Source organism: Tursiops truncatus, chromosome 2 (assembly GCF_011762595.2).
Source record: "Tursiops truncatus isolate mTurTru1 chromosome 2, mTurTru1.mat.Y, whole genome shotgun sequence".
Taxonomy (NCBI): Eukaryota; Metazoa; Chordata; class Mammalia; order Artiodactyla; family Delphinidae; genus Tursiops; species Tursiops truncatus.
The window spans coordinates 100,118,763-100,407,120 of NC_047035.1; the positions used below are offsets into that span (position 1 = coordinate 100,118,763).

Below are 288,358 nucleotides of genomic sequence, written 5' to 3' on the forward strand. Positions count from 1 at the left end.
ATAAATATCAGAGTAAGTAGCTAAAAGCAGCTGTGTCTAGAGAGTGGGAATCAGGGTGTAGAAGATGGAGCAGGAGAATGCTCATTTTTGTTAAAAAGCTTGTAGAACCACTGGTCTTTCAAAACCATGGATATGTATAACTTTAAATTCTTTTTAATGAAGTCAACAGCAAGTAGTTGCAGAATCACTATCTGAACCCGATTCTGTCTGAAGCCAATCCTAATTTTTCCTCTCAAGATAAATTCTTTGTACTTATTTGCCTCTGGACTTTGATTTTCTTTAGAGTTTGTTTGTACAATTGATCCAATAATCTACAAAATCCAGGAGCATATGGGCTGGGGTAATCCCACGGGGATTACCGTAAGTGACAAGGAGAACTTGTTTTGGGGTAGGAGGGATGTCTCACAGAGCCAGAGGGCAGGGAACTTGAAGCAGGGACTGGGGCACCACAGGGAACCCTGAAAGTTCTTTCTCTCCTTTGCTTCTATATGCTCCCCTGCCTGTGTCTGCTTTGTTTATCTGATTTCCAGTTCACAGGCGAGGAAATAGCCCCTCATAGCCCCTCAGTCTGCACCTGAGGGGAGCGCTTGGGAGGGGATGAGATAAACCCAATTTGAATGCCAAGTTCTGGAAAGTCAGAAGGGAGGCCCCAGTGGGAAATACATGCTCTTTTAGGAGCTTGAAAGGGGTCATCTAATGAATGGCGTTTAGGGCCCTGGACCCTGTCTGCCCCAAGCGGCCTGCTGGTCCTGGGATGTCCCTGCAGATCCCAGGCGTCAGCAGGCAGCCATGCCCTGCATGGGTGGCTGGACTGGGGGAGCTGTAGGGATGTCTGCAGAGAAGTCATTTATTTGTGTTGGAACAAACACAGGGCTTAAGCAGCAGAAATGGCACTGACTTGGGGTTTGAGGAAGGTATCCCAATTCAGGCTCCTTCTTTGATTAGCTGTATAGCCACTAGCCCCAATGGGCTATTGAGAGCTTGAAGTGTAGCTAGTCTGAGAGCTTGAAATATGCTCTGAGTGTAAAATGCACACTGGAATTTGAAGACTTAGTATCCCCATAATACAAAATATCTCATTACTATTTTATTCTTATTAATGGTAATGTTAATATTAATGGTGAAATGGATAATATTTGGGGTATATTGGCTTCAATAAAATATATTATTAAAATGAATTTCACCTTCCTTTTACTTTTTAAAAATGTGACTCTTAGAAAAATTAAAAATTACTAAGACGGCTCACGTTATATTTCTATTGGACATCACCAGTCTAGACTCTAGACCTAACACATTGCCCTTATTGAAAAGAACAAAATCACTCAGGCTTGGCATCACTCTAGAAAGCTGGGGAGAGGTGTTTGTGCAATCCTGATGCCTTAGCTTCCATTTAGTGTTAAACAGCACCTTGTTTTTCAGGGTCCCAAACCCTGGTAAAATCCACAGCTGTCCCCTCTCTACTCTGCCTGTGACAAACCAGCCCTAACCACAGGAGACAAGGTGAGGACAGTGTTCCTGACAGAAGACTCATGTACCCTTAGGGGCCTGCAGAAGTTCTCAGGGGACCTGAAGGCCATTCCACTACTCTGGAAAGCCTGACGGAAAGCAATTCTACAGCTTCCCAAGTACTGATGCCTTGGCCAATGAGATCAGTGTTTCTTGGCTCGAGGCTTCTAGCAACCCAGCCAGGCAAGGTTGATGGTCTCAGCTATCAGAAGCTCCACCTGGCAATTAATTGTAAGTCTCTCTGACTTATGAAAATGCTGAAAAGTTAATTATTCATTAAGATGTAATGGGAGAGACAAAGTTTTTCCAAATGTGCTATTCTTAGAGAATGATACCCCTGGTGCCCCTGGTGATGGAAAGTTTAGGAAGTTCTGACAGAAGTCATTGTGTCCTTCAGGGTCCTGGTTCTTGCATGTTTTGTTTCCACATTTGGTTGGTAAGTGATGGAATTTCCCTTAACTTTCCTGCAGGGATATGTCCTTGGCACGTACATCCCTCTGAAATCCATAGAATTTTGAGATTTGGGCGACTTCAGTTATTTCTCCATCTGGGATGATGAGCAACCTATCATCACTGTCAAAGCCCCACGACCAACCCCCATGATCAGCCCTCCTTACACCTCACCTTGGAATGTACCAAGCTTTAAATTATCTCATCACCAAGAACTAAGAGTGGTGACCACAAATTCCACAAATTCCTGCAGCTCTGCACACCACTGGCATACCCACAGAACCAGTTCTCCATGCTCCTTGGGACCACGGGCACCTGGGCCCTCCCAGTGCGCTACCATCCCAGTCTCCTCGACCTCCACCCTTGGGGAAGGCGGCATTGATCAGGAATTAAGTGCGTGTGCTCAGGGGCAGGCTGCCCGGGCTGTGTCTCCACACCTTCCTTACAGCTTGTGAAACTGGGGGTAAGTTATTTCATCTTTCCAGAACTCATTTCCTTATCTGTAAGCTAGGGTTTATGAGAGCACCTACCTCACTGGGAAGGATGTGATATTTAATTATGTATGTGCATCTAAGTACATGTACATGTGATGAGATAATGTGGGTAAAGCTCTCTGTAGTGCTTGGTTCATGGTTGCTCTCAGCAACTGTTAGCTCTGCTTAGTTGTTATCGGCTCTGTCTTTTCACCTGCTTTCTCCCCCGGCCACCTGGGCTGCTCAGAGAAAGCTTGAGAATCAGACTGCTTGTCTCTGCTACAGAGTCACCATACTCTCCCACTGGGCCTCCCCATGGCCTGGCCATCTGTGTGTGTGTGTAAAAGTTTTATCCACAAATATGTGTGTCAGTGTGTCCCTTTTGGTAACAGCTTTATTGAGATATGACTCGCATACCATATAATTTACCTGATTTTTAGTATTGCTGCACACAAGCTTTCTCTAGTTGCGGCAAGCGGGGGCTACTCTTCATTGCGGTGCACGGGCTTCTCACTGCAGTGGCGTCTCTTGCTGCGGAGCATGGGCTCTAGGTGCGCGGGCTTCAGTAGTTGTGGCTCGCGGGCTCTAGAGCGCAGGCTCAGTAGTTGTGGCGCATGGGCTTAGCTGCTCCACGGCATGTGGGATCTTCCCGGACCAGGGCTCGAACCCGTGTCCCCTGCATTGGCAGGTGGATTCTTAACCACTGTGCCACAAGGGAAGTCCCCACCTGACTTTTATAACTGGAAGGTTTGTACCTTTTGACCCTCTTCACCCATTTTGCCCATCCCCCCCAACCTTTTCCTCTGGCAACCACCCATCTGTTCTCTGTATCTATGAGCTTGGTTTTTGTTTTATTAGATTTCACATATGAGCAAGATAATTTGTCCTTCTCTAACTTATTTCACTTAACATAATGCCCTCAAGGTCCATGCATGTTTTGCAAATGGCAAGATTTTATTCTTGTGGTTGAATAATATTCCGTTGTGTGTGTGTGTGTGCATAAGTATGTGTGTGTGCATATGTATATGTATGTGTGTGTGTGTGTGTATATATATACACACACACACACATATATATATATATATATTTATGTCACATCTTTATTCATCGGATGATAGACACTTAGGTTGTTTTCCATGTCTTGGCTATTGTAAATAATACTGCTATGAACATGGGGGTGCATTTATCTTTTCTTTCTTTTTTTTAAAAATTAATTTATTTAATTAATTTATCTTTTCAAGTTAGTGTTTTCATTTTCTTTGGATAAATACCCAGAAGTGGTATTGCTGGATCATATGGTAGTTCTTTTTAATTTCTTTTGAGGAACCTCCATACTGTTTTCCATAGTGGACACACCTTTTTTTCTCTTTAGATCTGCCTATTCTGAACATTTCATGTAAACGGGACCATACAATATGTGGTCCTTTGAGAAGAGGTTTTTTAAATCAGCATAATATTTCCAAGATTCATCCATGTTGTAGCATCTATTAGCACTTCATTTCTTTTTATGGCCAAATAGTATTCCATTGCATGACTGTACCACATTTGGTTTATTCATTTATCAGTTGGTGGCCGTTTGAGTTGTTTCACTTTTTGGCTACTGTGAATAATGATGCTACGAGCGTTTGTGCGTACATCTGTGAATGGCTACAGTTTTCATTTCCCTTGTGTATATACCTAGGAGTGGAATTGCTTGGTCTTATGTTAGGTCTCTGTTTAACTTTCTGAGGAGCTTCCAAACTGTTTTCTGAAGTGGTTGCACCATTTTACATTCCTATCAGCAGTGTAGGAGTGTCCCAATTTCTCCATATCCTTGCCAACACTTGTTATTATCTGTCTGTTTGATTATAGCCGTCCTAGTATATGTGAAGTGGTATCTTATTATGGTTTTTATTTGCATTTCCTTGATGGCTAATGATGTTAAGTAGCCTGGCAATCATTTTAACCAATGTTTGCTTATTATCTCTTAGATTGTCATTGTGGGTGTTCCAGTCACTTTCCAAACTTAACAAGGTCCTAATTCCTCTCATCTCTAGAGATTCCATCTCTTCTGCTATTCTCAAACATCTTCATGCACTGATTCATTCTCCAACAAATAGTTACAGTAAGTCCCCTACCTACGAATGAGTTCCATTTCGAGAGTGCGTTCGTAAGTCCACTCTGTTCTTAAGTCCAACAAAGTTAGCCTAGGTACCCAACTAACACAATCAGCTATATAGCACTGTACTGTAATAGGTTTATAATACTTTTCACACACATAATACATAAAAAACAAAAATAAAACATTTTTAGTCTTATAGTACAATATCACTCACTCCTGACATTGATGGTCCAGGTTCTAGTTCCTCGCTGGATTCAATTCTGTCTACCCTCTTGCTTCTGGACATCCTGGGCTTGAGATACAGATACTGTATTACTGTACTCTATACAGTACTGTAAAGTACACAAAAGCACAACCTCTTGTAGAGGATGCATGCACGTGACAATGTACTCCAGGCCCGTGAACTAACTTACGTGATTGGACATGTGAACGCGTGTTCACGTCTTTGAAAGTTCGCAACTTGAAGGTTCATATGTAGGGGACTTACTGTATTGAGCTTCTTTTATGTGGCACGTACTGATGGCTGGGGATGTACAACTGAGGGGCCACTTACAGTCTGATGGCAACATGTCATCATGGAACTCCTCTGCTTAAAATGCTTCAGTGACATTTAAAAATTGGGGGTAAAATTTAATAGCAAAATTCATGGCAACCAGGGTTCTGTGTATATATGAGTGTTAGGCTAGCCCAGCTACCCTCCCCGCCATTCTCCCTGCCTCACATCTTCTGCTACTGTCTTAGGCTCCAAATGAATAATACTTTCATGCAGCCTGGTTCCTGTTCTCCACTGCCCCTTCTAGACTGTAAGCTTCTGCAGGAGGGGATGATTCTAACGCATCCTTGCATTTCCCACAGCACTAGGACAATACTTGGCACCTTGAAAGTACTCAATACAATACCACACGATGTACTTGATACATTTATCATTGAATTATTAAATGAATAGATGGCTAAATAAGTGAATGAATGAAAATATGTGGTTCTGCTAGGTAGTACAATTTACTTTAGTTTTTAGTTGGCTGAAGTTGGGCTCTATTCTTCTTTTTTCTTTTCTTTTTTTTTTTTTTTTTTTTTCTTTTTTCAGTACGCGGGCCTCTCACTGTTGTGGCCTCTCCCGTTGCGGAGCACAGGCTCCAGACGCGCAGGCTCAGCGGCCATGGCTCACGGGCCCAGCCGCTCCACAGCATGTGGGATCTTCCCAGACCGGGGCACGAACCCATGTCCCCTGCATCGGCAGGCAGACCCTCAACCACTGTACCACCAGGGAAGCCCTGCTCTCTATTCTAATCCTCATTTTAAACTAGCCTGAATGATATGCCAGGCCTGCTGAACTGAGGGCAGCTTTATTTTAGTCAGATATTTATAACACATAGTGATGCTCTAAGGGGTTTTAAGTCATGGCGTGTTCAGATTTGTTTGTACCCTGTAGGGTTTTAAGAAAAATGAAATAAAATGACATAACACAAAATAAAATACCCACATTGCGAACATAAACAAGTTGAACAGAGTCACGTTTGGGGGCCTGTGTGGAAATTTGCAAGGAAAGCTGGAGAGTTAAAAGTGTCCAGGCACGGTGCACCTTCCCTTTCACCCTCATACAGGCAGGACAAAGGTCTCTCTTCTCTTAGGACAGGGACATGTTTCTTTCTTGGATGGTTTTGTTGAGGGAGAGGATGGAGGGGGAGGAAGTGGGCTTCTCCTGGGGTATCCAGCTGGGTCTAGCCTTGTGGGAGACAGGATGCGGGCCAGTCAGGCCCTCCAGCCCCCTCTGTCAGGCTGTTTCCTATTTTCAGAGGTCTATAGGGTGGCCCTTGTGAGGCAACAGTAATGAACACATTGTCCTGAAATGTAAACTGGGGAGGGAGGAAATGCCTGGCATTGGTGATATGTCTGTCTGCTTATTTGCCGAGAATGTTGTTTGGGGGAGATAACGTATACTGTGGAGACAGTGTTTTCAGAGATGTTTGTGAAGATGACGTCCTGATGAAGGACTAAGACAATGATGACATCTGAAGCAGGACGCAGGTCTCGCAGCCCTCCTGAGCTTGCCCTGGGTCCTCCCTGCAGCTCCTTCCTCCATTTTCAGGGTCCTCCTAGTGGCCCGTGCTCTGACCACCACACCCCCCAGCTTCTGGCCTCGTTTCCCCCGCACACCTCCCCCAGGAGGCCCTCTCATGCTCACAGCTGCCTGCAGCTCCTCCTCTCCATTCCCTTCCTAAAACTGAATAATGAGACCTTTGCTAATAGGCGGTAGAAAAGGCTCCCGGAGACAGCCGTCTCTGCTCCTTTTCTTTATTAAGTACTTTCCATGTGCCAGTTGTTTTACTTATATCATTCATTTAATCCTAACCACCTAAAAGGCAGCGATAATGGCCATTTCTCCCAGTTTACAGGTTGGGAAACTGAGGCTCAGGGAAGGAAATTGATTACCCTCACAATGGGTAGCCCTGGGATTTGAACTCATAGTCTGATGCAGAGACCTCACTCTTAGTCAATATACTCTGTTTCCTTCCAGCTGCCTGCCAGGCATCACGTGACTGTCTGGTGCAACAGAGGTGCATAAGGCAGCCATAGCCTTGAGGAATAGGGCTGCAAAGAATGCTGAATCGCTGGGAGAAGCACTGCAGCAGCAGTGATGGAGGGGCGAAGCTGGGGAGATAAGGAAGGATGGAGAGGAGCATGAGCAAAGGCACTGTGGTGGATGCTGCAGGCTGCTGAGCACCGCTCTCACTCCCCCAGCCGCCGGGAGCAATGGATGCTGATGGCTCAACGGACTTGCCCTTGGCTGGAGCGAGCTGCCTTGCCCAATGTTAGGCTCCCTCCCCAGGGGAAGCCTGAATCCAGGGATTGGTCATTAGGTGAGTACAAAGGGCCGGCCCCCTTGCCTCAGTTGAGCACAGCACTGAAGGGCCAACCCAGCTGCAGAGGGTCAGCCCCACAGGCTCAGCTGAGGCCTCTCAGGTCAGCCCCTTCCTCTGCCATTCCTGGTCCCATCGCTCCAGGAGAGGTACGTACCCCCAAAACCCTTCTGCACAGAAGCCTACCTCAGAGCGTGTGTCCCAGGGAGCCCAAGACATGTGGAGGCATGGAAGTGTAAAGGTACCTACCGTGTTCCAGAAAGCATGGAAAGCCGTGTTCCAAGGCTGCTGGGCTCTAGGATGTGGAGGGTGTAGGACTCCCGTGCAGGCGTCTCCTCCTGCGTTGTGATCTGAACATCCAGTGATGGCCATGCATCTACCTTTTTTCAGGAATCTAGCCTGCAACTCTGCCCAGTGCCACAGAGGCCTGACCCATTATAAGATTAAACTGCTTACAACTTTGGGGAAACGGCAGTTTAGAACCCCAATACGTAACAACAAAGAAGTGTTTGGGATCGTTTTATTGATGCTTTTGGAACGTCAAAGCTAAAAAGCAGCCTTAGAGCACATCCAGTCCAAAAACCCTCCGTTATCACAGGGAAGTGAAGCCCCAGAGAGGTGACGTGACTTCAGGTGAACGCAGATAGGGTCAGGGCCACCACCAGAACCCAGGTCTCCTGGCCTCCAGTCCATTGGTCTCTCCACCTCTCCTCGGGTAGGTCTCTACCTCATACCTAATAAGAACTTAAACATGAGCCCTTGAAGACTCACTCAAGGGCTCTACTAACAGTGACTTGTCCATGGGAGGGCAAACTGCGCTTGAAGAAGACGACCACCCAGCTTCCCCCAAGGGCCCCAGCAGTCCTCCACAAGGCTCCCCACAGTGAGGCTGCGTTGCCGGTGCCAGGCCTGTCAAGGCTCGGTGTTGTTCCAGACCCTTCTGTACTTCCCTACTCCCTATCAGGTCAAATCCAGCTGCTTTTCTCCAACCATGGTCAAGGTAAACGTGGAAGCCGTAGAGCACCATCGGGGGCGCTCTACCTGTCATGCACCTGCTCAGTGTTTAGTGCCGGCTTCTCTTCACCTCTTCACTCCTGGCGTTAGATGGGTCCCTCCCTTCTCTGGGGAAAGGGTTATTGGATAAGCTCACTTCCAGCTGGGGCACTTGTTACAGCGTTAACAGTCCTAAGCCTCAGGACACTGACCTCTGATAAATGGATGACTCCAGACCCAGCACCGTATTGGAGACAGCAGGGCTCAGCTTTCACTGTCCTGTCTTGAACGGTGACTTTGCCCTCGGACCTGCCTCTCGGGGCTGGACAATTATTTACTCATGTAATCGGGCTCTGTGTGAACTTCTCTTGCCAGATAAGGCAGCTTTCTGAAAAAGTTGCCTTAGATAGAGCAGGGTCTCTCCAGCTGAGTGTTGTGTTTTGCTAGTGTCCTGTGGGCTGCTTGTATTAGTCATGCCATGGGCAGGGAGCGTCCTGTGGTCAGTTAAGCTGGAGAAGCACTGCACAGTTAGTTATCTTTGGAAGATGCTCCAGCTACTTGAGGGCAATAAGTCCTATCTTAAATCTGCCTACTTTCATTTAACCTGTATCTGCCTGGTTTCACTTGTCTGCAGAAACTTTTAAAAATGGAATACCTTTTAACCTCCTTGAGGGGGGGGACTCAATCTCACCTCTTTCTGAGCTCAGTTTCTCTCATCCGTCCTGTGTTTTACAACTGGGCTTTCCTGTCTGGGTCACTCTTCTGGCGTCACTGTTGTGTATCTCTGCAGTGTCCCTTCTGCACACTGGGGTGTGGCAGTGCTCCCTGTTTCTGGTCCTGGTTTGCCTGGGACTAATGGGGTTTCCTGAGACATGGGACTTCCAGTACTAAAGCCAAGAAAATCCCAGGCAAACTGGGACATGTTGGTCATCTGTACTGAGCCCTGCTTCTTGCCTGTAGCCCCGCAGCTCTCTGGCAGCCACCCTGGTGCTTCCCAGGCCTCTTCTGGGATTCCCTGTTGCTGGGCTCAGTCTACCTGGGGCTGCAACCACAAGCTGCTTACGTGCCTAGCCTCTCCTCTTTCAGCTAAACCCAGTGTCCTCATCAGCGCCTACAGCCGGGGTAAGTTCCCTTGCTGCCCCTGTAGCAAACCCTGTCTGACCCCGTCTTATCCACCCTGAATGGACTTGAAAACCCACAGCACCGTGATACTCACTCCCCAGGCTCCTGGCTCTGACCAGCACAGGGGTAGCTGAGTGGCTCTCAGGAAGGGTCATGGTGATGTGACCCAGCTGAGAGAGCTGATGAGGTAGGGGCTGCCCTGACATTCTGTGTGGAAGGCAGAGAACCAGTGTGTCCGGGGGAGAGATGCTGCTGCCTCCCAGGCCCTCCGCTCCCCTCTGCTCCTCTGCCAGTTGCAGGGTTTCAGGGGGGCGGGGGTGTTGGCACTGTGTTCGTCTCTGGGCCACAGATGCCTGCTCTGATGAGTGAGTAGTCTCTGCCTTGAGGGGCTCACTCACACTGGAGGAGAGTGACATGGGGACTAGTGAGTGCAAGCCAGTGTTAAGGTGTGTCACAGCATAACTGATGGAGTGATTAACTTCTCCCTTGTTTTTACTCCTGTAACTGTTTTTCCATGTCCCCTGGTCTTTCCCCAAGCCTTTCTATTGCCCTGCTGCAAGGCCTTTTGTGTAGGTCCAAATCAGGATTGCTTTTGTTCCTTAAAGCCCTGACGTACTGGAAGATTGGTGACATTTGCTCTTGAAGGGGAGGGGGAGGAGATGACTTGCAGGGGGCAGGCTGAAGTGTAACCACATCAGGGAAGGTTTGGACCCAGAAGTAGATGTTCTTCCAGGTCTGTGAGCAATGGATCCCAACAGCACCCCTCTCCAGAGGGGCTGGGATCTGGAATGGACTGATCTGAACATGCCGCAGCCCTGGGGACCATGGCAAAAAACCACTCGCTGACTGTAGAATGATCTACTGAATGTGTGCTCTGTGCCAGGCACTGTTGTAGACACTGGGATGAGAGGAATGAACAGAACAGATGAAAACCCCTGCCCTCATAGACCTTGGATCTTAGTTAGGGGAGACAAACCGAGTGCTCAAGACTTGGGCTTTTATCTGAAGAACTCTGAAGCCATTGGAAGCATTTACCCAGAGGAGTGTGGGTTTAAAAGGATCACAGTGGCCTCCGTGTTGTGGATGGACTGACTAGAGGGGGGCGGAGGCGAAAGACCAGTTAGGAAGCTCTTTCAAGGATCCAGAGGAGAGGCAATGGTCGCTTAAATGTTGCTGATGAAAAGGGTTTAGGGTTTGGAGATGCTTTGAAGGGAAAGCCAGATAGATAAAATGTAAGCTATGAGATTAAAAGGAGAAATCATAGATGACTCCAGGGATTTTGGCCTGAACACCTAGAAGAGCAGAGTCCTCATTAACTGAACTGGGGAGGGCTGTGGCCGGAATGGGGTTTTTGGGGGGAGGGATTTTACACAGAAATAACCTGTGCCCCCCGATTCCAGGCAGGGCCACACCAGCCCATATGGCTGTGTGTAGATTAGAAATGGCATCCCTTCCTCTGGCAGACACAGCTCAGGGCTGGGGGCACAGCTTGTCAAGGGGACAGTCCCTCTTATAGCCTGAAGTCCTGTTGCTATGAACAGTCTTCACAGTCACATACAGATGCCCTGCCTGGAGTGACTAGTGGTGTATCAGAAAGACCCCCACCGGCAGGATGGGAACAGATGGGTACCTGGGGCAGTGTAAACTGAACTTAGAGAAGTAACTGTTCATATCCCTATGTCATGTTTTATAGTAAATTGTATACTTGCCTCAGCAGCTGCAGTGAGAGAAGGCCTGTTTGCATGAGTTCATTAGAGGTCTAAAGGCAGAAAATAATGTTAAGGAGTATTGTTGGTCTTAGGATTAAAAAATAATGAATGCTGTTTTGTTGTGAAGTTATATGGTCCTCTTTTGTTACATGCTAAGAGCAGATAAGTTCTCTGTATCAATCTCTCTTAATAGAGCAAACCAAATATAGGGAAAGAATCGCTTTTATTGTTTTCCAAATGTCTTACATTAGCAGTGGTATGGAACACTCAACATACTAGCTTTGAAGAAGTTGTTCGAAATCTAAAGGAGGGTTCCGTCCTCTATACACTCAGCATTACCCCACACGTGACCGGGCAATCCATAGTTTTCTCTAGAAGGGACTTCACGACATACTGTGGTCATACCGTTTATATGTTATACTCTCATTCAAGCCTCATAGTGACTCTAAGAGGTGGTACTGTTATCTCCCGTTTCACAGGAGAGGAGATGAAGCCTTGGAGCGTGGAGACGACGCACCCAGGACCCGTCAGCTGATATGTGGCAGAGCCTGAACAGGCACTCCTGTTAGTTTGGCTCCAGAGTCCCCCTGTGTTAAACACTGTTCCTCAGACTGACTTCCCCGATGCAACACCTAGAATTCCACAATCCCAGGGCCACACGTTTCTAGAATTTGAAGGGACTAACTGCATCTACTCTATGCCCCCTTCCTTACCTGATGCCTGAGTTCTCTCCAGTCATCCTTGATGAGATGTCTTCACCCTGGTCCTTGCACAAATGCCGGCTGATGGCATGAGAAGAAGTTTGGGAAGCTTATTAGAATGTGAATTTCTGGGCATCGTCCCAGATCCACTAAATCAGAGTGTCAGGGCCCAGAAGTATATTGTTACCATGACCCCAGGTGGCTCTAGCGTGCAGCCGGGCTTGGGGAGCCCGCCAGAGCCACACTCTAGTGATGGGGAGTGCCCTGTCTGCCTCACAAGTTGCTCCTGCCCATCATTTCCACCCTTAGCAATTTCTTTCCTTGATCCCCTCTCCTTGGCTAGCTCTGGCTATTAAAGTATTTCTTAGATTGCATTGAACTCCATCTCCCTGTAGCTCTCACTGGGCCCCATTCTACATTCTGGGTTACACAGAACAAGTTTAACCACTCTGCCACAGTGCCAGCCTTTCAAGAATTGAAGTCACCAAACAACCCTCCCCCCTAACCCCGACCGTAGTCTTTTCTTCTCTAGGGACAATATTCCCAGTTCTGCCACCTGAATCTCATTATTTAGTGTCAAGTTCTTATATCATCTGTGTCGTGTTCTTCTGAAATCATCTGGATGGTCCTTGTTCCTTTAAACCGTGGCACCAGAGCTGAAGGCCACTTCCCAGGCATGGTCCAGCACCTCCCAGTGAGGACTTTTGCCTTTCTGGTTCCAGACTCTGCCTTCCTCCGAAGTCATCTTGAAATTAGAGGACACGTGCTGGGTCATAGAGAGGTGGGCTTCTGTGGAGCTACTGGCCCAGCTGAGTTCCACAGATAGCCTTAGTACTATCTGTGGATACTAAGCCTGGTCCCCTGTGTCCTCTGTTGGTGTTGCTGTTGATTTTGGATGCAAGGTAAGGACTGTAGATGTATTCTTGCTGCATTCCATCTTGTCAGATTCTGCTCCTTGCTCCAGCCTCTTGAATTTGGGGATCCTGCCTCTTGCATCCGTAGTTGGAGTGTTCCTTCCTCTGACCCTTTCAGACTCTCTGTACTCACAGTGTTTTGTACCAGACTCTCTGGGCCATACAGTGGTTTAAGGTTATTGCTGTTCCAGAGATCTTTGCTCTGAGCAGTGATGTTATCGTCTACCCCTCGGTATCTGTATATGTATCCATATTTTATGTAGATATAGTGGACACAGCTGGTGCCCACCCAAATATTCTCAGCCGTCTTTTACCAGCTGTGTGTATCTGTTTCCCAGCTTGCGTGTAGCTTTGATGCTAATAGTCTGTGTTTATTAGGGTTCTTTGCCCCTATGGAGTGCCACAGTGCCTGTGAGCTATATACTTCCTCTACCCCGTTAGAGAAAATGACAGACTAGTGAAGGAGTACGAAAGCCCAGCTCTTTTGTCTGGAGGCAGGACTCACTCTGAGGCGCAACTGACATTCCAGAGCTGCTGGTGGGATCAGGCTGGATCTGGAACTTTACCTAAGATGGTGCCCTTGCTGACTTCTTCCCCTTTCTGAGCTCCCACTCCCTTCCTGGTTTCTCCTGGGGGCACTTCCTCAATAATCCCCTGCACATGGATCCTTGGTTCAAAGTCTGCTTTTGGGAAAACTCATTCCCCACCCAAGATGGTGGTCATAGCATAAATAGTTGTATCAGCCATTCTACATGAGTATACATAGAAACATTTCAGGGCTTTTTTTTTTTTTTTTTTTTTTTTCGGTACGCGGGCCTCTCACTGCTGTGGCCTCTCCCGTTGCGGAGCACAGGCTCCGGATGCGCAGGCTCAGCGGCCATGGCTTACGGGCCCAGCCGCTCCGCGGCATGTGGGATGTTCCCGGACCGGGGCACGAACCCGTGTCCCCTGCATCGGCAGGCGGACTCTCAACCACTGCGCCACCAGGGAAGCCCAGGGCTTTTTCATTTAAAAAAAAAAAAAAAGGAAAAAATTCCTTTTTGTAGATTAGTGATTTTATTTTTGGTACAGATTCAAATACAGGTATTACTTATATGTTAACAAAACGTAAGGGGTGGCAAAAGGAGACGCTCTTTGTACCGTATGCTCAGGAAGGCCCCTAATTCCTTTAACATTTCTCACCTGACTTACTCTGTCCCTTCTGTGATTTTTTCTTTTTTTTGACATTGGGTGGAGCCTGCTTCCTCTTAAAGACAGTCACCAGGATGTCTTCCTGAAAAAATAAATACACAAGATTTCCACCTCTGCATCTGCAAGTTTTCTACTACAAGCCCATTTGGCTACTTGGAAAAGCCAGGAGGCTGCCTTCCTCTGGGTGTCCAGACTTTTTGTGTAACGCACAACAAAGCCCCAGAGCTAAGAAAGGGAATCACTTATCCTTTATCCATCCATTTTCTTTACTGATTCTCCTCCCCTACGCACTAGGATAACGTACAATTCACAAAAATCCTCCAACTTTTGGTTGGTCACTCAGTTTTGTTGATTTTCTGCCTTTCGAATCCATCCCCCTCCTTTCCTTTCCACCACCGCTGGCTCCTCTAGTTCAGAGCCTCTTTATCTCTTATCAATACTTTTCCCACAGACCCCAAAGCACTCGCCCTGCGGTCTCTGCCTCCATCCATACTCTTCTCTCTGCTGCCCATCCTGTCACTGCCCTGCTCGCAAACCTTCACTAGCTCCCCATCACCTGCAGATCGATTCTCAACTTTATTCAAGGCCCTTTGCAGTCTAACCCCAGCCTGCTTTGTCTCCAGCCATTCCGTCTTGTTCTGAGATTTAAGCTAGAGAGGCCAACACACGTTTCCCGGACCCTCTGACCTCACTGTTTCCTTTGACTCCCAGTCTAGAATGCCCTGACCTTTCCCTCCTCATTTTGCAGTGCCAGCTTCCATGCCGCCTTCCCAGAGGAGCCCTCCGTCTCTCTGCAGCTCAGCGCCTTGGATTCCCTTGTCCTCTGCCCACTAGAGTGCTTTGGACACACTTCAAGTCTGGCTCCTCTCCCAGTATAGGAGGTGAGCTGTCAAGGACACAGACTCTGGAGCCATCTTGACTCGGGGTGACGCTCAGCTCCACCACTTACCAGCGTTGGTATCATGAGCAAGTTACTTCACCTCCCTGTGATGTGATTTCGTCATCTGCAAAATAGGGGACATAATAGCACCTTCCTCACTGAGTTGCTGGAAAGGTTAAGTGAGATGATGTATTTTAAGCCTCTGAGCACAGTGCTGTATAAGTGTTTGCTAGCGTTGTACTTTGCTAAGTTCACATCCCTCTTCCCAAACTGATGTTGAGCTCCCAGAAAGCAGGGTCTGTCTTACTCCTCTCTGTGTCCCCAGTGCCTTGTACGTAGTAGGTGCTTGGTACCTATTTGTTCAATGAATTGACTTATTATTAGCCTGCCAGTTGCACATTCATCCGTGAGTTAACACAGTAAGCACAGGATCGTCTTCAACGAGTTGTATTCCCCAGAGTGGGTCAGCAGCAGCTTCCAGCCCCTGCGTCTAGACAGGTTTATAAATTCTGTGTATCTGGGTGACTTGGCTGGGGTATTGGGTTCCTCTCAGTCTGCTTTCCTTATCTCTAGGCCCTGTTCTCTGCTTCTCAGACACCCGGTGAATATGGGGTGTTTCTTGTTCTACTTTATCCAGAGGAGCTTTGTAATTCAATACCCTTGTCCTTGGGTTGGAACTGCGTCCTTTCTGTATTGTGAAAGTTTGGCCTCTGTTCGGCATTCAGAACGGGAATATTCCAGGACTTTGGGATGCTGTGACACCTGAATGGAAGGGGGAAAAAAAGAGAAGCCTCAGAGACATAAGAGTGCAGAGGGCAAAAATACCAGCAAGCCAGGCATCGCTTGGGCTCACTTCTTCTGTGTCCTGCTCAGTGATTCCATTCCTGATTGGTTCTGCCAAGAAATAAAGGTAGTCTTTGCCACTCAGGACTTTGCTGGAGAAATGGGTCCCATCATAAGCTCCTCAACGAAAGATGCCGATAGAGAGTTTGGAGAGGGTTTTGTAGAGAGTAACAGGGACCATTCAGAAAGCAGAAGCTGGAACATGTGAGAGAGAAGTCCAGGCGCTGGGATGGGAGAAGGAGCTGCAATCTAGTGACTGATTTCAAGAAAATGGAGGGTGTGGATACAGACATCTAGAATTTTCTACAGACCTGTGCTTCAGCAGAGAAATTTAGGACAGCTTTTAGGCATATGTGGCTATTACTGTGGATGGGAATGGGTGGCGGCTGAGAGTTGTAACATCTTTTCCCTCCAGCCCGGTGGCACTCCTCTGTCAGCAGTGCTCAGGGAGGGCCCAGAGTTGGCTGGGGCAGTGCTGAAAGGGAACAAGCAGGGAGGCTGTCCCTACCAGAGCCCCGTCCCTCTCCCCACTCCCCACCCCCCACCCCCCCACGTCTGCCCTCTTCCTATTCACAGTTCTAGACCAGGAGGACTTGGGCAGGGGCAGAAGTGCTTGGCCTTTGACTCCTCTTTCAAAAAGGGTCAATCCTTCCTTTTGATCTCCTCCCAGAACCCTTCATAGAAGTCCTAGTTCCTAGACTATGACTTCATTTTTTCCTTTCTCTGCCAGATCTACCTTTTCATTGGTTTTTCCATCCCTACTTGTCTTCCTATTTTCCTCCTTCTTCTCCTTTTCCACTTTCTGGGGGCTCCCACTCCCCTCTCTCTTGCAGTTCCTTAGGTGTTGGCCTGGCATGGGGGGGGTGCACTGTGTCATAAGCCAGAGCCTGGCATCTGCCCCCATGCACCACCTGCAGCCCTTAGTGACAGCCGGCATGGGGAACTTTCCTGGCTGGGACAGTCCTGGGGCTCAGCTGGCAAACTGCTTGGAGACCCCCGCCTACCTTAGAAGCTGGGTTAGCAAGGGTCTTAGGTTTAGTTTTGCTTGGCCGTGAGTGAGTTGAAGTATTGCTCTGTAATATCATTTCTTTTTTTTTCCCTTTCTTTCTTTATTTGGCCATGCTGTGTGTTTAGTGGGATCTTCGTTTCCCGGACCGAGGATTGAACCCGGGCCGTGGCAATGAAAGTGCCCAGTACTAATCACCAGACGGCCAGGGAACTCCCTGTAATATCATTTCTTCATTCATTCAACATTACTGTGCACTTGAAGCATGCCAATTACTCTGTAATATCATTTCTTCACTCATTCAGTATTTACTGTGCACTTACAACATGCCAATTACTGTTCTAGCCACTGGGCAGGCAGGAATGTAAACAAGATCCAGTGCCCACCAAGAGCTCACAAGCTAACGTGTAGTCTGCTGCTTTTGTAATGAAATGTAATAGAGTATAAAAAAGGATTAACAATATGAAAAACACTTGGATAATGGAGAAATGAATCCATGCCCCACCCTTCCTCTCAAATGCTGACTCCATCTTGAGTGATCACTTGGGTGTTTGCCATAATATAAACAAATATCGATGATGCCAGGTTATTTTGACTCAGAACAGCAGCCCATTTCCTAGAAAGGAGAACCTCAAGGCAACATAACAGCAATAATCATTAGCCTCTTTCTCCTGAGGTAATCATGCAGGTATCTCTAACCCATATTGGCTTTCAGCAGCTGTGTTTTGACAACTTTTTGTTTGTTTTTTATTTTTATTTTTTATTGAAGTGCTGTACACCGAAACTAACACAACATTGACCACGTTTTATTGAAAGGCAGACCCATCTTTTAGTCACATAAAACCCTCCCAAGAAAAGGGGCCTTCATGGAAATAACGTGGGAGAAGACCTCTCATGAATGATCTCTTTTTAGAAGGGTGGGTGGATAGGAAGATGCAGGAGGACTATAGTTAAAAAAAAAAAAAAAAAAAAAAAAAAGTAGACCTGGAGTTAGAAGAGTAGAGGTCTAGTCCCAGCTGTTCACCAGTTAACCTAATGCCCTTAGGTCTCAGTTCCCTCATTTGTAAAATGGGATAATAACAGTATCCACGTTTTTGGTCACGGTGAGACTTTGATGAGAAAAGGCATATGAAGCAAGTATTGTAGAATGCAGACATAGCTGGGATGATGATGACCAAGATGTTAAAGCACAGGCTGTGTGACATTGGGAAAGTCACTTAGATACTCTGGCTTCAGTTTCCTCATCTTCAGAAGGAGCAAATCCCATAGGATCAGTTGGAATTCTGTTCAGCAACAGTTCTTACGTTTCTTGAGTATCTTCTGTGTTGGTGCCACACTGAGAATTCAGAGCAGGATGAGGCTGGGTCCTCACTCTCCAGAAGCTCACCATGGGGGAAGGGGACAGACACACACACTGATGACTCTTCTTTTGAGAAGACATGGTCTCAAAAAGCATAGAGGTTCATGGGTGTAAGTGTTCAGGGCAGGAGGGTCCTGGAGAGCTTGGTAGGGAGGGAGTGTTTGGGCTTTGAAGGGTGAGTAGAGAGGGATTGTCTTCCCCTGTTGAGAAACATTTATCCTCAGGATAAAGGCCAAACTCTTCAGCTAAGCACAGCAGGTTCTTCATGATCTGGCCCAGCGCCCTTCTGCTGCTTGTCTACCATTTGCCCCTTGCACTGTGGTATTTTCAGTTTCTAAAAAATCTACCAAACCTTCTCTTGCCTTCCACCATCTTTGCACTTGGCAGTTCTTTTGGCCTTCTCCCTCTGCTGGGGGGGCAGCAGAGTTGATAAGCAAGGCACTAGGGTCAGACTGTACGGTCCATCTTAGCTTTGCCACTTTCCAGACAGTGGGACCCCTGCCTTGTTACTTAATCTCTTGGTGAGTCAATGTCCTCATCTGAAAAATGGGGATACAGGACAATAACAGTGCTATCTCAAAGGGTGGTTGTGAGAATTAAATGAGGTAGTAAATGAAAAGTACTTGCAGCCGGAGTCACAGGAACCATTACATAATTATGAGCAGTTGTGATGAATATTCAATGCCTGGCTTGCTTCTACTTGTATTTAAGGTCTTAGGTTAGTCATCACCTCCTCTGGGAAGACTTTTCCTACACAGGCTAACCCCTAAGGCCACGTTTTGAGCTCCCACGGGTATCACCTCTTCTACCAAAGCACCGACACCAGTCATCTTTCGGTATCCCCACCAGATTGCAAACTCCATAGGATAGGAGCCCGTGGATTGTGTTGGCTGCTGGAAGGGACGCCTGGTAGGCACTCCGTCCCGCCCCGGGACTGACCCTGGGAGGGCGCAGAGCCGTGGGGGAAGGTAGGTGACCAACACGGGCTGGGTCTGCGCCCTAGGGAGAAAATGCAGCTTGACGAGTCTGGCGAGTGCGGGACCCCGCCCCGGCTCTTTCCCCAGCCGGGCCTCAGCCCCGCCCCCGCGCTGCCCCTGCCGGCGCTACTGGCCTGCGCGGTCCCCACCCTCCCCGCCTCCAGCGGGGCGGGCCCCGGGCTTATTACACTTGCGAGAAGCACCGCGCCGAGCCCGCCACCAACGCCGCTGAGGGATGCTGCGCTCCACGTCCACAGTCACCCTGCTCTCGAGCAGCGGCTCCAGCGCTCCCGGGGCGCCCAACAGGAGGGTGAGTAGCTGCTGTCCCGCTTCCTGTCCAGGCCGCCCGGCTGTCTGGGGATGGAGACGCACGGAAACCGGTCCCTTGGCCCTGACACCCCACCTGGATTCAATTTTAGGTCCTGTCTCAGCTCTGAACGAGACCTTTCTTTTGTACGTCCCAGAGGCGCCGCACTGGCTCAAAGGGCTTAGGGGACTTTAGGGAATTCCCAGAGATTTCCTCCCCTTCCTGCCTCGCCTATCAAGCCAAGTGTATTGGCACCAGTTTAAAAAGCAAGGGAATCTTTCTGCCTTGTCCGTATCTTGAGACTCAAAGGTAATGAATGTCTTTAACACCCAAACTTTCCTCCTTCCAGTGATGAAAAGAAAGGGCCACTTGTCCCCACTCATGATAGAGTAACACTGATTTGGAGTGCGCTTAATCTAGGTAGGCTTCATTTTTATCAATACAAAGTAGAAATTAGCTGCTGGCCACCTAGGAGCCCAGTTGTGGGACTTGGGTTTATGCAAACTGCTTTCTTCTTTCTGATTTAAGTATTGGCACAGTGGGCACCATCTTCACCTAGGTTGCCCTTTGGAAGTGATGTTTCTTTGCCATCTTTGTTGCATCTTTTCTCATCTCTCCAGATGCTCTGTGAAAGAAATGCTAGCCACATCGTTCCCATTTCATATCTCTTCCAAGACTCGTACCTCAGAGCATACTGCCAGGGCTTTCGTTTGTGCCTTTTTGGTTCACCTGTTCATTATGATGTTCAGTACTCATCATCTGGGTGAGTACTTTTCTGTGGTTGAGACTTCTCTCATCATATTTCCCCTAGGTTTAGCTAAACAAGTAGGCAAGTCCAAGCCAGGGCCCCCTTTGGGACTCCTGTTTTCTAGACTTGTAGACGTGCTTGTTTGATTTTGTGTACCTCAACCAAGAGACTAGCAGTTGTCTTCAATGCTGTTTTTCTTTAGCTCTGGAAGAAAGACTCTGTGTTACTCCTGGTGATGGGTTGTGTTGGCTGGGTTTAGGACATGGGTTCAGATATGTGCACGTGCACCACTTAGGGCTGACAGAACTCTGGTTGTCCAATCATTAGCTTCATAAATAAAGATCCCCATTAGGTCCAAGTGGGTTTCCAACCACAATCCCAGCCTTACACCGAGATGGGTGTTTGCCTTTTTTTTGGGAAATCCTTCTCAGTTGGAACATAATTATGACTGAGAAAGAATGAAGTCACTGAAAAGCTAGCCCTGAGCCTGGACAGCGTCATACATGGGACCAGATTGCATTAAATTCTCTAGGTCCCCCTCCAGAGTGGGTACGAGTTGGGTGGCTAGAGTGATAATGGGTGGATGAAATGTGACTAGTATAGTAGGTAACTTTTCTGAAGATTTTTTTTCTCAAATATTTACTTTCAAGTATTTCTGTAGTTGTAAGTGCTGTGGTGTCTGGCACAATGAGCACACTACTGAGAAGGCTTTGCTCTTTGAGTAAGACAACTGAAATACTTTGGTCTGAAGGGGTCTGCAACCTGAATCAGACCCTGTAGGGCTGCTCTTAGCACATGGGTAGGTTCTGCAAAGAAGATATCTAAAGTTTCTAGGGTCCCCTTTATGACTTCCAGCTCTGCTCAGGATTTGCAAATAGCACAAGTACTGTGTGTATGTATGTGTAAACTATGATCTTTGATTAATTGATTTATTAAGCCATGTTTATAGATCTGTGTGATGCAGGGCTAGATATTGGGGTCCACTCCAACTGTGGGAGCAGACATTGTCACAGACTACCATATGCAAAGTGATGGTTGTAATAGTGGGGTAGAGTGTTGACAAGCTTGTGTAGAAGCTAAAAGAAAAGGCTCTTCTTGAAGCATCTGAGGAAGGCCTCCCTCTGTAGGAGACGTGTGTTTAGTCTTGCAGGATGAGTGGGACTTTGTAAGGCAATTGACATCGTTGAGATACTGAAAAAAGGAAATATGATTCTTCTGAATGGAACTCTTGGCATATACCGTATCACAGTGGTGTATTGGACCTGCTTTAGGGCAAAACACTTATTTTTTTGGAAAAACAAGAACAGGATGCCTTGAAAATAAAATTGTAGACCAAACAAGTGAAAAGCAAAAAAGTGTTCCCTAAGTTGAAAGTTTTTCAATAAACTCTGTATCGTTCTGTCTTTCCTCTCAGATATTGGACAAGTGATGGTCTTGAACAGTAACAAGTTAGCCATTAAAATAACATTTCTGTTTCATCCAAAGAGCTTACCAAATTAGGGACTGCAGGGGAACCAGGATGTTTTGATCCAGGCATTCAAGCCAACCAGAAATGGCGCTGACAGCTGACACTGAGCAGGGAGTTCTCTGAGTCAGCCACCAGGGTGGTATGGCCAGACCAGACTGTCACTAGTTATCCTTTGTTCAGTAGCTGCCACCTACAATTTGTACTTACTTCTTATCTGAAATCTCTCAAGGAGAAAAAAAAAAACAGGTGGGAGAGGAATTTCTGTCAGCTGATAAACAAAGCTCTGAGAGGCATTTGTGGATGCCAACCAGCAGGGGTTATAAAATTAAAAAAAAAAAAATCTGCCTTCCAACCAGTTGTGCACTAAAAATAGTTTTATCTATGGCAACAGCAGGAAGATAAATTGGCTGGAGGAGAACCATAGACAGGTTGATGACCTTGGAGAATAAACGTTTTTTAAAATATTGACATCGCTTTGTGATTTGGAAAGGAATTTTGTAAATGCAGTTAATCCCACTGAAGGAGACTTTGCAGTGAAAGGTCAGTTGTGTGGCCAGGTTGCGTGCTTTGGGGGAAAGGCATTTGTTGCTTTGTGCAGCCAGATGTATTTGGTTGAGCTGTTCAGCGAGGGTGGTGTGAGATGATAGACTTGTCAAGGGTTCCCCCAGCACCATGCTCTGTCGATAATAAGAGACTGTTGGCTACCGTTACTGGTATTGTGGCCCCTCAGTGGCACATAAAAAACAAAACCCAACCCAACAAGGCCACAGGGATAGGACTGTCTCGTGGCCTGCTTTTGCCAATATTTCTTTGTATTTGGCGAAGGCTTCCTCCGTTCAAAACTGGAATGGGCTGCTCAGTCATTACTTCCTCACTCTTCCTGGGTCCCGTTTCTGTCTGATAGGCTCAAAAGAAAGAATTCTCCTTAGCTGGCCGGTGAACAGGTCAGACAGGTGTTCACCTCACTTCCTTTTCCTTTCCCAGAAACATCTATGTGCATAACTTCTGTATCATCCTATGGGGCTCTGAGGAAGGGACACTGGGCATTGTGGGACCTCAGCGTCTGGTGGAAGGAAGCTGGCTGCAGCATCCCCCAGGGAGGGGATGGGCAGGGGGCCCGCTGTACTCAGAAAACAGTTGGCTGCTCCCCTGGGACCTCCTGAACCCAGTTGAGGGGTTTTAGCCAAAAAGCCTCTGCCACTAAGAATTGATAGTTGTAGGCTCGGGAAAAAAATGTCCCGACTTCTCTGCTTTGGTTCACCCATCTCGCTGTGTCACATGTAGGATGAAGGGGACCCGAGTTCTGGGGATCCTTAAGGAAACCTGAGACCCGGAGGCTGGGTGTTACCACTGAGCTTCTGGTCACTTAGGAAACCCTTTCAGGTCAGCCTCAAAAATCGTAGAATTGAGTGCAGGGAGCTGTGGATCCCGGGCCAACTAACTAGAGACCAAGTTGAAATGTTTCGATCTAAAATATAATACTTTCAGTGATAACGTGTGTTACGGTCTTCTTGCTTCCTGCAGCCGTCTCTCTCAGCCGAAAACTGTCCTGATAGATATCCCCCAGCACACAGAATAGTAGCACAGAGGTATTTACCTCTTTCCCTCCTTAGAAGAGTGATATTTCCTAAATGTTAGTCACCCTGTTGACTGTTCTTTGTCTTTTAAGGCCAGAGTGATCCCTCTAAAATGCAGTTACCTAGCTCCTCTACTTCAAGACCCCCCTCAGTCTTGTACCCCCAGGAACAAGCACAAACCCCCTTAGTTTAGTACCCAGGGCCTTCTGATCTGGCCTTTGCCCTCCCCTTCCCCCTCCTCTTGCATACTCTTTGCAGATGTCCCAAATTACTTGCTATTCCCCAAGCTTTTGATGCTGTTCCTCACCTCTGACAAAGGGTCAGCTCCTGCAGGAAGTCTGCTCTGAACCCCCTCTTCCGTGTTCCCCTAGAGGCCTGTGCACCCCATCATTGCTCCTACCTATGATTAACTACTTGAGAAGGTTTCAGGACCCTGCCTCCCCAAGCCTGGTGTAATAGGTGCTTAAAAAGAAGAGTGTCACCAGGGTCCTCAAACAGCCACACTTAACTCTGAGCTGGCAAACGGGAAAACAGGAAGAGAAGCTTGGGATGAAGCCAGCCCGTGACCTCTGGCCCACCTGGGCAGGAAGCAGGTGCCCTGTGGATGGGAGTGTCGGCCCAGGTGAGGAGTTTGACAGCTCTGGGAAGGCCTCCAAATATTCCAGGTGCTTCATCCTGTTGTGCTGTCAGAGTTTCATTCCTTTGGTTAAGTGAGTGGCTCTCTACTCTGGTTATGCATGGAATTCCGAGAAGCTTAGAATACCTCTGCCCAGGCCCCAGCCCAGACCCTCTAAATGAGAACATTGGAAAGTAGAGAATAACATCAGCGTTGTTTGGGCAGCTCCCCGGGTGATTCTAACATGTGGCCGAGGATCCAGGGTTGCTCTCCCAGACAGCTTTCTTGGAAATGCAGACAGTCCTGGGCCTGTGTTCTGAAAAGTCCCTTTGCCTTGGTGGAAGGGCAAGGTGTGTGGGGGGGGGGGGGGGGGGGGGAGGTCAGGGGGGAGGAGTCATAACACGCCAGGTCACACTGGTGTCTGTGTGTGTTCGTACCTGTGTTTTTCTCTCTGGGTCTTGGCATTCGGGGCACATGGTGAGCCTGGTACAGATGAGCCAGTCAGAGCAGGAAGGAGAAGTCACCATCCTCCTACTTATGAATTTTGTCTGGAGTCAGCCCTGACACAGAAAAGGGGGTTCCAGGACACTTTATACCGCCTGGAAGAAGCGTCCAAGTATGTAGGTCAAGGGTTGGCAAGCTACAACCCCATAGTCAGATCCAGCCCTCGACCTGTTTTGTATACTCTGAGCTAGAAATGGTTGTTACAGGGCTTGCAGACTCTCAGTGTTTACTATCTGGCCCTTTACAGAAGAAGTTTGCCCCATCCTGATGTAGATAATCAGTTCAGGGCCAAAGCCTACTTCAAAGGAAGAGGCCTGCTTCAGACGGGGCAGGCCCTGTTCCACCTGTGTATTCCAGAGATTTTATGCTTGTGCTTAGCAGAGGGATTGTGGCGTCCGTCCTCCCAGCTACAACCTTAGTGGCCACACCTTCTGTTGTTAGGCGGAGCTGGGCAGGGACCCACGGTCACAAAGTGGACTAGGCCTGAGGGAAGTGTAAATGCACTTGGCTCATTTCCTTAGGGAAATCCATGTTTGTAAACTGATGAGCAAACCCGGCACCTCGCTAGGTCATCTTCACCCCTTTTTAATTGAGAGGGACAGTTTTCCCTCAGGTGAGCCCAGGTACTTGAAGCTGAGAGCATGATGGTACGTGGATCCCAGAATCCCCCCTCCATGGGGACCAGCTTTCTGCCTCCACAAAGGGGGTCAGAAACAAGTCCCCAGAGGCCCGGCTTTGCTCCTGGTTGCCCTGATTGCAGACAAGGGCTCGGTTGTGTATCTTCTTGTGGAAGAGGCTTGAATGCTCGCTGCCTCTGCCTTGCTATTCCTCCCATGGGGGTTGGTTTTTGAAGAAAGTGGAAGGCTCTCTGGGGAGTTTCAGGTACATTCTCCTTACCGTGTTTTAGTTCAACCTAAAAAGAAACCCACACTGATATTTACTGAGCAGGGCCTATTACATGTTGATACTATGCTGAGCGCTGTAAGGGCTACAGAAGCAATTAAGGTACAAAGCCTACATGGGAGCCCTGTTTCCCCCTCTCCAGTCCATGTTGTTGGGTGTGGAACATGAGAGGAGGTACTCAATAATTGCTATTGAATCACTGAACCCTTCCTCCAGAAATTTAAATGGCTCCCCAATGTCTTCCATTAGAGGCCTTGCTTTGCCATTAGGCATTTGTAGCTTGTCAGAGTTTGGTCCCTACCTGTTTGTCCATTTTCCTCCCCCACTGTTGCTCAGGCTGCAGGCCCATTTACCATTTTCAGAACATGCCAATGTCTATGCCTTTGGCCAGCCTGGAATGAATGCCTTGCCTGGTAATTGTCTGTTGTTATTCTGATGATGGATTCTCCCAACCTCACTGACCCAAGCAGTCCTTTCTCTCCTTCTATACCCAGCTCAAATGTCATCTCTAGGAGCCTTCCGACATACTTCCACCTCCAGTTAAGATGATTGTTCTCCTTCCTATATTCCCAGGGTAAAAAAGACGACTTACAGAGTACTTGATATGTACCAGAAACTGTTCTAAGCCGTTTTCATTAGTTTCTTCATTAGTTTATTTAATCCTTGCCACAAGTTCAACAGAGTGGGTCTGCAGTATTGTTAGCTGTGTTTTACAACTAAAGTAACTGAAGCAATAAAGATTAAGTAGCTTTCCAAAGGTTTCATAGCTAGTAGGTGTCAGAACCAAAATCGGAACCCAGAAGTGCAGTTGCATCGTGCCTTAACCACAAACTACCCTGTCTCTCCCAATATTATGTTGGTTATACCAAGTGCTCTTGTTTGCCCTTTGTGGGTGTGTTTCTGCATTATGAGCCTCTATGGGCATGGCTGTTTCTTTTCCATATTAGTACCCTCATAGCCCTTAAAAGTATTTTACAAGTAGTGGGTGCTCAGTACTTGAAGTACACTAAGTCCATTTCCTGCTTTTGATGCACTGGAAGGGACCCTTTCTTGTAGGGATGGCTGGTCCAGCAGTAGTGTTCAAGGTAAGTAAGATTCAGCTCTCCTCGAAGTTCAGAACACAGGGCTGAGCCAGCTGCCGTGGGAACCCCTGGGAATAAACTACCTTACCTGCCTCTCAGGTACTGTCCAGCCTGGGCTGCTCTAGGTATTATGTACCTGAGTGTCAGGAAATCATGAAGGTCAGCGTTCTCAAAGGCTCAGAGAGATAAGCAACACTGCCTTGCCCTTACTCAGTGGGACATTTTCCCACGGGGAGATTCCTGAGAGTGAATGACTAAAGGGAAGTAAACTACTGCGTCAACCTATCGGATGCGTTCAGGGGTTACTTAGTGCTTCTGTAAAGAAACTCAGAGTACTTTTTAGACCTTTGGGATGTTCTCTTTGCTGCTCCTGAAGCAGTCCTGTGGGTCTAGGAAGGATTGATCTCTCTCTCTCTCTCTCTCTCTCTCTCTCTCTCTCTGTGTCTGATATAGTTGCTCTCAATCTTTATTATTGCTATGACTACTATGATTTTTAATTTAAAAACTTACACATACTTGGAACAGGTGTAGACATGGCAGAAATCCCACTTTCCAAAGATCACCACCACTACCACCAGCAGCAGCTGGCTGTGTTTCCTTAAAGACATTTTTTTCCTCCCACAAATCTATACAAATTATCAGATTGTATTTAAAAAACAAACATGGGGTTATTGTTAACATTTTTCCCCCAGCACCTTTCTTTTTTTCACGTGACAGTACATTTGACCATCTTATTAGGAAGGGTCTGATCCTGTTCCAAGCTGGGTTGGGATTGCATCTGTATAGTCAGTCCATCTGTGGACCAGCACTGATTACAGAATGCAAGCACCACGTGGAATCCATGCCTTACTGCTTCCATAAAAGCACTTCTAATGACAAGAGTAAACACTCTGCACAGGGGCCTGGGTGTAGCCACAAGCACCTGCTGCACCTGCTGCACCTGCCAGATAGCTTTGAAGTCAAATGTTTATCTTACATGTTCATTTTATTTTAATTCATTATCTATCACCAGGTAAAACTGATAGTTTAGAGACATGCATTCTCTTTATCCTGCGTCTTTGCGTACCGTAGGGCATACGTGGCTCGGGGAGACTTACAGGAAGTGTGTTGAGGAATATCGGAGTTCTGAGTAGACAAATAAAGAATTGTCTCAATCAGGGGAAGGGACTTCTCATTTTGAGTGATTGGACCCATGAGGTCCCTTCTGGGCCTTGTCTTCAGGTTTTTGGTTTATTCTGAAAATTATTGTCATTAGGGATTACCCCCGTAGGGCAATCAGCCTAAAAAAAGGTATCACTTGCAGTACTAATACCCATTAGATCCGTTGACCAAATTGCTTAGTATTATAGAAATCAGAGCCGGGAAGCCAGTTAAGCCTATATCATCATTTTGGAGCTTGTAGGATGATGATAATATCTAGATAATAATAAAAATATCTAACACTGATAGAGGCTTACTGTGTGCCAGGCATGTTCCTTTACCTGCCTTTTACCCTTGAGATTCAGAGAGATTAAATAGTTTGCTCATAATCAACACAGCCTAGTAGGTGTTGGAACCTGTGTATGTGCGTGTGCACCTGTGTAGGTATGTACATGTGTGCGCATACTGTGTGTGTGTGTGTGTGTGTGTGTGTGTGTGTGTGGGTGTGTGTGATGTGGTGCAGGAGAAGAGCCCTTCCTTTTCTCTGCAAAATTGTGCTGTGGCTCAGATCCTGCCTACCAGACAAGATTATTGAGCATCACAGACTTGGATTACCTGCCTGGTGTGGGTTACACTCTGATGTGTGTGCAAATGCCAGCTGTTTTCAACCAGTCCAAGTGGCCTGCAGTCAAAGTGTTACCTTTCTCTGGAGGCCCTCGAATTCCCATCAGTGTCCTGGATGGTCAGCTAAGAGAGCTACGTGCCGGGACGGCTTGGTTCCTCTTTGGCCAGCATGACTGGCGATGAGCTTTGAAGGTTTATTGCAAAGTTGGCCATGTGTCAGGCCACGTCTCACCCTGGGGTCACTGGACTCAAAGCTTGCCCAGAGGAGAGTGAGGATGAAGAAGGATCTTGAAACCAAATCACATGGCTGAAAGAACTGGGGTTGTTCAGTGCAGAAGAAAGGAGGTTCAGGCCTGTGGAGAGTCAAAGGGAATTCTGTGGCAGTCCCCGAGGGCACCCTGGGTCCATTAGGTAGGAGTTCTGAGGAAGAACTTGTAAGTTCATTATCAGGAAGCTAGAGGTGTCAGGTAGCAAAATGGGGTGCCTCAGAGGGAGGCAGTGGTGTGTGTGGAAGCGCTGATGTGTCCCAAATGTGCTCTCACCTGTACATGGAAAATGTTACCTTCAGGCTGGGTGTCCACCTGCCAGGAGCACTGTTGGGTTAGGGGGTTCCTTCGTAGGCTGGCAGGTTGGCATTCAAAGGTCTTTTACAATCATATCCAACCCTGGGCTTCTTGGATGCAGGGTACTTTTGCCCAGAAGCTGCCCTGAGGACCAGTGCAGATCTGTGACCCTGCAAACCAGGTTGGGGGGTGTATTAGTTTGCTAGGGTTGCTGCAAAAAGGTACCACAAGCCAGGTGACATAAGCAGCGGCAATGTATTGTCTCACGGTTGTGGAGACCGGAAGTCCAAAATCAAGGTGTCAGCAGGATTGGTTCCTTAGGGGGGCTGTGAGGGAAGGGTCTGTTCCAGGCCCTTCTCCTTCGCATGCTCACATGGTGTTCTTCTTGTATGCGTGTCTGTCTCCCAATTTCCCCGTTATATAAGGACACCAGTTATTTGGGATTAGGACACACCCTGATGACCTCATTTTAACTTCTGTAACCTCTATAAAAACTATTTTCAGATAAAAGTCACATTCTGAGGTGCTAGGGGTTAGGACTTCAACATAATACATTTTAGGGGGACACAGTTCAACCCATAACAGGGACAAGCAGTGCTCTCATGAGTGCAGTTGGCTGTGGGCTGGGCACTCTGGGTGCTGCTTTGGCCCTCTGGGGTTTTGTTGTTGTTTTAATGGTAGGATCACTTCTCTCTGGAAAATGTCACAGTAGGACCAGGCTGTGACAATAGGATGAAATAAACACGATGTGGCGTTAAGTACATTGTCATTGTTGTGCAACCATCACCACCGTCCATCTCCAGAATCTTTTCATCTTTTGGAACTGAAACTCCATACCCATTAAAGGATAACTCAGCCCCTGGCAACTGCCATTCTGCTCTCTGTCTCTATGAATTTGACTACTCTAGGGACCTCATGTAAGTGGAAGCATATTGGATTTGTCCTTTCGTGCCTGCCTTATTTCACTGAGCATAACGTCCTCAAGTTTCCTCCATGTTGTAGCATGTGTCAGATTTCTCTTCCTTTACAAGGCTGTATAATATTCTGTTCTATGTACGTACCACATTTTATTCATTCATGCATTGATGGAGATTTGGGATGTTTCTACCTTTTGGCTGTTGTGAATAATGCTGCTGTGAACATGGGTATATCGACTTTTAAAAAAATGTTGTGATTGAACATGTACATGTCTGTTATAGGAAAAGCCAACACAGAGTCAAGTAGAAAGCACCCTCCTACCCCATCACCACTGTGTATAGTTTGGCCTCTATCCTTCTAGCTGTATTTTGGCCTATGGATGTGAAATCAGATCGTTCTGTACTGTCACAGAACATGAGCCATTTAAAAAAAATGTTTGAACTCTGTGAAACTATTCAGTAGTTTCCCAAACAAGGAAAACATAAAACATAAGCAGTGAGGTGATGAGTGCCTGTGATGGGCCAGGCAAAGGCTGGTCTTACCGCAGCGTCCCCTGTGAGATTGGTACCGTCATCACCATTGCTAAGTAGGGGAAAGAGGCTCTGAGAAGCCCCAGGTCATCTGGCTGCTGCAATTGCAAATGCAGGTTCATAACAGGCCTCTTCTCTCGTCTCTCTTAGGCAAATGTCTGCAGACTACGGCTGACCGTACCTCCTGAGAGTCCAGTGTCTGAGTCAAGTGGAAAGAAGGTTGAAAGAAGAGAGAAGGTAAGCCATCTCTGAAGCGAAGCCCTGACTGGTTCCCATCTTTGTACTCTTTTTCATTTTAACCCCTTTTCCTGCCATCCTCCATCCAGGCTATTCACAGAGCCTGCATGTCAGCAGCTGTGTGATGAAAGGCCCTCTTGCACTTGCCCCCCATCTGCCATCTTCCCAGAAGTCAGGCTGCTTTGCTGCCTCCTGTCCCTGCTCTTGCTTCTTGGTGAATGTAGGCTCTGTGTGGCCTTGAGGCTCCAGGAGTGCTGGCCTTAGTGACGGGTGCTGTGGCTGGGAACGTGTTGTTCCTGAAAGAGCCTCATCCCGTTGAGTCAAAGGGCCCATTGTGAGCTGCCCCTGAGCCTTTCTCTGTGGCTGGAGCTGGAGGCCCAGCTCACATGGTGGAGGGGTTGCCTGGAGAGGAACAGCCCAGCAGCAGCTCTGCCGCGGCAAGGGCACCCGGCTGCAGGGAGGAGTTGCGCAGGCGTTTTTGTGCCAGCTGCTGTGCTACACGCTGGGCCACAAAGATAGCTCTGACCTTGGCCTTGCCTTGAGAAACTCGTAGTTTTGCAGGTGAGACAGACGTAAGTAAACCAAGATGACGTGATCGTTCGAGTGTTAGGCTCCAGAAATGTAAGCAGGGCTCTGGGAACATGGAGAGTTGGGCCATATCAAAGGACCCAGAAGCCTGTTTGAAAGGGCTCTCACTGGTTAAAATGGAAAAATTTCAACATTAAAAAGAATTAATGACAGTGAGGAGCCGTGGCACATTGAATAATAAAAAAACCTCATGGATTTATAGTAATAATCAGAGAGAGAGATTCAGAGAGAGATTATAAAAGGGAAAGCTGTTCTTTATATGACATCGGCTGATAAATTTAGAAAATCTCTGCTTTGTAACCCCCAGGTCAGGTCATCAATGAATGCAAATGCTAATTGGTGGAAGATTACTGTGGAGCAGTATTTTCATGTGAGCTCAAGAGTATTAGTACCTCACTGATCACTTACTGACTCTAAAGGTACAACATGCCACAAGAGGGTAGCCAGTAGCTCTACCAGGTGATCCGATTCAGCATTATCAATAGTGGGCAGCCTGGTATTATGTGACTTCTGATGTGATACAATTCAGAAGTAAACAATGTTACCAGTAATATTCATGCCAAACTTGTTTAATTGAATCTAGTAATAAGGACACAGAAAAATCCAAAATGTGGGACTGTCTACAAAAAATTAGCCAGGCTCCCTTAATAAATTCAATGTTATTTAAGAAAAATGAGAATCTATTGGAGATAAAAGGGACTAGAGAGACTTAATATCATTATAACGAATTAAACCTTAATTAAATCCTGTTTCCCAAAAAAAATCTATAAAAGATATATTGGGATAACTATACAGTTTTGAATATGAACCCATATATTACATATTATCGAATGAATAGTACTTTTCTTACTTGTGGTAATGGTACATTGGTTACGTAGTTCATTCTTCCAACTTCTCTGTACCTTTGAGCATTCTCCAAAGAAAAAGTTTGTGGGTAAAATCTCAGAACCAAAGAGAGCGGGAGTGGTCAGGCTTTGGTGGCCTGTGTTGCTGGGGGAAGGGGTCCCCTTCTGCCCTCACCAATCCCCTCCCTGTCCTTCCTTTCAAAGCTGATAGATTGGTCAGAGAAGTGGCCCTGGGCTGTGCCTAGGGGTTCATGGGCAGCTTAGCACATGGGGAATCAGAACGAGTGCTTGCTGGAGAAAGGGGCCCAGGCTGGGGTGAGTGACAGGACAGGGGCCCCATAGGCATGGTAGGCACAGTGGGAAATTTGGTCTTTGGGAGTTATACCCGCGCTGCACGCCTGAGGAGATGTTTGTGAGGGGCTTCTGGGCGCCGACACTGGGACAGTGGGTGATGTGAGGCACCGGAGGGCATGTCCCTGCACAAGAATAGTCAAGTATTCCCGAAGAAAGAGGCAATGTGTTCTGTGTCACAGGTGCATTGGTGACCACGTTGTGTACCGATTTGCCTATTGGTCTTGAACAGTGCTTTTCAAACTTTTAAGAGCAATTAGACCCTCCTTTTTTTTTCTTTGTTTTTTTTTTTTTTGATCAAAACGTCATCCTGAACCAGGATGTAATCCAGGTGAAAGTGGTGCTGGTGGGGGACAAAGTCCTTCCAGTCTCCCTGCACCCTACACCTTCCTGCCTGGGAACTCAAGGGGCGTGCGGAGAAATGCTGGGGGAGAGGATGCGCCAGTATGCTTCTTAGACTGGGGGGACCAGGTGTGCTTCCTGAGTGCCCATCTTTTCTCACTGCAGAAGAACTGGGGTAGAGAGGAGGAGAGTGCAGCTGGCTGTTACCCCAGAACCGAAGTCCTTGGGTGGTGGCCGCACTTGAAGGTCCTGATGGTAACTGTGAGGCTGTTCTGGGTGATTTCGTCACCATGTCCTAGCCAGGTGCCTGGTCTTGAGTCATTGGGAGCCAGAGGCAGGCACCAGCAAGGAGGCCCTGGGGCTGCCAGCTCCTCTGATGTGCCTTCGGTGTGGCTGCCCCTCTCTGTGACATCATACGTAGCCCGCAAAACCGCAAGATGCCGGGAACGCTGGTGAAGTGACTTTGGTTCCTTTGGAGGGGTCTGCGGCGTGCAAAGGCGGGGTTTGGCGCTCGCTCGGATGTAGAAGCTGTAAATGGCCCAGTGGGTTGCTGATAAAGTGAACTTTCTCAGAGGGTTTCCAGGGCCCTGTTAGAGCTTCAGCCGGCTGAGGGCAGGACTGGGCCTTGTTCTTTTTCACAGTCGTGGAGGATGCTTAGTGTCTTTTGAGGACCTAAGGATGCCATGGGGCAGCTGGCCACACACAGACACCACTGCCAGCTGGGCCATTCTGTCTACTGGCCCCAGATGATCAGGAAGAGGAATTACAGTGGAGCAGGGGGAAGGGTGTAGCAGGTGGTACAGGTTGCCCAGCTTCAGGATGGGGTGTTTGGAGGCTTCTGGAGGTAATTACAACAGAGGCAGCGTCTCTCTCTGGAGTCATGGGTTCCTTGGGTGGATGTGGACGGCTTCCTGCTCCTAAGGCAGATGCCCAGCTGCCTGCTTCTCTTTGTCTTTCTCTTAAGGAAGATCCCACCTGCCCCGAGACTGCTTTCCCCAGTCCACGGATGGCTCCCAGACACTTTGTTTCTCTGCTGTTAGTTTCCTCATCTTTCAAGTAGGCACATTGAAGTCTAGCTGCAGAGAGTAACTGAGCTAGTATATGCAAAGGTCCCACCACAGTGTCTGGCCTGTAACACTGATTAGAGAGGCGATGACTTAATGCCAAATTGCTTCCCCTTTTTTGTCAAACCCAGTGGCCCTGGTTCTTTGCTTTTCTCCCCTGTCCCCCCTGGAGAAGTCATTCTCCTTCCTGAAACTGCATCTCCTCCTCCCTTTTGGGCTGTGCCTGCTGCATCTTTTCTGATGTTATGATGTCCTCCTCTGAGCATCCCTCTGCCAATATACCTGGGTCTCGCCTCCTCTCTCTGCACAAACCTTACCTCAGAGAACTCCTCCATACACAGGTTGGCCGCTTTCGGGAGGATGCACACCCTGTACATCAGCTTTGCTCTCCCGAGTCCTGTCCTGCTGGTGGCTGAGTTGGTGTTCATTGTTCTCTGCGTGGTGTTACTTTTATGGACAGATATTTTATTGCTGTATTACCATTACTTTAGTATTTAAAAGTATGAAATCTGGATCATTTATGAGTCTCTGCCCAGCCACACTCAGTTTATCCAAGTCTCCTCACCCTTCAAGACCCTACTGAAGGCCCGCTTCCCCACGACCTTCCTGGACTGCCTGTGCTTGGGTGATTATCCCCTCTCTTGAGCTGCAGGACACCCAGGCTACCCTCTCCCTTGGCACCTAGCCATCTGCTGCTAAGCACTCCACATATGTATACATACATACTCCTGCCACATCCGTGTACAACTTGTCCATATATACACACACTTAACAATGTGCAGTCTTTTCATTTTGCCCACAGTTGGCGCTTAGTGCGTGACTGTGGATTATGGTGATTCAGTTTTGTGTTAGTTTCCTTGGGCTGCCATAAAAAAGTTGCACAAACTGGGGGGCTTAAACAGCAGAAATTTATGGCGTCCCAGTCTTGGAGGCTGAAAGTCCGGGATCATGGTATCCGCAGGGCTACGCTCTCTCTGAGGGCTCCAGGGAAGAATGCTTCCTTGCCTCTTTCCGCTTCTGGCGGCTGTTGGCAATCCCTGGCTGTGGCAGCATCACTCCAGATTTACATGCTGTTCTCCTTGTGTGTGTTTGTCTCTGAATCCAAGTTGTCCTCTTTTTGTAAGGACACTAGTCATATAGGATTAGGTCTTAACTCCAGTGACCTCTTCTTAACTTGACCCTGTCTCCAAATAAGGCCAAATTCTGAGGTACTGGGGAAGGGGGCTCCAACGTGCTCTCTATTTGCAGGACACTGTTCAACCCATGATAAGTTTCTTTGTGGAATATTATCACCTTAAATTGTATTAACAACTCGGGCAAATGAGCAATGGACTTTTATTTGTATATTAAACGTCATTAATTATATGGAAGAGGAAATGCTGATTAGTTTGTAGACACAAATGTCGTGTTGAGGGATTGATGACATGTTTATTAAATTGTTGAACATTAAAATTAAAATTGGTAGTAGATAATTGTGGTTTTTTTTGCAATATGCGGGCCTCTCACTGTTGTGGCCTCTCCTGTTGCGGAGCACAGGCTCCGGATGTGCAGGCTCAGCAGCCATGGCTCACGGGCCCAGCCGCTCCACAGCATGTGGGATCTTCCCGGACCGGGGCACGAACCCGTGTCCCCTGCATCGGCAGGCGGACTCCCAACCACTGTGCCACCAGGGAAGCCCGGTAGTAGATAATTTTGAAATTAAACCCCTATCATTTTCAAAGAACTTTGTGAATGTATGTATCCATATTCCTATCCAAATCTATGTGCAAATATTCTTATGCACACACAGATACACACATACACAGAGAAGTAAGAGATAGAACCAACACCAGTGTTGAATCAGGGTCTCACTGCATAGTTGAATTTTAGAGAATACGATCTGAGCTCTGCCTATTCGGAGGCTGTGCGATGGTGAGGTGTTTCCAAAGTGACAAAGTAGCTTGAAGTGTATAATATTTTAATTAGCTATTAGCATCCTTCTGTCATAGATGTCCTTTAGTGACTTGTGTTTTTAAAGAAGTTGTTTCTCTCTCGATCTTGGAGAACCCTGAGTGAGGGAGAGCGGATATATGTGTATGTATGAAAAGTCGGGGACTTTCCTAGCCCAGTAAAATGATTCCAAGGAAACCCTTGCCATTCGGTTTTATAGTCCTTGTTCCCTTAAAAGCCCCGGATGAATAAGCCTGCTGCGTTCTCATCCTTGGTGTGACTGTTTATACAACATCACGGGCTGTTGCCAGATGAGGGAGTGTGCTGCTGTGATTCAGATGGGGCTGGAGCTGCCCTGGTGATAGCGTGTAGGACTCTATGTGCCTCTCAGAGATAGCAGCCCCTGGAGGGCAAAGAGGCCTGGGTTCTAGTGCTGGCTGCCTGATCACTCGAGGTCGTGGTCGGGCCACTCAAGTCATCTCCAGGGGCCTCAAATTCCTCTTCTAGCAAATGGAAATGTTAGCCTGGAGCCAGCATTTCCCCACATTTCTTTAGTTCTGGAACTCTTTATTCAAACGAATATGTACGACACCACCATCTGTAGAACGGTGAAAGTGCAGTGCCTGTGGTTTAACATAAGGTCAGGGCTGCGTCGGCTGCCCCAGCAGTGCTGCCGCCCCACAACCTCATTGGACACTGAGGAGGGGCCAGGCGATGGCGCACCAAGCTCTTGAATTTTCCTAGCAGGGAAACCAAGGCCAGTCAGCGGTGCACTAGATGATTTATGTATATTATTCCATGTATTCCTTAAAACAAGCTTCTGAAACTCGTGGTATTATCCCCCTTTTACTGTTCAGGACCCTGAAACAGTGAAGTTAAGTCACTTGCACAGGGCCACACAGCTAGTAGTGGTAGTAGTTCTGTCTCGGATCTGTGCCCTGGCCGTGTCGTCATGGTGATGTCAACTTGCACACTTCCTCCTCTCAGGAAAGTCTGTTGTATCAGTCGAGGTAACTTACCTAAGGTGTGTACTATACCCCTGGGTTCCAGAAAAGAACTGATCCTCCCACCTCCCTGAAGATATTCTTCTCCTTCTCTGTTTCCTGGAGTGTTTCCTGGAGGCCTAAGCAGCTATTGTCTGCTTAGAATGGAGTAATATCTTTAAGATACTACTTAGAGATATCTTTACAGAGAGAGTATATCTTTAGAGTAATATAAAGAGTAATATCTCTAAGATATTAGGATAGAATATAGAGTAATATCTTTAAGAGGTTACTCTTATAAGGATACTGTCATTAGAACTACATTCTCTTGTGGGATTTCTGCTTGGCTAGAATTTTTCTTTCCCTTCTCATTTTTTTTTTTTTTTTTTTTTTTTTTTTGCTGTACGCGGGCCTCTCACTGTTGTGGCCTCTCCCGTTGCGGAGCACAGGCTCCGGACGCGCAGGCTCAGCGGCCATGGCTCATGGGCCCAGCCGCTCCACGGCATGTGGGATCTTCCCGGACTGGGGCATGAACCCGTGTCCCCTGCATCGGCAGGCGGACTCTCAACCACTGTGCCACCAGGGAAGCCCTCTTCTCATCTTTAAGCATTCAAAGTGATCCGTCTTTTTCCAAGCACGAGTTTATGTAGGCAGTGGTCTCTATTCGATCTGTGAGAGAGTCAGAAATAACAAGTATCTCAATAAGCCAAAGGTCTCCATTTCTCTGAGGGGACAGGGCCGCCCATCCCCTCCCTATTTCCCTCCCAGGCTGTGGAAGAGCCCCTTAGGCTCAGCTGTAGCGTTCATTGATGTCACAATCGGGCAAAACAAAGGCAAGCATGAGTAATGACCAGGAACCGTAATTTGCTATGATGGACACACAGGTCAGACAGGTCAGAGCACATTCCTGAAAGTCACCTCCTCTGCCTACAAGATGGATAGGATGCCCGGAGGCTCAGCACTTAGAGTCCCCAGGTCAGCTGCCACCCTCTGGCTGCAGGAAGAGGTCCCAAACAAAAAGTTTTGGAAATAACTTGGCTTATAGCTTTCAAGTCAGTCAATCCATGTTACGGTCCATCTAAGTCATATTGGCAGCTGGACGTGTGACCAGCTGCCTGTCCTAGCCTCTGGGGTCAGGGACTGACTATGGCGTTCCATCACCATCAATTTGGATTTTTGGAAAACTGTGCTTTCTGGTATTATTCTCTAAGAACCCTTCTTGACCATGGGATTTTCTTCCTTTGCACAGATCAGTGTCTAGGATGACCACATACTCCAAATATTCTGGCCTAAGCACAGTTCCAAATATTCTCTCTCTCTTCTTGCCTTCAAAATGGACTTATCGAGCATCTATTTATACTAAGTGTCGGGGATATAGCGGTGACTACGGCAGATACAGTCACTGCCTCTATAGAGCTTATCTCGTTGTAAGATCTTCTATTCTGACTTAGGGTTTGGAAAATATGGTCATCTGTCACTGGATTCGTACCCCAGCTCTCCCTCAGCAGTAAAACCCTTGCAGCAGGAGTTGAGGCTGGGTTACTTTTCTACAGTTTTTCTTTTCTAAGGCACTTGCCACCAAGTGTGTCTTTAGGGAAAACAGCCATAGCACGAGCCTGTAAGTAAGTAGTAAGCTGTGCATACATCCCAGGGAACAGTGTCACGGAGACATTCTCTGTATAGTTGACTGATGGTGCCTGTTGATAATTCTGCGGCATTGCACCGAGGGGGTTGGGATGCTCTTTCAGCTGATCGTTTCCTTTTCCCTTCTTCGGCGATAACCTTTTCATTCGGTGCATTTATTAGGGCTTTTGTTTGCAAGGCGATTTTACCTCCTGTTGTTTCATGCCCAGGAGGCTTTTCATAGGCCTAGCGTACATTTCTGAAAATGTGATTTTTATTAATACAGAGCAGCATTATAAAGAAGTGTTAAAAACTTTTAATTCTGGAGAATTTCAAACATAAACAAAAGGAGAATAATGGACCCTTCACCCAGCTGACGACCCTCAGCCCATAGTCAGTCCTGCCCCGTCTCCCCCCACCCCGTCCACTTCCTCCACCCTGTATCCCAGATATCGTAAATAGTTTAAGCATATTTCTCTAAAAGATAAAGATTATGTCTTAATATAATCACAATGCTATTATCATGCCTAAAAATTAACACTTATCTTATGGGGAGAGTAAAGGACACGAGAGGAGAAGAATTTAGCTACAAACACAGTGCCAAACGTGTCAGCTCTTTTCATTTTCTTCTGGGTCCTCCAGTTTTTGACCAAAATCATACTGACCTTTCATAAAAATGATAGCAATCTCAGCTCCTTTGCAATATTTTCTGGATGTAGATTTTATGATTGGGACAAATATCATCTCCCTGTCCCTCCATCTAAGAGGAACAAAGGATGTTCTCTTTAGGGGACCATATTTACATATTCTGGGTAATTCCCCAGAACCTCTTCCAGCTTCTAAAGCTCCCTATTCATTCAGCAAATATTCACTGGGAAACTCCTTAAGTGGTGATCACTGTTAGATGCCAGGGATTATGGTGGAAAAGACAAGACTTTAGACTTTTGGGAACTTCCAGTTGGTAGGGGAGCAGGCCTCACATATAGTAACGATGCTGACAGCCACCCCGTTGCGACTGTGGGAAGTGTTGTGGCGCCCTGACGGTCTGAAGGGTCAGTGCAGATGACCTTGAGGGAAGGACGTTTCAGCCCAGCGGTGGGCTCTGCAGGCAGAGGGAATAGCCTGTGTAAATGCCTGAGGCAAGAAGGAGGTTGGCTGGGCTTCCCTGGTGGTGCAGTGGTTGAGAGTCCGCCTGCCGATGCAGGGGACACGGGTTCGTGCCCCGGTCTGGGAAGATCCCACGTGCCGTGGAGCGCCTGGGCCTGTGAGCCATGGCCGCTGAGCCTGCGCGTCCGGAGCCTGTGCTCCTCAATGGGAGAGACCACAGCGGTGAGAGGCCCGCGTACCGCCAAAAAAAAAAAAGAAGGAGGTTGACTGATAAAGGAACAGAGAGGAGGTGGTGGGGGCCAGGGAGATGGATGCCAGGAGGCTGGAGAAGAGCCTCCCATCCCGGCCCGTCTCCTCCCAGTGGCCCTGGACCTGAGGGCCCGGCTCTTGGCTCCCATAGCCCTGAGGTCTGTGGGCCGCAGGGACATGTGTTCTAGTTCCTCTCCTCTTAGCTATCCTGAAGGCTTTCTGGTCAAGGAAAGGGCCTAGATTTGGAAAGACATGCACAGGCACTTGAATGCTATCACCTTGGAAGAAAGAGTAATGTTTACACAGTAGGGTTACTGTGAGGATTAAATATTGTATAATAAAATGGCTAAGCAACAAATATTTTCCCCTTCTCTTTCTCCATAACCATCCGTTCCCTTTCCGCATCACAGCCCAGCAGCTCCTCGTGCTGCCTCAGGAATCCTGTGCTTGTGGGACGGCCCATGCTGGTGGCCCTGCCTCTGAGTAGAGTCCTGTGCTGGGCCCTTCCCTGTGGGTCTGTCATTTAGACCCTGACCTTGTAATAATTTTTTAGTTTTCATGTTTTGAAAATTAAAATAAAAATGATCAATTCAAATATAATGCCTGTTATTTCAAACTAGTTAAAAAATAGAATACAGAAGAGCATAAAGGGAAGAGTGAAATCCCCTTTTTCACGGAGGAAACTATCATTAACGGTTTGGAGTCCATCTTTCTAGGTGTTTTATATACTCAAACACACACTTCTAAAACAAAAAAATGGGAATATGAAATTTACTCTTTTTTACTTAACAGAACTTTGGTATCTTTCCATGTGCATAATTTTCAGACCTCCAGGGTGGTGTTTCACAGACTGTGTTGTCCTTGGCATGTTTGTATTTGCCTCCGTCAGTGATGGACCTCATCTCCCCGCGTGGGCAGGGAGGCAGAGTCCTCTGTATCCGGCCACCTGAGCATTTTCCTGTAAGCCAGTCCACCTGCCGACATCAGCTTGTTTTTCAGGAACTGGGTGGAGTTGGTGACAGAAAGAGCATGCTTTTGTTTCCTGGTATGTGGGGAGTTTCATTAGAGCTTTTCCTCTTCCTAATTAAATGTGTAGTAAAGCAGGGATATCTAATCCCAGCTTTGCACTCCACTGAGAGCCATTTAACCCCCCACTCACCTAAACTTAGGTACCAACTTCAAGAGTTGCCTCAGTGCCCGTGGGACCCAGGTATGAGGGGCTCAAGTGGAAGCATTTTCCAGAAGCAAATGCAGAGTGTCCCCCTCCTCATATTTTCTCTCTTAACAGGGTTGTACAGAAGAGTGGGAAGCAATGGCTGTTTTGTTTTCTTAATTTTTTTTAAAAAAGCTCACATTGCAAACAAACCATACACAAGGGTATAAAGAAAACATTGAAGTCATCCTCTCCTCCAGCATCCCTGCCCCTCCCCACTGTCCCCTCCTTAGAGGTCGTTAATGATTAATAATTTGTCTGGTAACTTTGCTTTACTTTTACAAACTTTGACTGAATGGGAATATAAAGTACTTACTATTCTGCTGCAAATGAATGATTTTAAAATGCAAATTATAGTTGTATATGTCAAAGATGTTTCGCAAGTGCATAGAAAGAATTTATGCAAAGGTGTTTTTTTTTGTTGTTTTTTTTTTTGCGGTACGCGGGCCTCTCACTGTTGTAGCCTCTCCCGTTGCAGAGCACAGGCTCCGGACGCGCAGACTCAGTGGCCATGGCTCACGGGCCCAGCCGCTCTGCGGCATGTGGGATCTTCCCAGACCGGGGCACGAACCTGTGTCCCCCGATTCGGCAGGTGGACTCTCAACCACTGCGCCACCAGGGAAGCCCGCAAAGGTGGTTTTAAAATTAGTGAAAGAACAGAGTTGCCATAATGGAATTCAGCCTTCTGTGGCATTGTCCCAAGGAAGATTAGATGTAGGCTGGTTTTTCTCTGAAGTCTCGCTGTCTCATCTTGAGTTTTTCCTGTCCCTTCCCTTCCATATTGTGAAGGCCTACTCTGTGCCTCTACATGTAACAGAGCCTGCACTGTGGGAAGGTGTACTTAGTGTCACACAGAATTGGGCTTGAATCTAGATGTGTGACCATAAGGGAGAGACTTAACCTCTCTGAACTTCAGTTTTCTCAGCTATAAAGTGGAGAGGACATTCACCATGTCATGGTGTCGTTGTGAAGATTAAATGTATAAGGAACATTTCTAGCTTATAGAAATGCTCAACAAATCTTAGTTTCTCTTCCTCCTGCTTCTTGAGCCTTCAGTCTGTGAAGATGTGTTAGGACTTGGACATGTTCCCCACTTCCCAAAGGTATTTGCACTTTAGCACTGATCAGAGCTTTAACTGAGTGAGTTAAGGAGCAGAAGATTCTTTTGGGGTGAAGTTATGCCACCTCTGCCTGGCTTTCCAGAAATATTTCATGAATGGTCACAACAGGTGTCCCTACCCCCTTTCCTCGGAACTGGCTCCAGGGTCAGCCCTAACCTCAGAGGACAATCTGGCTGCCAGATGGCTGCCAAAATTCTTCCCTTGCGTATCTCAACCTCATGCATTTCAGGCCACACAGTTAATGATGAGGACGAAGTCATACAGAGGAACTGGTATAAAGAGAAAAACAGTATTACCAAGAATGCGAGATTTTAGACACTCTTGTTATCAGGGATGGCGTAAGTCCGCCTGGCGCCTTTGTGAGAATTAAATAAAGGCACCTTCTCTGGGAAGATGGGGCCTGGCATATGTACTACAAGGTAAAGGAACAGAGCTTTGGTAGAAATTAGGGAAAGGTGCTATTCCTCGAGCGTAAAGGCAGGCTCAGCCCACGCCAGGTGTGGCTTGGCAAGCAGAGACCAGGCTGGATTTCTACTGGCCGCTCTCCCCACTGCCAGGCCCCCTAGTGCTGGGTACAGCCTGCATAACCATATACAGTGGGCCCGCGATGACAGCTGTCTCTACGAGGCCTAAAGAGTCATTATTCTTTCTCTCTTTCTTTCCTCTTTTAGTATCGTGACCTGAGTAATGGCGAACCCACCATGAAACTCCCTCAGGGTGTTGTCTATGGTGTGGTACGAAGATCAGATCAAAACCAGCAGAAAGAAATGGTGGTGTATGGGTGGACCACCAATCAGTTGAAAGAAGAGATGAACTACATCAAAGACGTGAGTTGTTTAAGGATTTTTTTTTTTCTGGTTTATACACTTCTTGTAGCATGTAAGAGGGTGGATATGAATGTAATAAGGCATTTTGAAACAATTCTAAGTGTTATCATTGTGGATGGAAATGTGGCCACAGATCTTCATGGTAATAGGAAAAGCGCAGATGTAACTCTGCAGTGAGGTATAGAGTGAATTTCTAGATGTTACTAAGTAGGGATACTCAGGAGACCAAATGGCTTCTTTCTTCCATGTATGATAAGTAGGCTCTTAAGTAGTTTTGCTTATTACATTGAACACTCCTAATGTACGAGTTTGGACAACTGTATTAATTTGGATGCTTTTTGCTGCAAGTAACGGAAAAGCCAACCTGAAAAGGAATTTGTCTCATGTGGGGGTAACTCTAGGGGTAGGTGGGCTCTACGCAGGCCTCTCCAAGCTCCAGTTCTACTTCTCTGAGTTTCCCTGGGTTCTTTTCTCCTTCAGCCTCATGCTCATGGCAACATCTAAAAATATGATGGTGTCTGGAGGAGGAAAAGAGGACAGTCATCTCTGGTTACTTTATAGAGACCCTCCATTAGACTTCCCCTTGTTTCTCATTGGCCAGGACCCAGGTCACATGCCCGTTCCCAAATCCATCACTGACAAGGGGAATAGGATGACTATTGCTGGTTCAGACCAGTCAGTTAGGTTGAAATGGATGGTGGGAAGTCAACCATGATAGACATTGTCCAACCCAGGTCAATTAATTACAATTTTTTTGTAATTAATATTAATTTTTTTTTTTTTTTTTTTTGCCATGCTGCACGGCTTGCAGGATCTTAGTTCCCTGACCAGGGACTGAATATTATGTTTCTTTTAAACTATATGGTCTATTGAGAAATTTTGGAAAATGTAAATATGTATGAAGAAGAAAAGAAAATCACCCGTAATTCTACGATTCAGCCAGAACAGTTGTTAACATTTTGGAGCATTTCCTTGTAATTTTTTCATTTCTTTTTTATCTATCTATCTATATCTATCGACTTACCTACCTGTCCCTCCATCCATCCATCCATCCATCCATCCATCCATCCATCATTTCCATTCCTTTTTGGTCCACCCCGTGTCTCCCTAGATTGACCAGTGCCTTTGTGACCCAAACCAGAGTGATTAGATAGAGAGGCAATGAGCTGCACCAAAACACTGGCCTGTAGACTAGAAAGTGAGAAGCAGGGGCAGCGTGGGCAATAGAGTCCCCATGGATCTTGGTTCAAGGTCTGGCTCTTTGGCCCAGACAAACTTCTGCCCTGTCTGGGCTTCAGTTTTCTCATGTATAGATTGTGAGGTCTGGGAAGGGACCCTTAAGGTCAAAATGAGTTCTTCGTGCCTCATTTTATTTGGTTGTGTTTGCGAATAAGACACAAAACACATGTTGTCGGCTTTTGTTTGAGTTTTTGAGAAGAACATCTCTTATCAAATATCAAAAATAATAAATGTGCATTTCTTAATGTGTCTCTAAAGATTTGGATACTTGTGTAATTTTAAGGAATAAAAGAGACAATACATGCTTAGCAGAGAAAATGAAGGAAAGGAGCCATAGTCATACACAAACACGCAGAAGATGTGTGACGACCACCAGCCTCAGAGCCCCAGTCATCCAACCCCCAGAGATCAGTTTTAACCATTCACAGTATCCCATTCCTCATCTTCCCAGGTGGGAACAGCTTGCACCTTCCTAGTTTCCTGTATTTTCCTCACTGAAATGCCCCAAATAACACGGCACCACTTCAGAGGTAAACCTCCTAAGCAGATTGGAGAGTTGCAAATTGCCCAAGACGAGATAGTAGGTTCAGGCTGTCAGGTGCCCAGGTCACAGGGGAGTCACTGACCTGAATTTCCCAACCGCCGCTGTGATCTGCAACTTAAAATTAATTTCTGGGTAAACACCTTCTATAGCTGGTTTCAGACCTGTCACTCGCTCCTCATTCCTGAGTGTATTTATGGGTTTGTGTGCCCTCCCTTGCTTGTGGGTGACTCTGGCTTAGTTGGCTTCCTGCAGTATTTGCCAGTGGGAGCAACACCCAGCTCCACCCACTTCCCAATGGTGAGCAGCCCAAGAGCTAACTCAGGGCCGCAGATGAGAGCCATTCTGCCTGCCCAGAATGAAAAGTTGCGCTTTTGGCTCATTTCCCCAAAGTGTTTGTAGTCAATGACAAGAAAGCAGTCTTTCTTACTAGAATTCATCTGGGGAGGGCGTGGTGTCTTGACTTGCCCTCTCTTTCCTGCCCTGGAATCTCCACCAGTATCCAGTCACTCCTAATAAACATGCAGTCAGTTTAAAACAACGTGCTAGTTGTGCAAGTACAGCTTCAAAATTAGGTCCGCTCGTGCTGTGCCCTACACGCCCGTCAAACCAAACTGCTGCCTTTGAGCCTTTCCTGTGATAGAAGTTCCAGAGCATTCTGGAGAGGGCTCCCTTGAGGCTTCCTGTTCTATTCGAAGATCCCTGAGTTCTTCATCCTCCTAGGGGCACCAGAAGAAGGGGGAAGACAGAGACTATTTGTTAGGTTTTTTGTTTTTATTGAAAATGTATTTAAGGCCCCGTTACTCCTCTGGAAGAGTGGTACTGTAGAGAAATTGAAAGAGTTTGTATAAACAGGTGTTTGGGGGATCAACTGACTTTTCTTATATTTAGTGCCTTGTGTATCGTTGGTGATTACTGAGGAACTGAATTTCACATTTACGGGCTCTCTAAGCTCATACTTTCCTGACTCATATTCCAAACATTTATTTGTTCTTTGGCAGTCAGGGCAGAGATAGGGAAAATTAGAGGTGGCTTTTGCTTTTTGGTTTTTTGGTCCTCCTAGCCATGTGTTTAGAAAGTCAACTTGTTCAACATTTTCTACTTGTAAAAACGTGATAGGAAAAGGGGAAAATCTGGCCTGAATATGGTTTTTAGGGTGGTAGGTGAATTTCAGTAAACGAATCTTTCTTTAGAGCATGTTATTTGTATAATTAATAGTTATCAATAATTATATATAATCACAATATGCATTTATTATTATTATTATAGCTTGATCTCTAACTAGCATCTTTGTGGGCTGCAGGTAAGAGCCACTTTGGAAAATGTAAGGAAGCGAATGTATGGAGACTACGATGAAATGAGACAGAAGATTCGACAGCTCACCCAGGAACTGTCAGTAAGTAAAATGTGGAGGGATGCTAGAGCTTAGAACTCCCTCTCACTTGCTAGTGCCTGAAGATATTTGAGTTTATGATGTTCCTTATGATGGAGTCATATTTTAAATGAACCGAGGGAATTTTATCACAGAATTAAGTTTATTATTTACAGGAAAATTTTTGTGGCGAGAGTAATCTTTACATTCAAAGCATTCCCTCCAAAATCAGGAATAAGATGAGGAAGCCAGCTACCACTGCTATTATTTAACATTGTACTGGAGACCCTAGCCAATGGAATTAAACCAGAGAAATAAATTAAACATGAGAGAAATAAATAAACAGTTTATAGAGGTTTAAAAACTGGACAGGTAGATGTAAAACTATCACTGTTTACAAACTGTATGGTAATATACCCAGAAAGCTGAAGTGAACCAATAAAAAAACTACTATAAACAATAAAAGAATTCTGTAAGGCAGCAGGGTAAAAGATTAATGGACACATGTTAGGTTTCAATATACAAAAAACAACCAGTTAGAGGAAATAACAACAACAAAAACTACCAGGTATCTGGAAGTAGACTTTGGCAAGTAGAAAGATATGCCATGTACTTAGAAAGGAAGATTCAACATCATAAGATGTTAATACCATTCAAGTTAATATACAAATTTAATATAGCCCAATAAAAATACCAACAGATTTTTATGTTGCTTTTTACAACTGGACTAGGTGGTTCCATGGTATACAGAAAATAAATATGAAGAGTTGAAATTCTGGGGAAAAAAAGGCCATGAAGGAGACTATCCCTCTTAATATTACAAGAAATTGAGAAAGCCTCAGTGATTAAAACAGTATATAGTACTGGTACATAAATGAATAGACATCAATGAGAAAAAGCCCAGAAATGTACCCGAGTATATGATAAATGTGGCATCTGACATGAAGGGAGGAAAATGGACCAGTCAGTATATGCTTATACCTGGATAGACTTATACCTGGGTAAATTCTGAATAGATCAAAGATGCTAAAAAGTGAAACTTGCAAGTGCCAGAAGAAAATATGTGTGAATTCTTTTATACTCTTGGGGTGGGGAAGGCAGTTTCTTGCTATGACATGCAGTCCCAAAATCACAAAAGGAAAAGTTGATAATTTTGACTGCATTAAACTGACGACTAGTGCTGACAAAAACACCAAAGTCAAATGACAAGCTGGGAAAAATGATTTGCCTTCATATTATAGATAATAGGCTAATATCCTGAGTATTTAAAGAGCGCCCATGAATCAAGAGGAAAAAGGCCACAACTCATAAAAATAGGCGAAATATTTGTGACAGATAGTTTATAGTAAAGGAAAGATGAAGAGCTCTTAAATGTATGACGAGATGCTTGGCCTCATTCTCAATAAGAGAAATTCAGATTAAAATGGTCCTGAGATGCTATTTTCACCTAACAGACTGGCAAAACTGCAAAAGCGGGACAAGATGCTGTATTAGCCGTGCTGTGGAGGAACAGGAAGATTGCTGCTTAGAATGTCGTTTGCATTACTCTTAGGGAGGACAATTTGCAGTATCTACCCAAATTACAAATGCCTACATCCTTTGACTCAGCAAGCTTCTTTCTAAGAATTTATTCTGTGGATCAAATCTCACATATGTGAGATGACGTATATATGAACTTAGTTGTTAAGCATTGTTTGTTATAGTAAAAAGATTGGAAGCCTACATGTCCATTAAGAAGGAGAAAGTAAAATAAATTCCATCTCTATAATACACAGAGTTGTAAAAAAAAAAAAGAATGAATAAGCTCTTCAAAAAGAGATACAGAAAAATTTCAAAGATATAGAGTAAGTGGTAAAAAAAAGGAAGACATCGGAAAATACGAAAATATCATATGTAGTGTGCTACCATTTATGTAAACCAGGAGGGGAAAATAAATATATCTAGACTGTCTTGTGTGTGTACACAAAGTTACTAGAAGGATCATCAAGAAAGTAATTAACAGTGATTCCTTCTTGAGGTGCAGAGTGGGCGAGGTGGTAATTGAGCAAATAGGACAGGAGTGAAGGGGAGATTTATTTTAGTGTATACCTTTTCTACTTTTAAAATGTTTGAACTCTATGAATGTATTACCTACTAAAAATGAAAGAAAAAATAAGCTTCCTCTGGTTTAACCTAGCTAACGCATACGGCAGAAAACATTTTAAAAAATATTTGTGATTCATAACCTTGAAGAAAAAACATTCGTTTTGTGTGACATACTTGCCATAAAAGTTAACATCTGCAGAAAACAGAAACACAGACAGTGGCACAGGAGAGAAAGCCCAGAGACAAACCCACACGCCTGTGGTCAACTAATCTATGACAAAGGAGGCAAGGATATACAATGGAGAGAAGACAGCCTCTTCAATAAGTGGTGCTGGGAAAACTGGACAGCTGCATGTAAAAGAATGAAATTAGAACATTCCCTAACACCATATACAAAAATAAACTCAAAATGGATTAAAGACCTAAATGTAAGACTGGCCACTATAAAACTCTTAGAAGGAAACATAGGAAGAACACTCTTCGACATAAATCACAGCAAGATCTTTTTTGACCGACCTCCTAGAGAAATGGAAATAAAAACAAAAATAAACAAATGGGACCTAATGAAACTTAAAAGCTTTTGCACAGCAAAGGAAACTCTAAACAAGACAAAAAGACAACCCTCAGAATGAGAGGAAATACTTGCAAACAAATCAACGGACAAAGGATTAATCTCTGAAATATATAAACAGCTCATGAAGCTCAATATTAAAAAAACAAACAACCCAATCAAAAAATGGAACCACCATATGACCCAGTCATCCCACTACTGGGCATATACCCAGAGGAAACCATAATTCAAAAAGACACATGCACCCCAATGTTCATTGCAGCACTATTTACAATAGCCAGGTCATGGAAGCAACCTAAATGCCCATCGACAGACGAATGGATAAAGAAGATGTGGTACATATATACAATGGAATATTACTCAGCCATAAAAAGGAATGAAATTGGGTCATTTGCAGAGACGTGGATGGACCTAGAGACTGTCATACAGAGTGAAGTAAGTCAGAAAGAGAAAAACAAATATTGTATATTAACACATATATGTGGAACCTAGAAAAATGGTACAGATGAACTGGTTTGCAAGGCAGAAATAGAGACACAGATGTAGAGAACAAACGTATGGACACCAGGGGGGGAAAGCGGCAGGGGGGAGGGTGATGGTGTGATGAATTGGGAGATTGGGATTTACGTGTATACACTAATATGTATAAAATAGATAACTAATAAGAACCTACTTATAAAAAACGAATAAATAAAATTCAAAAAAAAAGTTAACATCTTCAGGAAAGAAGCACAGTTGCCACAGTTGTGTATGAGTCTAGTTTATGTCTGGTCTGTGAAATTATCGGCTTAAGTAAGACCTACTGCCTTGATTACAGCGGAGGGGGGTATACAAACATATCCACCTAGCCCATGCTCACTGACACGTAGGAAGAGATTTGTGAAATTCTCACATGTCTATGGAAATTCACTCTGCCATCCACTGACACTAATGACTGTAATTAAAGCCAAAGGATTGGATTTGCAATAGATGCAAAAACAGATCTCTGCCCCTTGCTTTCCATTGCCACCTCCTACACACCCTGTTTTCTCATGCTAGACTGTTCCAGGAGCTCAGTCTCTACCCTCAGTCTCCTCCTCCTCCAGGCCACACCATGGACTGTAGCCAGGTTAAGATGCTAACTTACTGCTGTATGAACACACTGTGAGCAGGAATGTGCCTCCTGGGCCTCAGCTGCTCTCTCTCCCACTCTCAAGGGTGCACCTCTCGCTCTCTCATGCCTGGCTGCTTCCTGTGGCTCCCACAGGCCACACGGGGTCTACCCTTGAGCCTTCCCAGAAACCTTACCCCTGGTTCTGCTGCCTCCCAGCCTTTTTTTTTCTGGCTGCACTGCGAGGCTCACGGGATCTTAGTTCCCCAACCAGGGATTGAACCCGGGCCCTCGGCAGTGAGAGCGCGGAGTCCCAACTACTGGACTGCCAGGGAAGTCCTCTCCCGGCCTTTCTATATCCAGCCCTTCTTTAAGGCCTAGTTTAAGACTGGCCTCTGTTGAGTCTCTCTCAAACGTGTTAAATACACGTCCAACAAAGACAGCACAACAACTGCAGCAGCCACAAAACAACTCTTGAGAACTGGTTGAGCCCAAAGTATATTCCTTCCATGGTGAGTAGAAATAAGCAAGATGGGACTTCCCTGGTGGTGCAGTGGTTGAGAATACGCCTGCCATCGCAGGCGACACGGGTTCGAGCCCTGGTCCGGGAAGATCCCACATGCCGCGGACCAGCTAAGCCTGTGTGCCACAACTACTGAAGCCCGCGTGCCTAGAGCCCGTGCTCTGCAACAAGAGAAGCCACTGCAATGAGACACCCGCGCACCGCAACAAAGAGTGGCCCCCACTCGCCGCAACTAGAGCAAGCCGGCGCGCAGCAACGAAAACCCAACGCAGCCAAAAACAAATAAATAAATTAAAAAAAAAAAAAAGGCAAGATGGCACAAGAAGGTATTCAACTGCATTCTAGGTTCTAAAAGTAGCTGTTACACTTCCTAGCTATTTGCATACAAATCCCTTAACTTCTCTGATCCTGTTTCCTCCCTATGAAAGAGAATGTTCTGGCTGCCGCAAAGTGTTGTGAGGACTAAGTGAAGCCCTGTGGGGGAATGTGTGACTAGTATCCGAAGGAAAAGCAGTCTTGTCTTTCTACTCTCTGGGTCATGCAGCTGATGACTTTTTAATTTAAAGCTGTACTTGAAATATCACTGACCCATATGTGGCTACCATCAGGGGAATGTTCCAGCCTAACTGAAGGTTGTCATGAGTGTGTGTGCATGGGTTGTGTGTAACTGAAGGTTGTCTTGAGTGTGTGTGCATGGGTTGTGCGTAACTGAAGGTTGTCTTGAGTGTGTGTGCATTGGTTGTGTGTAACTGAAGGTTGTCTTGAGTGTGTGTGCATGGGTTGTGCGTAACTGAAGGTTGTCATGGGTGTGTGTGCATTGGTTGTGTGTAGCTGAAGGTTGTCATGAGTGTGTGTGCATGGGTTGTGTGTAGCTGAAGGTTGTCGTGAGTGTGTGCATGGGTTGTGTGTAGCTGAAGGTTGTCATGAGTGTGTGTGCATGGGCTGTGTGTAGCTGAAGGTGTCATGAGTGTGTGTGTACTGGTTGTGTGTAGCTGAAGGTTGTCATGAGTGTGTGCATGGGTTGTGTGTAGCTGAAGGTTGTCATGAGTGTGTGTGCATGGGTTGTGTGTAACTGAAGGTTGTCATGAGTGTGTGTGCATGGGCTGTGTGTAGCTGAAGGTTGTCTTGAGTGTGTGTGCATGGGCTGTGTGTAGCTGAAGGTTGTCATGAGTGTGTGTGCATTGGTTGTGCGTAACTGAAGGTTGTCATGAGTGTGTGTGCATTGGTTGTGTGTAGCTGAAGGTTGTCATGAGTGTGTGTGCATGGGCTGTGTGTAGCTGAAGGTTGTCATGAGTGTGTGTGCACTGGTTGTGTATAACTGTCTCCTCAATCTGTCCAGGTTTCACAGGCTCAGCAGGATTATCAGCAGAATTACATCCAAACCCAGTCGTCAGCCCTGGACAGTTTTAATACGATGAACTCGGCTTTGGTGTCGGACTCCATTGGCCTGCAGGTATTCATCCGCTCCCGATTCGCCTGGGTCTCCCCTGTTCCAGTGCAGGAGAGCTTAGCCAAGGGTGGGCCCTGTGTCTTTGTAGAAAAGTAAGTCACAGAATGTCTTCAGCTCATTATTTGCAATCCTCTACACACAGCCACAGTAGAGGCCAGGCCAGGGAGATGGTGAAGGAAGGAAGCCGATGGAAATGCTTCCAAGCTGAGACTCTCAACCTTGGAGTTGCAGTTGTTTTTGCGCTTATTAAAACGGGGGGTTAGATACTGAGTTCAGTGCTAGAGATGTCACTTGTTCCACTAGACACCCAAGTGGTTCTAAGTGTCAGTGCCTAAAACAGCACATCAGCCCACTCCCTTAAGCCCCAGTGTTACGAGAAGTTCCACCAACCACAGGAAATTCAGACTTGAGCAAAGGAAATCTGTGTTCATTCATGACAAGTAACTCCCAGAGGCTGTTAGGTACTTTTTCCTAATTTAGAAATTATTACTGTTACTATTGTTTGGCCGCGAGGCATGTGGGATCTTAGTTCCCCAGTCAGGGATCGAACCTGCACCCCCTGCGTTGGAAGCACGGAGTCTTAACCACTGGACCGCCAGGGAAGTCCCTAGAAATTATTTTGCTTTGAAAGAAATCATGTGCCTTCCAAAGAATATCTTGTAGTACCAGGCAGGGAAGCCAAAAGAGTCAGGATCCCACATTTGTGCAAATGTGTGTGGTCACCACACGTCAAGGGGGTTTTTCTCTTGATTAGTTTCATTTGCTAGGAGTTAACCCCTCATATGCTGCCCATTTTTAATCTTCCGACTGACCCCCGCCCCCTATCGCGTAACATGGAAATTAACTTGAAAATGTTCAGAGTAAAGCATTATATTCACCAGAAGCAGCTTCCCTTAGCTTTAGTTTCCAAACGTGCAAATAATAATGTCTGTCCCCTTCCAACTTTATTTGACTCTTATCTCTTTACCTTCCTCTTGAAAGTTCACACAAGCTATTTCACATCCTTTCTGGTTCTCTATAAATAATTCGCTAGATAAGCAAACAAATTTTCATGTTGGGATTATCCACTTCCCTTAGGATCTAGTATTCTCTACTAACAGCTGTTCGGGCAGTAGTGCCAACAGCAAAGCTAGGCCACGGTCACGCAGTGGGCCTGGGTGGGCCCCGTGTTTGGATTTGTCTGGGAGGCCCATTTCTGGTGGGGCCTCTGAGTCCCACCCTTTTCCTGGCTCTCCCATAGTATCTGGCAGCTTTCCCCTGGCCTCAGGCCAAGCCCTACTTTGGGTCTGGTTTATTCAGGAGCCTTTATTTTCCCTTCCTCCTGCTATCAAGGGGGCTCACCCAGGCTCCCTTTCCTTCCCTCTCAGACATCTCACTACCGTCCAACCAGGAAATGCTGTATCTCACCTGAGTTCAGATCTGGTTGGTATCTGGGTTTTCTTCCCCATCATACTTCTGATTTGCCTCCCCACTGTTGATTAAAAAAAAAAACCCATACAACCCAAAAGTTCAGAGTTCTGTTTTATTCGGGGACCTTACTGAGTTCTATAGCCTGGGAATCAGCCTCTCGGACAGCTCTGATGAACTGCTCCAAAGGGGTGAGGGAGGAACCAGGATAGATAGGAGTTTCGCTTAAAAGAAATGTAGCCAAACATCAGAAGATGACTGTTAATCACAAAAAAACCAGACATCTTCAGTTAATGCTTTTAGTGCTTTTCTATGTATAAGAAGATGTAAGAGTCTGGGCTCATTGAAGTTATTTCTTTGGTTTGCATCTGGACTATCTAGGGCTAGTATCCTGCTTTTTTCCATCTTGAATCCCCCTCAGGGCACACTGTCGTGGGGGCTGCGGTGGCTGATGACTTGATGGTGGGCAACAGTCATTGTTGACTGGAATGGCAGGCACCATTTTTGTCCACACCACTGACACGCCAGGCATTTACTTCAGAGGTCAACTGTTAGAACAGGGTCCCCCCTAACCCAGGGACCCTGACTAATTTCTAGTTACAGTCTAGTCTCTTATTTCAGGGTAGACAGAGGAGCCTTATAATGAAAAGATTAAAAACTGTTGTTTAAAAAAAACAAAAGAAGAGGGGGGTGGAGGCTGGGGAAGAGGGAGGAGCAGAGGAAAGAAACACATCATCTCATGGCCAGGAAACTCAGCTGAGTCTGAAAACAGTTGCCTTCTTATTTCTTCCATTGTCTAGTCTACCCCATTTTCATTATTACTGACGAGACCAGATCCTTGGTTTGATTTTATAGAATGTCAAAGCTGGAAGGCACTATTGAGATGATCTCCAACCCCCTCGTTTTATGGATAAACAAACGGAGGCCAACAGAAATGACTTGAACAAAGTGTGTAGCTAGTCCAGGGCTACAGCCCTGGTCTCTTGGTCCAGATATAGGTTCTGAGCACAAGACCGGTCTCTGTAAAGCCAGTGGGACTTGGAGAGAGGGTTGTTGGCCAGATGGTTTCTAAGGCTCCTTGCGTCTCCAATGCTCTGTGATTCCAACTTTCAAGAGGCTTCTGTATTTTCTTTAATATCTATTTACCACCATTGACAATCCTTTCTACTGATTTGAATAGGTTTAGGCATGAGGCTTATTCTCCAAAGTGGAGGCTAAGGGGTGGAGGAGCTTCAGAGCCTGGTCATCTACAAAGAGGACACAGGTATTAGGATGTGTGTTCAACACCAGAGTTTCCAGATCTTCTAATATAAAGTTGTAGGTGACTTCAGGAGGTGGTAGAAGGTGCCCATAAACCTGTGTCCGTTGGTAGAAATTCTGGGGTTGTGGAAGCCATTTCTCTGTCAGGAGAGTTAAGCAAGTGACCTGAAGCATGAAACAGCAACGATATTAATTTAAGCATTCCTGCTCCAGTGGGCAGCCTGGAGCAATAAGCAACAGGCTTCTGACACTTGGCAGGCACTTGTGGGAGTCACAGACTCGGCTCCCTGCCCGCCCCTCCCTTCATCACCACCCTTCTCTGCCTGAGCGAGGGAGGTGAAGCATTTGCAGGCATTACAGGATCCTCAGCCCTGTTGTCACTGTCCTGGCAGCTCGTCTAGAAGTACAGAAGTAAACAACCTGTTTAAGAAAAAAGGGGAATATCTCCATTTTATAAAACACGTATTTTGTTTTCTGATTTCAGTTTGGGAATATGGAAAATATAGAAGATACGAAGAAGAAAATTAATACCATCTATAATCCTATCCCATAGTGAAAATCATTGTTTGGATTTTGGTGACTCCTTCTAGTTTTTTTTTTTTTTTCTAGGCTTGAATACATTTGGACAGATGCTCATGCATTATTTTTTTCAGAATGGGATTCTTCTGTACCTACTGTTTTCAAACCCAATTTTTTTCCACGTGAAATGACGTATTACGAACATTTTTCCTTGGAAAAGTGTTTTAATCCATTTCCATCCATCCTAAGCAGTGGCAAGCGGTGTTAGCAGCAGCCATGGCATGTTACGGGGGAAAGCTGGCTGGCCCACCCAGGTACAGGGCGGCAGCCCTCCTGACCACCAGGGCGCTCTAACACCAGGGTCCCAGGCTTGCAGCTCCTGTGGGCCGATGTCTCCCTCAGCCGTTAATGACAAAGGGATGTCCCGGTGTATGACTCTGGCCATGTTTCCTCACACCGCTAGATCTGGTTTTTATTTTCATCCTGACAGAAAACCCTTGTGGATGTTACCTTGGAGAATAGCAACATTAAGGCTCAAATCAGAAATCTGCAGCAGACGTATGAAGCCTCCATGGACAAGCTGCGGGAAAAGCAGAGGCAGTTAGAGGTAGCACAGGTTGAAAACCAGCTGCTGAAAATGAAGGTAAAGTACAGGAATGTAGATTTCCTGCTAACCTTTCTCTCTTCTTCTTTTCTCTCTTCTCCCATCGCCAACTCTCCCATTTCCCTTTCTCTCTTCTCTTCTCTGTTGGGCTTCCCCACCCTTTTTGTGGCCAACCCCACAGGATTTGACTTGAAGGGACTGAGGGGGTTTCTGTGTTCACAGCTGCCAGTGCAGATTGGGGGTACCCTGTATATACCCCTATTGGGCTCTCCTGCCTTGGTCCCAGTGGCCTCAAGGGCTACTGAGACCTCATCGTGGCACTGCTCTTATGTACTGAGAGGACACTTGGGCTGCCCACAGGTCCGGGACTTCAGAAGCTTCACTGTTTAGATTCCCTCTGAGGTTCTAAGGCCTCATTGTCTGGTTTGACAATGAAGAGCTGAAGGTCCGCTAGGAAGAAAATGGGTGGGTGACCAAGGACTCTGGGCAGTGTCCCTCCTGCACCCCAGGTCGTTCTTATTCCTCAGCTCAGCTTCTAAGGCCCTGGAGATGTTAGTGCTCCTTCCAGCTTTGAAACTTCCAGGAACCGACCCACGAATGGCCCACAGAAGTCACGCAACAAATTATTTCCCGAATGAATTTGTTTTTATTTAAGCCTGTGCTTTTCAGATTGTGTTCAACACAGCCTTAGTCTATTCTAGGGGAGAGCGTGTTATGGGTAGTGTCCCATGTGATTTATTGCTCAAACCAGAGTATGTTCAGGAGTGAGAGGAGGTGCTATTAAGAATTTAGTTAGGGGAACAAACTGGGCCACGTGGTCCCCCACCTATGGACTGCCTCAGGGACAGCTGATGGGGAGTACAGGCCACCACACTGTGTAGCCTCTGTGATGGCCGCCCCACAGGCTGTGCTGTCACCACCCACTTGGCCAAACACCACCACCTGGGAAGGGGGAGGGACCAGAGAGCTACCCAGTCGATCAGCTCCTCTTTGCTTTCACTTCAAACAGGGAGGCTCTTCTACTTTTTCATATATTGTATTTCTGCGTAAGAGGTACTTGGGAAAAAAAGGCGTTTGTTGCTGAAAAATTCTGAAATGGCTGGAGTCTTTTCCTCAATGTAGGATCTCTATGCAGTCATTCATTCCACAAATACGTACTGAGTATCTACTCTCTGCACCTGTGCTCTTCATCCATGTCTGTTCCAGAGGTGCTGTGGTGTCAGGGAGACCAAACCTCTAAATCCAGTCCGCAATTGCCTGTTGTAGAGACTAATGCTTTGCTTTACCCAACCCCACACCCCCCAAATTACAAAAGTGACAGGACTCAGAGTATTTCATGTGACCTGGATGCAGCGTAAACAGGACGTGAGGGACAGAGCCCATTCTAGAAGTGGAGATAGGGTGCAGGACACGCTGGGTCTCTTTCAGCTAATGATAACCTCTCTTCGGGATTTCCCGTTTTGTGGTTTCTTGGTACCAAAACTTGCCTAGAGATGAGAGGGGAGATTGAGAGGGCATCGAGAGAGACTTTTGTCCAGTCTTTGGAGTAAACGTCATGTAGCCTAGCCGGGTTGTAGTACACCTTACTTATCCAGAGGTCACTTGCCCAGCTAACTCAGCTGTCTTAAACAAGCAGTAAGCTGGAAGGAAGGGACGCAAACAAACCTTCAGAGGCATAGAATCAGTGGCCTGAAGTTCACAGGGCGGGGCAGGGCCAGGGAAGAAAGGAAACACCAGCCACTCCCAACATAAGCCTGCTTGCCCACGCCTCTACTTTTTCTCATCTCCTGTGCAAGCCCCCAGGAACCCCCAGCTAAGGTCCCCCAAACCAGATGGGAATGTTTCCAAACACAACATTTGGAAAAGCACAAAGGTATGGAAAGGATGAGTCCAGATTTCTTATATGAGCTTAAGTGTTTCCTAGAGCCTGATGGGCCAGTGCAGCTAATGGGACGGCTTCAACTCCATGCGGGCAGCTTCTCTTCAAAGGCCTTCCTGCTTTTCTGACTTAAAAAATGTCTTAAAGTAATGTATGCACCTGGGGAGAAAAGTCAACCAATATGAAAGGTAACATAGAGTGCGTGGCCTGCACCATTTTACATTCGTACCAGCCATGTAAGAGGATTCCAGTTTCTCCCCATCCTTGCCAACACTGGTTACTCTCTTTTATTGTCATTCTCGTAGGTGTGAAGCTCATTGTAGTTTTGCATTTCCCTGATAACTAATGATGTTAAGCATCATTTCTTGTGCTTATTGGTCATTTGGTTATCTTCTCTGGAGTGTCTATCAGATCCTTTGCCCATTTTAAAATTGGGTTATTTATATTTTATTATTGAGTTGTAAAAATTCTTCATATATTCCAGATACAAGTTATTAGATCAATAATTTACAGATATTTCCCCCCACTCTGGGTGTTATCTTTTCAATTTCTTGATGCTATCTTTTGAAGCACAGGAGTTTTTAATATTGAATATTGATGAAGTCTTATTTATCTTTTTCATCAGTTATGCTTTTGGTGTCATATCTAATTTTAATCAAAGGTCACAAAGATTTGCCTTATGGTTTTCTTCTAAGAGTTTTATAGTTTTGGCTTTCACATTTAAGCCTTTAATCCATTTGGAGTTAATTTTTGTATATGGTGTATTAGGGATCCAACTTCATTTTTTTGTATGTGACAAAATCCGATCATCCCAGCACCATTTGTTGAAAGGTCTGTTCTTGTCCTAGTGAATGATCTTGGTAGATAATTGTTTAAATTTTAATATTTATAACAGATAAATTATTTACTTGGTTTCAAAGTTAAATCTACAAAACAAAGAAATAGAACATCAATATCTGTAATCTCCTCTTTTCTCTTTAACTCCCTCCTTCCTCCTATAGCAAACCTTTTTACTTTTTAATTTTGTAGGGCTCTGACCCAACTCTAATAATGTAGTGGTCTTATTTTCAGCCTACAGTAGAATACTGAAGAATTTAAAAAGCATATCTTTCTGAGGCCAATCAGAGTGTGGATGTATTAACTAGAGAAAAAGGTTTGTTAAAACTGATAGAAAAAAGATGATAGGGCTTCCCTGGTGGCGCAGTGGTTGAGATTCCGCCTGCCGATGCAGGGGACACGGGTTCGTGCCCCGGTCCGGGAAGATCCCACGTGCCGCGGAGCGGCTGGACCCGTGAGCCATGGCCGCTGAGCCTGCACGTCCGGAGCCTGTGCTCCACAACGGGAGAGGCCACAACAGTGAGAGGCCCGCGTACCGCAAAAAAAAAAAAAAAAAAAAAGATAAAATTTCGGGAGCAAAAGAACATTAGATAGGAAGAGTCATTGAAGAAAGAGGTAAATAAGACAGTGGAGCATGATACATTTTAGAGAATTCAGTTTAAAAATGGCTAAATTTGGGGGGCAAGGTTGACACTTAGAGAGGTACGTTTCTGCCCTTTGAAAAATTCACTCCTGTGGAGCACCTCTTCCAGATAATATCAAGTAAATTAGTGTAAGGGGCCACTTTAATTTTCTCTGCACCTGCTCACCCCTTTTCCTTCTTCCTTCTACCTCTTTCCCCGTTAGTTCCTGCTGCCTCTGTCTCCTGCAGAGCCCTGGGGCATGGGTCCACTCCCCTGTGAGTCCACACTTGATACCTACAGAGTGAAAGGTGTGGATTCCCCCTGAGCCCACCAGAGTTGTAGCTCTGAACTGAGTCTCTCTGCAGGTGGAATCCTCCCAAGAAGCCAACGCAGAGGTGATGAGAGAGATGACCAGGAAGCTGTACAGCCAGTACGAAGAAAGGCTGCACGAAGAGCAGCAGAGGCACAGTGCTGAGAGAGAGGCGCTCCTGGTGTGTTATGTGCTACCTGCTGATGGGATAGCAGAGAGTTTGGGGTGCATTATTGTTGGTGAGCTTTACATGGTAGGGTTTGTGCTTAGAGGTGAGTTAGTGGACTCTAACGTGGGTGACGGGTCAAGGAATTTATTATTTGCCGATTCACTGCTCTCCCTTCTCCCTCCCTTCCTTTACTCACCACCTTCCCTGCTTGGAATAGTCCTCAGTCACCACTTTCTCTAGCTGGTCTGACCGTTTGCCAGCATCCGAGCAGATGCTGGGCTTACCTGCAGCCACGCCCTTTCTCACTCCATTTGCTCTTCCTTGCCCGTCCTCGATCCTACCTACGCTCCCTGAAAGCCCCGAAGATGCCAGCATCTCCACGAATGAAGTCGTTCCCAGTCACACACCTGCAAGTGTCCTCTGTCCTTGGGAAACCCACACTTTCTCTGCTCTTTGCCATGGAATTCTCTTGTCCCTGTTATTGGAGCTGAGCTGTATATCTCACATCTTGGCTTCTCTAAAAGAGCATAAATTCCTTGAAGGCAGGGACTCCATTCTGCCTTATCTTGTGTCCTCACAGGCTTAATACATGTGCTGACTGATTGACTGAGTTGGTGGTTTGCAATATGGGAGAAAGATCTGGGCATTCTGCATTCAATTCCAGATCCAGCCCTAATTCCGTTTAGGTTGTGTGACACTCTGAGCACCTAGTCAGGGGATAAATAACATTTGTAGGCTCTTTTTAGACATAAAGAGTCAAGGGGAAAAAAAGGAGAAAAAATAAGTAGGCCCATTAAAAATCCATGCAATGTGTCTTTATTCACGGGTGAGAACCAGAATCATGGGATTTGAGTTCATGATCTGTGAGACACTTCTAGGCCCCCAGGTCATGCTTTTAAAGAGACATGATGATTTAGCCAGGCCTGAGCTGTTTGGACCCTGATTGGAGGCTCCTCCACGCTCTGCTGAGGAGAGTGCGTTTCTTTTGCAGGAAGAAACCAATAGTTTTCTGAAAGCCATTGAAGAAGCCAATAAAAAGATGCAAGTGGCAGAGATCAGCCTAGAGGAGAAGGACCAGAGGATCGGGGAGCTGGACAGGCTGATTGAGCGCATGGAGAAGGTAACACAGCTTGGGGCCTGGGGCCCCCTCACCCAGCCTCCCTTGCGGTGCAGCAGTTCCCCTGCAGGCCTGCCCCAAAGTATGAGAAGCCCTCACCACTTGATCCCTCTCGTCCCTGCAATTTGTGAGTTGAAAAAACCAAAGAGAAAACTGTAGAAGAAAGTATAAGGAAGTCCCACAAAGTTCTAATTTTTCCCACGGTGAAAATTTTGATGCTTCAAAAAACATTACGTACAAAATTATTTACAGAAACTAATATTTTAGCAGCCCTGCTTTGCTGGGGCCCCAAGCATGAACTTAGATTACTTGTTGAGCAGGCAAGCCCTATTTCGACGTTACAGCGACACCCCAAGCCCTGCCTGGGTCTGACGGGTTGGCTTTTCTCTGACACTCTGTGTCGGAGCGGGGGACACTGCCTTTCTCTGTGGGTTTGTGGGGGAGGCCTGCAGAAGGCAGGAGCTCTGCCCGGATAATGAGCCAGTCTAGAGAAAGGGAAGAGGGAGCCTGGAAGTTAGGCAGGAAGTGGAGAAACGGGAAGGAGGGGTGGGAGAGAGGAAAGAGAAAAAAGAGAGAGAAAGGGCGGGTGACCTTTAGCAGGTGACGGCTAGCTGCTGGGGGAGGGGGGTAGTTGAAGGCTAGGGCTGTGGCTGCTTCCTGGAAAGTGGCTCTCTAGTGGCATGGGTTTGCAGAACAGCCCTGACCGGCCAAGACCTCACCCATCAGCATCCCGTAACTCACTCACGCTGGATGCTGAGAATCCCAGGCTGACGATGGCGGGAGGGGGAGTGACAGTGTGAGCAGGGTCAACAGCTGGGCCCCCGGGTGATTCTGAGAAGAGGGCCGACCTGTGGTGTCTGCGGCACGATTCCCTCCACCGTCCCCTGTTAAGGGAGGCATAACCAGCTTGGGAACAGCCTTAAATGCAATACTGTGGAGCTTCGGGGCTGGTGGGGGGGCTCCTGTTTTGGGTAACACCTTTTTTGGGGAGGGACTTGGGCAAATAGAGAGTCAATTACAATTTCGCCTCCACCCTCTGGGAAAGCAGAATCCCATGTGGTATTGAAGAGCGGGTAAGTGGCATAGTTAGGGCTAACGTCAGCCTTGGCTGGAGGTGGCAGTCATAACGATTGGGCAACGAGGGCATTTTCTAGAACGTGGGGGAGCTATCTCCCACATCCCCACTCTCCTACCACAGCAGGCGGTGCTGGTTAAAGCGCACACTCCCCCTGGGTGACAGATTGTCCTGCAGCAAGCAGCAGCCAGGTGAGCGGGCAGCACGGGGAGATGTACAGACAGACTGTCCGTGTGCTGGTTAAGAACATGGGTTTTAGGATCAGACAGACCTAGGGTTTGAGTCTTGCCTCTCTTTCTCATTGTGGGCAGTTACTTGACTTTTCCAAATTCAGTTTCCTCTTCTGGAAAATGCTGACAATAGTCATTCTTATTCTTAGGCCTTCTGTGAGGAGTACACGAGAAAAATCCGTGCCAAGTGCTCAGCGCGGTGCCTGGCATGTATAGAGTCGGGGCTCACCAATGTGTGGCCCTGATTTTTATGTTACTTGCATAAAGGTCTGCCCCTGGTGTCAGCTTCTTTTTCAGCTGGACCTGTTCTACAGCTGAGTGTCTTTATACCCTTGCGATTCTGAAAGTTCCTAGCTTTTTCCCACTGATGTGCACGTGCTGCCCGGGTGAGGGCCATATGGCTGGGGGCCAGGCTGGTGTTGGTAAGGCCGGCCGTCCCTGCCAGCGTTTGTGTGACACAAAATGTTCCCCACATCCTCTTGGCTTTTTCTTTAGTGATTGAAAATCTATTGTCCTTCCTCTTAATCTTTCCCATTTAAGCTAGCGAAATGCTTGCTTTATTTAGCTAAGATTAGATTACCCATTTACTGTTTTTCCCCCTTCAGGGATAAATCTGGGACAGCAGGAACTGTGCCAAATCTCTGTCACACAGGATGTGAACAGCATGCCCACAGAGTTTGTATTCCTGTTCTCACCTATTTTTGGATTTTTCTTGAGGACAAACCATGTCCTTTTGAATGGCTTCTGTGCTGTATCCCTTAGTTTACCGTTCTCAGCATTGCGTCCCAAACACCTTTTTTTCCTGATTGGTAGAAGTCTTGTAAGGAGTGTGTTCTATCAGAGACCCTTCTGCAGAATAGATAATATTCTATGCCTTGATCCCAGTGGTGGTTTCACCAGGTAATGTGTATACAAATGTATTGATTGTGCAATACTCAAGATTTGTTGTACCTCAATTTAGAAAAAAAATGGAATTTTAAAGTATGCTGTAAGTTAGGCCTTGCCCTACTTTAAGACAGCTTTCTGGGGAGTCTGAGGGAAAGCTCGCTGTTAAAGAGTCATCATTATTTCAGGGCTAATGTAAACTCCAGCCAGTGGCAGAACCCGTGGGGACAGTAAGAATGTGCATTCGCTGTAGAGATTTAAAAGCAGTAATAACACCCCACTGAAAAGTCGGTCTTCCTTCATTATTCTAAGGACATCGATGATAACACACCCTTCCTCCCGTGGTGTACTGCTCCCCAGCTCTGGTCTGCCCTTGGTCTGCCACTGCTTACAGCTTCAGAAGTTGAGGGGGCTACAGTTTCAAGGATCTGCTTTGAATATTTGGTGGAAAAGACGTTTGGAATGTGTATAAGTAGCCAGAGCTTGCTGGGGAGAACGTCTGAGGTTAAAGAGGAGGCACGGCCATACTTAGAGAAGGACCTAAAGTAGAATAGTCTCCTCCCAATTAATGAGCAGAATTTGATAAACTTCATTGTAAGGAAATTTATTATACTCTCATCTGTAACATTTCTAGGGCAATTTTGGTTGTGGTGGGCACTACATTTTTATTAATATTTTCCACTTTGTTCCACTTTGTTTTATTAATATTTTCCACTTTGTTCAAATAGTTTCCACTTTTTATTAATATTTTCCACATTTTGAAATGTGTCCAGATTTTATATTACTTTTTAAAAAAAATATTTGTTTGTTTGGCTGCATTGGTCTTAGTTGCGGCACGCGGGATATTTATTGCAGCGTGTGGGATCTTTTGTTGCGGGGCGCCAGCTTCTCTCTAGTTGTGGCACATGGGCAGTAGAGCACGCGGGCTTAGTTGCCCCGCAGCATGTGGGATTTTAGTTCTCCGACCAGGGATCGAACCTGCTATCCCATGCATTGGAAGGCGGATTCTTAACCTCTGGACCACCAGGGAAGTCCCTTATATTACTTATTTTAGGTAAACTTCTAAATTTACACACACACACACACACACACACACACACACACACCCAAAATGTACAAATCTTAAGTGCACAGCTTGATACATGAATGGGTTTCCTATTGAAACTGTAACAGTTTACCACAGTTAGAGGCCTAAAGCATCATGGATTTATCGTTTTTAGTTCTGGAGGTCAGAAGTCCTAAAATCAAGGTGTTGGCAGGGCTGGCTTCCTTTTGGGAGCTCTAGAGGAGAATCCATTTCCTAGCCTTTTTCCCTTCTAGAGACTGACTATATTCCTTGGCTCATGGCCCCATCCTCCAGCTTCAAAGCCAGCGTTGTAGCATCTCCTAGTCTTTGTCTGTTTCTGACTCTAACCCTACTTCTTCCTTCTAATACGAGCCCAACTAGATAATCCAGGATAACCTCCCCATTTTCAAGACCATTAACTTAATCACGGCTGCAAAGTTCCTTTATCCATGTAAGGCAACATATTCACAAATTTCAAAGATTAGGATGTGGACACCGTTGGGGGACTGTTACTCTGATTTTCACAATGTAGTTTTACAAGTGAACACACCCGTGTACACACCATCCCAGTTAACTTATAGGATGTTACAGGATTCCAGACCCTCTTGATGATTCAGAAAATAATCCCAAGGAATTTGTAGTATCACAGGCCACTGATTTAGAGTATTGATTAACATTATTTAGAACCATAAATTTTCACAAGACATCTGAGCCTGGGCTGACGAAATGCTTTAAAAAATAAATAAATAAATCTTGGGGCTTCCCTGGTGGCGCAGTGGTTGAGAGTCCGCCTGCCGATGCAGGGGACACGGGTTCGTGCCCCGGTCCAGGAAGATCCCACATGCCGCGGAGTGGCTGGGCCCGTGAGCCATGGCCGCTGAGCCTGCGCGTCCGGAGCCTGTGCTCCGCAACGGGAGAGGCCACAACAGTGAGAGGCCCGCGTACCGCAAAAAAAAAAAAAAAAAAAAAATCTCGAATGGCTTTATCCAGGATATTCATCTGTAAATACACACCAGTAAATTTGACATTTTGAGCTTTGTTTGGACCCTGGCAAGTGGGTGTATAAAACCCATGGGTGTCACATAGACTTGAATTCACTAGTGCTGGAGTTGCTTGCTGTACATTCTCCAGCCAACTTGGGATCCGTAGATTAAATATTAGTGTCTGTCTGTTTTAGGAACGCCATCAACTTCAACTCCAGCTCCTGGAGCATGAAACAGAAATGTCAACGGAAATTACCAATTCTGACAAAGAAAGGTAAGATGTAATGCCCTTTATCTTTTTATTTTTTTAATTTTTTTTAATTTTTATTTTTTGCGGTATGCGGGCTTCTCACTGCTGCGGCCCCTCCCGCTGCGGAGCACAGGCTTCGGACGCGCAGGCCCAGCGGCCACGGCCCACGGGCCCAGCCGCTCCGCGGCACGCGGGATCCTCCCGGACCAGGGCACGAACCCGCGTCCCCCGCATCGGCAGGCGGACCCCCAACCACTGCGCCACCAGGGAAGCCCTGCCCTTTATCTTGTAATGGATTTAGATGGTGGACATGCTGTGTTTTTGTGGGCTCACTTGGTCCTTGCATTGTCATTCGTTTGGTCATCACCCATTGCAGACTGATACATGCAAAACATTGGACTGGGAGCTTCCAACGTGGAGCTTCCAGCCACATCTTACAACCCAGGGCTGGTTGTTAGTGCAGTGGAACACGTCAAAGCCTGTCACAAGTACCGGAGTTCAGTCTGTAAATGTTCTCCATAACCTTGAGCTCCACAGGATGCACCTTGTTGTTGAGAAAACTCAAGAGTGACTAATACCATTGCCATGGAAACTTAATTTTACAATGTCTTTGTTTCCAAACATTCCTCAGTGAAACTTGCCTTGTCCTCTGGCTATGAGTGTATAAAGCCCTGCATGGGAAATGCAGGAGCAGTCCACGGCCTCTTCTGGAAACCAGAAGGCAGCGAGGCCACGCACGGCCCTCTAGTGAAGGAAAACAAGGTTGGGATGCTTTGAGCAAGTTACTTCACAACCCTGAGATTCTTTGCTTCTCTGTAAAATGGGAATTCTTTTTTCAAGTGGGGAGAGTTGTAATGATGTGAAGAGTGCCCGTCTCATTGGGGTGTCACTGTGAGGGAACTGCTGGGTGTACTGCCTGCCACATAGTATGTGCTGAAAAGATACCTGTCCTCCTTCCTCTTGTGCAACTTCAGAGTTTGCAGAGTTATAGGGATCTTCCCTAGTCTTTAACATAGTGCTGAGGAGGGACCTGGCAGAGATGGGAAGTGGTAAGCAGACCACCAGACTCTTCGTCCGTGCTCCAGTCCAGGGGCCCCAAAGGACTGTAGAGTCCATCTGCTGGTTCCTTTGGTTTATTTGAACCAAGTAAAGTCTGAGGATAATTTGTGCTTTTTTTTTTTTTAAACTATGAAATGTTTTATGAGGTGGTCTGCTCTGTTTTGATGGAGAGAGGGTCTTGCAGCATCTTTCCCACTTTCTCAAAATAAATGATGTATGGAACAATTGTAATTCCTGACTTTCCAGGACTCTGCCACTTGATTTCAGATATTTTGTTGTGTTGCTAGATTCTTCTCCTTCTCTGTTTTCCTAATCGTGGTAATTACTGGATGTTCCAATGCTGTATTAACCCAAAAAGAAAAAGCCTCTCATATCTGTAAGTGGTGCAAAAAAATTCTCTCTCAGCCCCTGGAAAGTATAGTAACTGTCCTTCTACAGGATAAAACTTGCAAGTGGGAACTTGAAAAATGGTCCTATCTTCCTTCTACAGTGGGGTGGTCGATTGGTAGTTAATAAGCTAGGATACACACAAAGTAGGAAGAGTGCATCTTGTTCTGGGCAATATTCCCTTCAAGCGGTGACTCTGGGTGCTGCCCTTGTTGCTTTGCTTGAGGATTCACTTGCTCTTTCTTCTATTTGTATTAGGTATCAGCGGCTGGAGGAGGCATCGGCCAGCCTCCGGGAGCGGATCCGACACCTGGATGACATGGTGCATTGCCAGCAGAAGAAAGTCAAGCAGATGGTTGAGGAGGTAAGCCCCTGTGAAAGGGCTTGGGCCCGGGATTGCTTCCTGTGGTGGGAACACTTCAGCGCTAGAGCCAGATACGACTCTCAGCTCCATCCTCTGTGGCTCACAGTGAACTAGCTCAGGCCACTGCCATCTTGGCCCAGAGGAGAAGGTCCTCATATGTCCCCTGTGGACTGGTGATGATCCCTCTAAAAGAGGGCCGTCCCCAGAGGAAAGGGTTACAGTTAAGAAAGCTGGAAGGTGCGGTTCATAAGCTCACTCACCTACACAGGACAGCAGTACCCTTTATGGGTGCCTGCAGCTCAGGGACCAAAGGGTGTGACAAGAACAGTTCACTTCAGCTCAGGCCTCTGCACCCTGGGACCTGCCTGCCTGTCCCCTGCTTCTGCTCTTGTCCTTTCTCCACGTCTGGTGTGTCTCTGTCATTCCCTTTCCCTGTCTGTCCCTTCTTCTTCATTTTTTCTCTTTTCTACTATCCTTTTTCTCCTTAGCTGTCTATGTAACATGAAAGCAAGTTTTAGGCTTACTGTATGCTGGACATAGTTTACTATCCTGTTTTTCTAAATGAAAAAACAGGTAAGTTGAACTTTTATGTTTCTCTAAGAGGAAAAGAGTTTCTTTTAACTTGTGTCACTGTACCTGTCTCTCTCATGGTGATGCTGCATAGGAGAAAGTCCATGCTGTGTACAGCTCATCACATATTAGTGTATTTTTCTTGCTCGATTAAAAAATCAGATGGAAATAAGAACAGTTAGTACTAACAAGGTGATAAGTATTCCCTAGGGACTAATTCTCTAACTTGCAAAGAAAAGGTTTCAATTTAATTAAACATTTGGTTGGCAGTGGAAAAACTGGAAAAAAAATTTATAATGTTGGCACTATGAGTGGAGTTAAGGTCAGGCAATTGTGAGGATGGGCAGGGACACCTTTTTTTTTAATTGTGTGTAGGATAAACGTACACATTAGATAAAATCTGCTCCCAAATGAGAAACCCAGTCACACAGTGTGATTGGCCCGTGTGTCAGTCTCAGGGCTCAGTAGAATAAGACAATGGGGAACAAAGGCTCAGATGAGGAAACCCCGCATGCACTTTCACAGTTCCTTGGCACTGCCAGGCAGGAACAGTGCCAGCAACAGGGATGGGTAGGTCTTGCCGTATATCAGCTTTGGGTAGTTGTCAGGAGTGTGTTTCCCAAGGAAAAGCATTGCTTTGTCACATTTAGCATCTCTGGAACCATGGCTGTTAGATCATAGCTTTTCTGCTTCTGAACTTCACACACGTGAAGTCTGGGGCAAGGCCGTCCCTCATTTCCCCGTGGGGCTCCTTGGCTGTGGTGCACTCCATTTCTCCTGCCTCACTGCAGGGTGCTGTCTGCGTTGTTTCCCTGTCGAATATTAGAGAACCAGTGAACAAAACCTCATATGCCTTGGCTTCTGATTGAGTTATCATCTGTAAGCGTTTAATGATGGGTCTTTTTTAAAAGACATTTTCAAGTAGTTTAGAATTCTGTTTTCTAAGTGACTTCTGGACTCTAACAGACATACCAATTTGAAAGTAGGGGAATATTTATATATGAAAATAGGGAAGCATATAAAGATCACTGTCCATGCCTTGCTTTACTACCTGTGATTTAATATCTCCTAAATAGAGCTTCTCTAAGTGCTGACGATGTGGTCTGAAAGACCCAGCCATGGGAATGAAATGACAGGCTGAAATTTAGGATGGCGCCGTCAGAATGAGCACCACCTAGGGGCCAGCTGGGTTTCAACAGTTAGATAGAGACAGAGGAAGAGAGCTTTAATTCTAAATTTAAACTAACAACTACTTAAATCAGGTGGTAAGGATTAATGTATTTGTCTAGTACACTGTATTAACTCATACAACAAAAGGATGGTTTAAAATTTCAATTGCTGTAGCCATTTATGTGAATACTTTTTTTAAAAGTTAGAACCATGGAAAAGGGACAAATGAGCACATTGAGATGTTCAGGATCAGGCTGGAAAGGAGTTGAAAACTACAGTAATCCAGGGAGTGGTTGAAGCACTCAGGCAAGACACGGGCAAAAGGGGAGACGTGAGAGGTGAATTCACATCTTAAAAAACGGTCATGGAGAAGATGGAATATATTTTTGTTTGTGTTGCAGTGCAAAGCCAGGCTGGAGCCACTGGGTGGCAAATTTCAGCTTTCTGTTCAACATAAAGGAAACATTTCTAGCATTGGCTGTCCTGGGAAGTATATGTAGCCTTTAATCACGGGTGCATTTTATAAGGAGAGAAATCGGGATAGAAGCTCCTTATATAAAGAATTCTCTATTGTTTACTAAGCTGTGCCTGTTGTTAGGATCTCAGCCTTTTCATTGCTTTGCATAATGAGTGAAAGCAGCAAAGACATATTATATTGGTTCAAGTCATTTGGACCAAAGTTTGAAAAATCCAGACAGCTGAATTAGTCATGTGTGGCATCTTGAACTCTGACTTGAGAAGTGTCTTTCTGTCTGTGAACTCCAGCCACCCAGATATTGAGTCAAATTTGACCTGGAAATAAAGGCAACCTTTACGTGTCACCAATGTTAGGGACAGTTTTCCTTCCCTCACATTAAGTCTGAAAGCTTGTCCCTGTGATGGCTTCACACTCACCAGGGGTAGGAATCTAGTTCCCATCCATTGTTGCTGTCATCTGAATCACAGTGTCTGTGAATGAAGTTAGTTTATTAAAATGATGGGCTTCTTTTTTTAGCTCAAAACATCCAGGTATGATTACTGAGGTTCTTGGAATCCTTAAACGTTAAGCAACATATTTACTTCCACCTCAGTGGAGTGTAATTTCTAATAATAATAATAATGATGATGACATATTGAATAAAAATTAACCAGCGTAGGTGTTGCAGTCCTTAGCTCAATAATGACTTTTCATTGTGTGGGACAGTATATTTCAGTAGGGATTTGTGCATGTAAGATGGGGGCAGGATGGGCCCTTTTGAAATGAAGGATTATGTATCTTATGGGATCAAGTTCATTGAGAAAAGATACAAAGCGTCCTGCGTGAAGTGTGGGAGCACATACCCCCACTTGGCTAGATCTTTGTACCAAATTAAGTCTCCTTTTGTGGTGTTAGACAGGGATTGGTCATCTCCCTCCCATCACTAGTTCTTCTGACTGGTTCTGGATCTGAAAGAAAAACACACACACACACACAAGCCCAAATATGCCCCTTTTGGCTTTCAAGGGTTTGCCAGAAAATACAGAGGGACTGAAAAAAATAGCATTCATGAGGAAACTCACTCATCCATCCATTTACCAGTTACCCACCGGCATTTTCTCTGTGGTGGGGCTGGGTACCCAGTGGGGAGCGGGGCAGATGTGGTCCTGCCCTCATGGATCTTATCATCTGGTGTTAGCTGAGTTCCAGTCGTCCTTGCCCTTGGGCTTCATTCTTCTGTTGACAAGCCATCTGGAATCCCGCTGAGTTCTTTAGCTTGCTGTTAAAGGAACCAGGAGATCAGGGAGGAGCACAAGGCTGGGCGGAACCTGCAGCCAGAGTAGTGAACACGTGACACATCTTTAAACATCTTCAGTCAACAGGACATTGACACCTCTTTACCTGCTCTCCTCAAGGCCCGGTGCCCCGCCAACCAAAGCAGCTTTCTGCCCAGGGGAAAATTATCTGGAGGAAAGCAATTTTAAAAATTTAAATTCTCTCCATCCCAAGAATCTTCCCTTTTAAATGGATCGGCCATTTGTTAGCACACAATTTATTTTAAAAGTCTCGTGTGGTGTGCTGAAACGTACAATGCGAAAGCACATGTTTGCCCAATACCCTGTGTTTAGAGGATTCAGAGTGATCTCCATCACTGATAATTAGCCACATGGGGGAAGGGGAAAGGAGCTGTGGCACCGAGCCCACCACGCTAACCTGCTCAATTGAACTGTTTCCAGATCATGTCCCACGAGCTCTTCTCCAGATTTAGTCTCTGGCTCTTTGGAAGATGACACAATGGTAGCTTGCTCTGGGTCGGAAGCAGTTCCTTTTATCGTTCGTGGTTCGAAGAACACTTTTACTCTCTCTGCTGGGAAGAGGTGGCGTGTGTGTGTGTGATGAGCTGATGAACAAGACACGAAGGACATGACATTGAAAAGGAAATGTGGCCACGTAGGGCTGTTATTTGTGGAAACACCCACATTCTGTAACTTCAGCTTCTACAGCCTGACACTGCAGAGTCAAGAGAACTCAAAGATCCAGAGTATTTCTAGAAACGTGGGCTCCTAGACATCAAAGAGGGAACTGTGATGAAGAATAGTACTAAAAAATAATTTAGAAAGTGCCAGGTGGAGGCTGGTCTTGGAGGATGCAGCCTTATTCATGGAAAAGGTGCCAAGGACACATGCCAAGGAGGTGGGAAGCGGGCTCGAAGGACTCCAGCGCCCCAGGAGGAAGTGCTCCCCACCTGATCACACCCCAGAAAAGACAGAATAAGCCAGGTGTCTCCGTAGTTTGATTATATTTGTATGTAGGAGGTGGCCCTGAGGACGTCCTTTCTGAATGAAGATCAACGGCACTAATCAACTTAGCACTCTTCTTGTTTAAGAAACATTTGGTTTGCTTCTGTCATCACGCATAGACAGTTCAACTCACTTCATGAAAAGGAGAAGTATATCTGATGAAAAGAAAAATGGGGACTTCCCTGGTGGCGCAGTGGTTAAGAATTCGCCTGCCAATGCAGGGGACACGGGTTTGATCCCTGATCTTGGAAGATCCCACATGCCATGGAGCAACTAAGCCCGTGCACCACAACTACTGAGCCCGTGTGCCACAACTACTGAAGCCCGCGTGCCTAGAGCCCGTGCTCCGCAACAAGAAGCCACCACAATGAGAAGCCCACGCACTGCAACGAAGAGTAGCTCCTGCTTGCTGCAACCAGAGAAAGCCTGCGTGCAGTAAAATAAATAAATTAATTAATTAAAAAAATGTACTTGGCTGAAATATACTGAAGTGAAATATACTTTATGCATGCTTTATTTTCATAGAGGGCTTCGTGAGACAGCCACAGGCCCTGGTATCTCATCAAAACTAAACGGTGTTGCTGAGAATTGTAGTAGCAGCAGTGGTAGTAATAGTCAGTGGGTGGTATTAGCCTAATAATAATGAAGTGAGTTCATTAAGGGGGGGGGTGTCACTTAGACGTTGGGTAGTCTTCCGCTCCGTCCTCTTTTCCGTGGCAAAGTGGGCAGGTAAATGCTTTCTTGTCAATAGTTGTCTTTGGTCTTTAATTTAGATGCTTCTGCCCAGCTGAAGCAAGTAGGTAGTGATGGGAAAGGAAGCAGATGAATAACTTCCCACATGCGTATGAACCGTTGATGCAGTTTACCTCCACTGTGTTCTGTCTGAATGCAGATCCCCAGATACTCTTGCTGGGTTTCCAGACTTCCCCTAGGGAGCTTTGAGTCAGATCTGAGAATCGCTAATCTAGATGTCACTCTAGTGTAGGGACCTACACTGTTTCTAGGGATACCTTTACTGCCCTCGTGTTTTTCAGTCTGTGGTGGAAAAGTTACTGGCATTTGTTCTAGTGGAGTAGACTCACTGCCCAGCTTCAAAAATTGAAGTAATATCAGACAAGGGGATGTAATGACTTCTAGAGGAAGCGGGGTACCCACTTGGGCCTCTCTCCCAGGATTGTGTGCTCTCCCCCCTGCCCTTGGAGTTCCTTCTCTCTTTTGGGGCACAGATAGTACCCTGAGGCTAGGTAGACCTTATGTTCTGGGGCAGAGTGAGTGAGGTGCCAAGGCTGTCTGCAGGACCGTGAGAGTGCCTCCCCCCCGCCCCCCAAATGCTGTGCCCTAGACGACCCCTGCACCTCCCCCTAGGCCTGATGCTGGGTCCTGGGCTAATCGGGGATCTCCTTAGATCCGGGTCCCCTGCCTGAGAGGAGCTCCCTCCACCTGCTCCTCCCTGCCTTTGCCTGTGTCCCTAAATTCACCCCTTCCTGCCAGGACTGTGATATGGTATGAACTTGACTTCCTGCATCAAACATGAGCTAGGTGCTCAAACCCTGCCCCACACTCACCCTGCACTACCACCCCATTCCCTGACCCCTAGCTGGATCCTAAGCCTTGGGCTCTTAGTAAGGCTGTGATTCTGTCTCAGGGCCACTCACACCCCCACCCAAAGGAGATGCTACTCAAAAGTTGAGGCCAAATTTATTTACAGTAATCGAAAATGTTACAGTTTCCAATTCTGGTGTTTAACACTGTATTAGCCACTTTTTTATTTTAAGATCTCAGCTGCTTTATCTAAAGCATGAAGTTTTTAGAAGGTAACCAGAAAGCTCACATGGTGTAAACCTTTTTCGTATGCATTATAGAAGTATTGCAGGTTCATTGTGTGACATGTGTTGATTAATGTATTCACGATTCAAATTGTCCTTTCAAGGGAGAAGGTCTTTTCTTTGCAAATGTCATCGAACCCACTTTCTGTCTGTTGGAATTGTTTCTACTTGGCTCTGAAATGTTTCTCAGACCTGGGTGCTCACGTTCTGCCCATAGTAGTCTGTGTGCCTGTGCTCCTCATCCAACTCCTAGCTAGTGGCTGTTTCTCATGTTGCCAGGTGTGCCTCATGTGTTGTAGGTGTGCATCTAACCTCCCATCCCACGTTCACCCTCTGTGGGAGGTATTATTAGCACCATTTTTTACTACTGGAAACTGAGACTTGAGAGTCTTAAAAAATAAGTAGCGAGTGGTCTCTCCACAAGTGATGATGGTGCTAGGTCCACACCCAGATTTTTGACTCCAAAGCCAGCCTTGTTCTTTGCTTCTTACTTTTTTATAATTGGAAAAAAATTTAAAATATAGAAACTTAAAGAGAATGATAAGAAATCAAACCCATGTATTCTCTTCTGGAATTGACAGATGTTAGCATTTTGGCGTATTTCATATTTTTTTCTAAATAAAACATGAGAAGTTCTCATTTTACTCCTCCCAGTTTGGATCTTTTCCCTTCTTACCCTCCACCCCATCCTGCCCTAACACCTCCTCCGGAGGCAATTTGGCCTCTATCCAGACCATGTTTCTATGCTTTTACCACACATACATGTATTTATTGTTGGCATATAGCTTGGTTTCTGTGTTTAAAAAAGTATGTAAAATTTTATTTATAATATATAAATAAATACTATTGTATTTATTTTGCAACCTACTGTTTTCCCCGGTTTTGTTTTTGGAGTTGTTACATATAGATCAGAATTATGCATTTTGATGGCCGTCTAATATTCCATTAGATGAATATATTGTAATGTACCCTACTGACAGACATTTAGCTTGCTTCCAATTTTTTATTCTTTTGCAAACAATGCCACACATGTGTCTGTGCTTATCTAGGGAATGTACTCAGAGGAGGAATCGCCAGGGCCTGGGGTTGGCACGGTTTCTTCTCTGCTAGGTATTTCCCTATTGCTCTCCAAAGTGTACGTAGACTTCCACCCGTCATGTATGAGGGCAGATTTCTCCACATTCTCATCACCTCTTGGTGCTGTTGGACTATAATTTTAGCCAGTTGTGAAATAGTATCTCTTTGTCTTGGTTTTAACTTGCGTCAGCCTGGTGACTGCTCATTACAGCTGTAGACATTGAGCATAAACTTCTCACCAGTCAGGCTCCCATTCTTATGAACTGGTTGGTCATATCTTTTGTTCGTTTTTTCTGTTTGTTTTTCTTTTTTTCCCTGCTGATTTTTAGGAACTCTGTATACTGCCAATATTAGTCGTTTGTCAAAAAGTATTTGAATGCGGTTATCTTCTCCCTGTCAGTCATTTTCGTTTGTTTGTTTATGGTGTTTTGTATAATATACACATTTTAAATTTTGGTAGAAAGTTATCAATCTTTCTGTGCTGTGTTGTGTGTTTTGTTTGTCTGTCATAAGCTTTAGAGTTTTGTTTTGCATCTTTAGGTCTGTAATTACACCCCTCCCCCACATTCTTACCCATCGTTCTCTTCCTTACTCTGTTTTTCTCCATAGCACTTATCATCTTGTAATATATCCTACACTTATCTGTTTTGTTTATTTATGTGTTATCTGTTTCCCTCCACTAGAATGTAAGCTCCCTGAGGGCAGTGGCTTTTGTCTGTTTTGTTCATGGCTATATCCCTAACACCTGGAATAGTCACGGGCATATAGCAGGTGCTCAATAAATATTTGTTGAACAAATAAAGAATAATCCACATGGAATGTATTTCTTGTGTATATAGTATGAATAGAGCTGTCACCCTTTGTTGCCCTCATGGAAAGCTGGTTTCTCTAACACCATTTATTGGATAGTCCATCCTTCCCCCACTGATTCTTTTCATTCAACCTTTATCAAGCTGGAGTTGTTTCTCTCATGCCACTGTCTTTATATATTTCTGTTCCCCTGCCTCTGTGCTGAAGTCTGCAGAAAAGCCAGTCTTCACACACACAAGTGGGAGTGGGGGTGATGAAGGGCTAGGTTCCACTTACGGAGAGTTTTTCTCTGATGGGTCAATCGGTAAACATTTAAGAAGCAAGTTTTATGAACCAAATGTAAAAATGGACCTGAGTCCTCAAAGCCCTCAAAGGACTTTCTGGTTGACGTTAAAACTCGTTATAACTCAAGGCAGAATATAAGGGTTAAGCAGGACAATTAGCTGTGTGCTGGGAACACACAAGCTGGAGAACATAGTGGTTAAGTTTGTAGGCTTCAGGTAAATTCAATCTTTGTATCCTGCATCTGCTCCTGACTGGGCTTTGTATCTTGAGCAACTTATTGATCTTCTCCAACATTTAGTTTCCTTATCAAAAAAATGGGAATGATGATAATAGTACCTGCTTCAGGGGTTGTTGATTGACTGAAAGAATGTACGCTAAGGGTGTAGCTCAGTGCCTGTAAATGTTCACTAATTCTAGTGTGCGTGGAGTCTTTAGGGAGGAGGTGAAATTTGACTGGGTCTTGCAGCATGGGTTAGATTTTTCTGGGCAGGGATCGAGTAGGTGGAAAAGGACGTGCCAGACAAGATACAGAATAAATAAAAAACAAAAGCATGGAAGCCAGAAAGTATAGGGTGAGTTCAGGGAGCATTATTCTAGTTTGACTGGATTGTAGGAGGGAGTAATGATGAAGAGACTGGAAATGTAGGTTGGGCCTAATTGCTGTGGATTACCAGCAACAAGCCAAGAAAACGTCCTTTATTACTAAGCTCCTAATTCCTCGATGGCTCCCCATTGCCTGATGAGATCTGAGCCTCAGATCTCTGGAAGGGCGTGCTTGGCAAACAGGAGAGGAGAGGGGCAGGGAGGGCAGCTAGGGGGCTCCCAGGAGAGTCCTGGTCAGTACAGTTGAGGGTCCATGTCCCAGGGCACCTGAACTTCAGGAACATATTTTGTGTGTGTGTGTGTGTGTGTGTGTGTGTGTGTGTGTGTAATTAAAGCCTCCTTTATTTTTTTGTTTTGTTTTGTCTTAAAATTGACAAGACTAGTATAAGCATCTTTAAAAAAATTTTTTTTTATTGGCGTATAGTTGACTTACAAAGTTGTGTTAGTCTCAGGTGTACAGCAAAATGAATCAGTTATACATGTACATATATCCACTCTTTTTTAGATTCTTTTCCCATATAGGTCATTACAGAGTACTGAGTAGAGTTCCCTGTGCTATACAGTAGGTCCTTATTAGTTATCTGCTTTATATATAGTAGTGTGTATATGTCAATAGGAACATTTATTTAAACTACTTTTTTTTTTTTTTTTTTTTTTTGAAGTGTGCGGGCCTCTCACTGTTGTGGCCTCTCCCGCCGCGGAGCCAGGCTCCAGACGCGCAGGCTCATCGGCCATGGCTCCCGGGCCCAGCCGCTCCGCGGCATGTGGGATCCTCCCGGACCGGGGCATGAACCCGTGTCCCCTGCATCGGCAGGCAGACTCTCAACCACTGCGCCACCAGGGAAGCCCCCATTTTTTTTTATCATCAGCTTTGTGCCAGGTGTGGAGCTGGGTGCTTTCATATACATGCCTACCTCAGAAATACTGCGGGTTGGGTTCCACACCACTGCAATAAAGCAAATATTGCAGTAAAGTGAATCACATGAACTTTTTTGTTTCCCAGTGCATATAAAAGTTATACTGTAGTCTATTAAGTGTGCAATAGCATTATGTATAAAAAGACAATGTGACACCTAATTAAAAATACTTTGTTCGGGACTTCCCTGGTGGCGCAGTGGTTAAGAATCCGCTGGCCAATGCAGGGTACACGGGTTCGAACCCTGGTCTGGGAAGATCCCACATGCCACGGAGCAACTAAGCCCACAAGCCACAACTACTGAAGCCTGCGTGCCTAGAGCCCGTGCTCCGCAACAAGAGAAGCCACTGCAATGAGAAGCCGGCGCGCACCAACAAAGACCCAATGCAGCCAAAAATAAATAAATAAATTTAAAAAAAAATAAAAAGGGCTTCCCTGGTGGCGCAGTGGTTGAGAGTCCGCCTGCCTATGCAGGGGACACGGGTTCGTGCCCCAGTCCGGGAAGATCCCACATGCCGCGGAGCGGCTGGGCCCGTGAGCCATGGCCGCTGAGTCTGCGCGTCCGGAGCCTGTGCTCCGCAATGGGAGAGGCCACAACAGTGAGAGGCCTGCGTACCGCAAAAAAAAAAAAAAAAAAAAAAGAAAAGAAAAAACTTTGTTGCTGAAAAATGATCACTAATCATCATCTGAACCTTCAGTGAGTTGTAATCTTTTTGCTGGTGGAGGATTTAAAATATTGCAAGAATTACCAGAGTGTGACACAGAGATACAAAGCGAGCAAATGCTGTTGGGAAAGTGGTGCCGACAGACTTGCTCAGTGCAGGGTTGCCACAGACCTTCAATTTGTGAAAAATGCGACGTGTAAAGCACCATAAAATGAAGTGCAGTAAGATGAGTGATGCCTGTACCTCCTCTAGTTGTTTAGCCTGAAACAGTTCTCTCCCTGGATATTCCTGCTCAGTGTGTGGTCGTGTGTCCCTGATACTGTACCCATCCAGGGAAGCACAGGGACAGAGAAGCTCAGAGGACCCTCTTTGCCACTTCTCCATCCCACCTTCCAATAAGGTCACAGAGGAGGAAAGAATAGCCTGAAGACTTAGGGCTCCAGCAAATCCTTTGTTAAAGAAGGTATCACCTGCCAGTATTCTTCCCAGCCTGGCCTGATTTCTAGGCAGCATTGCCGCGATAGGTTGTCGTCATAGGGAAGATAGACCTCTGGACATCAGGCTGGTGTGAACGGAAGAGCCTGGGCCTTGTCATCAAAGAGAAGTGGGTTTAGATCTCAGCCCTGCCAGAGTCGAGCTCTAGGGTGACCACCTGTCCTGGTTTGCCTGCGAATGAGAAGGTTCCTGACTCATGAGACTAGAACCTAGAAAGTTCCGGGCAAGCTGGAACGAGCTGGTTACCTCTTTAGCCCTGTGGTCTGAACCTTTCCCTCACCCCGTCGGCAGACGGCAGGTGCATCCTATCTCTTGGTAGGTGGGGAGACCTAACGTCATTCTGCCTGCTTCCTTATTGCGCTAATGTGTGTGTTTCTTTCTCCATTTACTGCCTCACTGGGATGTTGATTCCCCGAAAGTGGAGACCAGGTCTTCCTGGCTCACTGCTGTGCTCCCGGAATCTAGCACTGGGCCCGATGCAGAGGGGATCACAGCTGATTGTTAAGGAATGAACAGACAATGAAACTGTAGGAACCCCAGTTCCCTCGTCTATGGGGATAACGACTCTTAGGGTTGTTTCTGAGGATAATGAGCTAAGCCAGAAAAAGCCCTGGTGCTCGGTACACCCCTTTTTCTTCCTTCCCAGTGAATGCACACAGATTGGAACGCCGGTTTATCCATCCTTCCCTGGTGTTTACATGGCCCAGTCACGTTCAGGCACCCAGGGTGCTATTTCTCCTTAAACAGAAGTTGGGTTATCTTTAATATAAGACAGAAATCAAACCACATTAGATTATTTTACCTCAGAAGCCAGTTTCAACCGATCCTTTTGAATAGTATAGTTCTATTATTATATATTACTTCAAACTTAATAGAAAAAAATTGATTAAAATGTGTGCCCTGTTCATATCTGGCCTGGCTGAATGCCACAAGACACATTAATTGAAAATGAATTTCTACAAACCCAATCAAGCATCATGAAGATGAAAAATGTACCTTTTCCCCTCCATTCCTTCATTGATTTTTCATTTTCCCCACTCAGAGCTTCATTTAGCAATTTTTCAGTTTCGTTTTGTTGTGGCCTTAATTCATCCCCTTCACTCCCCCCAAAATGAGATAATGTACCATTTTCCTTGTCCTTTTTAAACTGTTCTTTCATGCTGCATTAGTGCAGGGCAGATCCTGTTCTTGTCTTACATCCCTGTGCTTTATTGTTTTTTAGGAAAAGAGGGTAACTTTCTTTTTAAAATTCTTACCATGGTGGTTTTTATCAAAGGGAATGCACTTTAAAAATACATAACTATGAAATTAGTGTTACAACACTTCTAAAATGAATTAAGAGAAACTGCAGCAAAAATAAAAAACCTTTTCAGAGGAAGAGTATTAGATATCAATTATTCTCATTTTTCAGGGTGAGGTATTTGGGGATCAAACACGAGTCCTGTTTTGTTGAGGGAAATGGAGAAAGCTATTTGCCAGATCACAAGAGGCTGAATTGAAAACAAGGCTGGGTCAGGACAAGAGGGAGCAAAGGGAGGTGACTAAAACCCCAGGTGAGTTCTAGAAGGTTCTTGCCTGTCTTGTGCCAACCGTGCCCCAGTCTGTTCGCCGAGTCCCTGGATCTCTAGGGGTTTTGATAACAATAATGGGGATCTTCAAGCTATCTTCCTGTCAAATTTTCAAATAATCGAACAGCATACTTTTCCCATGAAAAGTTGAGAAGGGCTCACATTCAAGTATCCTACTGCTTTACCCTGAGCTAGAATTCAGAACCCTGGTTATCTCATTTTGATTAGAAGCTTTGATTGGCAATTAGCCATCTTTGGTACATTTTCAATGGGAAAATGAATTATTTCTTTATCAATGCAGTTTAAAGTAGAAAGTGTTTTTAAATGAGGGCCCATTAGTAGGAGTAACAAAGTGGGGTGTTGGTGACAGAGGTTTGGAAACCTTATTAATGTGTCGAGTTTCATGATAGGCACATACACACACACCCTGATTTTGAATAAAAGTACCTGTGGACTTTAATTGGTTATTCTTAAAATTAGAATGAAAACAAAATAAAACAGATTTCAAAGAAAATGAACATAAACTTAGTTTGGATTTAAAAAATTGAATTCCCTTTTCCTTACAAGATTTTAAACAATTTAATTCAATGTGATCATCAGTTGTAACATACCTTCTAATATCATGCCCTGTTCCATTGTGTCTCCTGTTTTACATAAGGCATTTTCAGATACATGTATATCATCATTTGCCAGCTGGTAAGAGAAAAGACCCCAAAACACAATTTCTTAAAAAAAAACATATCAAGTGCTATCTAGTATTTAATACTTATTTGCTGCTGCATTTCTTATATTCATTCATTTCTCTCCACATCCCCAACCTCAATATTGAGTTATGTTTCATGAGTCTTGCACAATTGGGTACTATTCACATCCTTCTAATTATAGGGCTGTATCACATTCTGACATCTAACATGAAATGACCCGACATGTCTGTCACCAATGGAAAAAAATTCCAGGAAGCTGAAAAGCCTTGCAACCTCCTGGGTTGCTGTGAATCCATAACAGGACCTTACTAAATTTTTGTACAATTTCATTTTGGTCTGGTTGACATACAAGGTCTTTTTGAAAGAAATTGCGAGGGATCCTTTCACTATAGGAATCTGTTTCCAAAGAAGTTTATAAAAATGTGTGGATTGATAGGGGTGATTTCACCTCCTCAGAGGACTACTCTTTCATATAAGATAATTGATGCACTAAACATCTGTTCCATGTGGGTTTGCTGTCTGGTGCAAGGGAAAGATGTAAACAAAGAGTGGTAGTGACAATGATGGGTTCTACTAGGGGTTTGCTCGAAGGGCTGAAACGGAACAGAGGAGAGAGACACAAAGCCAGCCTGGAGGACTTGGGAAGAGCTGGCCTGGGAGGTGACTGTTGAGTACTTCCTGACGGAAGATTTCCTGGTGGAAAAAGGAATGGAGGGTGGGAGGGCATGCGTGGTGAAGGCACCAGCCTGTGCAGAGGCCTGGTAGCAGGACCATCGTATGTCCACAGCACGCTGAGTATGGAGTGGCTTGTAAGTAGGGTTCATTGTGGGACAGAGCAGGCACGAAATGAAACTGGGGAGATAAATTGGGACCACGGCAGAGGTGCCTCATGTCAACGCTAGGGAGTTGGAACATTAGAAGCTTGGGAGGGTTGTTTTGCTTTGTTTGTACTTTTTTCTTTTATTGAAGTATAGTTGATTTACAATGTTGTGTTAGGTTCAGGTATACAGCAAAGTGATTTGGTTATATATAATTGATTCTTTTCCATTATAGGTTATTACAAGATATTGAGTATAGTTCCCTGTGCTATACAGTAGGTCCTTGTTGGTTATCTCTTTTATATATAGTAGTGTGTATATGTGAACCCCAAACTCCTAATTTATCCCCCCCTCCAAGAAGCTTGGGAGGGTTTTTAAGTAAGAGGGTGATATATGCAGCATCTCTGGGGTAGAGCCTAGAAGTCGATGACTCCATCCAGGTGACTCCAGTGTGTGGGTCTGGTTAAGAGGGATCGCTTAGCTCGAACCATCTATGCAGGTAACTCAGTTGTGGCTGATGTGAAGAAAAGCCGGTTCTAGTTTTAAGAAACCAGATGACCCCCCCACCGCCCACCTTAAATATCAAGCTGGCCTGTAGTCTTAGAAACCTAGCATCCTGCATTATCAGTTAGGCTGTAAGACACATACACAGTTTGAATTACAAAAAAAAAATCATGCTAACGAAGACAAAATTAGACATCAGTTCAATGAGTTAACATCAGTTAAAAGGTTCTAGATTTTACCAAGATGGGTTTCTACCCTTTGTTCTCTAAGGGGGTTTACTGTTTGATATTTAAATTTAACTGTTACAAGAAGATTACATTCTTGGGTAACTACATTTGCCAGACCTCATCTAAGTTCTCATTTCTTAATGCCTTGACTTGAGCCTGGTAACTTGGGTCATTTACCACCACCTGGTGACAGCTAGATTTAAATGCAGATTCTTGAAGTGTACATAAACCTCTTGAAGGTCATATTTACAAACTTACATAGAGCATGGACTTGAGGATATGGGGAGGGGGAAGGGTAAGCTGGGAGGAAGTGAGAGAGTGGCATGGACATATATACACTACCAAACGTAAAATAGATAGCTAGTGGGAAGCAGCCACACAGCACAGGGAGATCAGCTCGGTGGTTTGTGACCACCTAGAGGGGTGGGATAGGGAGGGTGGGAGGGAGGGAGACGCAAGAGGGAAGAGATATGGGAACATTTGTATATGTATAACGGATTCACTTTGTTATAAAGCAGAAACTAACACACCACATTGTAAAGCAATTATACTCCAACAAAGATGTTAAAAAGAAAAAAAAAAGAAAAAAAAGCGAGAGCAAAGGTGCCAAATGGATTTTACTTGCATACCGGCTGCATAGTTCCCTGGATTTTGGGTGCCCCCGATTTTGCGAGTTGCTTTGGAGGTTATGTGTTTAGCAAGTCTGTCTTGGTTCATCTAGGCCTCCAAGAGTCTGTTCCAGACATATATGCCCCTGGAGTCTAAGGGGTGGATTGTTTAGAGATAATGGATGGACGGATTCTTTGATTCGTCCATTCAATGTCTGAGAATATGAAGATGATCAAGGTCTTTATTCTCAAGCTGACAGTCTAGGGAGGGAGAAATACCAGTAATAACATAGTAGTAGCTAATTTTTGAGTGTTTATCATGCTAGGTGCTACAGGAGACGATATTTCAAGGCTCTTTGAAGTTGGCAGTCAGAAATAACAGCATTTTCCACACAAATGTGTGATTTAGATATTGTGGAAAAGAACCAAAGGCTTGGGAGTCAGACAATACCTAGAATATTAGCAAACCCAGAGGCGTGAGAGCCTGCTTAGTTTAGAAACTGGGTGTCGCACTTGGGAAAAGGCATGGGATGTGCTCCAGGAGCAGACCTCAGGGGGGAGTAACTTGGGGTTCAAAGTTGGCACCCCTTCTAGGGCATGAGGGGCCAGCCATGAACTGACTGCCAACCTAAGCATCCTTTTTCTCTAATCCGAGCAAGTCAGCTCTGGCCACAGAATGTACTGTACAAGATGCTTCTATGAGAAATGCTCAAGGATGAAAGCAAATGAGTGTGCACAGCATTCATTTTTAGTGCAAAAGCACAATCGCTTCTTGAAGCATCAGTTGCTGAAAAATGCGATCCTTGTCAGAAGCTTCAGATCCCCTACATCCTTCCCTCGACCTATTCTTTTTCTCCAGAATGAGATGCCTCCTCACGCTAGCATTAGCCCAGAGTTCTCCCCTCAGCTGTCTCTCCAGATGATATCTCTGCTTTGCATTATTTCTTTTTAAAACTAAAATCTAGGGACAAAGGTGAGCAGAATCATCTTGGTCTCCTCCTGTGAGCTGTTCATTAGGGTGCCCTTAACCCACACCTCTTGCTTCTCTTGACTCACAAAGCACTCTGATTACTTCAGAGATAGTGAAACTAGTGTGCGTGAAGTCACTTTTTGTGTTATTTGATGAAGTACTACCCCTGACCTTCTTGGAATATTTTAGTTCATTTCAGTACACACTTTACCTATCATTTAAAGATTTTAAAAGCTTTAAAAATTTCTAACACTATAAGAAGGAATGAAAAAGGGACACTGTAAGGATGATTTTTGCAAATTATTCCTACAAAAATGAAGGAAATTTAAACAAAACAAACTTTTGTTTTGCTCATAATCCTACCCCAACCCCGGAACGATTTTGTTTATCTAACTTTTCTTCCAGCTTTTACTTTCATCATTGTAAACTCTTGTTTTTCTATCCCTGGAGGCTTTTTGTAAACACTTTTCCATTTTGTAATATATTTGTTTTTAGTGTTTGTGTAATATATTCCATCCAAGTGATATTCCATAATTTATCACCCATTCCTTTAGTGCTGGACATTAAGGTTATTTCCATTTTCTCTCTATTATAAATAATTGGAGCAAGAACATCTTTGTATATATAGCTTTCTTCCTACATCTGAATTATATCCTTAGGATAAATTCCCAGGAGTGGGATTAGTAGGTCAAAGGGTATGAACAGCTTTATGGCTCTTCATATTTATTGCTACATTGCCCAAAGGGTCATTCTAATTTACAGCACCACCTGCAACACATGAGAGTAGCCATCCCTCCCAGCCCTTCCAACACTGATTTCTTCAGTCAGTAGTTTGGGGCAAATTTAATAGGTACGAAAGGATAACTAGTGACTGTTTTTAATTGTTAATTTAAAAAATAATTATCAATTTTCTTCTTAAGTATGTTTATTGTATTCTATTTCATATGGTTTGCTTCTCATGTCGGAGAATTATATTTTTGACACCAGGTGGAATTTAAAATATTTTATCATGAAAATGTCACATTCTCTCAGAACAAAGAGCGTAATGATGAATCATTACTTAGATTCAACAAGCAGCAACATTTGGCCACATCTGCCTTATCTACACCTTCTTTTCCTTTTATTTTTTCCTTTGTGCAGTTATTTTAAAGCAAATCCCAGACATTCTGCATGTTTCCTGTATACGTCATTAAGCATCAATAAAACGTGGACTTTTTCTTCTGTAATCATAATGCTTATTGCCACACCTAACAAAATTAATGATAATTCCTTGGTCCCATTTACTACTAGTCTGTAATAACATTTTCCAACATGTCTTTAAAATTGTCTCTTAACTGATATTTTGTTCCAGTCAGCATACAGAGAGGTCCACTGTATTTGGTTGTTAGGTTTCTGAAAACCTTTAATCTAGAGCATATGCTCTGTTTACTCCCCTGGTACCCCCAACTCAAATTTACCCCCAGCCAGTGACTTATTGCAGGAACTAAGTCAGTTGTCCTATAAACGTTCCCGCATTCTGAATTTGACTTTTTGTTTCCTTAATAGTGCAATTAGATTCCGTTTCAACTTTGTTTTGTCCGGGGAGGCAAGAATACTTCAAGGGTGGTGCTGTGTGATTCATTTCGTACTGCTCTGGGGGCACACAATGTCTGGTGATCCCACTTTGGGTGATGCTAAGGCTGATCGTGGATCAGGTGGTGACAGCCCACAACAAAGTCGTAAAGTCCCTCGCCGGCTTTGCCCCTCACTGTCTCATCTGTCCGTGAAGCTTGCTTGAGTCGGTTATTTCCTAGGGGATCGCACAATGGTGATTTTTGAATTCTCTCATTCCTTCCCCACTTATTAACTGGAATTCTTCTGCAGAGTAAAACTTCTTTCTTCATAAACTGGGACTTTTTAGTAATCTCAACGTGCAGTTTGTACAAGTAAGGCAGGATAAATGCTTTTTTCTTTTATCCAAATTGCCAAGCTTCTAAGTAAGGAGTTGGTTCCACTGTCATTTCCGAGGAGTTGTTATTGCTGCTTTGTTTTTGGTTTTCTTTTTTAAGAATAATAAAATACTCAGGGTTTTAAAAAATATATATTCCATGTGTTTTACTCATTATTCTTTTTGATGCTCACATTGTCCCATCTTTGCCCCAAGGGAGACCCTTCATGTCCTTGTTTTCAGGTAGGATAAGGTGTCTTAGGCTCATCTAGTATATTTTTTAAAAAATAGAAGATTATGAATTCATACTGACACTTTCATTTCAAATCTAACAGAACTTTTTTTTTCTTTGATTTTGTACTTGTATTTCTTTTTCTTACACTAAAAATCTTGGTTCCAAATGTTATTATACTACAGTCTATCAAATAGTTTAAAAATATAATACCAATATTACTACTAAAATTTTCCCAGTGAGTGCAACTGTTTATCTTTAGAACACATTCCACTAAAAACATCCAGTCAAATTACCTTGTCCTAACAACACTTGAATTAATTCGTTTAACCAATTTGATATATGGTTAAGTTCTTTCTGTTCTGTTTCTTTTCAAATTTTAGGATTCACTTTTTTCCCCTTTTTGGTTTTTATTTTTTGAATCTGTAAAATGTGCTTTCAAAATTGAACTTATGTAACAAGGTATTATCACAAAAGTCTTTGTTCTGTTCTGTCTCCTCCATCTAATTTCCTCCCTCTCCCTGTTGGTAAATATTAAGATTTGTTTGATCTTTGCAGTGTTTCATTTTGCAAATATATATTCATTCATATGTCTTCACCAGTTTTACACCAAAGCCAGCATACCATCTACTCCTTACAATATATCGTATCAGGGTTTTAGAGATCTTCATTTTTTCTTGAAGGTTACATAGGCATCCATTGTTAAGATGAACCATAGTTTATTTATCAGGCACTTATTGATGGAGTTCTGTTTTTGTGTGTGTGTTTTCTAAAAACAAAAATCCTGTGTCCAAGTCATTTCATATTTTGGCTAATGATTCTTTGGGATCTATTCCTAGAAGTGGAGTTGCTGGGTCAAAGGTTAAATGTAATTGTATACTTCTTTTTTAAAGAAATTAATTAATTAATTTTTGGCTGCCGTTAGGTCTCCGTTGCTGCACATGGGCTTTTTCTAGTTGCAGTGAGCGGGGGCTACTCTTCGTTGTGGTGCGTGGGCTTCTCACTGCAGTGGTTTCTCTGGTTGCAGAGCACGGGCTCTAGGCACGCGGGCTCAGTAGTTGTGGTGCACGGGCTTAGTTGCTCTGCGGCATGTGGGATCTTCCCGGACCAGGGCTGGAACCCATGTTCCCTGCGTTGGCAGGCAGATTCTTAACCACTGTGCCACCAGGGAAGTCCCTACTTGTACTTCTTTTAGTTATTTGCTAGAGTCCCTTCTATACGAATTGTGTCATTTTGCACAGAGAGGGATTTTTTAAAAAAGATTTTGCAGTTGCTCAAATGTCATATGAAAGGTTGTTGGAAAATTAGTGCATTCTTCAAAATCACATGTTATTTATCGAACCTACACACTGTTCCCACTATTGCCCAAGACATAGCCTGGTAGAGAGCACCCTGGTTCCTGCTTTTAGGGAACCTACGATGTGTCTGTGGAGACATGATATGTGAGTGAAAAACAAAGTTAGAGTAGTCCAAGATAGATATAGTATAAAAACAAAGGTGAAAACGCAGCTCAAGTCTCTGTCTTTCAGAAGCCTTCCCTGCTTAACCCAGGCCACGTGAGTCCTCAGTCCTCTGAATTTCATTATTACTTTCAGTGACAGTGACCTTTTTCCCAGAGCAAAACTTTTGACACGTGGTTGAACAAATATGAATATACGAACAGGAACAGCAGAGCAGAATGTATGAAATGCAGGCTGCTGCATAAATTCAAGTGAAATAATTTTTTTATGTAGAGTTATGTCTGCATTTCCCAAAGCATCGGTGGGATGTTACTAAGGGTTACACGGCAGAATCAGTGCAGAAATGTTAGGCTAAACAGACCTAATGAAACAACTCCACAACCATGTATGATGTCCCAAGCATACCTGGGCACAGAACCCCCCGCTCTGCCTCCGTGAAGCACCTCATGTTCATACTGTTCCACGGAACACAAAAGAACCAATGTGTAGTTTCTATTTGAATGAAAACCAAAGGCTTCTCTTCCAGTTGATTAACTTGTACAAATTCTGCATTTTTTGAGAACAATTTCCAATTTGTTTCTTTCTAGATTGAATCACTAAAGAAAAAGGTGCAGCAGAAACAGCTCTTAATATTGCAGCTTTTAGAAAAGATATCGTTCTTAGAAGGAGAGGTAAGAAGCTGTGTTTCTTTAAGCTGGGGTCTTCCCTATCATTAAATTTTATGTTGCTGAGCCTACCACCGACACTTAATTAAAAATATGGCTATTTCCTGGCCTTATAAAATTGATTGAAGGTTAACTGCCAACACTGAAAATGAGGTTCTGACAGCTAGTTTTTCTTTACCATCTGACTCTCCTCATTCCCCCTTGCTGCTCACCTCTGCTTTTTGGCTCCCATTTTTCTTATTCAGGAATTTTCTTAGCAAGTCTGATAAGCTGTTGATGAACACTGATAACTCCCCACATCTGTGTTGTATGTTATAATTTGCCAAGTATTTTCACATACATTTCTCAGTGATCCTCTCAACAACTTTAAGCAAGGCAAGACAAGGATTATTATCTCCATGTTAACCAAAAAAAAAAGAAAAAGAAAAAAGGCACAGAGAAGGCAGGTGGCTTTTCTCAAGGTCACACAACTTAATACCAGAGCCAGGCTGAGAGACGGACTCCTCATTCCAGGTGACTTAATTTCACCTGGAACTTTTAAGATATTTAGTATTCCTGACTTTCTGGTCTTTTGAAAGGCATTTTGGGGATTTTGTGGAGGTTCTAGGGAAGGAAATTATGAAGTTGGAAGAATCTTAAAAGCTTAGGTGTTACTAGAAGGGGAAGCCTTCTGTTTTCTCTGAAGACTATTTATTAAGAACTTGGCATTGAGCCTCTTCCTTTTGAGCCTCCGTGAATCTCTCCTTGTCTGTGCCCCACTTGTAGTCCCTCCCGGGTGAGAGACAGCCCAGGAGAGAATAATAAAATAAGAAGACAGGAAAGTAATGACAGTAATTAAGCTCCTAGTGTGTGTTGGGCACTTTTACTTTGCATATCTTTTGTATAACCTAGAGGTTAAGAGTGGAATCAGACTTGCCCAAATTTGAATGCTAGATCTGCTTATTAGCTGGCTGACCCTAGGTAAGTTTCTTAGAATTAGAAATTGAGGATGAAAACTGTACCTATGTGTGTGTTCGTGCGATGAGAATGCATACAAAGTGCCTGATGTGCCTAAGCACCCCATCATTTTCTCTTTATTAAGAGCAATGCCCTATGAGTTAGATTATGTTTCCTCCATTTTGTAGCTGGAGAAACTGAGGTTCAGGGATGTTAAGGAATCTGCCCAAGGTGACTGTTAGAAATGGGTAAGCCTGAGCTCTTAACCACCATGTTTGTAGGGATGGGGAGCAGTGTCATTATTTACTCTGTGTGGTGGTGGGGCTGCCTATAAAAGTCGTAAGCAGAAGTCCCTCGTGGCCCATGGGGACCTGGCAGCAGACTCAAAGCCCAGGAATCTCAGTGTCCTGACAGCTGAGTAAGTGGACACTTGTCTTGTCCCACTGTTTTCCCCTCTGCAGTCACTGAGTCCACCTCCAGCTTTGTGAATGGACATTTCTGTTTCTAAGATTGCCCTCTGAAATCACAGCTCTCTGTGGGAGGAATCATACTTTCCCAGTGAGAGTGAGAGAGTGAGTGTCCTGGTGAAAGTCATGGGTCCCAAGAGAGTCTGGTTCCAGGAGGGAGAAAAGAGACGCCAACAGGAGAGGCAGCAGGTTACCCAAGACAGTGCCCACCCCTCTCCCCTTCCCCTGGCTGTGCTACTCAGGCCTCCTGGGAGATTAGGAAATGTCCAAGGGGTACTCTGCATTGAGAAGAGCCTTCCTTACACATACGTGTGCTTTGTTTAATCTCAATTTATTAAATTCCTTTCTTCTCTTAGTTTAGGTTGCCCAGACTCTGAGATGTGGATACGAGTCCACTAGTTTATTTGGGAGGTGATCCCAGGAAGCCCCAGTGGGAGAGGGGAGAAATGAGTCAGGGAAAGGTCGAAGGCCAATAATGGGTGCCTTACAGAGGTTACCACTGTGGAAAGCTGCTGCTCCCTTGCCCTGGGCATCTCTGGAAGATGATGTGCACTGGCCTCTGAGTTACCCTTACCAAAAGGTCAGAAAGCTAGGGCATTTATCCATTAACTCCCATCAGTAGCTGGTGAGCGCGGCTCCTGGGGGTGTGTGGCAATTCTGGCCTGCTCTGGGCAGAGCCAACTGGGCTCCAGGGGGCAGAGGAAGCCCCAGGGAAAGAGTCACAAGTGGCATGCCAGGAAATGGTGAGTGTCCAGAGCATATGGGTGCGTCTGGCTGTGTCTGCTATGTATATCCAATAAGCCATTCAAAAATGGTTTGAAAACCATCATTCCTTGAGCATTTAAACATTGATTATAAATTTGGTTGATTAAACTATTTAAATTCTACTACAAATTTAGAATGACTAATTCCTTTTGATCATCCACCTTAAACAGCAGATAAAACGTAGACAAAATGTCAAGATTTGATAATACATTTACACTTTAACTTATTCTAAAATATTAAGTATCTTGGGTTTAATTTATTTCTTCATTGTTTGTGTTCTTGGTTTTTAGTATCTTCCGAAGGCCAATTTCCCTTAGTTAACATCATTTTGACAGTTTCCAGACAAATGCAGTGATCTTTTAGATTCAAAGGACATGGAATACCTTCTCCGAATAGCTAAGGCTAGAGGATGCCAATTCTTGGACGGACACAATTCTTGCTTTACAATATAGGACTAGGTAGCTTCAAGGTGATTCAAACTCAGGACCCCTAATCATTGGGATGCATTGACCTATCTTTAGCACTATTAAAAAGTATGCATTCCTTATTAATATTTTACCGTTCTTTGTCAGACTAGGTAGAGATTTCACCTCCTAGGAGATGAGGTTGAGTTTGGGTACTTGGTTTTCCTCTTCAGGCTGTGTGAGTAGTTTATGATGTTACAAACACACTGCTGACTGACTCCTTGCTAACTGTGTGTGACCACTGATGCCAGTGAATGTCTGCCCCTCTTTCCACCTGCTTGTTGTATGACCACCAATGCCAAGCAGCCCTTCCAAGGGCCCTCAAATCCTGGGACGACCTGACTTAAAGTTCCTTTTGTTATTCTTTACTACTCAACACAGAAATCTTATAAACAAACATGTAATTAACACTCTATAAAAGAAACGACATCATCTTATATATTAATGCTTCCTAGTTTTAAAAGTTGATGACAAGTTGTAACATATTGTCATCTTTGTTCGCTATTAAAACTATCTTTCTCTACACTTTATATTAACTTTCCTTTTGGGTGACATCATGAACACAAGGCATTTCTCAGACTCACCTTGCTCCCACAATAATTTTTTCCTTCTCCTCCTAGTTTTCTTTTTATCTTTATTGGAGTATAATTGCTTTACAATGGTGTGTTAGTTTCTGCTTTATAACAAAGTGAATCAGTTATACATATACATATGTTCCCATATCTCTTCCCTCTTGCGTCTCCCTCCCTCCCACCCTCCCTATCCCACCCCTCCAGGCGGTCACAAAGCACCGAGCTGATCTCCCTGTGCTATGTGGCTGCTTCCCACTAGCTATCTACCTTACGTTTGGTAGTGTATATATGTCCATGCCTCTCTGTCGCTTTGTCACAGCTTACCCTTCCCCCTCCCCATATCCTCAAGTCCATTCTCTAGTAGGTCTGTGTCTTTATTCCTGTCTTACTCCTAGGTTCTTCATGACATTTTTTGTCTTAAATTCCATATATATGTTAGCATACGGTATTTGTCTTTCTCTTTCTGACTTACTTCACTCTGTATGACAGACTCTGGTCTATCCACCTCATAACAAATAGCTCAATTTCGTTTCTTTTTATGGCTGAGTAATATTCCATTGTATATATGTGCCACATCTTCTTTATCCATTCATCCAATGATGGACACTTAGGTTGTTTCCATCTCCGGGCTATTGTAACTAGAGCTGCAATGAACATTTTGGTACATGACTCTTTTTGAATTATGGTTTTCTCAGGGTATATGCCCAGTAGTGGGATTGCTGGGTCATATGGTAGTTCTATTTGTAGTTTTTTAAGGAACTTCCATACTGTTCTCCATAGTGGCTGTACCAATTCACATTCCCACCAGCAGTGCAAGAGTGTTCCCTTTTCTCCACACCCTCTCCAGCATTTACTGTTTGTAGATTTTTTGATGATGGCCATTCTGACTGGTGTGAGATGATATCTCACTGTAGTTTTGATTTGCATTTCTCTAATGATTAATGATGTTGAGCATTCTTTCATGTGTTTGTTGGCAGTCTGTATATCTTCTTTGGAGAAAAGTCTATTTAGGTCTTCTGCCCATTTTTGGATTGGGAGTATCACAGCTCAGCTGCGGAGAGTTCTGCATTACCTCCCTCACCTGTGTAGCAGGGTTCCTGATGTTTATAGAGTCATTCTTGCTGTATGGCAACAACAGGCATTTCAGATTGTCCTCATTTTTGTCCTGTCCCTAGATATGATACTGGCTTGTCTCCGAGGAGCCCTGGGTTGTTTTAGTGGAGAGGTGTACGGCAGGCTATCTGGGCATGAGTGTTGGTAGTAGGCTAAAGTGCTGTGCCTACTGTTAGGCCCATTTTATTTGTTTTGTTAATTTATTTTTTATTGAAGTATAGCTGAATTACAGTTTTGTGTTAATTACTGCTGTACAGCAAAGTGACTCAGTTATACATATATATACATTCTTTTTCATATTCTTTTCCATTATGGTTTATCACAGAATACTGAAAATAGTTTCCTGTGCTATACAGTACAACCTTGTTGTTTAAGGCCCATTTTAGTACTGACGGAACTGGGGAAAATGTTTCTTTTTACGATTATGAGGTTGCACTGACATTTTCCAAATTTATCTAATTGTTTTGTTTTACAATACACGGTTCTGTTGGCCACGAAGAATTTCTATTATGTTGACCTATTCTAAAACCAGGACTTTTAATACCTTGACATTCCATCCCCTGCCTTAAACCATAATGATGCCAGTGGTGGTGTTTCAGGTATCTCTGAAAAGTTTTGGTGGACAGAGCTGGTAACCTCCTATATCCCATCTTATTAATAAAGTAGCTACCCTCTGTTAAGGGCCTAACTGCAGACTCTGGAGCTAGACTGCCTGAGTTCCAATGTCGGCTCTGTCACTTACTAGTTATGTGGTCTGGAGCAAGTTACTTAACTGCTCTGTGTCTTAGTTTGCTAAGGGAGTCCTCTCCACAGAGTTGTTATGAAGACTAAATTAGTTAACACTAAGTGATTAGAAAAGTACATGGCTCACAATAAATGCCATGTCTTTACTGTTTCTTCAATGGCTAGGTCCCAGGAACTCCTTTCATTGTTAATGATATATATATTTCCTCTTTGTCCTTCTCGTCCTCCTCCTTCTTTTAAATAGAGAATGTAGGTGATTTTGGTCCCTGAAATCATCATTTGTACTTACCAATGCTAAAACTCATTCTATTTTGCTACTCCCACATCCATCAGATCCCTAGAAGTTTGTGCTAGCCTGGCCCCATCAGACTACGTTTTCATCAACTGATTCAAAAATCTGTCTGATGTGAAAATATGCCCATTCTATTTTTTTTTCCAAATAACTTTTTATTCACTCATCTCTTGAAGAACTATCCCATCCCCTATTTCCAATATAGAAAATTTTATTATAATAAAATTATGAGTGTCTATCTTCATAAGGTTGATCAGCTTTCTAAATCTGAACAGATTCCATTTCATTTTTCTCTGCTGAAAATTCTCACCTTACAGCTCGAGGAGTCTTGGTTTTGTCCATCTTGCATTTAATGTGTGTTGTGTTGCACATAAACCTCTCAGTGTGTCTGCTGTGCATTCCTGGGTCAGTTATGAATTTTCCGTGTAATGCTAGGGCGGCAGCACCAGGCACCATGTACGCGTTTTCCTGGACATGCATTCTTGTTTAGTGCATGTGTTACAGCCCCGGCTGCTCCCTCCCCTGGGCCTGAGGGAGCTGGGGGAGGAGGCAGCTGCCATTCATTTGACATAATTTCCCCAAAATGCCAAGAGGTGCCATACCAGGTCCTTCTTTTCGGGAAGGCGCACAGCCTCCCAAGCCCCCGGGTGGTCTGTATTTCACAGCTCAACACAAGGTGGTGGTATTTGAAAGGAAAACCCTGGAACCTGATTCTCGGTCCTGGAAGCAATCTCTTCCCCAGCACAGGCCAGGCGGCCAGCTGAGGCTGCTCTTTAGTCATAGTCGGCAAGACTCAGAGTGGAGTGTCCTTGCTTTCCTGTATCAAGGCCTGTCCTTTTTTTAAGTATTTCTGTCGTCCCTCTCTAATTTCCTCCTAGTGCCCATATTCAGGCTCTCATCATCTTTTTTTCTGTCTTGTCAACCTTGTATTAATTCATGTAAATAAAGCTGCATCTTTTTAAAGCGTGCGGTGACAAATGTGAACTAGACATACTGTGGTGATCATTTTGCAGTGTGTACAGATACCAAGTCGTTACGTTGTACAGCTGAAACTAATATAATGTCAATTAAACCTAAATTTTAAAAAGTATATAATTTAATGAATTTTGACAGTTGTATATACCTGTGAAACCACCACTGCAGTCAAGGTATAGAACATTTCCATCATTCCCCAAAGACCTCTCTCTGTTTCCCTTTTGCAGTCCATCTCTCCATTCACCCCCAGGCAACCAAGGATCTTTTTTGGACTTGCTTGCATTTTGTATAAATGGAATCATATAGTTGTGTGTTCTTTTGTGTCTAGCTAGCTTCTTTCACTCAGCATAAGGATTTGAGATATATCCATGTTATATGCATTCTTTTTTGTGGCAGAATATTTTTTATTGTATTAAGATTCCACAGTTTATTTCTCTGTTCTCCTGTTGGTACACATTTGGGTTGTTTCCAGTTTGGGGCGATTGTGAATAAAGCTGCTGTGAACATTACAAGTCATTATGTGGACATATGGTTTATTCCTGTTGGGTAAATTCCTAGTAATGGAATGGCTGGGATGTATGGTAGATATAGGTTTAACTTTTTTTTTTTTTGCGGTACGCGGGCCTCTCACTGCTGTGGCCTCTCCCGTTGCGGAGCACAGGCTCCAGACACGCAGGCTCAGCGGCCATGGATCACGGGCCCAGCTGCTCCGCGGCATGTGGGATCTTCCCAGACCGGGGCACGAACCCGTGTCCCCTGCATCGGCAGGCGGACTCTCAACCACTGCGCCACCAGGGAAGCCCTGTCAGTCTTTTTAATGTAGCCATTCTAGAGGGTGTGTGGTGGTATCTCATTGTGGTTTTTATTTGCATTTCCATGGTCACTAGCAATGCTGAGCGTGCTTTAAATGCTTACTGGCCATTTGTATATATTCTTTTTTGAAGTGTCTGTTCAAATCTTTGGCCCATTGTTTTACTGAGTTTTTACTTTTCTTATTTACTGAGTTGCTAAGAGTTCTTTATGTATTCTGGATACCAGTTCTTTGTCAGATATATGTACTGTGAATATTTTCTCCCATTTCATGACCTGCTTTTTCATTTTCTTTTCAATTTAGATCTAAGATCCATTTGGAGTTAATTTTTGTGTTTTGTGTGAAGTAAGGATTGATATTCTTTTTTTCACCATAGCTATCCAACTGTTTCCTTTTAATGTCTCCTTAATTTCTGATATTGATCATTTGTCCCCTTTCCCCCTTCTTTGATCAGTCTAGCTAGAGTGTTATCAATTTGTTGTTTTAAAAAAATTAAAATAGCTTTTGGCTTTGTTGATATTCTCTATTATCTGTTTTCTGTTTTATTGAGTTTTGCTCTGATATTTATATTCCCTGCCTTCTAATTATTTTGGTATTACTTTGCTCTTCTTTTTCTAGCTTCTTGAGGTAGACCTTAGGTCACTGATTTTAGTCCTTTCTTTTTAAATATAAGCCTTTAAAGCTCTAACTGTCCTTCTGAGCTCTGCTTCAGCTGCAACCTACAAGTTTTGATATGCTGTATTCAGCATATCAAAATGTTTTCTAATTTCCTTTGAGATTCTTCTTTGACTTACGGATTATTTAGAAGTGTGTTTAACTTCCAAATATTTGAGGTGTTCTTAAGTATCTTATTGATTTTGATTTCTAATTTGCCGTGGTCCTAGATGATGCTTTGTATGGTTTTCATTCTGTTAAATTTATTGAGAATTGTTTTATGGCTCAGCATATGGTTTCTCTTGGTTGAATATTGTAAAAAAAAAAAAAAAAAGAGAAAAAAGTCTTCTGCTCTTTTTTTGTGTTCTATAAATAATAAGATTTAGGTCGTTGATAATGTTTATTTATGATTTTACTGGGTTTTGTATAATTGTTCTATTGCTGAGAGAGGGGTATTAAAATCCCTTGCTATGGCTTTAGACTGTCTCTTTCTTTGTTTAATTTTGTTATTTTTTTACTTCATATATTCTGAAGCTTTGTTATTAGGTACATAATTTTTGATTGTTGTGTTTTGGAGATGAATTGATCTCATTATTATGAAATGGTGGTCACTACCTTTGTTCATACTCTTTGTCTTGAAGTCTATTTCATCTGGTATTAATATTACCCTTTCTGCTCTCTTATGTTTACTGTTTGTATGGTATATCTTTTTCCATCCACTTATTTTTAACTGATCTGTGTCTCTCTATTTAAGGTAAATATTCAATACATCTCCTATTGACAATACATAGTTAGGTCTTGTTTTTTTTTAATATATTCTGATATTCTGTCTTATATTGAAGTATACTGTCCATTGACAATTATTATTGATATGGCTCAATTTATTTAGGTCTGCCATTTTATTATTATTATTTGATTACTTTTTATTTTATTTCATTTTATTATTTTATTTTTGGCTGCGTTGGGTCTTTGTTGCTGTGCGATGGCTTCTCTTGTTGTGGAGCACGGGCTCTAGGCGCACGAGCTTCAGTAGTTGTGGCCCACGGGCTTAGTCGCTCTGCGGCATGTGGGATCTTCCCGGACCAGGGCTCGAACCCCTGTCCCCTGCATTGGCAGGTGGATTCTTAACCACTGTGTCACAAGGGAAGTCCCTATCATTTGTTTTCTATTTAGTCCCTCTGGTTTGTTTTCTTGGTCTTGTTCCCCTCTCTTGCATTCTTTTGGGTTATTCCAGTATTTTTTAGAATTCCATTTTAATTTATCTATTGGCATTTTCTGTGTCTTTAATATTTTAGTGATTGCTCTAGGTATTACAATATACTTCATTATGTGTTCACAGTTCACTTAGAGGTAATATTGTACCATTTCATGAAAAATGTAGAAGTCTTTTAATGATAAGGTCCATCTACCCCTTCCCCTGCTGTTAGTTATCTCATGTATTGTATCTTATATATACTATAAACCCACAGTACATTGTTACAGTTTTTAACAGTCATAGGTATTTTAGAGAAATTAACAGAAAATAATCATCTTTTATGTTTACTCATATAGTATTTATTTCTGATGTTCTTTACTCGTTTCTGAAAATCTGAGTTTCTTTCTAGTATCTCTCTTCAGCCCGAAGAACTTTTATTTAGCATTTTGTATAGAGCAGGCCAGCTGGGGACAAATTCACTTAGTTTTTCTTATTTTAAAGTAAGGCCTCTAGTTCACCTTCATTACTAAAATATATAGAGTTCTAGTTTGACAGTTTCTTTCTTTTAGTACTCACTCCCTTTTGGCTTTTGTAGTTTTTGATGAGCAACTTTTGGTAATTCAAATTATCGTTCCCCTATATGTAACAGGATGGCTTTCAAGGTTTTTCTTTGTGTTTTTCAGTAGTTTGACTCTGATTTGCCAAGGTATGCTTCTCTTTGAATTTATTCTGTCTGGGTTTGCTGAGATTCTTGAATTTATATACTTATGTCTTTCACCAAATATGGGAAAATTTCAGGCATTATTTCTTTTCTCCCCCCGCCCCCTCAAAAAGTATCTGGAGATGTAAGTGCTTTTCTTTCTTTCTTTTTTCCTAGCCATTATTTCTTTGAATATTTTTTTCTCAAGTTTCTCCCTTCTTTCCTTCTGTGATTCCAGCATCTCTATGTTAGGCTTTTAGAAATTGTCCCACAGTTCCATGAAGTTCCATTTATTATTTTCAACATTTTCTTTATCTTATTTTGATTGATTTCTATTAATGTGTCTCTGTGTCCTCAAGTTTACTACTGACTCCTTCCTTTGTGATATCCATTCTTTTCTTAAGTCAATCTAGTGACTTTTAAATTTCAGGCATTGTATTTTTCTGTTCTAAAGTTACCATTTGTTTTATATTTATATTTTCTATTTCTTTCTGGTTTTTTTTTTTTTTTTTTTTTTTTACTCCTTCATCAGTGATGTAAAGGAAAATAGGCTTGTGATTGTTTTAAAAGGTAAAGAGTCTGGTTAGACTCAATTGCACCCTGCCATAATGTAGTGGGTGATGGCTTAGATCTCAGTTCAGTTCTTTACGCCTTGGCTGCATACTTCTTTTACTTTGCCCCACACATACGTGATTCAGGGGTCTGCCAGAGACTCGAACTGAGTTTATATACAGAATTCAGAACTTCAGTCTTCTCTGACCCTTCCTTTTTGGCTTCCCCCTTACTCTTGGTAACCATGGTTATTCTTCTATCCTGTAGACTCCTACTGGTTTTCTTCTACCAGAAAGATGATTTTTCTATTGAATTTTTACTGTGTCTGTGCTGCCAGCACCATGACTGTACTGCCCTTGGGCAAAGCTGCAAACAAAAACAAATGAATCACAGAGAACCCATTCAGTGCTTGTCATTTGCTCCAAGCTTTACCTCCCCTCTAAAACTTGCCCATCCTTGTTGAGTCTTTAAAGACCTCAGCAGTTATCTTTTGTCCAAGGTTGATAGCTGTTCTTTGAAGGAGGATCTATTCATTATGAGCTTACTCCTATATACTTGAAGTGCAGCTCTCACTCTACCTGGAAAATTGCAATGACCTCCTTGATTGATCTTCCTTGCCTATAGTTTTATTTCCTTCCAGTATAATTTCCACTCAGAGCCCAAGTGTTTGAAATAAAATCTTGACCTTGGTCTTATAGGATTGTGTGTAGAGTCTTGGTAATGGCATACATAGTCCTTTATAACCAACTCCTGCCCTCCTGTATACTGCAGTCAGGTGCCTGTTCTCAATCTGGTATGTTTCCATAATTCTGGATTACTTACCCTTTTGTTTCCCTTACTCTCTTCCCCTTGCATAACTCCAGGAAATCTTCACAGACAATTCAGTCCTTTTCCCCATTTTGAGTTAGGCATCCCCTCTGAATCACCCCATAATATTCTCTAGGTCCCTCTGGCATGGGACTTGTGACTTTGTTCTGTGATTTTCTGCTTAGGTGTCTCTACCTGCAAAAGACTGAGCTCCTCAAAGGCTGCAAATCACGACCTATTTCTTTAACTGCCAATATCCTCCCCCTACCTGATTTTACATGCTACCTGATACATACTCAGGGTTTTATTGTTTTTTTGTTTTTAACTGATAGTATTACATTTCTAAGCGTATAAGTTTTTGTATCAGTGCTTCAGTGGATAGCTGATGCGTACACATAGAGTTCCTCTGGAATAGAACAAAGGAATTGGGGCTACCAGTACACTATTCACTGTATACCAGTTGGGGCACGCTTGCTAACCTTGTCTTTTATGCCCCCTAACTATAGGAACTCAGCCCAGCATTTTAAGAAATCCTCATGATTAAAGTCTACATTAAGAAAGGATAAAACAGTAGGATTGCTGAAGCTTGTTAATAGGCAGGCCTCTTCTGCCTTTCTCTTTCCATATGAATGGAAGAGTTCAAATATTTTCAGTGAAGCTGTGTGTGTGTGTCTGTGTGTGTGTGTGTAAATGGTGAGGAACCCCTGGCAGTTAGCCAGCACCATTCTCCCATACTGAGCACCAGGTGACAGATGCAGAGCCCACAGATCTGTCATGGCTTGTTAGCTGCTAGGGAACCTGGAATGCATTCTCTTCCTTTATACTGTTCCCCATTTATCGGAAGGGATTCCTAGACCTTTACATCCTGCAGAACATGAGTTTGTACCAGAGCTGCTGCTTTGCACCTTGGTATCAGACATTTAGAGCAGGAGCTCTTTCAAAACAAATGAGCTTCTGTTTCCAAAGAACTTCTCAACTTTCATGTGCTGTCTAGTGTCTTGGAATACAGTGCCTTAGCTTCAGCTCCAACTTAAAAAGAAAAGACAAATGCTTAATTTGTTTCTAGTTATGCAAATAAAATGCTCATTTTAAAAGCATATATACATTTATTCAATAATAAATTTATCTTGCATCTGCTACATACATGCTCTGATAATACAGCCAGAAAGATAGTTACGGTCACTGCCTCATGAAAATTTAGTCTAGTATTACAGAAAATATATAGAATAACTTAAAAAAAATCCAAAAATCTCTGAATTTTTTTAAATGTGTCTTTTTGGCCTTTGGATTTTAAGCACCAGCACTTCATCTATCTTTTTAAATTTAATTAATTAACTTATTTTTGGTTGCATTGGGTCTTTGTTGCTGCATGCGGGCTTTTCTCTAGTTGCGGCGAGTGGGGGCTACTCTCTGTTGTGGTGTGCGGGCTTCTCATTGTGGTGGCTTCTCTTGCTGTGGAGCACGGGCTCTAGGCGCGTGGGCTTCAGCAGTTGTGACATGCAGGCTCTAGAGCGCAGGCTCACTAGTTGTGGTGCACGGGCTTAGCTGCTCTGTGGCATGTGGGACCTTCCCGGACCAGGGCTCGAACCCGTGTCGCCTGCATTGGCAGGCAGATTCTTAACCACTGTGCCACGAGGGAAGTCCAACACTTCATCTATTTTCATTTCAAAACCCTCAACACTCTTGCTCCCTTGTCCTTCATTTCCCCACGGGGCAAATTTCCAATTCCTGAGCATCTAATCATCAACCTATGTAATGTTTGGCTCTGGCCTGAAAAGAAACTATTTAGAATGCTAATTTTAATCCCAAGGAACTTGTTCTACTTTATATGTTTGAGATTCTGAATTCTCCACACCTATGAAATACTAATTATTAAGTTACAGAGGTATTTCCCAGTAAATTAATAGACTTACTCATTTTATAGTTTAATGAGGGAGTATTAAAACATGAGCTGTACCTTATTTATAATTGCAGAAAAAGTGATAAACATGTAAGTGCCATCAATAAGAGATTAGTTAAATAAATAATGTAGATCCATACAATGGAATGCTATGAACCCGTTAAAATAATTTGTTAACATAAAAAGAAAACTAATAAACATGGAAAGAGTCACAACAAATTGTTGAGTGGGGAAAAGCAGCAAATAATGGTATAGAGTAGGATATTTTGTTTCCATTTAGGTAAAATTGGATACATATGTATGTCTATGCACTCTATCTGTAAGGATTCAATCAATGTATTTCTTCAATTCCTACTGTGTAAGAGGCGCTTAATAAATACATTGTGATAGATGTCTGTGTCTAGGGGGAAATCCAGATAATACATATAAATTGTATCATACGTATTTGTGGGGGAACGTAATTGCTTTACTGAAAGTACTTTTTTCCTCATCTCTAGAATAATGAACTACAAAGCAGGTTGGACTATTTAATAGAAACCCAGCCCAAGACTGAAGTGGAAACCAGAGAGGTTGGAGTGGGCTGTGATCTTCTACCCAGGTATTTAAGAATTTCCTGGTTTTCCAACTCAAATTCCCCTTTGACTTAAGAAAATACTTTCCTGGGCTGTTATTCCCAGAATTGCACTCTCTCTAAAGTACTTCTGCAAAGAAAAGTCGTGGCTGCTGAGGGTCTGACTGGCTTCTGCAGAGTGGGGAGATTGTGCAGGGCACAAGGGGTGGAGAAGGAGAGACCTGCGGAAGCCACTTCAGAGAGAGATGGGCCCTATCAGCGAATGCATGCATCTGGTCCTTCATTTATTCATTCATTTGCTCATTCAACAAATATCTGTTGAGTACCTTCCCTGTGCCAGACAGTGATGATAGAGAGAGGAATGAGATTGGGTTCCTGCCCCAGAGTGCAGTCTGCAAGAGAAGTCAGACATGCAGGCAGAGATTTTCAATGATGTGCTTTAGTAACAGAGGAGGGAGGCTCTAAACCTTCAACAAGATCTGTCTGTTCCCCAGTACTGTAACAGAGTGTTGTCAAGCATTGGACCAGATTCAGAAATACATGATCCGCTTCAGTCATGAGCAGATAAACAGTAACTATAACCTGGTTTGTTCAGTTGCATTTCTGAGCTAGAGGACAGAGCCATGTGTTATTAAGCTGCTCACAAGCCCAGTACCTGGGTCTCTCCATAGTCAGATCAGCGAGACCCAGTAACCAACCCACTGTCTCTAGGTGCTCAAAACTGTGCTTGGCCCAAACAGGACAGAAAACAAGTTTATAACAAGGCCACTGATGGTACATAGCTTGTGACTGAGGTAACCAAAGTCACAAAGGGCCTCATACGCTGTGAGGGAAGGTGTATTTTTATGTGACTAGGGGCATTTGTGTGTGTGTCATGTTAGACATTAGTAGGTCAGAAAAATGTAGGCTCCGGGCCTTGAATGGTTACATGGGTGGGAAACAGGGATGAGCTGATCGCCAGACTGGGCTGTAGAAGACCTGGTTCTCATCCTTGAGGTTAGTAGTCGCAGGATGTGTTCAGGCTGGTCTCTCTTTGCTGAGGCCTCTGTTTCCCAATCTGTTAAGTCAGTTGACTAGGTGACTTCTCAGCTCTAACCAGCTCTAACATTGAGGAACAATGTCTCATCTCCTTCCCTATTTTATTCATTACTGATGTCTTTTTTGTTCATTAAAGTGAGCCACTTGCCATTCTCAAAGTATTTACCAAAAGCAGGATTAAGCTTTTTTTTTTTTTTGACATTATTCTCATTTATGGTGCTTGCTTTTTGGTAAAAACAAGGCTATTTTATCATTCTGATGTCATTAACAGAAAATGTTTATTTAAAAAAAGAAGGAAAAAGAATGTGTAAATAGACTCCAGGTCTCATCAATGCAGGGGACAAAGTAATTGATAAAAATAGGACCCAAAAGAATGACTGATCATGTCCAGGCACAACTTTTAAAATATAAATAGTTTGGCTATTTTCCTCCTTTTTTATTCTTCAAGAACCAAGTGGTTTAGTTCCCTCTAATTGCCCACATAATAAATCTTATTTGGTTAAGACGGGTACAAAACTACGTCTGAAACCAATAAATTGTTTGTATTCTAATTCCCACATTTTGGCTTAAAGCAAGGTTTTCAATTTGTATGCCGAGGGATAGCCTGAAGCAAACTTTTATGGCTAAGTTATGAAACCACAAAGTGGTTTTCATAATGGAAGTGCTGACAGACCCTTAACTTATGGCCACGCTGAACTTGGAAGCCACTTTAGTATCTAAAAGCAGCTTTTCCATAAATGTAACATTTGGTTTCCCCCAGGATCCATCTTAGCACTTTAACTACCTGGGTCAATCAGCAGAGGAAATGAAAACTACGTATCCACATTTCCGAAAAGGCAAAGTAATATTTCATTCGTTTCCTCACAAATATTTATGAAGTGCCTACTATGTGACAGACGCTGTGCACGTCTGGGTGGTGAGGAGCACAGCATCTTGAGAGGTGATTCAGGCAGTGGTTTTCCACCTGTGCTTTTTGGAACTGCGTGCTCTGTGCTAGGGCTCCGGGAGGGGCCTCCAGGGCTGAGGAGGTGAGCAAGGACCTGGCCTGTGGGGGACCTTCCCCCCTCAAAAAAACAACCTGACAAACTCAGCTTTTAGTGTGTTTTATATGTTAGATTCCAAGTAAGATTTTGCTTGAATAAAAGAGCTCTGTGGTCAAAATCAAATTAGAAGCCCCTGACCTAGTTTTATCTCCCTGTTTTAGAGACACCAAAATTGAGGCCCAGAGAGAGAAAGGGATTCACTAGAAGCCACACAGCCAGGATTTGAACCATACCTTTGGAGTCCTGGTATGGTACATCTGTAGTTTTAAAATACTCAATAGAGAGCTGCTAAATTGTGTCACGTCTGTTCTAATACAATTCCTGGTCCTCACCTGGACTTCAGACTTGCATCTAACTAATAAGAAGATTCCACGGTGTTTTCCAGAATATTTTAAAAACAGGCTCCAGAAAAGTAATGAATTTAAGCCCCAGTTATGCAGATGAGTTTTGTTCTTACTCCCCTGTTCTCCTGCAGAGAACTTGGCAGTGCAGTCCAGTTGGGAAGGCTCAGGCTGTGGGTTCCCTGCCCAGTCAGCTGCTGGGCAAGTTACTCAGTCTCTCTTAAACCTCTGTGATTTCATCCTTAAAATGGGAATGAAGATGACAATATCAAATCTTATAGGGTTGTGAAGAGGATTAAATGAAAACACGTATATAAAGCATTTAGCATGGTAACTGGACCAAAGTTAGGAACTTAATAAATAATAGCTAGTATCCCTATTATCCAAATCAAAACTCTGATTTTACATGTAAGACACTGGATCAAGTATTTTTTAAAAATTTTATTGGAATATAGTTGATTTACAATGTTGTGTTAATTTCAGGTGTACAGCAGTTATATATACATATATTCATTCTTTTTCAGATTCTCTTCTCATACAGGTTATCACATAATATGGAGTAGAGTACCCTGTGCTATATAGTAGGTCCTTGTTGGTTATCTGTCTTACATGTAGTAGCGTGTGTATGTTCATCCCAAGATCCTGATTTATCCCTTCTGCCCACATTTCCCTTTTGGTAACCATAAGTTTTTAATATCTGTAAGTCTGTTTCTGTTTTGTAAATAAGTTCATCTGTATCATTTTTAAAAATTAGATTCCACATGAGTGATATCATATATTTGTCTTTCTCTGACTTCACTTAGTATGAAAATCTCTAGGTCCATCCATGTTGCTGCAAATGGCATAGGTTCATTCTTTTTTATGGCTGAGTAATATTCCATTGTATATATGTACCACACCTTCTTTATCCATTCCTCTGTTGATGAACATTTAGGTTGCTTCCATGTCTTGGCTGTTGTAAATAGTGCTGCAATGAACACTGGGGTGCACATATCTTTTTGAATTATGGTTTTCTCCAGATATATGCCCAGGAGTGGGATTGCTGGGTCATATGGTAGTCCTATTTTTAGTTTTGTAAGGAATGTCCATACTGTTTTCTATAGTGGTTGTACCAATTTACATTCCCACCAACACAGTGTAGGAGGATTTCCTTTCCTCCACACTCTCTTCAGCATTTATTGTTCGTACACTTTGATGATGGCCATTCTGACTGGTGTGAAATGTCACTGTAGTTTTGATTTGCATTTCTCTGACAATTAGTGATCACATGAGTGATCTTTTCATGTGCTTTTTGGCCATCTGTATGTCTTCTTTGGAGAAATGTCTGTTTAGGTCTTCTCGTTTTTTGATTGGGTTGTTTTTTTTGACATAGAGTTGCATGAGCCGTTTGTATATTTTGGAGATTAATCCCTTGTCGGTTGCTTTGTTTGCAAATATTTTCTCCCATTCTGTGGGTTGTCTTTTCATTTTGTTCATGGTTTCCTTTGCTGTGCAGAAGCTTTTAAGTTTAATTTGGTCTCATTTGTTTATTTTTTTAAATTTTCATTACTCTAGGAGGTAGATCCAAAAAGATATTGCTGTGATTTACGATTTATGTCAAAGAGTGTTCTGCCTGTGTTTTCCTCTAAGAGTTTTATAGTGTCCAGCCTTACATTTAGGTCTTTGATCCATTTTGGGTTTATTTTTGTGTATGGTGTTAGAGAATGTTCTAATTTCATTCTTTTACATGTAGCTGCCCAGTTTTCCCAGCACCACTTACTGAAGAGGCTGTCTTTTTCTCCACTATACATTCTTGCTTCCTTTTCATAGGTTAGTTGACCATAGGTGTGTGGGTTTATTTCTAGGCTTTCTATCCTGTTCCAGACACTGTATCAAATATAAGTAAATTTGAGTGTGCTATGACATTAACTTATTTATTCTGGTGGCTGTTAAGTGATTTCATTAAATGGATTGATAGCTTAATCAAGTGGATAGTGCTTCAGTATGTATGGAGCTCTTCAATTAAACTATTAGTGGTTTGGAACCCTCTGGACACTCTGGAAGCCCCAGTGATTGATGAGGTCTCTGTCAGCTGTGACATCAGAGGCATCCCAGTGTGTTCCAGGCACTGGGCACAAAGCCCAGTACTCCTGTAAAGCAGTATGGCACCTACGACCCATTTCTCCATATACCTGCAAGTCTTACATGGTATGCTACTGCTAATAGCATTTGACTTACAATTAGAGCTGCTCTATTTTTATGTGCTGCTGAAAAACTTTGAAATCAGCCTTTTCTTATAGAGCCATTAAGCCCCTTGTATTACCCTGTCCCCTTCCCTAACCACTTTCCCTGTCCCTGCCAGCACTGTGCACTCCTGTGGACAAGAACCCTAGGTTCCCATCCCCACTCTAGCATTTTCCTGATGCTCAATAAACATTCACTGGCAGAATGAATGACAGGTCCACACCAAGTGAGAAAGGACTTTAAAGAGGCAAGTCTTGCTTACGTTTTGCTTCTTAGTGTTTATGCTCTCTCTCCTCACTAGAAGGTAAGCTCCATGAGGGCAGGGATTTACATCTATGTCACTAACTGCAGTCTTCCTGGGACTGACTTAAGAGCAGGGCCTCACACCAGGCAGGCCCTCAATCAATATTTGTTGAATGGAGCTATCTCACTGTAGCATTTGATGGTTCTTCCTAAGCAGAAGAATATCTGCTTCCTGTGGGACTCTCCTCTCCTGGTTCCTTCCCTACTTCCCTGGTCTGTCCTCCATCTTCTTGGATGGCTCCTCTTTCTGCTCCCAGATCCCCACCTTCGGTGCTCCTAAGGGTTCTATCTTGGCAGCACTTGTTCCTGCAAAGATGGCATCCAGTCTCATGGAGTTACCTCTTTCTTCCCTGTGGCTGCGCTGTCAGGTAGTTCAGACCTCTCTCTTGCATACAGACCTCTCTCTTGCATACAAGTCCTCATTCCTGGCCGCCTGCTGGGCCCCACTTGATCTTCATACCCACCCTATCTATAGCTGAATACATCGTTTTTTCCCATCAAAGTCAGATCCTCTAGTTGTGGTTAAGAGCGGTGGCTTGGAAATTAGACCTGGGTCTGGGTCCTGGATCTGCCTCTTGCTATATCTATAGCTTTGGACAAATCTCTAACCCCTTTGAATCTATTTCCTTACCAAGAATGGAAGATAGATTTTGACAGTAATTCCTCCTTAAACTTGCTGAGATGATTAAGATACAGGCATAAATTGCCCAGTGTAGTGACCACGTTTGCATATTTCTGTTGATGCCGCCACCACTGCTCCTGTTGCCTAAGCTCAGTATTCTGCAGTCACCTTTGAGCCATGAGTTGCTTTGTCCTGGAATCACTCACTCGTACGGGGCTGGCTTTTTCCTTCGTGACTTGCTTCACACCTCTCCACTCCCACTGCACCAGCCTCCTGGAGACCAGTGTTCTAAGCTACTCAGTCCCATCCCTGCCTCCAGTTTCTTCTCAAATTCTCCCCCTCCTTCATCTCATCTTTGTGTTGCATAGACTTCTGGAAAGCAAGGAGAGAGGGAAGAGGTGCGAAGGCACTCAACCATGATTTCAGGGGCTTTTAAACACCTATTTAAAAGAGAAACTCGAGTTTGATTTGGAAAGTTCAATATATATTAATCAAAGCCATTGAGAGCAATTTTAGGTCAGCTAGCCTTCATTTAAAGAGAAAAGTGGAAAACAAAATATTGAACACCAAAAAAAAGAGATTTCTTTCTCTCGCTCCTTAGTGAAACTCAGTTTCCAGCGAACTCATAAATTATGTCTTAAGTGCCCAGTGCATAGTAAGGGCTTTAAAATGCCTACGTTTTCATATTTCTGTTGTAAAACCCAAAACACAAAGTAGCTTTCTGTCAAAGCTTTATTTGCTGCCTCTGCTATTGTTTCCCCCAAGGGAACTGCCCCTTTATGGATTAATAAAAGGTTAACAAACAATAGCCTTAATGTGGCTAGGAAATGGCTGAATTTTCATTCTGGGGTTGAAATTATTTGTGTTCTTAAAAACCCATTGTTTCCTAGTGCTCAACTAAATAAAATACCTCACTTCTTTTTGAAAGGGAGGATATGAGAGCCTGTTTTTGAAACCAGAGGGTTCATCTTTATCAATATTTCTGAATTTTATGGGCTTTCAGGATAGTGTCACCAGAGACTATTTCTGTTCTGTGGCATCTGCACAGGAGTTGGCACAGATTGCCATCTGGCTCCTGCCCCTGGCACTCCACTAAATTACCTGGTCAGGCCACTGAAGAGCCCTGAATTGACAAATCTTGCGGATTCCTCTGTGCCAGGTGAAGGTGACACTGACTCCTTGAAATCCGTCGTCCTCTGGTTCCCTGTGTCATCCATCTGTGTAGTGATAGTTCTGTGCCTGGCCTGAGTGAGCTGCTGAGGTCATGAAGATAAGCAAGATATGGTTTTCACGCTTCATGAAATTATAACTAGCAGAGAATGTATATAGACCAGTGGGTGCAATGAGATGCTTCCAGTAGTGTGTCACAAGCCTCTGTGACAGTCATTTTCAAGGGGAGGAAAGCATGGAAGAAATATTGAATCTCTTGGGGAGAGACATGTGAAGTTTAACATTCCCCCCAAGCTTCTAATACACCCTATTAAGAAGTTGTCTCCCAACCATAGTTGAAAATCACTTCAGGGTAATGGGAGGTATTACTGATGGGAAAGTTTAGCAAAAGTGAACCTTGTGTAAGCAGAAAATTGAGAAGTGCTGCTCAAGGAAACAGAGCACACAGAAAGGAATGATTGATAGTTTCTATCACTGCTGCAGGGAATTGGGGAGACTGTCACAGAGGAGGTGATGTTTGGTTTGAATCTTGGAATATAGGCAGGAATTCATCAGATCAACTTGATGAGGGAAGCATTCAAGGCAGAGGGGACAGGTGAGGATGGCAGAGCTGAGAAGCAGTGTGTAAATGAGAGCTGTGTTTCTTAGCAAGGCCAGGCAGGAGATATAACAGTAGAAGGTGGAGGCCTTTACACCCTGCAGAGGAGTTTAGACTCCATCCAGGAAGCAAGGGGGAGACTTTGGAAAGTTTTAAGAACAGTAATATGGACTTCCCTGGTGGCACAGTGGTTAAGAATCTGCCTGCCAATGCAGGAGACACAGGTTCGAGCCCTGGTCCAGGAAGATCCCACATGCCATGGAGCAGCTAAACCTGTGCGCCACAACTACTGCGCCTGTGCTCTAGAGCCCATGAGCCACAACTACTGAAGCCCACGTGCCTAGAGCCCATGCTCCACAAGAGAAGCCACCGCAATGAGAAGCCCACGCACCGCAACGAAGAGTAGCCCCCGCTCACCACAGCTAGAGAAGGCCTGCGTGTAGCAACGAAGACCAACGCAGCCAAAAATAATAAATTTGTTAAAAGAAAAGAGAACAGTAATATGCTCCGATTGTCCTTTTAGGAAAACATCTGTGACTGCAAAATGGATATGGGCTAAACCTGCAAGTAATGTAAATCATTTCTGCCCATTATAGTCAAGTGGCCTACCAAACTGTAAGGGAGGCTAGGAAAGGTAGTTATGTGTCTAGGCAGAAAAAGAAATGGGATATTTTCTCCATCTTAGTCACCAAATCCCATTAATTCTGCCTCCCAAATATCATCTCAACCTTTCCGTGCTTCTTCATCTACAGTGCTACTTTCAGAGTTTGAGTTCTCATGGTCTCTCTCACCTCCTAAATAGCAAAACTCTCCTAATTCACCTCCTGCCTCCAGACTAACGCCTCTGCAATCAACCAACCCTCAGCGGTGCCAAGGGATCTTGCTAGAATAAAAATAGGAACATATCCTGCCCCTCCTTAAAAACCTTTAGTGGCTCGCTGTCCCCTTCTGAACCCCTTAGCAGGGCACACAGGGCCCTGCTTCCCCACCCCGACCTCATCTTCTGCCACTTCATCATGAACTCTTTGCTTCAGTCCTGCCAAGCGTGTCTCCTTTCCACACCATGGCCTCTGTGTTCACCCTTCTTTGCCTTTGCCCGTACTGTCCATCTGCCTGGAATTCCCATCTCCTCCTCACCCACCTGAGGAATGCCTAGGCATCCTTCAGGAGTCACCTTCCCTGGGCCAATTTCCTCCCAGTGAAGCTAACTTGTTCTGCTATCACTTTGCCCATATGTTCGCTCTTGTATTGCTCAGGGTCCTGGCAGAAAGGGAAACAGAAGAGACTTTAAATGAAGGGACTGTAAAAATTTGAGGGCTGCTTTTAGGGAAATAAAAAATGGACACTGGCTTGCTCTGGAGCTATTTCCAGCCTGGGCCTGAAGAGGTGGGGAGAGAAAGCTGGTAGAAGAGATGAAGGGGTGAGCTGGAGCATGGCCTTTGCTAAAGGAATGTAGCCAACTACCAAGCTGCAGACTGATGAGAGGGAACAGATGTCCTGGCCTCCCTGTCCTCCATTCTCTCATCCCTTGATCTCCCAATTGGTCCAAACCAACCGGAAGGTAAAGGCTGAGGGAGCCCACTGATGCTGACCTTCAGGTAAGCTTCCCAGGGCACAGGGTGGGGTGGAGAAAGGGGGATGGATCTGAACAGGCAAATGCAGAGTATCCAGTATAGCTTTTTATGTCTTTATGTATTACCTAACACATTGCAACTATTTAAATACATATCTTTCCTGCCTAATTGTGAGTTCCTTGAATGCATTTTTTTTTTTATTTTTCTGAATCATGGATACCTAGTATAACCTTTAAAAGTTGCTAAAAATAATGGCTGGCTCCAGGTAGGGGGATCAATATGGTGGAGGAAACTCACCTTCTCCCACAAAAACACTATAAATACATCTACAAGTGGAACGAGTCACAAACATCTACTAAATAATGAAAGAAGACCTCAGACTTCTGAAAGGGCTAGAAAACCTCCACATAACCAGGTAGGACAAAAGGAAAAAGGAAAAGAAAGCACTGGGATGGGGCCTGCGTCCAGGAAGGCAGCTGTGAAGAAGGAAAGGTTCCCACACCTGTTCCTCACAGCAGGGGGACCAGCCTGGATGGGCAGGGGGAGCTTCAGAGCCTAGGAGGAGAGCACAGTAACAAGTTTGTGGGAGGCAAAAGAGAGAGTAACCTGCACAGAAGGTTGGCACTGCCACCCTGTGCTCCCCAGCCTGAGACACTCGTCGGTCAGTGTGGGCAGGGGCTGGGTGCTATAGCTCAGGCTCTGGAGGTCAGACCCAGGGAGAGGACCAGGGTTGGCTGTGTAGAAACAGCCTGAAGAGGCTGGACTGTGGCAACTGAGGGTGTATTCGGAAGAAGCCTGGGCCTGCCAGAGGCAAAGTGCCATTATTGGGGGACACATAGGGAGAGGGTGGGACCACCACAAGAGCTTCTTTCCCTGTCAGCACTCCCAGGCAACAGGACACTACCTATAGGAGCTCCAGGGGCAGGCCATAATGATCAAGGGACCAATCCAAGAGGAAGACGTAATTGTAAATATATATGCACCCAACACAGGAGCACCTCAATATATAAGGCAAGAATCTCAATATAGAAGGGAAATACAGCCATAAAAGGAGAAATCGACAGTACCACACTAATAGTAGGGGACTTTAACACCCAACTTTCATCAGTGGACAGATCATCCAGACAGAAAATCAATAAGGAAACACAAGCTTTAAATGCCACAACAGACTAGATAGACTTAATTGATATTTATAGGACATCCATCCAAAAGCAGCAGAATATACTCTTAAGTGCACATGGAACATTCTCTGGGACTGATCACATGCTGGGCCACAAAGCGAGCCTCAGTAAATTTAAGAAAATTGAAATCATATCAAGCATCTTTTCTGACCACAACACTATGAGATTAGAAATGAATTACAGGGAAAAAAAGGTAAAAACACAAACACATGAAGGCTAAACAATATGTTACTAAACAACCAATGGATCACTGAAGAAATAAAAAATACCTACAGACAAATTACAATGAAAACACGACTATCCAAAACCTATGGGATGCAGCAAAAGGAGTTCTAAGAGGGAAGTTTATAGCAACACAATCTTCTTAACTTAGGAAATAAGAAAATTCTCAAACAACCTAACCTTACACCTAAAGCAACTACAGAAAGAAGAAAACCCAAAGTTAGTAGAAGGAAAGAAATCATAAAGATCAGAGCAGAAATAAATAGAGATGAAGAAAACAATAGAAAAGATCAATGAAACTAAAAGCTGGTTCTTTGAAAAGATAAACAAAATTGATAAACCTTTAGCCAGAGTCATCAAGTAAAAAAGGGAGAGGGCTCAAATCAATAAAATTAGAAATGAAAAAGAAGACACCATGGAAAGGATACAAAGAGATCATAAGAGACATACAGAGGATCATAAGAGACTACTACAAACAGCTATACGTCAATAAAATGGACACCCTAGAAAAAATGGACAAGTTCTTAGAAACATACAACGTTCCAAAACTGAACCAAGAAGAAACAGAAAATACAGACCAGTCACAAGTACTGAAATTATGGCTTCACAGGTGAATTCCATCAAATATTTAGAGAAGAGCTAACACCTACCTTCTGAAACTCTTCCAAAAAACTGCAGAGGAAGGAACACTGCCAAGCTCATTCTATGAGGTCACCATCACCCTGAAACCAGACAAAAAAAGAAAATTATAGGGCAATTATCACTGATGAACATAAATGCAAAAATCAACAAAAATACTAGTAAGCCGAACCCAACAACACATTAAAAGGATCATACACCATGATCAGGTGGGGTTTATCCCAGTGATGCAAGGATTCCTCAATATCCGCAAATCAATCAGTGTGATACACATTAACAAAATGAAGAATAAAAACCATATGATCATTTCAATAGATGCAGAAAAAGCTTTTGACAAAATTCAACACCCATTTACGATAAAAACTTTCCAGAAACTGGGCATAGAGGGAACCTACCTCAACATAATAAAGGCCATATATGACAAACCCAGGGCTAACATCATTCTCAATGGTGCAAAGTTCCCTCTGAGATCAGGAACAAAGCAAGGATGTCCACTCTTGCCACTTTTATTCAGTATGGTTTTGGAAGTCCTAGCCATGGCAGTCAGAGAAGAAAAAGAAATAAAAGGAATCCAAGTTGGAAAAGAAGTAAAACTGTCACTGTCTGCAGATGACATGATACTATATATAGAAAATTGTGAAGATGCCACCAGAAAACTACTAGAGATCATCAATGAATTTGGTAAAGTTGCAGGATACAAAATTAATACACAGAAATCTCTTGCATTCCTATACACTAACAACAAAAGATCGGAAAGAGAAATTAACACATTATTGACCAGGGGATTTTTTTTTTTTTTTTTTTTTTTTTTTTTGCAGTACATGGGCCTCTCACTGTTGTGGCCTCTGCCGTTGCAGAGCACAGGCTCCGGATGCGCAAGCTCAGCGGCCATGGCTCATGGGCCTAGTCGCTCTGCAGCATGTGGGATCTTCCCAGACCGGGACACGAACCCATGTCCCCTGCATCGGCAGGCGGACTCTCAACCACTGCGCCACCAGGGAAGCCCGGATTTTTGTAGAAACTAACACCTGTGGCCGTAATATGCCTCCAGTCAAAAATGTGTTAAGGAAACAATCTCATTTACCATAGTATCGAAAAAGAAAAAAAAAATGAAATAAACCTGCCTGAGGAGAACAAAGACCTGTACTCTTAAAACTGTAAGATGCTGATGAAAGAAATAGAAGATGACACAAACACATAGAAAGAGATACCATGTTCTTGGATTGGAAGAATCAATATTATCAAAATGACTATACTACCCAAGGCAACCTACAGATTCAATGCAATCCCTATCAAATTTCCAATGGCATTTTTCACAGAGTTAGATCAAAATATTTTTAAATTTGTATGGAAATACAAAAGACTCCAAATAGCCAAAGCAATCCTGAGAAAGAAAAATGGAGCTGGAGGAATCAGGCTCCTTGACTTCAGACTATACTACAAAGCTACAGTAATCAAAACAGTATGGTACTGGTGCAAAGCAGAAATATAGATCAATGGAACAGGACAGAAAGCCCAGAAATAAACCCACGCACATACGGTCAACGTATGACAAAGCAGGCAAGAATATACAATGGATTCAATAAGTGGTGCTGGGAGAACTGGACAGCTACATGTGAAGGAATGAAATTAGATCATTCTTTAACACCATACACAAAAATAAACTCAAAATGGATCAAAGACTTAAATGTAAGGCCGGACACTATAAAACTCTTAGAGGAAAACATAGGCAACACTCTTTGAACATAAATCGCAGCAATAACTTTTTGGATCCACCTCCTAGGGAACATATATCTCAACATAATAAAAGCCATTTATGACAAACCCACAGCCAATATAATACTCAACGGTGAAAAGCAAAAAGCCTTCCTACTAAATTCAGGAACAAGAAAAGGATGCCCACTCTCACCACTTCTATTCAACATAGTATTGGAAGTCCTAGCCACAGCAATCAGACAAGGAAAAAAAAAAGGTATCCAAATTGGAAGAGGTGAAATTGTCACTGTTTGCAGATGACATGATACTATATATATAAAACCCTAAGGACTCCACACAAAAATCACTAGATCAAATAAATGAATTAAGCAAAGTAGCAAAATACAAGATTAACATCCAAAAATCAGTTGCATTTCTTTACACTAACAATGAAATATCAGAAAGGGAATGTAAAAAAAAATACCTTTTAAAATACCACCAAAAAAAATACTTCAGAGTAAACCTGACCAAGGAGGTGAAAGACTTACACGCTATCAACTACAAAACATTAATGAATTAAAAAGGATCCAAAGAAATGGAAAGATACCCCATACTCTTGGATTGGAAGAATTAATATTGTTAAAATGGCCATACTACCCAAAGCCATCTACAGATTTAATGCGATCCCTATCAAAATACCCATGACATTTTTCACAGAACTAGAACAATCAAAACTTTATATGGAACCATAAAAGACCCAGAATTGCCAAAGCAATCCTGAGGGAAAAAACAAAAGGAGGCATACCTCTCCCAGAGTTCAAACAATACTACAGAGCCACAGTAATCAAAACAATGTGGTATTGGTACAAAAACAGACATATGGATCAATGGACCAGAATAGAGAGCCCAGAAATAAACCTAGACACCTACAGGCAATTAATCTTCAACAAAGGAGACAAGAATATAAAATAGTAATAAGTCTCTTTAACATGTGGTGCTGGGAAAGTTGGACAGCTGCATGTAAGTCCGTGAAGTTAGAACACACCCTCACACCACGCAAAAAATAAACTCAAAATGGCTTAAAGACTTAAACATAAAACATGACACCATAAAACTTCTAGAACTTGACACCATAACACTTCTAAAACTTCTAGAATTTATTCTCTGACATAAATCATACCAATGTTTTCCTAGGTCAGTCTCCCAAGGCAACAGAAATAAAAATAAACAAACGGGACCATATCAAACTTACAAGCTTTTGCACAGCAAAGGAACCCATATAAAAATGAAAAGACAACCTACAGAATGGGAGAAAATATTTACAAATGATGCAATAGACAAGGGCTTAGTCTCCAAAATATACAAACTGCTTATACAACTCAACAACAAAAACACAAACAACCCAATCGAAAAATGGGCCAAAGACCTTAATAGACATTTCTCCAAAGAAGACGTATGGATGGCCAGTAGACACATGAAAAGATGCTCAACATCACTAATTATTAGAGAAATGCAAATCAAAACTACAATGAGGTACCAACTCACACCAGTCAGAATGGCAGTCATTAAAAAGTCTACAAATAAATGCTGGAGAGGATGTAGAGAAAAGGGAACCCTCCTACACTGCTGGTGGGAATGTAAGTTGGTACAGCCACTATGGAAAACAGTATGGAGATTCCTCAGAAAACTAAAAATAGAATTACCTTGTCATCTAGCAGTCCCACTCCTGGGAATGTACCCAAACAAAACTATAATTCAGAAAGATACATGCGCCCCTATGTTCACAGCAGCACTGTTGACAATAGCTAAAACATGGAAACAACCTAATGTCCACCAACAGATGAATGGATAAAGAAGATGTGGTACATATATACAATGGAGTACTACTCAGCCATAAAAAAGAACGAAATAATGCCATTTGCATCAACATGGATGCAACTAGAGATTATCATACTAAGTAAGTCAGAAAGGGAAAGACAAATACCATATAATATCACTGATATGTGGAATCTAAAATATGGCACAAATGAACCTATCTACAAAACAGAAACAGGCTCGCAGACACAGAGAACAGACTTGTGGTTGCCAAGGGGGAGGGCATTGGGGGAGGGAAGGACTGGGAGTTTGGGATTAACAGATGTAAACTATTATAGATAGGATGGATAAACAAGGTCCTAATGTATATAACACAGGGAACTATATCCAATCTCCTATGATAAACCATAATGGAAAAGAATATAAAAAAAGAATGCCTGTATGTGTATAACTGAGTCACTTTTGCTGAACAGCAGAGATTGGCATCATATTGTAAATCAACTATACTTAAATAAAAATATAAAATTAAAAAATAAAAACAAAAATAAACAAATGAGACCGAATTAAACTTAAAAGCTTCTGCACAGCAAAGGAAACCATAAATGAAACGAAAAGACAACCCACAAAATGGGAGAAAATATTTGCAAACAAAGTGACTGACAGGGATTAATTTCCAAAATATACAAACAGCTCATGCAGCTCTATGTGAAAAAACAACAACAACAAAAACCAAACAACCCAATCCAAAAATGGGCAGAAGACCTAAATAGACATTTCTCCGAAGGAGACATACAGATGGCCAAAAAGCACATGAAAAGATGCTCAACATCACTAATTATCAGAGATATGCAAATCAAAACTACAGTAAGGTATCACCTACCACCGGTCAGAATGGCCATCATCAAAAAGTCTACAAACAGTTAAGTGCTGGAGAGGGTGTGGAGAAAAGGGAACCCTCCTACACTGTTGGTGGGAATGTAAATTGGTACAACCACTATGGAGAACAGTATGGAGGTTCCTTAAAAAACTAAAAATAGAACTACCATATGATCCAGCAATCCCATTCCTTGGCATATATCTGGAGAAAGACACAATTAGAAAATATTCATGCACCCCAATGTTCATTACAGCACTATTTACAACAGCCTAGACATGGAAGCAACCTAAATGGCCATTGACAGAGGAATGGATAAAGAAGATGTGGTACATATATACAATGGAATATTACTCAGCCATAAAAAAGAATAAAATAATGCCATTTGCAGCAACATGGATGAACCTAGAGATTATCACACTAAGTGAAGTAAGTCAGACTGAGAAAAACAAATATCATATGGTATGACTCATGTGGAATCTATTTTTTGAAAATGATACAGATGAACTTATTTACAAAACAGAAACAGACTTACAGGTATTGAAAACTTATGGTTATCAAAGGGGAAATGTGGGCAGGAGGGATAAATCAGGAGTTTGGGATTAATATACATACGCTACTATATATAAGATAAATAACCAACAAGGACCTACTGTATAGCCCAGAGAACTGTACTCAATATTCTGTGATAACCTATATGAGAAAAGAATCTGAAAAAGAATGAATATATGTATATCTGAATCACTCTGCTGTACACCTGAAACTAACACAACATTGCAAATCAACTACACTCCAATAAAACTTTTTAAAGAAATTGCTAAAAATAATGGTCCCTCATATTTTTCTTTTTTAAATAAGTTTTACTGAGATGTAATCCACATAGCATAGAATTCATCCTTTTAGAATGTGCAATTCAATAGTTTTTAGTATATTTACAAAGTTGTGCAACCAGCATCACTTATCTAATTTTAGAAAATTTCCCTCACCCCAGAAAGAAACCCTGTACCCCTTAGCAGTCAAACTCCATCCCCTCCTTCTCCTAGGCCCTGGCAACCACTAATGTACTTTTTTTTTTTATTGGAGTATAATTGCTTACAATGGTGTGTTAGTTTCTGCTTTATAACAAAGTGCATCAGCTATACATATACATATATCCCCATATCGCCTCCCTCTTGCGTCTCCCTCCCACCCTCCTTATCCCACCCCTCTAGGTGGTCACAAAGCACCGAGCTGATCTCCCTGTGCTATGTGGCTGCTTCCCACTAGCTATCTATTTTATATTTGGTAGTGTATATATGTCCACGCCACTCTCTAACTTCGTCCCACCTTACCTTTCCCCCTCCCCGTGTCCTCAAGTCCATTCTCTACATCTGCGTTTTTATTCCTGTCCTGCCTCTAGGTTCTTCAGAATCTTTTTTTTTTTTTTTGATTCTATACATATATATGTTAGCATATGGTATTTGTTTTTCTGACTTACTTCACTCTGTATGACAGACTCTGGGTCTATCCATCTCACTACAAATAACTCAATTTTGTTTCTTTTTATGGCTGAGTAATATTCCATTGTATATATGTGCCACATCTTCTTTATCCATTCATCTGTCAGTGGACACTTAGGTTGCTTCCATGTCCTGGTTATTGTAAATAGAGCTGCAGTGAACATTGTGGTACATGACTCTTTTTGAATTATGGTTTTCTCTCCCTCCCTCATAATATTTAAATGAAATATTCAACTACATTACTGCAGTCTATTTTTAAGTGTTGAAAAGGATTTCCTAGAGTTATCTTACCACGTGAAGCATACGGTAAGTTTTGTTTCATATTCCTGACTGCATTTTCTCATTTCTCAGCCAAACAGGTAGGACTCGTGAGATCGCAGTGGCTTCCAGGAATTATACCCCATACACACGAGTCCTGGAGTTAACCATGAAGAAAACTCTGACTTAAGCACTTGGAGACGTGCACTTTTCACTGATGGACAAAGGCCCTGGAACCCTGCGGCTTGAAGTCTGGAAAGGGTGACTGTTGCTTCGTCCTATACACTGTTTAAGCTGCAGTGGAAACTGCTGAGGTTCTGATCCACTTCTTAAACATGAAGGAAAGTGGAGGGGGAGGGGGAAGGCAGGAGAGAGAGGTTTCAAGGTCATATTTCAAACACCCAACCAGTGTATGTACCCTGCTGTACTGGGCCGTCATTAGCTTTCCATGCGGACACTGAGTCCTATCAGGAGAATTTCCTCACTATTTTCTGTTTTACTAGACTTCGGCTGGGAGGAAATAAGGCATTACCTTGAAATTTCATGTTACTTATTGCCAGGATCATTTGTTACAGCATGAAGGTTTTATTTACCCGTAGAAGTATTAGAGGCGGTGTTTCTCTGCTACAGGGAAGCCTGTCCGCAGGAGTGCAGGCACATGGGGAAATGTGACGCTGGGAAGGAAGGGGCAGGTGCCGAGGACCTGTGCAGGGGTGTGGGAGCCTCGGCTGCAGCCGGTCCTCATGTGGGCAGACACGCTTCATTCTGACGTGCTAACCCCTTGGTTTACTTTGTGCCTTATGCCTTTAAGGGGCCAGCTGAAATCACTGTATTTATTCAACCTGTGATTTATTTTTTCTTTCTTTCTCACTTTAACTGAAAGAGAATTTTATATGTTGTGGAAATTTAATCACTTAATGTTTTTGATATTAATTGGTGTTTTTGTGAAAGGAATGAGTGATTTGTTCAAGCATGCTCTACTTTGATATTATAACCTATGTCACATGTTTAATAAATGCCATATATTTTGTTCTACTGATGCTATCATTGTGTGTCATCCATGACTGTGTAGAAGGGGTAGAGAACAGAATCAGGCTTTGGACTGTCCAGGTCAGGGCACCATAATCTTTCAATCAGTACAGTCCTTAGAATCATTTATAAACCATAAGAGAAGGGGGTGTGCGTGTGTGTGTGTGTGTGTGTGTGTGTGTGTGTGTCTTTAAACCCTGAAATTTATCTAGTTAACCTACCTTCTAGAAACACTAAGATGCATTCATGTTTATAAAATTAAAAAAATCATTTTCACTTAAAAAAAAAAAAAATCATGCTCCCTTGTGCCCAAACTCTCTACCCCTTACTCCCCCGCTTAAAAAAAAAGCCAAAGAAAGAAAGCAAAGCAACTCAGTTGAGTAAATCACCACAAGTCAGGACAATGTCAAGAGGAAAACGCATATTTTGAAACCAAATTTTTATTTAAATTGTGGTTGTGGGACCTTGGGCATGTCATCAAAGCTCTCTGAATATCAACTTCATGTTCTAAAAACTTGGGATAATCACACCTACCCGGTGCTCGCTTCGGCAGCACATATACTAAAATTGGACCAATGCAGAGAAGATTAGCATGGCCCCTGAGCAAGAATGACACGCAAATTCATGAAGCACTCCATATTTTTTCCACAAAGTAAACTTAAAATGGCTTAAGGACTTAAACATAAGACATGACACCATAAAACTTCTAGACGTGAACACAGGCAAAACATTCTCCAACATAAATCGTACCAATGTTTTCTTAGATCAGTCTCCCAAGGCAATAGAAATAAAAATAAACAAATGGGACCTAACCAAACTTACAAGCTTTTGCACAGCAAAGGAAACCATAAAAAAAACCCAAAAAGACAACTTACAGTATGGGAGAAAATATTTGCAAACAATGTGACCATTAAGGGCTTAATTTCCAAAATACACAAACAGCTCATACAACTCAATAACAAAAAAACAAACAACCCAATCCAAAAATGGGCAGAAGACCTAAATAGACATTTCTCCGAAGAAGAAACACAGATAACCAATAGGCACTTGAAAAGATGCTCAACATCACCAATTATTAGAGAAATGCAAATCAAAACTACAATGAGGTACCAACTCACACCAGTCAGAATAGCCATCGTTAAAAATTCTACAAGTAACAAATGCTGGAGAGGGTGTGGAGAAAGGGAACCCTCCTACATTGTTGGTGGGAATGAAAGTTGCTGCAGCCACTATGGAAAATGGTGTGGAGATTCCTCAGAAAACTAAAAACAGAGTTACCATATGATCCAGCAATCCTATTCCTGGCCATATATCTGGACAAAACTATAATTCAAAAAGAAACATGCACCTCTATGTTCATAGCAGCACTATTCACAATAGCCAAAACATGGAAACGACCTAGGTGTCTATCAATAGATGGATAAAGAAGATACGGTACATATATACAATGGATTACTACTACTCAGTCATAAAAAAGAATGAAATAATGCCATTTGCAGCAACACGGATGCAACTGGAGATTATCATACTGAGTGAAGTAAGTTAGAAAGAGAAAGACAAATACCATATGATATCACTTACATGTGGAATCTAAAACATGACACAAATGAACCTATGAAACAGAATCTCGGACATAGAGAAGAGACTGGTGGTTGCCAAGGGGGAGGGCGTTGGGGGAGGGATGGAGTGGCAGGTTGGGGTTAGCAGATGTAAGCTTTTATACATAGAATGCACAAACAACAAGGTCCTACTGTATAGCACAGAGAACTATATTCAATATCCTACGATAAACCATAATGGAAAAGAATATATATTATCTATAACTGAATCACTTTGCTGTACAGCAGTAATTAACACAACACTGTAAATCAACTACACTTCAACTCAAAAAAGGAAAATCACGCCTGATAGGCCAATGTGAGTGCCAACTGAGGTAGGTCACGCAGAGGCCTGGCCTGGGGATGGACGCAGAGGAGGGTGCTGCCATTCTGAGGTGTGTTTTAAAGCACTGTTGACTCCTGGCTACCTTCACCCTTTGAGCTGCTCTAGCATGAGAAACCGTTTCCTAGCGCAGCCCCAAGGAGGAGCATTTCAGGAAAAGGCAGGCCTTGGGACCAGGAGGTAGGGAAGCAGGACTCAGTGGCAGAAGGTATGGCAACCCCTGGGCCCCTGGAGAAGCTGGTGTGGAAACAGCTTCTAAATGAAACATGGCATAAAGAATGTCGGTTTTAATACAACAAAGACTGTTCTGCAAGCACTCCACATCACCGCCCCCGTCCCGTTTTTTCTTTTCTTAAAACAGTCAAAAAAAGGAAAAAAATTAGTGATTTTAAATTCAAAGGATGCCAGGGATCATTCCATAGCATTAAAGGTGTCCCTGGGCCCTTTATACTTTTATATATACCTTCGACATGTGGAGAATTTTAAAGATTATTTGAACTATTTAAAAAGACCACTGAAGAGACTTCCTCAGTGGTACAGACTTGAAACTGAAAAAAACCAGAGCTGATCCTTCTCAACCCTTTGTCAAAATTAGTGACACTCAACCCACCATCTGAAAGAGTGCCGTTTGTTCTTCAACCTCCTCATAAGCACGGGTATCCTGTAGAACTAGGGGAATGATCTCTAATATTACACAGCAAATTTATCTAACTGAAATGAAAAACAGCAGTGTGTTAAGTTTTTTTTTTAAAAATGTATTCCTATGATAATGCCTCAATTAATATTCTCATTCCAATCCTTCCAGACTTTCTTAAACACACCCCCCTCCCCCATTCATTTTGTTTTAGCACACATAGGACCCTATACTGAGAAGCAGAATCGTGGTATTCAGGAACATGGGCTCTGGAGACTGTTTCAGCTTAGTCACTAGTGTGTGGCTTGAGCACAGAACCTCTTTGAGTCCCTGTAAAATGGGATCAGTGACAGTTCTTTCCCAACTGTCACTGTGTGCAGATTAAATGAGCTAATATCTGTGGAGTTCTTAGAATAGTGCTTGGCACATAGTAAGAACTTAGTGCTACCTATTGTCACTACATACTTTTGTAACCACATATATAATCACTTACATATCATTCTATATAGATACAGATGTATAGAGCTACACCACTATTTCTTACAGCTAGCTGGATTCCAGTTTATTGAGGTACTATGGTTTACTTGACCTATCCCCTGATGTTGGAATTTTGGAGGCTGTCTTCACTCTTTTTAAAGCAATCCTCTGCTGAACCGTCTTGTACACATGTCTTTGTACACTTGCCTAGGATAAATTCCTAGAAGAGGAATCGCTGGGTCACAAGTTAGGCACATTTAAGTCTTTTCATGTACGTGGTTCCAACTTGGCCTCTGGAAATTGGAGTCCACTGAAAGCTCTCACCAACAGTATGAGGATGTTCTTTCCTGACTCCGTTGCCAACACTGGGAGTGAGAAATGAAGGTGTATATAAAATTGCCTGCTTTACGCAGGCACGCCCCCCCAAACAGGCAGTGAATAAAGTTCCTTCAGGATATTGCCTTTGGATACCTGAGCTCGGGACCGTGCAGGTGTGAGATGCAGGCCTTTAAGTGTCCTCAGGGCCCAGAGAGTACCGGGCAGCCGAATGGAAATAGGACTGGGCTTACTTAGAAGAAGCTGGTGTCCCAGTCAGAAGCAAGAGTCAGCCATTGGGACAAAAAATTCAGGCCACGTGCCTGACATGGGGTTTGAGTCTGGGTGGCACATGCCCCAGAGGGTTCCTTTCAGGGCTAGCTGGGAAGAGAGGAACATTTGGGAAGTCTCTGGAGTTTGGTGATGTGACACGGTCTCCCCGACAGAGGGTGCACCAACCAAGACTGGACCTGAGCTGGTCCACGTGTCTGTCTACTCTGGGCACCCTCTTTCTCCCCACCAAATGCCATTGGCCTGCTCCAGGAGTTCTAGGGTGGTCCCCAAGACAGAGGGTGGGGTGAGGGGTGTGACAGGAAGGGCAGGATTCCTTCCTGTCCTACTTCAGGCCACATCAGACCATAGTGATCTCCCTGACATCCAGACTCAGAGGCCAGTTCAGTTCAAGCAGTGCATGCCAGGTGCTGGGGACACACAGATGTGTACCCTCAATACCCTCATCCTCATCGAAAATTATTCCCAGTGAGTCTGTCTCCTCCTAGTCTTTGATGTCTCTGAATCCCAGGGGTACTTTTTTCCTGCTCCCCTCTTTTCTACTCTCACATCAAAAGACTGACCATCGTGTCCATTTCCTTTCTCTTCATCCATGTAAGCTCCTTAGGGGCAGTTTCCTATAAAGGAGGGGACTCATTCCACACCTCAATAAGCATGGAGAAATCTACAAATGAAAAGTATCCAGAAGGAGGCTTCGCTGGGGGAAGTAAAGGAGCCCAAGAGTTACGGACCTAGGCACAGCATGCAAGCAGTCAATCTTCATAGCAGTTCTGTGTAGAAAATGTCACTACCACCATTTTGTGGTTAAGGAAATGGAAACTCAAAGAGAGATGAAAATTGCCTGAAACCACCCAGGCCCGTCTGATTCCAGAACAGGGGTGGGAAGCCTGGAGTCGGTATTGCCACTAAATTGCAATACTCCCTTGGGCGGGTCACCTCTGCTCTCAGGTGCAGGGCTCCCATGAGCAGCTCTGCCTAGGAAGGAAATGGAATTCCACCCGCCCCCACCCCCTGCCCCGCAGAGGCCTGCTGTGATGATCATGCGAAGCAGCATGGGAAAAGTTTCCAGCACTGCGCCAGAGACATGCCTACAATCGATACCAACAACTGACCCCTGCTATTGGTACTAGTCACTACTGTGAAGGAGGTGTTGCACATGAATATTTTTAAACCCAAGGATTTCCTCTTATTGGACACACATTAGAGACAATGAATAATGCTTACTTGTGAGTAGGATTGTGCAGAAGGAAAGTAGGGCAAAAAAAAACAAAAATTGTGTCTGGATAAACATAAGATTAAATAAACCATAGACTCCTTTTCCTTATATGGAAATTTGAGAATAACTCACTTGACTTTGTCAGAGGAGGACAAGCCCCAAAGAAAGACTGGAGATATGTTTCTGGAAAGAGAGACCAGAGGCAAAGAGACCACAGGGAGACGGCTGCAAAGTTTGGAGGTAATTTGTTAGGCAGGATTAGATTACTAATACATGGTATGAAGTATAAATCAAAGAGGTTTTTGCATATGGATGTCCAATTAATTGTTTTAGCACCATTTGTTGAAAAGACTACCCATTTTCCACTGAATTGCCCTTGTACCATTGTTGGAAATCAACTGCCCATACATGCATAGGTCTATTTCTATACACTCTGTTATACTGATCTAGTTGTCTATCTTAACACCAGTCCCACACTCTCTTGATTACCGTAGCTTTATCTTAAGCCCTTGAAGTCAGGTAGTATAGGCTTTTCAACTCTGTTCTTTTTCAAAGTTGTTTTGGCTATTCTAGGACCTTTGAATTTCCATATGAATTTTACAGTCTGTCAGTTTCTACCTATGGGCTGCTGGAATTCTGACTGACACTGCACTGAATAGATAGATCCCCAAGGAGAAAACCAAGACCCACTGCTGAGTATCAGGCCAGCTTGCAGCTGGTGGGACTAGGTGAGTTCCTGAATGCTGGGGCTGCTTCTCTCTTCTTCAGTTGGGAAGGTACCAGGTAAAAACTTCCATAATGTATTCAGATGAAGGTATAGTATAATCTTTGTGGAATTCTGAACAAAATATTATAAGAAACATTAATTTGTGCCCAAAGGCCATAAAACTGATGTAATTTGAATGCAATAAAATATAAATAAATGGCAAACAGTTCTTAGGGGTTTTCTCTTAATTTTTCAACACATACTTTTGAGTTTTAACATACAGCATTTACAGCATTCACCTTCCTGAATTAGGGGTGTGGGGGAGGCTGAGAAATAATTAGTAGGCAATTTTTTGGCCCTGGGACTTTTCTTGTAAATGTTTTCTTTGGCAGCCATTCTCTTGAGAACAGGAAGTTACTCTCTTGTTACAGATTTAAGACTTTTCTGAGCCAAATAACAGAAAGCTGGATTAGTTCTGAAATGAAGGGGGAAAAAAACAACTCTTGGCTCTTGCTGGAGATTAATGACATCTTGCAAATATTTTAATTCTCCCTTTTCCCCTCTAACTTGCCACCTCCTAAACAATGCATGTTCAGCCTGAAAAATCTTAACTGGTCACTTTGTGGCCCAACCCTAAAATAAAATATCTTTATGGTACCCACAAATTTATTTAAACATTTTTGGAGGGCTGGGGGAAGGAAATAAGGGCTATCTCAAGTTGACCTTTTTTATCACAAAATCCCAATACGGAATTTAAAACAGAAAATGTAGTTGTAAAGATGCTAATGTTTCTACAGTAATCATAAAGATTCATAATTTTCTTTGACCTTTTAAAATGGCTTTTGCTATAGATAAAAATGTTCAATCAAGCTTTGTAAACAAACTCTATATATTATTAGAGATGCTTGCAAACAATTTCTTAGCAATTGTTCAAAATAACAAGATTATATCCTTTGACTAGAGCATTTATTAGTCTGACTACAAATCATGCTAACTGGTTTTTCCCAGAAAAGGTTCAGTTCTTTTGAATTAATATCCACTTTTTACACTTGATTCTAGCAAAAACAAACCGCGCCCCCCAAAACCAAACTTGCAATATCAATGAAGTTTACAATCTGTGGGGACATTAACTCTATGAATCACCTGACAACCATTTGTAGGGATTCCTTTTTGGGGGGGGGCGGGGGGGCCGCACTGCACAACATGCAGGATCTTAGTTCCCTGATCAGGGATCGAACCCGTGCCCCCTGCAATGGAAGCGTGGAGTCCTAACCATTGGACTGCCAAGGAATTCCCTGTAGAGATTCTTAAAACACAGAAGGCCTTAGGAAAACAGATTTAGAGGTAAAGAACACCTTCCTATAACAAGTGATCTAGGAAGTGATTGAGAAGTTTCCATGGTATCAGTCATCCTTCAGTATCAAGAGAAGGTGGGGGAATTGGTTCCAGGCCCCATATTCCCACAAATACCAAAATCCACAGATGCTCAAGCCTGTTATATAAAATGGTGTAGTATTTGCATAAACTTATGCACATTTTCTCGTATAATTTAAATCATCTCTAGATTATTTACATACCTAATACAATGTAAATGCTTTGTAAATAGTTTCCCACTCACAGGCAAATTCAAGTTTTGCTTTTCGGAACTTTCCAGAATTGTTTTTTCTTTTTCTGAATATTTTGGTTCCAAGGTTTGTTGACTCCGTGGATGTGGAACCCACATATATGGATGACTGACTGTAATTGCAGCCTCTCAAAAAAAAAAAAAGAGTTGGCCCACATTTTTCATTTATACTTGCATCACACACCCAAATGTCCTGGTGCCCAGGAAGTTTGCATCAAGGTGGCAAGGGTCAAAAAAAAAGGTGGCAAGGGTCTGTGGTAGGATAATGGGGGTGAGTGGCTGGTGGCAGGAAGAGGCAAGAAGGGTGCTCACCAGGATTATAAGTACATGTCCATCTTAAAGTCACTCAAATTCATTATTTTGAAAAACTCTGTGCTGCTGAGCAAATTCATCTGTAGATTGGATGTGGCCAAAGACCCGGAATCTGCAACCCTTTATTTACATTATCTAATGTTTTTCTTTCTGTGCATTATAAAGAAAATACTTATTCCTTCAAACCACCTTTTTCTCCAGTTAGCTTGAAGTGATGTTCCTCCCACATCATTCATTACCCTTTGTCTGTCTTCTGCTATTTTGACAACTTCAGGTTTTTTTAACCTTATAAACAATCTTAAATTACTCAGAGCTGTCATCCATTAGATATAAAAATTAAATTAAGTCCAAGAATTCTAGGTGATGGAAAACATGATCCAGTCCCACAAGATATGGGCAACCACAGGAGTCCAGCAAAGGTTGATAATACCCTAAACTTCATCAATGTTGGATGACTATTTATTTAAAGGGAGCTACCTGCTTCCTGGTTTACTGCATACCAAATATTTCTTCAACATTTATGAACTTAAATAGATGCAGATGTTGTCAAAGAATAACATCAGTCATCCTCGAATACTATAATTTAAGCACTGAAATACACCTTAGAGTTTGTCTGGTTCAATACCCTCATTTTAAATGGGAGAAAACTGAGGCCTGGGGAAATTAACTGGCCACAAAGTTAGCGGTACACAAACCCTCTCCTCCCAAAATCATGGCTGGAGATTGACAAATTTCACCACCACCCCTTCACTTCTCTGGTCTGGATCACCTTTACTCTCTATATACTATGCTTGACTATTCTCTCCTCCAAATTTTGGAGAAGAAAATCAAGGATGACATTTTTTTCCTTGGTCATTCTCCCAACTCTATATTATATGGGCATCCCTTGCTCCTTTTCTCCTATTCCCCCTAGCTGAAGCTTTTCAGAGCTAGCTGTGTTCTTTTTCATGCAAGCCAGAAAATTAAAGGTGACCAGATACTTGATTCCGGCCAGGTCTCATGAGAGGAGAAGGGTGGTCAGTTTTCTCTAAGTCCATTTTGCTGCCGATCACCAGTTTCTTTATTTTATGGCCTCTGATGTACATCAGATTCCAAAGAGTGAGACATACAGTGTGCCAGCATTGTGGTAGAGACCTGGTTCTACTTTCCCTCCACTAACAGCACAACTCTCAAATCCCTCTCCCATGAAACTTGAAAGGAAATTATTAAATTTCACCCTTTAGTGACTTTGCAAATTACCTCCCTTAAACAATGTACAGGATATTTTATGAAGAATCTTAGACAAGGTCCACTTACGTATAGGAGGGTCTGCCCTCCAGCAGGGACTCTGAACCAATTCTAAGCAAAGTTTGGTTTTGACATCCTCCCTTTTTACCTGGCCTACATATTCTCCAAATTGTGAAAAGGAGGCCTTCTGTGGTCTTCCTGGCACCTGAACTCTCTGTTATAACACTTTCTCTGGTCTACTCTTCCTCTCCAATTGCTCAAAATTCTCTCCATTTTCTCGCTTTCCCTCCTAACAAAAGCCCACTCTTTTAGTGCAAGTCATCACCTCTGCTAGCCTTTTGTGAGAAAGCCATTTGGAACAAATTCATACTCAACTGTAAATGACTGATAGGCCACAACCCTTCTAGAAATATCTACTGTCTCAAAGGAAGATCCTTTTTAACCTAGTAATTTTCTTATTGGTGGAATTTTAGCCAATGCATCAAAGGGAAGTGAAATAAGTCAGGAGAGGGGAAGATATTTTACATCTTATTCAAGATTCTGTCTCCTGAAACAGACTCAGACATAGAGAATAGACTTGTGGTTGCCAAGGGGGAGGGGTTTGGGAGAGGGAAGGATTGGGAGTTTGGGATTAGCAGATGCAAACTAGTTTATATAGGATGGATAAACAACAAGGTTCTACCCTATAGTACAGGGAACTATATTCAATATCCAATATGATAAACCATAATGGAAAAGAATATGGAAAAGTATATATAACTGAATCACTTTGCTGTACAGCAGAAATTAACACAACATTGTAGATCAACTATCCTTCAATAAAATGTAAAAAAAGAAAAAAAAAAAGATTGTCTCCTAATGGGAGAGGGAGGAGGAGGAGCCTCAGCTACAGGGTCTGTATATTCTGTACCACACAGCAGTACATGTGAGCTTTCAAGGACTTTTTTTTTCTGATTTGTGAGTTTATTCATATGAAAAATCATAGAAAGGTGTTATTCAATCACCATTAGTCACATATCTAACCATTAATCTTCATTAATGTTGCTAATTACAAAGTAAATCACCTGAACTTTAGAGAATCAAACATTTAATTTTTTTTCCTGAATTCTCTCTTCACATGCTAACAAAAATATCATAAAACACTGTGGTGGCCTGAAATGGGAAATTTGTCACCAAACAACACTCAACCGTGTGAAAGTCTGAAGAGATAAGAATTCTTTCCCTTTGACTTGAACCTTATTTGGCTGGAATTTTCTCACCAGAGTCTTCCTATTTTTTTTCCATGGGCAACTGCCCCCTTGATTAATCCCATTTCCCTCAGTCTTAGTTTTTCCAAGCAGCTGAGCAAACAAAGATGCAGGCAGCCATTTTAACGTACTTCCTCCCTCAAGCCCTCTGGGATGGGCCGTCTGTTCATCCTGTTCATAAACCAATGGCCTGAATGTGCTTGGAGAAAGCAGCAAGGATCTTCTGTCAGGATTAATTTTAATAGCCCACAGTCTGTCACTGGGGAATCACAGCCCTGGTAATTGGCTTTAAATTACTATTTGCTGATAAAGAGGGAGATATGAGCTGAAAATTTGGTTCCTTATTTCAAACAGTTTGGATAACTAATGCAAGAATTTACTTTTAGTGTGGAGTGCATGCACTTTACAGCCTAAACCCTTGGGTAGCTGAAGAAAACCTTTTGTTGCAGTGGGATCACTCTGAAATACAAAGAGGAGAAATGTGACATTTTATAGAAGTATAGAATTTTAGAACTGGAAGGGAAATGAATCTGTGAATTCTGCAGATGGCTTCACAGGCGAATTCTATCAAACATTTAGAGAGGAGCTAACACCTATCCTTCTCAAACTATTCCAAAATATAGCAGAGGGAGGAACACTCCGAAATTTGTTCTACGAGGCCACCATCACCCTGATACCAAAACCAGACAAAGATATCACAAAAAAAGAAAATTACAGACCAATATCACTGATGAACATAGATGCAAAAATCCTCAACAAAATACTAGCCAACAGAATCCAAAAACGCATCAAAAGGAACATATACCATGATCAAGTGGGATTTGTCCTAGGAATGCAAGGATTCTTCAATATACACAAATCAATGTGATATACAATATTAACAAATTAAGGAATAAAAACGATATGATCATCTCAATAGATGCAGGAAAAGCTTCTGACAAAATTCAACACCCATTTATGATAAAAACTACCCAGAAAATGGGCAGAGGGAACCTACCTCAACATAATAAAGGCCATATATGACAAACCAACAGCTAATATCATTCTCAATGGTGAAAAACTGAAAGCATTTCCACTAAGATCACAAACAATATAAGGATGTCCACTCTCGCCACTGTTATTCGACGTAGTTTTGGAAGTCCTAGCCACGGCAATCAGAAGAAAAAGAAATAAAATGAATACAAACTGGAAAAGAAGAAGTAAAACTGTCACTGTTTGCAGATGACATGATACTATACATAGAAAATCTTAAAGATGCCACCAGAAAACTACTAGAGCTAATCAATGAATTTGGTAAAGTTGCAGGATACAAAATTAATGCACAGAAATCTCTTGTATTCCTATACACTAACAACGATAGATCAGAAAGAGAAATTAAGGAAACAATCCTATTCACCATCGCAACAAAAAGAATAAAATACCTAGGAATAAACCTACCTAAAGAGGCAAAAGACCTGTACTCAGAAAACAATAAAACACCCATGAAAGAAATCAAAGATGACATAAACACATGGAGAAATACACCATGTTCTTGGATTGGAAGAATCAGTATTGTGAAGATGACTATACTACCCAAAGCAATCTACAGATTCAATGCAATCCCTATCAAATTACTTATGGCATTCATCACAGAATTAGAAAAAACAATTTTACAGTTTGTATGGAAACACGAAAGATCCCAAAGAGCCAAAGCAATCTTGAGAAACAAAAACGGAGCTGGAGGAATCAGGATCCCCGACTCCAAACTATACTACAAAGCTATAGTAATCAAGACAGTATGGTACCAGCACAAAAACAGAAAAATAGATCAATGGTACAGTAATAGAAAGCCCAGAGATAAACCCACGCACATGTAGTCACCTAATTTATGACAAAGGAGGCAAGAACATACAATGGAGAAAAGACAACCTCTTCAATAAGTGGTGCTAGGAAAACTGGACAGCTACATTTAAAAGAATGAAATTAGAACACTCCCTAACACCATACACAAAAATAAACTCAAAGTGGATTAAAGGTGTAAATGTTAAGACTGGACACTATAAAACTCTTAGAGGAAAACATAGTAAAAACACTCTTTGACATAAACCACAGCAGGATCTTTTTTGACTCACCTCCTAGAGTAATGAAAATAAAAACAAAATTAAACAAATAGGACCTAATTAAACTTAAAAGCTTTTGCACAGTGAAGGAAACCATAAACAAGACCCTCAGAATGGGAGAAAATATTTGCAAAGGAAGCAACAAAGGATTAATCTCCAAAATATACAAATAGCTCATTGAGCTCAATATCAAAAAAACAACCCAATCAAAAACTGGGCAGAAGATTTAAATAGACATCTCTCCAAGGAGGACATACAGGTGGCCAAGGGGCATACGAAAGGATGCTCAACATCACTAATTATTAGAGAAATACAAATCAAAACTACACTGAGGTATCACCTCACACCAGTCAGAATGGCCATCATCAAAAAGTCTACAAACAATAAATGCTGGAGAGGGTGTGGAGAAAAGCGAACCCTCCTGCACTGTTGGTGGGAATGTAGATTGATACAGCCACTATGGAGAACAGTGTGGAGGTTCCTTAAAAACTAAAAATAGAACTACCATACGACCCAGCAATCCCACTACTGGGCATATACCCTGAGAAAACCGTAATTCAAAAGGACACATGTACCCCAATGTTCACTGCAGCACTATTTACAATAGCCAGGTCATGAAAACAACCTGAATGTCCAACGACAGATGAATGGATAAAGAAGATGTGGTACAGAGGATCGGTGCCAACTGGCACTCACCAGCCCGAGAGGCTTCTCTGCTCCCCCGCCGGGGCTGGCGGGGCTGGGAGTTGAGGCTCAGGCTTCAGTCGGAGTGCAAGGAGAGGACTGGGGTTGGCGGCGTGAACACAGCCTGCAGGGGGTTAGTGTGCCACGGCTGGCCGGGAGGGAGTCCGGGGAAAAGTCTGGACCTGCCAAAGAGGCAAGAGACTTTTTCTTCCCTCTTTGTTTCCTGGTGCGCGAGGAGAGGGGATTAAGAACGCTTCTTAAAAGGAGCTCCAGAGACGGGCGCGAGCCGCGGCTAAAAGCGCGGACCCCAGAGACAGGCATGAGACGCTAAGGCTGCTGCTGCCTCCACCAAGGGGCCTGTGTGCAAGCACAGGTCACTATCCATGCCCCCCTTCCGGGGAGCCTGTGCAGCCCGCCACTGCCAGGGTCCCGGGATCCAGGGAAAACTCCCCCGGGAGAACGCACGGCGCGCCTCAGGCTGGTGCAACGTCACGCCGGCCTCTGCCGCCGCAGACTCGCCCTGCACTCCGTGCCCCTCCCTCCCCACCCCCACCCCCCCCCCCCGCCTGAGTGAGCCAGAGCCCCCAAATAAACAGCTCCTTTAACCCTGTCGTGTCTGAGCAAAGAACAGACGCCCTCCGGCGACCTACACGCAGAGGCGGGGCCAAATCCAAAGCTGAGCACCTGAGAGCTGTGAGAACAAAGAAGACAAAGGGAAATCTCTCCCAGCAGCCTCAGAAGCAGATTAAAGCTCCACAATCAGTTTCATGTACCCTGCATCTGTGGAATACATGAACAGACAACGAATCATCCCAAATTAAGGAGGTGGACTTTGAGAGCAAGATTTATGATTTTTTCCCCTTTTCCTTTTTTTCTGTGTGGATGAAAGGCTCTTGATGCTGCAGCCAGGAGTCAGTGCTGTGCCTCTGAGGTGGGAGAGCCAACTTCAGGACACTGGTCCACAAGAGACCTCCCAGCTCCACATAATATCAAACTGTGAAAATCTCCCAGAGATCTCCATCTCAACACCAGCACCCAGCTTCACTCAACGATCAGCAAGCTACAATGCTGAACATCCTATGCCAAACAACTAGCAAGACAGGAACACAACCCCATCCATTAGCAAACAGGCTGCCTAAAATCATAATAAGTCCACAGACACCCCAAAACACTCCACCAGACGTGGACCTGCCCACCAGAAAGACAAGATCCAGCCTCATCTACCAGAACACAGGCACTAGTCCCCTCCACAAGGAAGCCTACACAACCCACTGAACAAACCTTAGCCACTGGGGACAGACACCAAAAACAATGGGAACAATGAACCTGCAGCCTGCAAAAAGGAGACTCCAAACACAGTAAGATAAGCAAAATGAGAAGACAGATAAACACACAGCAGATGAAGGAGCAAGATAAAAACCCACCGGACCTAACAAATGAAGAGGAAATAGGCAGTCTACCTGAAAAAGAATTCAGAATAATGATAGTAAAGATGATCCAAAATCTTGGAAATAGAATAGAGAAAATGCAAGAAACATTTAACAAGGACCTAGAGAACTAAAGATGAAACAAACAACGATGAACAACACAATAAATGAAATTAAAAATACTCTAGATGTGATCAATAGCAGAATAACTGAGGCAGAAGAACGGATAAGTGACCTGGAAGATAAAATAGTGGAAATAACTACTGCAGAGCAGAATAAAGAATGAAAAGAACTGAGGACAGTCTCAGAGACCTCTGGGACAACATCAAATGCACCAACATTCGAATTATAGGGTTTCCAGAAGAAGCAGAGAAAAAGAAAGGGACTGAGAAAATATTTGAAGAGATTATAGTTGAAAACTTCCCTAATATGGGAAAGGAAATAGTTGATGAAGTCCAGGAAGCACAGAGAGTCCCATACAGGATAAATCCAAGGAGAAATACGCCAAGACACATATTAATCAAACTGTCAAAAATTAAATACAAAGAAAACATATTAAAAGCAGCAAGGGAAAAACAACAAAACACACAAGAGAATCCCCATAAGGTTAACAGCTGATCTTTCAGCAGAAACTCAGCAAGCCAGAAGGGACTGGCAGGACATATTTAAAGTGATGAAGGAGAAAAACCTGCAGCCAAGATTACTCTACCCAGCACGGATCTCATTCAGATTTGATGGAGAAATTAAAACCTTTACAGACAAGCAAAAGCTGAGAGAGTTCAGCACCACCAAACCAGCTCTACAACAACTACTAAAGGAACTTCTCTAGGCAAGAAACACAAGAGAAGGAAAGGACCTACAATAACGAACCAAAAACAATTAAGAAAATGGGAATAGGAACATACATATCGATAATTACCTTAAATGTAAATGGACTGAATGCTCCCACCAAAACACACAGATTGGCTGAATGGATACAAAAACAAGACCCATATATATGCTGTCTACAAGAGACCCACTTCAGACCTAGAGACACATACAGACTGAAAGTAATGGGATGGAAAAAGTTATTTCATGCAAATGGAAACCAAAAGAAAGCCGGACTAGCAATTCTCATATCAGACAAAATAGACTTTAAAATAAAGACTATTAGAAGAGACAAAGAAGGACACTACATAATGATCAAGGGATTGATCCAAGAAGAAGATATAACAATTGTAAATATTTATGCACCCAACATTGGAGCACCTCAATACATAAGGCAAATACTAACAGCCATAAAAGGGGAAATTGACAGTAACACATTCATAGTAGGGGACTTTAACACCCCACTTTCACCAACGGACAGATCATCCAAAATGAAAATAAATAAGGAAACACAAGTTTTAAATGATACATTAAACAAGATGGACTTAATTGATATTAATAGGACATTCCATCCAAAAACAACAGAATACACATTTTTCTCTAGTGCTCATGGAACATTCTGCAGGATAGATCATATCTTGGGTCACAAATCAAGCCTTGGTAAATTTAAGAAAATTGAAATTGTATCAAGTATCTTTTCCGACAACAACGCTATGAGACTAGATATCAATTACAGAAAAAGATCTGTAAAAATACAAACACATGGAGGCTAAACGATATACTACTTAATAACGAAGTGGTCACTGAAGAAATCAAAGAAGAAATTAAAAAATACCTAGAAACAAATGACAATGGAGACATGATGATCCAAAATCTATGGGATGCAGCAAAAGCAGCTGTAAGAGGGCAGTTTATAGCAATACAATCCTACCTTAAGAAACCGGAAACATCTCAAATAAACAACCTAACCCTGCGCCTAAAGCAATTAGAGAAAGAAGAACCAAAAAAACCCAAAGTTAGCAGAAGGAAAGAAATCATAAAAATCAGATTAAAAATAAATGAAAAAGAAACAAAGGAAATAATAGCAAAGATCAATAAAACTAAAAGCTGGTTGTTTGAGAAGATAAACAAAATTGATAAACCATTAGCCAGACTCATCAAGAAAACAAGGGAGAAGACTCAAATCAATAGAATTAGAAATGAAAAAGGAGAAGTAACAACTGACACTGCAGAAATACAGAAGATCACGACAAATTACTACAAGCAACTCTATGCCAATAAAATGGACAATCTGGAAGAAATAGACAAATTCTTAGAAATGCACAACCTGCCAAGACTGAATCAGGAAGAAATAGAAAATATGAACAGACCAATCACAAGCACTGAAATTGAAACTGTGATTCAAAATCTTCCAACAAACAAAAGCCCAAGGCCAGATGGCTTCACAGGCGAATTCTTTCAAACATTTAGAGAAGAGCTAACAGCTTTCCTTCCCAAACTCTTCCAAAATATAGCAGAGGGAGGAACACTCCCAAACCCATTCTACGAAGCCACCATCACCTTGAAACCAAAACCAGACAAGGATGTTACAAAGAAAGAAAACTACATGCCAATATCACTGATGAACATAGATGCAAAAATCCTCAACAAAATACTAGCAAACAGAATCCAACAGCACATTAAACGGATCATACACCATGATCAAGTTGGGTTTATTCCAGGAATGCAAGGATTCTTCAATTTACGCAAATCAATCAACGTGATACACTATATTAACAAATTGAAGGAGAAAAACCATGCGATTATCTCAATAGATGCAGAGAAAGCTTTCGACAAAATTCAACACCCATTTATGACAAAAACCGTGCAGAGAGTAGGCATATACGGAACTTTCCTCAACATAATAAAGGCCATATATGACAAATCCACAGCCAACATCGTCCTCAATGGTGAAAAACTGAAAGCATCTCCACTAAGATCAGGAACCAGACAAGGTTGCCCACTCTCACCACTCTTATTCAACATAGTTTTGGAAGTTTTAGCCACAGCAATCAGAGAAAAAAAGGAAATAAAAGGAATCCAAATCAGAAAAGAAGTAAAGCTGTCACTGTTTGCAGATGACATGATACTATACATAGAGAATCCTAAAGATGCTACCAGAAAACTACTAGAGCTAATCAATGAATTTCGTAAAGTTGCAGGATACAAAATTAATGCACAGAAATCTCTTTGCATTCCTATACACTAATGATGAAATATCTGAAAGTGAAATCAAGAAAACACTCCCATTTACCAATGCAAGAAAAAGAATAAAATACCTAGGAATAAACCTACCTAAGGAGACAAAAGACCTGTATGCAGAAAATTATAAGACACTGATGAAAGAAATTAAAGATAATACAAATAGATGGAGAGATATACCATGTTCTTGGATTGGAAGAATCAACACTGTGAAAATGACTCTACTATCCAAAGCAATCTACAGATTCAATGCAATCCCTATCAAACTACCACTGGCATTTTTCACAGAACTAGAACAAAAAATTTCACAATTTGTATGGAAACACAAAAGACCCCGAATAGCCAAAGCAATCTTGAGAACGAAAAACTGAGCTGGAGGAATCAGGCTCCCTGACTTCAGACTATACTAATCAAGACAGTATGGTACTGGCACAAAAACAGAAAGATAGATCAATGGAACAGGATAGAAAGTCCAGAGATAAACCCACGCACATATGGTCACCTTATCTTTGATAAAGGAGGCAGGAATGTACAGTGGAGAAAGGACAGCTTCTTCAATAAGTGGTGCTGGGAAAACTGGACAGGTACATGTAAAAGTATGAGATTAGATCACTCCCTAACACCATATACAAAAATAAGCTCAAAATGGATTAAAGACCTAAATGTAAGGCCAGAAACTATCAAACTCTTAGAGGAAAACATAGGCAGGACATTCTATGACATAAATCACAGCAAGATCCTTTTTGACCCACCTCCTAGAGAAATGGAAATAAAAACAAAAATAGACAAATGGGACCTAATGAAACTTCAAAGTTTTTGCACAGCAAAGGAAACCAGAAACAAGACCAAAAGACAACCCTCAGAATGGGAGAAAATATTTGCAAATGAAGCAACTGAAAAAGAATTAATCTCTAAAATTTATAAGCAGCTCATGCAGCTCAATAAAAAAAAAACAAACAACCCAATCCAAAAATGGGCAGAAGACCTAAATAGACATTTCTCCAAAGAAGACATACAGATGGCCAACAAACACATGAAAGAATGCTCAACATCACTAATCATTAGAGAAATGCAAATCAAAACTACAATGAGATATCATCTCACACTGGTTAGAATGGCCATCATCAAAAAATCTAGAAACAATAAATGCTGGAGAGGGTGTGGAGAAAAGGGAACACTCTTGCACTGCTGGTGGCAATGTGAATTGGTACAGCCACTATGGAGAACAGTATGGAAGTTCCTTAAAAAACTACAAATAGAACTACCATATGACCCAGCAATCCCACTACTGGGCATATACCCTGAGAAAACCATAATTCAAAAAGAGTCATGTACCAAAATGTTCATTGCAGCTCTAGTTACAATAGCCCGGAGATGGAAACAACCTAAGTGTCCATCATCGGATGAATGGATAAAGAAGATGTGGCACACATATAAACAATGGAGTATTACTCAGCCATAAAAAGAAATGAAATTGAGCTATTTTTTATGAGGTGGATAGACATAGAGTCTGTCATACAGAGTGAAGTAAGTCAGAAAGAGAAAGACAAATACCGTATGCTAACACATATATATGGAATTTAAGAAAAAAAATGTCATGAAGAACCTAGGGTAAGACAGGAATAAAGACACAGACCTACTAGAGAATGGACTTGAGGATATGGGGAGGGGGAAGGGTAAGCTGTGACAAAGCGAGAGAAAGGCATGGACATATATATACACGCTACCAAACGTAACGTAGATAGCTAGTGGGAAGCAGCAGCATAGCACAGGGAGATCAGCTCGGTGCTTTGTGACTGCCTGGAGGGGTGGGATAGGGAGGGTTGGAGGGAGGGAGACACAAGAGGGAAAAGATATGGGAACATATGCATATGTATAACTGATTCACTTTGTTATAAAGCAGAAACTAACACAATTGTAAAGCAATTATGCTCCAATAAAGATGTAAAAAAAAAAGATGTGGTACATATATACAATGGAATATTAGCCATAAAAAGGAACGAAACTGGGTCATTTGTAGAGATTGTGGATGAACCTAGAGTCTGTCACAGAATGAAGTAAGCCAGAAAGAGAAAAATATCGTATGTTAACGCATATATGTGGAATCTAGAAAATTGGTACAGATGAACATATTTGCAGGGCACGAATAGAGATGCAGACATAGAGAACAGACATGTGGACACGGTGGGGGGGGAGGGGAGGGTGGGACGAACTGGGTAATTAGGATTGACATATATACACTACCATGTGTACAACAGATAGCTAATGGGAGCATGCTATAAAGCACAGGAAGCTCAGCTCAGTGTTCTGTGACGACCGAGATGTGGGGGGGAGGGAGGTCTGAGAGGGAGGGGATATATGTATACATATAGCTGATTCACTTCGTTGTACAGCAGAAACTAACACAACATTGTAAAGCAATTATACTTAAATAAAATTTAAAAATCTTTCAGTTAAAAAGATAAAAAGCACAGAAAGTAAAAAAAAAAAAAGAATTTACTTTTAATGTGGAGTACATGCACTTTACAGCCTAAACCCTTGGGTCGCTGAGGAAAACCTTTTGTTGCGGTGGGATCACAGAGAAATACAAAGAGAGGAAATGTGACATTTTGTAGAAGTATAGAGCTGGAAGGGAAATAAATTTGTGAATTCCTCAGCATAGAGCTTCCTATGAGGCTTTCTGTTTCTGATCTCTGTGCAGAGAAATGGATTCCCCTTATTGCCCCTTCCACTTTTTTCTCTCCCTCTCTACCAAGTCCTTTTCTCTTTCCTTTTTTTTTTTTCACTGTTTTTCTCATACCCAATCTCAATTGCCTGTTCCTTCCCCTACTTTCTGTTCCGAACTGGCCAGGCTCCTGTCAGTTATTTGTGAAATTCTGTGCTGAAGGACAGAAAGATGAGGCAGCTGGAAAGACTGGTCCATGGAGAAAGCACTTTGGGGGACTGACTGGAAGAGGAGGGTTGGTAAATGGTACACAGGTGTCAGCCATCGTTCAATTAAGTCTTGGGTTTACCACTCTTGATTAATTTTTCATTAGCTATGGTTGCTATGGACTTGACTCAAAGTTCAGCATGTTCCATTTCCACATGGATGCTTAAGAAAAACCACATTCTCACACACACACACACACGAAAATAGAATTTGTTTCATAGTTGTTTATGACCCTTGGTTTTCATCTCTTCTCCATGTGCTCAGCATGTACCAGGGCAGAGCAAAAGCGAGCCTTCCCTCTCCTCAGTCAGCTCTCTCACCCTGAAGGCCAGTCATCAATCAAGCCTTGATTTTCCTAACATTGATGAGATTGGGCTCTGTATTAGTCAGGGTTCATCAGAGTAAAAGATCCAATAGTGTGTGTGTTTTTGTGTATTTACAATTCTATCAGCCATTATGAGAGAGAGAGAGAGACAGAGAGACAGAGAGAGACAGAGAGAGAGAGAGAGAGGGAGGAAGAGAGAGGAAGAGAGAGGGAGAGAGAGGGAGAGAGAGGGAGAGAGAGGGAGAGAGAGGGAGAGAGAGGGAGAGAGAGGGAGAGAGAGGGAGAGAGAGGGAGAGAGGGAGAGAGGGAGACAGGGAGACAGGGAGACAGGGAGACAGAGAGAGACAGAGAGAAACAGAGAGGGAGGGGGAAGGGAGGGAGGGATTCATTTTAAGGAACTGGCTCAGGTAATTATCACTGCAGGGCAGACCAGCAGGTTAGAGGCCCAGGAACTTGCAGTTCAAGTCTGAAGGCTATCTGCTGGCAGAATTCCTTCTTGCTCGGGGGAGGTCAATCTTTGTTCTCTTAAGTGCTTCAGCTGATCAGCTGAGTCCCATGCATATTATAGGAGGCGATCTGATTTACTACTCTAAGTCCACTGATTTGAATGTTAATCTCAGCAAAAAAACCACTTTCACAGAAACATCTAGAATAAAGTTGGAACAAATTTCTTCACTTGCTAAGCCTCTTGGTTAGTGATTAGAGAACTAGACAGTTGGTGCACCCGTTGTTAGGAATTCGGATTTGTATTATAACTTTAAGTCCTAAGTTATGTTGTGTAAAAGATTCTGTCCTGTACCACTGAAAATATTTTCACAGTAATTATGGTTAATGTTTATATTAAAAGCTTAAGATCTGTATATATAGAAGGGTATTTCATTAAGAAGGGGAATATGGGAGAAACGCAGAGAGAAAAATTGAGAGGGAGATTCTATTAGTTAGTACCTGCTATATGCAATAGGGGAGATAGAAAAGCACAAATATAGCTCCTTGACAGAATTCCCTGACTTCACAAGTTTGTTAGGAAAGAAATCACCATGCACAATGCAACTGGAGAAGCATAATATGTTCTAAGCACTACAGTTATGCTCAGAGAGCAATCTGGGTTGGAATAATCTAAGAAGGTTCAGGGAGAAGGTGAGACTTGAGCTAAGTTTTATAATGAGCTAGGGGAAAAGGGACAGCCTTCCACAAAACGAAAACAGCTGGCGGCAAAATTCTGAGGCTTGAGAGAAAGCATCCTTCCTTTGAGGGCACCTGTGGCCCAGGATCAGATGGGGGAATAAAGGCCTTCAGCTGCAGTCCAGGGACAGGGTAAGAAAGGCTTTGGGGGAGTTTGTCAGGGGACTGCTATCTGACAAGGGCCTTACTCAAGTACTTCTCATTTAGCTTGGGATGGAGCAGGTTACTGAAATTCTGGGCTTCAAAGCAGGGTTTATGTTGAGAATTTTGATACACTAAACTGATCAGAATGGACTAGATTGCAAGGATACAGAAATGGCTTCAGCTGTGCTCCCTCAAGTCGCTTCAGATTTTATCTAGCCTTCTGTCTGGGAGGGAATTGCTTGTTTATTATAGCACCATACAAAGGACAGAGAAAATGTAAATTTTCCATATCAAAGAAGGGGGAGACTGGTGTTGGAGGTTATAGGGTCTTTCAAACCTCCCAGTGGATATCTATTATGACTATAGCATGCTTCCCACTATTTTCTTTGGGACACAGCTCTCCTTGCTGAACTATAAAGAGAAGGTAAGAGCCAGGTGTGATGCTTATTATACTGCTTTCTTCAACAGCCTAAAAAACTTTCTCACAATTTGGAAGAAGGAGATTTTCAAATTGGTGTGGTAGAAGGAGCACCTGGGCATTTGTGTCTAAAATCTGATGTTCTCACTTAATAGTTTTGTGCCCTGGGAAAACTTCAGTTTTTGTGCCTTTGTTTTTCTATAGGCAAAATAGGGAACTGTGAAAGAGAGGTTCTCCACTGGCTTGTACAGCATCTCCCACCCCCATCACCTCTTGTGGGGCTTTGCAATCCTGTGTGTGTGCCGGGGAGGGTTGCGTTTTAATCGTGTGTGTGTGCGTGTGCGCGCGTCGGTGAGGGGTGCGTTTTGCATTCTTATGAGGAGTGCCAAAGCAACTAGTGGGCAGAAGCCAGACACCAAGTATCCTGCAATGCCTGAGGCAGTCCGCAAACGAAGAAAAGTCCTGCTCCAAAAGCCACAGAACCCCATTAAGAAACGCTCATGGTCCCTAAGGGTCCTTCCAACTTTAACATTTGAGAACTTCACTAAGCCTTGCACTTGGAGGGCCACGCCAAAGGCCAGGGCCTCCCGTGCCCGGCACATCCCCCAACCTCACCAACTGCTAACCAAATCATCACTCACGCTTCCACATGTATTTCACTTCTCGGAGATACCTTCCCTGGTGCCTGTTGCCGTCTTATAACTCTATTGTTTGACTGTTACCTGATTAATGTCTGCCCCCCTCCCCGACTCGGTCAACTCCTTAAGGGCAGGGCCCGAAGCACTCACCTAATACTTTCTGAACATAACAGGCGGAGAGCGGATGCACAGGGGAAGAACAAGCGACTCGAAAGCGCGCCTCGCCGGCGTCTGACGTCACTCGGCAACTTCCGTTCCTTCCCACCCCCTCCGGCCACCCCTCCTCCCTGTCCGAGTTTGTTTCCGGCGTTTCAATAAAGCTCGATTCGGCTAGAAGAAGACTGTTCTTCCGGGAAAATGGCGACTCCCGCTCGTTCGCCGGAGTCCCCGCCGGCCGCGGATCCGCCGCCAGCAGCAGGGGCTGCCGAGGACGCCGAGTGCCCGCCGCCTCGCCAGCCTCAGCCCCCGCAGAATGTTCTCGCTGCCCCGCGGCTTCGAGCCCCAAGCTCCCGAGGACTTGGGGCAGCGGAGTTTGTCGGAGCTGCGGGAAATGTTGAAGCGCCAGGAGAGACTTTTGCGCAACGTGTAAGCTTGGGTCCCGCCGAGTCACCGCCGGGCTCCTAGGGTTCAAGCTCCCTGGGACGCGTCCCTCCCCGCCCCCACCCCGATCCCGTCCCTGGAAGGTGACCTTGCTTCAGTCAGGTCCCTTCCAGGCCCACGGGCGAGTGGCCGGCCTACAATCGCAGAGCCGACCGCTTCCAGCCAGGCGCGGGGCGCCTGTGGGGATGGCTTCCTAGCGTTTCAGCTCGTCATCAGCTCCTCGTTGGTTTTACCTAGCTCCTGTGTCGGTTCTCCGAAGGGGGGGATCTGTATCCCAAATCCTTTCTCCTTCCCTCCTCCCCAGTAGTGCCCCAAACATCTAGTCAATTTCATCTGTAGATCCCTATTTTTACAGGAACTGTAGGAAATGGGAAGAGTGGGATAAAAGAGTTGTTTTATTAGGCAAAGAAAGTTTGATTCCCATTCAGCTGGTAGACTTAATAGGTTTTAGCAGAGGATCGGTATAATGAAAATGATTTTTTAGGAAGCTGATTTTAGCAGGTCGGTGCAGGATAGTTTGAAGGAATAAGAGGCAGAAGAGAGTAGGAGGATATTTTCAGAGAGGTTCCCAGTAGGGGAGTTGTAAGAAAGTGAACTAGAAGGGTAGTTGTGGGATTGGGAAAACTTCATCAGGTGTAGGATAATTTGCATATGTAGTCGACAGAGATGGCTGAAGTTTCCAGCCTGTATGGAACACCATTAATAAAAATAGGAAAGTTGGAGGGGAATAGGTCTGAGATTGATTTACCAGAGCTGAGTTGATGGAAGAGTTAATTATATCTGATTAAAAGCTGGAGAAGTGGTCAGGAGGCTCAAGAGAGAGAGAGAGAAGGTTGGGAAAACATGGGCATCGCAACTGGAGACGGATGTTAAGTTAGAATTGGGGGAATGAATGTAGTGTCATAAAGAATAGAGGGCCTGAGATCTAACCCTCCCTTCCCATTTTATTGTATGGCTGAAGAAAAGGAAATCAGAAAAGGAACTTCTGCCACTTAGCAAAAGGGGCAAATGATCACTTGGGGGGCTTCTTACAACTATTTTGACTTGGCGAGAATGGGATTTTAGTCTACAGTGGTGAGTTAACTTTTGGTCTTAGGACCCCTTTTACTCTTAAGACAGCATCCTGAAGAGCTCTTGTGTGTCATATCTACTCATATTTATCATTGTCTTAGGAATTACAAGTGAGAATCTTTAAAACACAAGAATACACAAGCACACATATTCTATTAGCCATGAGAGCAATGATATCATCCATATCATGTGGCCTCTGGCAAACTCCCCTGTACTCATGGTAAGAAAATGAGAGTGAAAATGCCAAATAGTATCTTAGTGTTATTATTAAAATAGTTTTGATCTTGCAGGTCCATCCACCTCCCCTCCCCATGAAGGTCTTGGAGATCACACTTTTAAAAACTGATGATTTGGGGGATGTCTTTTATTAGTATCATGCTTAAAATACTTCTGCAGAAATTCTAATTAGATGAGACAAATGAGGCATATTCCCTATTCTTCCTGCAGCCCCTTCTTTTTGGGGGGTATTTGGATAATGATTCTCTTATTTCATTCCTGTTTTGGGGCAGTTGGAAATTGGATTTTTGACTTAAAGATTGATTCTTCTCCCTTTGAGAATAATGCTTTTTTGTCTGTATATCTCAAGTTTAAAAACACGGCTGTCTCTAATGTATACCTGTTCTTTTCCTTTTGCCAGAAAATTCATTTGCAAATTGCCCGACAAAGGTAAAAAGATCTTAGATTCCGTCGCCAAACTGAAAGCTGCCATTGCAGAACGTGAAGAAGTTAGAGGAAGAAGTGAACTCTTTCATCCCATTAGTGTAGACTGTAAGGAGAGGCAAAAAGCGATTACAGTTGTTGATGGGGACACAGATAAGGCCAGGAATTCTGACCAGATACTTGATACTTCATCACCAGTTCCTGGCTGTTCCTCTGTAGCTAACATCACATCATCTCAGACAACCTCACAACAACAGGGACTGGCACGTCCGACTCTCGGAGGCGATGCTGAGGCCCCTGAGGCTGAACACACAGTGAGCGAACGCCCAGCTTCCAGCATCAGAACTGCCACGCCTTCCTCATCTGCAGCTAGTGAGCCCCTCACTCAGCATCGTGCTTCAAGTCAAGTGGAGGATCATCCTAGCAGCTCGGACGACCTGCTTATTGATAGATTACAAAGGATCACCATTGCAGACCCCGTTGAACACCACTCAGAAGAAAACCAGAGTCCTGAGAACTTGGCCGGCCTTTGCAGTGGGCTGCAGAAGAAGCCTCATTACATGGAAGTGCTAGAAATGCGAGCCAAAAACCCCATGCCCCTACAGCATAAATTTAAAACCAATGTGTAAGTACCATCAGAAGCAGGCTTGTCACAGGAGCATAATGTCTGTTAAACTCAAAAAACTGGGAGAATGCTTTAAGGTCAGTGGACTTGGTGTGAGAACTACTTGTACTTGGGAATGAGGGTATTGTGGAAACAGGGAAACTAGCCTGGCTGGAGTGGAGGATTCATGTTGAAAAATGCTTTAGTTTTTTTAGCCAAATAATTGAAAAGGTCTTCAATGACAGATGGAGTGTTAAATTTCAGGAGACTTCAGCAATGTCTCATATTAAACATGGAGTTAGAGAATTTATTACAGTTTTTTCCAGAACCATTTTCTGGTATGTAGTTCCCCCTTTGACTAGCCTGTAAGCTAAGGGGAAAACAATTGCAGGAGCTGATAGCCTTTCTCAGTAAAAAATATTTGTGTGCTCACTATATGTAAGCAGCAGATGCTGTGGCCGTACAAGAGTAAAGATTCTGCTCCTTATGGAGTTTACGACCTAGATGAGGACTCGCGGCTTACACACTTGGAAGAACGTTAAACTGTATAATAATTTCAGGAGGAAGGGAGCTGAGAAGGGGTTAAAAAAACTGAAAACAGATTTGGGCAGGAGGGGCAAATGAACCCTGCTTCTAAGGTCCTTGTCATAGTTTTGTGTCCGAAATCTTCAGAAAAACAAAAGCTCTTTGCAAAGAGTATTATTTATTTATATGCAAATATAACATTCAAATCAGGGAGTAGATTTATAAGAATGTAACATCAGATACAAAGTCTAACCACTACTGCCTTTCTTTGAAAAACTGAAAGCCTATATAGGTAAAAATACTTAAAACCAATTTTTTTGTTATAGAGACTTTAAAGTTTAGTCCTATCTTACCATTCATTTTTATAACCTCAAAACTATTTCTTCTGCATAGAAAACCAGAATTATGTTACATTAATTTTTAGTTAGGAATAAAAAGTAATCATTGATTATTTGGTCATCTTGTGCGTGGTGAGGTATCTTTCCTCACTTCTAGGGAGGCAGAAGACCAGAAGCATCATCTAGTCAATATATACAACAGAGAAGACAATACACTGATCCTGGTTCTGTTTTATGGTCATTTAGCTGGAAGTGGGAGGAGAGTAAGGGAGTATCAGTGGAGGGTTCCCAAGGGAAGTGTATGAGAGACAGAGACAGAAGTGCAGTTATCAACAGGCTGGGCCTTGGTAAGTCAGGCTGTAGACAAATGGAGGTTGGGAGGTGGGATAAGGGTGTCCTTTGGCTTCTTTTCTACTCTTCCTTTGGCCTCCTACATGCTCCTCTGGATGCTGGAGGCCGCCCATCATCTACTTCTAGTCCAAGTCTTCCCAGAACTTCAGATTTGTGTAGCTGTGAAACCCGACCATGTGGGGGTGATCTGTGGCACCTTAGGTTTACCAGGTACAAAGTAGAACTCATTTCTTCCCAAACTACTTTCTCCCATATTCCCTAAGTCAGTAGTGCCACTACCTTCTTTCTTTCCCTCCTTTCCATACCTGCTAGCCATGGAACCTGACAGTATATTTCCTTGACCTTCAACTCTAATCATTGTTATGTTCATCCTTTCTCCTGTCAAAGTGAAGACTCTCATTGCTCTCTTAGGCTACAGATGTGGTCTGTCCTGGCCTAGTTTTAACGCTACCAGTCCATCCTCTCCACGGCTGCCATAGTGCAGTTTGTAAAATGTAAACCTGAACCTGTTACATAGAATAGAAGTCTTCTCTGTGTACTGGACCCAGCCTACTCCGCCAGCTGTATCTTGCTGCCTTTTCCATTTTCTCCACTTCCAGTGCTTCCTGTGTGCTGCAGCCCTGTCACTCCTCACTCCCTGCTGGGATGCCATCAGGGATCCCATAATTTACATGCCGAATTCTTATTATTCTGAGACTCCTCAAATTGCACACTTTTTTTTTTTTTTTTTTGCGGTACACGGGCCTCTCACTGTTGTGGCCTCTCCCGTGCGGAGCACAGGCTCTGGACGTGCAGGCTCAGTGGCCATGGCTCACGGGCCCAGCCGCTCCGTGGCATGTGAGATCTTCCCGGAGTGGGGCATGAACCCGTGTCCCCTGCATTGGCAGGCGGACTCTCAAGCACTGCGCCACCAGGGAAGCCCTAATTGCACTCTTTTGAAGTGCTTCTGACAACCACCCTGTCTCCTATTACAACTGGCCGTTGCCGCCTTTTTGTTCCAGTGTACCATGTGTGGGCCTATTTTATGGCACCTGTGATATTATACTACACTGAAACTGTTTACAAGTTTATTACCCTCTGCTGGACAGTAAGTCCCTTTGCAAATGTATTTGGGGTTTTTTTTTTGTTTTTTTTCTTTTGTGTTATGCGGGCCTCACACTGCTGTGGCCTCTCCCGTTGCGGAGCACAGGCTCCGGACATGCAGGCTCAGCGGCCATGGCTCACGAGCCCAGCCGCTCCGCAGCATGTGGGATCTTCCCGGACCGGGGCACGAACCCGTGTCCCCTGCATCGGCAGGCGGACTCTCAACCACTGCGCCACCAGGGAAGCCCCTGCAAATGTTTTTGAATGAAGAAAATGAAAACAGACTTCAGCTCAAGTATAAGCTGAAGAGAGAAGGGAAAGGCAAAGAGTCTATCTAAACCTATTATCTGTTAGAGCCACACGTTGTCAAATTACTTGCCAAAAAGGCGCCAATTTAAATATTTCTGTTTTTGAGGTAAATATGTTAAAAAAAAAAGTTTTATTTACACATGTAAATAGTGGTAAAGGGCTTACTATTACTTTTGTAGAAGAATTAATTGCCAAGGTTAAAGGCCACATTTGTGTGTATGAATGTTGCAAATATGTGTCTATGAAAAGGAAGTAGTCTGGTGGTGTAACATAAGTGTTGCTTCCTTCAGCTTACCTTCACATCAACGTGATTCGTTGAGTCCTTGTCAGAGGAGGGGGTCTCCTGTCTCCTCAGAAGAGAGACGGCACAGGGACAGGAAGCATCTCGATGACATCACAGCAGCCCGGCTTCTGCCACTCCACCACATGCCTACACAGCTGCTCTCCACAGAAGAGTCGCTGGCACTTCAGAAACAGCAGAAACAGAGTTATGAGGTATTTAGGATATGACTTGTTTCTTTTCTGCATGTTGGACGCTGCTTGAGTAAGTCAGAATTTACTCCAGGTTGTTCAGGGACAGCGGGATTTAGTAGAAGGGATTAGGTGCTAGAGACATGGTTAGCATCCCATCAGGTCTCAGATGTGTGCCTCTAGCTTGCAGAGTCTCAAGTTTGCTGGAACTGCAGGGAACAGCTACCTGTGACATCAAGGTGGTATTTTCCAGGAAATATGGGGAGACTACTGCAAAATTTCACATCTCTGAAAGCCCAGGCTGTAGGTAGCAGTAGTATCTCTTCTTGGTCTTCCACCTTAAAACACCTATGTGAGAGCTTGTCAGTGGTGGAATCTAATTGGAACCCTGCTAAGAGAATCAAGGAAGTGCGGTTTCCAAGCCCCTTCAATACAGGGAGAGCAGGAGAGGGATGGGGAGGTAGTGGTGTGTTAGGAACAGACAGTTGGGGTCGGATACACAGGCCTGCAGGCCCTTGTAAAGACTGAAGCATCTTCTACTTTTGGTCACTTAATTTTGGATAGCACTTTCTTCAAAGATCTGTGTGTTCTGCATGGAACTTTAAATATGTATGTTACAGTCTGGGTATAAAATAATGGGATGGGAGAAAATTAAGTGTGAGGACCATTGGGAGGAAAGAAAGGGTCTGATATACTTAGATAGTAATAATTAGAGCCTCCAGGAAAATAGCAGCCAAACCTAGTTTTGCTTAGGTAGATTTTAATGGGGTACCATATGTCACTTACTACAAAATTAGGTTGTTATTCTGCCTTGGCTTTCCATAAAAGCTCCGTTGGCATGGATTGGGATTTTCAAGGCACTCCTTTTTAAAAGCCAGTTTTCTTCCTCTCAGTGCATTCAAGTTATTGCCTGGTTGTAACTAAGCATTGAGGAATTATTTTTTAAGTTGTCTATTTGATCCTAAATGCCTGTCCGAAGTTATTTTTAGGTTGAATTAAACCATTCAGTTTGGAATTGGTTTCCTTGGTAGTACTAGTTCCACTTCAGTCCCACCTACCTGTGCTATCCGTGGCCTTAGGGGAGGGACATAAACAAGTTCCAGTGGTTTGGGGGGCAGTCTGAGAAAAGTGAAGAGCCAGAATAGGAATGAGCATTGCCACCTGCCATCAGTCAGTGACGGTGTCTTTGCATGTATAGAAGCACACTGCCAATGTCTAAGACTTACTTAGACTTTTTACTGCATAGTACTTTTCATGGGAGTTAATCTGGAGAGGGATAATCAGTTTTTAGTATTCTTTGATTTTCACTGTGGCATCGAAATGTAACTCTCAAGCCTGGAAGCCATGATTTAATCTAGGAAAGAAGATTCTTCCAGTTGGAGGATCAGTACAGCATTAGTGATTTTTGACATTTGATAGCTCAGATTGTTCTTCAGGGTTGTATATACACATGCACGTGCCCACATATTTGAAAATGTTTTCATGTTTATAACTGTTGTAGTGCTAAGCTGATTCCTCAGTTTCTCATGTAGAGGTGGATATTTCAGTGCACATGGTTTATCAGTGGAAGTCTGTCATCACCACTATAGCAGGCTAGTAGTAGCTCTCCCCAGCCCTGCCATGTAGTGTCTGTGGTAGACACAGAGTGCGGTAGAGAACATGACTGGGCTGGAATGCCCCTTTATTTCCGGTTGTGTTCCAATGACTTCCCATTGAAAAATTGTAGGGAAAAGGTGTGAGTGTATAATTTTTGCTTCATTTTTTGTTTTAAAGGAGATGCAAGCCAAGCTCGCAGCACAAAAATTAGCTGAAAGACTGAATATTAAAATGCAGAGCTATAATCCAGAAGGGGAGTCTTTGAGGAAGTACCAAGAAGTAAGGGATGAAGGCGATGATCAGTCCTCCGATGACGAATTCTGAAGATGGGCATTTGGATCTTCTCCTAAATCTCTGCCTGTTGAGATCTCATTATCTTACATCAAACTTTCTAACAAGTATCAAGATCAGTGTCAGACATGGTTGAGAGAAAGTTTTGTCAAGTTACAACAAGGAAGCTATAAAAATAGCCCACTTTCAGAAGTTAACTTTCATGTGCTTGAAAAGTTTAATATTTGAATATTGTGTTTAATCACATTATATTAAACTTTTGCAGTATGTCGTGTGTTGGTCTGATATTTTAGCATATAGTAGAGCACATTTTTTTCTCTAAGCCAAATGAAAGCAGGTGATTAACTGCTTTTTTCTTTATACTTACCTCTACCAAATAGCATTTATTACATGTCTTTCAGTGAATTATTTAGTTGTCCCAGGCATCACCTAAAATGAATTACGAAAATATAGTTCTCTCCTTTTTTGAGTAATGAAGGGAGCAATCGAGAGAATTTTGTGCATGTTGCATGGGGCTGTTACAGGATTGGATGTGAAATACCAAGGAAGACACTCATAGAAAATGCTTAAAACGTTTGTTTCCTTCTGTCTTCCCTTAGGAAAAATGTTTTCTTTCTTCTGGTTAGGAATAAGGGGTACTTTTAGTTGATGCTGGAGGGTGGATGGTCTTTCTAGGTGACCAGATTTGTCTGGAGTAACATGAGGAACAGGAAGAGTCTAAGATGACTGATGTACGTGAAGGGAGTAGCTGTTCATAGGCCTGGCCTGACTTGACTTCATTGTTCTAACAGATGATAGGTTCAGTTTGATAAGAAAACCAAAAATTTTTTTAAAGCTACCATTGGTTTGTTATCAATATGTTGCTTTTCCACCCCCCCCCCGATGAGGGTTATGTACACTGCAGAAACCTCAATCTCATATATACGCAATTTTAAAGGACGATGGTTGTCTCCAGAGAAATTAACACGTTATCAAAGTTTTCTTTGTCTAATATGTTGGCGCCTTTAAACACTGTTGAAAGAATAAAATATTAATTAGAGCAACTTCAAAATGCTAATAGTGATGTTTTACTGGTGCTTAATTAAATGTAACTTAACTTTAAAGGAGACTTTGTTTATGAAATTTGATCAAGAATACATTTAGGCAGATGTACATGTGATAGGAAGGGCTCAGTTCTATGCCATGTCCTTCCAGGAATGGCTACTGTTTTCCATCTCCCTTTTGCCCTCCTCCCAACAAAAAGCAAATGTAGAAATACGCTGAGCAAACAATTCCATTATTTTTAGTTTTTAAAACTAATTGTAAATGATTTTACATCCTAAAGTTATTTGATGCTCCTTCTTTATAGAATGAATACATGTTATTTCTGGAAAGCTGGATCATGGGAGGGCTCACATGCACATACACACAGTCCCCCTGTAGTCCTACCACTGAGAGGGGGCCTCTGTTAACATTTGGGTACGTGTACATACGCATACCTTTCTATGCATAGCTATACAATTCTATTTTCAATAATACAATCATACACTGGTTAACAGTCTGCTCTATACACTGTAAACATTTTCACATATTAAATATTTTGCATTTTAGATAGCTGCAGGATATTCCATTTTATGGGTGTACTATAACTTTTAAAATCAACTTGTTGGTAAGTGAGGAAAACTGAGGAATAGTAGTAGGTTTCCATATCTAGCAAGGGAAGGAATCAGGCCTCAAACTCAAGCCATCATCCAACCCCAAAGCCAATGCTCTTCACCAATGAATGTTTATCCTGAGAACGACCCCCAGAAGACAAAATGATATCAACAAACTGACTGGAGAGGAACCAAGATGGCGGAGTAGAAGGATGTGCTCTCACTCCCTCTTGCAAGAACACCAAAATCACAACTAGCTGCTGGACAATCATCGACAGGAAGACACTGGAACTCACCAAAAAAGATACCCCACATCCAAAGACAAAGGAGAAGCCACAATGAGATGGTAGGAGGGGCGCAATCACAGTAAAATCAAATCCCATAACTGCTGGGTGGTTGACTCACAGACTGGAGAACACTTATACCACAGAAGTCCACCCACTGGAGTGAAGGTTCTGAGCCCCACATCAGCCTTCCCAACATGGGGGTCTGGCAACGGGGGGAGGAATTCCTAGAGAATCAGACTTTGAAGCCTAGTGGGAATTGACTGCAGGACTTCGACAGGGCTGGGGTAACAGAGAATCCACTCTTGGAGGGCACTCACAAAGTAGTGTGCACATCGGGACCCAGAGGAAGGAGCAATGACCCCATAGGAGACTGAACCAGACCTACCTGCTAGTGTTGGAGGGTCTCCTGCAGAGGCAGGGGTGGGGGCGCTGTGGCTCACTGTGGGGACAAGGACACTGGCAGCAGAAGTTCTGGGAAGTACTTGGCGTGAGCCCTCCGAGAGTCTGTCATTAGCCCCACCAAAGAGCCCAGGTAGGCTCCAGTGTTGGGGTGCCTCAGGCCAAACAACCAACAGGGAGGGAACCCAGCCCCACCCATCAGCAGACAAGCAGATTAAAGTTTTACTGAGCTCTGCCCACCAGAGCAACACCCAGCTCTACCTACCACCAGTCCCTCCCATCAGGAAGCTTGCACAAGCCTCTTAGATAGCCTCATCCATCAGAAGGCAGACAGCAGAAACAAGAAGAACTACAATCCTGCAGCCTGTGGACAAAAACCACATTCACAGAAAGATAGACAAGATGAAAAGGCAGAGGGCTATGTACCAGATGAAGGAACAAGATAAAACCCCAGAAAAACAACTAAATGAAGTGGAGATAGGCAACCTTCCAGAAAAAGAATTCAAAATAATGATAGTGAAGATGATCCAGGACCTTGGAAAAAGAATGGAGGCAAAGATTGAGAAGATGCAAGAAATGTTTAACAAAGACCTAGAAGAATTAAAGAACAAACAAACAGAGATGAACAATACAATAACTGAAATGAAAACTACACTAGAAGGAATCAATAGCAGAATAACTGAGGCATTAGAACGGATAAGTGACCTGGAAGACAGAATAGTGGAATTCACTGCCACAGAACAGAATAGAGAAAAAAGAATGAAAAGAAATGAAGACAGCCTAAGAGACCTCTGGGACAACATTAAACGCAACAACGTTCACATTATAGGGGTCCCAGAAGGAGAAGAGAGAGAGAAAGGACCTGAGAAAATATTTGAAGAGATTATAGTCGAAAACTTCCCTAACATGGGAAAGGAAATAGCCACCCAAGTCCAGGAAGCGCAGAGAGTCCCAGGCAGGATAAACCCAAGGAGAAACATGCCAAGACACATAGTTATCAAATTGGCAAAAATTAAAGACAAAAATTATTGAAAGCAGCAAGGGAAAAAACGACAAATAACATACAAGGGAACTCCCATAAGGTTAACAGCTGATTTCTCAGCAGAAACTCTACAAGCCAGAAGGGAGTGGCCTGTTGTATTTAAAGTGATGAAAGGGAAGAACCTACAACCAAGATTACTCTACCTGACAAGGACCTCATTCAGATTCGATGGAGAAATCAAAAGCTTTACAGACAAGCAAAAGCTAAGAGAATTCAGCACCACCAAACCAGCTCTACAACAAATGCTAAAGGAACTTCTCTAAGTGGGGAACACAAGAGATGAAAAGGATCTACAAAAACAAACCCCAAACAATTAAGAAAATGGTCATAGGAACACACATATTGATAATTACCCTAAACGTGAATGGATTAAATGCTCAAAACAAAAGACACAGGCTTGCTGAATGGATATAAAAACAAGACCCATCTATATGCTGTCTATAAGAGACCCACTTCAGACCTAGGGACACATACAGACTGAAAGTGAGGGGATGGAAAAAGATATTCCATGCAAATGGAAATCAAAAGAAAACTGGAGTAGCTATACTCATATCAGATAAAATAGACTTTACAATAAAAAATGGTACAAGAGACAAGGAAGGACACTACATAATGATCAAGGGATCAATCCAAGAAGAAGATATAACAGTTATATATACATCCACCATAGGAGCACCTCAATACATAAGGCAAATGCTAACAGCCATAAAAGAGGAAATCGACAGTAACACAATAATAGTGAGGGACTTTAACACCTCACTTACACCAATGGACAGATAATCCAAAATGAAAATAAATAAGGAAACAGAGCTTTAAATGACACAATAGACCAGATAAATTTAATTGATATTTATAGGACATTCCATCCAAAACCAGCAGATTACACTTTCTTCTCAAGTGCGTATGGAACATTCTCCAGGATAGATCACATCTTGGGTCACAAATAAAGCCTCAGTAAATTTAAGAAAGTTGAAATCATATCAAGCATCTTTTCTGGCCACAACGCTATGAGATTAGAAATGAAATACAGGGAGAAGAACATAAAAAACACAAACACATGGAGGCTAAACAATACATTACTAAATAACCAAGAGATCACTGAAGAAATCAAAGAGGAAATCAAAAAATACCTAGAGACAAAAGACAATGAAAACACGATGATCCAAAACCTATGGGATGCAGCAAAAGCAGTTCTAAGAGGCAAGTTTATAGCTATACAAGCCTACCTCAAAAAACAAGAAAAATCTCAAGTAAACAATCTAACCTTACACCTAAAGGAAGTAAAGAAAGAAGAACAAACAAAATCCAGAGTTGGCAGAAGGAAAAAAATCATAAAGATCAGAGCAGAAATAAATGAAATAGAAACAAAGAAAACAATAACAAAGATCAATAAAACTAAAAGCTGGTTCTTTGAGAAGATAAACAAAGTTGATAAACCATTAGCTAGACTGATCAACAAAAAGAGGGAGAGGACTCAAATCAATAAAATTAGAAATGAAAAAGGAGAAGTTACAACAGACACCACAGAAATACAAAGCATCTTAAGAGACTACTACAAGCAACTCTATGCCAATGCCAATAAAATGGACAACCTTGAAGAAATGGACAAATTCTTAGGTATAAACTTCCAAGACTGAACCAGGAAGAAACAGAAAATATGAACAGACCAATCACAAGTAATGAAATTGAAACTGTGATTAAAAATCTTCCAACAAATAAAAGTCCAGGACCAGATGGCTTCCCAGATGAATTCTATCAAACATTTAGAGAAGCGCTAACACCCATCCTTCTCAAACTCTTCCAAAAAATTGCAGAGGAAGGAACACTCCCAAACTCATTCTATGAGGCCACCACCTGATACCAAAACCAGACAAAGATACTACAAAAAAAGAAAATTACAGACCAATATCACTGATGAATATAGATGCAAAAATCCTCAACAAAATACAAACAGAATCCAACAACACATTAAAAGGATCATACACCATGATCAAGTGGGATTTATCCCAGGGATGCAAGGATTCTTCAATATATGCAAATCAATCGATGCAATACACCACATTAACAAAGTGAAGAATAAAAACCATATGATTGGGCTTCCCTGGTGGCGCAGTGGTTGAGAGTCTGCCTGCCGATGCAGGGGACACGAGTTTGTGCCCCGGTCTGGTAAGATCCCACATGCCGCAGAGCGGCTGGGCCCGTGAACCATGGCTGCTGAGCCTGCGCATCCGGAGCCTGTGCTCCACAACGGGAGAGGCCACAACAGTGAGAGGCCCGCGTACCGCAAAACAAACAAACAAAAAAACCCCATATGATCATCTCAATAGATGCAGAAAAAGCTTTTGACAAAATTCAATGCCCATTTATGATAAAAACTCTCCAGAAAGTGGGCAGAGAGGGAACCTACCTCAACATAATAAAGGCCATATATGACAAACCCATAGCAAACATCATTCTCAATGGTGAAAAACTGAAAGCATTTCCTCTAAGATCAGGAACGAGACAAGGATGTCCCCTCTCACCACTATTATTCAACATAGTTTTGGAAGTCCTAGCCACGGCAATCAGAAAAGAAAAAGAAATAAAATGAATACAAATTGGAAAAGAGGAAGTAAAACTGTCACTGTTTGCAGATGACATGATACTATACATAGAGAATCCTAAAAATGCCACCAGAAAATTACTAGAGCTAATCAATGAATCTGGTAAAGTTGCAGGATACAAAATTAATGCACAGAAATCTCTTGCATTCCTATACACTAATGATAAAAAATCTGAAAGAGAAATTATGGAAACACTCCCAATTGCCATTGCAACAAAAAGAATAAAATACCTAGGAATAAACCTACCTAGGGAGACAAAAGACCTGTATGCAGAAAACTATAAGACACTGATGAAAGAAATTAAAGATGATACCAACAGATGGAGAGATACACCATGTTCTTGGATTGGAAGAATCAATATTGTGAAAATGACTATACTACCCAAAGCAATCTACAGATTCAATGCAATCCCTATCAAATTATCAATGGCATTTTTTACGGAACTAGAACAAATCATCTTAAAATTTGTATGGAGACACAGAAGACCCCGAATAGCCAAAGCAGTCTTGAGGGAAAAAAACGGAGCTGGAGGAATCAGACTCCCTGACTTCAGACTATACTACAAAGCTACACTAACCAAGACAATATGGTACTGGCACAAAAACAGAAACATAGATCAATGGAACAAGATAGAAAGCCCAGAAATAAACCCACGCACATATGGTCAACTAATCTGTGACAAAGTTGGCAAAGATATACGATGGAGAAAAGACAGTCTCTTCAATAAGTGGTGCTGGGAAAACTGGACAGCTACACGTAAAAGAATGAAATTAGAACACTTCCTAACACCATACACAAAAATAAACTCAAAATGGATTTGAGACTGAAATGTAAGACGAGACACTGTAAAACTCTTAGAGGAAAACATAGGAAGAACACTCTCTGAGATAAATCACAGCAAGATCTTTTTTGATCCACCTCCTAGAGTAATGGAAATAAAAACAAAAATAAACAAATAGGACCTAATGAAACTTCAAAGCTTTTGCAAAGCAAAGGAAACCATAAACAAGATGAAAAGACAACCCTCAGAATGGGAGAAAATATTCACAAACGAATCAATGGGCAAAGGATTAATCTCCAAAATATATAAACAGCTCTTGCAGCTCAATATTAAAGAAACAAACAACCCAATCCAAAAATGGCAGAAGACCTAAATAGACATTTCTCCAAAGAAGACATACAGATGGCCAAGAGGCACATGAAAAGCTGCTCAACACCACTAATTATTAGAGAAATGCAAATCAAAACTACAATGAGGTATCACCTCACACCAGTTAGAATGGGCATCATCAGAAAATCTACAAACAACAAATGCTGGAGAGGGTGTGGAGAAAAGGGAACCCTCTTGCACTGTTGGTGGGAATGTAAATTGATACAGCCACTATGGAGAATAGTATGGAGGTTCCTTAAAAAACTAAAAGTAGAATTACCATATGATCCAGCAATCCCACTAGTGGGCATATACCCAGAGAAAACCATAATTCAAAAAGACACATGCACCCCAATGTTCATTGCAGCACTATTTACAATAGCCAGGTCATGGAAGCAACCTAAATGCCCACTGACAGATGAATGGATAAAGAAGTTGTGGTACATATGTACAATGGAATATTACTCAGCCATAGAAAAGAACGAAATTGAGTTATTTGTTGAGAGGTGGATGGATCTATAGACTGTCATACAGAGTGAAGTAAGTCATAAAGAGAAAAACAAGTATCGTATATTAACGCATGTATGTGGAACCTAGAAAAATGGTACAGATGAACCAGTATGCAGGGCAGAAATTGAGACACAGATGTAGAGAACAAACGTATGGACACCAAGGGGGGAAAACCGTAGTGGGGTGGGGATGGTGGTGTTGTGCTGAATTGGGTGATTGGGATTGACATGTATACACTGATGTGTATAAAATTGATGAGTAATAAGAACCTGCAGTATAAGAAAACAAAAACAAACAAAAAAATTAATACTAAACTTTCTTTGGCTTATTTGTACGGAAATATGTTAATATTAATGTTTCAGACATTACATGAAATTTCTAAAAATCTTGTATGTTCTGGTATAATGTTATAAGTCATAATTCTTGTTATTACTTTAAAATGTAAATTTCAGAAATAACTTAAAAAATAAAATCAACTTGTTTCACAATTTGTTAATTATAATGTAACCTGAAAACAGTGATGAGATCAACATGTTAAAATATAATTACATCTGTATAAAAGTGATTTATTTCCAAAAGGTACCTTTCTAGAAGTGAATTGCTAGGTGAAAGTATAAGTTTTTGAGACTTGATATCCATTACCCCCCACAAAGACTGTTTCCTTTGACATTCCCACTAGCAATATATCAAACTCCCAGAATTGCAAATTGCTATTTTAAGATATTTGCCAATAATTGCAGAAAAGGACTACCTTTAAAATGTGTGTTTCTTTGATAACAAACGAAGGTTGAGAGTTTTTTCACGTTTATTGACCATTTACATTCATTGTTTTGACCATTGCTTAGTCGTATCTTTCCTATATTCTCTTGGAGAGTTTGCCATTTTTATTGGTTTATATGTTTTTTTATGAATTAAGATGTCCATTTGTTTTCATGTGTTACTGTTTTCATGTGTTACTTGCCTTTTAATACAGTTGATGGTGTTTCTGTGTAGAAGTTGTTTTCTTTAGGAGTCTACCTTTGCAGGTGTGCTAGAGCCTGCCTTCCCTACCCCAAGGATGGTTACAGATTTATCCTTATTTTCTTTTAGTACTTTAAAAAATTTCACTTTTATACTTATTTTTAACTCAGAAGGAAATTTTTAATCCATCTCAAATTTGTTTGGGAATATTGTATGAGATGAGGTTTAATTTTTAAAAAATTTTCACTGTACTGGTATAGAATATTAAATTCCTCTGTTTTTTGTGTCTTGGACCTATTTCTGGCCCTTCTAGTTTTCCACACTATTTTAATAATTATGGCTCTAATCACTGTTAATATTTCGTAGTACAAGTTCTCTCTCATTCTTTTAAATTTTGTGAAATATACAGAAAAGTACATAAAACAGATATGTACATAAAACAGATATGCAGTTTAATGGGTGAAGCCAACAGCTATGTAATCACAAACCAGATGCAGAAAAGCCACTGCCAGCACTCCAAAATCTCCCTGTGTGTCCCCTCTAGCCTTGCCTTTGTCTCCCAGAGGTAACTACTATTCTGACTTTATGGCAATACTCCCCTTTTAGAAAATAGTTTTACCGGTTATGTGTGCAACAATATGATTAGTTTGTTTTGCCTACTTTTGACATATAAAAATGGAATCACACTGTATGTTGTGTCTGGTACCTTTCACTCAACATTGCTTATATAATTCACATCACGTGTTGGTGTGATTTATTCATTTTCATTACTGTATGATGTGCCATTTCCTTAGTACCACTTTATTTTACTGCGACGGACACTTCTATAGTGATTTCAGTTTTTGGCTATTATAAGCAATGCTGCAACGAGCATCTTTGTGTGCATAAACACATTTCTGTAGGGCATTTACCTAGGAGTTTAATTGCTGGATTATGAGGTAGGCATATCTTTAACATTTAATATCCCTCTCCTTTTCCCCTGCTGTGTATGAGGCCAGTTCACCAACACTTGATATTGCCAGACTTTAACTTTGGCCAGTGTGATGTTGAGACATTCATTGTGGTTTTATTTTGCATTTCTCTAATTAGAAACAAATTTGAGCATCTGCCTATGTTCACTGGTCACTGCAATTCTTCTTTTGAAAAGTGCCCATTCAAAACTTGTCTCTGTTGTGTTCATGTCAGCTGTCTTTTACTCATTGATTTGCATATATTCTTGGTACTAATCATTATTGAGTTACATCTGTTGTAAATACCTTCTCCTTCTCTGATTATTTTTCATTCTCATCATGGTTTTTTGATGAATAAAAATTCTTCATTTTAATGGCAAATCTATTCATCTTTTATGTTTAGTATCTTTTGTATCTTTTTTTTAAGGAATATTTTCCTATCTTTAAGTCATGAAAATATTATCTTTTAAAATCTTTTCATTTAAAAAATGCTTTATAATTTTCCATTCTTACTATGTTATGTTTTGATTCCCCCTGGGATGTATTTGTGACTGTGTGAGGCAGGGTCTTTTGTATAGCTGCTGGTCCTGGCACTATGCAGTGCCCTTCTGCCATTCATCAAGCATCTGTATAAGCCTCTGGTCCTTTCTGGGTCCTCTCTGTTTCTCCATTCCATTAATCTATTTGGGCTAATATTACACTACTTTATTTATGATAGCTTTATGATAATGCTGGAGTAAAGCCTGCCATCCTATTCAAGAGTGTGTTGGCTCTTTTTGGCCCTTTGCATTTTTAAATTTAAATAAATTTTAGAATCAGCTTGCCATGTTCCACAAAATAAAACAACATATATATGTCTATGTCTCTCTCTCTCTCTCTCTCTATATATATATGTGTGTGTGTGTGTGTGTGTGTGTATATATATATATATGTCTCTCTATATAAATATGTCTATTATATATATGTCTATATATATATATATCCTTGGTAGTACAAATCTCCATTTTCAAAAAACTGCTTGATATTCTGATATTAATTAACTTTTTATTTCTGTATTTTGAGACTTAGGAGATTTGGACACTTGCCATTTACAAACTAACTTACTCTTTCAACTAGGATGACTATTATTAGTCTATACAAATTAAATAGAAAATTCACAATGCTGTTTTACTGTAGATAACTAAAGTATTGTGTAGTTTTGATTGAGAAGAGTTAGCAAGTAAGAAAGAATTTTTAAAAAAATATTAAAGTTGTGTTTAGACAGGAAAAATAGACTGAATCTGCAGTCATGAACTCTTACCTTCAATTTTCAAGGGATTATGTTAAGAGAAGAAAGTAAAGTGCTAAAATCTGGGGCTTTACCGGATCTGTGGAAGAGGTTCTGAGGATTAATCTCATTACATAATAGTTATCTATAAGGTAATTTTCATTTTCATAGGACCTGGCTCTAATCCACATCGCATTCTCTGGGGAGCCAGGAGCTGTGAGTCAAGGTGTAGGTAGACAGCTTGTGGGATTATCCCTGTTTCCTGTAACAGGAATTGAAGTCATTTGCTCAAGGGCACTAAGAGCAGCGAAGAAAAGAACCCAGCACTTGAGATTTCTGGGCGCTGGACCCATGGATACCACAAATCAAGGTCTCGTGTGGGCTTTAAAAAGTGCTACCACTAAGCAAGAGCTCAGGTTACTCCGGCGGTATTTGTCCTGTCTCTATGACTTACACTGCAAAAGAGTTTTTTTTCTTCTGATAAGTTTTGTACCTGGAATATTTTATTTTTCAGCATCTTACAACTGTGTGACCATTTTGGCCACTGCTGGTATCTTGACCCCTCCCTCCTCACTTGGTACCATAGTTGACTGCATAAATATTTTTAGGAGAAGAGATGCCAGTGAAAGTGACATCCGGTATCACGGGCTTTCTTCAGAGGACCCAGTAAATCTTGCGGTTGACAATTTGCAGGCTTTCTGACAATTTATAACACTAAAAGGAAGTAAAATTGTTAGAAAAAAATGATTCTGTCTTTGTGTAGGAAAAGTTGAGAGTGCCTATGCTAAATAAATGAAAGGGTTCCACATCCCGCTTTTATGAGGAGCATATAGAGTCATCTACAAAATATGGCAAATTGTGTTATTGATTAGCTCTTTGACAGGGAGGGGAAACTTAAAGCTATTATTTTAATTTCTGGCTAAAGTGAGGAAGCTTTGATACAGGGCCGATGAAATAAACCTCGTGTTGGATAATACTGAACTAGAGCCAGACCACAAATCAGAAGCGATTCTGAAAGCACAGCATAAAAGCCTGAACAATTAAATATGATCTATTACGTCCCAGATGATTTTAGAAAACTTGGAATTAAAAAAAGGCAAAAAAGAGGGTAAGCCACTGGAATAGCATTAGATTATTAGATTTAGGATTTAAATGCCACTATTTCCTTTGAATCCAGTGGGAAGTTCTATACTCTCCTGACTCTTTAGTCTGTAAGATGGGGTCAGTGACCCCTTATCTAATGTATGGGGTATGTTTTGAGAGAACAAAATTTCAAAGTGTGGTCTTTATAGAACACTTTGAGGTCTAAAAGAGATTCTATATGAAAACCTTATTGTAACGATGGTAACAATTATGATTGAAGTAGTTTAGGAGGTACCTTTTGGCATCTGAAGTAAAATGTTTTAAAATCACCACCAGATGAAGCTTTTAATTTAGTGTTAAAATTAACTGAAAACAATAGAGACTCCCTAAAAAAAGCTATTTTGACAAGGGGAAATTAGGACATTGAACTAAGGAGAGACCCAGCTTTGTATGGAAAAACTTCACATTATTAAAGCAAAAGAATGAGAGTTGTAAATCGGGTCCTTGGAGCATACAGAAAAGCTCTTTGAAAGATGGAGACTCAGCTTGGTACTTATAAACTCTGTCTGAAAATATTGCTAGTAAATACATCAGTTCTCTTAATCAGTACCACATATATTTGTATTGAGTTAAATAGCTGTTCTATATATATTTGTTTGTTTGTTTTGTTTTGTTTTGTTTTTTTGGCCACGCCATGCAGCATGTGGGATCTTAGTTCCTCAATCAGAGATCGAACCCGTACCCCATGAAGTGGCAATGTGGAGTCTTAACCACTGGACTGCCAGGGAAGTCCCTTGATTACTTAGATTTTTAATAAAGATTTCTTCTCCCCTTCAGCTACATTTAGCAGGGTCAAAATGAAGCACATTAGGAAACTGTAACTGGCAATAGAGGGCAAATCTTACCTCAAATTAGCGTCTTTAGTTCTTAGGGAAGGAAGGAAGATTAGGTATTATTTTTCCAAATCTTATACATGGGGAAATTGAGGCACAGAGAAGCATGGAGAAGGTTGTGCAGCTGCTTCTGACAGAGCCAACTCTTTCTGCCCCATCCATGCTCTTGGCCTATTGTGGATTCTACTTATAATTAATTCCTTAGCACATTTGTATAAAATTATAGAAAAAGCACAGTGCCAGAAATCTATTTTCTAAAACTACAGAAATGTTAAATTTCCTTAGGTAGTCTTAACTATGGTGACTAGGGTCAATGACTACAATTTTCTTGAAATAAAAGTGGATAATGTATAAAAAATAAACTAAAAATACATAATGTACTTCTCATTATTTATATGTGTGACCCTATTTTTCCTTTTCACTGTCTGACTTGGTCTGTTTTGAATGTCTCCACTCTCCTCTGGTGGTCAGAAGGTTGACTGTCACTGGCTCATCAAACCTCTCACCAGCCCTCTGTGAGATCTGTTTTGTACCACCTTCTGAAACTATAATGAAACGCCTGTGACTATAGCAGGGGGCCAGCTAAATTTAGTAGGTACTGGAAAATGATGGACAGGGGTACAGTACGGTGTTCATGGTTCGGGGTCTTTTCCCTCCTCCAATCTATGGCTGCCATGATTTCCTCGGGGGAAAAAAAAACTGTCAGATTTCTATGTTAGAATACATATTATCTTGAAGATAGCAAAACATCAATAAACTCATTAATTAATCTCTCAGTGGATGTCCATTTATTAGATGACTTTTTCTTGGAGAAGAATAGGGCTTAAGGGAATGGGAGACAAGTTTTGAGGGAGGGAAGAGAGGAAATGGAAAATGTAGGAGAAGGACAAGGATGAGAAAGAGGCCTGGATGGACCCTGAACAGTCAAGGGGCAGCAAGGAAGCATTACTTGGAAGAGTGGTCTGTCTCACTGTCTTCAGCTCCTCTCCTCCCATTTTGTCTTGAACCCACTCCCATCAAGTGTTTGCTCCCAAAGTTCTCCCAAAAAAGCTTTTGTCAAGGCCACCAGGGGCCTTCATGTTGCCAACTCAGCACAAGTCACGAAACATTGAAATGTCCAGGGTTCTCTCCTTGAACCTCTTCTCCACCTTTGCTCGCTCCTTTGGTGACCTCATCTCACCTGTGGTTTTACATCCTGTTGATACATCATGACTCCCAAGCTCTTATCTCCAGCTCTGAATTGCAGACTCATAATCAGCTGCAACAAGAGTGCTCTGGGCAAGTCCTGGACTCTCAGACTAGGGATCAGAGTATGCTGGTGGTGGTGGTGGCAGCTTTGCTATTAACACAATGAATATTCTTGGCCAAGTCACTTAACTTTTTGGGACTTGAGTGTTCCAGTTTCTAAAATGAGGGAGTTGGAACAGGTTAGCAACTCCCAAAATGTTATGTCTTATAACACAAATCTTGAGGAAAATGGGATCTGGTTGTCCAGTGAGCTACTGTGCCCTGTTGCCTGATTGTTGCTGGGGGCTCCTACTTCCTGTCCCTGCTTCTGCCCTTGTCCACGTCACAGAGGTGTCACAACACAGCAGCCAGCATGAGTTTTTAAAGTCATCATCAGATCAAGTCATTTTTCTGCCCCAAGCCCTCTGGTGGCTCCCAGCTCACTCAGAATAAAAGCAAAATTCCTTTTGATGACCTACACGATCCCACATGACCCTGTGCTCGGTATCTGACAGGGGCACCCAGGCACCCGGGCCTCCTTGCTGTTGCCCTAATGTGTGCAGAGTGCTCCCACCTAAGGGCCTTTGCACAGCTGTTCTCTCGGCCTTGAATGTTCTTCCCTGAGACACCAGTGGGCCTGGCTCCTCATTTCCTACAAGTATCTACCCAAATGTCTCCTGATCACGGATGCCAATGGATATAAAATAACCTCCCTTAGCTGCTTTATTTTTCTCCATAGAATTGTATGTTTTCCTGTTTGTTTGCGGCCTGACTTCCCCCACTAGAGTATGAGGTTAGGGATTTTTATTTGTTTTGTTTATTGCTACCTCCCCAGGGGCCTAGAACAATGCCAGACATCATGGGCACTCAGTAATATCTTGATAACCGAATGAGAGAGTGAATGAATGAAGTGAGAGGAGAAAATGAGTAGATGGAGGAGGAAGGGGGGCTTGAGAGCCGCCCTCTGCACGAGCCTGAGGGCCCCCTCACTCCCGTGTGTGATCATGATGCCAACACCCCGGGGCCACGTGCTGTTTAGGACAGGGCTTCACATCTGTGGTCTCTCTTGCTTCTCCTACGTATCCTGGGAGGGAGGTATTATCATTCCAGCATTTTCCAGGGAAGAAAACGAAGGGTCAGCAAGGGAGTGGCTTTCTCAAGGTCGTGCACTATTAAGACCTGCATCTGTTTCTCTCCAAGTCAAGTGCCGTTTTTAATTTCCCATGCTGCCTTGCCTATTTGCTCTGTTTGCTTGAATTCCAGGCAGCCAGTGCCTGGCTTTCCTGGGGGGCTGGCGAGGATGGGGTTGGGGGAATAAGCAAGATGACGTCACCAAGCCTAACATCGCTAGGGTGGACAGCAATGCTTGGTCTCGACAGCAGTGCTGTGACAGGCTGTGTCTTTCACAGATATTTTCCTTAATGAGAAGAGATGACGGGGGAGACAGAGGGCCAAAAGCATGAGCATAATCCAGGCGATAGCTCTTCTCTGGCTCATTCCCGTCCAGGTCTTGGATTCTACATTCTACAGCCACCACCTCCCCAGAGGGCTGCCCGGCACTTAGACACCAGCCTGAGCCAGCCACTCAGACCCGCCAGGTACTCCCAGGGTAACATTACTTAACGGCTCTAAGCCTCTTCATCTGAAAAGGGGGAATAATAAGAATAGTGCCACCATCATAGCCCTGTGGTGAAGATGAGATAGTCCTAAGTTTACAGCGTTAGCTGTTTTTCTTCCTGCATCCAGCCGGTTCCTCTGAGGAGAGCTGTGTTCCACACCCCACCCGTGGAGTCACTGCTTTGTAGAAGAGAACAGAAGAGCCAGGCTGCCCACCTGGAGCCCACCCATGGGGCACGACTTGGCTCTCTGTCCCCAGAAGTGATCCTAATTTCACACATCACAGAGGCAGCAGCATCCAAAGAGAAAGGACTAGACTTCCCTTCAGTGATGGAGGTTGTTCTGGTACATCGTGGTTCCTAAGGTTGGGAGCCAGGATGGAGGAATTGGTTTCCAGGAAGAGACCAGGGATGATCTATTACCTGTGGAGATCCTTACAGACATGCCTAGTGGGCCGCTGGAAAAGCAAGCCTAACCCTCGAGAGATAGGTTGGGACTGGAGACCAAGGATGAGGCCCCTCCATATAGAGAAGGTGGTTGGAGACCACAGATTCGATGCCCAGGAAGAGCACAGAGCAGGAAGAGAAAGGACCAGTGACACAACCCTGGGAAGAACAACAGAGGGTGGGCAGAGGCAGCCTCAAAGTGGACACAAATCCTGCCCTCACGGATCTTGTAGAGCTGACACACGCATAAATAATTCTTATCCAAAGTATACAGGGCTAAGTGACTAAGAAAGACCAAGGACCTTTCAGGCATGGGGGCCAGAAAGACTGTGAAGGAGGGAATTTGAACTAGGCTTTGACCCATGGGTGGGGTGTCGACTGGTGGGTTGGGGAGACAGTTAGATGCAGCATTAGCAAAGGCCAGGAGGCAAGAGAATTCAGAACGTCTGGGAAACTGTGCGAAGGTGGTTAATATCTGGCCAGAGGAATTCATGGGATAATGCAGAGCTGGATTTGAGTTCAAAAGCATTTAAAAAAAAATATGAGTCACAGATTGAAGTTTGGGGAGACTTTGAAATGAACACTATTGCTGCAGATGCTGAGATGGAGGTTAGCGCACAGGACATCGATTAGGGAGCCTCCTGAAAGAAGTACCTGTATAAGGGAAGAGAAGGATGCAGGGTCAGGTGTGGGAGAAGCTAGCAGGTGCTGAGATCTCACCTCACCAAAGCCCTCAGTTGACCTCCCAGGGAGCTGGGAGCTTGGATGGCCCTGCAGAGCAGTTTCCCTATCTGGGATCTAGAGGGTTGAGTAGTGGCCACAAAACGATATATCCAAGTTCTATCCCTCGGGACCTGTGACCTGATTTACAAATGCAATTAAGAATCTTGAGATGAGGTCATCCTGCATTTAGGGTGAGCCCCAAATCCAATGGCCAGCATCCTCATAAGAGAAAAGAGGGGGAGATTCAGCACTCAGACATACAGGGGAGAAGGCCAGGTGAAAAGAGAGTCAGAAGTTGGAGTGATGCATCTACAAGCCAAGGAATGCCGCAGATCGCCTGCAGCCAGCAGAAGCGAGGAGAGAGACCTGGAACAGACTCCCTCAGAGCCTGCAGCAGGAGCCAGCCTGCTGACACCACCTTGATTTCAGGAGTCCTGCCTCCAGAACTGTGAGAGGATAAACTTCCACTGTTTTAAGTCACCTAGTTTGTAGTAATTTGTTACAGCAGCCCTAGGTAACGAATACGGGAGGCCAGAGCTTTTTACCATGTATGATCAGTCACTGGATGTGGGCTGGAAGGAAGCCCACTGGAAGGAAGCCTGGCCCTGGGTGAGCCACTTTGCTGCAGAAGGGGCAGTCCCCTTAGAGGCCCTTGTCTGAAAAGCACTCCCAGCAGCCCAGGGAATATGTTCTTCATTCCTGAAAAACTATCTGGACAATGCATTATAGCAGCTGCTGCTCTGTCCTTCAGTCTTCCCATCTATATAATAGGAATAACAATAAGACCTATCTCATAAGGTTGCTGGGATACAAAATTAGATGACGGTACTAGCAGCTAACGTTTACTGAGCACTTACTGTATATATGCCAAGCACGCATATTCATGAGTTTATACTTGTATGTTGCCCAGCATATTGTAAGCAGCCAGGAAACAAGTAACTATTATTATAGGGGGTGTGTTCAAGGTCGCATAGCTGTCAAATCAGAACCTAGAACACCCCTTGGTCTGGAAAAGGTCCCCTCTCTGCATATGCCTAATCCAGTCTTCTTTTCATGACACAGATAGTATTTTTACGCAGTGAAACAAAATCTGTGCTTCACAAAAGAAATGTTATTTTGCCTTGTCATCTGAAGGGAAGAGCTCTGAGTGGTCTGAAATTCATTCACACTCTCACAGGCTGACTCCGTGTGACCAAAGACATTAATTTGCTAGACAGGCTGGGGCAGGAGGGGCAGCTGGGGCTGGGTACAGGTCCCCGCTGCCTACAGCTAATTGGCTCCACAGGCCCCACTCCCAGCATCTGCTGACAAGGCATTCCTGAGATGTGGGGAGAGGCCAGACACTATCGTTTTAAAGAGGACAAAGTGAAGGACAGAGAGATTAGCCGATTTGCCCTCTTAATTATGTGGTGAGCTAGAGACGGAGCCAAGAATTGAATCCAGATTTCTCAAGTCCCAGATGGGCTTTTTCATCAGGGGGTCCTGCCACATTCCTTCCCGTGGAACTGCCCCCTCTCTGCATCCCAGAAACACATACCTGGGTTGAGTTCAGGGGTGTGTGTCTCTGTGTGTTACTGCTTGCTCCCTTTGCACTATACTGATTTTTAAGAATAAAGATAAAACTTCCTACCCTAATATTGGCCCCTTAATTGAGAATAGCACAGATGATATGCAGATTGCTTACTTGCCCTTAACCACATCTATTTTTCAAGAATTTTGGCTTGGCATGTCCAGCGCCCAAATGGAAGAGCTCCTGAGACTGGACCCATGCATTTTTCCAGAAGAATTTGCATACAGAAGCACTGTGCAAATTATTCATGTTAAAAGGACTTTTTTCCTTCATTTAAAAATCTGAGATAAAATTCACATTGACACAATCTGGGACGCGGAAGAGACACTGGCCATCCAGAAATTTCCATAAGCAACCCTCCTCACTCAGAGGGCCCTTTTTAAGAACAATACTGTGGACTTCTACCGCTAGAGGGCTCGGCCTGAATTATGCACTGAGAAATGTTCCAAGTACAGTCCTTACCCATTTCCAGATTTTCAGGCCAAGTTAGCTTCCCAACAAGGTAACTTGCCACAGATTATTGTTACTATTCACTTTGGGTACATCATATACACATCCCTTTTATGTGCCCCCGTTCCTCAACTAAATTCTATACTTTAATAGCATGGGCAACACAAGACACAAAACTAGTTTGCTAACTTTGATCTAAGTGGTTACTGATCACACTGTTTTGGTAACTCTTTTTGTGAAATCGCAGAGGCAAACTGCACTCCAAGAGGCCCCTTGGAGACCATCCTGCCTGGCCTCCTCTGGCAGCCCCTTTGTTCTTGCCTTGACCTTCTTTGGAAATAGACAGTTTTCTCTTCTGGTGCTGCTGGGCAGAGGGGTGTTTCGCCATTCTTTCCTTCAAAGAGTTGAGAAACTCTTTAAGACAATAGCTAGTTGGTTTGTCCCATTAGTCATTCCTTCCTTCCTTCATTTATTCAGCTGATGTTTACTAACACCTATTACCTACTAGGCACTGACAGACTATAGGACTAATTTTTTGTCCTCTTGTAATTAACAGTCTAGTGGGGAATACTAACAATTACCTATGTGGGAAGTGTGATGGAAGGGTGCTATGGAAGCATGAAGTCTACTCACCCTCCCTCCAGAAAAAGTGTTAACTGCTCCCTTTATGCTCGTCCACTCAAAAGAGACCACATCTTGCTTAAATTATTGTAGTACATCACCAGGTAATGTGCTGCATTATCTCAACTTTGGGGTTTATAATAAGGGTGTTCTCTTTGGGCTCCAATTAAAGCAAAAATAAATGTATTAGCAGGACAGCAATAAAAGAGCTCTGAGGAAGAGTCCTAGGCTGTCATATCAAGATAAATTGGGTGGCAGGGATAGCGGACATGGGGAGGTGAGGGTGGGAGGAGAGAGAGTTCCTGCTTCGCTATTAATAAATTGAGTGCTTGGTCAAGTCACTTAACTGCTAGGGATTTGAACTGTCCAGTTTCTAAAATGAAATCATTGGACCTGGGTAGTCTTTTAAAAATGTGTCTCTTAAAACAGAAATCCTCAGAAAAAGGCAATTTGGTGATCAAATGAGTTTGGGAAATGCTGCATCATCTCTCCCTCCTTGCTCACTACCCCATGGGAATTCAAAATCACCTTAGCATATTAAAGTTTTTGATAGGTCCTAGAGTAAAAAGCCTGTTTAACCTTATTTAACTCAGCATTTCCCAAATGTATTTACCCAGAGATCCAATTTTATGTAATACCTATTAATAAAGAAATGTTAGACTAGTTGTTCATTGAAAAGCCAACGAACATTTATTGAGTGCCTACTTTGTGTTAGGAAGTTACCTCTCTGGCTGTATTACATGAGTTCATGAATCTCATGATTTAATCAAATAAACAGTGTAAATGGCGATTTTTCCACAGAAAAGACCTTCTAATTAATCTGTCTGCAGTTCTCAGGACTGATTTCCTACCTTCCAGAGGGCACTGTTTAATATCATTAGTAATTTTTCACACCAGTGCCAAATATTTTCTCCATGTTGAATTGGAGGTCAAATCAGATTTAATTCTTTTAAATTAATATAGTGAACAGCCGTGGGTAAGTAGCGTTAACCTCATGCTGGTCTTAACTGTCCACTGGATCCTACCAGAGGCTTGAACGAGGCTTCAGATGCACAAGATTTTTTTGGAATGCTCACATAGACTTCGTTTACTCATGCCTCCTTTCTTTGGGTTCTAGGTGCTTTAACAATTTGGGTAAAATTCGGTTAGTTTTGGGAAGCAGGAACTTGTAGAAGTTGTTTCTTTTGTACAGCTGATGAAAAACAAAATCCCCATCTGATCAGCTCAAAAATAGACTCATTTTGTCTTCTGCCACTTTCACATGAAGGGAAAGGCCATCATTATGTCTTTAAAATGTTCTCCCAGGTGTCTTTTTCTGAAGAAACTGTAGGAAGTGAGTTTTGACAGAGAGTCTGTTTTCCTTTATTTTAAAGTCATCTTACTTTAGGTTTTCAAAAGACAGGGTATGAGAGACCGAAGGAGAGGAACGGAATGCACATGGTTCATGGTGAGAAATCCCATTGCTTGTTCTAATTTTGCCTTATCTAACATTAGGAAAAAAAGAATAGGCAGGAAGTTGAAATCTGCAAGTTAGGCATTCTAAAATCTGGATTCTGTATTCTTCTTTATTCTCTAAAATTGACTCTATGCTGCTGATTGTAATGCCAAAATGATAGCTGCTGATAAATATTATCTTTGTGGAGACATGGGGCATCATCATATGTCAAGACAGCCGACTAATTTTTAATGCAAGCCCAGCAGATTTTTGTGGATATGGGCCAGGAATTTTAATGAAAGAAAACATCAAAGATGCAGAAGAAATGAGAATATTAGTCAAGGAAGATACACAGCGATGATCTCTGATAACCCCTGTTATTGACATTAGAACTCTGTGGGAGCAACTTAAATAAACATCTGGACACTGAGTTTAGACATTTTCAGTGACAAACCCCAGACAGATCTTTTCGACTTGCAATAATAAATATTTCAGAGGCTATATGAATCAACTGAAAATCCTGTTTTCAATTATTCTAGTTTTATAAATAGAGCATGGTTAATTATTCAAGTATAGAATTTCTTTTGAAGATTAGGTGAATTTTATATTTCCTTTGTCCATGTTATACTTCAGTTTTATTATTCATATCAAATTTATGTCTGTGTGTTCAAAAATAATATAGTTAGCTTGCCAGATACTATTAAATCAGAATCCAGCTGAGCTCGATTTTTTTATTATTTTATTTTCAGGAAAGACTCTTTTATGGCCCTCAACACTGCTGTTCTGTGGACTTGTGCAGCATGTCCAGCTCCAGAGAAGACACCAGTGGTAGTAAAAGGGGAAGAGGGACGCCCTAGGTCTCTTGACCAAAGCTCTTTGATTCTTTGGAGTTATTTGGTCATGAGTTAGTCAGGAAGGCACCAGAAGCATGCTGGTAATGCTTCAAGAGAACCGAACTTGATGAAAAAATTGACTGAAGTAAAAACAGCTAAGGAGTCCATGACCAAAGCTACTGGAATAGTCCTATTGATTGCTGTGGTACATTTTATAATATGAATACAGGCTTTCCTCTAAAAGTTGAAAATAAAAAAGAGAAATGTGATGAAGTGCATATATTACCTCTAGAGCCTAAACTCTCATGTATTAAAATTTAGCATCTGCGGTGGACAGCCCTCAATACTTACGACCCACTCTGGCATGAAGAGTGTGACATGGAGAGGGTCATCTTGGTTAAAGCCTGGCTTCATGGCTATTGGAAGCTTGTTACATGGCACTTACCAGGGTGTATTTGTGAAGTTGTTATGTATATACTTGTTCCTTCCCAACCCGACCAGACTGCAAACTCGTAGACTGGGACTAGCTCATCCCCGAGTCTGGCGCCGAGGGTGCCTTTTAAGCAACCTAAATGTCCATCAACAGATGAATGGATAAAGAAGATGTGGCACATATATACCATGGAATATCACTCAGCCATAAAAAGAAATGAAATTGAGGTATTTGTAGTGAGGTGGATGGACCAAGAGTCTGTCATACACAGTGAAGTAAGTCAGAAAGAGAAAAACAAATACTGTATGCTAACGCATTATATATGGAATCTAAAAAAAAAAAATGGTACTGATGGACCACATAGACATAGAGCATGGACTTGAGGACACGGGGAGGGGGAGGGGAAAGCTGGGGCGAAGTGAGAGTAGCAGCGACATATATACACTACCAAATGTAAAATAGTTAGCTAGTGGGAAGCAGCAGCATAGCACAGGGAGATCAGCTCAGTGCTTTGAGATGACCTAGAGGGGTGGGATAGGGAGGGTGGGAGGGAGGCTCAAGAGGGAGGGGACATGGGGATATATGTATGCATATGGCTGATTCACTTTGTTGTACAACAGAAACTAACACAGTATTGTGAAGCAATTATACTCCAATAAAGATCTATAAAAAAATGCTTTGAATAAAGAGGTCCTAGTTCTGCTTCTGGTTATTTTGGGAGGAGAAAGTTTTAGGCAAGCCACGGTATCTCCATTGTCCAGTTTTAAGTCTAGGATGTGATAATAGCAACCCACGTTCACTGAGTTCTTATACAATACAAAGTAATGTATGAGGAGCTACATTAAATACATGTGTATAATATAAAAAGTCAAATAGAACTACAAGGTCTATGATGAAAAACAGCAATCCCCTTCCCAACCCTATCTCATTCCTAAAGCTGCTACTTTAGTTGCTTCTCAGTTATTTCTCTCCAGATTTCTAAATAGGATGCTTATGATGTTATTGTTTAATTTTTAAAATACACACTATCTAGTGATTAAAGGTGTGGTTTAGCTCCTATACCCGTCCATGCTCTCACATTGTGCTCCTCTCATCCTCCCAATTTTTGTTTAAATATTCAGTGTTTACATTTTAATGAATGTAAACAGTATTTTCTATCGACAATACTTCCAAAGTATTCTAAGATTCCATGCCCTTTGTTATATGACTTGAATTTGCTTTGGAATTCATACTCACTTTGTTTGCTTGACTTCCTAGTTGTGCCTAGAAAAGGAAGTCTCAAACTTTCCAACAGAAGCATTAAGCTCCTCTCTATATTGTCAAACAAATCAAATAAACTTCAGTTCGCTTTCACTTGGAGCCTTCCCTGCTAGAGCCCCCTGTCCTGCTCCACTGTGGACTGACTTGTCTCTTGGTCTGCCACAACCTGTCATCCTGAGCCTTCCCTTCTCTCTCATCCTGGAATTCCCTTTAACTCACTCTTGTATGTAATCTGTTTTCTGGATCCCATGTCTTTGTCTTTCCTGTTTTTTTCTCAAGCTTTGATAACTCATATTCCATCCAATATGGAAGAGGCAGAAAGGCAGGCTTTGATACCTTTCAAGTCTGATGGTTTTATTCTACTCTCACTTTTTTTTTTTAGCATCTTTATTGGAGTATAATTGCTTTACACTGTTGTGTTAGTTGCTGCTGTGTAACAAAGTGAATCAGCTATACATATACATATACCCTCATATCCCCTCCCTCTTGCGTCTCCCTCCTACCCTCCCTATCCCGTCCCTCTAGGTGGTCACAAAGCACACACTCTTCATTCATAGTTTGGCTGGGTATAGAATTCTAAGCAGGAAATCATTTTCCCTTAGGTTTTGAAGGCATTAATGACTCTACTGTTTTTTCTTTCTTTTTTTTTTTTTTTTTTCTGTACGTGGGCCTCTCACTGCTGTGGCCTCTCCCGTTGCGGAGCACAGGCTCCGGACGCGCAGGCTCAGCGGCCACGGTTCATGGGCTCAGCTGCTCCGCGGCATGTGGGATCTTCCCTGATCGGGGCATGAACCCGTGTCCCTTACATCGGCAGGCGAACTCTCAACCACTGCACCACCAGTGAAGCCCTCTACTGCTTTTTAGTTTCATTCTGATCCCAAATTCTTTGTATATGACTTTTCACTCTTGCTCTCTCTCTCTCTTCTTCTCTCAACATTTAGGCTACTTAAAATCCCTAGGATATTGAAATTCCATAATGATGAGTTTGGACATCCCCCCCACCACCTTTGTTTTTTTTTGTGGAGGTATGGGAAGGGTTGCTACTGGTTGGATTTTTTCAATACAGAAAAGTATTTCTTGGTTTCTGGGAAATCTTCATTGTAGAACTATTAGATATTGGATCTCTTGGAGAATTGTTATGTTCTTATTCATGTTCATTACAGTTTTCTTTTTTATTTTATTCTGCTCCTTGAATTATCTGTTTCTTTCAAGTGTCTATTTTTTCCCCTATTTGGCTTCTGATTTATCATGTTAGAGACTCTCTTCTGATCTCGGTTTTCTAGTGAGTTACTAAAAAGCTGAGGGGAGGATCTGCATGTGGGCCTAGAGTGATGGGGACACCCAGCCTTTCTTTGGGAGATCTCTAAATGTCAGCATTTGTCTATCATTCTCTCATGCTGGCCAAGTTCTTTCGAAAGTCTCCTGCCTTTGGGGTGTGCCCCTGGCTGCCAGTATTCAGGGGAGAGTACTGGACTCTCACTGCTCAAGCTGCCATCTTTCACTCCATCGCCTTATTTTTAATTAATTGCCTCCCCCCACTTCCACTGTGCATCCACGAGTGTCCTTCAGTGCACACCGAGTGTCTTTGAGTCTATCCCTCTCTGGTTTCTCTCTCTAGAGGGGTGACCACCACATGCAAGGGTTGGAGGAAGGAGTCTGGGGGTCTGTCTACCCGCTCTGCACACCATTATTGAGTCCTCCGGTTTTTAGCCCAGCTCTCAGACTGACTTGCAGAGAATCCTGCTACCTCCATTTCTGAAACTTTCTGGGGTTTGGTGGTGTAAATTGGCTTGCTTTTTTTTTTCCCCCTTAAATTTATTTATTTATTTGTTATTTATTTTTGGCCGTGTTGGGTCTTCTTTGCTGTGCGCTGCCTTTCTCTAGTTGTGGCAAGTGGGGGCTACTCTTCATTGCGGTGCGCAGGCTTCTCACTGCGGTGGCTTCTCTTGTTGTGGAGCACGGGTTCTAGACGCGCGGGCTCAGTAGTTGTGGCACGTGGCTCTAGAGTGCAGGCTCAGTAGTTGTGGCGCACAGGCTTAGTTGCTCCACAGCATGTGGGATCTTCCCGGACCAGGACTCAAACCCGTGTCCCTTGCATTGGCAGGCGGATTCTCAACCACTGTGTCACCAAGGAAGTCCCTTGGCTTGCTTTTTATTGGTTTCTCCCCATCTGCAGAGAGTTACAAACCAGCTTTCCCTACTCTAGTAGGTGAGTGGCTGTGTGGGTTGGTATAGTTTTTACTGTTATGCTACCATTTCAGTCAGGCTTCAGAATAGAATGGATTTAAATGCATGCACTCAAACTGCAATGTTTAACTGGAAGTCGCAGCAGTCTATACAATAACCTTACAATGTACAAAGAGTTATTATCCCTGCCTTACACAGGGTGAAACAGGCGTAGTTTAGGTCATAGCCAGGAAGTGATAGAGCTGGATCTTAAAGCCAGCTCTGTCTGACCCTCTGCCTCAGAGGACAGGACATAGTAGTCTCCAAAGCAGTGGTTCTCAACCCTGTTTGACATTAGAACCACCCAGGGAGCTTTAAAAAATGTTAATACCTAGGCCACACTGAAACCAATTAAATCAGAGTCTCTGAGGATGGACTCAGGCACTGATGGTTTTTAAGAGCTCTCCCGGGACATTCTAATGTGCGTCCTGGATTGAGAACCACTGTTCTGAATTCTCCTCCAGCTCCAGAATTCTTTCTACCACTTTCCTTTTAGAGCAGAGGATTTCCCTGCAGTGGGACAGTCTGGACCTCCCTATAAAGCTCCTCAGGTCCCTGCCTTCATTACCCTCCATCCCTTCCTCCCCGTTCACTTTGTCACCAGCTCCATTCATGTACGGTTGCCACGTTTAGCAAATAAAAAAACCCAGGACACCCAGTTAAATTTGAATTTCAGATAAACAACAAAATTTTTTAGCCTAATGTTTCATGTTTGTGGCATACTTATACTAATAAGTTATTTGTTGATTCTTTGAAATTCAAATTTAATGGAAGATCCTGCATTTCATCTGGCAACCCTTTAGAGCTCATTTACAGAACACTCAGTGTTGGTAGAACCTTCTGTCTGGAAGCAGGCAGCCTTCAAGCCTTCTCTGTCCCCCAGGCTCCCTTGGCATTGCCAGCCCACCCCTCCCCACCTCACCTGCCATAGTAGAACTCAGCGGCTGGACAGAACCTCACACACCCATCTCATCTCGTCCTCCTTTTATAAATACCACACTCATATTTCTCAATGACTTCTTCCAGTTTCTCTTCCTCACGTTTTCCTCTGTGACTCCACAGCATTTTGTTTGAGACCAACGAACAGATGAATTTATGAGTTCATTCTGTGTGTTGTGAGACGTTGCACGTCTGTTTCCTCGATTTGTCCTTGAAAGCATCTTCAGGCCGGAGCCCTTGTCTTGTTCACATTCCAGTCCCCTCAGCACTTATGTCTCTTGGGTGTGGTAGCAGGCACAGAGGCACTTAGGAAGCTGGGCAGTTGCAGTCCTCCTAGCCCCCTCCTCCTTTAGGCTTCCAGCTGTCTTTGCTTTGGCAAATCTCTTCCCTGAGAGCCAGGCTCTAGGGCATACAGTTTAAGGAGGCACTCACTCTCAGGGTCTTGCAAGTACTGCCCCTGAACTGGCATGACCCTGAGAGTGAGTGCCTCCTTAAATTGTACACCACAGTGCCTCAGCCTCACTTGCCTCCCCCCTAGTCTGGCCCTACCTCTTGGGGAAGGAAGAAGCACTTACTGCCTGGCCCCAAAAGAAAACAGGCCTCGGATCACCCAAGTAACAGAGTGCGTTTCCCAACCCCAGCTGCTAGATGTGTGTCTCCCTTGCCTCATCCACTACATGTGGAGGCTGGGACCAGGCCTGTGGTTGGGTCTGTGGGGCCACCAGCACATTGTGAGAGCAAAACACACAGTCTAGGTATGCAGAAGAGTCCCCCAGACTTTGAGATCTACAGGCAAATATTTAGGAAATATGTAGTAAAAATGAGAATCAGTTCCTGTCCTCAGGAGTTCATGGTGTGTTAAGTATCCTAACTTAAATTTATATACTGTTAATAAAATAGAATCTTCCAAAAAGAAAAAATCAATCACAAAACTTTCTGCATTATCTGTAGCAGAAAAAAGGTCTTGGAGGCTACTAACCAGCTGTGTTATCCCAGAAGTCACTTAACCTCGTGGATCTTTGTTTCTTTGTTTGCAAGGTGATGGGGATCAGATGAGACAATCTCTAGACCCCTCTGTATGTTAAAACTTCCATGATTTCTCTTATCTTCATATTTCATTCCCTACTAAACTGGCACTTAACTCCTACCAAGTGACAAAAATATTTCTATTTTGGAGACCTTTCTTGATTTATCACGTATTTTAATCTAGTTCCATAATCTGGCAATGCTTTGTCTAAAACCTGTATTATAATTTTTAAAATGCAATTTGTCCTTTATAACTCTTTTTCATGTCCCATAAAAATGACGGATAGGGGAAAGTAGATAAAGCTACAGATCAATCTTAGATTCTGATAATCTAATAAATGCTTTGCGCACCAATCTTGCAGTTTATGACCTCTTGCCAATTGATTTATGGCCTTGTAGTAAATTTTCTCTCCCACTTATCCAATATTTATTGGAACATCTTGTTCTTAACAGACAAAATACTGTATAAAACATCTGTCAAAACAAAAGGCAATTCACTTTAATATCTTTTACTTCCAAATCTACTTCTGTGATTCTTTCCAGCATCCAGATTGCAAAACAACAAGCCATGCTATGCACAATCTTTGAGCAAGGTTTCAGGGAAATGGAATATACTTGAAAAATTAAAACAAACGTTCATCTGAAAGGCGTGAAAAATCCTTATTTACTCCACATTAGGGGCTGGACCCTGGCCAGACTGTTGCTGGCTCACCCAGTGGTTCCCAATCTTTTGATCAGGAATAGCTCTGTTATTTTCCCTCAGAGACCCCACGATTTCAAAGATTTCATCAGAAACAAACTTTATCTCCTTGGTGGGGACTAGCTTAATTATCAGCCCAAAGATATTAACCACCAACTTCCCTAGTTAGTCTGTGATAATCCACGTTCACTCACAGAGTTGACAGAATTCCAGCCAGAAACAAAGGGAAAAAAATGTTTGTACAATTTCTTTGGGCATTTTGCAAAACTGAAATACTCTCAGGGTGTCTCTCTCCTACTGTCTTTGAAGGAAACACTAAGTAAAATATAAACTGATACGTTTTCCAGTCAGATCCTCGTTTTCCTACTATCAAGTCTAATGAGGAAAAAAAGAGCCTAATTCTCTAAGAATTGCAGTAGCGAGAGGGAACCTCGGGTTCTTTGAGGCAGAGACGCATGCGCCTGTGCTTCTTGTAGTGTTTCCTTCGTGTCTGGGTGAGAAGCGCTCTGATCAGGGTCCTCAACCACTCATCTGGACTTGCAGACCCCCGAGCTCTACTCTGAAGGTCAGTTTAGGGATGGTTCATGTATGTGGCTTAGTGAGCCCCAAGTTGCAATGTTGCCACAGTTTAAATTTCTCCAGAATTCAAGGTTCCAATTTTGTTGTTCTTCCTGCTAAATGCTCCCCAAATGTGACATGGATCGATGACATATTGAAAGCATATGTATGTTTACCTCCATATTGATGTCATTTCCTATAACACCAAGAATTATATGTGAAGTGCAGGGAGGTGGGGTGTGAGGGGGGGAATCTGACAGGCAGAAGCAAAGGCCAAATGTAGTCCAGGAGAGGACTCTGTAGTGTTTTTGATGCTAAAGTTGAAGACTGAAATATATTCTCGTCTTAAGGGAGGAAAAGAAAGCGTCACATAGATGGACATCAAGTGTACTTGAACCATTTTCTTTTCCATCCTGAATCATAGGACATTTTGGAAATGGCCTTAACTGTAGATTTTCATATTAACTGTCACTGGGGTGGCTATTTTTCCTCTGAGATTAACCCTTCAATCATGATATTCCCATATTCACAGGGAGCAGAGATAGAACAGATAACTCTAGTCAACAGAATGTCTTGTTCCCCAGTTGTCTTACATGCATTGCTGACAGCCAAAGGGAAAAGAGGGGGAGATGCAGGTTAGAATAATAGGGGTAGAGTTTTACAAATAGTTGTTTTTTGTCATCCCTGGCCTGGGTGCTCCCAGCTCCTCTGTAGACAGAATGCATTTTAAGTTCCATTTTTAGAACTCTGCCACTGAAGGCCAAATACAGCTTTTTTTGTTTGTTTGTTTTTGTTTTTTTTGCGGAACGCGGGCCTCTCACTGCTGTGGCCTCTCCCGTTGCGGAGCACAGGCTCCGCACGCGCATGCCCAGCGGCCATGGCTCACGGGCCCAGCCGCTCCGCGGCATGTGGGATCTTCCCAGACCGGGGCACGAACCCGTGTCCCCTGCATCGGCAGGCAGACTCTCAACCATTGCGCCACCAGGGAAGCCCCAAATACAGTTTTTTAAAGCTTGAAAATTGCCCTTGGGGATTTAACGTTTAAATGTTAGCCCTAAGTTTTTCTAATACTGAGAAAAACTCCAGTGAAAGGAGGTGGACCTGCAAGACCCTTTGTTTGCCCCCTACAGCCCCCAAACCTCTCCGAGAGGTGCCAACTTCCAGAACAGGACTGGAGCAAAACTGTGAGGAAGCAATCTGAGAAGGGAGGCCCTGGGGTTACTACTCACTGTGTCCCCGTGTCCCCTGCCTTCTCGGGTAAAGCACAGATGCCACAAAGGTCACCCACCCCCGGCCTGCCTGTCTGTCCCAGCAGTGCCCCTTGCTGACCCGCTTCCCATGGGCCCAGGGTCCTGCCCCCAGAGAGCATGGGCTCCTAGATCAGAAGTCCCAGATGGGTACTGGCTGGCTGCAGGAACTTGGGCAAGTTACTCAGTCTTTCTGTATCTCAGTCTTCTAACTTGTAAGATGGGTTTTGTGAAGATGAAATAATATGATGCATACAAAGCACTTAGTGCAGTGACCAGCACTCTTAGGGGCACAGGAAATATTGGCTCTTCGTATTAGTGTGATTAACAACATTTGGGTGCAAGTGACCAGGTGTGATAGTGCCTCAACACTTTCCCCTGCATCTCCACATCCAAATGCCTTAGGCCAGAGTATGGAGACCCCTGGATCTTGACTTAATGCCACCGTATAACGCTGCTTGTGGCCAGAGTATGTGACCACGAAGGAGGCCTGAGCCATCCTTGGCAGCCAGAGCTGGAAAGGCAGGGAGATGGTGGTGACATTCACCAAAGCCCTCCCCTGAAGGTTCCCGGAGCTCTGGCTGGGCGCCTAGTCTGGGGATGCCGCAGGGAGTGAGCAGAGCTGGTTCCTGTCCTCAAGGAGCTTCCAGTTAGGCAGGATACAGAGTAGCTAATAGATCATAGCCTTGAAGGTGTCCAGAAGTTTCCCTTCTATTCTACCAGCTACATGCACTGCCCTTCCCATGATGCTCACTCCCTGCCTAGCTCCACCCCGCCCCCAGCTGCTGGAAGTTTGGACCATTTCTCCCTATTCCTACATGACGCCTCTCTGCTGTGGGTCCCCATTACACTCAGGCTATGGTCCTTGTCTGTACAGAGCCACTTGCCAAGTGGATCAGCCCAGCTGCACGGTACGAAGGGCAGAGCAAGAATTGTCTTTGCCTGGCAGATTCTTAATATGGTCTGTCAGTCTGTAACCTTCAGGTAGGGCCCAACGGGCTCAGCTCCTAGGGAAGCTCCATCTCCCTAATATTCCTACTAACAAACAGTAGTTTCAAAACTTCACATAACACTGATAGAACTTTCAGTATGTGAGAAGCACTATGCTGAGCACTTGATATATATTATCTCACTCACTCGTCTTATCAACTTTTGAAATCAGTGCTATAATTATCCTGATTTTATAGATGAGGAAACCGAGGCTTACCCAGGCTAAGGAGCATGGCCAGATCCCAGAGTTTGCCAGGTGCAGAGCTGGGGCTGAATTCTGTTTCACATTCTTTCTTTTCTGTTCCATGTGGCTTCTGCTGGGGGCCCAGGCACTTCTTGCCATTTCTGGTGCTCAAGTTCTGCCCCATTCAAAGCTTTATCTCTTTGTCTGACATTCAAGTCCTTCCACGGTTGGGGCCCAGCCAGCCCCCTGCAGTCACCTGTCCTCTCCCCCTCAGTCACCCCAGACTGCTCTCTACCCTTGCACCGCCAGCCAGAGGTCCGTGCCCCCCTGCCAAAGACCCCTGCAGCCTCCAGGGCCTGGCTTGAATGGTGCTGTCTCTGCCGTGATCTCCACGACCTCACCTCCCTGATTCTCTGGCAACACTTCAAAGATCTTGCCTCTCCATCTGAAGGCTCAGCTCTGCAAGCACTTGCCCAGCTGTTTATCTTCCTATAACTCCTAGCACCAAGCAGTGCACACTGAAGGCGCTGGGTGTGTGTGTACAATCTTGCCTCTGCCCAAGGCCGCGTTCCCCATGACACAGATGAGGTAAAAAGGCTTAACCACATGTAGGCTGTTGATTTGGCATTTTGAATTATTACTGCTAGGTTGCTTGTCTGTTGTCGCCATGTTGACCAGTCAATAAATAAACAATAAGAAAGGGCTGGAAAGCCGTGGCATGATGGTGCTTTGGAAGAACGATGAGATGTGCAGCATCTGTCTGCTCTGTTGCTTGTTTCACCTCTTCTTCAAGGTGTGCCTTCGTAAGCCCAGTGACCTGTCACTTGCCCTTGGGCATGCTATCAAAACCTACTTGCAGAGCCTTCACTCACCCCCAGGAGTGACCAACTGAAAGTGTTCTTCCTGGGAGGTGACCTTTTTGAACTGGAACCCGAGCCTTAAGGTAAGGAATCGATGGAGGGATTGTAGGCAACCTCAGGCAAGGGGACATTGCTTAGCCCCCTGAAATTACAACGAGGCTACCAGAGTTTGTCCTCAAGTGGACATTGTTGTTATTCCCTAAGGGACACTTTTTTTTTGCAGAAAGATCTCAGGGTGGGAAGCTTGGGGCCCCGCTGGCTGGGGGAGTTCCTGTGCCAACTGACATGTATGTCTGTCAGCTCCCAAAGAAAGGGACGCCCCACAACCTGACCTTGCTCTTCTCCTCTTACCTCCAGGGCTGCTCCTCCGTGGGCGCCTCTCCTTCCCCTCGCCCTCCAACAATGGCTGCTTTCAGTCCCTGCCCTTCTCTTCGCCATGCCCTTCTTTACCGGCTCATCCATTCTCATGCTTTCATTAGCACCTCTTTGCAGATGACGTGCAAGTCAACCTTTCCAGCCATGACCCTTTCCTGTGCCCCAGACTGCATTTCCAATTGCTGACAGGACATCTCCACTCACACCCTGAAGCCCCCCAGCCTCAGTGTGTCCAAAGCGCACCTCTCTACCTGCTCACCCCATTCAAGATGTGCAGGTGCCTCACCATGTGTCCATTTCAGTCGGGGCTCCTGCCAGACTTTCTAAAGTTTCTGACTAGAAACTTTGGAGTTAGTTATCAAAAGTCTATTAAATGCCTGTTGTGTGACAGGCAGCACGCTTAAGCTTGAGGTAGAGGGATGAATAAAAGTCACCGAGAGATCTTAAGGCACTCAGTCCAGGGAAGGGAGAGATGCATCAACAGTTCCAGGCAATCACTAGAAGAGAGAGGTGTGCAGGATGCTCTGCACGGAAATATTCAACTGATGTTTCTTTGTGAGGAGCCTCTCAGTCTTGGCTGGCCTTGACTTTCCTCCCCATCCCTACTGCCATTCTCTTGGTTCAATCCCACATCATTCACACCCAGAGTACTGTAACCGCCTTCTCTCTGTCTCCTTAATTGTGAATTTCTCTCCATCACCAGCTAATTTCCCCAAACTATGAATGTCACCAGTTATACCAATTCTCAAGAAAAAGAAGTCCACCCCGGGGCCCCATCCTTTCCCTGTAGCCTGATTTCGACACAGTGATTGGTGTGTGGGCTCTAGAGTCATGCTCACTGGACTGGAATTTCAGTTCTGCCAGTTAATTGCTGTGGACCTCTGGCAAACTGCTTAACCTTCCCATGTCTCAGTTTCCTCATCTGTAAAATAGGGATAATAATAATACTTATCTTATAGAGTTATAAGGAGAGAATGAGTTAATATAGGCAAAAATTACAGCAAGCACTGAGTGGTAGCTGCTATTATTACTCCTTTCTACTGCTTCCAAGTCATAAGGGCCCTTTGCTCTGCAGAGGCCTCCTCATGGACCTTGGGGACTTGGTCTTTGTTTCCCATGATGACACCCCTACCTGAGACACCAGGCTTCTCCGGTTATGCCGCTCCTGCCCATCTATGAGACCCAGCTCAGTTCCCTGAAGCTGCAGGTAATGTCCCCAGCTTCTGGGGACTTCTGTCACCTGGGCCTGGATCACAGATATAAGAAAGGCCCTTAAAAACAGTTCTTTGTAGACTCCCCCTAAATATCCTACCCTTCCCTCAAACAAGCAGGTTAAAATGGGCAGCATTTAACATGAAAACACAGTCACCTCCTGCATGGATTAGGGAACAACCTCCTAGCTGCCATTTGCACCCTCTCGGATCAGGGGCTGACAACCCTTTCTGGTATAGCATCAAATACCACCCATTTTAGGCATTGTGGGCCATGTGCCTACAGCTCAACCCTCAAACCCTCAGCTCTGTTGTTGTCCTGAGAAAGCAGCCAGAGCCAATAGGTGGTTGTGTTCAGATAAAACTTTCTTGATAAGAGCAGGGGCTGGGCCCGATTTGGCAGCGGGCTATAGTTTGGCGACCCTGCTCCAGATGAGAGTCTGTCTGCTGGACAAACTGCTCAGCAAGCCTCCCAGGATCTTCCTCCCAGGAACAGACTATTTCCTTCTTGTTTGGTCTCTAGTCAGCCTCAGCGAGTGTTGAAGTGGCCTGGGGTGCTAAGGGGAGCACGGCTCCTCCTGACAGCTCTGTTCCTGAGATCAGCCAGAGCAAGGGAGGAAGGGGCCCAGGGGGTGCTGAAGACATTTCGGCAAAAGGAAGGCAGAGGTTCTTCGCATCCCCTTCTTCCTCCCTAACCCGCGGTCCGTTCACGCTGCTCTCAGCCCTAGTCCCAGAGGTCGATAAATTCACATTTTATAACCACCACAGATTTTTATTATTAAGAAAGGAAATTAAAAGTCTCTTAAGTGTAGACAATATGGAGTCCACTACACAAACTGACAATAGCCAGGAAATTGGAAACTTAGGGCTCCAAGCTCCCCCGCTGACAGGCCTTTGCTTTGGCCTGTCATCTCTCTGGGCTGGCCTGGGGTGGCTTCAGGGCGTGGTGGTGTCAGTGGTCCCAGAGCTTCTCTGTGGGCTGAGCCGCTTTGCCCAGTATTGCTTTGGCATTTGTGAGGGTCCCTCTGCCCCAGACCCCTTCTCCCCTTTGCCCTCCTGATGGTTAGCGGGGAAGGCAATCGACTCCCCAGAGTTAAGTCCCAAGCGCTCAACTCTGGTTACCCTCTCTTAATGGAATCTTTCTTTAAGGGAGACAGAAACACCTCTCCAGGGACTGCCCTGCTTACATTTCCACCACCCTTGGGGTTGTCACCAGGGGATTAATTATAATTTAAATCTATGGGTACTTGAGAGAAGGTGAACTATTTGCCCTTCCCCTAGCACCTGACATTTGGAACACTGGACAATGAAAGGTGGCTTTGTTTATTTATTGAGCTATTATGGCTTAATGTTAAAAGGGCTTCCTGACAAGGACTGAAAAAAAAAAAAACACCTCCCGTTGGGGATTAAATTTTTAAGCACAAATTGCTTTGTTACTGGTCACTGTTTGAGAAAAAACTCAGTGAAAGCTTGATATTGTATACGTTTTTCTATATCTCACTGGGTATGCCGAAAGTAAATGCCTTCTCCAGTATTTCCGACATCTGGTCTCAATATTCGCAAGTCTTTGTTTCATGTACTTTTGATAGACAACATTTTTTTTCTGTGTGTGTAAAGCATTTTGTTATTAGACTCTATGAAATGTTGATATTAATCTGAGCTGACCTGATCTTCATGGAACATAGGCCTGTCTGAAACTTTCCCTGGGTGCATCTTTGGGAGAGTATTTTGGGGATTATGCAATATATTTTGACATCCTTCCAAGGACATCTGACTTTGTTTGGTAGAAATACTGTGTGTGCTTTTAACCCAGAGGCCCCCTGGGCAGGGTTGCTGCTCACTTCAAATCTCCACAACCAGCATATTGGGTGCTGTTACATAGGAACATTGGCAGGTTAAGGTGAGAGGTCAGGATTTGCCTCCTCCAATTAGTGTTCTTGGAACCAAAGCAATTGAAGGACTTTGTGAATAGAGCGGTGAATTGTATTTTGAAGGGGTCTTCAACCCTTTCTGGATTGTAATGGACTTAAAAGCTGAGGTCTATTTCCCGAGAGTCCATTTTCTAGTAGGCCGGCTCATGCCAAGCTTGGAAGACAAGTTGCTCCCTAGACTTGGCCAGGCCTGTTTGCAAATGGGCAAAAATGACCTGGTCATATGCAGAGTGATGCCCACTGTCACCGTCAGCAGCTTTAAGGAAAAAAAAATGTGCTCATGAAAGTAAAGTTTAGGTTGATGAAAATGTAGGGTGGTGGTGCCATTTCCGTGGAAGAACTCGGGCTGAGGACATGTGGTGGACTGAGGCAAGGTGACCTGGCAGCCATCAGCATCTCAGACCTCGACATTCTGGGACCTGGTTAAGGTCACAGCAAGTTAGCGTTAAGAGCAGTACTAGATCATGGGTCCAGGGCTGAGCGTCCCCACTTACAAATCACCACAGGATGGAATAGAGACTCAGCTTCCCTAACTGGAAATGCTGATTTCCGTTTACATGTATTTCATGTATTTTTCTTTTTCTTTTAAATTTGTAAAGTGTTAGTAAAACTTTCTAACATGGACCCCATAGACTAGTGGAGAGGAACTAAAACCTGGACATTAAGAACCTTAGGGATATAGTGATGTGTGGACATTTGCAGAATGGCCACCCATGTGCCCCTCCTCAATCCTCTTTCCATAGCACCTGCTTTACCCCCAAGAGAATGCCATAGGCTTTTATAACATTGAAAAAACCTCATACAATTCTACTTTGAACTAAACTTCATTACTGAGTGGTTGATTCACAGGTGTTCTCTTAAGTTCACTGAAGAAGAAAATTAAATAGAAATGCATTGTCCAGTCTAATAAATTAAGATAGAATTAGAAACCTTGGATGAGAAAAATCCCAGAGCATTCCAGCCAAAGGTTAGTGGTGCCTCAAAAGAGAAAAAGATCTTTTAATCCCCAGGATGAACATTCATTTTGGCAATCAAGTTATAAAGACTTATAAAGTTACCGGGTGCTCTCAGAGTCACAGTGGCCTGCCCCATTTGTTTAAATTCTACCTATTGATGGAAGGATCTCCAAGACCTATTGTTCAGAGAAAAGAGCAAGGTGGAAAACAGTGTGCATAGCATGCTATATATGGTGACAAAATTAAGAATATCTGTATCTGTGTTAAGTATAGAATGTATCTCGAAGGATATACAAAAGCTGGCAAGATTGCATTCAGGAAGGTAAGACGGATGGTTAGGCCCAGAGCAGGACTTGCTTTTCACTGCGGAGCCTTTTGTATCTTTTGAAACACAGATGATGTACATGCATTACCTGTTACTCCCAAAATAGTTAATGCCAATAAATGAAAAAATAACTCCTTACTGAGCCCTCTATCTACTCTCTATAGTCTTTTGAAACCCAACTTTTCAGAAGAAAACTTGCCAACACAATTTATAGAAACAAGTATTTTCACCCCAGCTGCTCTCTGTCCCACTGGCAGGCCAACCAACAAAATCCCCCAATACCATGACTTTTAATAAAGTAGTAAAATCCGTCAACCCTTTACCCCCTCCCCCTTTTATTTCAGCAATCATGCCCCAGAAAATTGAACAGGATGCGAGATATCCAAAACAGTTTTGCATTTAGACTGACGGCTTCTAATGTTTACAAACAGATGCCTCTAAGTGTGGAAAGATGTGCCTGATTGTTTGAGATCCACCTGCAGAGGGATAAGCTTATTTCCAAAGAGGGTACTCAGAGGTGGGGTAAGGTATATGGTGAATGATAAAACGAATAAAAGCGACTCTAAAAATGTCACATGGGGGAAGGAAATGAGAGTAAAGGGGAAATGGGCCCCTACAATCCCTTAATATCCCAAATATAATTGCCATCTGACTCAGACTGTCTCAAAGGTTATTGTGTATAGGTCATTTTTTAGTGGCATATCTTTGTCATTAACAAAATAATAATTTGGAGGGGCAGCCTATAATGATTTCACCACAGAGTTTAAGTAGGTTATTGTCTCACTTTCTTCTATAGATCCATAGAGATCTCCTGGGAATGAAGCGGAACAAAAATATTTCCTACGGGGGCATACCTGGTGGCGCAGTGGTTGAGAGTCCGCCTGCCGATGCAGGGGACACGGCTTCGTGTCCCGGTCTGGGAAGATCCTACATGCCGCGGAGCGGCTGGGCCCGTGAGCCATGGCCGCTGAGCCTGCGCATCCGGAGCCTGTGCGCCGCAACAGTGAGAGCCGCGTACTGCAAAAAAAAAAAAAAAAAAAAAAAAATTTCCTACAGTTGGGAGTTTTAGGGTCTGGTTTAGATCTACAGTGGATCTCTTAAGGGACAGGAAGTACAGACCAGGGCAAACGGATGGAGCCAGTGTCCATTTCTGTCTGCCACTGGGTAGCTGTGTAGTTTTAGATAAGCCACGCACTGTTTTTGAATTTTAGTTTTCACATCCATAACAATGGGGTTAAGAATACTAACCTGGAAGGGCTGTTATGAGGACTAACTGTGAAAATTGGTATCAGCACCTGTGTGTGTTCAGCACTTAGCTTGGTTCCTTTCCCTTTGCAGAGATCCCTGAGAACCACTATCTCCACAATGGCTGAAGCCCTGTTCTCTTTTTACAAGCTGCCTGGGTAAGTGTTCCAGGATTCTGACCTTTCATGGAAATTGATGAGTGCTTGCTCAAAGGCCCCTGATGTGCTACAGATGACATTACCTGTTGGAGACACAGCTTTCTCAGGAGGAGCTTGAATTTCCTTTACTTGGAGCAATGCTATTTCACAGTCCCTCAGTAGATGTCAGCAGTACAGCAAACATCCCTGTGCCACAGGGGAAGCAGGTTGGTTTTCAAAACATTAAGAAATAAAAACCAACGCTCGCCTTTGCAATTCCTTTCAGAAGTCCCAGAATGAAAAAGGTGAGATCTACTGGCCTCACGGTAGATTCTTGAGAGGTTTACCAAGGGCACATTTGCATTTTAAAGGCAACCTTTTATTCCCTCTAATGCAAACATCATCCCAGAGATGGGTAGGGATTATAGCAACCTTTCTAGAATTTTCTGCAAGTTTATCTTGCATTTACCCTCCAGGCAAGAGTGAAATAATAGAACATGTCCAATATTTTGCTTCTGCCTGTGAAGTAAATCAAAACCGTGGGAATGTTTTCCCCTAACTTAATTTACTGCTGTCTCCTTGAATATATCTTTCATTGTATTCAATTAACCCTCTGATTGAGACCACAGAAAACGACAACGAGGTCGAAGAGTAAGACAGCGTTTTCTGTAAAAAGGGGATGATTGGAGTTTGTGGCCAAGTAATAGTTGGATGTGGATATTGACCCAGGGTTTTGCTTATGACATTTAATCTATAAGCTGACTCTCCTTCCCTCTCCCTTCTGCATTCCTGCCTGACCCACCCCCAGGTGTGACATGAGCTAGCTCAGTACTGCAAAGATGTGGGAATGTCTCTACTACTTACATACCCTTTTCTCCCTCACAGCATGTAATTTTGCTGCCAAACTTGACTTCACACTAGGTTGGTTCTTGGATTTTATGTTTCCCTTGCTTCTGCTCCTCACAGCTTTCTCCTGAGCTTCAGTCTGCAGTGGTTTCCTGCCATTCCTATCACAGTCTACGTTTTGGTTGGTGGGAAAAGATCATGCCCAAGGTCTGAGAACTCACAGCGACTGTCTTTAGGTAGTGAGCTACTTGTCATTAGGAGTATCTGTTCAGTGGTTCTCAATCATCCAGCACATTGGGATCATCTGAGAAGGAAATAACTAGGTGACCAACTGTCCCAGTTTTCCAGGGACTGTCCCAGCACTCTAAGTCTCAGGTCCCAGGGAACCCTTTTGTTCTGGGCAAATTGAGATGCTTGGTCATTGGGCTAATGCTAGGTTCCATTCCCAGAGATTCTGGTTTAAGTGAGCATTAGGATTTTAAAACACTTCCCAGGTGATTCTAATGTGCAGCCAAGGTTTAGAACCATTGACCTTGAGACCAAATGAGCATGGTCAGAAATGCTATAGAAGGGGCTCCTGGGTAAGCTGTGGGAAGAGGTGGCTTTGCAGGTTTTCTGTAACTGTCAGAGCCTTGACCTGGGATGTGGCCTCGTTTCTAACACGAGCCACTTGACTCTTGTATAGGAAGGCCTAGGGCGGCGATTAGGGTGAGGCAAGTGGGGCATTAGCCTTGTGCACAAGATTTAGGGGGGCACCCAAAACCACAGTAATCAACATAAATAATATTTGAATATTTCAAGAACTAAGTTAATGAAAATGATTCACACTGAACAAAATATTAAAGCTTTAAATAAAGACAAGAACAGTATCAGTGCCATGTGGAGCCATATTGGAGCCTAAGGCAAAAGGAAAATCAGGACTTCTTTTCCTGTTTTTGTTTCAAAGTTTGATATTTTATTCCTCATGGATTTTTTCATTAATTTTGATTTTTTGATGTTGCATTTAAGTATTATATGTCTTGATGACTGACTTTGTTTTGGTGTCCCCTTAAATTTTGCCCAAGGAGGATGCCTCTCACTTGTCTTACCCTGGCCCTGGCCCTGGGATGGACGCACTTCTGGGTTCATTTATACCAAAGAGGGCCAGCCCCTGGGGCTTCTCAGAGGCCCAGTGGGTTCCCAGATGGGCAGTTGTTGCCTCACTCCACCGGCTTCAGAGGGAAGTAGGCTTCCTAGGAGGAGAGTGGGGACGGGTGGGTCTGAATGGAATTCACAAGGACCTCGGAAGGAGAGCTGGACCTGTGGGCCTCAGCACACAAGCCAGGGCAGAGTGGATTAGCGATTGAAGGAAATGCTAGGTTACTAGTAGGTTTCAGCTGATTTAAACTCCTACAGCTTTTTTGGTTAGAAACCAAAAACAAACTGTGTTTCTTCATGTGCAGGATTAAAATTAAGCAAAAACAGAACTTTTTTTTTTTTTTTGTAAGTGGAATGGAAAACAGACAGTGCAAAAACCTGTCTTAGGCAGGCTTTGGGGGAAGTGGGAGATGGAGGGATAATCCTGTCCAGAGTTGGACAGTTACCCAGCTGGCATGCTTCTGGGCCCAGGGCCAGGGCTGGCAGTGCCAACGGCAGGAAAGAAAGGTTTAGTCGGCCCATGGTGCTTGGGCTTCCTTGGACCAAGAGACCCTGCAGTGAAGGCCTCCTCCTTCCCTTGAGCCCTCCTGCTAGCTTGGATCAGAAACTGCGAAAAGCATACGTGCAGATTTTTTTTTTTTTTTTTTTACTAAAAAGGTAGGAGTGGACCAAAATGTCATTATTTATGCAACATGGTTTAATGGAACAGGGTGATATTTGAATTTAGAAGATCTGATTCCAATCCCAGTCCTACCCTGGCCAGCTGTGGGACCTTGGGCACGTCACTGAGCCTCCTAGAGAATTATTCCAAGCCTGTAAATTCGGGAGAACAGAATTTACCCTGCTGGCCCTAAACATACTCATGAGACTTGCCTGGCTTTATATTGGTCAAGGCGCTATGTAAGGTATGAAGTCTCCACAAATAAAAGGCATGATTGTAGTTGTGGTCGTTATGTAATTTACTCCCTTCTCACAGTCTATACTCTTACCATTTAGCTTGCTCACCTAATTAATTAATTAATTCAATATATATCTTAGAGCCTGCCATGTGCCAGGCTCCATGCTGTGAAGCAGATAAAGCATTTTCCCACCACGGGTCTAGTAGGAGACAGGACAAATATACAGAAAACTATAAGGCAGATAGAAAGGGACACATGTGAGAGAGGCAAGCAGGGAGGAGCTGCTCCTTCTGGCTGGGGGAATCCCAGAGGATCATGTATGGAGGTAACAGGGATGAGGAATAAAAAAGGTTAGACTTTTGCAGAGTGAGCTGGGGGAAAGGGAAGGCATTGCAGTGGAAGGCTCAGAGGCCAGGAATTTGTTGGGATGTGTACGGAGAAAACAGAGGTTATTTCTTTAGCTGGACTGTGGGGTATATGAAGGGAATAGTGGGCAAAGTTTACAAAAATGTAAGGTGCCAAATTGGTGGGGGTGGGGATCTGATCTAGGGGAAGGAGGATGGACTTTATCATTTGGGGAGCTTTGTCCCTGACAGTGTTTGAGCATGGAAGTGGCACAATCGGATGTACGATGAAACTGGCTGTGGGTAGAACACAGGCCCTCTGATGCCTCGTCCAAGCCCTGGATACCATAGTTTCCCTTCCTTTTCCTTATGGGACTCACTGGCAGATGTTGACAGACGAGTAGCCAGTGAAGGCAGCCAACCAGCCTCAGGTAAGATCCTTTATCATGCCTCCTCAGGGTCTTAGAACTCAGAATTCGAACAATTTGGTAAGCTTTCGTTGAGTACCCTTTCTGTTCCAGGCACGGGGGGGTCAGGGCTCGAGATTTAGTTGTGAACGAGATTCAGTTACTATCTCCAAGTCCAGTGGGAGAAAGAGTTGAGTGTTGGCGGCTGCAGTACAGGGTGGTGACTGCCACCACAGTGTGGGAGCATGGCTGGTCAGTAACTAGAGCTCAGGGATGCAGATGGAGGGGGAAGGTCAGGAAGGACTCGGAAGAAAAGGATGACTAAGCTGAGATCTAGAGGCTGAGTAGAGTTACCCAGGTAAGGTAGTGGGGAAGGCAAGGGCAGGCTGAGTGGAAGGACCAGCAGTGTCATCCAGGCGGTGAGAGGGCAGGCCATGTGGCGACCTGCATGACACTGCGTGGAGATGGAGCCCAGCATCCAGGAACTGAGGCTGTGCCCTGTAGTCAGGCCAAGATCAAGTTTTTCCTGAGGGCACGGGGCCTGCTGGCAAGTTTAAGCCTGGGAGAGACTTGGACAGACTTGCCTTTTGAAAAGGGGACTCTGGACAGGATGTGGATAGCTCAGGTTTTGGGAAGTGGCTGGAGCAGGTGGAGTTTTCCAGGCCAGAGACAATGGTGGTCAGAACTGGGGCAGGAATGCTAGAGCTGGATTCCAGGCAGGCACAACGGGACTTGGTTTGGGGTTGGGAGTGAGGCAGAGGGAAAAGCAAGAGATTGACACCTCAATTTCATCGTCCACCTCTGCACTGAAATATTTTCTCTGAAGATTTTAGATCAGTTTAAAATTAACCCACTGTTCTAAACCTACTACTAAGTCTTCTGAATGCACCGACATCACCTGACCTCCGCATTGTGGTTTTGCTGACAGCCCTGCTGTTGGACACTCCCACACTTCGATGTTAGCACTGCAAAGGGACAGCGCAGAGCAGTATCCATCCTCCTCCTCGTGCAGATGAAGCTGAAGCCCTTCCAGTACAAGAGGCATGTTTAAAGCCACAGACCTCAAGGCGGGTAAAAATGAGGGCCGGGCCCAGAGGTGTTCACTCACCAGGGCGTGGGGAGGCCTTGGCTTCCCTCGGCCTCCTGCATGGCTGTCGGTGTGAGGCCAACCTCCCTCTCCCTGTCCCAAGGTGTGTCTATCTGCATCAGAAGCTAATTTCAGGGCATCCTCCTGCAGCTCTCAGCAATGCTGACAGCTTCTCCCAGCGCACGAAACCACAGAGCAGCCACCACCCACCTCGGCTCTGCTCTGTCCTGCACAGTGTTTCTGGGTCAGACGTGACTGGGAGATGCTGTGCGCCATCCATCTCCTTCTGGGAGATTCACGAGATGTGTGGCGTACTAAAGCATCCTAGAAGATGCTGACTTAGCTCTGTTTAACCCAGTTTCTCCCCCAATTTATTTATCCATAGAATTGTTTTTAAATCATATGAAACTATTAGCTTCCCAGGGAAGTGGAGTTCCACAGCACACCTGGGGAAATAAATGGTCTCCAGGTGATGAACTGTGCAGCCAGGTTGAAGCCTTGCTACTCAAAGTGTGGGCCATGGACCAGCAGCAGCAGCATCTGAGAGCTGGTTACAAATGCAGAATTACAAGTCCCACCTCAGACCTACTGAATCTAAGGCTACATTTTATAAATTCCCCAGGTGACTCATAGGCACATTTAAGTTTGAGGGATACTGTTCTAAGTCACAGTGCTGGATGTTGGCTGGACATTGGAATCAAATGGAAAGCTTTCAAAAAATCCTGTTATCTAGCAGTCAACCTCTGTGATTCTAGGGATTAGGGCCTGGGACATGGATTTTCTTTTTTTTTATTGTGGTAAGCTGTATGTAAATTTACCATTTTAACCATTTTTAATTGTACAATTCAGTGGCACTAAGTATATTTACATTGTTGTGTAACCATTATCAATTTCCACAACTTTTGCATCAGCCCAAACAGAAATTCTGTACCCATTAAACAATATGGGAAATGGAATTTTAAATGCAGCTGATTCTAAATGTAGTCAAGTTTGAAAGAGAACCACTCGTCTAGATGACCTGCTTGCTACATCTGGAATGTTCCACGAAGGCTGGGAGCCCTTCTAGGGTGAAGCCGGGCTTTGGACCCTCACAGACCCTTGTTCAAATATAGACTCTGGAGTTTGACAAGTCAGCCTCTCTCAGGAGGTCTGTTCCCTATACATGAACAGGCAATAATGTATGCCCCATATCATTGCGGTAATGATTGTCTGAGAGCCTGAGTAAAGCATCTGGCCCAGAACCTGGCCTGTACATGCCAGTGAAGAGTCATAATTATTTTGCTCTGACCTGGAGAGACAGCTCAGTGTCATGTGAGGAGCATAGGTTTTGGAGCCAGAGAACCTGAGAAATGATGGCTTCACCACTTATGATGTCCCATGGACAGGTTATTTTACCACCATAAACCTGTCTTCTTACTTGTAAAGTGAGGATAGTACTATTTACCTCATAGAATTGTGAGAATTAAATGAGATATCATATATACAGTAGGAGCCGCCCAATAAATGGTGGCAATTGTTTACATATGTGAGATGTACGTTATATCTGTATCATTTGTCATCCAAGGATGAAGGAAGCAGAGACTTTAAGCATTGAAATAGGTTTTAAGAGATGACAAAAAATTAGTAAAACACTGAAGTTTTGAATGTCTCCTTTTACTGCAGGGTAATTGAGGAAGCAATTGTGGGTTAGTTATCAGGGCCCCTGGGGTTCAAATATCAGAGCTCTTATTAGCTGTTGGTTTTCAGGCAAGTCAAACTCTCAGGGACTCAGTTTTCTCATTCGAAAAAAAGAAGAACTTAAAAATGATATATGTCCATCAATACTTGCATGAATTTGAATGAAGTTTTCCCAGGTCTCATGTCTTTCAAGGACCTATCAAAGCTTTGTTCATTTCATCCTCTGCTATTTTGCTAAACCACCAAGCTGCCAGGGGCTAGGTGAAAAACCCCTCCTCTGCCCCTCCCCTCCTTCAACTGGGGCCTCTTCCATTGCCTGAAGGACCCGACATGTGGATAACAGCATTAGTAATCATCCTCTTGTTCCCACAGATATCATTAAATAAAAAATTCTTTTCAGCACCCTCTCCACTTATCTGAACTCTCCACCAAGGAAAGATCTTTGCTAAACCAGGATCAATTTTGTTTGGCTTAAGATGATTCTGGTAATATATACACAGTCTGATCCTCCAGGAGGAAATGTCAGCATGTTACTGATACTATTCAAAATATATACTGTCACATGGATTTTCCAATTCATAATAGTCTGTGTCAGTTTATCAAATTGCTGTGTGGCACATGGGATTGTATTTGCACTCCTTATGCGTGTTTTTACTGTATTGTAGTCAGGATGAATTATACTTGAAGATTTGTAGATACCTTTTGTTCTTGATGATCTAGCTTTGATTTATCATCAAAATGACTTTGGTTATGTGATTAAACCAAATGTTATTGTCTCTTTTTTTCCATGGGTATTTTGGAATGCGTAAGGCTGATGAATACTGGTGATTTAAGGTTGAGCACCAGGATAAAAATTTCTATTTTGTAGCTAGATATTCCTTTTATAACACATCAGTGAAAAATAAAAGGCATGGAGTCACATTACCAAAAACAGTTCAAAATTGCTGAATATAGGATATGTGTGGGGGGAGGTAAACTGGAGAGGGGCCACAGGGATGAGGTCATGAAAGGCCTGAAATCCTATGCCAAATATTGGTATTTTATTCTGTGGATCAGGGGCCACAAATTTGAATACCTACTCTGACCAGGCCACAGTGAATGAAGCAAGAGAGTGAAGTTGTCCAGTACGAGAAATGGCATCTTTGATTATACTCTTTCAAATCTGACATAATTTGCTTATAAAATATGTAGGAAAAAATTTTGTCACTAAAAAGAACTATGCATTCTCATGTTTTTCTTTACGTGTGGCCCCTTTAAACTCTTTATCTGTTCTACTCTTGATAGAGGTAAAGAGAACTATTTCTTCACTCTATGAAAAACAATAGTGTACATGGGATCATATATGGCAAGTCACTGTCACTTCAGTGTCAGGGAGACTATAGGGAGTGGTAGGGACTGTGGCTGACTGCACTATCCAGTCCCTCCGTAAAGGGGATCTGCCTCTCTTGAGCTCCACTTGAGGTTGTTGTTCTGGGGGAACAGAACCTCTATGTGGGTAAGACTGAATTTTTGAGAAATGTCAGAAATTCACTTTCTGTGAAATCTCTCATTTTTAATGTTGGCCCCAAAACAAATGAAAAAATGTGCATGCAGAACACACGTGCACATAACACACATCTGTACAATGGATGCCGTGTGGGAACTGCCAGTTTAGACCACTGCCAACAACCAAAGAGCCTTAAAGATGTAAGTGATGTGATCCATTTCCATTTTAGGAAGATTTATATCTAACAGCATGTTACTACAAAGGGTGCTAATTTGTTAAAGTAGTCTCATTGGCCTCTTTTTTAAAAAACATGTGTTTAACGAACACCCATATAGGGTTAACTATATCCCAGAAACTGTTTTAAATGCTTTGCAAACATGTATTCCTTCTAATTGACTACCTGATCTACACTATAACTATCCCCATTTGATGAGAACTGAGGCACAAAGTCACAGAGCTAGTAAGGGGCAGAGCTGGGTTTTCAACTCAGACAGTCTGGTTCCAGAATGTGGTGTTTAAATACTCTGCCATGTTGCCTTTTAACAATAACTAAAACTTATTAATATGCATTCAGAAGATTATGTGTGTGTGTATGAGTGGGGACAGCAAGTATAACTTTTTGACACCACCGTATTCTGATTATGATTGAGGAGAGCATGGAGAAAAAGCAATCTTTATTGGTTAAAAAGAATTGCTAAAGGATGAGCAATTTCTCTGTAGAAAATCCAATTTATTTGACAAAAAAAGTAATAATATATTCTGTAAAGACTCTGAAAGGCAGGAGAATGAAAACCCTAAAGATTTTCCCCAGATTTGGCACACTCTATAGAGAGTCCCTTACTGGGTTTTACTGCCATATGGTGTAGCGGTGGGAGCGGTTAGTGGAAACTGACCCTCTCTTTGATGACTGCAGGGAAGGGTATCCTGACCACCCACTGGATATGAGGTCTCTCTCGCTTCAGCACTCGCCCTGCCCAGCACCGATTCAGACCTCCTCCTGCTGTTGATGCCCTGGGCAGATGGAATGTCCACTTTCCTTGAGGCCACAGAGCAAGAAACTGAGGAGACAAACATGGGCTCCACCAGACTAAGGAAACATGACAGCTGAATGTGACGTGTGACCTCTGATTAGATCCTGGACCAGAAAAAGGCAATTAGTGGGATAACTGATGAAATTTGAATGAGGTCTGTAGTGTAGATAGTAAGTCTTGCAGCAACATTACTTTTCTGATTTGATCTTTGTACTGTGGTTAGGTAAGATATTAACATTTGGGGAATCTGGATGATGGGTATATGGAAATTCTTTGTACTATGTTTGCAAACTTTTGGAAGTCAAATTATTTTAAATGGAAAAGTTTAAAAAGTAAAATAACGGACTCCTACGAGGGGTGGGTAGACTTGTTCTTCTCCCGAGTATGTGGTAGACACTGGCTGTGAACAGGTAACAGGTCCACTGCAGCTGGGCCATGAACCCCACCTGGAGAACCCCATGTGCTGTTGTCCTGATTTTCCCAAAGGGCTTTGGTTTACATCCACACTGTCCATGGAACTGGTTTTGCTCTCATTTAATCTACATGTTGATGAAGGCTGTTAGGAGGACCCACCCTTGGATGGCGTGATAGGGCCGGAGGAATTCAGGCACAGGGAGGACTTTGCTGCTGGACATGAAAGCTCAGGTGGTCTGGGTCAAAATCAAAGTTTATCTGGCTTGGTTGGCTCATGGAGTGAAGATTCCATCATTAAAAAACCCAGTTACCACAGCCAGATTACGAATTCACAAAGAATTCAAATACAAGGAAATACACTTAACACTAAACAAATAAACTAGTCACATTCCAAGCTTTAACGATTCAGAAGGCCTTTGAGATTTTGCAGGATCAACATATTAATAATAGGCATCAGTGGGTATCAACGATACACAGAAGTCTTGACTCTTATCCTTCTCTCGAAGGAACAGAGTGTCTGAATTCCTTCTGACCATCTTTCTGTTCTCTTTCATTTGGAAACATCTCATGAAGTAAACATTCCATTTCGGGACTTTCAGTTTATGTATGTTAAGGGCCATAATGATAATCACAAAGGGGATATTAATGCTCCAAAACAGTAGTGGCCTCAAACCTTATCTTGATTTACTGCTTTTTATAATTAAGTACTTGCATACACTAATTTTCTGTACATTATTAGGACCATAGATTGGAGATCAAAAGAGCAGTAAATGCCCCAAGCAGAAGAGGAGGAAAAGATTAAACGTAAGACTTCTCCCCATGCTGGGAGAAGCCCCTGGTTAAACGTCACGTGGGAGGAAGACAAGAAGGGCTGAGTCAGGTATAATGCCCTCCTGACACAGAGGGATGAGGTCTCTGGGAAACACAATCCAATCAGTGTTCTGGGGTCTGGTTCCATCAGGTTTGTATCTCCTCCTGGACAAGAGTGAGGAGAATATGGGGAGAGGGATAGAGGGAGCTCCTTCTGTTTTATAATCTTACAACTTCCAGTATGTATTTTTGCTTTTACTCCCCAGCTGAGTGCCTGTTCTGTATTTCCATTATTTGCAATATGGCTGCTCCTGATAATTTTTCAAGTTGGGCCACAGCTCATGGGTTTAGTGGGATCGGCTGCCCTAATGCTAGATGAGATGGGTGTCTTTGGTCCTATTGCCTATGGTTCAGGGGTGCAGGTCACCTGCACTCTAATTACTTTAGAAAATGTTCGAGTCCACCTTCATCTCTTCCTGGGAAAAGTACTCCCAGCTTCTTGCTTTGAAGGCTTTTCTTAGGAGAATCCCCTCTGGACAGTGGATTTCCTCCTTATTATTCATTATAGTCCTTTCAAACTGAATTAAATCATCCTGCCTTTGGATTTTTGTTTGTTCAGGGAACTTTATTTTACCAAACTATTCTCTGGCCTTTACGGGGTATTTTTTTCCCTCTAGAGTGAAACTGGGGCACCCTTGGAGCTTACATGTAATACAACCTCTCTCCCAGGCCTCACCAGTCTGGGTAAAAATTGTCACATTCATGTCAATAACTCTGAGTTCCTGTTCCTGCTCCCCCACATGCTCACAGGCGGCCTCCAGCCTTGTACAAAGCTTCTCCAAATATTTCTGTGACTTAACAAAGAGAAAGCCCCCATGGGCCACAAACTAGCCAGCTGTCTGTAGTCACCAAATGGCACTTGCCCTGGTCTTCCCTCTGCTGCCCCTCAGTCTCTGCTGCCGTTGGCAATGCCAGCTTCTGCACCCAGAGAGGTTCTGCTCCCCAGCTGCCCTACAGGGGGTTTGTGTGCCCAAGCTGAGCGAGAAGAGAAGTTTCCCCTGCGCCATGCTGCATTTTCACCTGGGCCTCAAAGTGTCCCTGCTTTTGCTAAATCTCACACAGTTCCTCCTGACACCAGCTTCTTCTTCCTTCTAGAATCCCCAACTCCTTTTTCCCTCTGGAGTCCCAAGAGCCCTGGTACGGAATGGGCCCCATGTGACAACCGTCCTTGTTCTCACCTCTTTCTCTTGGTACCCCCTGCAACCAACAGCAGAACCCTCCTGCACCTTCCCCAGCCTCAGACGGGGAATCTCCACTCACTCAGTAACATCCAGGATCCCCTGCCTCACCAGTGCCGCTGAGGGCAAACCTTGGGATTCCCACTTGGACAATCTAGAAAACTCTGCTTTATATCAGTGAGAGATTCCCTTAAATGTAGAGCGATTCTTGAGCTGAATTTTAAGAAGCAGTGAAATAACATTTTAATTGACTTGGAAACTAAAGATCTAATAAAATGAAGGTTTTCTTTATTTTTGGAACTCACTAAAAGTTCTTTCAGTTAATTGTATTCTTTTTATGATCCTTTTATTGTTTTGCTTTGTGGTAAGATATCATAAGTAACATAAAACATATCAAGTAACATAAAACTTGCCATTTCAACCATTTAGAAGTATGTAGTTCAGTGACATTAAGTACATTCACATTGTTGTGCAACCATCACCACCATCCATCTCCAGAACTTTCTTTTATTTTTCCAAACTGAAACTATATACCCATTACAAAATAAGTCCCCCTCCCCACTCCCCCAGTACCTGGCAACCACCACTGTGCTGTCTTTATAAATTTGACTACCCTGGGTGCTTCATGTAAGTGGAATCATACAATATTTATTCTTTTGGGACTGGCCTATTTCACCTAGCATAACGTCTTCAAGATTCATCCATGTTGTAGCGTGTCAATATTTCCTTCTTTTTAAAGGCTGTATGACATTCTATTGTACATATACACCAGGTTTTGTTTATCCATTCATCTATCCGTGCACATTTGGGTTGCTTCCACCTTTTGGCTGTCGTGAATCACATTTGTAATGTTAAATTTTCTAGCAGCCACATTTAAAAAGTCCCCAAAAGATCAGATGAAATAAAAAAAATTTTATTATGCTAACATATTCAAAACTTTATCATTTCAACATATAATCAGTATAAAGCATTTGCTAATAAGATATGCTAAATTCTTTTTTTATATGATGTCTTGGACATGTGGGCCATTCCTGAGCACTGATTTCTTGGTGCTCCTTTTGAGTGAAGTTGTTTCCTTAGGGAAAATGCCTTAAAATTAGTGGATTCTTACTAGATACCTCACTATAACATAAATGCTCCCATCAATTGATTTCTAGAATTGTAGATGAGAACCATGTGGGTTTGGAGGGAGGTTCCTGTCCTTCCCGTCAGGGCAAAGTTCTGAGGATTTCAGGTCAGAATTTTGAAGAGGCTCCGGTTTCTCTGTCAGTCCCTGTTCTATCTGGGAGGATGATTCAGAGCACAGGTCCTGGAGCGGCCCTGAGGAAAGTCAAGCTCATCTCTGTGCAGATGTCTTTCCACTACTATCAGCCAACTCAAGATCCGGCCCCTCTTTTCTCTGCCCAACTAGGCAGCACCCCCAGAGTTTGCCACCTCTGGGCCTTTCTTCTACTATTTTCCTTGTCCAGCATGTCTTCCTGTCTTTCCAGAGCCTCCCTCATATGAACTTGTGGATTTTTAAAAAATGTTTATTTATTTATTTGGCTGCGCCAGGTCTTAGTTGCAGCACGTGGGATCTTTGTTGTCACATGCATGCGGGTTCTTTAGTTGTGGCATGCGGGATCTTTTATTTATTTATTTTTTTAGTTGCGGCATGTGGGATCTAGTTCCCTGACCAGGGATCGAACCTGGGCCCCCTGCACTGGAGCATGGAGTCTCAGCCACTGGACCACCAGGGAAGTCTCGTGCTTGTGGAATTTGGCTTGTCAGACTTTTTCTTTTGCCTCAGTCCTTTGGCTACAGCCCTAAAAAGTTAAGGCAGAAAGATGAGGAAAAGAGATTTTGTTTGATTCTGTGTTGAAAAATACAACTTTTATATCCTGTAGCAAATCATGTTCTTCTGACCACCTTCCCCTCCCAGTCCACTCTCTTTAGCCGTGGATCTAGGACATTTCTAACATGCAATCCCGAATCTCTATCTGATAGGTGGTCGGTATACAAACAGAACATAGTCCTTGGACATTGAGGCCCTTTTAAAGCATCTTCACATGCAAGGAAAAATAATTCCTGCATTGAAACCTATCTGCTAACTCATTCAGTTCTCTGAAGGCATTTTTATCAACCACATTTTGTAGGGAAGGACCCCAGCTTTGAGATGAAGTCATTAGCTCATGGTTATGCAGTACACACATGCCAGAACCAGGGCTGGTGAGAGTCAGTGTAGTCACAGTTCTGCAGTCCGGCCAAGGCTTGGTGAGTGGAGCACAGGCCCTCACTTGCTCTTCCCTCCGGGCACAAGCCTACACGACCCTCTGCTCTCCTCCTGGCCTTCTGTCTAGATCCTGTGCTCTTTCTCATTACAGCAGTGTCTTTCCACTACATGGGTAAATTACAAGAGAGAGGGACATGGGGAGAAGTGGTTGTTCTTTTTGTTTAAGGCCAGCCTTCTACGTAGGCAATAGAGGTGTTGGTTCTCTCATGTGATCTGAAGGACACAGGAAATCTTCCAGACCTGCTTGCAATTCTACCATGAAGTCTAGGGTTTGATTAAGGGTCCACTTTTGACTTTGGGCTCTGCTCCTTTCAGGTGTGCAGGTATTAAGTAGGTCTCTTCATCCTTGCAGTGATTTACCCTCTGTGTCTATGAATTTGCCTATTCTATTTATTTCAGATAAATGGAATTATAGGATATGTGGTCCACTGTGTCTGGCTTCTTTCACTTTGCATGATGTTTTCAGGGTTCATTCAGGTTGAGGCACTGATCACTGGTTTTTAAACTTCTTTTTGAGAAGCAAAATGCTCTGAACAGAAATTGTGGGTGGAACCTCAGTATGTAACACAGGTAGAAGCAGAAGTACTCTGATGGAAGCAAGGCGAATTTTCTGCCTTCTTGGGAGCACTCAGCCTAGTGTCAGTCCTTAGTACCTCTGCAGAACCCAGGACATCACAGAAGGCAGTCTCAAAGGCTTGGCACTAGATCCACTCTCAAATGCTTTTAGGTGCAAAGACCTTTCTCTAAGGGTTTACTTCAAGAATGCAAATCACCCTACCAGTCATTTTCACCTGAATTAGTTCATAACACCCCTCTCTGAAACAATAGAGAGGGGAGAAAATTGAGCAAATGGGAGTTTGATGGGAGAAAAGAACAAATGTTTTGGAGCTCTGACACTACCTTGGAGAAGCAGTGGGAAGAAGAGGGGCTCTGGATATCCTGGGGAGGAGTCAGGGAGCACCTGGGAAGTAAAGCCCACATAGGAAAGAAGGGACTAAAGACAGCATAGGAGGCTGCTTTGTAATATTGCTGTGGCTGTGCTCCCGCCCCCCGCCCCCCCATCTTCCCTCACTGATCGCTTTTTCTGAGAAATGTCCTTTTCTGTGAGGCCAAAAGAGGATTGTATCGTCTGCAGCTGATCGGAGCTCTTCTTTCCCTGGAACATGATTGCCTTTCTGGGCAATGAAAAAAGTCCATGTAACTCTCTGTCCAAAGGCAATTATCTGAGATGTGAAATAGTGAAGACTGCCAACGGAAACTGCAGGTCATTTGAATGTGGCCTGGTATGTGGGATGCCTCAGACAGCTTTTCTGGCTCTTCCCTCCGTCCTCATGGGAAACTTCAGGCAGCTGCAGCAGCCTGCTCAGCTGTCGTGCACCCCAGCGCTCGCCCTGAAGGGAGGGAGTTTCTTCTGAGTTGGTGCAGCCATCTTGACCATGCAGTGAAGCCTTCATGGTCTTAGGACCTTCATTCCCAACCTGGTGCCTCTAGAAGGTGAGGCTCTAGAAGGTGAGAGGAGTCCTGGCAATCCAGAGACCCAAGGCTGACCAAGGAGACCCAGGTTTTAACCTAGGCTCTGTTGTCTTTTTTTTAAGGCAAGTTATAATATGCAAGTCATGTTGTATTCATGGGCCTTAGTTTTTTCATTTGTAAAATGACTGATAGATTTCCACCTTGTTCCAAAAAGTCCTTAAGGCAACACTTCCATAAAATTAAAAAGTTAGACTAGGGAGTTCCCTGGTGGCACAGTGGTTAAGAATCCACCTGCCAATGCAGGGGACACAGGTTCGAGCCCTGGTCTGGGAAGAACCCACATGCCAAGAGCAACTAAGCCCACGTGCCACAGCTACTGAGCCTGAGCTCTAGAGCTCACAAGCCACAACTACTGAGCCCGTGTGCCACAACTACTGAAGACTGCGCGCCTAGAGACCGTGCTCCGCAACAAGAGAAGCCACCGTAATGAGAAGCCTGCGCACTGCAACAAAGAGTAGCCCCTGCTTGCTGCAACTAGAGAAAGCTGGCATGCAGCAACAAAGAACCAACGCAGCCATAAATAAATAAATAAATAAATTTATATAAAAAAATTAAAAAGTTAGACTAGATGATTTCTAAGTTCTTTCTTTGTTCTACAGTTTCTAAAGACTCTTCTGCAAGGTGGTTGCTGGTTTACAATTTAGAGGCTTTTAAATATTTCAACAGTGTTTCCAGCTTACTTGAATAGCTATCTTGTCACTAGTCATCTTTTCACCTTATTTATGCAATGGGTCAAGCTTCCTACTGATGAATTTAAATCCTCTTTAAAAAGCTTACCAGGGCTTCCCTGGTGGCGCAGTGGTTGGGAGTCTAACTGCCGATGCAGGGGACGCCGGTTCGTGCCCCAGTGCGGGAAGATCCCACATGCTGCGGAGCGGCTGGGCCCGTGAGCCATGGCCGCTGAGCCTGCGCGTCCGGAGCCTGTGCTCCGCAACGGGAGAGGCCGCAACAGTGAGAGGCCCGCGTACCGCAAAAAACCCCACAAAAAAACAACAAAAAAAAGCTTACCAGATGGAGAGGCTGTTCTACATGAAATAATTAAGGGATGTGAGAACCAAATACAATGTGTGCTCCTTAATGGGATCTTGGATCAAGAAAAAACAAAGCCAACAACCTACAATGGACATTTTGGGGAAAAATTGAGGTTTGAGACCCAGAGCTCCCCCAGCCTTCCCCAGAGTGCCTTCTTTGCCCTCCTCCCTCCCTTCCAGCCCTCACTCATCCTCCACTGACAGTCCTTCCCCAGATACTCTGGCCCACTCAGCTCTCTCTCTCCCTTGGCTGCTGTACCTCCACTGAGAGTTCCACTGAGCTCTCCCTTCACACTTCCCCTCAACCAGAAGCATGCCTGAGAACTGATGGGTACTGCTTGATCTGAACACGTGTGTGCCACTGGAAGCTGTTAGAGGCCAGGGGTCCTGGCTTCTGTGCTGTCCCTGGCCAACACATTCAATAAATTGTTGTGCTATTGAACTTGGAAAAGGTATTCAAATTCAAACTTTACTGTGATGATGATGATGATGATTGTTAAAGGCAAAGTTTCATATTCTGGGCCTCTTGCTCATTATTCAGAGGTGAAGGAGACATGGGCAAGATCAGCCTGGATCCTGACAAAACCCAGCCTCCCCCAAGCTCAGAGCCCCGTGTTTATTTTACAACAATTAGAGGCATACGGGCTCCTTCCGAGACAGGTTAATCTATCAGGCCAACTTGTGCAGAGCCTCTGCTCAGATGTGCCTGGTGCGAGGTCCTTGAGCACAGCTTAAAAAATTACCTTGGTAACAGGATGTGGGGAGGCACTTTCCCTGTTTCTCTAGGAACGGTTAGCAGGCCCCCAAACTGGGGCGGAGAGATGTGACCACTCCCATTTGGAAGGAACCTTAAGAACTGGTTTTATTTTATTTTTAAAAATTTATTTATTTATTTTTATTTTTGGCTGCTTTGGGTCTTCGTTGCGGCACATGGGTTTTCTCTAGTTGTGGTGAGCAGGGGCTACTCTTCATTGTTGTGCACGGGCTTCTCATTGCGGGGACTTCTCTTGCTGTGGAGCATGGGCTCTAGGGGCGTGGGCTTCAGTAGTTGTGGCACGCGGTCTGTAGAGCGCAGGCTCAGTAGTTGTGGCACACGGGCTTAGTTGCTCCGCGGCATGTGGGATCTTCCCGGGCCAGGGCTAGAACCCATATTCCCTACATTGGCAGGTGGATTCTTAACCACTGCGCCACCAGGGAAGTCCCAAGAACTGGTCTTAAACTGCCCTTCAGGGCCAACCTATCACCCTAAAGTAGCCTCTCTTCTCCCCACCGTCAATCAGAGCTAGAGAAGGAAGAGGGTTCTTTGGAACCATAACCGTGCTCACCAGCTTAGTGGGATGCTGTGTTTGCACCCCCTTCCCGTGCTCCCCTGGGCCCTGAAACAAAATGTGAGGGGCTGCAAAAAAATCCCATCGAAAGATGAGCTCTGCCTGCAAGAGGAGACAGGCATCCTGCTACCGGGTGGATGCCTGCTTAGGTAACAGGTTTGTCCATTAGGGATCATTTGTCAATGTCTGGAGACATTTTTGTTTGTCAGAAGTGGGAAGATGCTACAGTTATCTAGTGGGTAGAAGCCAGGGGCACTGCTAAACATCCTACCATGCACAGAAACAGTACCCACAACCTGATCCAGAACATCAGTAGTGCCACTGTTGAGAAACCCTGGTATTAAAACAGCTACTGATCAAAAGAGAAGAGATGTCATTATTCCTGGGGACACCCCAACAATTGCATTATATCCTCATGTCCTCTATCATGAACTAGCACACCTACTGCCATTCTATACTACGTGTTTGTGTACCTTTATGCAAAATGTTTGGGCTGCACCCCACATCCCTAGGGACCTACATGCTCTTATTTTTGCCCCAGGTGTTATAGCCTATTAACTGGGTGATCCCACACAGGCACTTCTGAAAGGGAAGCTGCACTATTAAAAATTTTTTTTCCAATTGCTACACGAGAATCATCTGGGGAGCTTTCAAAGCTCCCAGTATAGCAGCTGCATCCCATGTCAATTAAATCAGAATCTCTGTGGGTGGAACCCAGGCGGCTGCATTTTTTTAAAACTCCCACAGTGATTCCAACGTGCAGCCAAGTTTGAGAACCACTGCTCTACCTAAGCCTTAGCTTATGGTGTGTGTGATCAGGTGAGCCCTTCGTCCTATTACTATTGGAGAACAGGGCCTGGTGGATCAGCTCTGGCACCGGCCAAGGTGCCAGCGTGCTGATATTTGGAAGGTTGCTTTGGGTCGCCCATTTCACATATTAGCTGTTCAATAATGGCTGGATTTATTACTTAACTCCAGTAAATACATATATATTACTAATTACTCATGCATTTCTATATAGGTAGATATATTTTATATATCCCTGTTTAAATATCACTCCCTCCTCACTTAGGATTGGGAAGTTGTCGCTTGTCCTCAGAGTCTATAGGTTAGCCTTTGGAAACTGGCTTTTGAGTCATCTGGTAAATCCCATGGAAGGTCATGATTTTGAGCATCACACTGGCTTTTGCTATATCAGCTGACCTCTTCCCCTGGTCTTGTGGGGGTTCCCTGGGCTCCCAAGCCTGTGATGTCACTGCCTTAATCGCTATTACCACTACCTGACTCTTTCTTTCATCTCTGCTTCTTCCTCTTTGCATTGTCCTTTTACAACAGACTCAGACTCTTTAAGGCCCAAATCAATAATTGGCTGCTGTGAATGCTGGGGCATTGGGAGGTTTTTTACAAAACTGATTTTCAAATTAAGTCATGTTATGAAAATAATACGTACGTTAAAAAGCATAATAAAAGGAATACCTATAAGCTTGCCTACCCCCAACCCAAGAACTAGATTACTGCCCATACCTGGTGCACACCACTTCTGTTCATCCCTATGCTTTGCCACCAGAGTCAGCAATAACCTGAGTTTTGTTTATAATTGTCTTCCCTTTTGGAAAAAAAAAGATTCCTCAAGGATGTATGAATTCCTGAACAATACATTATTCAGTTTTGCTTGTGTTTGGTCTGTTTAAAGTAGAAGCATACTGGATATAATCTTTTAGGACTTGCTTTTTTTCTTTTTCTTTTTTTTGCTGAGGTTCATCCTTATGGCACATAAGAGGAGTTCACTCATTTTCAGTGCTGGATAATATTTCATTGTGTAACTGTATACAATTTGTTTATCCATTTGACTGTTGATGGACATCTGTGGGGTTTGACTTTTTTGGCATAGTGAACAGTGCTCCTAACATTCTTTTACACACCTGCTATGTATACATGAGCAAGAGTTTCTCTAGATCTGGGCTTCTCAAACTTTAATAGTTTGAGATCTCACCTGGGGATCTTGTTAAAATGCAAATTCTGGTTTAGTCTAAGTGGGGAGGGCTCACAGTGATGCCAGTGCTGTGAGTCCACTGACTACACTTTTAGTGGCAAGACCCTGGGATGGAATTGGCCGAATTTACTGGAGGATGCCACACAGACTACTAAAGTGGTGGTACCATTTACATTCCCACCAGCCACCAGCCATGCATTTAGATACATATCTTCTTCAGAACTTGCTATTTTTGGTCTTGAGGTCTGAATTTGCATTTTCTTGACTACTGATTAGGTTGAGAAATCCTTTATATGTTTATTGGCCATCCATATGTATCTCTTCTTCTGTGAAATGCCTATTCATTTCTTCTATCCATTATTCCTTTAGGTTGTTTGCCTTCTTATTAATTTGTAGGAGTTCTAACCCTTCTTATTCAAATCCTTCATTGGCTGTATGTGTTGCAAATACTAACTCTCAATTTGTTTCTTCTTTTACCTTCCTTTATTGTATTCTTTGATGAATGGAAATTCTTAATTTTAATATGGTTGAATTTATCTTTCATATGTAGCTTGTATCTTAAAAAAGCCTTTAATTCAAAGAGTTTAGTAGGTAGTATTATACCAGTGTTAGTTCTGGTAACGTATTATGATCAAGTAAGATATTAACTTTAAAGGAAGCTGAGTGAAGAATATAATGGGACTCTTTGTAACATTTTTGAAACTCTTCTGTAAGTCTAAATTATTTCAAAATAACTTTTTTCTCAAGTCCATTACTGTTGGAAGGTTATAAAGATGCTCTCCTATATCTGATTCCACAAGTTTTGCCTTTCACATTTAGGTCCTTAGTTCTTCTGGAATTGACTTTGTGTTTGGCATGAGGTATTTAATTTAATTCCATGTAGCCCCACAAGGGTCATCAATTGTCTCACCATCCTTTTTGAATACTGTCTTCTTTCCCTAGTGCTCTGCAATACCATCTTGGTCATAGACCAAGTACACATAGAAGAGTGGGTCTGTACGGACGTTCAAGCTATAAAGAAAGCAGAGAATGACTTCTGGGAAGTATGCTCCTAGGAAGACTGTACCATACTCTCTCCAAACTCACATGCCCTTTTCTCCAGGATAGTTCCTCTCTGTGCAGCAGGATCAAGGGGAATGTTCACCCTTGGTTTGCAGCTCATTCAGGGTTCTCAGTCACATCCTGCTTAATTTCATGTTTTTGACATTTAGGCTTTGTCAGACCTGTCTTATTCACATTATGTCTCTTAAATCACACACTATTCAAGGTAGGAAGGAACCTGCAGTGAAGTTTTCCAGCCTTTTCAGTTTATAGTTGAGAAAACTGAAGTGGCCTAAGCACTGTATCCAAGATCAGACACGTGGCTCATGGAAGAGCTGAGATGAGACTCAATCTCTCAGCTCCTCACTGTCACTCAGATTTCACCCCGCCTCCTGTTTCTCATTCCAGTTCACAGCAACACTGTCCACCCAACCATTCAAGCTAGAACTTTGAGGTACTCCTGGCTTGTCCCTCCTTGCCTCCCTGCTCTGTCATGACATTCTGGTGATCGTGCCTCTGAAGTTTTTTTCAAATTTATTTTCTCACATTCATTCCCACATCCATAGCCCTGCTCCATACCTTTGTCAATGCTCCACTGGATTTCAAGAGCCCCCTTGTTTCTTGTCATTCCCCTCTATAATCCTTTCACTTGCTAGACTGCTCTTAAAATTCTAAATTCGAAAGCACGTGGTTGTTTAAGCACCCTGCTGCTTTGCTTACAGTCCTGCGTCTCCTTGCCAAGGGATGAAATTATGACTTTTATCATTTGCTCCCAATTTACCTCCTCAGGTTCATTTCTTATCACCTTTCTCCTCCCCTCCAGGTGCCAGAGCTGTATCCACACTGAACTATTATGTGCTCCTGAGAAATGCCATATGTGTCTGGGCCTCATACTCAGCCCACGTTCCCTCTGCCTGCAGCACCTTTACACTTTTCTCTACATATTGCAATTGCATTCACCCCTCAAGACTTGGAAAAGTACTGTCTCCACTGTGAAGCCCTCCTGCGTGCCTTGCTTGCAGCTTATCAGTCTCAGCATTTTACATGATCTTATGAACCCTCTGTTATGACAATGGGCTTGTTCATGTTCTGCATTCATTCCCAGTCCTTGAGCCCCTTGAGGTCTGTAACCATATTTTAATCATCTCTGTACCTCAAGGATCTGGCCCATGGTAGAGGCACAATATATTATTATTGATCCAATCAAAACCTAGTTACTTAAGGACAATGCTTAGGAAATGTTTACATTCTTATTCTGCCAACACATCCTTATACTGGCATCACTTATGTGTTAGTCAGGACTCTTCCAGTAGCAAGTACAGAAATTCTATTTGCACAAACTTAAGTAAAATATTAATCAAGTATTGGTTCACATAATCTGCTGTGGACAGTGCAAGGCAAGAGTTGGTTTTCCAGGCAGCTGGAAACAGGTATTCAAGTGTGTTCAGAGCTCTACTCCAGACTCTGGTCTTTGGGTTTCTCTGCACAAGGGCTTTATTCTCGCCCATGGGTTTTCTGTCAGGGAAGCTCTGGACCAGAATTAACAGCAACGTGATAGAGAAAATAGCTTCTCTCTTAAGTCCAGTATGAAGCATTCTGAATTCTAGTTGGCTGAGCTTGGGTCAAATACCTGCCCTAACATTCTGGGGAAGTCAAGTCAGCTAAGGGAATGAACAAACATGGCTAAAATTGGGGAGAGGAGAAGATCTCACCAAAGATGGAAGGAATAACACTGACAGGTTATGGCTGGACAATCCCCTCCCCTTAAATTTGTGTCCATGTAGAGGACAGAAGACAGAAAATGACTTTGTTTTGTTCAGTTTTAGTGTTTGGACAAGAAAAGAGCCTAGTATTTGCACACTCAGCTGAAATACTTGGCGAAATGAGTATGTCTCGTCCTAATGAAGTTATTCCATCTTTTGGGCAATGTCTTCATGTTTGACAAGTACCAGGGACTTTAATTGAAAATTACTTTGGGAATCTTGCCAGACATTGCAAATTGAAAATATGAAAACCCTTCTCCTGGGTCAGGAGTGTAACAAGCCCCATGTCAAATGTCATTACCCCACGTGCATTCTAGGACTGTGCAGGTGGGAAACTAAGTGTTGATTGCATATTTTAGCCCAAGAATAATTTCCTGAATGGCAATTTGTTCCTTTATTTGATGAAACCGAGGTTTTCAACAGCAGTAAAATGCAATCTTTCCAGAGTGTATTTCCGTGGGTTATGAAGATTGATTATGCTGCTTAGTGAGAGATTCATTATTTGGTTATTTAGACCATGATTTATTAAAAAAAAAAAGTAAAAAGGTAATGATTTCCAGTTAGGAAGGTTTGCCCTGTGAGCAGTGGTATTTAGCTGAGCATTGCTTCTAATTGATGGTGCTGGGACTGGGGAGGGGGAGCCAGGAGACAGGCCTGTTTTAAGCCAAGCCATTGGCACTTTCTTGGACCTCAAAGGGCCCCCCTAATTTCTCTGGATCTCAGGACTGCACGACCCCCACTGCCCTAAGCCTGAGGGGACTGGAATTTTGATTGTGCCCTAGAATAAGGGGGTGTGGGCAGGGCAAAAGCATGGCTGGAGGCAACCGAGCCTAGGAAACACTCAGACAAAGTCAAAAAGGGAAAAGAGCTGTGAGGAAGTGAAGTGGGCAAAGGATCAAGGCAGTAAAGCGTGAAGAAGTGTGAAGGAGAGACAGAGAATGGAGAATCATATAAAAGAGTTCAGACCCAGGTGGAAACCTATGAGAAGTGGCGTGAAAACAGATCAAAGGGAGAATGGAGTCCTCTCACGGCTTGTAGGGGTGCTCAGCTCCGCAACTTGTCCAGCTCTGTCCAGGCAGACTCCCTCACAGAACTTTCCAGCTGCTGCAACCCTAAACACTCTCTTTTCAGGAAAACAAACCAAACCAACAAACAAATCTGTTTCCAGTTGTGATGATCAAAAAAAAAAAAAAAAAAAAAAAAGTGGGGGAGAGGGGGACTCTGAGAGGAATACTGTTCAGATCCAGGAGGAGCCTCGGAGAAAAGAGGAAGGCCAAGATTGTCTACTCTCCTGTACCCGGAATCGTGTCCTTCCCTATGGCTGTCACACTTCAGACCCCTGCCTTCCAGAAGCCTCCTCTTGAGAAGCAGCCCACAGTGGTGAGAATGAAGTGGTAGAGAGGAATCCTTTGTTTCTGAATGAGAACCAGCTCTAGATCCTAGAAAAAGTTCCCCCCAAAATCTCAGAGCAAGAGGCAAGATGGTGACAACCCTAAATACTCATTGTTGAACTCTCAGTGGCTGGGACATGACAGTCAACATCTCCTTCAAACCTTGTGAAAACCCCTCAGGGCAGGTTTTATTGCTGCTACTTTTTTTGTTTTAAAGGCAGGTATTATCAGCTCTCTTCTGCAGAGGGGAAACTGAGGCTCCAGAGAACTGGCTATCTTGTCCAAGGCCTCTACTCTGGGAGGGGATAAGCCAGGTTGACTCTAAAGCCCCAAGTCTTTTATTCACACCTGTCCGTCTTCCATCTGGTCCATGGGCCAACTGGAGCCAATGACCAACCAATTGGTACACATGTGAACGCAGCCCCTAGGCTTGTGTCAGACTTGATAATCACTTAAACTAAGGCCACTCACGTCCATCAATTCAGCGCACTTTATGGCCCCATGAGAGGCAGACCAGGCATCCCAGGGCAGATGAGGAGGAGGTGCTTTAGGCAGAAGGAGCATGGGAAAACCTTCTAATTGGGGTTTCTTGAATTTGGTAACCCAGCATCACTGGCCACCCTATCTCATGAAAGTTAGCCTTCCGTTTTGAGCTCAACTCTTGAGCCTCTGACCCTGCCCCAGGTCAAAGAACAGGGGTACCATTTGAGGAGCCTTTCCAGGCTGCAGGGGAGCAAATAACACCATCACTGGGATCAAGGAGGGGTGAAAATGGCACATTCAGTGGAGCCCTGCCAAGGACAACTCATTTGAACCTCAAAGGAATCCACTGGGAAAAGCACAGTCACTGGGGGAACAGAACATCCTTTGTTGTTCCTTTGAGATGGTCCCAACCCAGTTTCCACAAAGTCATGCTTTGAATTCCTTCAGCATTCTTACATTTCCTTATAATTTTGTTTCCAGGGAAATCCTAAGCTCTCAACATCCAGGGATCTCATTTCCAAAGATACAACTGCAAAGTCCATTCAAGTGGTTCTTTAAAAAAATAATAATTCATTTTTTTAAAGTACTGCACTGTATTGACAAATTTCACAATTAGCTGTTTTGCCATATGTTTCTCTTAAGAATTGCATTAATGAATTTCTTTTCAAGTCCATATGGGACAGGCAGATTGTTTTTTGGTGTTTTCCACATGTCATAGTTAAAGAAAATTTGATGAGGCTTCCTTTGGATCCAAGAAAAGCGGAGTGGGTTTTTATACTGCATTTCCAACTGACAAAGGCAACACTTGGCACTGAATACCAAGAGGAGGCCGGGCAGTAGCAACAAGACTTTGCTGTGCATTCAGTCTAGTTGGGTTTCACTGAGCTGTAAGTGAGAAACTCATATTTCAAAACATAATCAGAAAGAAGGGCCAGAGTAAGACAGAATGCACAGTATCCAAAGATGCGAGGTTCTTTTTTTAATGACCTATGTTAGCTGAGTGATTATCAACTTCTGAAGGTCAGGACTGTGCCTTTTTTGGTCCTTGTGTTCCCAAGACCTAGGACCAGGGTCTTCTTGTGTGGCTGTACAAACTACGCCCTACACAAAGCTTCTTGGCCGAGGGGTGAGAGTGCTACAGTGTAGCTGCTATTGACTTCCCGAACTAAGAATCCTGGGCTTTCCTTCTCCATCCTAATTCATCCATTCTGGCTTGGTGGAAGCTCTGCCTAGCACAGCACTGTCCGACACTTCAATTATAAAACAAAAAGCCACACTGGCTGATCTTATGTAAGCCATAAAAACTCTGTCTCAGTTTCCTCATCTATGAAGTGCTACAAATGCCTAGTTTGAAGGACAATTGTGAGGCTGAGATAAAAACAGAAAACACTTTGTGAAGTCCTACATGACTATATTATTCTTTTGGTGGTACAGAGCCTGCCAGGCTTCTATCATATCAATACCCCCCCCCCAACTCACTCATCCATACCTTCTTAGAATTTACAGCTCCACATTTACACGGCAAAATTTTTGGTTCTCAGTGAAAAAAGAACCATTCCCAATGCACCTTTCAGTCTCATTAACCAAACCCATAGAACATTGGTTATTATTTTCTCTCCTAAGTGGAAATCTTACGAGTAGGCTCTCTGAAATAATTGCTCTTTTGCAATATTAGAAATATTTCAATAGTGACAGCTTGGAAATGCTTTAACTTTTAAATACTTAAACCAAATAATAAATAAACCCTTGTGATGAATGTTTCCAGAAGGGACGATTAACATTATCCTTACAGCTGTTCATGATATAATATCAAAATGAAAAACATGCACGAGAAAAACAGCAAGCCCATGCTGACTTCACGTCGCTTTTTTTTGCAAACAGCTCTAATGTGAAGACATCCTCGGTAAGACTTAACCAACAATATTTCATCTGATCATCATTTAGCCAAACCACAACGATACTCCCGAGGCCTCTTCAGTTTCACTGACAGCATCTGTCATTTCAGTTACTACAAATGTGAGCTCTTGCAATGATGCTAGCAGGGTGCTCTGTGGCCTAAAAGGAAAATAAACGTCTCTTTTTCAAATTTTTAACATTTTATTTTTGAGGCAGGACTCAATAGTAGCTCAAGAAGAGAGGTTTGTTATCGTTGTTATTTTGTTTGTTGGGGGGAGCTTTAAGAAAAAACAAAAACATGGATCTGGGCAAATGCATATGTTCCTGATTCAACTCTGTACCTGAGCTTCTAAAGAGCAAGAATTCCTGTTTCCATCAAAGGTACATTTAAAGAACAGAAAAGTCAAACTATGACTTAGAAAATCTATAATCTTACTAGTCAATAATTTATTGGCAGAATTCCACAGTAACTTATAATTTTACGAGAGTAATAATAATTATTGTATGTGCCAGACGCTGTGCCAGGTGGCCTTAACTACCTTATCTGACTTAGTCTTTGTGGCAACCTTTGTAACAAAAAAGGTATGATAGCTTTCATTTTGAAATGGAGGAAACTGAAGGTCAGTTTGGTTGCTAGAATGCTGGGCTCCAGCCCAGGTTGCCCTCCCTGGAAATTCATTTGCCACCTCTGAGCTGTTGAAGGGAGGGGTGAAGAGGTGGTCACTCAGAGCTGTCAAGAGCATCTTAGGTTGTGAGGAAGAATTCCACTTCTTGGTTGCTTTCGCCCCTTGCCCTTTGCTCTCTTCTGAAATGGGTCCTTGAGTAGTGTAGGGGAGGGGAGTGCTCTCCTGAAGACCTGGCAGTTGGGTCTCATCTTCCCAGGTTCATCAAAATGGCATCTGTCCTGGATTGACGTATCCTCTCCCCAGGAGTCTGCCCATTGCCTTGCTCTGACTAGCTAACAAATTCCTGATAATCTGGGAATGTCCCAAGCAGTGTTAATGAAGGGCAGTGGGGCTTTGATTTTGGACAAATGCTCCGTGATGGATGGGCTCTGGCTGACACACTTTCCCCACTGGGGCTCAGAAGTGACAGAGGAGGGCAGGTCAGAGGTGCCAGCTCCAGGCAGGTGGGGAGACCAGACTGTTAGCTTCTGCCCGGCACTTTCACGTGGCAGGGGAGGCTGCCTCTGTTGCACCCCCTCATGTACTATTCATCAAGGGGCATGTGGAGCCCCCTGGGGGCCTTTCCTCATATCCAGGCAAGATAGCTCATTCTTGGGGGTATGACAGGAACTGAGTTTGGGTACCACCACCTGAGCTGCAAATTTTCTTGTTTATGTAAGAGAAAATGTTCCCACATTATTCTAGTCCACTCTGATCTCAAAGGTGAGGCTGGGCTTAAGTCAATAGGGATCTGAAATGAAAGCAGTTGTGGTGAAAAGCCCAGGAAATATAGCACTCAGGGTAGCTGGGCTCTGCAGGCTATAATTTATGCTATTTTCTGCTTCTAGAATTTATCCAAAACTTTCAGCTTTTAGGAAGCTTCCTTTTGAATAATGAACTATCTGAATTTTGAAAACTCTAAATTCTCTTCATTGTGGGGCTCAGTCTAAACTATATTTAGAACCCCACTTAGATGTCACTCTCTCCAGGAAGCCTTCCTGGACCCCCAATTCTGGTTTAGTTCGTGACTACGAGCTTCCACAGCAACCTGTTCTTTCTCTTAGATGTCTATATCATGATTGTTCTTTTCATTTCCACTGCCTCACTTGAGGGGGGCGGGCACCAGGTCTTGTGTACATTTTTGCACTGTATCACTACAATACAACATACAGAATGATGAGGGGCGGAACACAGACCCAGAAAACTACTCAAGTTGCTCCGAGGAGGGCAGTTCATATTAAAAAAAAAAATCATACAGCCTTCACCATGGGACAGATTGCTCTTAGGATGTTTACAGATTGATGATACCATGAAATCTGTATTGATGAGGGCTTTTCTTTCCCTAAGTTGTACTTTTTACACTTAAAGTTCATTGAGCTCTACTCTCATAGCGTTAGTCTTCAGCATCTGGCTTGTTTGTGGTGAAAGTCAGTAATGTTGGGTCTTTTTGAGCACGAAATCCATTAAATAACCACAGTGAACATACTAAACCATCATAATGTGGCTTTTCTGAAGCACAGAAATTTTATTTGGTGGGATCCTCCACCATGCTCTTATCAGTTGAATGGCTTTCATCAGTTGGTTATGAACAAGCTGGGTTCATGGAGGCACCTGCACCAGGCAGAGCTCAGACCACAGATGACAACTTGAATCTCCTACATCCCAATCAGCGTTCCTTTCCCATTGGTAACAAAAGGTCCCCTTTGTTTCAGAATCCACCCATGTATTTGTCACCCCAGGGTGTGTATGGCTACGTGCTGACCACGGAGGAGCTGAGGGTGAGGAGGGGTTGAGCCAAAGACAGAGTCCTCCAAAGCTAAAGGTTGGAGCACCAGGATAGGAGATGTAGCCAAGCGTGAGAAGAAGGGTCCCAGGCTGGTGGGAGAACTCAGCATGCCACTCCATCCCTCAGAACACGAGTGTTATAAGGTCTCTGCAGGGCCTTCTAGCTTGTACATCTCATAGTGTCAAAGGCTATAAACTCAGTCTTTGAACACTGAAAAGAATGAGCCAAGATTTGGAGTTCGTCATCCAGTTCTTTTGTTGTCACCCTGTCAGTGTGACAAATAAGGCAGAGCCCTGGTGAACAGGGTCCATTTTTCCCTCTGTATTTATTTAGATGTCCATGTTGGAGAAGGGGACCTCCTGGTCTTTTTTTTTTTCACTTCATATAAAACATTTTTACTTCATACATGGCATCATTTAATTTTTCCTATTATAAAGATTCTGAAATATAAATATATACTTCATACATAAAACAGTAAAATCCATGTACATTTTAAGCAGAGGAACCTACTATTGATTTCTTACATTTTTATACTTTTCCTGTGCAAATACACATACACGAATATGTATTTGTAATATAAAAACTGAATAAATCCCCATGTTTTGTTCATATGATTTTGAAACGTGCTGTTTTCACTTAAATGTAATTTGCAAATATCTTTTCAATAAATTCTGGTCTACTGTAAATTTTAATGGCTGCATCGTGGTATAATTGATTTACCCAACCCCTCTATGTCTAAATGTCCAACAATATTTTGCTATAACAAACAACAATGTGATAAACATTCCCACAAAGTCATCTGGAGGCCTCAGAGTCTGGGCTTAGAGCAATGGCTGTGGCTGATAAAGGAAGAGGCAGGAAACAGAAGCTGGGAGCTGCAGCATCCCTGTGAGGCCTTGAGGAAACAGTCAGTTCTGAGACCAGACTGAGTTTGAGTTAGCACTGGAGAGGCCCTAATTAGTGTTTGAACTGCTCTTATGTCCAGCAATTCTGAGGAGTGGGATGGTCCAAAACTAGGGCATACTTCCTGGAACTGTGTCTCTCCATCGGGCTAAATCCACAGAAGCTTCTAAAGCAGGGGTGCCCAACCCCTAGGCCGTGGACAAGTAACGGTCCGAGGCCTGTTAGGAACTGGGCCGCACAGCAGGTGAGCAGTGGGTGAGCGAGTGAACTTTCAACTGCTGCTCCCCACTGCTCGCATTACCGCCTGAACCAACACCCCCCCATGGAAAAACTGTCTTCCACGAAACCGGTCCCTGGTGCCAAAAAGGTTGGGGACTACTGTTCTAAAGAACAGACGTTTCACCCAATCGCAAAAAGACTGTAGTTGTATCTTGAAAATCCGTTGCACTGTAGCACAACTGTTTATTCACGTGTGGAGTCTGCTGGAGCCTTTAGTTCATCCTGGAGCAGCCACAGAGAGTGAGGGGTGTGGGGGGCAGGAGAGCCCAGAGACTTGAGAGGGTTGGCCTCTAGAGCAGCAGTCCCCAACCTTTTTGGCACCAGGGACCGGTTTCGGGGAAGACAATTTTTCCATGGACCGAGGGTGGGGGGTTGGGGGGGGATGGTTTCGGGATGATTCAAGGGCATTACATTTATTGTGCACTTTATTTCTATTATTATTACATGTAACATGTAATGAGATAATTATACAACTCACCACCACCACTGATCTGACAGGAGGTGGAGCTCATGCGATAATGCGAGCCACGGGGAGTGGCTGTAAATACAGATGAAGCTTCAATTGCTCGCCTGCTGCTCACCTCCTGCTGTGTGGCCCAGCTCCTAACAAGTCATGGACCACTACCAGTCCGTGGCCCAGGGGTTGGGGACCCCTGCTCTAGAAGAGAAGCTGCTGGTGGTGGGTGGTGCTGAATGGACTAAGGAAAGGAAACTGGCATTCGCGGAATGTTCTGGCAGTTTCATGCCCATCCTCTTACTGAATTCTTATATCAGCTCTGGTTTATCCTGTTTATGGATGCAGACATAGAAGTGAGAGAGAAATTGGGTCACTTTTCCAAGTACAGCTCATGGTGACAGAGCTGAGATTTATTTCAACCCTTGTCTTTCTGGCACTTTCTATCAACCAGGCCAAGAAGTTTGAGAATTGCCCACACCCACATTGAAGTGTAAACTAATTAATATCCTCTTTGAGAGTGATGAGTTATTAACAGCATGCGTAAGAAAGGTGAACATAAATGACAGCAGTGTGAGCACCACATCAAGCTCTATCTCATGTGATTGGACCTTGACTTCCAAGCTGCCACTCTGCCTTTAGACCAGAAGCCTTTGTGGGTGTCTCAAGAGTATGGCCAATGAACGTGGCAGGGCTGGGACCTGGCTCCTGTGGGGCTCTTACTCTCTCTGTGCTCAGCCAACTCACAACTACCAGATCCTCTCTGGGCTGGGCCTGGGGAGGCACTATGAGAGTACAGAGCAGCTAGAACTTTCCTCACGTTGCTACTAGTCCATCTCCTGATGTGGCTAATGGTCATGCTCCAGCCAGCCATGAGGGCCACGAGGTCCCTGAGGGTGGGGCTGCCCTGTGGGCAAGGGGCTTCTACTGTTGTGCCCGCTCAACTTTCCCTGTTACCCTAGTCCGGGGGTCAGCAACCTTTTTAAAATTTTGGTAGAGGGCCAGATAGTAAATAATTTAGGCTCTGTGGGCCATATGTCTCTGTCACGATTACTCAACTCTGATGAGGTGTGAAAGCAGCCATAGACAACACATCAAACGAGCCTGGCTGTGTTTCAATAATACTATACTTAGCCTGTGGGCTGTGGTTTGCCAACACTTGCCTTAGCCCAACACGTTTAACAAAGCCCCCACATCTTCATTTCCTTCTTCAAGATAATGCTTCAAAACACAAGTTTTCCCCAGTTTGCTGGCCACTAGGCACAAAGGGTATGCACACGGAAGGCCACTAGCATTTCTTCCCCTCATATCAGTGACTCAAAGTTATACTCCACCAAATCACCGTGTCACTGATCGTGGAGCCAGTTTTTTTGTGATACCTTTTCTTTGGCTGCTGTTCACCTCTGATGATCAAAGGTGTCCTGAAGAATGACCCTCTTATGTAAAGGAACAAGCCCATCACATACTCTTGACACAGTGGTCTGGACTGAGGGCTAGCTGATCCCACCTAAAGGAAAACCCGCCAACTCCAATATCACATTTTGTGTTTCCAGTTTTTTTCTAGTTAGACACACAGGAAAGCCCAGGGTCACTTACTCCTAGGGTGTCTATTTCCTAGAAGAGCAGAGAGGATGTTGGATTAAGACACAGGAGCCTTGGGTTTTAACCTCAGCTCTGTCCCTATCCAGCTGCCTTCCCTCTGGCAGACTCCTGCCCATTCTGAGCTCAGTTTTCTGTTCTGTCAAAAATCATCTTCACCACACATGAAGGAATGAAGCTGGACACCTACCTTACACCATATACAAAAATTAACATGGAATGGATCAAAAATGTAAGAGATGAAACTATAAAACTCTTAGAATAAACAGGAAAAACTTCATAAAATTGGATTTGGCAATGATTTCTTGGATATAACACCAAAAACATAAGCAACAAAAGAAAAAAATAGATAAATTGAACTTGAAAAAAAGTTCTGTGCATCAAAAGACAGCTAACAGTGAAAAGGCAACCCATGGAATAGGAAAACAAATATCTGCAAACCATGTATCTGATGAGGAATTAAGATCCAGAATATTTAAAGAACTCCTATAACTCAACAACAAAACCCTCCAAAATCTAATTTAAAAATGGGCAAAGGACTTCAACAGACATTTCTCCAAAGAAGATATACAAATGGCCCATAAGCACATGAAAAGATGCTCAACATCACTGAGCATTAGAGAAATGCAAATCAAGACTGTAATGAGATAGCTACAACCTCACACCGATTAGAATGGCTACTATTAAAAAAAACAGCGTTGGTGAGGATGTGGAGAAACTGGAATGCTTGTACAATGTTGATGTGAATGTACAATGTTGCAGCTACTTTTGAAAACAGGATGGTGGCCTCAAAAAACTAAACACAGATTATCATATGACCCAGCAAATCACTTGTGGGTATATACCGAAAAGAATTAGAAGCAGGTTCTTGAAAAGATATGTACACCCATGTTCATAGCAACATTATTCATGATAGCCCAAAGACAGAAACAACCCAAGTATCCATTGATAGATGAATGGATAAACAAAATGTGGTATACACATACAATGGAATATTATTCAACCTTAAAGGAAATTCTGACATATGCTACAACATTGATGAACCTGAGGACACTGTGCTAAGTAAAATAAACCAGTCACAAGAAGACAAATACTGTATGATTCCACTTGTATGAAGAACGCAAGAATAGTCAGATTCATAGAGACAGAAAGTAGAATGGTGGTTTCCAGGGGCTGGGGTGGTGGTGAGGGAATGGGGAGTTATAATTTAATGGATATTGAGTTTCAGCTTTGCAAGCTGAAAAGAGTTTTGGAGATGTATGATGATGATGTTTGCACAACACTGTGAATGTAAATACCACCGAACTGTACACTTAAAGATGGTTAAGATGGTAAATTTTATGTTATATTTTACCACAATTAAAATTTTTTAGAAAGCTAAAAGAAGGCATCTTGAGATGACTGCAACTGTGTCTTCTGCTCTAAAGTTCTGTATCTCACTGCGCACATGGGAAGCAGTCTTTGAGGATACAGCTGCTGATGTAAAGCAGGGGGTTGGCCTCTCCACTCCTAACCACAGTCCCTTCTATCCTACAGCTCTTCACAAAGACAACTTATTTTCACATACTTGGTCTTTCAAATCTTACAACAGTGCTGCAAAATCGACAGGGTGTTATTATTGTGCCTCTGTTACAGAGGAAGAAAGCGAGGCTCAGGGGTTTCAGTGACATGTCCAGGGCATAGAGTTAACACACGGATATGCAGGACTGAGCCAAGCTCTCCCCATTACTTTCCTTGGGAGCCTCAAGGGAGGGCTCTCGAAGCTCTTGTTGACACCATACTCAGCAGCATGCCTGGGAGGGGAGCCCTGTTGGCAGCTTTAGTTTTCTCCCCAGACACCTTGTTTCTCTTGCCTAGTGGTTCTCTCGCCTAGGTGAGCAAGACAACCTGGGGGAGAGCTTGGCTCAGGTTGGGGGGGAACTGCGTAGATCTTTGAGGAGGTGATGTTTTACTTGTAACCTAGAGAGAGGTGACAGGTGTAGAGCAAATGGAGAAGGCACCAGGCAGGGGACTGCAACTGCAGGTGGCCTCCTGCTGCACAGAGCTTGGCAAGGGAAGGTGGTAAAGGGGTGAGGGGCGTGTGGAGAGGGGAGCAGTGGCCAGCTCAAGGGGAACCTTGATGGCCATTTTATACTGGATTGGATTTGATTTTATTCTGGAAGCCACGGGAACTTGTAAAGAGTTTTAGGACCACGTGGGGTAAGGTGGCGCCACTATGGAGGCCCCCAGTATCCCAAACGTCAGAGGAAGCTGGGGACAGTTCCCCTTAGCTGCTTCGCACATCGACACAGCGTGGCCTATCACCTCCACAAAAATTCCTACTACCCATATGGAAAAAATCTAGACAACATGTTCTAGGAGTTATAGGATGCATACATTTTTCAATGTTTCTTTTAGGGACCATAAACCTTCAGTTTTATGATGACTTAATATTGATGTTAAGCCATAAACAGAGCTGGGACAGTTTGATTAAAAAAGTAACAACTTCTTGCCAAACAGGTAACCTTTTCTTCCCTTCTCCCCTTCTCTCCCCTTCCCCTCCCTCCCCTTCTTTTTATTTTACAAGTGGGCTTAAATCTACTGCCTGGAGCAAAGGAGCTGCCTCTCCCTTGGATACCAGCAGCTTCCCTATGTCCTTCGGAGTCAAGTCCTGAAGTCAGGGACAGACCCCAATTTAACAGTGGCCTTGGCCTTGGCCTCTACGAAGGCACTTCATGTTGGAGGGAACAAAGTCATTGTAGATGCCTTGGCAAAGTGCCCTGGATGGGGAAAAAAAATGCAAAAAAACCCCCAGCCAACAAGTAATCATCGCCCCCTCCCCCCACCTCCCCAGTAACTCTTTAGGAACATAATTTTTATAGGGCCAACCACAGGAAGGCAGGAAGGCCCATGGTGCAAGAACTTGGGGAGAGAAAAGATGATGAAAAATAACTTCCAGAAAAAAGGATCTCACATTTTGAATAGGAATGGTATTTAAAAGAAAAACAAAGCCCAAATCCCAAACATCCCATCCAACAGGAAATCATCATCAGTGTTTAGAAATTCCAGGGAGTACACCCGGGGACAGCTGAAGAATTGGCACAAGGACATCAGTTGTATTGAGGAGTGAAGGGTGGGTTGGCCAGTTTCCCAAACAGGGGGGTGTGCTCAGTGTCCTGACACTCCCCTGACACCCAGGGAGGGCAGAGAAGTCAGTGGTGGGCAGGAGGAGCCTGGTAAGGTGGTGTGGACATCTGTCACTTTTGCTCCATGACCTACTGTCATCAGGAGATACTTATCATACACATGCTAGGTGCCAGGCACCCTTCTAGGCACTGGGGATACATAGTGAGAAAGACAGCTTGAGTTCCCACCCTCAAGTAGGGCCTACCCACTTCTTTGGGAACAGTGGTTCCTGACTGGGGAGTTTCCTTAGATTGTTAATCAGAGTGACCTCCCCTACCCTGGCAGACTGGCAGGAGAACCACCCAATCTAGTTCATCATATGTGCTCTCCCTGAAATTTCCATCATGAGAAGAGTGACAAAAAATACTGGGGGAAACATAGTTGGAGTAGATTTGTCCACGTTCTGCAGAGAAACTCCTATAGTGGCTGCCACCTGGGGCCTCAGAGCTGCCATGGCACCTGCCTCTTCAGCCTTCCCCTAGATTCTGTGAGCTGCTGCATAGCCACCAGATAAATATCAGCTCTGCATAGGTTACCCAGCGTTGGCATCTGTTGCTCGCAACCAATGATCCTCAATTATCAGAAAGTGGACAAGAGGAAGGAGATGCAGACAGATGACTGCCTTTGCAATTTAGATCAAAACTCAGAACTACTAGGTCTAAATCTTTATTACCAGCATTACCTTGTTTTACTACCTAAGATCCTCTAGCCTAAATGATTGAAATAGTCTTCTTCTGGTCTCCTTGCTTCCTCTCCAGAATGATCATCCTAACATGTTTCCCCACTTCTCCAGAACCATCAGTCTCCTCAGCCTGCCAGGCAAGGCCTGCCAAAATCTGGTCCCAGCTTGCCTTTGCAGCCTGCTGCCAACATTTTAACGTATTCACCGTGCAGGCTAACTAGTCCCCTAGCACTCCATGCAATGGCCGGCCTCAGTGCCTTTGCTCAAGCTCTTCCCTCAAACAGGAATGTCTCTCCATGTTTCTGTGCTCTTTGTAAATTCTATTTCATCATAAAAACCTCACTTGAAATGTTATTTCTGACATAAAGCCATTCCTGAATGCCTAGAAGAAATTAATCATGCCTCCCTCTGTGTTCCTACAACCCTTTCTTGTACTGCTACTGTTTCCCTCTGTCTTGACCCCCAGTTAGTTCTATACATATCTGTATGTCTCTCTAGACTTGAGATCATTGAAGAGGGCCTGTGTCTCTGGTCTCCCAAAGCTTAGTACTGTGCCAGGCTAAACAGACAAGTTTGCAGAATTAATTAGATTTAATTATTAGTCATAGGCCTCTAAGGGTTATTAAGTTAAAATTGATCTGAACAAAACCATAATTTGAAAAGACACATGTACCCCAATGTTCACTACAGTACTATTTACAATAGCCAGGACATGGAAGCAACCTATATGTCCATTGACAGAGGAATGGATACAGCAGATGTGGTATACATATACAATGGAATATTACTCAGCTATAAAAAAGAATGAAATAATGCTATTTGCAGTGACATGGATGAACCTAGAAATTGTCATACTGAATAAGTCAGAGAAAGACAAATATCATATGATATTGCTTATATGTGGAATCTAAAAAAATGGTACAAATGAACTTATTTACAAAACAGAAATAGAATCACAGATGTAGAAAAAAATCTGGTTGCCAAGGGGGAAGGGGCAGGAAGGGATAAACTGGGAGATTGGGATTGACATATACACACTACTATATATAAAATAGGTAACTAATAAGGACCTAACTGTATAGCACAGGGAACTCTACTCAATACTCTGTAATGATCTACATGGGAATAGAATGTAAAAAAGAGTAGATGTATGTATATGTATAACTGATACACTTTGCTGTACAGCAGAAGCTAACACAACATTGCAAATCAACCATACTCCAGTAAAAATTAACTTTAAAAAAGTTAACCTTACTGGAAGAAGGACAATCCAAAGCAAATAAAGATGTTTTGCATTAAAAAAAAAAAATTGATCTTGGGCTTCCCTGGTGGCGCAGTAGTTGAGAGTCCACCTGCCGATGCAGGGGACACGGGTTCGTGCCCTGGTCCGGGAAGATCCCACATGCCGCGGAGTGGCTGGGCCGGTGAGCCATGGCCGCTGACCCTGTGCGTCCAGAGCCTGTGCTCCGCAACAGGAGAGGCCACAACAGTGAGAGGCCCGCGTACCGCAAAAAAAAAAAATTGATCTGAACATTGAGTCAGGTTCTGACCACGCACAGAGAAACCAATCCTCCCTACTACTGTCTCTTTCCTAGCTTTGCCTCTCGGCTATCCTTTCACCACTCTGTGGCTTTCCTCATTGGACAACTGCTTTTTCTCCTTCTAGCTAGACTGTAACCGTCTAGCTCCCATGGCATAACCAGTCCCCAGCACGATACTTAGCACATGCCAGGAGCTGAGTAAGTTACGGCTGAATGAATGAAGACATGAACGCACTTGATCCTTATTTACTCTGAGATGAATTCTGACTCAGACTCATCCTCAACATTTGTGATTCTGGATGCAACAATTGAAAGAAATCCCATATACCAAATGTCTGAATATTCAAAAGTTACAAAGTATGCCAAAAAGCTGTTTTTATAAAATATGTTATCCTTCTACTTTAACAAATATGCCTCTGTGACTTTTCCACATTCTGCACGGGGATGAGATAGCACAGGAAAGGCTGGTGCTCAGCCTGCTTGCTTCCTTCCCCATCCTGGCTCTGCTTCGTACTTTAAGGCCCACGCATCCCAGCGGCATCCACATTGCCCATCAGTTTCTGCCCTTGGCTGGCCCTTGCATCTCGGGTGCACATGTTGCTGGGATTGCCTGGCCTCAGAGGATAGATCCAGGGATGAGGCCCTCAAAGGCCTGGAAACAGGCTCAGAGACTTTTAGGGTCTCGATCGCCAGGGCATAGTCTAGAAAGGGAGGTGTGAACTCTAGCTGGGTAAGTCCCTACCGCTTGCATACTCCTCACTTAATGGGGAGAAGAATGGCCAGACAAGGGCCAGGGTGCACCAGGGGAGGGACCCCTCAAGCCTAGGTCTAAAGTATTGCTCTGATTTTATTCTTCTTAGGAGGACTCCCCATAAAGGAATCACATCCCTACTCTATAGAGGATGCTTCTGCACTGGTTTTTCTTTGGAGTTTGCAAATTCATTGTCAGCCCAGAAACAGCCAGAGCAGTGGGGCACCCGGACGCGTCTGGGTGAGAGCGAAGCCTGGTGCTCCACAGCAGCAATCCTCTCTCAGGGCGGTGGTGGGAACCCCTTGCAGACCACAGGCGTGCTTGGTTATGAAGGTCTAGAAGCTTCTGTCCCTTAATGTGATTTCTGCCATTAAGTAAGGGTGCTTCGAAATCCCCTTGGATAGACCCAGGTGGGCGGGGGGCCCTAAGGGTGAAGGTGATGCTGCTGTTCTCCCAGCCAAGCAAAACCAGCGACTGGAGCTTTAAAGGAAGGAGATTTTCTGCTCGAATGCTTTCAAATGGGCTCCTGCAGACAGCTGTGGCCAAGCTTTTGAAATATTTCTAGCCTCTGTTTTCCTGCTGTGAAGTCTTTCGAGAAACAGTTCAGGAGCTAGGAGCTGTTTGCTATTCTGGGGCAGTGGGTGTGCAGATGAAAGGGCAGATGGGCTGGAGAGGAATAATTCCCCAAGTGCCCATAAAATTTTTGATCTTTGGCCCCTGCTGTAAAGTGATTCTGGGAATGCCGGTCAGACGGGAGAGCTGAGCTCTGTGGACCTGGGGCTTCCCGTGACCTCCGTCTGGGCACCTGGGACACAGTCTTTGTCACCCAGGGCACTGAGATAGGGACTCTCACGGCTCCTGGAGGCTCCAGAGGCCTGTTGGAAATGAGGAGAATCTCAGGCCAGATGACACTGAGAGCTGGGGAGGTCTGATGAAATAGGTGGAACCCTGTCTAGGTAGTTGATTCAAAGAAGTACATATTCCCCCAAGGAAATTAAAATTTTCCTGTGAATGTGCTTTGGCTGATGGTCCAATTCTCTCAGGCTCAGGTGAGCCAAGGCTGTATGGTAACTTAGCCAAGAGGCAAGCGACCTTGCATTAGCCCTGGATCTATCACCACCTGGCTGGGGGACTGGCCAAATTAAGTGTCCTCCCTGCCTTAGTTTTCTTTGCAGATCAAAGACAGGAAGTTACCTTCTCAGGAGTGGAAGAGTCCAAGGGGCAGCCTTGGAAATGTCTTCATGTATTCCTTACATTCAATGGGTTTCCTGATTTCCATCTTTCTTCAGATGACAGTATCTATCATTTAACCTGGGTTGGGAGTTTGAGCTTTGGAGTCACATTAGATCTAAATTCAGTCCCAGCTTAGTCTTAGATAACGATATAACCTTGGGTGTGTGTTGGTTACCTCTTTGAGCTTCAATTTCCTTATCTGCAAAATGGGATGGTATCACTTACTTCTCCAGTTGTCTGGAGAATTAAATGAGATAATGGCCTTGGATACTGGTTCAGGCATAACATTCTCCTCCTCAGAGCAGCATTGCCTTTGGGGTTGGCAAGTCTGGGCAGCTCACCGAGGACCCCATAGGAGTGAGCTTACTTGATTCTGACTGGGCCTTACAGGGACATTGCTGAAGTGGGAATAGCTCTCTTCAGACAGAGTGTTTTATTTTCCTGGTGGGAACTCTGTGGTCAGTACTGGATGAAAAGAAAGGCACATGGCCTAAAGGCAGGGTTTTCTGAAGTAGGCTCCACTGTGATCCAGGTGAAGGCCTCCTGTCCAGAAGGTGTGGTAAGAAGCAAAGTAATGAGGTTAAAAGGCTTATCCAGAACAGAAGGCTCTTTGGTTCAATAGAAAGAGTTCCCAATTTGGAGTCAATTGGGCTGGGACTCTGTTTAATATGACAATGTGTCCCTGGTCCTCAATAACATAACTGTCATTCAGCTGGGACTAAATAAATGCACGCTTAATGAACGGATGAGGGAAGGAATGGGGACTAAGCTTGTTTCCTTGCTCTGAGACCTGGAGCCTCAATTTCCTCACTGGTAAAATATGGATAATAATATTTACCACTCAGGTTTGTTATGAGGATTCAAGGTGACACATGCATTTTCATCTGTAAAGTGCTATCTACCTATGAATGATAATAACAGTATCATTAGGTATTAGAACTGACAGTTGTAGGAAATAAGAGAATGTGAACATGGAAACTGAGGTGGATGTCAGGCAGGGTGAACATATTGTAATCATTGCCTTGAAAGCAATGCCATTTTTATGATGACCAACCAACCCACCAGAAAAGGGCTCCCAACTGTATCTCAACTTAACATGGGCATCAATTCTTTGGATTTATTTTCTTGCCCTCAATTTTTAGAAAAAAGAGGTGAATCATAATAAAATCACTTATCAAGTATTTATTATCTGAGTTTCACCTACAATATAGTAACTCCACCCTTTGACTCTCATTCTATACAATAAAGATATTGAGATTCACACTCATTAGCAACATCCTCAATCATAAAGGAAATATTCAAGCTTCTTTCACAAAATTTATGTTCCAAGACAAGACGTTTAGTGGTTTTGTTCTGAGTGAGGTATGTGCAAATCTTCTGTTCGTAACAGCACTGCTTTACTTCTTTTTGTTGCAGCACTCCCATGTTTAGCCCAGTAGTTATAATGTGCTAGAGGCTGGAATTGCATCATGAACAAGACACAGGTCTTGCCCTCAAGAAGGTTATGGCCTACTGAGGTAGACAGACAAACGATAGGCAGTTACAATAGTAATACTTGCTCACATAAGAATTGCTTTGCTGCTTTTCGATAATCATTGAAAGGAAATTCTTTGTGTTTCTAAGTTATTTCATAGCTAGCCCAATCGATGGGGCCATAGTCAGTATAGAAGATGAGAAAAAGTAACACTGAGCTCCTATTTCGTGCATACGTGAATGTTTTACACATATCGCTTGAGGCATCACCAGCACCCCTCCCCCATCCCTCTACTCCTAAGGGTCAGGTAGTATATGCCCTTTATGCTGCAGGGGTAATTGAGACAGAAAAGTTAGGTAGTTAGCACAGGGTCTTATAATGATTACGAGAGGTCTGTCATGCATTCAAATCTTGCTCTTTCAACTGTACCACTTACATTTGAATACTGTGCCCAAGTAAATAAAAGCAATTTTCACCCACCCCTTAAATGCTTCTGGGAATTCCAGAGGACTAGAGTGAGAATGTTCTGAGTGAGGCACTCGGGGTGGGTCCAAGTCTGGGGCAGGGTCTGGCAGCCATGCTTAGGCTTTTATCAAAATGAGCCAACAGTGCTACCTTCCAAGCATCAGGAGAAGAAAAAGATTCTCAAGGAAAAGTCTGAGAAGGACTTGGAGCAACAGAGAGCACCTGGAGCCTGCTAGTCTTCCGGCTGAAGAGAAGGATGAGGATCTTCTGTCTGAATAATCTTTCCTGCTGGTTCTTTCAGAAGGCCTAACTTGGTACCATTTTAATTCACAGTGTGTAGGTTTGGTTTGTGTGGCTATTTAATTTTGGGCCTAAGAATTTCACAAGTTGTAAAATTCCCTGGATGTCCATTTATGGGATTACCTTTGCTGAATCATAATTCAGCAACCATTTATCACTTATGAGACTTGTAGAACCTGCCCAGAAACTTACAGAATTTATTCTGCAAAGTGTCACGCTACTCCACTTACATGTCTGTTGCAAGTCATCTGCTTACCAACATATTAAGAAATTCCCCTTAGGAGACAGCAGTGGTCTCAGGCCAACAAACGAAGGCCAGCTACTGCTGGAACACCCTTTGTTCCTACCTACTTGCACACCATTGTCTGAGATTGCTGCAGCCATCCTTGTGTTAGTTACTGTGGGACTTCTCTCCTCAAGCTTTATGAAAACCTTCACCTATTCTTCCCTGAATGACACGTCTCTGTCTTGTCTATCATGCGAACAGTTCTGCCAATTCAAATGTTGACTATGGTAATAAACAGTAAAATGATTAAAAAAAAACATGAAGTGAATGTTCTATGGGGTCTTGGCAGTAAGGAGAAGTGGTTAATGGCATATTTGGCTTCAACAGTCCTGGTCTGAGTTGCAAATATGCCTTTTTATCTTTGTGAGTTTGAGCGAATTCCTCATCTGAAAAGTGGGAATAATAATAACCTACCTTATAGGACTGCTGTATTAAATCAGATCATGTCTAAAAGTGCTTACTAAGCATAAGTCCTGGCAGTGACTATTAGCTCTCTTTTCGTATTCTTCAGACATTTCCAAAGATAGAGTGTGATGCCAGGAGCTCAACTGGAAAGGCTCAATGCAGAGTGGACTTAAACATTAGATTGGTGAACTCTGAAGGGTTCAATACACCACATTGACAGGCCTATGCCTGTGTCTTTTGGAAGTTTTAGGACCCTTGCATGCCATCTTTAGGCTTTCTTAGTTTGTATCTCATAGTGCCTAGCGGAAGGTGCTACTAGTAATTGAATGGTTAAGAGCTTATAGTACCAATAAAGCACTTTACTGGAAGTACAAGCCCCCCCCCCCCAGTATCACAGTTTATTAGGAGTCCCAGTTCTTTAGCACCTTATAATACCGCCAACAAGGTGGTCTCGCTGGGTATCCAAGGGGGATGTCCCTTGAGTGTGAAGTGAGTTCTCCACTCTTTCTCTTCGCACTAGACTCTCACCCAGCAGAAACCAACATCCTGACTCCAAAAGGATCCTTGCAGATGTTGACTTTCCTTATTCCCCCAGTCAGTTCTGGTCTTGGTGGCTCTTCCCATCCAAGCTGTGCTTGGGCTGTGCATGGACTAACAAGGGACCACTATCCATCCCATCAGTTCTGAGACAACTGGGATGCCACTAGGGAGCCAATTAATTAAAAGCATGTCTTGAATGCAAGTATATCCAATCAGTTGTTCTACATTTGAAAAAATAAAGTAGGTTTTGTTATTGTAGTTAGGTAAAATCAGGTTTTCAATCTTATTCTAATATTTTTGTCCTCCCTCCATTGACATATACACTTTATTATTTTTAGAGGGTAGCATGTCTAAACAGAAGTCATTACTTAGAATGCTTTTGATTAACAGAAACAATGTAATACTGGCTTAAACAATTAGGAAATTTGCTATCACACAGAATTAGAATTCAGGAGTAGGGTGAATTCCAGGATTGATTCTGCAGCTCAGTGATGTCACTGAGGAGCCCAGTTCTCTGAGCATCTTAGCATCACCAACCTCTACATGCTGGCTTTGCTCTTAGGTGGCTCCCCTCAACCGGAATGTTCAAAGGAAGGCAGTATTCAAAGGAAAAGAAAGATACTGTTTTTCTTGTGTCCATATGTTTATACCTCAACAGCTAGCAGACTTCCCCTCACGTGTTATTGGCCAGGACTGGGTCATGCCCATTCCCAAACAAATCCCTAGCAAGGGGAATGGAATGACCATAATCAGCCCTAACGAATACTTAGGGGTGGAATGGGTGTTGGGTCAGAAGTCATAGGCACTATTTTAAACATGCAATTTCAGGTTGGTGCCCACTCCAGTACCATGAATGCAACAGGTTCTTAGCACACAATTGACAGTAATGGCATAAAAGATTTAGATTTTACCCTTCAAACTTGTTTAATTCTGCTGCTGCATTGAGGTTTCCTAACACCATATTCTAGCTAAGCACAAGCACAGACAAATTTTAAGGACTCTACACTGTCTGCAAACTCATGATGCCTATCTATGCTATTGCACAAAAGAAGGAACTCAGGAGTGGCCCAAAGCCCTGCTCTGCGGTTTGGCAGGTCCACTGAGGCTCTCGTTCACATCCCTTCCTGAAGTCAGAATGGATGATTAGTGTAGAGCTGGCTCTCTTGATCCAGCTCATGCAGAGAGAGGAATTCCCAAGTTGCATTACTCTGGGCAGGCCTTTCTGCTTTCCATGGCGTTGCTTGCCCACTGATTAGCTGTGAGTATCGAATGAGGCCAAGACAGTATCACCGCGGTCATTGGAATAATAAAATCAAGTTGTTCCATCATTTCACTTTTCCTTCGAGGGGGGAAAAAGTTGGGAACACAAGGCCCATCAAGACCTTTCCTGTTTCTGATGTCTCTATCACAGACTTGGCTCGAAAGGTTAAATGTTTTGGATTACAAAATGTACATTATATGGGGGTCTTCCTATAAATCAACAAGGCAGGTATGTTAAACACAGAAAAATATCTACAGCTGTTCTCTTACTCATCCTGCTTGTTATTTAACTCAGCCTGGGCCCTAAGGAACATTTTTAGTTGTACTGTCAACAGTTTCAAAACAAAGAAGAAACTGCAACTGGCAAATGAGGAACCCAGCTGGTCCTCTGTTTAGGCTCCCACTGCATATACTTTAATCCTGACACCTGCAAGCTATTTAATCAGGATTTACAATTGAACATGAAGGATGAGGGGTCCGCAGGGCTGTGTTCTTCGTGTTTGGATTGCAAATGATGGAGAAAAACTTTGTTATCGGATGTTGTAGTTATTTGAAGTTGTGTGCCCTCTAACCCACGGGGAACTCAGCATCATTTATCACTCCCCAGAAAAAACTCAGCTCAGGCAGACGCTGCCCCTCACAGCCTAACATTCTATTTTTGCTTCTCCTGTATTCTAGAGTAAACAAACTTGGAATTTATGAACAATGAGAAAAATAATTTCCAGAGAGCAGATGGCAAGAGAAAGTTCTAAGAGAAATAATGAAAGCACAATCTGGAATTAGACATAAAGCAACATGTAGATAAGGGTATTTGCCTACAATCTGGCCAAGGCCTGCAGCATACAGAGAGTTCTCTACTTACAAATGTATCTCATTTCATGGAAAAGAGCACAGTCTTGAGCCAGAGCGAAAGTAGGGCCATTTTGCCCAACACATCAGATAGAATTTAAAGTTGCTTGTACATGCACAACGTTCCTGTACAAATAAAGAGAATGCACTAATTCTGGACTTAGAAAAATTGCCTTGGGACTAGCCCTTTAGAATGGAAACTTCCTGTTAGTTGAGGAGCTTCTGAAATAGTGTGACTGAACGGAGCGTAAAGAAACAGCTATGATCACTACTTATTGAGTCCCCAATGGCCTGAATGCTTTGGAGGGTGACAAAGAAGCAGAAAACATGGGCCCTGCCCTCATCCAGCTTCCAGTCTACTTGAGGAGAGAAAAAGACACCAGTTGAAACAATAACAGGATAGACTAATGTGAAATAAAAGGAATTTCAGAGAAGGGATGACCACTGTCCCCTGGAGTAGTTAAAGAAAACTTTCTGAAGAACTTGGAGCTTGAGTTAAACATACAAGTGGTTGAGGCAGTGGTTCTCAATATATTTTAGCACAAAGAACCCCAAATGACAGTCCCTGGACGTTTACATTTAGAATCTATTCATTGAGAAATACTTAACAAAAAACTATGAATTCATTACCATTGAAAAATGTGTTTGTATTTTTCACCATAGCAGTATTTACATGCATTTGAAAAACAGTACAAATTGGTGTGATATATTCATGCAGTCAGTATATAAGATATGGTTTCCATATGACTTCATATCTCTGAAGTATCCAGGTTAGTAAACACTGGCTTAGACTAATATGTTTGAGTGCTTATGAAACTGTCCTCAGAGCAAATGCCTAATAAAATTGGGTCCTGTTGATGCCTTCAGAAATACTTTGGGAGCTGTGGCCAAAGAGCACTCGGGCTTTGTTGTGGCTTTAGTGGCAACCCTCCTTCAACATCTCTACCAGCAATTTAGCACCCTGAGTGATTCCTTTCTCCTCATCTCCCTGTTGCAATGTGCCCAGGTTTGTGCATGGCATAAATTTACAGGAATCTAGCATCAAGGTTAGAGATGATGGGCCACATTATTTATTGCCTTCTACTGGACCTGCACCAGCTTACACAGAAAATTCCTCGAATGTCAAGAAACTATGTGTCTTTTAAAGACCAGAGAACTAGATTTAATGGTATCTCTCAGAAATTCCTTATCCCAATGAATTAAGAAGACACTTTTCTTAATGCTCAAGTATCATCCACTTGCTTTTTTGGGTAAACATTCAAAATGTAGGAAAACAGATAAACTCAGCCAGTATTCTGTTGTGATCATTTTGGCACGTATCCTAGTTTTTTTTTTAAAAAAAATGCATGCATGTATATATATGCATCAATATTTTTACAAAACTGGAATCATTCTGTACACACCATTTTGTAATCTGATTTTTTGCAGTTAATATATTGTGTTTAGTTCCCTTGTCCACATACATTTTCTAAATCCGGATTTTTTTTTTATTTTTTAATTTATTTTTATACAGCAGGTTCTTATTAGTTATCTATTTTATACATAATAGCATGTATATGTCAATCCCAATCTTCCAATTCATCCCACCACCACCACCCCCGCCCACTTCTCCCCCTTGGTGTCCATATGTTTGTTCTCTACATCTGTGCTAAATCCTGATTTTTAATGACTGCATAATATTTGATCACATGACTTTTCCATCCATTATTTAATCAATCCTTTTTTTGTTACACATTTAGGTTGTTTCCATCTTTTCTAAACCTTAAACAATGTGGTGGTGAATATATCTATAAAAATCTTTATGCTCATTGCAAAGAAAATATAATTTCAATTTCATCAAGTATCTTGAATTTTATAGTTTAGTCCCAGATTTTACTATCGCATTTTGGCTTTCTACCAGTTTCAGATTCCGTTTAGGTTCTCTGCATTTAGCCACTGGTCAAAGTCCCAGGATACAAAGTAGTGAGGTGGCTTCTTCCCAGATGAGTCAGGAGAATCAGAGAAGTACAAGCCTTATTCTCATCCTACTCTTTCAGAAAGCTGAAGAGATAGGGCACCACACAACACTTAAGTGGTTGGTGGGAGAGGAATTTGGATGTAGAAATTCCCTGCTTGGACAGAAAGGAAAGCTCAGGGCAGGACACAGTATGTAAACTCACGCTTAGAGGAGGAAGCTTGGACTCAGCTCACCATTGACGGCTACCTTCCTATCCAGTGGCAGTGGGACTGGAGCCCAAAGATTTGATGGTGCTTTTCTTACTTTCTCATCTTTCTTGTATAGTTTTCCTTACCACAGAGATGACATTTTAGGGTAGGCATTATTCAAGAAAAAATTATTCGTGACACTTGTTAAAGACAGTAAGGAAGACTTTATTCAATGGGGGCTACTACAATGGGGTTGTGCAGTTGGGAGAAAGATGGGGCTCAACTCAGAACACAACAGGGAAAGTGGGGATTTAGAGCCAAGGAGCAGGGCTGAGAGTCAGTGGATAAAAAATTGCTAAGATATAGGCTAGTTCTTTGCTAAACTGACCTAACAAGATTTTTGCTGAAGGCAGATGAGGGTGAAAAAGATATTGAAGTGGGGGATGAGGAATTTGGACAGATATTGAAGATCATCAGACCAATAGTGGGAGATTTATACTAAACTAACTTTAGCAAGATTCTTGTTATGGAATAAGCAGGCCAAGGACAGAGCCCAAGGTCGGAGCCTAGTCTAAAAGAGGACTCAGGAGTTTGGTCAAAGAGGGTCTTTGTCAGCATCTGTTTTTTCTGAAGTGTCTATCCTCTCATTGTGATGTTTTTTAGTTTTTCCCTCATGAAAATAATAAATGTGAACTGAAATTTTGCAAGAATTTTCCATTTGATGCTTTTCAGTTCCCATTTCTCTGTTTCCCTGCTCTGCTGTCTCCTCTCCTCACCCCGCCACTTCTTCCCATCCTTCTATCTCCTAATCCTGTGCCCTCGCACCTGCACCCCCAGCCCCTTACACCCATCACCCATTTCCCTTTCCTCACACATCTTTAAGCACAGACTTGGTGGAGTCATTTACTCACTCTATCACAGTGCTTCTTTCTCTGGCATCTCTGCAGTGAATGGAAGCATTAGTACCTGATCAGCTCATGGATCTCAAAGACTCTGCCATCCCTGTGGCATCTCCCTGCTTCATCTTACATACCTGACCTGTTAACTTATTCTCAGCCTCTAATTTAGAATAGGTTTATTATTCTCACTGCATTATATGGTCAGATGTAATACGACAATTTGTTTATAAAAGGGCACTTTGAGAGTACAATGAGGTACTACTATTAATTACATCAGGACCAGAGCATAAGTAGAGACTGTCCCCAGTAAACCCAGATATATGATTAATTTTGCCCTTACTTTCATTCCCAGTCTCTGCAAGTTCTCTGTCAAAGAGTCAAGAACAAATTATAATCCTAAGAATTTGAAATACAAAATTTTGGAATTTTGATTAATCAGTCAAAGAGGTTGGGCTAAATCAGGCTAGCATTGTAGGGTCAATGAAGAAAGATTTGGTCAAACAAACAGCATATACAGACTTGGAGGAGAAAAATCTGGATACCATGGTTATACAGTAACTTAAGCAGATGGCCAAAGGACTTTCAGCCTTCAATGCTTTATTATCATCCTTTACGTTTATTAATTTTATTTTCTATTTACACTCCATATTTTTTCCTCTCTTTGGTTGGTCTGTTACCCATCAAACAGATTTGGTTTTATAATAATTCACCTCAACTACTATGGCTATTGAGGTATATTTATGGAAACTGGCCGTTGATGGATAGGAATTATTTAGGGCCATTCAACATAAGTGGGACTATGGTAGCCCAATTTGAGACAATTAAAATTAAAAAAACATAACTATTTTCAAGAAGATACTAGCTTCTAATATCTTCCTTTTATAAAAAGCTTCCCATACTTCTAGCATCTTCTAAAATACTTGTTATTGTACTCTTTTCTCTTTCAGCTTGATATTTACATGCTGACAACTCCTTCAAAATATTCACCCAGCCCATAAGTAGGAAACCTAGATACGTCAAAGATTGTAGAAGAAATGGAAAAATGTTGCTAAGTAATTACCTCCCCAAAGTATACCGGACTGACAATTGGTCAAATTTCTAAGGATAAAAAGAAGAAAAAACTCAAATTCTTGCTGAGAAAAGTAAATATGAAAACACTTGAAAATTCATTTAAAAAATCATAATTCTAAAGTAAAAATTTGACAAAGATTAAAAAATTTATAGCCCAATTTCCCATATTATTAAATATGCAAAAATCCTACCTAATAGTATTACAAGAATAATATACAGAATGTTTATTATGTTACCCAGGAATTCATGGATGATTTGCAACAGGGAAATCCAGGAATGTAAATTATACAGTAATAGGTCAATGACTAAAGTCACATTACTATCTCAATATGATCAAAAGGCGTTAAGACTGAATATCCTTTCTGTTTAAACTTGAAATAAACTTGGTATAGAATGATATGGAATACAACTTTAAAATTATAGACACACACATACACACACACCCCTCTCTTCCAAATCAATAGCCATGCTATTGATGAAACACTAGAGACAATCTCATTAAAATAGCTATGATACTATCACAACCATTTTAATATCCATAACATTATCAAAGTTCTAGGCAATACTGTAAGTCCTTTTATTTTATTTTATTTTAATTTAATTAAATTTTTTTTTTTTGGCTGCACCACGTGGCATGTGGGATCTTAGTTTCCTGACCAGGGATCGAACCCACGTCCCCTGCAATGGGAAGTGTGGAGTCTTAACCACTGGACCACCAGGTAAGTCTCAATACTGTAAGTCTTAAAACAGAAAAAAAAATAAGTATTGTTATTTGCAAATAATGTGATTTATTTAGACCAGAGTGGGCGAATTATGTACCAAAGGCCAAATCTAGCCTGGACTGCTTTTGTAAATAAAGTTTTATTGTAATATAACCATGCCTTCTCATTTACATGTTGTCTAGTGGTTGCCTGTGAACTACACCAGCAGAGTTGGATAGTTTTGACAGAGACGATATGGCTCATCTAGACCTTTCCAGAAAAAATCTTGAGTACCCTCCAAAATCAATTAAGAAATCATTATGGTGGCCAGATATTAAAATATACCAAAGATAGTTATGTAATATATCAAGAATAATAAGTTGTATAATATAAAAGAAAAAATCTCATAAAAATAACATGTTTAAACATATATAATAGGCAGGCTGTATATGAAGAAAATCACCCAGTTTTAATGAAGATCATAAAAGAATATGTAACTAATTGTAGAACATAGTATGGTCTTGAATTGGCAGATTGAATAGCATATAAATCATTATTCTTCCCATATTATAAGTTTAATGCAATTTCAATAAGAACTGCAATTTGAGGGGGGAACCAAAGTGATTTTTAATGTTCAAGAATTGCAAAAAAAACTAGCTACCAGATAAGTGAACCCTCAAATATATAATCCCAGATATAATAGGAGTTCATTTCTCATTCACATAAAGTCAAAAATGGGCATTTCAGATGGGCCAGCAGCTATCTTCCAAAGAGAGAGATTCAGAGGCCCAGGCTCCTTCTACCTGTAGATCCTCCTTCTCACCACAGGGCTTCCAGGGTTATCTTGGGGATCCTTTCAATTCTAGGCAGTCGAGAAGGGGAAAGATCTTCGAGAATTGCTCTCATGAGGTTTTATTTTTATAGGCCATTCTGGAGGTGCCACACGTCTCTTCCCTCACCTTCTATCAGTCAATGGTAACTACTAACTGTAAGGGAGCATGGGAAATGTAGTCTAGTTGTCTACCCAGAAGTAATTAAAAAAAAAAAGAGTTTGGTAAGCACTTTGCAAAGTTTGCCATAGTACCAGATGGGGAAATCCAGAAACAGACCACAGCATACGTCAGAATTTATAATGTGTTAAGTATGGCATTTCAAATCAGTGAGGAAATTATAGTCAATTAACAGAGCTAGGACAATTATTGATTATATATTTACCCCACACTACACAATAAAATAAATTCCAGATGTACTACATTTAAGTATATATATATATATATATATATATATATGAAATCCTTAAAAAACTAGAGTAAATATAGTTTGTTTGATATTTTGGTGGGAAAGACCTTTTTAAGCATAAAAAGAAAGAAACCATAAAGGAAAATTGATAGTTTGAGTACTTAAATTAGTAACTTCTCTATGTTGAGATTAGAAAAAAGTATAAAGGTCAAGTGGCAAAAGGAAGAAAATATTTCTACTTGAAAGCCAAAACATTAATACCCTTAATAAGTCCCTAATGTCGATGTGAAAAAGATGAATTTAACTGAAAAACAGGAGATGAGATGTAGATGGCTAGTAAACATATAAAAAATAAAACTCAGTAACAAGGATAGCTTAGAAGTCAAATGACCTTACAAGGCCTCTGAGCCCCAGTTTCTCCATCTATGAAATTAGAATGATAGAAACTATTCTTGGGGTTTGTGTTTAATTAAATGAGATAATGCATGTAAAGCGTGCAGTAAACACTTAAAATAATTTAAAAAAAGGCAGTGACTCATATTTGTTCAGTGTTCATGATGTATTTTTAAGTGAAAAAGATTCAAGATGTGTATTCAGTATGATGTCATTAAAATATATACGCACACATACACAGAGGAAAGAAACACTAGGATTTTAGCAAGGATTGTCTCTCTTGGCTGTGGCCTTAGGAATAAGTGTTATTTTCTCCTTCATACATTTCTTCATTTTCTAAAATTCCCACAAGAAGCATGTATTGTTATTTTTATAATTTAAAAAATTAAGTGCTAATCTTTAAATAATTATTGAATGACCCCAAATGGTTTCTTGAATTTGTCTGGAACTGATTAGTTTCTAAAACCAGAATCCATTTTCAAAACCACTATCCAGAGCCCTGAGCAAGGGAAAAATCACCAAATAAACTTTGCTTCAGTTTCTTCACAACAACAGAATCTCTTTCTTGCTTGTCCAAATGAAGTGTGAAATCAGTACCCAGGAAGGATTCAGAATGTTAACTGAAGCACTCGGAAAAAACGGACTTGTAACAGACTGAAGTTCAGATAGGGCAAAATGATGGAACTAAGGGTATGGCTGGGCCCCTAGGACCACTGGTGTGGGCACCTCTCTCAGCTCAGTCCTGGTGCTCCTCCTGGGCACTGTGTCCAGGTTCTGCTACTTTAGTTCCCTTCCTTATCCTTCGTTTTCCTTTGTGGGTGCCCCTTGCCCACTGCTCCTGTTTCTTGCGAAAGTTACTTAACCTGCGTTTCAGTCTCCTCAACTGCAAAATGGGGTGAATAATACCTTCCTAATGGGATTGTTTTATATAAAGCACTTAGTATAATGCCTGACACATAGTAGGTGCTCAATAAAATTGACATTGTTATTATTCTCCAAGTGGACATAGTGCTCATTCTTAAAATGTCACCATATAGCATCATATATTCACCTTTTCTACCTTGTTTCTGGAGTGGGAAGTGAAAAAGGGGCTCTGGAGTTTGGGTGAATCTCACCTTTGCCCACACCTGAATAAGTCATTTCTATTATAGCTTCAATGAAACAAGTTTTCATTGCACATTATTATAGTTTGTCCCTGAAAAAAACAAGCTAGTAGCATATCATTAAGAAGGTGGTCCAGTGGTTAAGACTGCATGCTTCCAATGGAGGGGGCCCACCCAGGTTCGATCCCTGGTCAGGGAACTAGATCCCGCAAGCTGCAACTAAAATTTATCTTGCGTGCCATGACTAAAAAAAGTCTACTTGCTGTAGACTCATGTTGTTCTAGAAATGCTCTCCTGGCTTTCCGGTGCCCCAGGGAGTGACTTCTCTGATGCTCTTGAGAGTAGGCTCCCTCCAGAGGGCCATGCATTCTGCTGTTCCTCTAAAGCTGGCCCTTGGGTGGCTGGAAGGACAGAGGTGAGCGGAGCCTGGCCCAGTTCCTAGCTCTCTGTGATGGATGGTAGTCTGCCCATGCATGGAGTTTCCTTCTCAGACCCACATGGCTCGCCACTGCTTCATCCTCCAACCTGGACGTTACCAGCAATAAAGGTAGTCTACTGGTCCTGCATTTTACTTTCAGCTTATTCAGAACTTGAGTTGGGAAGAGAAGTGCTCTTTATTAGGAGGCCTTCTCCATGATCCCAACAGATCTGATGTGAAAAAAAGCAGCTGGGCTCATCAAATCATCTCTCCAACACACAGAGACTGAACTTGGAAGTACTTTTAGTTACCCAACAGAAAACTCTCCTTCAAGTATAAAAGGTGACATGGATAAGCGATTTCATGAGTTGAAAAACTGGAAACTACCTACACTTTTATCAATAGGAGATGGATAAATGAAATGTGTTTTTATTTACTTTTACTCTATTTATTTACTGGATGGAATATATGCAGTGGTTAAAAGGGTTGAACTAGGTTTGTATGTTTTAATATGGATATATATTAAAATCATGATGTCGAATCAAAAAGGAAAGTCATCCCATGTGATAATACTTATGTAAATGAAAACACACATGCACAGAATACCATGTATTATTTGTGGGTGTATGTGAGAGAGAGAGAACTAAACACTTTACATCAGAACTGATGGTGAGTGATAGTGATTGGTTCCGGAGAGGGAGAGAAGAAGTAGGATTTGGCTGGCCCAAAAGAATTTTATCTGTAATATTTTACTTTTCAAAAGAGAGTTTAAGCATATGTTGTGTAATTTTGATAAGACATACACATAGGGAAAAAGTTAGGATGCAAATATGATAACATGCCAATTCGTGTTAACCCTGTGTGGGGAAATACATATGTTGTATTATTCATTGTACTTTTCTGCAAATAAACCTTTTCCAAAACAAAAAGAATCAAGTAAGAGTGTTGCTCTTGCAGGAATCTTCCAGAGCTAGGAAGCACAGAGGCCGGACAGTGTCAGGCGTGACACCTGGGAGACTGTCCTGTGGTGGGAGGAGAGGCCAGGCCAGATGGAGGCCACATTCAAGCTGGTCAGAAGAGAGCTGAGTAAGCCAGTGCACAGAGGGAGGAGCACAGCAGAGGGACCGGGACCAGAGAAAGACCATGTGGCCCACAGGAGACGGGAGGGTGTGGTCAGGCCTGGAGTGTTCTCTATTCCTGACCTAGTTAGCTTATTTTAATAATATGGATAGAAATATAGCTATCACCAGACAAAAGGGCATTTAAGTGCAACCAAACAAGCTGCACTGAGCTGCTGTTTACTTAAAAGCTGCTATTCTCTTAAAAGAATACTCAAGGTCCCACATTAACTCATGTCTGAGATATTTCTGAGAATGAACGAACCCTGAGAATGCTGAACTGATGTGGCCACAAATGCTGCGGCACTGATGGGCTCTCCTTCCTCCTGGTCTACTTTTTTGGGTCACCATACGAAAGTATTATTATTGATAGTACTTTTTAAGAATAAAATTTAAAATTTTTAAAGTTTTAGATTTGCAGGAAAATGGCAAACACAGAATAGAGAGTTCCCATACACCTCACACTCAGTTTCCCCTAGTATTAACATCATATGTATGAATGGTCCAATTGCTACAATCAAAGAGCCAATACTGATGCACCACTATGAACCAAAGTCCACAGTTTATTCAAATCTTAGTTTTGAACATCCTTTTTTCTGTTGCAGGATCCCATCTGAGATACCACATTATAATTACTTGTCCTATCTCCTCAAGCCCCTCTTGGCTGTGACAATTTCTCAGTTTCCTTGTCTTCATTGCCCTTGACGGTTTTGAAGAGGATCAGTCAGGTATTCTGCAAGATGCCCATCTACTGGGATTTGTCTCATGTTCTTCTTCATGATTAGACTGGGGTTATATGTTCTTGAGAGGAAGACCACAGAGCAAACATGACCTCTCATCCCATCCTATCAACATGACTTGTCACTTTTGATGGGGGGCCCTGCTCACCCACGAGTGGCACATTAAAAAAAAAATGCTTTTCTTCAGGCACTCTCTTGACCCCAGGAGTGACTCTTATGGAGGTTAGGAGTCATCTCAAAGTGCAGAGCACACCTGGCAGGCTGCCTTACTCCCCCTTGCAGAGCTTGGTCTGTGCCCCAGATTTGCAAGTCTCCTCAGACAGAAGCTAGGACCTGGGTATTCTTTGAGCTCCCAGCTCTGGGGGCTCCAAGCAAGAAATGAGACACTTCACAGGTTTAGTGTCAGTTCCTGAAGCACAGAGAAAACCACTAGTGGACACCAGATTCTCCTTTCCCAAGCAGTGGGGAGGCGTATCTTGAGAGCAAGAGTATTTACATTAATAAATATTTAAAGAAAAGAACAGACCATTTCCTCTAGCTGATAAAGGCCCAAGGAAATGTTTGGGCCCTTGTTACTTCGCAGCAACCGTTTATTTTTTTTTAATTAAAAAAATTTTTTTCTTTGGATTCATTTCCCAGTCACCTTATTGAGAACGTAACAATGAGAACAAAAAGAAAAAACAAAATAAAACAAAAGAGGTGAAGTGAACATGCACAGTAATTTCACAAAGTGTTTATTTGCATATACAAATAATTGTTAAAAAAAAGTGCATACTGAGCAAGGCAGGCAAAATTAGCTAAGGTAATGTTAGAGTCCTGTATTTGTAATTTTTATTCAGAGCACAAGGGTAATTATAAACCATGCCAGTGTTTCTGGATAAAATAAACTACAGTCAAGTAATATTTAGGTCAGTCTAATTTTTTCATTCTCAGGCAAAAAAAAAAAAAAAGAAAAGAAAAAATCAGTACATATCTTGTGAAAGAGGAGGAAAAAGCCACTGATCTAGGGAAGAATAGAAAAGCTTTAATAAGGCTCATGTTGACGGGCAATGTATCCAGTTAGGCATCCTTCTGTAGAAGCCATAGGTCAGCAAAGGGATGGAAAGTCTCACTAAACAGAGCAGTCCATCCCTCCTAGTCTAAGGTTTTCCTCTAGTGCCACTTATCTCTAGCCTTTTACCAAGCTGAGGTTTAAAACTGCAGCAACCCTTTAATACATCCCAGTTGACTCCCTATCACAGAGCCTGCAACTGCTATTTCAAAGTTTTTTCAGCTTTCATGCACTGTCAGCCATACACAGAGTGATCTCTTAACCTCAGGTAACTGTATGCTTCCTGTCTTATTGGGGGGATGAAAGCCAGGCGTCCTCAGCTCCCACCACCTTGGCATCCTCCTGTACTTACCTGCTTCTCCCTTCTTTCTGTGCCAGGAATGAAGGCCAGTCCGTACCCCTCTGACCAACCCCACGGATATGTTCATCTCCTTCCATCTACCCCTTCCCACTGCCTCTTCTTATTCAGCTCACCACACTCTAATTTAGTACCTCCTCCCCCAAACTGGTGCCCTCTCAAACTGCCATCTACCCTTCTCCTTTCTTTAAAGGACCCTTAATGATTTGACCCTTAAGACTGACTCATCCATCCTCACCTCTGCATTTCCTACCTCTAAACTCCAGCCAGGTCAAACCACTGGTAGTTCCCTGCAAGTGTCAGTCTGTCTCTTCTGAGCCTCTGAACCTGCTGTGTCCAAGGACTGAAATACTGTCTCTCCCTGCACCCCTCCACCCTACGTCATTGCCTGACCAACACCCTACTTTCTGTCTCACACCCTGGCCGCCTCAGCTTTTAGAGAACTTCCTCCAGGAAATCTTCCCTGACTCCCAGAAACCAAAATAGAGCCAATTCATGTACTCTCAGAGCACCCTGTAACCCTGTCTTAGCATTTATCTCAAAGTATTGAAACTGCCTTTTTATTCTGTGTTATCCCTCACTGGATTATAGGCTCTTTGAGGGAGCAGAGTACATCTTGGTCATCAGTATATTCCTCAGATACTGGACCTGACAAATACTGAGCTTAAAAATAGCTGTTGAGGGACTTCCCTGGTGGCGCAGTGGTTAAGAATCCGCCTGCCAATGCAGGGGACACTAGTTCACCGCAATGAGAAGCCCGTGCACTGCAAAGAAGAGTAGCTCCCACTCACCGCAACTAGAGAAAGCCCGCGGGCAGCAACGAAGACCCAACACAGCCAAAAATAAATAACAAAAAATCTTTTAAAAATAGCTGTTGAATTAAAAGCAGTCTAGCCAGCTGCTTCTACCTTAAACTCTTGAGTTCCTATCATTCATTACACTTCCGTGACCCACACTCCAAACTCCTTTATTTGCTTTCTGTGTTAGCCACCTTGTGAGATGTTCTTCTAAATAACTTGCTAAATATTGATATAACAGCCAAGAGTCCCTTCTCAGTTCTTGGTCTACTCACCCTGTCTGCAGGCTGTAACACTGGTCCAGTTTTTCCCTTCTTGTAATTGTCTCCTCCCTTTTATTTCTGGAATATTGTGCTCTCCTGGTTCCCCTCCACTTCTGTGACTTCTTTCTCAGAACCCATCATGCTCTTCTCTTCCTTCCCAAATCACCTCTGTTGTCTTCTCTCCTACCCTTGCTTCTCGTCCTTGCTTCCCTGTTTCTATGAACAGCAGCATCCTCTAGAGCACAGAGGTGGAAACCTCGGCATCACCTTCAACTTACAATTCAGTTTACGAGATATTCCAATTTGGAGCAGCCAAGTTCAGTAACTCCTGCTTCCCAAATATCGCTATGTACCTATGACCTTTGCTCTAGTTCAGGTTCTCACCTCTTCTTGCTTGAATTACTGCCTGGACTTACTGATGATTGTCATCACCTCTGAAGTGGTCCTACGTCTGACCCAATTTCAGCACTTCCTATCTAACCTTTTCTTTACATTGTTCTGACTGTGATACATTATTGCTTAGAATGTCCAGTTACTATCTGTTGCCTCTGGAATAAAGCATAAACTTTAAAGTAAGAGTTCAAGGCCTTTCTCAAATTGCACAACTAACCTTCCCAGCCTCATCTCCCAACACAGGACCACTTCTTGTACTTGAACTACTCCCTGTTCTCCCCTGCCTAGCTGCCCTTGCTTTCACATGGACTGCCCCTTGCCCACCATTCACTTCTTCATGTGGAAATTTTACCAAGTTTTCATGCTTTGTATAAACATCTTCTCCTATCAAGTCTTCTCTAGTCTCTCACCTTTGTGCTCTGTTTTAGTCAGCATATCACCATGCTCTGCTGCCTTAACCAATAAACCCTGAAACTCAGGGGCTCAACCCAGTTATCGCACACTCATATCACAGTCTGACGTAAGTCAAGCAGCTCTCCTTGGTAGCTCTTCTCCAACAGTGACTCAGGGATTCCAGTTGATTCCATCTGTCAACTCTGCCATCTCAGAACTGTCAGCTTCCAATGGTGAGGAGGAGAAAGGATCTGGAGAATGCACACCCACACTTAACTGTCTCAGGATGGAAGCAACCCATCACTCCACTCACATTCCCCCTGGGGAGAGCTTAATCGTAAGGTTCCAAATGACCTACAGGGGAGTCTGGGAAATACAGGGAAGAACGTGGACATTTGGTCAGCACTGCTCTGCTATAGGCTCCCCCAGCAAGGATGACTACCCAGTTTGCCGAGCACTACCTGGGTTTTAGCACTGGCAAGTCTTGCATCCAGGAAAACCCTCAGTCCTAGGCAAACTGAGAAGGTTGGTCACCCTTCCACCAGCCCTTGGCTTGTTTCTTTGTACAACCATGTCATACTTGTTTGTTTCTACTTCATCTAGATCTGGATTACAGAATTCCTGAGAGAGGGGACTGGATCACATAGATCTTTTCCATCCTCACAAGGTCTGTACTGAGTAGATAACCATAAATTTGCATAGAGCTTTAAAATGTCTTTGGTTTTTGAGTATATCGGTAACATATATTCATTATTAAAAAACAGGGGCTTCCCTGGTGGCGCAGTGGTTGGGAGTCTGTCTGCCAATGCAGGGGACGCGGGTTCGTGCCCCAGTCTGGAAAGATCCCACATGCCGCGGAGTGGCTGGGCCCGTGAGCCATGGCCGCTGAGCCTGCGCATCCGGAGCCTGTGCTCCGCAACGGGAGAGGCCACAGCAGTGAGAGGCCCGAGTATCGCAAAACAAAAACAAAAACAAAAACAGGTGAGAAAAAAAGGGAGAAAACAATTTTAAAAGTTACCTTAATTACTAGCCCTCCTTAGAAATTACCATGTAGTTTTTGGAGACCACACACACAAACACACACTCACCCAAGTGAATGTGCACACATGCTTGTGCGTGTGTATATATATAATAATTGTAAAAGAAAACTGGGTCATGTTTCACATGCTGTTCTGTAAGTTCTTTTTCTTACTGAACAATATATCTCATAAATGTCTATGGAATTAAACTGAAAATGGTATAATTAAATGACTCACATTTATTGGGCTCACATTATAATATACCTGGGAATGCTGGTATGATTAGCTGTATCATGTTCTATAACTTGGCATGCTAACCATTTTGTGTAATTGACTGGTTGTACTTCCTTTTTTGAACTAAATGCAAGTGATGTAAATTGTTCCAGAATGTTGCAAAAGATGGGCAGCTTACCCAGTTCATTATACAAAGGAAACATAACCTTGGTACCAAAAACTGATCAACATAGCGTTACAACAAGAAAGAAAGAAAAACTACAGGCCAAGTTCTTTTAGGAATATAGGTCTTAAACGAAATACAAGAAAAGACTGTAATATGATAATAATAATAAAAATAAAAACAACAGCTTATCCTTATACAGATCTTTCTATGCGCCAGTAACTGGTCTGAGTGCTTCACATACAGTGATTCAGGAATCAGCCTAACACCCTGTGAGGTGCCTTTCTTTTTAAACACAGGTGAAGAAACAGGTACAGATAGTGTAACTTGTCCATGGTTACCCTACTAGTAACACTAAGACCACATAGAGCTTTTGTTCCAGCAATGCATGGATAGGTCATTATAAGGAAATCTGATATAATAGAGTACAACAGGTTTGACAAGGAAAACAAGATCATCTCGACAGACTAAAAAAGGCATTCAAGAATAAGTGATGCCTCTTAATAAAACTATTACAAAAGTAGGAGCAGAATGGTATCTATTGAGTATATATTTCAAATCAACGTATTTCTGTTAAAAAATCAGATTCAAAGTATGGATTCCTCACTTCTACCTACTAGCAACCAAAAATACAAGTCACTTAGGGATACTTTATAGGACGTATGAAAGTGTTCTCCTTTTGACAAAAAGAGTATTTGTTCTTTGTTTGAAAAATTTAAGAAAAAAAGCCTAGAAAGTTACAATGAAAATGAAAACTTCCCATAAACCTGTGTTCTGAGACAAACTCCAGCATTTTTGTGTACATATACTCCCTCCTTACTGAATTAGGATCACACAATTACACTATTTTGAAACTTGTTTTCTTTCAACATTTACTATGAACAATGTCCTTTGTCACTCCTCTGTTACACATGAATTTGAATAGCTGCATAGTATTCAACCAAGAGTATATATCATAGTTCAACCTCTGCTGTTGGACACCTTGGAGGTTTCCATTTTTTTTGGCTGTTATTAATACAAGGCAATTAACATCCTTGTCCCTAAACCCTCCTTCACAGCCCTGAAATTTAATTTAGGTGTCAAATTCCTAGAAAGGAGTTTCAAAATTGACTCACCTGCTAAGTTACCTTCCTAGAATATTTCCCAGAATGCATATGAGATGTGTGTGGTGTGTATGAAGAAACTGCAAAACTCTAGAGTTGGGATTATTTTGAATACATCCATTTATTAGTAGTAGTAATTGACTAACTGTTGAACAAATCGATTCAATAATTCCACTGAACTACCGGTAGATGGGAATGTGAAGGAAATGGCACTCTCCTACATTACTGGTAGAAGTATTGATTAGTGCAGATATTCTAGGAATGTAATGCATTGCACTCCTGAGTAGGATGAATATATGCCAAGAAGCTGTCGGTTCTTCCCAAAATAATTTACAAATTTAATGCAATGCCAACAAGGAAGTCTTAGAATTTGCCTAAATGATTCTAAAAGGTATCTGGAAGAATGAGCAAGAGAAAATATCAGATGTTGTCAAAGGAGAACAAGGAGAGGGGGCTCTCATCATGTTTGTTGAAAGCAGCGATAGTTAAAGCAATAGCTGTGCAAACCCAAGCACTTTCCCTTCTCATCTGTGCTAAGCGTTTCTTCCACTCACGTTCACTGATGGGAAAAGGTTTTCTTACGAGCTGATAAAACTGTGTTGAACTCAAGGTTGTAGCAACCACTCCATTCCCTAACTTTAATTAAATAAGAGCAGAGAGAAATCCAAGTGTAAGTTTGTTATTTTCCACAAGGCCTTGCTTTCCATGGGGAAGGGCCCTCAACTGTAACTAGATATGCTATAATTGGGCCTAATTGCCTCTCTCCTATCTCATAGCTTATTTAATATGATAAAAACAGCTATGTTTACATTGTACGTTTAACTTTTTAACGAACTTTCTAGTACACTGGCAGGACTGGGAGGCACAACTATAGCTCCAGATGGAGACTGTGAAACTATGAGAATTCTTGTGATTGCAGAAGGGGGGGATTCGGGTACTCTGGCTGGTGTTGGCTGCATTAGAGCCTGCTGATTTGAAGATGGGAAAACGGAGCTGTTTGTGTCCCCAAACCCAGATTTTTAAAATACCAGGGATTAGACTCTAGCCCTGGCTGCTCTTGTTTAAAACATGGTCCTCTGAGATCAGATGAGATCGGACGCATTCAGGGTGGTATAGCCATAGCACATATATACAATGGAATATTACTCAGCCATAAAAAGAAACGAAATTGAGCTATTTGTAATGAGGTGGATGGACCTAGAGTCTGTCATACGGGGTGAAGTAAGTCAGAAAGAGAAAGACAAATACCGTATGCTAACACCTATATATGGAATTTAAGAAAAAAAAATGTCACAAAGAACCTAGGGGTAACACAGACACAGACCTACTAGAGAATGGACTTGAGGATATGGGGAGGGGGAAGGCTAAGCTGTGACAAAGCGAGAGAGTGGCATGGACATATATACACTACCAAAAGTAAAATAGATAGCTAGTGGGAAGCAGCCACATAGCACAGGGAGATCAGCTCGGTGCTTTGTGACCACCTAGAGGGGTGGGATAGGGAGGGTGGGAGGGAGACGCAAGAGGGAGGAGATATGGGGATATATGTGTACATATAGCTGATTCACTTTATTATAAAGCAGAAACTAACACACCATTGTAAAGCAATTATACTCCAATAAAGATGTAAAAACAAAAAAACATGGTCCTCTGAGAACACGTGGTCACTCTCTATAAAAACATAAGTTCAAAAAAAAAAAAAGGTTCTGATGAACCTAAGGGCAGGACAGGAATAAAGACACAGACGTGGAGAATGGACTTGAGGACATGGAGAGGGGGAAGGGTAAGCTGCGACGAAGTGAGAGAGTGGCATGAACATGTATACACTACCAAATGTAAAATAGCTAGCTAGTGGGAAGCAGCCACATAGGACAGGGAGATCAGCTGGGTGCTCTGTGACCACCTAGAGGGGTGGGATAGGGAGGGTGGGAGGGAGACGCAAGAGGGAGGAGATATGGGGATATATGTGTACATATAGCTGATTCACTTTGTTATACAGCAGAAACTAGCACACCATTGTAAAGCAATTATACTCCAATAAAGATGTTAAAACAAAAAACACAAGTTCATTTCCTTAAACCCATCTGTGGGAAACTTTCCCATATCGTGTTGTTCCACAGGCCTTTCCATTTAAAGAATGTGAAAGAAGAACAGCAACAACACATAACAAATTATTTAGAGAAAGAGAGAGAGAGACCCACCCACCCTCCCACTCAGATGCTCACATATAGTCAAATCAACCAGTTGGCATTGACACCCAAGCCCTCTGAGTTCAAAGCAAGAGCCACCTCAGAGTTCCCACCATCTGAAGAGGACCTTGACTTTTTCCTTTGAAGTGTTTTCTTTGAAGGTCAAGGTAAAGGGGCCATGTTGACTCAAGAAATTGCTAATCTATAGAAGGATGTGGCCTCTGCTCCATCACACATTTGTAATGTTCACATGAGGTTAACAAAACAAATGGTTTTGACTGTAATGCATGAGCTCAGGCCAGCCTTTCTTCTCAAATTGTCCCCATCACAGCAACATTCCTTCAGGATAAGGTGAGACCCAGGAGAACAAAGAATGCACCAGGGTCTCAGACCAGTTACTGAATTAATTTCAAGTGTCTTAAATCTGTGGTCATCCGGTCAGAACTGGTGTCCTGCAATTGGCTGCTATTTGCCAAGATGATGGAGACTGGGCTTGGAAGACCTGGATCTAAGTCCCAACTCCCGTGTCCCTTATTAAGCAGTGTCATCCCTGACAAGTCTCTTCAGTTTTTCTTCTTGACCTGCCTCATATTAATTCCTGAAAATTTTAAGACAAGCTGGAAAAAAAAAAAAAAACCTAAAATTTCCTAAGAGACTTCGAATATAGCACCCAGAAGTAGGTAGGACTTACAAGCTGAATTCTAAGAGGTAGCTAGCTATCTTGGCATGCAAGAGAAACTCCATTGCTGAGATGGGCTGAGCCCGGGCAGAATTTTGCTAGTGAAAGGGACTGACTGGGTAGCAAGTAGAGTTCAATAAACTCACACTCCAAAAACCATCTCAATAATGCAACAAGCATAGCTATACTATGTATACCAGATGTATCATTTATTTTGGTATCTCTGGTATCTGGCACTGGCCTAGGCATATAATACTAGCTGAATTCAATTCATCAGGAAATTCAGCATATTCTCTCCGCACTCATCCCTAGCCTTATCCACAGAGACATTTGGTCTAAATTGTGAGTACACTAAAAATGGTATGTATCACAAACTGAATCTAAAAGCATTTCTCCATCTGGAGAAAATGAGTTGTTTGGTAGAGTCAAAAAAACTGGGAATATCAGATAACTAAGAAACTGATCAAATATTTTGTTTTGAGGTTGATGCAGGTAACATACCTCCTCCAAGCCCACCTCCTCTCTAATAGGTCACTCATGGGATTTAGAATGGATGTTGCATATGCCAGCCACCAAATGGCCTGCCTCAGAGCCCCAAAGTGTCCTATGTTTGGATAAAGTCACTCCAGCCTCTCTGGTGATGTTTATCTCGAGTCTTAATTCAAGGGGCTTCTTCTATCACTTTTTCCCCCCCAAGGAAATACCATCCAGAGAGCTGAGATCAACAACAGAGTGTGTAAGGTGGGTGGGGATAGGCTGTATTAGTTTAACAAGGTAAAAGAACAGGCATGCTTGGAGCTAGAAGAGTGATTTTGGTTACCCCAGGTTAGGATTTTACATATAAATACGTATATAAGTACATACATAAGTACACACACACACACACACACACACACACACATATACCCACATATAAGTCCATCTAATCTATTATATATCAATGGTCAGGTGTTCCTATATCTGGGTTACTCATAGGGTATAAATTACATTTTAATAGCTATGTTGGTGCTGGGCCAAAAAGGAGCCAATTTTCTCCATATTCATGGCATTTTACATCTTTCCAAAGTACTAAGATCACTGAATCTTCATTAAAACCTTTTAAGGTAGAGAGGGTAAAACACCATTTTTTCCTATGTGAAGGTAACCTGTATTCCCAGGTCACTCTGGAAGACTGAATATCTCCTTATCCAAGACTTGAACCGGCCCCACTCCGCAGCCCCTCAGTGGTCTGGATCATAGAGGTGGGTCAAGAATGCCCTTTGTACCATTCCTCCAGAAGTTCTCCTAAGTGGGCAGTAGGCTGGTCACCCTGCAGCCCTTCATGGGAATGAAGGTCCCTATGTGCATACTCTTAGGAAATCTGTCAGGAGAAGGTTGCTGCAATCCAAGTGCAGACACTGGGTGTGCCAGTGATGTGTCCACCATTTGGTCGCCTCAAAAGATGTTGGTTCAGCTGCTTTGGGAGGGATGGGAATGATATTTGGGGATGCAGACCCAGAGGCCCAGATTGTTGCTGAGGCATGACTTGATGGTTGTGATTAATTGGTGAGATTGAGGCGGAACAGTTTTGTAGGAGTTAAAGGGACTCATGTCTTAGAGAAACAGGAGGGCTGATAGTCAGCAGTTCCTCAAACTTTCAGAACAAAATAAGTGATGCCAAAAATTGCTTTATGTTCGATTCCTTTTCAGTCTATTTTCCACACTGCTACCAGAAGCAAACCAGACATTCTCTGTATGACCTTGGTCAGAACGCTTCAATGGGGCAGAATGTTAACAGGAGTTTTCTTTGGTAGTAGAATACTGGATGCTTTTTCCCCCCTTCTTTTCATTTCTCTCTTTATTTCATATTGCTCATAGAAAACAAGTGTTCCTTTAGAACACTTTAAATGTATTGTTAAAGAAATCCTATATATGTTTCTTTGCCCTTAGGATAAAGTATGAATTTATCCCTGATGGCACAACCTTCCATTTACGGTTCCTGCCTTCCCACTGAGTGTGTGTCCACCACTGACCTTCAGATGCACGCGACCCTCTAGTCAGCTGGAACTGTTCCCTACCTCTCCACCACCCTCATTCCCCCCTTTGTGCCCTTACCCACATTGTGCTGCATGGAGGTCTTAATGCTCCTTTGTCTCCCTGGCTAATACCTTTCTCATCCTTCGAGACTCAGCCCAAGTATCAGTTCCTGGATCTTTACCTATTCTGGTCCCACCCTCACCCCCAGCACGTGTTCCCATGATCAAACACACAGTCCTGAACAGCTGCTAGAAATTGCTTGTACCCAGAGCAAAAAGGAAAACAGCATTTGAAAAACTCAGGGTCGTTGGGAATACCAAACGATAATCTAAATTTGATTTCTGGCTTATGTCCAGGATTGGCTCACAATATAACTTCCTGATAGGAAAGAGAAAAAGTAAATTCGTTGTTTATTGAATAGATATTATAAGTATAATCCCTTAGAGTTATATAGGGATGAGAGTTTAGAAAATGCTTTTGTACTATGTTTTATTTGATTTACAATCAATGTTCTGAGCTGTGCATGCTAAAACTGTACTACCCACCCGAAGGGATAAGGATACTAGTTACAGAGGTCAGGTAACTTGTCCATGGCCCCACATCTAGTTAGAGTGACAGCCAGGATGTGGGTTTCGAGGTATGGCTCGATCATTGCCTTTAAGATAAGCCACGGTGTTGGAAGGCACCTTAATGTACACTGAGTCAGGACTCCATCTAGTATGTGAATCTCCTCTGCTCTTCTCCCACCCTGCGCCTTCCCCAACACACACCTTCCCACCCAGCTCCTGTGTACCATGCCCAGACAAAGGGGGCTTACTACATCCTCTTCCATCTTTCAGCAACTTTGAGAAGCTGCAACTATTACTGAATTCTTCAAGCCAAGTACTATGCTCAGTGTTTTACAAATAAAAAACCCTATGTGATAGCTATTACTACTTCTATTTTACAGAAATCTGATATACAGAAAAGGTGAAGTGTCTCGTTTTTGGTCATAGAGTGGTTAGTAACAACACTGGGATTCAAGCCCATTTGTCTGATAGCCACGATATTACATTTAGCCAAAATCAGACTTCCTATAGCTTGTAGGCATTCACTTTATTTCCTGGTGTCCCTTAAAAAGAGTATGAACTGTTTTATATGAGAGTGCCTTCAATGTTCCCAGGCAGATACTGATTCCCTCAGAATCTCCTCCTCTCAGGCCAGATATGACCAGCAACAGTCTCCAACAGCCAGTTGCTCTCCTTGCAGCTTTACTAGAAGACCAAGTGAAAAGGTCTCACACACAAGGAGAGTGTGATCCATCAGTGAGAGGGGTACCAGGCAAGGTCCTGCAGATCTGACCAATGTAGATACTGCATCAGATCAAGACAGCAAGGGAGGTCTTGGAGTCAAACAACCTTTGAGCTTGAAGATTCAATAAGAATCACAGGAGTCTGACCTTATTTGCTAGGGAGGAAACAAATCTACAGATACTAAGGAAACTGCTCAAGATCACACGGCTAGCCAGTGATAGAGCTGGTTGTTTGGACCCAAGTTCAGGGTACTTTTTACTAGACCACCTTGCTCTCACTCTTTTCCATCTTCTCTCTCAACATATATGTATCTTACAATAGGACTGAAGTTACTTGTAAAGATAAACTTCAGATTTTAACTAATGAAAGATTTTTCTATGGCTATAGAACAGTAGACTCATGCTTGATTAATAGAACAGTAACCAAACATTTTCAGTGAATTTGGGCTCCGAAGTTTTCCTAAAAGAAACCTGAAAAGATATGCCAACTAATAATTGCAAAAGACTTAGCTGATAAGGGACTGTTTTCCAAAATATACAAAGAACTCTTAAAACTCAACAATAAGAAAACAAATGACTCGATCAGAAAAGTAGCCAGAGACCTTGACACTTCAAAGAAGATGTACATATGACAAATAAGCATATGAAAAGATGTTCCATATCATACGTCATCAGGAAAAAGATGTGCCAACTGAAGAAGCTAATGAATTAACAATAAATATTACTTTACATGCGGCCCCTCATTCCCTCTGCTCATTTTGGGACTAGTAATCTCTAAACATGCATCAACCCATGTGCCAATTCTTCCCATTCCCTGGGGATACTCTCCCACGTTGTCCACTACAATTTTTTTTTTTTTTTTTTTTTTGCGGTACGCGGGTCTCTCACTGTTGTGGCCTCTCCCGTTGTGGAGCGCAGGCTCCAGACGCTCAGGCCCAGCGGCCATGGCTCACAGGCCCAGCCGCTCCGCGGCATGTGGGATCTTCCCGGACCAGGGCACGAACCCGCGTCCCCTGCATCGGCAGGTGGACTCTCAACCACTGCGCCACCAGGGAAGCCCTGTCCACTACTTTTCAATTTGAATTCAAGCCTTGGACTGTAATCTGGTTAGCAACAGGTAAGACTGTATTATTTCATACTATTCTTTTTAGAAAATTATAATAATGAAAATGATATTTAAGACATGGAGAGAGCACTCAACTTAGGAAAGGAACGAACATCCAGAAGGAAAATAACAGAAGGCCCTAGTGATGTTAAATGTAAAGATAAACTAAAAGACTAATCTTTCTGGAATTAACAAAATAGCAAATAGAATTTATAATACATTAAGATATTAATATACCACAATCTAGTTATCTCAAGAACACAGGAAGAGTCCACATAAGAAAATGTACTAATTTGGCATATTAATTTTAAAACATGCTCCCCAGTTGCTGAAATTCAAAATTCAAAGACAGTTTAAACATGATTAGAAATCTATTTCCCTAAAATGATGAAGAGTATCAATTCCAAAAGGACTAATGAGCATTATATTAGAGATATGAAAAATATTTTTGGAAATATTAAGGAATTTCCCTTTTGGATCCTATTCCCCTGGGGGCGTTCCACCTCCCAAACCAGAAGGTAGATATATGACTTATATACCTGGACATAAAAATGCTTCAAAGTCTTTTTCTTTCCTTTTGGTATAAGAAGGAACACAGTCTGGATGACTGTTCTCAGAATTCTCCCACAGAATGACAGCTGGGCCATGGGGCTGATGTTCTTTGACAGGATATGACAGAGGGTAAGTAAAAGCTTACGTTTCCAACTCAAGGGTGTGGAAGGAAGAAGAAAGAGCAAAGAAGGGAGACAGTTTGATAGTGTGGAAGGTTAGAGACACGTGCTCCAACCTCCCCTCTTTGGGGCTTCAAAGGCTGGGATAAGAAAAGCAGGGATTGGGTGGTGTGAGGGGACACTGAGAACTCTTGTTTAGGCCTCTGGGGGCAGCCACCTACAGGTGGTTCCTTTACCAACAAAGGGGAGGGTACCCTGGTCCAGCACCCTCCGAGAGATGCTAGAATCTCTCTTAGGGAAGAATCTGGAAGGAAGGGAGTGGAATTGAGAGCCAGGGATCCTGCAAGGGACCCCTGTGGGGAGAAGCCTGATGACTGCAGTAGAGCTAAAGGAAGCACATGCAACTCAAGGTCTATAGGCTCCGAGGCTGATGGCTGTGGGGTCACCAGACTCTGACCAAGCCAACGAGACCAGCCACGGCCCTCACCGGCCAATAGCTGCAAGATCAGCAGTGACCAGGCAGAAGAGGGGCACCTCAGTAGAGACTGGTGAGGATCTAAGGATACTACACACATCTGAGGACTTCTTTTTCACCTTCACGACACCTAGGCAGCCGCCTACAAGATCGGTGATTGTGCAGTGTGGTAGGTTAACAGCATATCTAATCACTACAGCAACATAAGTCATAGGGTGATCAAACCATGTCCTTAGATTCATGATCTGAATATTCATCTTGTTATCATTGACTGGCTAAAGAGCTAAACTTCAAAATAAAAAGTTGTAAATAAAAGAATATTCAATTGCTCTAAGTTTTGAAGACAAAGAAATAAATTTGAAAGGACTGAAAACTCCCCACAGGCAATCTACGAGCTTCTGCCGAGTAACATAAAGGTGGAGCCTAAAAAACAGTCTTAAGAGTGTAATACATAGAGGATCCTTCTTGACAAAAATAAATTTTCTATATACAACATTCATAACATTGTGTCTAGTGGTAAGATGTTAGTTATTCCCATTAAAGAAATCATGTGGATGCTTGCTTTTTATTATTTAACTTTGTTTTAAAAGTTGTGGGTAATACAATATAATATTAAATAAAAAGAGATGTAGTGATAGTAAATAAGATACAACTACTGTTATTCGCCAGTAAGATGATACCCTTCAAAACACAAGAGAATCAGCAGAAAACCATTTAGAGTGGTGGGTTCCAAGATTTATATACAAACTGGAATCAACTGGGGAATGTCACAAGCTCCCAAAGCTCAAGCATCACCATACAGAATGGGGTTTAATTGGTCTGGGGTGTGGCCTGGGCTCTGGAATTTTTAAAGACCCCCAGGTGATTCTAACATGCAGACAAGTTTGGTAATAACTGCTCTATAATTAATAAGCAAGCCCAGTAAATAGGCTGCATTGAGAAATATACAAAAATAAATAGCTTTCCTATCCCAGAAATAGAAAAAAGGATCCCACTTATAATAGCAGCAAACATGGAAGATATCTGAGAATTGTTTTAGCAAGAAAAATGTGCAGAATAAATTATAACGTTGCACTGGGAGACATAAAAGCAGTCTTGAAGAAATTGAGAGACATAATGTGTTCCCAGATTAATTAATAGGTATAATGAAGTTTCCAGGAGGATTAGGGAGAGAGGAATTAGCAAATGGAATCTTAATTTTAAAATCTGAGTAAATGTGTTTTTAAAAAGCTAAAAGATTTTGAAAAATAAGAGAATATCTGCCTACTAGGTGTTAAAGTGGATTTGTAAATGGTTTAATTCTGGTCCAAGCATAAAAAGATTAATGGAAGAGAACACAGTTCAGAAAGAGACCCTAGAATATCTGGGAGTTTATATATGCTGAATACAGCATGACAAATCAGTGGAGAAGGAAATATGATTAAATAAGTGGTGTCATGAGAACTGATGAGCTACTCAAGAAAAATTTACTGTTGAATTTTTCTACTCCTCTCCAAAATAAATGCTCAATAAATTAAGGAATTTAATATTAAAAAATAAAGTCAGGGGGACTTCCCTGGTGGCACAGTGGTTAAGAATCCACCGGCCAATGCAGGGGACACGGGTTCGAGCCCTGGTCCAGGAAGATCCCACATGCCGCGGAGCAACTAAGCCTGTGCACCACAACTACTGACCCTGCGCTCTAGAGCCTGCGAGACACAACTACTGAGCCTGAGAGCCACAACTATTGAAGCCCGCATGCATAGAGCCCATGCTCCACAACAAGAGAAGCTACCACAATGAGAAGGCTGCGTACCGCAACAAAGAGTAGCCCCTGCTCGCCGCAACTAGAGAAAGCCTGCACACAGAAACCCAATGCAGCCAAAAATAAATAAATAAATTTATTAAAAAATAAAAATAATAAAAATAAAGTCAGAAGATCAGAAGAAAATATAGGTAAATATTATTGATATGATTGGAAGACTTTTAGGCCCAAAAGTAATGGGGAAAAAAATCCAAAGGCTTAGAAATAATTTATTACATACAAATTCAAAAATCAGTATGTAGGAAGAAATAAAACTAAAAGGACAAACTGGAAGAAAACATTTGCAGCAAATGACAAAGAATTAACATCCTTAATTCATAAAGACCTCTTAAAGTCTCAAAATGAAAATCAAAAGAGAAACACTCTTAAAAATGTATATAGGTAATGAAAATATTTTTAGCTTCACTAATAACCCAAGAAATACAGATTCCAACAATGAGGTACCATTTACTTACGGAGTTGGCAAGATTAAGAAAAAATTATACTCTTTGCAGGGGAGGGTTTTGTGAGACAGCCAGCTAAATCCTGATGGGTTGATCTTATCCTTCTGGAAGGGAAATTGGCAATACATACCCAGAATCTTAAGATATTTCTTTTCTCTGACACATAATCCTACATCCAATACTCTATCCTCTGCATATAGGAGAGGATTTACATCCAAGAATAGTCTGAAAGACATTATTTGTAATAAACTGGGACCAACCTAAATGGCCAGCACTGGAGAAATAATCATGATACATCCATATGGTGGAATGGTGTGCAGCATACACATTACTTTTGTAATCAGACAAAAATATTTAATACATAACTTAAAAAAATAAGAGACAAAAACATGCTAAAACTTAAGTAGTGGTGCTTTGTGTAGTTTTTCTAATTTTTAATGGTTTTTAACACAAATATTTGATTTTATAAACAAATGTTAGTTTTATAATCAAGAATAAAAAGAAAAAAGACCAATCACTAATACTGTGAAAAACCCCTACTTATAAAGGCATCAGAATCAACAGATTGATGGGAAAAGGACAAAATAATTTACATAATAGGAAGTTAACATTGTACATATTAAAAGTTGTTCATATTCAACTTTGCTAGTAATAAAACAAGTTCAACCTACACCAAGTCAAGGCACCAATTTCATGACTAAATTTAAATTAAAAACAAAATAATTTTCAACATTGAACAGGTTAGAGTGTAATTACAGTCTCGAAGGGCCAGGTTAGTGTAAATTAATCCAAACAGCTACATAAAAGCAGTTTGGTTCTACACAAGAGTGGTAATAATGTTCACATTCTTTGAAAAATTGAATTTCATACTGGAATGCTTCTAAGGAAATTAATCAACAGGGAAAAGAAATTATTCAATAGGGAAAAGAAAGGTAAAGTTATCTACTGCAATTTTACTTAAAATATTAAAACATTGAATTGGAATATATAGTCAAGAGCAAGATCCATCATGGTACGGCCTGATAGACTCTTGCAATGCTATGAAAAGAAAAATGTAGATAGCTATCTCAAGTGGGAAGTATATACAGAAGGCAAACTTGTATGTAGACTTATAGCATTAAAAACTAGAAATTAGGAAGGAGGGTAAGAATGTGTTAGGGTGGTGAAATTGAGTGAATTTTTTTGGTAATTTAATCTTGATATAACATTGTCTTTACCAATGCACAGAAGTCAGAGGGAAAAAGTATTACAGGGATCAAAGGGAACATGATATTTATACGTAATTATCTATACACTTAACCAATTGGTGACAGGGACCTTCTTTTGTATACACCTGTCAAGAAGGTATTATCCTCATTTTCTTAAATGAGTAGAACAGCAGCCTTAAGAGGCAAAGAACTTGTTTGATGTTACAGTCTTAAATTCTGGAATGAAGACTTCATTTCACTTCAGACTCCACTATGCCACCTGCCTCTAAATGTGTACACACTACTGGCTGTTAACCTTTGTGTCACAGACCTCTTTAAGCATGATGATAATTATGAACCATCTTCCCCAGAAAAACCTCACATGACACACAATAATTTGCATACTCACCACCTTCTAAGTGTAGGATCATCAAACACCATGGTTTATGCCTAATGTTCTGGAGTAATTACTAACAGAGCCACCTTTCACTCTCTGAGTTGTTCTGATTGGGACTATAAATTATATGGTTATCTTTAAGTTATAGGCCAGACATTTTTTCCTTTGTTCTCTTTTCCACAATCTCACTGGTTTACCCTAAAATGTCACCACTAGTGTGACTTCTTTAAATAAAGCAAACAAAATGGATTATTTTCTCCACCTACACAGTGTGAGCAGGACACTCGTGCCCCAATGACTGACCATCTACCATCAATAGACACCTCAACTTGTACCATGCAAGTAGCTCACCTTGGGAAGTTGAAAGCAGAGCCCTGAAAAAAACTGGACAGCAGGCAGTGGGTAGGTTTTGGTTGGGTAAGGGAAAGTTCTGGGCATATGTGCAACCTCTGGTCAGGATTCACTAGCTGCTGCCAGTGGGACCCTGAATGCCTGGTGAAGGTTAGGAGAAGGTGAGTCCTAAGGTGACAGGGCAAGCAATATGGTGCTTAGAGAAGGTCACCCACCAAAAGCTAAAGTCTTTACAGATACCTCAATTATGCTCCATGACCACGCTTAGTCTCTCTTCAAAGTTGTCTCTTTAAGATAAAGATATTTGCCATGGGCGGCCACACACACACAAAAAAGATAAAGACATTTAAGCAAACACCAAAGCCAGCACCATGGTCCACTGAAGTGGGAGGGGGTCTGGAACATCAAACAGAGAGGATCTGGTCCCTGAAGAGCCAGCACTGAGCATCCTCAAGCTTCCTGGGTTGACGGCAGATGGGTCCAACATCTCCCCTCCACAAGGAGTCCCCAGGAAGTGTGGCTGCTGAGATTCCCACACAGGAACAAGAGAGATAAGCACCTTGTTCCTCACAACTCTGCTCTCAAATGCTAAATACCAGTGGCAACAGCAGAGAACAGGGCTTCGAGGAGATCTGTAGAACCAGACCTACACCATTTGTCCACATCAGAAAAAGCAGAATAAACAGATTAGATACTGGCTTTAGAGGAATCATGGCCATTGCTGGGAGGCCTCCTTGTCCTTCAGGCTGGCTTCAGAAAGATGTTGTTGAGACGAGCTTTTTCCTCAAAGCTCAAAGGAAATTGGGGGAAATCATGAAGGATATTAATGAGAAGCACTGTCCTCAGTGAGGATGCAGAAGACCATAATGGGAAAGCACATGGTGATGAAAGGCTCTGACTTCCCTGTGATTCAGTTTATCCAAATCAAATCTTCTTGACCTGGGGTCTGTGGCCTCACATGAGAGAAAAAAAATCCTTATTTTCCTTAACATTTCCATGGAAGCTACCATTTCCTTTCATTATTAATATGGGTAAACAGCCACAGAAGCAGAAGCAGTACCTGTGAGTTTATCACTAATTGAAATCATAGCTATTTTCATACCATGTTCTGGTTGTTACAAATATTTCTAAATGTCATTTATGCTCATTAATTCTTGAGGATTATAGTTTCTAGGTCTGCTGCTAGATTTTTTTTTCATTGCATGAAGGCTACCCATGCAATACTCTCAGAAATTTGTCTTTCCAGAATGAAAAAATATTTTAGTAACTCTACTCCAATATTGTTGATTTCCTTTGTCATGCTACATATTTTATTTTATATATTTAAGAACATTATTCTGAGATGGAGTTCATGGGCTTCACCATGCTTCCAAAGAGGTTCATGGCCTAAGTAGTGAGGAACCCCTGGAAAGTAAAAATATCAGGCTACTCAGTTGTTTAGTGTGTATTGCCCTTGTGGCAGTTATCAATTCAGAATAGAAATATTGCAAAAGTAATTGTGGAAAAAATGACTAAGCCATTTCCCATTAGGCAGTGTTCAACAGATGCCTCCAGTGATTGTATTTGGCAATATTCTAGCTTCATTTAGATTCTTATTTTAAGAATTCCTTTCCTTGCTGCAATGTGAATTCTTTTACTTTTCTCCATAGGGCTCATGTTTTCAGACAGCTGTGTATCTTATAGTCCCAAGAAATATGATGCTTCCACTTCCAGTCCATGGACCTGATCAACATCTTAGACTTGGGGTTGTTCATTTTTTCCCAGACTGCTCCCTCTACTCCACCCCCCATAGGAAGTGGATACTGAATGAGGATTACTTATATTTTCAAAGTGACTGCACAAGATGATGAGCAAATACAGTAGACTCAGACTTTCAGAGTTATAAGGAACATGGAAGGATTGTGGAAACACAGGTGATAATACTAATCAAATAATGGATAGAATACAGGCTACTGTGCTTTATATAAATTACTTCCCTATAGTTTACTTGTATCTCCTGACTTAATTTACAGAACTTCTAGAGGCAGTTATTAATATACATATTTTACCAATGCAGAAAGTGAGGCACAAAGAGGTAAAGTAAGGATGTTCAGAGAATAGCAACAAAGTCAAAATTTGAATTCATGCCATTTTTCACACCTCATGCCCTTAACCATGCTAATTTGCCTGCGTTAGATTTGGCAGTCTTTCCCAATGTCTGATATGTATAAAAGCAATGTAGAATTGAAATATATTGTTTATGTAATGCTATGGTTAAAAAAGTTACTAAAGAAATAGAAGCCCAAGCTTAGAAAACTATCATGTTACTACTGCCCATTTAAAAAGAACTGACTACAGGTATACCTTAAATGCTGAACGCTGTGCTCAAATAAACTTGACAAAGGAAGGCGGAGCCTTAGGGACAGAAGTTAGATTCAGATTAAAAGTTAGAAGTGTCTGTTATCTTAAAAGCTTCCGAAGGTAAAAAAGAAGAGACACACCTCTTAAATACAATACAGGTCACCCAATTCAACCAAAAAACTAAAAACTATGAGGTTTATCTTCTTTCACACTCCACCTTCAGACAAACCATCTATTGGATAAAACAGTGGTTTAGGAAATTCCTGTTCCATTGAAGTCCATACTTTCCAAATAGGTTTAATTAAATCACAGGGCATATAAACATAATTCAGTTTAAAGTAGATGAAGATTTTGTAATTTCCAACAGTGAAATTTTTGTTGTCTTCTCCCCAAAATCTATAAGGATATTCAAATTTGGGTAATTGTATATGGTGAGATTGCTATTATGTCTAGTTTAGGAGTTGCTCTCCCAGAGGTTTTTAAATTGGTTGGTTTTCTCTGAGCTAGACTGCAGAGACGAGGGGTAGTACCCAAATACATCTCTTTCCCCAGGCCCTTGCCTTGTATGTGGTTGCTTCTTAGCTCTTGTGTGTTTTAACTGAACAGTGACAGATGGATATGAGTGTTCCATGTTTGAGGGTCACTGTAGCCTGTATATCTTACACTGGGCATCAGGTGGGACATCCTTGTCCCTAGGTGTGCCAGTTCCCCTTCTTTCCTTTCTTTCCGTCTCCTCCTACCCCTGGGCAGGGACTGTATCTAAATTTGCCTTTGTTTGCCCAGTCCTAGCATGGTGCCTGGACTGGATCAGGAGTGAGGTGCATTGCAGAGTTCCCTGTAGCACACACTGGAAGGAATAAGGCAAAATGCATTTGACCCGTTCATCGCAGGGTCCAGAGTTAAGATCACAGTGGAAAGCTAACGCTACCCAGTGCATAGCACAACAAACAACAAAAAACCCTAAAACTTTCTTAGTGGATCTTTTATGTCTGGACTTAGTAAATTAAAAGATAAAATGAGAATATATGAAGTCATACTGTTGCTTGTATTATGTACAACTGACTCGGTCACTTAAGCTTCATACTGACCAGCATACACAGCCCTGACTACAGTATGATTCTGACGTCATCTTGGCTCCTTCACGTTAGATTATTGGTGAGACCTTATCAAGAAGTGACTGGGGGACTTTCCTGGTGGTCCAGTGGTTAAGAATCTGTGCTTCTACTACAGGGGTGAGGGTTCGATCCCTATTCAGGGAACTAAGGTCCCTCATGCCTCAGGGCACCGCCAAAAAAAAAAAAGAAGTGACTGGGAGGGTGTTTTTCCTCGTTCTGGTTCTATTCTTCTTTATTTAGGGATAATTTCCTCATGATTTGCTCATCTAAACCCTGCTCAGTTTTTCATTTCAATTGCCCCTAGTACTAAAGTGTCTTAATTAGAAGGCAGTCAAGACCTCAGCCTTTCCACCCAGAGTCTTCAGCTGCATTTCTTTGTATGGCTTTGACTCAGCTTTTCACATTTCAGTGTTTGTTCAAAGTGCACATTTGAGGGCTTTAGTTCCAGAAACTCTACTTTAGTGTGTTTTTGTAGGTGGCCTATGACTTACACTTTGGGTAACATCACTCTAGCTATGGCTATTTCTAATTTAGTACTGCAATTATCTATGCAATAACAAAATGAAGTTCCCTCTCCTCTCATATATCCTGAAAAAATTTCCCGCCATAGCTGTTTTTACCTGGGATAAAGCTTCTTCCATGCCAATCAGCAGTGACAAGACTGGTAGAAGTATTAGTCTGCTTGGGCTGCCACAACGAAATACCATAGACTGGGTGGCTTAAGCAGAAATTTATTTTCTCACAGTTGTGCAGGCTGGAAAGTCCAAGATCAAGGTGCCAGCCGATTTCGTTCCTGGTGAGAGCTCTTCCTGGCTCACATATGGCCACCCTCTTGCTGTCTTTCACAAGGGGGAGGGGAGAGAGAGAGAGAGGGCTCTCTGGTGTCTCCTCTTACAAGGACACCAATCCTACTGGGTCAAGACTCCACCCTTACGTCGTCATTTACCTTAATTACTTCCTTACTTTAAATGCATAGGACGGGGGTAGTGTTTCAATATGAATTTGGGGAGGGAGGACACAGCTCAGTTCATTGCAGTAGACCACCTTGAATTTTTGTGGAAATAGAATCTTCACATCATGGAGTTACCTGACAAAAGTTTCCCCTAGAACTGAAAAACAAAACCAGATTTAGATCTTACTGAAGCAACCTGAGAGTAGTGAGAGAGATGCCCACTAATTGTGGGGCTACAATACATTGAGACAAAAACTTCTTGGACCACTCTTCCTCTATGCATATGACCTGTGGGCAGCAAAAGCAGCTTTGACCATGGCATTCCCCTCGCAAACACTTATTGAGGACTGATTTAGGACAAGATGTGCAAAGAGCCATAGGGAAGCAAAGAAGAACATAACCATCCTTGCCGTTGAGAAAGCTTAACTGACACCTATTAGGGGAATATATACATTATATATATCATACATAAATACACACACACAAATTACTCTGCTAAGTAACTCACAGTTGTGCAATGCTGTGGAAACAATCATTTCTGGCAAGATCAGGGACAGCTCCATAGATGAGGCATTGAGTGGAATGTTGAAGAATCAGGGTTGGATTTTGACAGGTGGAGACTGAGCAGTCCCTTTTGGGGAGAGGAAAGGAAAAAGGGAAGGGGTTTCTAGAGAAGAATAAAGCTGGAGTAAAGGCTAAGGTTGGCTACATAATTTTTTCCCGGGTCCAGTGCAAAATGAATATGTGGGCCTCTTATTGAAAAAACAGAAAGGTGCCATTTAAGATACTCAAAATATAAAACCTCTTCGTTTCTTCCACAGCTTCAACTTGGCACAGTGTCTTTTATTTGCTATTTAGTGTTGTCCTAAGTAAAGGAAATTAAAATTAGCATGAATTTTATAGTTCGAATTTATACTGCACAGTGTCAGGTTAAAATATAAGTATCGGAGGGGAAGATGGCGAAAGTAAGACGCGGAGATCACCTTCCTCCCCACAGATACACCAGAAATACATCTACACGTGGAACAGCTCCTACAGAACACCTACTGAATGCTGGCAGAAGACCTCAGACCTCCCAAAAGACAAGAAACTCCCCACGTACCTGGGTAGGGCAAAAGAAAAAAGAAAAAACAGTGACAAAGAATAGGGACGGGACCTGCACCAGTGCGAGGGAGCTGTGAAGGAGGTAAGGTTTCCACACACTAGGAAGCCCCTTCGCGAGCAGAGACTGCGGGTGGCGGAGGGGGGAAGCTTCGGAGCCGCAGAGGAGAGCACAACAACAGGGGTGCGGAGGGCAAAGCGAAGAGATTCCCGCACAGAGGATCGGTGCCGACCAGCACTCACCTGCCAGAGAGGCTTGTCTGCTCACCCGCCGAGCTGAGGCTCAGGCTTCGGTCGGAGCGCAGGGAGAGGACTGAGGGTGGCGGCGTGAACACAGCCTGAAGGGGTTAGTGCACCACGGGTAGCTGGGAGGGAGTCCAGGGAAAAGTCTGGACCTGCCAAACAGGGAAGAGACTTTCTCTTCCCTTTTTGTTTCCTGGTGCGCGAAGAGAGGGGTTTAAGAGCGCGGCTTAAAGGAACTCCAGAGATGGGCACGAGCCACGGCTAAAAGCGTGGACCCCAGAGACAGGCATGAGACGCTAAGGCTGCTGCTGCCGCCACCAAGAAGCCTGTGTGCGAGCACAGGTCACTATCCACACCCCCCTTCCGGGGAGCCTGTGATGCGCGCCACTGCCAGGGTCCCGGGATCCAAGGACAACTTCCCCGGGAGAACGCACGGCGCGCCTCAGGCCGGTGCAACGTCATGCCGGCCTCTGCCGCCGCAGGCTCCCCCCGCACTCCGTATCCTTCTCTCCCCCCAGCCTAAGTGAGCCAGAGACCCCGAAGCAGCTGCTCCTTTAACCCCGTCCTGTCTGAGCGAAGAACAGACGCCCTCCAGTGACCTAAACGCAGAGGAGGGGCCAAATCCAAAGCTAAGCCCCGGGAGCTGTGAGAACAAAGAAGAGAAAGGGAAATCTCTCCCAGCAGCCTCAGAAGCAGCGGATTAAAGCTCCACAATCAACTTGACGTACCCTGCATCTGTGGAATACATGAATAGACAACGAATCATCCCAAATTGAGGAGGTGGACTTTGAGAGCAACATTTATGATTTTTTCCCCTTTTTGTCTTTCTGTGAGTGTCTATGTGATGCTTCTGTGTGAGATTTTGTCTGTATGGCGCTGCTTTCACCATTTGTCCTAGGGTTCTATCCGTCCGCTTTTTTCTTAAAAAAACTTTTTATATTAATAATTATTTTTTATTTTAATTATTTTATTTTATCTTTATTTTATTTTATCTACTTTTTTCTTTTTTTCTTCTTTCTTTCTCTCTTCCCTGCTTTCTTTCTTCCTTCTTTCCTTCCCTCGTTCCTCTCTCCCTCCCTCCTTTCTTTCGTTCCTTCTTTCTTTCCTTCCTTCCTTCCTTTCTTTCTTTCTTTCTTCCTTCCCTCCTTCCTTCCTTCCTACTTTTTCTCCCTTTTATTCTGAGCCGTGTGGATGAAAGGCTCTTGGTGCTGCAGCCAGGAGTCAGTGCTGTGCCTCTGAGGTGGGAGAGCCAACGTCAGGACACTGGTCCACAAGAGACCTCTCAGCTCCACATAATATCAAACGGCAAAAATCTCCCAGAGATCTCCATCTCAACACCAGCACCCAGCTTCACTCAACGACCAGCAAGCTACAGTGCTGGACACCCTATGCCAAACAACTAGCAAGACAGGAACACAACACCACCCATTAGCAGACAGGCTGCCTAAAATCATAGTAAGTCCACAAACACCCCAAAACACACCACCAGACGTGGACCTGCCCACCAGAAAGACAAGATCCAGCCTCATCCACCACAACACAGGCACTAGTCCCCTCCACAAGGAAGCCTACACAACCCACTGAACCAACTTTAGCCACTGCGGACACCAAAAACAACAGGAACTACGAACCTGCAGCCTGCAAAAAGGAGACCCCAAACACAGTAAGATAAGCAAAATGAGAAGACAGAAAAACACACAGCAGATGAAGGAGCAAGATAAAACCCAACCAGACCTAACAAATGAAGAGGAAATGGGCAGTCTACCTGAAAAAGAATTCAGAATAATGACAGTAAAGATGATCCAAAATCTTGGAAATAGAATAGACAAAATTCAAGAAACATTTAACAAGGACCTAAAAGAACTAAAGATGAAACAAGCAACAATGAACAACACAATAAAAGAAATTAAAAATACTCTAGATGCGATCGATAGCAAAATAACAGAGGCAGAAGAACGGGTAAGTGACCTGGAAGATAAAATAGTGGAAATTACTGCAGAGCAGAATAAAGAAAAAGGAATGAAAAGAACTGAGGACAGTCTCAGAGACCTCTGGGACAACATTAAACGCACAAACCTTCGAATTATAGGGTTTCCAGAAGAAGAAGAGAAAAAGAAAGGGACTGAGAAAATATTTGAAGAGATTATAGTTGAAAACTTCCCTAATATGGGAAAGGAGATAGTTGATCAAGTCCAGGAAGCACAGAGAGTCCCATACAGGATAAATCCAAGGAGAAATACGCAAAGACACATATTAATCAAACTGTCAAAAATTAAATACAAAGAAAACATATTAAAAGCAGCAAGGGAAAAACAACAAATAACACACAAGGGAATCCCCATAAGGTTAACAGCTGATCTTTCAGCAGAAACTCTGCAAGCCAGAAGAGAGTGGCAGGACATATTTAAAGTGATGAAGGAGAAAAACCTACAACCAAGATTATTCTACCCAGCAAGGATCTCATTCAGATTCGACAGAGAAATTAAAACCTTTACAGACAAGCAAAAACTGAGAGAGTTCAGCACCACCAAACCAGCTTTACAACAAATGCTAAAAGGAACTTCTCTAGGCAAGAAACATTAGAGAAAGAAAAGACCTACAATAACGAACCCAAAACAATTAAGAAAATGGGAATAGGAACATACATATTGATAATTACCTTAAAGGTAAATGGACTAAATGCTCCCACCAAAAGACACAGATTGGCTGAATGGATACAAAAACAAGACCCATATATATGCTGTCTACAAAAGACCCATTTCAGACCTAGAGAAACAAACAGACTGAAAGTAAGGGGATGGAAAAAGATATTCCATGCAAGTGGAAACCAAAAGAAAGCTGGAGTAGCAATTCTCATATCAGACAAAATAGACTTTAAAATAAAGACTATTAGAAGAGACAAAGAAGGACACTACATAATGATCAAGGGATTGATCCAAGAGGAAGATATAACAATTGTAAATGTTTATGCACCCAACACAGGAGCACCTCAATACATGAGGCAAATTCTAACAGCCATAAAAGGGGAAATCGACAGTAACACATACATAGTAGGGGACTTTAACACCCCACTTTCACCAATGGACAGATCATCCAAAATGAAAATAAATAAGGAAACACAAGCTTTAAATGATACATTAAACAAGATGGACTTAATTGATATTTATAGGACATTCCATCCAAAAACAAAAGAATACACATTTTTCTCAAGTGCTCATGGAACATCCTCCAGGATAGATCATATCTTGGGTCACAAATCAAGCCTTGGTAAATTTAAGAAAATTGAAATTGTATCAAGTATCTTTTCAGACCACAACGCTATGAGACTAGGTATCAATTACAGAAAAAGATCTGTAAAAGATACAAACACATGGAGGTTAAACAATACACTACGTAATAACAAAGTGATCACTGAAGAAATCAAAGAGGAAATCAAAAACTAACTAGAAACAAATGACAATGGAGACACAATGACCCAAAACCTATGGGATGGAGCAAAAGCAGTTGAAAGAGGGCAGTTTATAGCAATACAATCCAACCAAAAGAAACAGGAAACATCTCGAATAAACAACCTAACCTTGCACCTAAAGCAATTAGAGAAAGAAGAACAAAAAAACCCCAAAGTTAGCAGAAGGAAAGAAGTAATAAAAATCAGATCAGAAATAAATGAAAAAGAAATGAAGAAAACGATAGCAAAGATCAATAAAACTAAAAGCTGGTTCTTTGAGAAGATAAACAAAATTGATAAACCATTAGCCAGACTCATCAAGAAAACAAGGGAGAAGACTCAAATCAATAGAATTAGAAATGAAAAAGGAGAAATAACAACTGACACTGCAGAAATACAAAAGATCATGAGAGATTACTACAAGCAACTCTATGCCAATAAAATGGACAATCTGGAAGAAATGGACAAATTCTTAGAAATGCACAACCTGCCAAGACTGAATCAGGAAGAAATAGAAAATATGAACAGACCAGTCACAAGCACTGAAATTGAAACTGTGATTAAAAATCTTCCAACAAACAAAAGCCCAGGACCAGATGGCTTCACAGGCGAATTCTATCAAACATTTAGAGAAGAGCTAACAGCTATGCTTCCCAAACTCTTCCAAAATATAGCAGAGGGAGGAACACTCCCAAACTCATTCTACGAGGCCACCATCACCCTGATACCAAAACCAGACAAGGATGTTACAAAGAAAGAAAACTACATGTCACTATCACTGATGAACATAGATGCAAAAATCCTCAACAAAATACTAGCAAACAGAATCCAACAGCACATTAAAAGGATCATACACCATGATCAAGTGGGGTTTATTCCAGGAATGCAAGGATTCTTCAATATACGCAAATCAATCAACATAATACACCATATTATGAAACTGAAGGAGAAAAACCATATGATCATGTCAATAGATGCAGAGAAAGCTTTCGACAAAATTCAACACCCATTTATGATAAAAACCCTCCAGAAAGTAGGCACAGAGGGAACTTTCCTCAACATAATAAAGGCCATATAAGACAAAATCACAGATAACATCGTCCTCAATGATGAAAAACTGAAAGCATTTCCAATAAGAGCAGGAACAAGACAAGGTTGCCCACTTTCACCACTCTTATTCAACATAGCTTTGGAAGTTTTAGCCACAGCAATCAGAGAAGAAAAGGAAATAAAAGGAATCCAAATGGGAAAAGAAGACGTAAAAAGCTGTCACTGTTTGCAGATGACATGATACTATACTTAGAGAGTCCTAAAGATGCTACCAGAAAACTACTAGAGCTAATCAATGAATTTGGTAAAGTAGCAGGATACAAAATTAATGCACAGAAATCTCTGGCATTCCTATACACTAGTGATGAAAAAATCTGAAAGTGAAATCAAGAAAACACTCCCATTTACCACTGCAAGAAAAAGAATAAAATATCTAGGAATAAACCTACCTAAGGAGACAAAAGACCTGTATGCAGAAAATTATAAGACACTGATGAAAGAAATTAAAGATGATACAAATAGATGGAGAGATATACCATGTTCTTGGATTGGAAGAATCAACATTGTGAAAATGACTCTACTACCCAAAGCAATCTACAGATTCAATGCAGTCCCTATCAAACTACGACTGGCATTTTTCACAGAACTAGAACAAAATATTTCACTATTTGTATGGAAACAAAAAGACCCCGAATAGCCAAAGCAATCTTGAGAACGAAAAACTGAGCTGGAGGAATCAGGCTCCCTGACTTCACACTATACTAGAAAGCTACAATAATCAAAACAGTATGGTACTGGCACAAAAACAGAAAGATAGATCAATAGAACAGGATAGACAACCCAGAGATAAACCCACACACATATGGTCACCTTATCTTTGATAAAGGAGGCAGGAATGTACAGTGGAGAAAGGACAGCCTCTTCAATAAGTGGTGCTGGGAAAACTGGACAGGTGCATGTAAAAGTATGAGATTAGAACACTCCCTAACACCATACACAAAAATAAGCTCAAAGGATTAAAGACCTAAATGTAAGGCCAGAAACTATCAAACTCTTAGAGGAAAACATAGGCAGAACACTCTATGACATAAATCACAGCAAGATGCTTTCTGACCCACCTCCCAGAGAAATGGAAATAAAAACAAAAATAAACAAATGGGACCTAATGAAACTTCAAAGCTTTTGCACAGCAAAGGAAACCATAAACAAGACCAAAAGACAACCCTCAGAATGGGAGAAAATATTTGCAAATGAAGCAACTGACAAAGGATTAATCTCCAAAATATACACGCAGCTCATGCAGTTCAATATCAAAAAAAGAAACAACCCAATCCAAAAATGGGCAGAAGACCTAAATAGACATTTCTCCAAAGAAGATATGCAGGTTGTCAACAAACACAGGAAAGAATGCTCAACTTCTTTAATCCTTAGAGAAATGCAAATCAAAACTACAATGAGATATCATCTCACACCAGTCAGAATGGTCATCATCAAAAAATCTAGGAACAATAAATGCTGGAGAGGGTGTGAAGAAAAGGGAACACTCTTGCACTGCTGGTGGGAATGTGAATTGGTACAGCCACTATGGAGAACAGTATGGAGGTTCCTTATAAAACTACAACTAGAACTACCATATGACCCAGCAATCCCACTACTGGGCACATACCCTGAGAAAACCGTAATTCAAAAAGAGTCATGTACCAAAATGTTCATTGCAGCTCTAGTTACAATAGCCTGGAGATGGAAACAACCTAAGTGTCCATCATCAGATGAATGGATAAAGAAGATGTGGCACATATATACAACAGAATATTACTCAGCCATAAAAAGAAATGAAATTGAGCTATGTAATGAGGTGGATGGACCTAGAGTTTGTCATACAGAGTGAAGTAAGTCAGAAAGAGAAAGACAAATACCATATGCTAACACATATGTATGTAATTTAAGAAAAAAAATGTCATGAAGAACCTAGGGGTAAGACAGGAATAAAGAGACAGACCTACTAGAGAATGGACTTTAGGATATGGGGAGGGGGAAGGCTAAGCTGTGACAAAGCGAGAGAGTGGCATTGACATATATACACTACCAAATGTAAAACAGATAGCTAGTGGGAAGCAGCCGCATAGCACAAGATCAGCTCAGTGCTTTGTGACCACCTAGAGGGGTGGGATAGGGAGGGTGGGAGGGAGACGCAAGAGGGAAGAGATGTGGGAACATATGTATATGTATAACTAATTCACTTTGTTATACAGCAGAAACTAACACACTCTTGTAAAGCAATTATACTCCAATAAAGATGTAAAATAAATAAATAAATAAAATAAAATTTAGTAACTCATTAGAGTACTAAATACGCATTTGATACTGATACTCATTTGATACTAAGTACTCATTTGATACTGATTCTTTAAAAATTATAATAAATGGTATATTATCTTATAAAAATAAAATAAAATGTAAGTATCAGAGCATTAACTCATATGCAGAAGCATCAAAATAAGAATTCTCTAATTTCGTGGCTTGCACGTGGGTATGTATTTCGCTCTTACCATAACAATGAAAACACCGCACAGAATGTACGTAGCTGTTTTTATTTCACTTCTTGACAACCGCACTGTCTACTATCACTCTCTCCACTTCATCTTCCTGATGAGTGAGGAAGGTTTGGAAGGAAAAGGAATTATGGGCTGCCCTATCTTTCCTTTTCCTTCTGTGTCATGATTTTCAGCATAAGCAGTTGGCTAATCTAGGGAACAAGAATATGATAGGATTCCTCAATCATTTGTGTTTTTTAGAACAGTTTGTCTTCTGTGTTTGAAGCAAGTTTTGGTTATTGGGGCTATCAGCACACTGCTTAATCAGTCATAGGGTAGCACATTTACCACGGAACTCCCACTCTGCACTCACTGTGGGGACAGATTTCCATACTGGGAGGTGAGGGCACCACTATGCAAACAGTTAGGAAATCAACGGGTGCAGATGTGCACGTTAATGTATCTCCTCTGCTTGTCTGCATGCTCCATCCACCCACTGGACTTCACCCAATAGATACAACTCAAAAGATATTTAAGAGTTTAAAAATGGCAACAGCAGATCATTAAACCAAGCTCAAGGTCCTTCTGAGCATGGGTCAATGTGTGACTGCACAGGTCACACACCCAGGAAGCCGGCCCTGACAGACGCATGGAAGTAGAAAAGTAGATTTCTGGTTTAGGGGAAGTTGATGAATCTTGTTTGTCTTGAACATAAGGCATAAGCAGAAAAACCTAGAGAAATAAATTGGGCCAGATCCTAGAGAGCCCTGAAGGCCATAGCCAGCAGTTTGGGCTTTATTTTGTATGCAGTGATGAGGACGGAGGTTTTGAGTGGAAAAGTGACATTATCTAGAGTGGGCTTTAAGGAAAGGAAGCTGGCAGCTTTTAAAGTGCAACAGAGAAGGTAATATTGTGAAGTTGGGAAGGCAACATTGTGAAGTTGGGAAGGCACCGGCCCTGAAGTCATTCTAACAGTGCATATGAGGACCAGAATAAAGGCTGTGGCTGGGAGTCAGGAGAGGGGCTCCAGACAAAGACACACTTTGAAATTCAATTTAGAGCTGTTCTTTCTGCACTGCTTGTCTGGTTTTGTTTTCAAACTTAAAAGTTTATTTTAAAAATAAGACTTACTTCTCCCTTTGGAATTCTGAAGTATCACATGTCTGTGAAAAAATTACTTCGGTTTCAGAAATTTACTTTGGAAGCTTAAGGCTGTCAATCAATTTACGAGCTATGCCCAGAGTCCTTGCGACTCTCAATGCTGCCCTCCCTGGAAACAGTGCTAAGAACGTCCCAATGCCTGGTGAGATGCTAGAAAACCAAGCTTTATGTAAGTATCAATAGGATTTAAAAGTTTTCCACCTTAAATAAATTCCTTTTGTCTATTTCGGACTGTACGGAAGTGATGTAGTGAGGGTAAAATTAAAATCTAACTGAGAACATCCTTTCTGGAATTAGAGGATTAAGTTCTACCTTCAACCAGTCTTATCAGACCTTTGGAGGTGAGCATGTGAAAAGGGATTCATGGCAGCCCACAGGAGCAGAGTTATGTTCTGGTGAGCTGTGTGTAAGGTAGTTAGATGAAATTTGGCCTGGCCCTGATCTAACTCCCAGTCCCAGATAGGGTAGAGCCACATCTGTATTTATTTATGGTGTCAAAAAGGCACATGCAAGGGAGGAGTTGGGCAGGGCTTTCTACTTCACACCTTGTTGGGAATATTCCTTGACAATTGGTGGGTATAAACAAAAAGTGGTGTGTGACCATCAAATGCTTTGCTTGGTTTTGCCCCATTAACTCAAAACGTTTACTGAGGCCCAAGTACTAGAGACTTTTCAAAATAAAAAGGATTTCTTATTTTGGCAGAAGGAAATTTTGCCTTGGTTTTGAGGAAGAGAAGTTTTAAAATATTTCATCCATGACTCCAAACAAGGGCAACGTGCTTGATGCAAAGTTGTAAAACGCTTCTCACAACAAATCCTGAGTCTGAAGACACTGTAACTGTCTCAATACCTTTGTCTCTCTGAAGCCCTTGATTACACTATCTCATTTCCTTTCTCTTGTGTTCAAGGACGATCCCAGTGGTTCTGATTTCTTTGTTGCACAACGGCACGACTACAAACAGTTGCTGGGCCACCAGCCCTTTCTACAGAGGTGGGCTTCTTTTTGTGGTAGGATTGCTTAGTGCTTCAGCTGACAGACTCTCTAGACTTAAAGAGGGCATATGTCAATGTCTGGCCATGAGAAGTGTCCAGAGGAGCATAGTCAGGGCTCACTGCAGCATCTTGCAGGACCTGGAAGTCCTCAGGGCTGGCACTGTGTGACAGTGCATTTATCTTGGTAAAGCAAGGATTCTCAACAAGAGTCAATTTTGCCCCTAGGGGACATTTGAAAATGCCCATAGGTATTTTTGATTGTCAAGACTGGTGTTGAGGGCCATGCTACTGGCATTTAGAGAGTGGAGGCTAGGGATTCTGCTAAACCTCCCACAATTCATAGGACAGCCCCCACAAAAAAAGGAGGTATTGGCCAGTGTCCTTGTCCCCGCAGTGAGCCACAGCCACTCCCCGCCTCTGCATGAGACTCTCCAACACTAGCAGGTATGCTTAAGTTATAAGAAGAGGGTGCAGGGGAATATGGCGTAAGAGTAAGACGTGGAAATCACCTTCCTCCCCACAGATACATCAGAAATACATCTACATGTGGAACAGCTCCTACAGAACACCTACTGAACGCTAGTAGAAGACCTCAGACCTCCCAAAAGACAAGAAACTCCCCACGTACCTGGGTAGGGCAAAAGAAAAAAGAATAAACAGACACAAAAGAATAGGGACGGGACCTGAACCAGTGCGAGGGAGCTGTGAAGGAGGAAAGGTTTCCACACACTAGGAAGCCCCTTTGAGGGCGGAGACTGCGGATGGCGGAGGGGGGAAGCTTCGGAGCCGCAGTGGAGAGCACAACAACAGGGGTGCAGAGGGCAAAGAGGAGAGATTCCCGCACAGAGGATCGGTGCCGACCAGCACTCACCAGCCAGAGAGGCTTGTCTGCTCACCCGCCGAGCTGAGGCTCGGGCTTCGGTCAGAGTGCAGGGCGAGGACTGGGGTTGGCGGCATGAACACAGCCTGAAGGGGGCTAGTGCGCCACGGCTAGTCGGGAGGGAGTCCGGAGAACAGTCTGGGCCTCCTGAAGAGGCAAGAGACTTTTTCATCCCTCTTTGTTTCCTGGTGCGTGAGGAGAGGGGATTAAGAGCGCTGCTTAAAGGAGCTTCAGAGATGGATGCAAGCTGCCGCTAACAGCGCGGACCCGAGACACAGGCATGAGACACTAAGGCGGCTACTGCCGCCACCAAGAAGCCTGTGTGCGAGCACAGGTCACTATCCACACCTCCCTTCCAGGGAGCCTATGCAGCCCGCCACTGCCAGGGTCCCGGGATCCAGGGACAACTTCCCCAGAAGAACGCACGGCGCGCCTCGGGCTGGTGCAACGACATGCTGGCCTCGGCCACCGCAGGCTCGCCCCACATCCGCACCCCAACCTCCCCCAGGCCTGAGTGAGCCAGAGCCCCTGAACGAGCGGCTCCTTTAACCCCGTCCTGTCTGAACGAAGAACAGATGCCCCGCGGCGACCTATACGCGGAGGTGGGGCCAAATCCAAAACTGAGCCCCAGGAGCTGTGCAAACAAAGAAGAGAAAGGGAAATCTCTCCCAGCAGCCTCAGGAGCAGTGGATTAAAGCTCCACAATCAACTTCATGTACCCTACATCTGTGAAATACATGAATAGACAACGAATCATCCCAAATTGAGGAGGTGGACTTTGAGAGCAACATTTATGATTTTTTCCCCTTTTCCTCTTTCTGTGAGTGTCTATGTGATGCTTCTGTGTGAGATTTTGTCTGTATGGCGTTGCTTTCACCATTTGTCCTAGGGCTCTATCCGTCCTTTTTTTTTTTTTTACTTAAAAAAATTATTTTTTCTTAATAATTATTATTTTAATAACTTTATTTTCTTATTTTATTTTAATCCGTTTCTTCCTTTCTTTCTTTTCTTTCTCTCTCTCTCTCCCTCCCACCCTCTCTCTCTCGCTCTCTTTTTCTTTCTTTCTTTCTACTTTTTTTCCCTTTTATTCTGAGCCATGTGGATGAAAGGCTCTTGGTGCTGCAGCCAGGAGTCACTGCTGCGCCTCTGAGGTGGGAGAGCCAACTTCAGGACACTGGTCCACAAGAGACCTCCCAGCTCCACGTAATATCAAACGGTGAAAATCTCCCAGGGATCTCCATCGCAACACCAACACCCAGCTTCACTCAACAACCAGCAAGCTACAGTGCTGGACACCCTATGAGAAATAACTAGCAAGACAGGAACACAACCCCACCCATTAGCAAAGAGGCTGCCTAAAATCATAATAAGGCCACAGACACCCCAAAACACACCAACAGACGTGGACCTGCCCACCAGAAAGACAAGATCCAGCCTCATACACCAGAACACAGGCACTAGTCCCCTCCACCAGGAAGCCTACACAACCCTCTGAACCAACTTTAGCCACTGCGGACAGACACCAAAAACAACAGGAACTACGAACCTGCAGCCTGCAAAAAGGAGACCCCAAACACAGTAAGATAAGCAAAATGAGAAGAGAGAAAAACACACAGTAGATGAAGGAGCAAGATAAAAACCAACCAGACCTAACAAATAAAGAGGAAAAAGGCAGTCTATCTGAAAAACAATTCAGAATAATGATAGTAAAGATGATCCAAAATCTTGGAAATAGAATAGAGAAAATGCAAGAAACATTTAACAAGGACCTAGAAGCACTAAAGATGAAACAAGAAACGATGAACAACACAATAAGTGAAATTAAAAATACTCTAGAAAGGTTCAATGGCAGAATAACTGAGGCAGAAGAACGGATAAGTGACTTGGAAGATAAAACAGTGGAAGTAACTACTGCAGAGCAGAATAAAGAAAAAAGAATGAGGACCTCCCTGGTGGCGCAGTGGTTGAGAGTCTGCCGGCCGATGCAGGGGACACGGGTTCGTGCCCTGGTCCGGGAGGATCCCACATGCCGCGGAGCAGCTGGGCCCGTGAGCCTTGGCCCCTGGGCCTGCGTGTCCGGAGCCTGTGCTCCGCAACAGGAGAGGCCACAACAGTGAGAGGCCCACATACCGCAAAAAAAAAAAAAAAAAGAAAAAAGAATGAAAAGAACTGAGGACAGTCTCAGAGACCTCTGGGACATTAAACGCACCAACATTCGAATTATAGGGTTTCCAGAAGAAGAAGAGAAAAACAAAGGGACTGAGAAAATATTTGAAGAGATTATAGTTGAAAACTGCCCTAATATGGGAAAGGAAATAATCAAGTCCAGGAAGCACAGAGTCCCATACAGGATAAACCCAAGGAGAAATACGCAAAGACACATACTAAGCAAACTGCCAAAATTTAAATACAAAGAAAACATATTAAAAGCAGCAAAGGAAAAACAACAAATAATACACAAGGGAATCCCCATAAGGTTAACAGCTGATCTTTCAGCAGAAACTCTGCAAGCCAGAACGGACTGGCAGGACATATTTAAAGTGATGAAGGAGAAAAACCTGAAACCAAAATTACTCTATCCAGCAAAGCTCTCATTCAGATTTGATGGAGAAATTAAAACCTTTACAGACAAGCAAAAGCTGAGAGAGTTCAGCACCACCAAACCAGCTTTACAACAAATGCTAAAGGAACTTCTCTAGGCAAGAAACATTAGAGAAAGAAAAGACCTACAATAACGAACCCAAAACAATTAAGAAAATGGAAATAGGAACATACATATCGATAATTACCCTAAATGTAAATGGACTAAATGCTCCCACCAAAAGACACAGATTGGCTGAATGGATACAAAAACAAGACCCATATATATGCTGTCTACAAGAGACCCACTTCAGACCTAGAGAAACAGACTGAAAGTAAGGGGATGGAAAAAGATATTCCATGCAAGTGGAAACCAAAAGAAAGCTGGAGTAGCAATTCTCATATCAGACAAAATAGACTTTAAAATAAAGACTATTAGAAGAGACAAAGAAGGACACTACATAATGATTAAGGGATCGATCCAAGAAGAAGATATAACAATTGTAAATATTTATGCACCCAACACAGGAGCACCTCAATACATGAGGCAAATACTAACAGCCATAAAAGGGGAAATCGACAGTAACACATTCATAGTAGGGGACTTCGACAGCCCACTTTCACCAATGGACAGATCATCCAAAAAGAAAATAAATAAGGAAACACAAGCTTTAAATGATACATTAAACAAGATGGACTTAATTGATATTTATAGGACATTCCATCCAAAAACAAAAGAATACACATTTTTCTCAAGTGCTCATGGAACATTCTCCAGGATAGATCATATCTTGGGTCACAAATCAATCCTTGGTAAATTTAAGAAAACTGAAATTGTATCAAGTATCTTTACCAACCACAACGCTATGAGACTAGATATCAATTACAGGAAGATATCTGTAAAAAATACAAACACATGGAGGCTAAACTATACACTACTTAATAACGAAGTGATCACTGAAGAAATCAAAGAGGAAATCAAAAACTAACTAGAAACAAATGACAATGGAGACACAATGACCCAAAACCTATGGGATGGAGCAAAAGCAGTTGTAAGAGGGAAGTTTACAGCAATACAGTCCTACCAAAAGAAACAGGAAACATCTCGAATAAACAACCTAACCTTGCACCTAAAGCAATTAGAGAAAGAAGAACAAAAAAACCCCAAAGTTAGCAGAAGGAAAGAAGTAATAAAAATCAGATCAGAAATAAATGAAAAAGAAATGAAGGAAACGATAGCAAAGATCAATAAAACTAAAAGCTGGTTCTTTGAGAAGATAAACAAAATTGATAAACCATTAGCCAGACTCATCAAGAAAACAAAGGAGAAGACTCAAATCAATAGAATTAGAAATGAAAAAGGAGAAGTAACAACTGACACTGCAGAAATACAAAAGATCATGAGAGATTACTACAAGCAAAGTCCATGCCAATAACATGGACAATCTGGAAGAAATGGACAAATTCTTAGAAATGCACAACCTGCCAAGACTGAATCAGGAAGAAATAGAAAATATGAACAGACCAGTCACAAGCACTGAAATTGAAACTGTGATTAAAAATCTTCCAACAAACAAAAGCCCAGGACCAGATGGCTTCACAGGCGAATTCTATCAAACATTTAGAGAAGAGCTAACAGCTATGCTTCCCAAACTCTTCCAAAATATAGCAGAGGGAGGAACACTCCCAAACTCATTCTACGAGGCCACCATCACCCTGATACCAAAACCAGACAAGGATGTTACAAAGAAAGAAAACTACATGTCAATATCACTGATGAACATAGATGCAAAAATCCTCAACAAAATACTAGCAAACAGAATCCAACAGCACATTAAAAGGATCATACACCATGATCAAGTGGGGTTTATTCCAGGAATGCAAGGATTCTTCAATATACGCAAATCAATCAACATAATACACCATATTATGAAACTGAAGGAGAAAAACCATATGATCATGTCAATAGATGCAGAGAAAGCTTCTGACAAAATTCAACACCCATTTATGATAAAAAACCCTCCAGAAAGTAGGCATAGAGGGAACTTTCCTCAACATAATTAAGGCCATATATGACAAACCCACAGCCAACATCGTCCTCAATGGTGAAAAACTGAAAGCATTTCTACTGAGATCAGGAACAAGACAAGGTTGCCCACTCTCACCACTCTTATTCAACATAGTTTTAGAAGTTTTAGCCACAGCAATCAGAGAAGAAAAGGAAATAAAAGGAATCCAAATGGGAAAAGAAGACGTAAGAAGCTGTCACTGTTTGCAGATGACATGATACTATACATAGAGAATCCTAAAGATGCTACCAGAAAACTACTAGAGCTAATCAATGAATTTGGTAAAGTAGCAGGATACAAAATTAATGCACAGAAATCTCTGGCATTCCTATACACTAGTGATGAAAAATCTGAAAGTGAAATCAAGAAAACACTCCCATTTACCACTGCAAGAAAAAGAATAAAATATCTAGGAATAAACCTACCTAAGGAGACAAAAGACCTGTATGCAGAAAATTATAAGACACTAATGAAAGAAATTAAAGATGATACAAATAGATGGAGAGATATACCATGTTCTTAGATAGGAAGAATCAACATTGTGAACATAACTCTACTACCCAAAGCAATCTACAGATTCAATGCAGTCCCTATCAAACTACGACTGGCATTTTTCACAGAACTAGAACAAAAAATTTCACTATTTGTATGGAAACAAAAAAGACCCCGAATAGCCAAAGCAATCTTGAGAACGAAAAACTGAGCTGGAGGAATCAGGCTCCCTGACTTCACACTATACTACAAAGCTACAGTAATCAAGACAGTATGGTACTGGCACAAAAACAGAAAGATAGATCAATAGAACAGGATAGACAACCCAGAGATAAACCCACACACATATGGCCACCTTATCTTTGATAAAGGAGGCAGGAATGTACAATGGAGAAAGGACAGCCTCTTCAATAAGTGGTGCTGGGAAAACTGGACAGGTGCATGTAAAAGTATGAGATTAGAACACTCCCTAACACCATACACAAAAATAAGCTCAAAATGGATTAAAGACCTAAATGTAAGGCCAGAAACTATCAAACTCTTAGAGGAAAACATAGGCAGAACACTCTATGACATAAATCACATCAAGATGCTTTCTGACCCACCTCCCAGAGAAATGGAAATAAAAACAAAAATAAACAAATGGGACCTAATGAAACTTCAAAGCTTTTGCACAGCAAAGGAAACCATAAACAAGACCAAAAGACAACCCTCAGAATGGGAGAAAATATTTGCAAATGAAGCAACTGACAAAGGATTAATCTCCAAAATTTGCAAGCAGCTCATGCAGCTCAATAACAAAAAAACAAACAACCCAATCCAAAAATGGGCAGAAGACCTAAATAGACATTTCTCCAAAGAAGATATACAGAGTGCCAACAAACACATGAAAGAATGCTCAACATCATTAATCATTAGAGAAATGCAAATCAAAACTACAATGAGGTATCACCTCACACCAGTCAGAATGGCCATCATCAAAAAATCTACAAACAATAAATGCTGGAGAGGATGTGGAGAAAAGGGAACCCTCTTGCACTGTTGGTGGGAATGTAAATTGATACAGCCATTATGGAGAGCAGTATGGAGGTTCCTTAAAAAACTACAAATAGAACTACCATATGACCCAGCAATCCCACTACTGGGCATATACCCTGAGAAAACCATAATTCAAAAAGAGTCATGTACCACAATGTTCACTGCAGCTCTATTTACAATAGCCAGGACATGGAAGCAACCTAAGTGTCCATCAACAGGTGAATGGATAAAGAAGATGTGGCACATATATACAATGGAATATTACTCAGCCATAAAAAGAAACGAAATTGAGTTATTTGTAGTGAGTTGGATGGACCTAGAGTCTGTCATACAGAGTAAAGTAAGTCAGAAAGAGAAAGACAAATACTGTATGCTAACACATATATATGGAATCTAAGAAAAAAAAATGTCACTAAGAACCTGGGGTAATACAGGAATAACTACCACTGGCATTTTTCACAGAACTAGAACAAAAATTTTCACTATTTGTATGGAAACAAAAAGTTGCATGTTTGATACTTAGAGATATTTCACAGTGAATTTCCCAAAAGTGAATGAAAATGTCATGAAATCTCTTTAAACAATTTTTTACTCTACAGTACTATTTGTCTTTTATTTTTAAACACAAGAAATACATTTTAGCGTAGAAAGTATAAAAACAGATCCCCTCTTTCCTTGCTCCTCTTTCTTATTCATACCCCGGAAGCATAACCACAGTGAAGAGGCTGGTATATAATATACTATATATCAACCTAGATATCTTCTCCTGCCTATGCCAACATACAGTTTGTTGTTTCTCTTGTGAATCATAAAATCAGGATCACACTATATATGTTTTTCCACACTTTTTTCACATATATCCTGAACGTCCTTCTATGTCAATACATATAAATCTTACTTTATTACTTTATCAGCATATGACTGGTTAATTTCTGAATCACTCATAAAACCTGATTAAAAATAATGGTGATTCCAGGACCACCTCTGGCTAATCTGTGTTTTCATTCTAGGTGAAGATCTCCTGGCCTGCTGCCCATAATGTATCATTATTGTTGTTATGAAAGAGCAGAAATATCCTTCAAGTATTTCCTTCAACCATCAAACCTTCAGGGCAAAAGGAAGGACCTGGATGAACTGCTCAGCAGATACAGGTACAATGTCGTGGAAATACATTCCTAGGTCCAATGAGACCCAGTGAAATAAAGCAGCCAATTTCTCCCATGCATCCCCTCCCCCAAGCCTGCAATCAGCAATAATTTTGGAGAAATAAAGCAAATGGATCGCTACATTCCTACATGTCTATTACACTTGACTATTCTTTGCAGGAGCTACTCAGGACCAAATGTTTGGAAAGGAAGTTGGCTGGCCACAGTGCTTTGTTTTGTTTTGTTTTAAAAAAAGGTTGTTCTGCTGCAGCTGCAAAATACAAAAAGAAAAATCCAACCCCCTCCCTTCCCCAGCCAAATACCTTTTTGGGAAAATTCTTCCAATCTTTTTTTTTGAGAAGTTCTTGCACATTACACATTTGTGCTTATACATGCTGAATCTCTTGATAATTTGCTGAGGCCTTTTAAACTTTTTTTTTTTTTTTAAGAATTTAGAAAAAAAAAAATTGAGAGATGTATTGTCTCGCAAATGAGTAGGTCCTCCAAGTCAGGATTAACTGCTGAATTCCTTGGCTTCTCTGTAGCCCTAACTGAGCTCTCAAGACAGCCTGTTTTCTTAGGGGTTAGTCCCTTGTGGGCCACCAGGCAACATTAATATTAAGACAAAGTGCTTTCCACAATCTGCCTCAGTGTTTGTGTTCAACATAAGAAACTTTGGCCTTCCCTCAGTCTGTATCATTGCTGGCCTCTATCTGAGCAAATAGTAGCAAGCACAGAATTACAGGGTAATTTATTCTACTTAGCATGGCACTGCCAACACTTGGGTCCTTCCAAATCTGCCTCTCTACCCTCATCTACGACACTCAGAGAATACTGGGCCAATGCGAAAATCCCTTCCATCATCGTAGCATCGGACCTCCTCTGTCTGCAATGCCCTTTCCTTCTTCCCTGCCACCTGGCAAAGTCATTCTTGTCCTTCCAGGCCCAGCTCAAGGGCCATCTTCTAACTTTACTTTCCTCCGTAGGCAGATTAAGCCTCCACAATTAGAGGGCATTTTGTTCCTACTCTTACCACACGGATAGTGCAATTTTATCAATATCATTATCAATAATATTACTACCACTATAATAAAAAACAACCAGCTTCATGTATTCACTAGCTACCAGAAACTGAGCTAACGGCTTATAAGGGGTCATTTAAATCTCTGATTTTGTCTCATTTTACAGAGGAAGAAATTAATGTTCAGATATATTAAGTTGCTCAAATGCACACACCAAGCAAGTGTCAAGAGTCAAGCCCCAGCCAGTCTTGAGTCCAGAGCCTGTGGTCTGCACCCCTGGGCTATGCAGTGCATTCATGTCTGTTACCTTCTTTGTTGGGGTGGAAACTTTCAGGGAAAGTTCAGTTTCATCTACATTTATGTTTGTTGTTCCAGCTATAGCAGGCCCTCAACACCGCAGCACTTTTCTACTCAAGTGGGTTTCACTCAGTTATTGAAGGCTGATGAGCAAACGGGTTCAGAATGCTGGTTGACAGGTGAGCTGAAACCTCTGATATTGCCAGCAGCCCTCGTGACTGACTATTGTCTGGCCCATAGATGTGTGCGTGTGTGTGCGGGATGGTGGTGCAGTGGGGCGAGGAGGAGGGCCCACTGCATTGGGTGCAGCCAGGTAGGGATAGAGATAAGCCTGAGGACACACAGAGGTGGGGTGATATTGAGTAAAGGCAAGTCTACCCAACCTCTGAGCATCTACCATGAGCCAGTCTCCTGATTTTTCTTTACATGCTTTCCCATTCAGTCACCTGTTTCCCATCTTCAAATGGAAAATGGAAACTTAGAGGGGGCTAATTTGTCCAAAGTTACATGGCTAGTAAGTGGCCAAAATTTCTCTCCAGGCGTGGGGCCCAAGCCCCTACCACTGGGATAAAGTATGCTCATTTTAGTCTCAGGTCTAACACCACTGTACTGTCCCTTCCTAGGGCCACGGTTCTAAGTACAATGTTGTGTCTCATGGAAAAGGAGAACACCAGCTTAATAAGGTACAGCAATATTTAATGCAACACTTAGCAATGGGTGGGGAAGGAATGCCTTGTCCTGGCTGGGGGTTGCCTCTGAACTCTACCTAACACACTTAACCACTTAATGCAAGGAAAATGCCCAACAGCTGTAGCCAGTTCTCTACGGGACACTGGAAGTCTGTGGTTGAATGCTGTGGCTATGCTCTGCAAATGGTGACCAGGGTGGGGAGTAGACTGTGTGGAGAACAAGCATTCTTTGAAGTACATAGAATCCATGCAGCCCTTTGATGGGGCATGGGGAACCCCCAGGGGTGAGAAGAATGGTTGGTTGTATCACTTCTCAGCCTCACCTCCCACTGCTTTGAAGGTCTAACCCACCCCTCACGTTTGCAGGACTCACATACCAGGTGTCTAAATATTTAAAAGTTATCAATCAAACCAACAAATTGTTAAAATATGTTCTATCCTCCTACCTGGACACATCTAACTCTGTAACAGTGTGGAAGGTCAGGCTGGAATTTACAGTTCTCAGGCTGCTGGGGTTCTTTGCTAGAACAAGGTAGTACAGGGAGCGGTGGGCTGCTTCTACCACAGAAAGACATGGATGCACATACTCCAACCCACACATTCAGATTTTGTCCAGACATCTCAGAAGATAGCTGTCCTGTGGCCACTCTGAGCCTAGGATTTCACCATTTGAGCAGGCCATTCTGGGTGCCAGGTACCTAGAATGATGCCTAGGTGGGGCTTGTCATCTCCTGGCCCTGTGGGCAGGGGTGAGACTGGAATGGAGCCAGAGCCAGGCCACCTAAAGTAACAGGGCCTGGCCTAGGGTCTCTCTTGCCTGTCTGTGTCTACTCTAAAGCAATGAACGCTGATTTTTTTTAAAGTTGCATTTGTTAATAGAAGCCGAGGGCAGATCCCTGGCCTGTCTTGATCAGTGTAGCCCTCCAAGTCAGCACAGTGCTTAGTACACAGCAGGTGTTCAATACATCGTGATTGAATGAACTGCCATCACAGAAGCCAAGATGGATTTTAAGTCACTGGTTGTTAGAATACCAGTCACTATGCACTTTTGGATGCTTTCTGAAGTGAAGTGGGATTGGTGTAGCTATGGATTCTTACTCCCTGTGTCGTGTTTCTATCCCTCCTATTCCCCACATTTGGGCAATTCAAAATACTAAAGATAAATAATGATATAAAAACATCTGCATTCTTTGAAAATTTGTGTTGGAAACATTGGGAAAAAGTTGCCTTCATGTTTGGGCAGAGAAATTAAATTTCTGCATTAAGGCTTCCTATATTCAATCCTTCCCCAGCTGGAAGGAAACAAAGGAATCATGCCTGGACTACTTCACATGTGTACAACTGTCATCAACCCATTGTTTCCTCCAGAGTAGAATTTTCTTCGAGTGCTAGACCTTCCATTTCATTTGGGGTCATTATCTTGTGCCCTTATTTCTGGAATAACAGTTGCCCAGTACTGCATGTGTACAAATGAAATGGAGCCTACATTTGTTCCATTCCAATTATGACACCATTCTTTTTATGTCATGTAGGACTTAACAGGACTTAATTTGGTCCTATTGAAGTTGCCATGACCCATCCTGTGTGCCTAGAATTGCATTTCCCTTAATAATTACAAGTTTGATTGGATTTCAACAAAGTATATGGTTGAAACAATGCATAGACTTCATTTTGGAAGATGCCACACCAATGAATTTAGTTGTCCACCTTTTCTATTCTATTTTCAGGCCAAATGTCTCTAGTCTTTTCCATTTCCTAGCCTTTCTTTGTCAAGGTTCATGTAAAATAATCAAGGTTTTGGCAAATGATGGCATGGTAATCCAAACCACAAGCTTTGGGTGATAATCTGGGCTTGCAGGCAGCATGTCTGAAGTGTGTGTTGGTGGGGGTGGGGGGTGGAGGGATGGGGTGTGTACAGTCTTCTAGGACTGAAACAACCTGTGGAATCTGATGCTATTTCCAGGGAAATAGTGTCAGAATCGAGTTAAACTGTAGGACATCCATCAGTGTCAAAATTGTTGGTGATGGGAGAAAACCTTCTCTCCACACATTGGAGTTGGGTGCAGAACCCTAAAGAAATGAGTCAAATAACGTTAAATGATGAAAGGAAATCTCTTTTCTTGACATCAGTTCTCAATGTGCAAGAGACTTGAACCCTCTAGGTAAAACT

The 288,358-nt window shown here is 42.8% G+C and overlaps 2 protein-coding genes, 1 long non-coding RNA gene and 1 other non-coding gene across 25 annotated transcripts; 3 read left to right on the forward strand and 1 right to left on the reverse strand.

Moving 5' to 3' along the window:
* Nucleotides 1-1,984: 1,984 nt before the first annotated feature.
* MYZAP (myocardial zonula adherens protein) lies at nucleotides 1,985-118,944 on the forward strand. Of its 6 annotated transcripts, XM_073801063.1 has the most exons (15): nucleotides 1,985-2,419; nucleotides 7,046-7,388; nucleotides 30,215-30,301; nucleotides 42,388-42,543; nucleotides 45,627-45,719; nucleotides 51,304-51,417; nucleotides 55,091-55,243; nucleotides 58,909-59,034; nucleotides 60,014-60,142; nucleotides 64,573-64,652; nucleotides 66,333-66,438; nucleotides 87,218-87,301; nucleotides 100,740-100,840; nucleotides 103,760-103,816; nucleotides 118,002-118,944. In XM_073801063.1, exons 4-15 carry the CDS (start codon nucleotides 42,418-42,420, stop codon nucleotides 118,096-118,098), a joined length of 1,266 nt encoding a protein of 421 aa, XP_073657164.1. In that variant the 5' UTR covers nucleotides 1,985-2,419; nucleotides 7,046-7,388; nucleotides 30,215-30,301; nucleotides 42,388-42,417; the 3' UTR covers nucleotides 118,099-118,944. The 6 variants fall into 6 exon arrangements, with proteins under 6 accessions (XP_073657164.1, XP_073657163.1, XP_004323810.3 ...); XM_073801062.1 differs by lacking the exons at nucleotides 1,985-2,419; nucleotides 7,046-7,388 and adding an exon at nucleotides 19,238-19,394; XM_004323762.4 differs by lacking the exons at nucleotides 1,985-2,419; nucleotides 7,046-7,388; nucleotides 103,760-103,816 and adding an exon at nucleotides 19,238-19,394.
* On the reverse strand, nucleotides 51,411-142,232 carry LOC109552065 (uncharacterized). Of its 17 annotated transcripts, XR_012330146.1 has the most exons (11): nucleotides 142,035-142,232; nucleotides 111,779-111,850; nucleotides 107,485-107,639; nucleotides 79,792-79,873; nucleotides 77,588-77,783; nucleotides 70,349-70,535; nucleotides 69,499-69,963; nucleotides 69,073-69,126; nucleotides 67,075-67,820; nucleotides 55,111-55,180; nucleotides 51,411-54,246 (listed from the first exon to the last, which is right to left on the reverse strand). It is a non-coding gene; the product is annotated as an uncharacterized lncRNA (long non-coding RNA). The 17 variants fall into 17 exon arrangements; XR_012330147.1 differs by lacking the exon at nucleotides 107,485-107,639; XR_012330143.1 differs by lacking the exon at nucleotides 77,588-77,783.
* Nucleotides 119,475-119,581, forward strand: LOC117311252 (U6 spliceosomal RNA). Its single transcript, XR_004525477.1, has one exon. It is a non-coding gene; the product is annotated as a U6 spliceosomal RNA (small nuclear RNA).
* Nucleotides 142,223-150,057, forward strand: POLR2M (RNA polymerase II subunit M). Its single transcript, XM_004331023.4, has 4 exons — nucleotides 142,223-142,469; nucleotides 144,193-144,840; nucleotides 147,716-147,920; nucleotides 149,670-150,057. The coding sequence occupies exons 1-4, from the start codon at nucleotides 142,357-142,359 to the stop codon at nucleotides 149,814-149,816; spliced, it is 1,113 nt and encodes a 370-aa protein (XP_004331071.1). The 5' UTR covers nucleotides 142,223-142,356; the 3' UTR covers nucleotides 149,817-150,057.
* The last annotated feature ends 138,301 nt before the right edge of the window (nucleotides 150,058-288,358 follow it).

Coding starts and splice junctions, on each gene's coding strand:
- MYZAP (XM_073801062.1), top strand. CDS start 19,320: ATGCTGCGCTCCACGTCCACAGTCACCCTGCTCTCGAGCAGCGGCTCC. Junction 42,544..45,626: donor AGATGAACTACATCAAAGAC/GTGAGTTGTTTA, acceptor TGTGGGCTGCAG/GTAAGAGCCACTTTGGAAAA. Junction 100,841..103,759: donor GGCTGTGATCTTCTACCCAG/GTATTTAAGAAT, acceptor ATTCTTTTTCAG/ATTCTCTTCTCATACAGGTT.
- POLR2M (XM_004331023.4), top strand. CDS start 142,357: ATGTTCTCGCTGCCCCGCGGCTTCGAGCCCCAAGCTCCCGAGGACTTG. Junction 142,470..144,192: donor GAGAGACTTTTGCGCAACGT/GTAAGCTTGGGT, acceptor TCCTTTTGCCAG/AAAATTCATTTGCAAATTGC. Junction 144,841..147,715: donor CATAAATTTAAAACCAATGT/GTAAGTACCATC, acceptor TGCTTCCTTCAG/CTTACCTTCACATCAACGTG.